This window comes from Papio anubis, chromosome 6, assembly GCF_008728515.1.
Source record: "Papio anubis isolate 15944 chromosome 6, Panubis1.0, whole genome shotgun sequence".
NCBI lineage: Eukaryota > Metazoa > Chordata > Mammalia > Primates > Cercopithecidae > Papio > Papio anubis.
Genome location: NC_044981.1, coordinates 115,277,630 through 115,545,398, shown reverse-complemented (window position 1 = coordinate 115,545,398; position 267,769 = coordinate 115,277,630). Strand labels below are relative to the sequence as shown.

General features: G+C 35.6%; 1 protein-coding gene and 1 pseudogene across 4 annotated transcripts; both read left to right on the top strand.

Moving 5' to 3' along the window:
- Window positions 1-55,793: 55,793 nt before the first annotated feature.
- On the top strand, window positions 55,794-249,294 carry STXBP5 (syntaxin binding protein 5). 4 transcript variants are annotated; one of them, XR_646362.4, is made up of 29 exons: window positions 55,794-56,522; window positions 57,789-57,886; window positions 88,203-88,284; window positions 92,139-92,239; window positions 118,478-118,612; window positions 120,151-120,214; window positions 125,018-125,101; window positions 136,295-136,418; window positions 149,313-149,391; window positions 169,266-169,420; window positions 170,646-170,718; window positions 173,090-173,237; window positions 173,473-173,540; window positions 173,813-173,853; window positions 174,725-174,945; window positions 175,731-175,909; window positions 184,462-184,587; window positions 186,641-186,792; window positions 193,355-193,420; window positions 198,228-198,287; window positions 198,386-198,433; window positions 212,721-212,771; window positions 218,767-219,006; window positions 222,395-222,764; window positions 223,062-223,227; window positions 232,445-232,556; window positions 241,281-241,501; window positions 243,535-246,564; window positions 247,891-249,294. XR_646362.4 is itself a non-coding variant. In XM_003898072.5 (28 exons), the coding sequence occupies exons 1-28, from the start codon at window positions 56,370-56,372 to the stop codon at window positions 243,574-243,576; spliced, it is 3,459 nt and encodes a 1,152-aa protein (XP_003898121.1). In that variant the 5' UTR covers window positions 55,794-56,369; the 3' UTR covers window positions 243,577-249,294. The 4 variants fall into 4 exon arrangements, 3 of the variants coding, with proteins under 3 accessions (XP_003898121.1, XP_021793437.1, XP_003898120.1); XM_003898072.5 differs by having other exon boundaries at window positions 243,535-249,294; XM_021937745.2 differs by lacking the exon at window positions 198,386-198,433 and having other exon boundaries at window positions 243,535-249,294.
- Window positions 249,295-257,801: 8,507 nt separating this feature from the next.
- On the top strand, window positions 257,802-266,848 carry LOC101004429 (annotated as a pseudogene).
- Window positions 266,849-267,769: the final 921 nt, after the last annotated feature.

Here is a 267,769-nt window from a genome sequence, read left to right as displayed (position 1 = left end):
GTCCCATGACCTGCTGTCTTTCAAGCTGGAAACCTAGGACAGCCAGTGGTATAGCTCCAGTCCTAGTACAAGGGTGTGAGAACCAAGAGAGCAAGTGGTATACGTTCCTGTCCAGATGCGGGAGAAGACCAAAGTCCCAACCACAAACAGGTAGAGACAGGAAATTCTCCCTTACCCCATCCTTTGTTCTATTCAGGGTTCCAACTGATTGGATGAGGCCCACCCACAGCAGGGATGGCAATCTGCTTTACTCATTCTACCTATTCAAATGTTAATCTCATCTGGAACCACCCTCACAGACACATCTAGAATAATGTTTAACCAAATATCTGGGCAGCCTGATATCCAGTCAAGTTGATACATAAAATTAACCATCACAGTGCATTCTTATCTTGTTCTTGGTCTTAGAGGAAATTTGTTTAGTCTTTTACCTTGACTATGACATTACATGTAGGTTTTTGGTAGATGCCCTTAATTACGTTGAGAAAGTTCCCTTCACTTCCTAAATTGTTGAGTATTTTATCCTGAAATGGATGCTGTCAAATGTTTATTTTGCTTTGGTTTGGTTTTTGTCTATTGAGATAATCATATTATTTTTCTTTGTTATCTTAATATAGTGTATTACATTGATTGATTTTCGTATGTTGAAACTCCCTTGCATTTTTATTTCTGGAATAAAAATCTCACTTGGTTGAGGTGTATACTTCATTTTATATGTCTTGGATTCAGTTTTCTAGTATATTGTTGAGGATATTAGCATCAACATTAAAAAAGATATTGGTCTATAGTTTGCTTTTCTGTCTGGTTTTGGTGTCCAAGTAGGAACAGTCTCATAATGAGTTTTCTCCTCTTTTCTGGGGGAGTGGAGATGTTTATGAAGGATTTGTGTTACTAATTCTTTTTTTTTTTTTTCCCGAAACAGAGTCTCGCTCTGTCGCCCAGGCTGGAGTGCAGTGGTGTGATCTTGGCTCAATGCAAGCTCCGCCTCCCAGGTTCATGCCATTCTCCTGCCTCAGCCTCCCAAGTAGCTGGGACTACAGGCACCCGCCACTACGCCCGGCTAATTTTTTGTACTTTTAGTAGAGATGGGGTTTCACCATGTTAGCCAGGATGGTCTCAATCTCCTGACCTCGTGATCCGCCCGCCTCGGCCTCCCAAAGTGCTGGGATTACAGGTGTGAGCCACCATGCCTGGCCACTAATTCTTTAAGTATTGGGTAGAATTCACCCTGTTGTTTGTCTAGTGATATTTCTGGACTAATTCAGTAAAGTCTTTATTCTTTGTCACCTGTAGCCACTGCAATCTCTACTCAGTTAGCTTAGTGATGAGGTAATGAGTAAACAGTAATTTCTTAAGTACCTGGAACCAGTAAATCCCCCAGTCTTTATAGAGAGGAGCTTTGTATGCATTTTGGGGCATGTCTCCTACATTTAGCTTACAAGTCTGCCTTGACATCCACTTCCTGCTTGTGCAGAGCTTCAAAGTAAGCCAGAGTTAATTGCTGAGGGCCTTCTCAGATCCTTCCTGGTTACGCACTCAGCCTTAAACATGTATATGACTTTTTAGATTCCCAGGAATAGGTCAGAGATTTTCAAAGCCCCTGTGGACACCCTATTCCTCGATTTTGTCTTTCAAGCTTTTTGAGTAGTCTGTTGTTTGCCCCAAGTATTAACCATCACCTCTGGCATCATGATGGCAAAACATTTGCCTATAAATGCTTTCAACAAATGGTCTCTCTGGGGAGAAGATTTTAGCACTAAGCAAGCTTGAATTGGGTCAATTAAGGACAAGCCTTTCCAGTTGGGTCTTCTAGGGAATGAGCAGACAGATCAAAAGATCAAATCATGTTAATGCTTTGGGAATGAAGTTTTGAAAGAGCTCCAGCTCTAGTCTGCTCCTTTTGATACTGAGAATATAGCCTTTTTTTTTTTTTTTTTTTTTTTTTTTGGCTGTTTCTAAGTTAGGAAGTGGTAAATGAGACTAAGGTAAGTTTAAACACCACAAAGTTTGCTGTTCTTACCAACATTCATCAGCTTTTCTTAAATAAATGCTTCCTGGTTTTCTGCAAGCCTTTGGCTAATTTCCAAAGATCTGAAAAAGTTTATTCTATTTGCCAGGTATTGTTGTTGTTGTTTTAATGGAGGGATACATTTTTGGATGCCATTTTTAATACACATCGCTACTAGTAGCAAATTAATCTTACCAAAATTGAACTAATAAAGTACAGTCAGTTCACCAATATTGACACTAATTTTATGACAACTCAATTTTGAATGCTAACTGAGGAAAAAAACACTAAAGGAAATTGGGCATTTCAACATTTCAACTATGAAACATGACTGCAGGTAATGTTACAGGAAAATCTTCTGCAAATATGAAGAACAATTGAAATATGAGCATACATGTACTTGGGTGACTACTTAAGAGAAACACTATTAAATGGTAGCTGCAAGATCTAAATTTTAAAAAATATAAAAAAAGTTTTTAAATTAGGACAACAAATTGTAAGATACAGCTAATAAATTAATATTAAATTTTACTTGTAAAATTGATATTTCAAAATGCAATCCAAGGCTCTTTATTAGAAACAGGCCGCATAAGAGTATTCACTTTGTACTTAAATACGAAGAGCGTACTTTGTAAATTTTAAATACAAAAATGTACTTTGTACTTAAATACAAAAAGTATTCACTTTGTACTTAAATTCTCATCGAGGATGATTGATGATAGAAGAAACATTTTGTGACTGTACTTTTATTTGCTGACACTACAAAAAAAATCTCTACTATACAGAGAATGAATTCATAATGGAAAAACACAGAAGCATCTAAATTTGAGGATATACTACACCGAGAGAAAAGCAAACTCAGAAAATGCTAGGGTGAAAAGCAAGTTCATTTGCTAATTATTGTATGTGATCTTTGCATTTTTTTCATCTATCAGGTAGTTTTATTTTTAATTTCAGTCTTCTGTGGCTGAAATACGGTTTAAAAAATCTTACTTTTCACATTTGTCATCACAGCAATTAATGAGTTAGATTACTTAAATAGAACTATTCTGGGAAAAAAACATAATTCTCCATTAAATGATACTGTATGCCATAAAATGACATGAACTAAGTGTTCCTTCAGGTGGATCATTCAGTACTTAAAGGCTGCTTTCATTTGGTAGTGCTGGGGGCACAGATGACAAGGACATTTAGTTAATGATTGTGCATCATTATAGAGGGCAATTTAGAAGTATATGCAGAGCCAAGCCCTTCCTACAAAGTTGTCATAGTAAAATCTAGTCATCCCTAGTTTGTAGTTAGAGGACTACCATTGTCCTCTAAACTGTACCACATGGTTTTCAAAAGTTGTCTATTAAGATAGTGGATTAATCATTAATCTCCCCAACTTCCAATTGCAATTACAATAATTTCTACACAAATAAACATCTTATTGTCTTCTATTAGTATTATATGTTTTAACAATATGCTCTTAGAGTTCTTAAATTTCAATATCTCCCTCTCCTCTTCTCTTCACTCATTTCCTTTTATTCGTGGAATCTGCTTGGCTTCATCCCATTTCATTCTAGCTCTCTCCCAGGAAACAAATGCCTCAACTCTTCTCCCTATCCATCCAAATGATGTTGCAACCATAAGCCTTCCTAATTGAAAGTTTTTGAACTTTACGCTGGTTTTGAACTGTCTAAATATAATTTAGATACTTATTCCTATCTCATTTCTCATCTGTAAAAACTCATTGTCCATTGGGTTGCATGTCAGTAAAGTATTGTCTGTCTTGGTGTCTCCATTTGTCATTATCTAGTCACTGAAATATGAATTCCATCCACCTATTCCACTGAAGCAATTCACATTCTTCAGTCCTTATCTTACTGGAAATTTTTGTAGCATTTGAAATAGTTGGCCACTCTTGCCTTATAAAATACTCTTTCTTTGGTTTCCTTAACACTGCTTACTCAGTTTTTTTCCCTGCTTCTCTGGACCATGTTTTGAGGCCCCTCATCAAATTCACCTCATATTCCTCCCTTCAAATGCTGATTTTCCTCACTATATCTCCTGGTGACCCTCCACTTTTTACTGTATATACACTTTTCATAGGTGAATTCATTTGCTCCGTTGGCTGCAAATGCTGTCTCTAAATTTATGATTCTCAAATACCTTTTGACTAAGAACTTCCTACAGAGCTTCACATCTCTATAATCAACTGCCTTCTGAACATCTTCACTTGTATGTCCGATAGAGTCCAAAATGCAGTACATCTAAAATTGAAGTCATTTCTGCCTTCCTGTATAAGATCCACAAACTTTTGCCCTGATGTGTCCTGTTTGGTTGAAAGTACTTTAAATCAATAATGTCAGAATCATTTCCCTTGCCAGTAAGTGGGTTTGCATGTGATACAATTCTGGTGAATGAGACATGAGCAGAAGTCTACTGGATGGCTTGGTGAAAGGTCTTGCTCTAAATAAGAGATACAGGAAGAATTTGCTCCTTGGCTGCCCTTCAATGTTGTTGGGCTTGGATTGACACCTGAAACTGCTGCAGGCTTCTTGTGTTTTCAGCAGGAGTTTGCCTAATAAAAAAACACATGATATGACATAAACTGCAATCCAAACGATGGTGGAGAAGCAGAACTTGAGTCCTGTTCCTCAGGCCACTCTTCTTTCGAATGATGTTTCAAATCAGTGGCTCTCAAACTTAGCATGCATCAGACTCGCTCACTCTAAAGGGCCTCTTAGAATTTTCTCAGTTCTACCCCTAGAGATTTTCATTCAGTGGCTCTAAAGTAGGGCCAAAAAATTTACTCCCAGGTGATGCTGTGCTGCTTAACTATCGAACACACTTTGAGAACCACTGGTGTAAATAATTGACCTACGACTTCCTTACTATTTGCAGCCAAAAGCATTTTAATGGACCCCATTGTCAAAACTAGAATCTCATCCTAATCTTGTCTCATCCTAAGCTCTCTCTTCTTTGCTCCACACGAGTCTATTGTGAAGTGTCATTCATTCTACCTTCTAAATATATTATTTGTCTGCCCTTTCTATAGTGAATATCAGTTTCTGGTTCAAGCCACTATCATCACTCCCTTGGATTACTGCAACCATCCAAGTTGATTTCCACTCTCAGGTTCATTTCCTCTGGATGTTCTCCACATTGCCATCAAAGAAAGCTTTCAAAAATGTGAATTTGGTCATTTATTATTTGCTTAAAATTTCACAGGGGCTCCCCAAGCCTGCAAGAATATAGTACCAAGTCTATACTTTGCTACACATGCTTCAGGCTCATTCCTTAGCACTCCCCATCTTCCACTTGCCTACTCCAGCCTTCTAGCTGCCCTCTAGTTCCTTGATACTTGAGATCACTTTGTTCTCCACTCTTCTGTGTCTTCTCATATGCTCTTTTGTTCTTCCCTAACCTGCCCTCTTCTACTTTGTTTGGATTACACTTACTTATCTGGAATTGAAATTTTTGTTTGGATATCTCTTCCTTAGGCAAGTTTTCCCTGATCTCCCAAGTGTTGACTTGAGACTCCTCCTATGAGCTCCAAGAACATTGTTTATTTCCCCTACAATAGCATTTATCTTATTGCACTGTAATTACCTCTCTGCTTGTCTATACATCTTTGGAGAGCAGAGACCATATCTACCTTATCCACCATGAGAATCCCACATTTTTGTTATTAACATCTTTTTCATCATCATCATCCCTCTCATCCTCCTCATTTAGCAAACAACCACTAAGGAGCTTACATGAATATTTTGACATTCTAACTACCACATTTTACATATAAGTAAATTGAGGTTCAGAGGGATCAAGTAATTTGTCCAAGGAGGTCAGCCCAAGGAGAAAGCGGGATTTGAACCAATGGTCCAAGGGTGTCTAACTCTGGAGTTCACTTTCCATTCCCCCTTCTCCTAATGACAATGTAAAAGCACCTGATTTTCCTCTATAAAACTACTAACCCCTCCACCCATTCTCACCTTCCCTTTCCTGTTTTCACACCTCATATCACCCCAGCTCCAATATCCTCACGTCCATGCATTCAGAGGCCTGTGGGCCAGGCTTAACTGCAGTTTGCCAGAGAGGTACAAAGCCCGTTGTTGATCCGATTCCCAGCTCAGCCAGGCATCCCCTTCACCATGCTCTGGATAATGCCTGTGCTGTGATCCTGCTTTCTCACTATACAGGTAAGAATAGACACACATTACAAAGAGAAGGGCTCCTTCCAAGTACTTATAGGTATGCCACCAACCAAATTTAGAAAACACTAGGTTCTAAGAGCAGAAATAAAGGTAAATGTCCTCCTTAAGATCAATAAGCTAATCAAGCTAGCAGAAAAAAGAAAAATTATTCTGAAATGTAAAACTAAAATTGCCACTGTTGGTAAAGTATAAATCCCACCTCCAGGCCACCCTGGACACGTGCACATGCCTCTACTGCTGCATGAGTTACTTCCTTGTCTCCTTGACACATGACAAGTTCTTTGAACTCTTGAGCACAAGGACTGTTTTCACCCTCGGATGCCTAGCATGGAATATGGTCCGGACATAACCGAGGTGCTTAAAAAAAAAAAAAAAGAAAGAAAAGAAATGAGGGCAGTTGTACATACTATCCAATGAAGAAAAAACATACATTTCCATCAAAAGTTTTTCTCTTTTGGCAAGATAGTTTGAAAATATATCTGGTTGAATAATTTAAAAATTGGACTTGAATCAGTCTGGCTAGATGCTATTGTTAGTATTTCAGAACTAAGATGGAAAGGTAAGTTGTACTCTATTCTGTCATCTCCAGTGTTCTAAAGCAGAGAGCATTACATAAACTGTCACCCTGCCCCATATTCCATCCATATTTCACCCCGCTACCGTGCCTGGCCCTTCTTAGCCCATAGTGGCACTCCATAATGGTTCCATCAATTTCTTCACTTTGGGACAGCCAGTGTTCAACCTCTCATTTTATATACATTCAGGCATCTTAACAAGCTCAGTGTTTTCTAGGGACAAGGACACAAGATCCCTCATACCATGTAGCAGAGGGAAGGGGCAAGATGAAAAACAGACCCCAGGGCTGCCTGCCATCACTCACTCTTATTCTCTCTCCAGGCAGTGGCTACCCTGGACAATCAGTATGCAGTTGTCTGGCAGCCAGCTGGAGCCATCTATTCGTGAGCCTGATGAATTTTCTCCAGTCAGCACTGTGATACTGTCGTGAGTAGACACATAGCCTCAAAATTGAAGCTTCCTGGGAAGAGAACATCCTGAAGATTGTTTGAACTGTGTTACTACATTTTTTTAATGCCTGATGACTCAACCCTGTGTGTTCATTGCAAACACAAACAGGGTTGAATTTTAAGGGTGTGCCTGGTTAAACATCTTGTATACAGCCTCTGTATTAAGACTAACACCTGGCCAGAAGCTGCAATTTGTTTTGTGTGGAGTGTTTAGTTTTCACATAGAATAGAAATTGAGAAAGAAGTGGTTAAATCAGGTAAAAAGGTATCACATCAGGCATGTCCTTAAGTATCATGCATTTTAAATACAAAGGACATTATTGAGACAATTAGCAAAACTTAAATGGGGTTTGAAGATTAGAGGGCAATAATGTGTCATCATTAACATCCTTATTTTGATGGTTGTATTGTGGCTATATTGGGCATGTGCCATATAAAAAGACTGTGGGGGTACAGAAAAAGAGTACAAGAATTACCCCAGGTTGCTTACCGTGTAACAGGAAAGCTATCAGGTGCGTGTGAAACATGATGAAAAATACAATGCATAATGTCATAAGGACCAAACACAAGACAAGAAACTGTAGTTCTCAGTATTTTCTCCATCAATGGCATTGACCTTAATACTTACTCTTAAATACTTGGACTCAAGGGTTAGAGTCAAGTCACTGTGAGCCAGGTGTAATTTCATTCCTTTCTCCTCTATTAAATGGACACTGAATGGAGCAGGAGTAACATTTTTCTAATATTAGTTTTGAATTCATTACAATTTTATGTTAAAAGATAAATGCCTCACCTTGGGACATCATCTCTACCTAATTCATTTCTGATACAGTTCATTATGTCTCAGTATAACCCAAATTAATAAATTTCAAGTAGGGTTAATTTTTAAATGAGGTAACAAGTACTGTCACTGCTGTCCTCCCAACCCCTCCATTAAGAAGTATTTCCTGCTCATTGTATTCCAAAAAGCAACAACTACAAACTGCCTGGTGCAGCAATTTGGGAATCCTAATGCCTGCTACTTTCTTTGTGGCTCATTCCATATGTACCGATAGCACTGGAATAATAAATGTATGGACAGTTCTCAAGTCCAATATTCATTCTTCTATCACTATGGAGGGTGTAATGCTAGAGGGTAAAAGGAATACAATTCCTCAAAATGCTGATAGGCTAATGGAGAGAGATAATAAACACAGGTAAACTCCCAAATCCATACATACAAAACATGCAGAAAATGATTTACCTCTGGCTAATGACAAGAATAAACTTTCCTTTCTCTCCCAGTACAATATTTGGAATTTCCCGTCTCTCTCCTTCCTTCTCCACTGGCTTGGACCAGAATCTCTTCTCATTCTCCCCCAGCAACCTCACTCCACAAGCACGGCAAAATCAATGTACTGGGGATCCGGTATCTCTACTTTGTGGTGATTGCAGGTTTCCTTGCATCCCTGAATCTATTTCCACACATACAAATCTGGAACAAACAAATCTACTACCAAGGTTGAAGATGGACTTAATATGATAATGCATTTGAGGCATCCACATTCAAAGATTGCTCCCAGCTCTCTTCTCTGCTTCTCTCAGCACAGGTCAGGTCTAGAAATGCAGTGGGAATGTAGAAGGGAATAAATGGCACAGGAAAGGGAAGAGTAGGGGAATGATAAAGGCCTTTCTCTTTCACCATGGCTTTGGCACTCCTAACCCCAGCTGATGTCTTCATCTTTTGCTCTCAGAGCGCAGAAAAAAACCTCTCTGCTTCCTGTTCTCTGTCTGCCCTCACAGTATCAGGAGTAGAGAGGCGTCAGGCAACCCATTAAGGCCCTTTTCAGCTCCTGCAGTGCCAGAAAGAGCAGGCTAACTCAACTTGAGCTGATATTGATCTTCTGCCTGAAGATACAGATTTCTGCATTAGAATATTCTTAATATCCTCTGCATTTAATTCCTTACCCCAGCATTCTCCAATGCTAGCTTCCAAGCTGTGTTCCAGTGCAAAGAGAAGATTGCTTTGCATTTCCTGTCCAGCCAACTGCGGAGCCTAGAACCCCTGACACCCAGCCACCTGCCCACCTGCCCCATCCTCAGCTGCAGCTCAGCCCAGGCTCTCTACTGGGACTAAGGAGGAGTAAGATGGGATGACCAAGCATCCTTTCAAACTCATGTGCAATCTCCTTTTCTTCATCCATCCACATTCACCAAACCCAAGCACTATTCCTAAGGCTTTCCAAAACTACTGAACCCTCTGAGTCCTTCTCACACTTCTCCTTTCCCATCACAAAAGGTAAAAGAACCCTCTCTAGATAAAGGTAAGGAGAGAGACAGAGACAGAGAGGGGTCAGGAAGAGGGCGAAAACTGGGAACACTCATGTGATATCAAACTGTGATGAGTCACAGGTGTAACTCTGTCTCTCTCTCTGGGTTTCTACTATCATCATCCTCAGATCTCCACATGAGCCTATACCAGTGCAAGAATGTCCTGTTCCCAGAAGGGCACCAGTAAGGAATCGTGCATAAATATTCTGGAGTCATTTCCAAAGAAAAAGGCTAAGAAGGGACTGATCAAGTAATTATTTTTGCATTCTTCAGAACTTTCTGGATGTCACTTCAGGTATTCCTGAGTGAGGCTTATACATAGTTTTTAGAGGCAGGAGATTCCTGTAATCTAGTGGAACCTCTCCTCAGCTATTTTAAGACCTTGACTCAGTTGTTTTGCGCTATTTTAAGGCACTTAAAGAGTTTGGCTTGTAAGAAAAGAAAATCTTCTGTAGGTCTGTGTTTTGGTGGTACCTCTCACAAAGCTTATCAATTCTTTCATTTGTTGTGTCCCGCTAGAAGAAATTTCCAGCATTAACACAAAGTAGAGGATCAATCTGTATAACACTATTTAAGGAACCCTAAACTTAGGTCCATGAGCTCTACTACTTACTCTACTACTTGCCTGGCAAATTTGGGGGAACATCAGCTTGTCTCCCTGATAGGGTTCTTATGAGGAGCATATTAGATGATATGTAAAAGTTTGAAAAACTATGATATGCAATATAAAGATAGGATGTTATATTTTAAGAACTTACTAAAATAAAAAGAAAAACACAAAGCCTGTGAAAAAGAACACAAGACTGCTTTGTGCTTAGAGTTACCTACTTTCTCTAAATACTACAAAAGACCTTTGCAATGGGAAAGTCTCTGAATCTTAAAAGTTTCTTTTAAAAGCAGGAAAGTTTCTTCTCCCATCTGACATCTGGATTATATCTATAAATCAACCTAACCCAATAGGTGCTAGAGTGTATGTTTGATTAATTGGCATAAATGTTCAAACTACAAATCGAAGTTTAAACTAGTTTCTGAATAAGTTGATTATTTTTTTAAAAAACTATTTAGGTATAAGATTTAATGTAACCAAAAGACTGATTGGCTGACTGAAGGATTAACATCATGAATGTTGAGAGCCTCACTATATAATTTCAGCTAAAGGCAAATACGAGGAGGTGAACTCTATTTTCTATTTTTTGTGCATAGAGCTTAGTTCATACAGCTCAGTCTTTCAAGCCAATCAACTAACTTACAAGAGAATAAAGCTTTTACCCAAGAATACAGGACTTTGTTCCTGTAGCACACCATAACCACCTAAGCCTTACATTTAATGCAACATTTTCTTTTATATAATAATCCTAAAATCCATTATTAGAAAATCACTCTATATTGTCTTTTGTTCTATATAATCATTATTTCTTATGTGGTGCTTATCTTCTTAGCACTACCTACTGTAACTAATTTTCACAGAAAGAAAAGGTAAAAAGCCTTACACTGTTTATTTTTTCATTTTGTTATTTGTGTTTGTTTGGTTTTTGTCTAAGCATAGAAGAGCAGTCTGTCCTAGTAGTACAAGGTAAATGAGTTTCTTAAAATTGAATTTTTTTCTTTCATGTTATCTTCGCAGACTGGCTAAGAAATTTTACAAATAATCTGCCAAGTCACAAGTCACTTTATTAGTGAAAGTCAGCATGTAGAGCAATGAAAATGTAGTATAAAAAAAATTAAAGGTTTAGCTGATAGCACCAAGATACTAAGCAAATATACATAAATACAAATCCCATGATCTTGCCCTAAGGAATCTATTTGTCTTATTTTCTTTCAGCGTCTAGCACAGTGTCTGAACGTGGTAGCCACTCAATAAATATTTGTTTAACATATTCTGGTAAAGTAAATAGAAACATTCAGAGAAAATAGCTAGGCCTGAGTGTGGTTAAGGCAAATTTTCTTCATTATTTTCTTTCCTAGAAGCCAGAAATGGTTTCCATTCAGCAAATCCACACCAGCAATCCTCTTACAGCAAATTTCCAAGTAAGTATATGTTTTCTTAAGATGTTGTGTGGAGAAATTTACTGTTCATAGTCGTTAGAAAGCATTTTGATGAGGCAGACCACAGCTTCTTGAAAGGGATATGAAGTAACCTGAGTTCTGCACAACAAGCTCTTAACTGTACATAACTGCTTCTTGCAACAGGGTTTTTGGTGAAGAACAATTCTCCAAGGAAGAATAAATGTGCAACCATTATTGCATGAGTTCTTCTTATATTCTGATAGTATTTGTAGAATAGACACTTTATAATACTCTAACTCTTCACCATAAACACTGAAAAAAGGAACTCTTAAATGTATATTTTTCTAGACAAAAGATAAAATTGAGATCGGGAATTCAAACTAAACTGTAGGACTAATTCATCTAGTGACACTTTGTAAATTCTTTTTCTTCCCTTCTCCCCCCAAAATGTGATAAACCATTGAATAATTTTCAACTTGAACAAAATAAGTTAAGGGGGTCTGGTAGAGACAAACGATAAATTTGAATTAAGACTAAAATACAAACACAAGGTCTGGAAAGCATTGCTGTTTTCTTTCAATTTGTTCAAGTGGATGAGTTGTATGCTGTGAACCAAGAAAGGAACACAGTAAGCAATGTGATCATGATCCAGTCACAATCAGAACCCAGAAAAGCCAGGAGCCTTTGTCAGATAGGTAGAGACAGGAACCACCAACAGGAAGGCTTTTCCAAGTGGAGAAAATGCTGATGCAAGAAGAAAAGGCCTCAAAAAATGACTGAGATAGAAAGATCAAAGATGATAGATCTCAGAGATGGCAATGTGAGGAGTGTGAAAGGGAAAGAGATAGCTTACTGGAGGAAAATAGAGGAAAAATAAACAAATCTGTCCATTCCAAAGAGAAATCCATGGGACTCAAGACAAGGAACCTAACTACAACATGACTGGTAGCAGCCAAAAGCCCTCCCATCATATTTTGTAGTTCCTGAGGGCTTATCCTTTCAAAACCTTTTATCCCTTGCCCAGGCATCTACTTTCCAATGTCTATTTCACTCCATGTCAACCTAAACAGGAACACTTGGCATCAAGCATTATCATCAGTTTTCATAAAAATCACACTCACCTGAACATTTCTGAGTTTAGTAGAAATTTAGTAATCATCAGAGTTGACAGAAGAAGAGATGAAAAGATAGAAATCCATACCACACTGCATTTTGCCATTTGACTGGCTTCCTCTTACCTTCCTATCTTCTCTTCCCATTCAGGAGCAAAACACACTTTCTTGTCTTACTAACAACTCATCAACACCACTGAAACCTTTATACCACCAACATTTAAGCCTCTGAATTTTGAAGCTTAAGCATTGATGATACAAAGGTTAAGTGGTATTGACAAGTTGAAGGAAGGAGAAGACAGTTTAGAAGCAGCTTTTTACCAGTAATTGTCAATGCTTTCTTCCAAAGTCAAATATGTGAATATCATGTTTTTACTTCATGACATGTATCAAATTTTATAGGTATCTTATCTAGTCAATAAATTCTTAGTTTCAAAGAGTATTTATGAAAATTCTTATATGACAAGATATAAGCTGATGTATGTAATATGCCAAATTTTATAAATATAAATTTATATTCTTTAAAATTATTTTGGAAAAATACACTAAAATATTAAAATGTCTCTGAATGATGAGATTGTGGGTAATTATTATTTCTTTCTTTAGAATCTTCTGCAAATGTTTTACCATGCAGAGGAGTTGTTTTTTACATCAGAAAGAAAAACACAAATGTTATTTTTAAAGATGTCGTAGGGTCACACTCAGCAAAATTGTTTTGATAATAAAGTGATATCTGGTTAGTTTGACAGAAGGCAGATGAGGGCATTGCAAGTCTTCCTTTAAATGTGAAATACATACTTCACTTGTTCTTGAAACCCAAGCAATTTTTTTCTTTGAGACACAAAGTTTAATAGGAATTTGATTTCTCCTTGAGGAACTCAATCCTTTTCAGAATTTAAGGACACACCTTACAAAATCAATACATTAGGTTAAAGGAAAAAGAGAATGAGAAAGAAATAACAAGTAATGGATGAACTGGAGACACAGCAGCATATTTTTTAAAGTCTTTTAATATAAAATTTTATTACAACAGATTTAATCTAGTTATCTATTTATGGAACTTGGCTAATATATTTTAAAATTAGGTAAAATGATGAAATTCTACCTAAGAACCACCTTTTTAAAAGATTGTTTTCTAAAAGCATGCTGTATTATGATGGTGTCACTTTTATACTGGTTGGTTTATTTCAGTGATTTTCACATGTATCGATAATGAAGGTATCAACCATAACTTCTCTTCCTAATTGATATCCTCCATACTCTGCCTAAATCCCTTGCTAATATGAAAATAACTAACTGGGTATCCTTAATCTTTAAAATAAGCATATTTAGGGTATCATACTGCCATTGATTCACTTATTCACATGCTCAATAAACATGTATGTTTAACATATGCCAGACAATTTGCTAGGCTCTGACAGTAATGAGATGAACAAGAGTCCCTGCCCTTCAATACTCCATATTCCATGGAAGACACTCGACGCATTAGTAGGAAACCAAAGCTACACAGTTTCTTGTTTGCCTTCAGCCCTTAATTCTACAATTAATGTATACTTTTCACTTTAAAAAAATATTGCTACTGTCTTGAAAGAATCAAGCCTAATTTCTTCCCTCCTTCTTTTCTTTCTTCCTTCCTCCCTTTCTTTCTTGTATAAACTCTATACCTGCACTGTGTGGTATGTTAGCCACTAGCAATTTGTGGTTATTGAGCACATGTAATGTGGGTAACCCAAACCGAGACATATGGTAAGCATAAAAAACATACCTGATTTCTATTAAAATATAAAATATCAATAATTTTTTACATTCATTACATGTTGAAATTATATTATTTAACACATAGTGGGCTGAATAAAATTGTTAAAATTAACTTCACCTGTTTCTTTTTACATATTTTAGTGAAGCTACTAAACAATTCAGATTTATTTATGTGGCCCACATTATAATTCACTAGTGCATTGTTCTAAATGCACTCAGTTTGTTACTCGGGGTGGGGTGCAGGGGGTGGAATAGAGAAGCCTACCTCTTCTCAAAGTATATTTGTTTAAAGCATGATGACATATGTTTTACTGTTAGTCGTCAGTTCATGTGAACAAGCACACACAGTGCTGCAGGAAAAGAATTGTGTATGAGTCACTGATAGTTTTCCTGTATATTATGATGATTATAAAATACAGCAGAAAGTAATGACTCACCTCTCCATCTTTTTTATCTTTAGGAATAGGGTGGGAAAAAAATTCTTTTCTGCCTTAGTAACTCATTTCAGATTATTGAAACTAAATATTTATAAAACTCATCAGCAGATCTACTCTTGTACTTTTTATAATTTATACCTCTTAATTGGGTTACTTGGTATTTTAAGTACAAATTCTATATACATCCATGTATATCCTTATACCAGAGAATAACCTCTTATTATACAATGACCATGAAAACAATAAGAATGAAACATTACTTCTATCTTCTCCTTATGAGTAGAATAAATCAAATTATCTTCCTATTTGCTGTGATTCAAGGTTAGTATTTGCAGCTTTTCTAGGTTAAATGGATAGAGCTTAATGAAATGTCAAAATCTTTAAAGACAGCACATAAAAAAGGACATTTTTAGCAAGATAATTATTTGAGTAATACATTTTCATTAAATATATTCTTCAATTTTTATTTAAAAACAGTAAAATTTATAAACTTTTGTTTTAAAAAATGTATAGTGCTTATATTTTTCTCAATTATATAGTTTATAGTATTTATAATTTCTGCCACATTATAAAATATCTTCTATGCCTTATACAATGATCATTTCTACAATAACATGTCTCTAAGATAACAAAGGTACTTCTCAAATAATTTTGCATGTAACAAAAAAGATGAAAACACTCCTCAGTGTCATCTTACCAGAATCTACACTCATTGTAAGTCTCACCTCAAATTACTTTGAAATAAACCATAATAGCAGGCAATATAAAACATAACCACACTTTCAATGTATAAAAGGCACATTTAAAAGGAAACATGTATGCATACTCTGTTTTCTGATGGAATAATCCGTTTGTGTTTTTTTTGACACAATCTCTCATTATCTTTCTCTCTTGAGAAGTCCAAAATGTGATTCAATATTGTAATCCTGATGAAAATATTACTTTCATTTGTATAACATTGAACAGAAAATGACAATTTATTCATTTTATGTATTCATTCATTTCAAAAATTTTTACTGAGCATCTAGATGCTAGATAGTATGTTAGAACCTCCAAATATAAGGAGAAAAATACTATGATTCTTGTTCTCAAAGAACTTAGAGAAGGGGAATTAGACATTTCACAAATAATCTCACAAATAAGAACATAGCTCCACACCATGAAGAGTGCAATGACAGAGAAGTGCAGCTTTTATAAGAATGTGGAAGGGAGAGAAAGCAAGTTAACTTTAGATTAGGGAAGCTAAGGAAGGCCTCTCTGAGGGCATGACAGTTTGACTGGAAGAAGAGTAGGTTTTATTGGGTAAAGTGTCAGCATCTAGACAGAGAAAACAGTATATGCAAAGGCCTCCAATGCAAAAGAACCACATGCATTTGAGGTATTGAAAAGACTGTGGGTAGCAGACACCACCTGAGCCAGGGGGATGATGCAGATAAGGCTGGTGAGATGGACAGAGGCCAGATCATTCATGGTCTTAATGTGTTATTTATTGAGACAATTGGCACAACCTGAGTGGGGTCTGAAGATTAGAAGGTAGTAATGTTAATTAAATGGTGTCTTAATCCATTTCGTGTTGCTATAAGAGAATACCTGAGACTTGGTAATTTATAAAGAGAAGAGGCTTATTTAGCTCATGGTTCTGCAGGTTGAAATGTACAAGAGACATGGAGCCACATCTGCCTAGCTTCTGGTGAGGGCATGTACTAGGTCGAAACATGGCGGGAAGGTCAAAGGGGAAGTGGACACACGTGAGAAGGGAGAAAACATGTTATTATGAAGGAAACTTACATTTTAACAACCCACTCTAGTGGTAACTGACCCAGTCTTGCAAGAGTGAACACACACATGGCCACAATAATGGCACCAATCATTCATGAGGGATCTTCCCCCGTGACCAAAACACCTCCCACTAAGCCCGGCCCTGTCACATTGTGGATAAAATTTCAGATGAGCAACTGTTTTTGATGGTTGTATGTTGTATATTGTACATGTAGAAGGATGTCCTTGTTTGTAGGATATGGGATATATACATTGAAATATTTAGAGTTGATGAGACTTTATATGGGTAACTTACTTTCAAATGGTTCAGTGAAGAAAAAAAATTATTTGTATGGTACTTTCAACTTTTCAGTAAGCATAGTATTATCTCCAATTTAAAGAAAAGAAACAAAATTGGATAATGAAAATCCCTTTCTCCTAGTCATCTAATTGTTTTAATTCTAAATGGAATGGAAAACTAAAACAAAAAAAATGGAACAGAATCACATTAAAGTATTTAAGGACATTTAATCTGTGGGACAATTTATCCTCCTTTTTAGACACAAATGTGTATGTTTCTCTTATAGCCAGAAATAAGGTATTTGGGAACAGTTGTTTTTAATCCAGCCCTCTAACTGGGTTTTCCATAGACAGACTTCACTTTGTGATGGCTTGAGACAGGGAAAAGGAAAAACAGGTTCTGATTAGGTGATCAGCTAGAACAGTAGAGGTTGTCTCAGGTTTACCCATAACACTTGTAGAACAATGGAGGGCACTTATCAAATGTTGGAATATTTTTAAATTATAAAGTGACCTAATAAACTGTTTGATAAAATACATCATATCCTCCTATCTTGACAACACACCATCATAGCCATTGAGACAGTAAATTTAGAATTTATAAATAAAAATTCAGAATTCCAGCTCCTTAGAATTCCTCTCGGGAATATGGATGTCAAGGGAGTGTGGCTCACTCGCGTTGGCTTGCCACCTCAGGTTCCTGCCGACGTGTAAAGGCTATCTCTCACCATAGTTAATTATTATAATTCTGTGTTGCCTCTGCATCCAGTTTGAACAAAAGCTGTATTTTCTCACAGTGTCCAGATCTACATCTCCTCCCAGTTTTTCAATGTGGTTGATCCAGATATCCGCCATATAAAACTGCCTCCTGGTGATCACATATCTATGGGACAGCTACATACGGCCTCCTTGACAGGCCCTGCTGATGCTCACACCCCACATGGGCTGTGCAGATATGCCACAGTGACCATTTCGCAGTCACAGAGTGACCTCCTGGAACTGGACTCTGCTTGCTTTAAACCCACCAGTTAAACTGTCCACAGGAAACATGGTTGGATAACAGTGCTGGACCTAAAGAAGGTGTTGGCCCATGAGTGCCTGTCTCTCCCCGCCTGAGCTCCCTGACCAGCGTGTGTGTCGCCTCCAGGTGTGTTGTCTACCCCTGGGACCTGTAAGTAGGAAACATTTTTATTTCCTTCTTGCATCATTCTTAATCAAAGAGGTGGCTCTTCATCTTAAAAATCCTAAATTAACACACACACACACATATGTGGACACCACCACAAAAAAATAAAAACATGCTTTCTTTGCATCGCATTTTGGGGTAGGAGTAAACTGGATTATTCATTCATTATCCTAGTGATTCTCTTGGGCTAGTCATCTTTTTTTTTTTTGCATAACATTTCAGACCTTTTGATAAATATATGCATTCACATCGAATGGTGTTAAACATAATAAATATTAGATGCTGGCTAAACATCTATAGTACTGTTTAGGTAGGTTTTTAATTTCTTTTATTTTCTTTTTACATAATAATAAATGTGTCTCTTTTCAACTTTTGTTGTTCTAGAGTAAGTCTCGAAGTTATAAATTTCCTTTAGAAATCATATAAATGATTATGTATGAAAGACTCAGTATACAAATACACAATGTCCAGACCATGTATAAAAACAGAACTCTGACTCAGCAACCAGCTCAGGAAACCACCCTGTTATCTACAGTAACCATCCCAGGAAGCCATTCTACTATCTGTAAGTCTGGAAGTCAGACGACTATATCTAGCAACCAGCCCTGGAGGCCAAACAATAACCCCTTTAACAATCAGCCCAAAGCAACCAGGGGTTAATTAATAACTGACAGCTTCCCTAATTTTTGTCCTGGCTTCTGACTTAGGACCAATCAGAGAAAGCCAAATATGCTCCCTTTGCCAATCACAGGGGTGCCCTGCTTCTAGCTAGCCCTCTGACAGCTTCCTCATGCCAACAACCTCCAATCAGAGCGAAGTGAAGACCTCTTTCTTCCACTACAATGCTTTTTCACCCCTCTGCCTCCTTTTGAGTCTCTGCCAAAACACAGGTGATGGTTGCCGATTTTTTTGCTGTAACAAGCCCTGAATAAATAGCCCCTGCTTATTCTCGTTTGGTTGGTCTTCATTTATTTCCACATGTAGCAAGCAGACAATAATAGTTTTCATGCTTAATATCATTTACTGCAATGAAGCAGCTGGTAAATTTAAGAGTAACATGTTTGGTTAATATATATGTATTTATAATTCACTGAAATAAATTAATATTTATCATTTTATCATACAAATTTAAGTTGGACTTGTTTCTTTTGTAGAATTTGCTATGGCTAGAGTAAAAATGGAATTTAGACTGCTAAAGGAAAATATTCACAAGGCTTCATTCATTTCCAGAGTTAGCAACGAAAGCAAACTTTTCAATAGTAATTCATGCAGTCAATTTTAGATTCTTTGGTTTTGCACATAAAGATGAGTCATCACCAACGAGATTTTTCTGTAGTAAAAATAAATAAAGATTTTTTACATAATTTTCTTAACAAAAGGGCATTAAATCTGAAATTACAATTTATTACAGCAAAAGCATTTGGTAAGTGGAAGAAAACAGCATGACACTTAGAATCATAGGATTCTAACAGTCAAAATTGAAAAGTGACGTGAGTTCCCAGATATCTTCTCAGTCCTTATGGTAAGCTCTTTATGATCTCTGCGACATGAGGACATTTTAAAATTCAAGCCATAAATTAGAAGAAGTCATTCTGAAGACAAAGTAACTGGTGAATGCTAATTCCAGTGTTTTCTATTTTCTGCATATAGCAGCAAAGCCATTTCCAAATTGCAGCAGTCTATCCCTCTCTCCTTAAGTACACGTTCTCTCCCAGCCTTCCAAATCTCTCCCAAGCTCATTTATTCAACCCCTTCCTTCTTCCACTGTGCCAGTATTCCTCAAATAATTGGTTTTGGCTGTGTACATCAGAAGCATCAAAAGGTGCCTGTGAAAATGCAGTCATGAGCTCCATTTCAGTCCTTCTGAATCAGAATCTCGGGGGGTGGAGCTCAAGGAATTTCTATTTTTATAAGCACTCCGGATGATTCTATGCATATCCGAAGCTGAGAATTACTGTTTAATGTAATGAGCTACCTCAGAATCTCATAAAATATCTTGGATTTACAGATAGTCTGATATACTAATGAAAGCAAAATATTTTTTCTTTGGTTTTCTTTTTTGAAATTCAATTGGTTTCTCTAACTTGTGATAAGAAATATTAGATAGCTCACCATCAATCCATAGCTCAGGAAGAATAAAACCAAAGTTTTCATGTTTGCCACAGAAAAGGCTCCTCCCCTTCCCTGTCAATCAGTAGCACTGTCTCCTAGTTACCAGCTATTCAAAAAAATTTAAATGAATAATCTTTGACTTGAGACTTCATGTTTTAAATCCAATTAGTCACTAATCATGTAAATTCTCCCTTCATTAAGAGGCTGACTGTTGCCAAATCCATCTTTAAGTTGAAAACCATTACCTGAGCACCTACTGTGTGCTAGGAAATGGTGATACAAAGATTAATCAGACAGGATCCCTGCTTTGAGATCCTCACAGTCTAACCAGAATGAGATATCATAAATAATCCTCCATGATAAGTGCTGTGGTACCCACATGTGCTGAGAGTGCACAGAGAATGAACCAATTAATGATTCCTATGGGGTCTGTGAAAGGAGCAAAGTGGAGGCAATATTTGAGCTGATATTTTTAAAAAACTAAGTAGTTCACCAAAAAGATAGTGAGAAAAGAACACTCAAGAGAGAAACCAACAGGAATAAGAACACAGGGGTTTAAAAACAAAAAAAAGAAGATTGAACAGAAGAGTCCTGCCTATGTGTGCTGGGGAGGGACTGCAGTGAAGCCAAAAAGGTGTCCTGTGCCCATGTTGCAGAGGGTTTTGTGTGGCATGCCAAATGGTTTGAACTTATTCTGTAGGCAAAGGGAGCCTACAGAGGGTTTCGTTTTCTTTTTTCTAACTAAATTTCCTTGTTTATGAAAAATATGTATATATGATTTTTAAATTCAAATACTATTGCAGTCCTTAAAATAAAATCAGTATTTCTCTGTTTCACCTCTTTGCATCCCCAAGACCTTCCTCCCTCAGGCATCCACATTCCACACTTAAAGCTGTCTCTGTTAGTATTTATCTTCACATTTCAAAATAAAATGGAGCATTGAAGAATTTTCATTATATAATCAACAAGTGCTAGTATTGAGTCTTTCCTTTTGGCCCATTTCTTCTGCAAAGAGGAATTATCTGGTCTCCCGTATAAGCCTACTTGCCAAGACGAAGGAGACTCAGATATCCTACTGGGTATATAGACTCTGCCTCTATCAACATACATTCTAGCTGCTTGACTTCTCCCTGGACAGCAGTCCCTGATGCTTAACTTATCCAGGGGACTTCTTTTGACCTGAAGTTAAAATAAATCATACACTATCAAATAAGTCAAGACATTAACTTTGGCTGTGTTCTTTGAAGATCCCAAGTTACCTAAATCTTATATAGCACCTAGACCTGGTTTCTATCCGTTAGATGAGGAAGTTGAATACGACTGGAGTGAGGGTAAGGGTTGGTAAATGCTGAAGTCATTCAATGGCAGGGTCAGTAATCTATAGCCTGAGAGCCAAATCCTATCTACTACCTATTTTTGTACAGCTCACAAGGTAAGAGTGGTTTTTATACTTTTTAGTGACTGGAAAAAAAAAAATCAAATAAAGATAATATTTCACGATGCATTAAAATTATATGAAATCCTTATTTCAGTGTCCATAAAGTTTCATTGGTGTATGACCATCTTTAGTTTTTACATATTGTCTATGACTGATTTTATGCTACACTTGTGTAACTGAGAAGTTATGATAAAAGAAAGCCATATATCTTGCTTGCAAAGCCTAAAATATTTACTATCTGGCTCTCTATAGAAGTTTACCAACCCTTATTCTAGAGCAATTAGTTGGAGATGATGTCAAGAGTCACAGGTGAGCGACTTTAGGCTAGGTAGTTTGGCCAAAGGAAAGAGTCAGATCCCTAGCAGAGAAATTGAAGGGAAAGAAATCAAATGTGTTTTCTGTCCACTGGATTCTCTTTCATTCTTTTTGAATAGTCATTTTTTTCTGGTTGATATTAAGCCTTAGAGCATCAAGTCTCAGCAAAAGTCAAATGCTAATAATTCTCATGGAACTTTTCATTTCAGCTTCTGATCTCACCCTGGTCTACATCATTATTGTCTACAGCACTTACCATACATATTTTTAATTATCTGTATATGTATATGATCTGTTTCCTCACATAAATTGTAAGCTCCTGGGTGACTGAAAAGCAAAACAAAAACGAATGATGCCTTACACTCTCATGTATTCATATATCTCCAAGGCCTAGAACAATATCCTTAAGCAAATATGCTCACAAATGTTGAAGATGATAATAGGATGCTGTGAATTACCCATACTTTTATTTCTCAGAGAAAAGAAAATAAATCCCTATAAAAATGTTTCCACCTTGTAAGAATCCAGCTATATAGATTTTTGACAGGGCTGAACCTATTAGATACCAGTCTGGGAGTTTGTTAAATACCCAATAAAACATGTATTTCACTGGTTGAACTGGCTGAAAAAGAAACATTTGGAGTTATTTTGATTTCCTTCTCTTTGGGATTCCAGTCCCACCTCCTCCAACCCCCACATGCATACATGGGCATCTTACTCATTCCATCCAAGTACATTTGAATCACAGAAGAAACTTTTTGATAGTGAAATAAAAGCAGAGAATAGTTTTCAAATGAATATGTGCTGAGCCATAAAGGGAAAAGAAAAAACGTAAAAATACTTCTAGTCAACATAGCTTATATTTCTAATTTTCACCCAGAATGCTATAGGAAAGAGTGAACTGTAGTCTTCATTTAACTCACTAAGACACCCATGAGGCAGTGTTAACTTTTTCCCTCTTGTGTCTTCAATGTTATTCAGTTGATACAAATTCTTCTTATTAGGCCGGGCACCATGGCTCATACCTGTAATCCCAGCACTTTGGGAGGCTGAGGCGGGCCAATCACCTGAGGTCAGGAACTCCAGACCAGCCTGGCCAACATGGCAAAACCCTGTATCTACTGAAAATACAAATGTTAGCTGGGCGTGGTGGCAGGCACCTGTAATCCCAGCTACTTGGAAGGCTGAGGCAGGAGAACTGCTTGAAACTGGGAGGCAGAGGTTGCAGTGAGCAGAGATTGTGCGATTGCACTCTAGTCTGGGCTAAAAGAGTGAAATTCGGTTCCCCCCACCCCACCAAATAAAATAAAATAAAATAAATTGTTCTCATTAGGCCGTTAATGGACTTCTGGCTGGTAATCTCAATTGGAACAGGTTGTAGCCATTCACTGTACAAGTGACCAAGGCGCTGTTTACTGTGGCTTAACATTCGGAAGGAAAGGAAGCAGGCTTATAAATAATTGCTTAATGGTTCTGCCCGAATCGTAATTCTGAAAATTTAAGAGATCTAAATAGTATCACGGATTTCCCTTTTTGGTGTTAGATGAAATAATTGAAGATATTCTAAAACCTTAACCACTGATATCATCTGTATATTGTTTGAAGGAAGCCTCGGTATACTCGACTTCAAAACACTTCTCTAAAGTTACATACTAAAAGTCAAGTTGCAAGGAAGGGAAAGTCACTAGGCCAAGGGGACATGCACCAATTGGCCAAACAGAATGCAACAGAGCTTCAAAGGGTCTGAGACAGACTGAGTAATAATAGAAGGGGGAAAAGCAAATTGACAATTTTTCATGAAGAAGATAATCATTTCATTAAAATCTTGCCATCACTTCCCCTTTGGTGTCAGCAGACTGATACTAAACTGCTATGGAGAGACTTTCCTAGCTTGGGTCACAAACAACATGGAAGGCAACATACATTTAGGATGCTTGATACTTTGCTAATCATTTTGGAACTCAAATGTGAGGAAACATTTCTTCATTAATATCAAGAACCCCATTCAAACTTCTAAATATAACAATGAGCACAGAGAGAGTTCTCCATAGTAACTTTGAAAATCCCTCATTGTTTTAATCATATCCCCAGTCAGGTTATAAGTTGAAATAATGAGCTGAGAATCTGGCATGTGGTACACGCTGGGTAAATACCTTGATAGTGAATATATGAATCAACCAACAACTAAATACCCGGAGGTTTGGGTGTATGACTCCACAGACCCTAACAGTGCAAATTTTTTAAAAGCATAAAGTACTTTGTATGTATCATGGACTAAGGTAAACATTTTAAAGTTATAGTCCAAAGCATATTTGGTTAGGGAATTCTGTATGGGATAGTTCTTGGTGAACAAGTTTCTATTTTGAGACAGGATCTCAATCTGTTGTCCAGGCTGGAGTGCAGTGGCGCTATCTTGGCTCAATGCGATGTCAGCCTCCTGGTACTCAAGTGATCCTCCCACTTCAGCCTCCCAAGTAGCTGGGACTACAGGATAGCGCCACCGCACCCAGTTAATTTTTGCATTTTTTTGTAGAGATGGGTTTTCACCATTTTGGCCAGGCTTGTCTCGAACTTGTGAGCTCAAGCAATCCACCTGCCTTAGCCTCCCAAAGTTCTGGGATTACAACCATCAGCCACTGTGCCCAGCCACTGAGCACATTTCTAATCAGGATAAAAATAGGAGGAGCACATTAAAGAAACAAGTCTGTCCATTTCTTGTCCAGCAGACATTATGAAATTAGTGTCTATTCTCATGATTACTCTGTTTGATGGACACTTTTTTTTTTTTTTTTTTTGGAGAATCAGTAATTGTTCATCCTTCAGAGAAAAAGGGATTTGTGCTACTGCTATGGACTCTTTTTTCTCTTCATTGTGCTAACATTTTGATCTTCCCTGGAACAGTACACAAATGAAAATATTTCTTTTTATTATTGCGTAGTGTGAATAATAGAACCCAGAACTTAGAAATTACGCTGTTCTCCATGAAAGCTGAGAAACTTGCTTGAGGGCACACAGAAAATTAGAAAAGAGCCAGAATTAACTTTTATGTTCCCCATAAAGGTTTTAATGTTTTACGTTTTATGTTTTAATCTGTCTCTTAGTTCTTTTTTGCTCATGATAATGCTCAGCATTCATGCCTCAATTCCTCTTGGATATGCAGCAGGAATAAATGCCTTTCTAATCTAAAAGCCATCCCTCCGAAATTCTCTTTTACAAGTTGCAATAATTGCTTTGTTTCCATTTACCCCTTGAACAATGTTTTTGTCCAAGTACCACAAAATCAAATGTCGGAGTGACCAGGCAGGTAAAAACACACAAATGAAGCGGAACCCATGTAGACGGGATCGGAGTGACCCTCAACCCATTTCTGGAAGACCAGATGGTGAGGACTGTGGGAAGCTGGTGACACAAGCCCAAGGTAAGGCTCTAATTTTCTGAGAGAACAGAAATTCTGGTTCATATATAAGGCTTTTAAATTTTCTTGTGTTTATTTTGGTAACTAATTAAAATGTAAGACACTGTAAAGGCCAAAACTAAAGACCAAACCAGGCTTATCTGTGGGCTGTCTCTACGACAGCTCACTTCCTTTTTATAGTGCCAGCTTCAGCTGCTGGGGGGCATTTCACTCTGTGTTTGAACTGGCTTCTAATGTATCAGCAATCAATCACATTAAAGTAAATCTAAGAATGTTCTCAGTAATGCCAACATAGATGGATTAACTGTACAGCTTCCCCGGATATCCGTTTATCAGGACAACTAATTCTACATTGAACGGTAATGTTATATACTAGTTAAGAACATAGCCTGTGGAGTCACATTGCACGGGTTTGAATGCAGGCTCTGTCACTTACCAGCTATGTAACCTTGGACAACGGATTTAATTTCTTTGAGGCCAAAGTTTCACATCTGTAAGACGAAGATAATGACAGTTATCATGACAATTATATGAATATATACACACACATGGATATATAGTACTTAATATCTAAATTAGCAATATTTAATTATTTGCTATTATTCACAAGTAATGCCATTGGTGAAAAATAACAAAATTTTACATGTTTATGTCACACCATATGAGGCCTCAGATAACTTTCTCCTTCAGACAGAACATGTGGGAGAATAAGATCCCTGTGGCAAAATCCCATTCTTTGTCCTTAGCACCAGATGCCATCACTTCTTGAAAATGTCATCATTGCATATTTCTCTGAGAAGAGATATAGAGTGAATTTTTAAAATACTAAAAATACTAGGAGTTAATAGTATGTCAAGCTATCTTTTTGCTTTTCTCTTTTTGGAGATCATCCATTTTAAAGTCAGGGACATTCTGTTTCAGAGTTGCAAGGCAGAAAAATCAAAGGACTTTTATTTTCCTCTTTTATGGGTTACTGAAGCGTGAAACTTATTGACAGATGCTAGGGTTAGATATAAGCTGCCATCCTGTTTTCCCCAAGTTCATTTTCACATTAAATTATTCTAGCAGTTTTAATTTTTTTAAGATACCACATACCTTTTTAAATGCCTAGAAATGGAGAAAACAGAAGGTCATATCACATCTAAATCTATTTACTTAATCATATGAGTTTGTAAATAGTGAATGACACAAAATTCATTTTTTGTGGCATAAATATATTTGCCCACTGATGAAACTGAGGATGTGCTCTGCCCTTCAATGATTATGTAACTTTTTTTTATTTCCTGTACCCCTACAAATACATAAACTTATAGGACTTACGCTTTCATCTACCAAATTCCCACTTCCCAGAGCAGAAGACCATCATGGGCTCTCAAAAATAATTCTGGCTGATTTTATGAAGATTGAGAAGAACATTTATTTCCATTCTGCTCTCACAAAATACTGTTAGGAAGTGGTCTTATGCTCATGCAAAATCCAACCCAGAAGCCAAGAAAAGCAGACGTACAGAAGCACAGAATCTCCTAAGATGGGAAGGCACATTAGAAATAACAGTCGTATGTGCATGCTTGCACACGCTTGCACACATGCATGCACAGACACACACGCATTTAAAAACAAAGAATCAAAGCTCAAAGAAATGCTACACAAAATCTACAACTGGGTGCACAGTGGCTCAAACCTAATGTTAACTGATTAAAACAATTTTTCTATCCTGTACTATGTGTTTAGGGGCTGCTAGGCACATACCAAAATTGGATAACTTAGAACATAAACTCTTTTCCTCTCATATCTATTTCAGAATTCTCAGAGTTTCTCAAATATGATGGGTAAACCGCCTGCAGAAAAATCACCGGGGCCTTGTTAAAACTGTAGATCCCTGAGCCCAGCCCTGCAAGATGGAGAGGAGATTTAGAATTCGGGAGCATGTTGTTTTAATTCAGAACTCAGGGAATGGCTAAAAACATTAAAGTTTGAGAACCACTGACGATCAGGATCTGTTATGTACATTAACACAAGTGGAATTACTGTAATAGAGAAAAACACTTCTACCTAATATACGCAAAAAATGATATACTTTAAAAGTCTCAAATCTGACTTATTAAGCTGCTTTAACGAATGGTATCTCGGTACATTTTAAATGGGCTTTCACATATTTGCCCTTAGTGATTTCTCATGTGGCTTTGAATCCTGGAGAACTACCCAATAATTAGTCTTAGAAATCAGTGAAGGTGGCTGGGCGCAGTGGCTCACACCTGTAATCCCAGCACTTTGGGAGGCCGAGGTGGGCGGATCACCTGAGGTCAGGAGTTCGAGACCAGCCTGGTCAACATGGGGAAACCCCGTCTTTACTAAAAATAGGAAAGTTAGCCAGGGGTGGTGGCGGATGCCTGTAATCCCAGCTACTCGGGAGGCTGAGGCAGGACAATTGCTTGAACCCGGGAGGCAGAGGTTGCAGTGAGCAGAGATCGCACCATTGCACTCCAGTGTGGGTGACAGAGCATTTTGTTTTGACACTGTCAAAAAAAAAAAGCATTTAATCTTGCAGTTTTTCTTAAAAGAGACTTTAAATGCTAGAGCATTTCAAATCAAAAGAATAGCAGAAATTGTCATCTAAAGGTAATGTTTTTGTATCCCACCATTTTTATTACTCTAAAAGAAAAACCATAATTAAGCACTAATATATGTTAGAGTTTAAGTTGTATATCATATTTAGAAATATGACAGCTTTTAAAATGCATTGAACCAGGACATGGTGTTTCAAATATAGAAGGTCCACAGATAATCTTCAAGAATTCTAGCTTAAGTTTAGCACTCTTCTTTGTCCTGGGGCCACTATTTCCCATCAGTATCTTTTCATACAAACCTGGTACTCCATGCACTCTAGAGATGAATTGGGGTTTTTTTGAGGTTCGATTTTAAGACAAAAAAAAAAACCTATATGTTTTCATTTAAAACAATGACTGGTAAATTCTCAAGGATGCATGCCCAGTGTTTCATTACAAGGGTGCTATTCCTTCTTGTTTTCTGAAAAATGCATACAATATTACATTGTTCTTGTATTACTACTATGGGGTACTATCTCTGCATATTACATTTCCAGTATTCACAGTTCATGATTCTTAATATTGCCACATTGGAGTTGTTTTCTCAATGACAGCTACTCCTTTTAATCAACTAGATAGATGCCCTGCCTTCTACTATACTCATAATGTCTTACAGGCAATTGTGAATATATTCGGAAAAGCCACAATTAACTTAATAGTGTAAGTATCTGAAGAAGTTACATTTATTCTTTTGAACTAATGTCACTAGTTCATTTAAGATACTGTGTATCTGTAGTGTTCATCATACATGTTTTTAGTTTCCCATGTATTTCTTATACATTGTCATATAATGTAATATCTATATCTAAAGTCATCTTACATTTTGTTTGCCATTATATTAGGACAGAAGTGGTATTTCAATAATAGCTTTCTGTGAACATTTGTGGAAAGAACTTAATAAACTAGGTAGGGTTGGCTAAATGTGTCCTAAATCTGTACTCGATTGGTTCCACAAGGTTTCATCAAAACATTGGTTAAAAAGTCCTGTATTTAAAAGTTTGTTGGGAAATGAAGGCCAGGAAAATGCTATCTGATTCACTGACATTTAGCAGGAATTAATGACCAGTAACAACAAATCTCCCAGGAGACAAATGCAAGGAACCAGGTTCTTTCATACCTGGGGCATTATGCAAAGAGATGACTTGCTGTGAAACTCTACAGCTGGGACCACATTTTTACACCTGGTCAGCTTCACACTTCTTATCAGCAATTCCTTCTCCAAAGCCCATTCTGGGTCAAAGAACAGAGCTAACATTTACTTCCACATCTAATTTTCTTTGAGCCCTTATTTTGTGCCAGGAATTGTGCTAAGCTCTTTACAATACCATTTGCTTGTATAATTATTAAATCCAGTTTTACAGTTGAGAAAACTAAGATCCTATGCTTTTAAGGACTGTGGCATATAACCGGAAGCATCCTTTCTTGTGTAGACAAAACCAACCACCACCAGTATAATATCTTTGGAATGCCAACTCACTGCAGTCAATCTTTGCCAATATTCCACTGTCAGATATTGATAAGGGTTTCTAACATATGAATTCTTAGCATTTTCAAAGTTCACATTTGATTGTTACAACTCCAAGATAAGCATGAAAGAGATTATGATCCTTACTTTAGGAATGAGATAACTGAAGGGAGAACTCCAGTCAATTGACTTACACGAGATTATATAATTAAATAGCAGAACTGAGTCTAGAACCTTGGCCTTCTGATGACTCATGTAATGCTTTTTTCTAGCAGAATCCCCTTCAAATAACACTTAAATTTCTAGTCCTTCGGTTTCTATGTCTTAGAACTTTTATGAATTTATTTTTTCCAGAAATATACAACTCTATATGAAACATAAAACTGAGCTGAAAGGAAAAGGTAGAGAAACAAAGCAAAAATATAAGCTTTGAACAACATCATAAACATAAAAGAAAACATTTTCTGAAATACTAGGCTTGAGTCCTCAAAAAATTGTAAGGCTGACCTTCAGAAGGCTAGTTGCTAGTTCCTCGACTTTGTTTTTTTTAAGATGGAGTCTCGCTCTGTCACCCAGGCTGGAGTGCAGCGGTGCCATCTCAGCTCACTGCAAACTGCATCTCCCAAACTCAAGTGATTCTTGTGCCTCAGCCTCCCAAGTAGCTGGGATTATAGGTACGCCACTAGGCCTGGTTAGTTTTTGTATTTTTAGTAAAGATAGTGTTTCACCATGTTGGCCAGGCTGGTCTTGAACTTCTGACCTCAGGTGACCCACCCACCTCAGCCTCCCAAAGTGCTGAAATTATAAGCGTGAGCCACCATGCCTGGCCCCTAGTTCCTTGATTTATAATTTATTTAATAACATTATTTGAAACACAGAACGCTTTTTCAGCTTATTTTTGCCATTCTATGCTGGCTGCAGAAATAATTGATTTGTGTATGATCATTAGTTATCAGTCATTGTATTCTGAACTGTATATTATATGAAAATCTTCATCTGAGTCAAAAAGGAAAATCAATTTGTTATTTTTAGTTTTTGAAGATAAAAATGTGCAAAAGTAAGACAAGCAGCACAATTCCGATGGTTACTTTACTAATCAGTATAATTTGGTTATTATTATAAAAATTATAGTTTAAAAGAAAGTTAAAAGTATGATGGAAACTTTCTTTTCTCTGACATCTACAAAGATTTCTCTACTGAAGTAAATCAATCCAAGCTCAAATTCATGAGACAGCTGCTTCTGGCTCAGTTAGGTTGAATGGTTTGTTCTGTTTCTCTCCTAGCATCAGTTCTACTCTTCTCTTTGAAGATTCACTTTTATTATTCCTGTTTTTTCTATATTCTGTCTGATTTTGTATGTGTAAGCTTTTTTTGTCTTTTTTCCTTCCTAAGGTATGGACTCTGGTACCAAATTTCCATGCTTTACAAGTCTAGCACCCACATTTACCAGCCATAATTTTGTCTCTTCATTGACATTTTTGAGACATACAAACTAGTCTCAGTCTAGTCTTTGGGCATGTTCTAATCAGATGTGACAATCATGGTGAAAGATTTATATAAATAATGCCACTAAAGCCCATCAAGTCAGGATAATACCCAAAGAAAAGAATATGAGCCAGGCAAACACCAAAAACATGTCTACTGTTAACGTTTATCAAACATTATCCTAGTTACCACAATAAAGAAAAACATAGGATTTTCTGGAAATACACAGAACATACATTTAAACCACATCAGAGACCATCATGTAAAGTTTCTAAAGGAGGTAACGTAGGAGGTGAGGTTTGAAAGATGAATGGATAAAAAGTTAGGAAAAGACAATGAAACAAGGAGTTTCCCACAAATGAATTAACATGCATAAAGATGTACGAAACAGTTTGGCATATTGAAAAAACTATAGGTATTTCAATATACCTATCCATGGCTCTCTAGTGTCTGTGCTTGGAGAAAAGCATAGAAGTTTGAGGCCAAAGGTTTCCTCTTAAGTAAGGGGGAAGTTGCACATAGTCCTAATCATATCCTATATGTGAGAACTACCAGGTGTCTATGTCTACTGCAGTGGGATCAGGAAATGTAATCCCTACTTTGCTTGACACAAATCAGCTAAAATTCTATCATGGAAGAAGGAATTTCTAGCAGTCATTGCTATAGGACAGTAGCTGGAGAGGTTAAAGCCAGGGAAGTGTGGATTAGATAACCTACGAAGAATGAGTAAACTGAGAAGAAAAGGACAAGGACAGATCTCACGTATCTCATTAGTCCTTTTCAGGCTGCATGAGAGACATCAGTTGGATTCTAGATTCCCTCATCTCTTTAAAACATCAGGAGACATATTTCTTACCTTGCTTTTTTCTTGAGCTTTTGGTGACCTGACTCCCAGTTGTCTTTTTCATAATATATAATAGTGTGTAAGAAATGACCCCAATTCAAGTTATATTTCCAGGATTATCATCCCCACCACTAACAGCATGCTGCTGCTTTGCCTTCCTGACCTTCTGCTTTATCTGCTAAGGAGATCAGCCAAAGCACATAGAAAGCATATTATAAAACCTTTGCATAACAGAGGATTTGTAGGGACAACTAGTAGATTGGCTAAACCAGGATTATAGGGGTTTGAAAAGAATGATGGTTTAATATTAACGAGATAAAATTTCCTAGGCATACGTGCTGTACAGTTTTAAAAAACTGAATTCATAAGAAGAGGTAGAAGATCTTGCTCAACAGTTAATATGAAAAGACCTTGAGTTTTATTTAATCACAAGATCAATATTCAAGAACGCTATGGTGCAATTGCTAAGAAAGTAATGCAGTCTTGGGCTTTATTAGTTTGTTGGCACATACAACAAAAAACAATGGTACACAAAACATTGTATACTCAGCTCTTAGGTATGCCATTCTCATATTTACAACTTACAATCACATTTGACTTCTTCCCCCTTCCCACCACATCCAATTAATGTCAAGTCCCATTTATTCTAACTATTTTAAATGTTGTGATCCTTATGGTATTGAACCGGAATTTGAGGTATCAGTATGAATTCATTATGTATAATTACATATTACATACTACCAATATGTATTTGATAGAGTTATAAACGTGTGTGTGTGTGTATGTGTGTGTACATTTCTTAGCAAAACCACCACAGTAGCAATGAGCACATCATACACTCAGATCTATTTCTAAATACCATTTTGCAAGTTTCATGTGATTTTGCACGGACTGAACCCCCAGCACCTGTGTCTAAGTAATGGTCTGAAACCCCATGCTGGAGAAGTCTGATAAAGCCTCTCTAAATTGCTGTTCCCAGAGTATAGGCATCAGTAAGATATCTGAATGAAACTAATTTTAATTCTTTAAAAGCTTGTTGTTTTTCTTTAGTCAACCAATATAAACCTGAAGATAATTGTAAGGAAACAAAGAAATCCAAACTGAAGGACATCGTAAAAAGTTATTGGTTTTACTCTTCAAAAACACGATCATGAAAGAAAAAGAAAGGCTAAAGGACCGTTTCAAGTTCAAGGAAACTAAAAAGACATGATGATTAACACAGTCTGTTATTCTAATTGCATCCAGAATCAAAGAAAGGATATTATAAGAATTTGTGAAATTTGGATAAAAACTATGAATCATGGCTGGGCACGGTGGCTCACACCTGTAATCCCAGCACTTTGGGAGGCTGAGGCAGGTGGATCACGAGGTCAAGAGATCGAGATCATTCTGGATAACATGGTGAAACTCCATCTCTACTAAAAATACAAAATTATCTGGGCGTGGTGGCACATGCCTGTAGTCCCAGCTACTCAGGAGGCTAAGGCAGGAGAATCGCTTGAACCCAGGAGGTGGAGGTTGCAGTGAGTCAAGATCGTACCACTGCACTCCAGCCCGGGTGACAGAGTGAGACTCCATCTCAAGGAAAAAAAAAAACACAAAAAAAACTATGAATCTATGAATCACATGGTTTAGAAGAAGGTACTTTGGTTATATAAGACAGTATTTAAGAAATACATACAGAAGTATTTGTGCAAAAGAGAAGACACCAAGAGAAAGAAACAAATGCTAAATGGGGCAAAATATTAAGAATTGCTGAATCTGGGAAGAGGATATAGAGGTCTTTATAATTTTTTGCAACCTTTCTGTAAGTAAAAGATTATGTTAAAATTAGAAACTAAAAATAAAAAGTTTTGAATCTGACTCCAGTAGTTAGCGACAGCTTGTTTCCCGAGTCTGGTAAATACTTCGAATGAAAAATAATAAATCCATAATCCACTAATCTAGCAGCTTCCATCTGCTATGTACAAATTTAAAGAACAGAAAAGATTTTAAACTCTCCTTTACTTTAACCTGGTTCTGTTGTTTGATATAATTTTTTATGTTTTAACTTATACCAATCAAGGTGATCAGACCATCATCCAGCAATCACCTACGTAGTCAGCTTTCAATAATGGAATTTCAAAGAGAAAGAAAAATACAAGTCTAAATCTAAAAGATATGTTTTAGGATACTAAATGTGATCCCAAATAAGCTAAAAATATGCTACAGGCATGACAATATCTTGGGGCAGTTTCATCCTCAGGACACAACTGCCATAGCTAACATGGAATGCAGAAGAATTCTTAATGGAGTACTCTGGTCTTAGCGTTATAATTCAACTACACCAGTCACTAAATGAATTTTAAAACATATCACATATATTTAGTATATTTATATTCCCAGCAAGAACTCTACAAAGAAATCATTTTTACCCCAATTTTACATATAAGGAAACTAAAGCAGAAAGATATTGAATAACTTGTCCACACACCCTATAAGGATTTGAAGTGGGACTTGAACCCAGTGGCTCCTATTCACAAAAATAGTGCCTACTTGTCTTTGTCCTTCTTACTTACATATGAATGACATAAAGACCTTCAAGACTACAAACACTCCATACAAGAGTAGAGGTAATACTATAGTTAATGTGGCTAGCCTCTTACCCAAGAGTGTTCTTCTAGAAATCTATTCCTAAGAAATAGTTAGCATTGCATATCAAAATTTATACATAAAAATGTTTTTCATACTGGCAAAAATATACTTCAAACAACCTAAACATCAAATAATAGAGACTGAATAAACCATGGTACATACAATAGAATATAATATTTTCAGAGAATTTTGATAAGAAAATGCTTATTAGATAATGATGCATTAAAAACAGGAGAATGCAAGATTAGATAGCATGACTCAAATATACATATGTATAGACATGTACACCTGTACAAGTATATACAGGAAAAATAGAAGGAAATGAATCAAAATGTTAATATGCTTATTGTTGGGTATCCCAGGTGACTTTGGCTTACATTTGTGTATCTTGTCTTTATTTTCCAAACTTTCCCATGTTAATTGCAGTTACTTTTGCAATTTTTAAAAAGCCAATAAGAACCATTAAAAAGAAAATTAGATGTAGCTTTTGAAAAGGTAAGAAGAAAAATAGATAAGCCAACATAAGAAATATACTTGGGAGACTAGTGTCTCCTTCGCCTGCAGTCACCAAATAAGGCAGGCAGTGGAGAGTTCCACCCTCTCTCTACAAGAGAGTTTCCACCTTGTGGGTTCTGTAAAAAAGGAATTTGGGGGTTTGGGAGGAGTTGATCATTTCACAGCTACATTCACACAGGTTTTCAAGGACATCACTGGTGCCATCTTCTAAGAAATAGGAAAAAAAAAAAACTTTAGGGATAATAGAATATATCCACCATTTATAAAAAGATTCAGGAAAAAGAAAATCAAAAGTTATGTATTTGAATGCAGAAATTTAAAATAAATAAAACAGGGCAGTGAAGTGATTCAATATAATGCTACAATGGTAGATACATGTCATTATGCATTTGTCAAAATCATAAACCAAACATTAAAAGTGAACCCTCATGTAAACCATGGACTCTAGGGGATAATAAAGTGTCAATGTAGTCTCAGTGATGGCAACAAATGGACCACTCTAGTGCCAGACGCTGATAGCTGGGAAGGTCTTTGCATGGTGGTAGGGAGAAGAGGATATATCAGAGCTCTGTACTTTCTGCTCAATTTGTCTGTAAACCTAAAACTACTCTCAAAAATACAGTTCATTAATTTAAAAATTTTTAAAGAAATGAAAATGGAATTTTCCTATAAACTGTAACACAATTTTCTAATTATTCCAACCTTAAGCTATGAAATCATTTAAGAGATTTAATTGGATTAATTTAATTTGGATTAGATTTGATCCAATTGGATTGAAGTGAATTGGAGTTTTAATATGCATCTCTATACTGTATGCTTACATTCCTTAGGAGGAGGGAAAATTATTTTTAGGCAAATGTTTATGTGCATGTGCATATGCATGGATAGATGATTGACAGATGGATAAGAGATACATAGATACATATGTGTGTGTGTGTGTATTCACTATGCATTTAACAGAACACCTGGTCAGACACTGCTGCTAGCTACTAACGATAAAAACAACTAAATTCTTGTACTTTAAGAGATTGCAGTCTATCAGAGACACAGGCATGCAAATAGTCAGGAGTACCCTCTATTCACACAGATGCTGTGTGCTGTATTAACTCTGGGGGTTAGGGGTGGGGAGGCATCTACTTTGTAGACTAGGGAATGAATGCTATTACTTGGAGTTGCTCAGAAGTCCTATAAAAAGTTAGGAAACAAAAAGAAGAGTGGGCTGTGGGGACACTGATGAGTAGGCACCCAGTCTTTTCAAGGAAAAGACAGAGGCATCATGTATCAGATGACATAGGGCTTGAGAGTAATAGAATGTTAAGAAAGGAGACATCTTCTAAGCACTAGCAAAATCAGGGCTGGGGAAAAGAAGACAGATTTCCATATTTCTGGAAAGTAATATGCAAAGTGAGTAGTGACCCGAGATAAACTAGAGAGGCATGCAGGGACCAGACGGTGAGGATATAGAGAGTAAAAGTTGTATCCCACAGGCAGGGAGTGAAGAGACATGAAGAGTTTTGAATAAAGACATGACCTGATTAGATTTGTTATTATTATTTTTTTTTTGACAGGGTCTTTCTCTGTTGCCCAGGCTGGAGTGCAGCGGCGCGATCTCAGCTCACTGCAACCTCCACCTCCCAGGTTTAAGCCATTCTCCTGCCTCAGCCTGCTGAGGATTACAGCCTCCTCCTCCCCTAGCTGGGATTACAGGTACGTACCACCGTGCCTGGATAATTTTTGTAGTTTTAGTAGAGATGGGGTTTCCCCATATTGGCCAGGCTGCTCTTGAACTCCTGACCTCAGGTGATCTGTCCAAATGGCCTCCCAAAGTCCTGGGATTACAGGCAGGAGCCACTGCACCCAGCTCTGATTAGATTTTTATGTTGGATAAATAATCCTTGGGTGGCAAGGAGAGTTTCCATACTAGAGACATGAAGATAATGAAGTCAATATTGCAATAATCTAAGTGAAAATAATAAAGGCTCAAACCAGGACAAGTGGTGCAGTGAGAGAAGAGGAGGAATGGACCCCGGGCTATGGAGGAGTAAGAGTCCTGGGGCTTAGTGACTAATGAATGTGATGGTGAGGGACAAATAGTGGTAGTCTTCTCTGAAGGAGAGAACATAAGAAAAGGAACATGTTCAAGGGAAGAGATGGGCAACCTAGTTTTAGACATGTTGACTTAGTGCCTAGATGGCCTTCATGTGAAAATGTCCACATGACAATGGGCTATTTAAATCTCACTTCCCTTTTACTGACACTGAAGAACTGGTGACTTCAGGATCTATATAGCCCCCCTATGTTTGTATGTGACACATGTCAGGGAATCATGCAACTTGCAGAGGGAAGTAGCCTGGCAGCCCAGGGCCAGCTTTCACAAGGGAGTGGGGAAGACTGAAGCTAGCCCTGACCAAGGTGAGCACTGAGCTTACTTACTCTCTTCTAATGCATCCATCCTTTGCTGTCAGGCTGCTTTTCTGGAAAATGCTGGCAGGATTGAGCATGCATCTTCTCTCTGATCAGGAGGATGTTTAGCTTGTGTCCTTGTATCTGCAAAAAATATGAACGAAGCCAGGTGTGTGTACAGTTAGCATTTGAAAACATCTAATTAGAAAAAACAAATAAGTACCACCTACCTTGCTATACCAGTATCAAAAACACATTTATTAAGAATATATTTAGATGAAACTCTCTGGTAGGCATCCATTAAAATCATTACACTCTGTCCATCATCCAACAGAATTTGGAGAACAGTACTTCAACTATGAAATGATAAACCAACATGAGCAACCACCCTCAGGCTAAAGTGATTGAACACAAACAAACACAAATATCAAAGTATGTAGTGTGAGAAATGGCTAGCTCAGAGTAAAACATGGAGGCTATATATATATATAAATATAACATAAATATATAAAAAATAATATATAAAATTATATATAAAAATAATATAAAAAATATATATATATAAAGAAATAGTCATTTCCCTGTCAACCTACTAAGAAAAGCATCATTGAGGACAACACTTTGGCTATTTGTAGAATGATGAGCTTGGGTTTCTGGGAATAGAACTTCCCACATTAAAAAAAGTAGCCTGGTAATGGCTTGTAGGAAGGTGTAAGATAACCTGATAAAAGGAGAATTGTGTTAATTTGCTTAGGGAGAGGGAACATGTTGGATCTTCGAGGTAGAGAGTGGGGATTATAGTTGCAACTCTCAATGTGAAGACATTTTGATAACTACTACTACGGATCTATCGTCTGCACTCAATATTAGAAATTACAATCCGACTATGTAAGTTAGGAGCACATGTGAAACCACTCCATATTATGCCTTATTAAACAGAAGTAAATTTTGAATTATGTCGCAGTTTTATTATACAATCTTCTCAGGCTTCATTGGAGTGTTGTGACTTCTATTGTAAGTTTCCAATTGTCAAGTATAATAACAATGTACTTAAGCTTGCATATTTTAGGAAATACATTTCTATTTCAGGTAAGAGAAATAAGCTGCATGATGAGCTCCTGAACAAGAAGGAAATTACACTCATTTCCTTCATTACAGTATCTCTGCTACAAAATGTTAGTACAATGAGCATGTTTGTAACTGCAACCAAACAACTTTCACCACTAGTAATTCTAGGGGTAGAACAGGTTTCACGAGATGGAGTGAAACAGGACAAAGGAACAGAGCCAATGAGGTTAGGGTCTGACAGCTGGTAGGAAACCAGCCTAATGTAAAGTTTCAGTTTGCTGTGCTGGGGCTCAGCGTAGATTTATTAAGAGGGTTCTTTGGGGATGTCAGCCTCAGCCACTGTGACAGCAACATTACTATTACCACCAGATGATGCTGAGTCTTAGGATTGTTAGAGTCAGTTAAGTTTTCTGATGATCTGGATTATAAGCAATGGGAATCTATACAACATTTTCAAAGTTATTGATTTAGAAAAGTCACTGATCAAAAAGCAGGCAAAAATTCAGTGCCAACACCAAAAAAAAAAAAAAAAAATCACAAAGGTAGAGATAATGTTAGGAGGAATGATATTTATTCCAGTACTTGGGTAGAAAATCAACTAAAATCTTGGACAAGTGAAATAAAGTGAAATACAATGAAAACTGGAAGGGAAGAAAACTAATCTCTGCTGAGTGCTTAGTTAAACCTAAAATTTTACAAAATGCTTTAGAACAATACTTTAATTTTTAAAAAATGGAATGGAAGATTGAAATTGAAAAGTGGAGAAAAAGAAATAATGCTTACCTGCCATAAATTCTGAGATTTATCCCTACTTACCCCTTTTCCCAGACAAAATGAGAGGGGAATCATAAAGTAAGGCCCTGGAGAGGTGAGTGACTTCAGTCCTTTGGAAGGTCATTGCTGTGTGGAAGAGCTGAGTGCTCATACAAAAGTGACTGCACTGTCAATTCAAGGGGTATGTGTTTGGTCATTATGTCAGAGGGGATCGGTCTGATAATCTTAAGAAGTGAGACGTTAGACTGGGTGCGGTGGCTCACGCCTGTAATCCCAGCATTTTGGGAGGCTGAGGTGGTCACATCGCCTGAGGTCAGGAGTTCAAGACCAGCCTGACCAACACGGTGAAACTCCGTCTCTACTAAAACTACAAAAATTAGCCAGGCATGGTGGTGTGCACCTGTAGTCCCAGCTACTCGGGAGGCTGAGGCAGAAGAATTGCTTGAACCTGGGAGGCAGAGGTTGTGGTGAGCTGAGATTGTGCCACTGTACTCTAGGCTGGAAAACAGAGCGAGACTCCATCTCAAAAAAAAAAAAAAAAAGTGAGATGCTATGCTGTTGACAGCATCGCTTGCCTTATGTGGATTCGTTACTTCAGATTACCTTCATGACAACATTTTTTCCCCTTTTAAAAGGATAAAAAGTGTGGTACTTCTGGAAGAATGAAGGACAGAACCAAGCTGAATGTGGATAACTAACTCTTAGGATCTTTATAATATTTTAGACTAAAATCAATGAGTTCCTTCTTTTTAAGAGTTTTATAAATTTATGTCAAAGTAAAATAACAATTAGAATATTACAAAAATGTTCAATATAATGTAATATGGTAGGATAAGCAAATAGGTAATAACAAGCATGATTTTTCTCTCACTCATTGTCCATCCCTCCAACCACCCTCCTTGCTTTTGGGCTCAGAGAAGTAGGTCCCTTTTTGGCCCCCTGAGAGATCATGAAAACTTCGCTGGCAAACAAAAGGGGCAATGTCTTAATTTTCAATCCTTAATTTAAAATGAAAAGATTTAGGAAGCAGACAAATGTGATTGAGGGGGAAAAAAAGAAAAAAGAAAAAGAATTGTCTGCTCTTTCTGCCCTCTCCAGGCAAATATGAGCAGGGAAGAAAGGAAGAGAAAAGTAGAAGTGTTAGGTGCAAGTGTGGGGAGTTCTACACCTCAAGCCTCCTTCCACAGGTGGATGGAGAGTTGAGGAAGGGCACCTCACAAACATATCTCTCTTAACTCTGGCTACTATAACAAAGTACCATAGATAGAGTAGCCTATAGACAACAGACATTTATTTCTCACAGTTCTAGAAGCTAGAAGTCAAGATCAGGATGCCAACATGGCCAGGTTCTGGCAAAGACCCTCTTCCAGATTGCAGACTGGTAGAAAGAGACAGACATCTCTGGGGTCCTTTTTATAAGGACACTAATCCTATTCATGAGAGCTTCACCCTCAGTACCTCATTTCCTTCTGAGGTTCCACCATCATATTAGGGGTTAGGATTTCAACATATGAATTTTGGAGGAACACATTCAGTCCATAACAATGTCTATCTCTTCAAGTGTCTTCTTTCTCTTTGCCCCCTTTCATTTTGGTGATCTAAGAGTAACGAACCTGCTCTAGGAAGTTACTAGCTTCCCAGAGAAGAAATCACCCACCCTACTCATTTGGCATGGCCAATAAATTCAGAACATAGCACTATGGTAGGGAGGAGAGGATTGGAGAAAGGCTTCTTGGCCCTAGTGTGGGTCTTACAATTAGACAAAAAAGCATTGTATTAGATGGCTATGGTGAGTCCGTGGCTTCATCTCAGCCAACTCTCAGCTGCAGAATTGAGTAAGCTTCCCAAGACCATCCCTACCCTTGAAAGGTGGAGGTTCATAACCTGTGCTGAGAACCTGGCAGGACAAACCAAGGCTAAGAAGTCAACACCATTTCCATTCACCACCATGGCAGCCTTGTGAGAAAGGCAAAAAGCAAACATCTTGAAATGACTGAGTTTAAAACTGGGAATGGCTAAAAAATCCCTTGGCTTACCTGACATGACGAGACTAATTTTCTACAACAGGTTAAACAAAAATGAGGAGTAGGCTTCAAGTCAGAAATTAGTTTTAGCATTTGAAAATGAAGGAAGTTTCACCTGCATGCTGTGAACTTTGTACCTGCTGCTATAATGTTTCAAACAGGCTGTTTGGGGGATCTCTGTCCTTCTTCCTAACTTGCTCCTGGATAATCATTTGGCTGCCACTAGAGCAGCAATCTGAGTTGTGTGGCAGCCAAGAAAATCTCAGATCCTATGTTTGCTAATTGGACATAGCAATTCATGCTCAGGGGCAACAAGTAAAATGGGCTTTACTCTGCCAGAATTGTTTGGCTTGCATTTTTGGGTTAGTCACACTTCCTCACTCCCAGTTCTCTGATCCCTGAAGTATCTTCCTGGCCAATAGCATCCTGATTCTCTACCCAGGCATAGGGAATGCCCATTGTGCTGTATCTGGAGATGCCAAGGCTTTCCGTGGAAGACAAGTGTTTGCAGCTGGACAGAGCTTTGTGTTTTTCTGAAACTTGTTCACTTAGAGTAAGAGTTAATACGATAATCAGCTCACAAGAAACTGGAAGTCATAAACATTAGACAATAATATTCTGGCATATATTTCCACTTTAGAGATAATATAAATCATAGCTTGCCAGTCAAATTAGTGAAAGAAACAGGTTGGTCAACGATAAGACCTTAGGTTTAATTAATTAAAATTAAATAACCTTTAATAATGAAATTATAAAATGGAGGTCCAGATGATCACCTGTGCCTGACCTGTGCAGTGGATGCTTAGATTATTAAAGGATGTTTGGGGAAATGAGAACACAATTACATTGGATCTTCAAATTACTCCTGGAGATTTACATTTTTTCTCTCTATATAAAGTTTGAAGTAGAGAACATTACCATAAAGGGAAAATTACTCTGGTTATTTGGAACTTTAAATAAGTCAGTTCTTCAAATCAAAGATTTATTCAAAGCTCTTTGATTTGAGGGTATTTATAGTTTTCCTAATTAGGGTATAACAACTAACAAAGTTTACATTTTGATTCCTTTTCAATAGGACTTTTTTTGGCATTTACTATTTGATTGCTACAGTGTGTCTTACTTTCCTCCATTTTACAAAGAGATGTTTGTAAATGGATGGGTTAAATTATGTGGTAAGGGCTATGTTGGTTACACTGGAGCTAAAAGGAACTCCTGCCTTCTGGTCTAGAGTCTATTCATTCTTTCTTAATCAACAGTCCTCTGCCTCAGGGATGCCACAGAGAAGAAAACCAAGTCCCTTACACATAAACGTATGGTGCCTCAGGTAGTGGTTAGTGCTAAGGGGAAAAAATTAAGTCCACATAGGGGGACTGGGATGAATATGGGAAGTGCCTATGTGTGTATGCTGGGGGAAGGGAAATTGTATTAGTCTGTTCTCATGCTGCTAATAAAGACAAACCCAAGACTGGGTAATTTATAAAGAAAAGAGGTTTAATGGACTCACTGTTCCACATGGCTGGGGAGGCCTCACAATTATAGCGGAAGGCAAAGGAGAAGCAAAGCCACATCTTACGTGGTGGCAGGCAAGAGAGATCTTGTGTAGGGGAACTCCCATTTATAAAACCATAAGATCTCCTGGGATTTATTCACTACAACAAGAACAGTATGGGGAAAACCCACCCCAGTGATTTAATATCTCCACCTGGCTCCACCCTTGACATGTGGGGGTTATTACAATTCAAGGTGAGATTTGGGTCGGGGCACAGCCAAACCATATCAGAAATTACTCCTAGTTTGTGAGAAAAAGTCAAGGAGTGCTATATTGATGAGGTGACATCAATGTCAGCTTCTCACATCATTAATTTGTCACAAATGGTCAAGGACAAGAAGAAAATATGGAAAAAGATCATGCAAATATCCAGGGGAAGAGAAGTATAGGCCAGGGATTATCCAGATTATCCAGTCCTCTACCTGTTTTTGTAAATAAAGTTTCACTGGAACACAGCCAAGCACAGTTGTTTACATATTATCTATGGCTGTATTTGCACAGTTTGTGCAACACTGGCACCGTTGCAATGTGGTTGCAATTTGGACTGTATGTGACCCACAAAACTGAAAATATTTACTATCTAGCTCATTAAAGAAAAGGTTTGCTGACTACTGGTTTACACAGAGGCAACAACAAATGCAAAGCCCTGAGGCCGCTTGTTATCATTAAGGAACAGCAAGAAAGCAGGTGTGGCTATATTGGGATGGGCAAGGGAAGAGGGAGAGGCAATAAGGACAGACAGAGAGTAGAGAGTGGGGATGGATCCTATGGCATCTTTATAGGCCATGGTAAAGAACTTTGACTTTTACTTAGAGGGAGATAAGAAGGCACTAGGGGATGTTGAGTACAAGACTGACATATTCTAACGTCATCACTCTCTTTAGAGTAGATGACATGGGTCTGGGGATGGTGGCTCAAGCCTGTAATCTCAGCCCTTTGGGAAGCTTAAGGCCATGAGCCTGTACAACATAGATCTCATCTCTACAGAAAATAAAAAAGTTAGCTGTGGTGGTGCATACCTGTAGTCCCAGCTACTCAGGAGACTGAGGCAGGAGGATTGCTTAAACCCAGCAGTTCAAAGTTGCAATGAGATATAATCACACCACTGCACTCTAGAATGAGACCCTGTCTGAAATTTAAAAAACAAAACAAAAACTCGACTAAGTGAAAGGGGGTTTAACATATACTGCAATCACCCAGATGAAAAATGATTCTGGCCTGAACCAAAGTATGAAGGTGGAGATTGTGAGAACTTGTTGAATTCTGAATATATCGTAAAGATAGAACTAACAGGATTTGCCAATGGACTTAAAATAGAGGTATGTGTGTGATGGCCAGGGGTGAGAGGTGAGGGAACCTGCTGATCAGAGGTTACTGATGTGGGCCTGAACATCTGAGATGGTAGAATCACCAGACATAGGAAGATCTGGGGAGGTGTAAGGTATAGATTGCAATTGGAAGTGAAGAATTGAGTTTGGACGTTAAATTTTACATGCCTTTTGGATATAAGCTTCTTATATAAATCAAAAGCATACACAAATCAAATATGGAGTCCAGGGAAGAAGTTTGAAGTAAACGAATTTGGAAGTCAATGTTTAGATAATGTTTAAGTCATCTTAATGTCTTAAATCACCTAGATATCTTAAATCATCTAGACAATGGTTAGAGACGTTAGAATGACTTTATTAGTTACCACTTAATTTCAATACATGTGACAAGTTTTGAGCTAGGAACTTTATACTAGGTAATCTTACAACACTCTACTTAGGTATGTGTATGCTCATCTTACACACCAGGAAATGAAAAGTGTTAAATGACTTGTCTGACTCTACTTAGCTAGTGAAATGTTAGAGTAGGTAGTAGGCAGACATGAGCAGTGCAGGAGAGGGCCCCCCGCCACCTTCCTTCCAGGAATGTCTGGTGATGGTCAAATTAAACTGTCTCTCTAAAATAATTGATTGCAGCTGGTGCTAAGAGGGCTGTGTCCCAGTAGGTAGAAAACACCTGAAGATGGTGATCAGCAGCTTCCCAATAAGATCTCAGGAGTTGGTTGAGTGGGCTCAAACATGCACACTAAAAGGCAAAATAGCAGTGTTTAAGTGGTCTTTAGTATATGACCTTCCTTTAGGAACACTCCACTGGTAAGGGAAAAATGTCTCAGATGAGCATGTGCACAACTTCAGTAAACACACTGAGCATGCTCACCTCCCCAGTGCTGGCAGGCCACTGTGCACCCGGACAGCCTGCCTCAAGGAAAAAAATCAAGAGAAGGGAGATGCAAAAGCCCAGAACCATGTCAACCTGTAAAAGCTCAAGTCAAAGGTCAAACTGGGCATCTGGATCTCTCAAGTTGCCTGTTTGGCCCTCTTCCAAGTGTTCTTTACTTCCTTTTATTCCTGCACTAGAACTTTTTTTTTTTTTTTTGAGAGGGAGTCTCACTCTGTTGCCCAGGCTGGAGTGCAGTGGCACTATGTTGGCTCACTGCAACCTCCGCCTCCCATTGTGTCCGGAATTGGTTCCTTCTGGTGGGTTCTTGCTCTCGCTGACTTCTAGAATGAAGCCGTGGACCCTTGCGGTGAGTGTTACAGTTCTTAAAGATGATGCGTCTGGAGTTTGTTCCATTCAGATGTTCAGATGTGTCTGGAGTTTCTTCCTTCTGGTGGGTTCATGGTCTTGCTGACTTCAGGAGTGAAACCGCAGACCTTCGCAGCGAGTGTTACAGCTCTTAAAAGTGGTGCCTCCAGAGTTGTTCATTCCTCCTGCTGGGTTTGTGGTTTTGCTGACTTCAGGTGTCAAGCTGCAGACCTTTGTGGTGTTACAGCTCATACAGGTAGTGAGGACCCAGGCCGGGCACAGTGGCTCACGCCTGTAATCCCAGCACTTTGGGAGGCCAAGGTGAGCAGATCACGAGGTCAGGAGATCGAGACCATCCTAGCTAACATGGTGAAACCCCATCTCTACTAAAATTACAAAAATAAAAAATAAAAAAAAATTAGCCAGGCATGGTGGTGCACACCTGTAGTCCCAGCTACTTGGGAGACTGAGACAGGAGAATGGTGTGAACCTGGGAGGCAGAGCTTGCAGTGAGCCAAGATCACACCACTGCACTCCAGCCTGGGCGACGGAGCGAGACTCTGTCTCTCAAAACAAAAAAACAAAACAAAACAAACAAACAAAAAAAAAAGTGCAGACTCAAAGAGTGAGCAGCAGTAAAATTTATCACAAAAGAGTAAAACAACAAAGCTTCCACAGGGTGGAATGGGACCCAAGCAGCTTGCAGCTGTTGACATGGGCTGGCCTACTTTTATTCCCTTATTTGGCCCCACCCACATCCTGCGGATTGGTCCATTGTACAGAGAGCTTATTGGTCCGTTTTACAGAGTGCTGATTGGTCCATTTTTACAGAGTGCTGATTGGTACGTTTACAAACCTTTAGCCAGACACAGAGCGCTGACTGGTGCATTTATAATCCTTTAGCTAGACAGAAAAGTTCTCCAAGTACCCTACCCGATTAGCAAAACACAGAGCGCTGATTGGTGCATTTACACTTCTTCAGCTAGACAGAAGAGTTCTCCAAGTTCCCACCAGACCCGGAAGCCCAGCCAGCTTCATCTGTCACCAGGTTCAAGCGATTCTACTGCCTAAGCCTCAAGAGTAGTTGGAATGGCAGGCATGCGCCACCATGCCCAGCCAATTTTTGTAGTTTTAGTAGAGACGAGGGTTCACCATGTTGGCCAGGCTGGTCTCCAACTCCTGACCTCAGGTGATCCGCCTGCCTCGGCCTCCCAAAGTGCTGGGATACCCACCGTGCCTGGCCTAAAACTTCTTAATGAACTCCTGCTCAAAATCTTGCCTCGGACTATCTGTTTTATGCCCCTCAGATGAATTATTTCCTCTGAAGAGGCAAGAACCGAGCTGCTGCAGAACCATACAGACTCACCACTACTAAAAATAGAATCTAGGTATGTCTGCCTTAGCAGTCTGAGCCCTCACTGTTATGTCATGACATAAGAAATAGAAATACAAAAGAGTGAGCATCAGTAGCACATATTTGAATGAACAAAAAACAAATACTGAAGTAGGTAGCACATTGATACCAATATTGTCACTGGGTGGGTACCTCTCCTCTATGTCTCAATTGCAGTGAGACACCTCTTTAAGGAAACCACTAGACTGGTAAACTATGATAATGTTCTCATGGAACTTCCCCCTCAATTTCCTGAATTTAACAAACCCTCTCATCATGAATAAGCAGAACATTTCTAGCTTAAGAGGCAGCCACTGCCTAGGAATTTATGTATCGATGATATGCACATTTTGGGCAAACTACAGATTACTAAATTTGGGTGCTCTTGTAGGTCACTGGACATATCCTATAGTAAGTTAGAAAAAACAGACTTTGTGACTGAAAAGTAAATATGAATCATTTGAAATAATACGGGGCAGAGAATGTGACTCATCAATAGATGTAACCCACAGTGTCAGTAAAATCTTTATGGTGTTGCCTTTACCCTCACAAATCTATTGGCCCTAATGAAAAATGTTTTTGGTTGACTGATAGTCTCAAACTACCTTGTTTTCACTTTCTTCTCAAAAGTGCAGTCATATCCAACTGCTAAGAAATGATGTGAAGCAAAGAAAAAGTCTGGTATCCCTTTTCTTTTTCTTCCTATAGTCTTGAAATGAAAGGATCGTTGCTTATTTTATCACAACAAAAATCGAAAGAGGCATGGCACTCCACGCTGAAGGGTGAATAGTGACTATCTTGTATGCAAATGTGAAAACCCCCATTTACTTTAATTATGAAGCCACACCTTGAGGTTACACTGTCATTACAGTTATGAGGAAACCAAGGAAGGGAAGTTGTACTGGGGGCCTGTTTCTAAGTCTTGGTAGAAACATTTGGGTCATGCTGACCTGGATGAAATTTAGTGGGAGTAGTCAGAGGTTTTGAATGAGTAACAAGGGATTGAATGATTTCAGGGCCCTGCCTCCTCCACCCTCCACGTTTTCCAACCCTAAGAGTTTTATCCTTGGAGGCCCATGCTCTGGGACCAAGTACCGTGGTGATGAGTATGTGCCCAGTGGGAGAGTGTTGCCACAGGGAGTGAAATGAGACAGAGTAATTATCCTCAGGAGAACAAAAACATGCTGTTGACATTGGGTTTGTCTTTCCTTTCGGGGACTCTGCTTCCATACCACTAAATTGCCATCCTATTGGTTGCCAAAACCAAGTTGAATCATGTTTTTATTACCCACAACATCCAGCAAAATACCTGTCACATAGTAGACCCGCAGCTAATGTTTGTGGGATGAAATACTAATGCTCACCCTGCTGGCAGGTAAACAAACAAACAAAAAGATTCAGACTTTTGATCCTCTGTCTTGGAAATTGCACTGACACTGTTCCTTCCGTCCCTCCCTTGCTCTATAGACTTTAGTCATTTTGTGTCCCCAATATCATGATTATTTTTTCTCTGGATTTATTTATGGGCCAGGAATAGATTGGAACTAAAATACCAAAGTGTAAGTAGTTACATGCTTGTCCTTCCTTTGTAAAGAATATTCTTTCTTTGTGCTTCTGGCCTATTCACCAGTTTTTCCCTTCCTGATTAGCTAAGGCTATTAGCTGAGTGTCAGAGAGAAGGGAGTAGATAGTGCTATATAAGAAAATATATAGAACAGAAAAGTCTAGGAGGTGAGACGAGGGGTTATTTGGAGAGAGCAAGTAAGCCATCCAGCAAAGACTGGGCTTTCTAAGGAGAGAGGGATGGCGGGTATTTGAAAAACTGCCTTGAACTGGGGTAGAACTGGGTGGGGAAGCTGATAAAAGGGTGAAGAGAATTCAGAGGATGTTTATGCTAAGTGTTTTATCTTCCTTCAAAAGTGGCCTTAACAAATAAACAATATCTTAATTGTTCTCCAAGGCTTTGGAACTAGGGGTGTGTGTGTGTGTGTGTGTGTGTGTGTGTGTGTGTGTTTGCATGAAAGAGAGAAAGAGAGATTATGCTGAGAATTAAAAGGCCCAGTTTTATCTGGGGTATAGTCCATATTTTTTATATTCATTTTACTAACATTTTGGTTTACTAACATGAGTACTAGGTAATTTAATGGAGATTTTGCATTAAAAAATTGCATTCCTAAAGGAACTTAGTTTGTGCCATTGGCCATAGAATCAGGAACAGTGTGATGGCTACTAGAGGTGGAATTGGGACTAGGGAAGTGTGAAAATAGAATGACAGAATGCCATATAAAAGAGCAGCTGATCCGAAGGCCTAAAGGTAGTTAGGAGGCCAGAAATTCACCCCAAAATGGAAGCTGTTTGACCTGGGCTAGGGGAAGCAGGTACTCCAGTTTTAGGTCTGCAGGCACATTGTCTTTGGACAAAGTGTGTAGTTTTTCCTACAAACACATTTAAAAAAATCCATTCTGAGTTTAAAACTAGATACCTAGTCCTATTTTGAGGAACTCCATCCCATGGATTGAGACTATGCTTTCCTACCTTCTGCATAAAACCTCTAAGAGTTAATTAGCATCCTTTGCATGTTTTCATTGTTAGTATTAATATGATTCTCTTGGCTCTGATGGATCTTTAGAGACAGTGTTCCCACTCTGCTTATGTTAACGTTTTTGCTTCGGTCCTTTTTGATTTCTTATATGGTAATCTTTAGGGTTGACCAGAAAGAAGAATTTGCATCTAAATGTTCCACAGTTCAGTGACTAAGAGGGGTGACACAGCCCCAGAGCCTACGATGGCAGGCTCTGTTACATCAGTCTCAGTTAACACTGTCTCACTGGGCTGCCCTGTCAGGCAACTGTCTGAGGGGAAAAAGCAGACAGTTTTCTGTTACTATGCTAGTATTTAGTTACTGACCTATTTTCAGATGAAGAGTACTACTTTGCGTGCTGCGTAGTTTTTAATTAAAAAAAAAAAAAAAAAAAGATGGCCAGGCTCTGTGGCTCATGCTTGTAATCCTAGCACCTTGGGAGGCCAAGCTGGGAGGATTGCTTGAGGTCAGGAGTTCAAGAGCAGCCTAGCCAAAATGGTGAAATTCCATCTCTACTAAAAATACAAAAATTAGCTGGGTGTCATGGCAGGCGCCTGTAATCCCAGCTTCTCGGGAGGCTGAGACAGGAGAATCGCTTGAACCCGGGAGGCAGAGGTTGCAATGAGCTGAGATCGGGCCACTGCACTCCAGCCTGGGCGACACAGCCCTCAAAATCACACTTGGTATGCTTGACCTGCCCTTCGAGAATACTATTTAGAAGTAATATGATATACGATTATTTGCTGTCTCTATTTATATATATATACATGTGAATCCAGGGGTGGAATGCGGGATGCAGTGGAAGGAGACAGTGAAGGTGAGGATGGAACAAAATATTAACTTATACTGCTGTTTCAAGCTTATTCCATTACCACAGTATATTAGCTGTGAGTAATTCCATAAGGAACAAGCCTTATTGCTAGCTCTTCAGTCCACAAATCAAATTTTAATGAGTCATTTGAAAAGAAAAGCGAATCCTTTGGGAAAAGGTTAGCAAAATGTTCACTGCATTTACAATAATATTCAAATTCTAAAATATTAAAATTAAGAATAGTGGGAGCATTGTTTCTTATCTCAGATACTGTTCCCATTTTAGAAATACCATTCTCATTGTAGAAATAGCACTTGAAATATATGAGGATGTATCAAGCAATTCCTGCTTGCCCAATCAGGGTCTAGGTTTTTAGAATTTGACATTATTTTTCACTCATATTATATATTAATGCCTACTATTAACATTTAACTGTACATTTGGTTCTATTAGTCTTGTTTTGCACTTCTGGAATTTTCTCTTCACTCGGACTTTCTGACCTTTGTCTAGACATTTTCATCTACAGTTTAATTATACCCTTACAAATAATATTAAACATTAAATTACAGAGGTAATCTCTTCTATAGTGAAGGCTTACTAACATCTGCCTGAACTGTTTTTATAGAAAGGCAAAGCTTATGAAAGATCACAATGGGCCACACTGTGATCACACCTGTAATCCCAGTACTTTGGGAGGCCAAGGTGGGCAGATCACTTTTGGTAAGGAGTTCAAGACCAGCCTGGCCAACGTGGTGAAACCCCATCTCTACCAAAAAATACAAAAATTAGCCAGGTGTGGTGGCGCATGCCTGTAGTCCCAGCTACTCGGGAGTCTGAGGCATGAGAATCACTTGCACTTGGGAGGTGGAGGTTGTAGTGAGCCAAGATCGCAAAGCACCACTGCACTCCATCCTGGGCAACGGAGCGAGACGTGGCATCAAAAACATAAAAAAAAGTTCAAGACCAGCCTGACTAACATGGAGAAACCCCGTCTCTACTATAAACACAACAAAATTAGCCAGGCGTGGTGGCATATGCCTGTAATCCCAGCTACTTGGGAGGCTGAGGCAGGAGAATTGCTTGAACCCAGGAGGCAGAGGTTGAGGTGAGCCGAGATCGCACCATTGCACTCCAGCCTGGGCAACAAGAGTGAAACTCCGTCTCAAAAAAAAAAAAAAAAAATCGTAACAGTGGATTCTGCTTGTTCCCAGATGAGTCTTGTACATTTAGCTAATGATATTTGTTGAATCCACTAAGGAACAAATGGTAACTAGAAATTACTCGGGAGTCATAATTGTGGAAATGAAATTGCAGTACCACACTTTGAAGTGCTCAGTGCAAAACTTGAGGTATCATATTTGCCTCTCCTGTCTCTGATACCCCCATACTATCAGCAAATCCTTTTGGTCTTATCATTAAAATATAATCCTGAATCCAACCCCCTGTGCACTACAACGACTTTTAACCATTCTGGTCCAAGCCACCAACCCCTTGCTCGATTATTGCAGCCATCTCTTCACTGTAGGAAGAACTGACAGTAGAAGGTAAAAATGGCAAGTGAAAGATGGCTACAATGATCTCTACTTTCTTTTATAATTAGATGCAAGTTGCATCTAAACTGCTATCAGAATATTTGATTGCAAAAACCAGAAATATAATCAAGCTAATTAACACAAACAAGGAAAGAATGTCTTAAGGTTCCGTAAAGAATAAGACCCAGGAACCAGAAAGTCAGAAATCAAGATTCTACTCTCTACCTCCTTGGGCCACTGGTGGTCACTCTCTGTCATTTCTGTGTCTTCTTCATCCTCCCAAGTTATGTCTAAGAATGTGTACACTCAGCTGTGGTATGCAGGAAGTAAAACACACTACCCAGCCCTAGGACAACATGGCTTCCTCCTCGTTCATATTAATTTGTAATTTTGTAATCCAATTCTAAATTCCCAGAAGATGATCTCTTGGCTTGCCTTATTTCTGGTTTCTGTCTCAGATCCTGGCGGTTTGAACCAGGAAACAGGGGGACCTGATTAAAACTGGGTTGCCCAGGCCCATCATTTAGCAGGGGCTAGGGAACCCATTCAGAAAAGGTGGCTTGAACTAGACAAACCAATTAATTAACATCTCTGCTGCAATTTCCAAATAATTTAAATTCAATATTCTGTTAAACTATGTAGTGAATTAATTATTGTCATGCACACATCCTTCGGGACTCAATAAACTGAAATTAAGTCAATAAAAATGAATGCTAGCAAGTGAGGTAGATTTATTCTACTTTCCAGAAAGCTTTTGCCATTAAATAAGTTCTCAGTAAAATGTTTATTTTCAGTTTCTGCCTTCTCCATCTAAATCAGCATCCAGCTTACCTTTGAGATCTGTCCCAGGGCCTGCATTAGTCTGGTAACCTTTAAACTGGATAATGAGGACTGACAGATTCAGAAATGTTATGAATTCTTGGTCTTTAGTCTTCTGCACCTGTCAATTTCATATGCTAACTTTTCTTTTAGTGTATGTGTGGTTTCATTTTCTTAAAAAGTTGTCTTTTTATTTTCATTGTGTTGGCAGAATATTGTTTAGTGCCACCTTGACTCAGCTAAATGTAAGATATATATTTATAATTTGTCAGTGGTATACAGTTACATCATCACATTGTGGTCCATTCTTCAACAAACAGGTAAGAAATAGTTTCATTCAAGAGAATGTCACCTAAAGGCAGAAGCTGTTTAATTGCTTGAAATCAACATACTTACTCATTCATTCAAATAAAACAAATAAACACAACTTTTCTGAGAAATTATGCTGGGTAAAATTCTCCGTTTTGTGCTCAACTTAAAAATGAGTAATATAGATTATTTATTTTTAATTTATTAAATTCTAAACTTAAAATGTTTAATTAATTTCAAGTAAAATTCTTAAAATTTCAGTTCTAATTTGAAAAACAAATCGATTCATTCTAACTGACTTATAAGAATTACCATGAGTTTAAGGATCGATTATTTTATCTTTGCTATAATAAAGGTCGTTATTTTGGGCCATTGTTGGTTTTGGCCATATGGATTTCTGGAAAAGTCCCAGTGTCCCTGAGCATAGAGAGGATGGATTGCAAGTTCACAAAGGTAAGCTATATTCATCTTAAATTCCAGGTATCCACTAAGAACTGAAATTTTAAGAATGTCAGAATGAGTTCATAAGTTGATGGAAAAGATAGGAGTATAGAAATAAAAACAAAAATTCTAGAGTCAGAAGTAGGAAACTGGCTTAAATTGGTGACTTTTTGAGGTCCCCTTTACCTCAAGGACCCTGATAGTAGAACAGGAAACTGACATTTTTGAGTGTCTACAGAGTACTAAGCAATGTAGTACAAACTTTTCATATTCTTTCTTTTCCCCCTCTGGTTCATTCTCATAAATTCCTAAGAAGAAGGTGGTGTTAATCTCATTTTAAACCTGAGGAATCTGATCCCTGGAAAAATTTAAAAATTTGCCCAAGATTACACATATTATCATGGCCTGGACTGAAGTTCATGGCTAGCTAACAACAAAGCCTGTATTTTCCCACTATACCACAAGGTCTCTCAACAAGAAGTTGTCTTTTTTTCCCAAAAAGTTTTATAATCCAATGATGAAAAATTATCCAATAGATTTTAGACCTAGGTAAGTAAAAAGGCAGATTGTACAATTCTATGGGGTTGTCATCTGTCTGCTTTGCAATTTTCCCCTGTGGAGTCACATGTATTTTAAAAAAAGCTCTCAAGGTAATTCTGAGGCTCTCCTCCCCATCGTCTTCCAATGGTCTTTGCCTTCTGTTTGCTTGGTCTGCTCCTCCTTATCTGACATGATCTATAGTGGGAGTCACCATGTCCAAGCCTTCCTGGGCAGTTAAGTGGCCCTCTGCCGTCCTCCTTCATTATTCCATCATTGAACTCATCACATCGTTTTACAATTACCATTTATGTTAAAAGTCGTCTCCTTAGACTGTGGTGAGCTTGCTGAAAGCAAGAATTGCATTTTCCTGTCTTTAGTAACTAGCACACCGCCTGACAACAAAATGTTAGACAAAAAATTCAGAGCCACCTGGAAATAGTTTAAGAATGTTCTCAAATTTGTTTTATTGGCCGTTGCACCCAGTGAATCAACTAATTCAATAAATATTAAACGACAAATCAAAATTTTGTACGTTCCAAATGTAAGACATTGTCCTGGGATGCGGAAGCTGCAGAGTGGACTACATTTTCCGAAATCCCTGGGTCCAGTCGTAGTTGGTTCGCTGCTTTTGAATGCTGGTCACGTCAACCAATAGGGTGACGATAATTTCCCTAAAGGAGAGGGAGCCGGCCAATCACAAAGAAGAGGGCGGGTACTTCTGACTGGTTTGGAACTTAAAAAAACCCTTTGTAGCGCTTCCGTGGCTTTTCCGCAGACCAGAGCGCTCAAGGAGTCATTTGCTAGGAACTTATACCCCTCTCCCCGAATTAGGATTAGTCTCCCTGCACTTCCCTCCTTCCTTACGTCTTTCCTATTTCCACATCCTTCTAATCAACTACCTGTGCTTCCGTCCACCTGTCCGGTTGAACGCACTCTCCGGGAGGTTTCCCCGGCACAATCTCTGTCATTGCCAACTTGAGCCAGGCATTTGTCTCCAAGCATCCACGCGAGATGGGCAGTGCGGCCGCGGAAAGATCTGAGCAAAAACTTCATCGTATCCCCCTTTCCCTGTTCAAGAGTGAAGCTCCCGGGAGATTACTGAGTGGCTAATCAGCGTCAGGGCGGATTGAAGGTTCTGAACAAGAGTGGCAGCGCGGCGTTTCCTGCCACCCGCGCTCCTCCCCGGCGAGCGGCTGGGTGCGGGGTAGTGTCATCGGCCGGGGCTGACACCGGCACTGGAGCCGTTCCCCGCTGGCAGCCTCTTCCATCCCAGCAGGTACCTGTTAAGGCCAGACACGTTCCACCAACAGTCGCAGCTGCAGGAAAGAACTCGTTTTTTTCCCGTCTAGGTTTCTCTCCTTTCCTAGTACCTAAGCCCATCATCCTCCTGCCACTGACATAATCGTTGTCTAGACGTTCTTTTTCAAAACTCAAATCCAATCAAACAAAAACAAAGCCCGTCAAAGCAAGAACAATAATACTGCAGCTAGCGGCCGGGAGCGTGCACCCCATTAACGGGGAGAAAGCATCAACCCCTGCTGTAATGACTGAATTGGAAAGAAAGGTTTCATGCTGCTTGTTAGTCGTCAACATTTTTACTATGCCAGCTGCAAGAGAAGCAGCTGCATACTCTGGCAACTCGACTAGGGTGGGAGAAATTTAGCCAGCGTCTGGGATTTTCGCAGATAATTTAAGCCCCAGCTTCGCTCCCGCTGGGGGCTGGGGGCCTGCGGGGCCAGGGTGGGGGAACTGGGCTGTGGCGCGCATGCGCAGGTCCTGCAGCCCGGCTCTGGGGAGGCCCTGCTGCCGCCACCGCCGTGGCCCGCGCTGTAACCGCGGCTGCCGCTGCTGCTCGGGGCGGGCGTTGGTGTCGTGTGTCGAGGCGCCCTGTCAGGCGAGGGGGAGCAGCTGGGCGGGGAGAGCCAGCCGACTGCCGCGGCGGCGCCTGAGGAACGCAGCCGGGCTCGGGAGCGGCGAGGGCGGGCCGGTCCAGCGGCGGAGGAGCGAGGCGGAGCGAGGCAGGCGGCGCGGGGACCCACCCCAGGCGCCTAGTGTGCGAGGCCGGGCGGGCAGCGGCTGGGAGGCCGAGCGGCGGCCGCGGACAGAGCGCCGGCGACCCCCGGGAGGAGGAGAAGGAGCCGGAGGACGCCCGAGGGACTGCGGGGCCGGGGCAGGCGAGCAGCGGCGCGGCCGCGGGCCATGGACGCGGCGGCTACGGTGGCGGCGGCGGGGGCGAGCCGGGGCGGCGGCGCGGCGCAGAGTCCGCCCGCGGCCAGGTGAGGCTGGGCTGAGCTGGCTCGGGCGCCGCCGCCACTGCTGCTGCTGCCTGGCCGCGGAGCGAGGAGGCGGCGGCGGCTGAAGCGGCGCCGCAGCAGCCGCACCAAGCAGCGGCGGCCTCGGAGGAAGAGGGGTCGCCGCCCGGGGTTCTTGCGGCCGCCTCTCTTGTCGTCGCAGTATTTCCTGTTCGGATTATCTTTTGCTTCCCCCCAGCTGCCTCCTTGCCCTCACACTCCCACTCCTTCGTTTCCGCGGTCGAAACTGCCCTCGGCCCCGGGTAGTCTCCCCTGTCTGGGGACCCCCGTGCCTCCCCTCCCGGGCTGCGGGGGAGCCCCTCCGAGACCATGAGGAAATTCAACATCAGGAAGGTGCTGGACGGCCTGACCGCCAGCTCGTCCTCGGCGTCGCAGCAGCAGCAGCAGCAGCAGCATCCGCCTGGGAACCGGGAGCCGGAGATCCAGGAAACGCTCCAGTCCGAGCACTTTCAGCTCTGCAAGGTGAACGGAGCGCGCAGCCCCGCGACGCCGTCATTGAAAAATTGGGGTTGTTTTAAGGGGGCTACTCGGGCTTTACATGGGAATGCAAGGGAAGAGAACGCCAGTAATAATAATAACTCTAATAAAATGCTCGCTCCTCCCCTGGCAAACCTTTCTTCGGTGGGTTATTTTGGAGATTGATACCTTTACTCCTTCTCGTTGATTTTTCTCTCTTCCCTTTGCACATGCAGCAGTCAGTTCAAGGTTGCTTCAAACTATTATCCGACCCTTAATTTGTATTCTGACACTGCCAGTAATAACCTGGAAGCTTTTATATTCAAGCGTTTTAATATGATTCACCGACTTCGAAGTTTCCTTTGGAAACGGTGTCTAATGAATGTTGTTTATCAAAAAGCCAAACCTGTTCTACCACACCTTTGCTCATCACTTTTACCTTAAAATGTGGTGAATGGCTTACGATATGAAATCGTAGGGTTCTTTTTATCATTGTTTGTTAAAAAGTTAGTACTGAGATTTTTGCCTGTTAATGGCACGATGATTGCTATAGCGTTCTGTAATTCAGAAAGAATGATGCAGCGAATTAATTCACCAGCTGCTTAATAAGAAACACAAACTTGTCTCGGTATTAATACCTGCCTTTCTCTTAAATAGCTATGTATTTGTATGTCAGAGTTCCATAAAAGTGTGTGTGTGTGTGTGTATGTCTAATGCCCTAAAATGATTATGACCTTAATAGTAAATTGCAAAAATATATGTTGTACTCATCTTCGTTCTGTTACAAGTGTAAAATGTTGAGATAGAGGTTTGATTATTGCTCTACTGAATGCTTGACTAAAGTAATTATATGACAGCTTTTCCTTAGAAGTACTTGCGTTAGCATCCAAATAAAATAATGATGAAATGAATACTGCCAAAATAAAGTATGAATTGCATTTAATGGGTTTACAGAATTTTGTACTATTGCAAACTTTAGTCATTTGGTGTCGATGTAATAGTATGGAATATTAATAAAATATTTTTTTCTATGGAATACCAGTATGGAAAAGCGAAATTAAAGTATATCGCTGGACTAGGTTTTTGTTTCAGGTTCTATGTGAGTGACTTTGTGAGTGTAGGTTTCACTTATTTTTTTAAAAGCAGTAAGTGCATGTGTATGTGTTTTGCATCAGTGGTAGTGGTTCTAAATTCTAATGCCTCTGTTGACTTTTCTATTTTTAAATTTCGCTTGCTGCCTTGGTTGCTGTGATGTCACTTGCCCATCCCTAGACTGTTCGCCATGGATTTCCCTATCAACCCTCAGCCCTGGCCTTTGATCCTGTACAGAAGATCCTGGCAGTGGGAACTCAGACTGGTGCTTTAAGGCTGTATCCTTTTTTTAATTTTGTTTTTTAACTTCTACTTTTTTAACTTCTCCCCAGTGCTTCTGAGGATTAGTTCCAAAGAAAATTTTTATTTTCCTGTTGGTGTGATCAGATATATACTATGAGAAATCATGTGTTGGCTTTTCCCTTGATTATAATTCAGCTTATATACTGCTGTGATGTTTCTCAGCTCTTCGTTTATAGTAGCTAAACATATATCCAAAGAGAGGTCTAAAGTTTTGTTATAATAACTATTTTATTTGTAAGGAGATAGAAGTTTATGAGGAAAAATATATCTGCTTATACTGTTGGTCTGATGAATGGGGTATGTTAAGGATGAGATTTAAAGACAATTTAAAAAATATTATGCATGGTAGATATTGAACTTATGACCTATTCTAATAAATTGGAGATTGGATTTGAATCTGAATTTGGTTGTTTTTGACATGTCCGTGTAGAAAAATAATTAGCAGAAGATAAATGCAGCAAATTAATTTTCCATAAAGTTATAAATGGTTAATACTTCTACCATTTTTTAGAGCATTTTCTTGAAAAATGCATAGGGTTAAATTTATTTTCTTGATATGTTTTTTCTCTCATAGTCTACATTTGTTATGTATTTGTAAAAACTGTTAGGTTACTATACATTAAACTACTAGTATAGAAAGAATTTTCCTGGTTATGTATGAACTATATTAGTTTTATCAAGCATTTTTTTCAAATACTTCAAAAGATTTTTTTCAAGATAATTTTTTATTGAGAGCAGTACAGACTGCTCACTTTCTATTTTTATATTGAAATGTGTTTTCTTTTACTGTGACTTTGAAACATACTTAACCGAAATATATTCTTATTTTTAAACTTAAGATTTGGATTCATCCATCTGTAGGATATCTACTTCCTACATATTAATGAGTAATGTGTTGGTGATAAATAGAAAAACAAAGTCACTAGATGATCTCAATAGACATTGTTATTGTCCAAAAAAAAAAAGGAAGAAAAGAAAGAAAAGAAATATGGGATAAGGGAGGAGCTTTACCCCTTTGCATTTTAGATTTTTCTGGTTCCTGAGAAGGAGCGAGGGAATCTACATTTGAGTTAAACATGTGCCAGATATTTTACTTACATTTTAAAGTCATTATTTCAAAGAAGTACTATGTGATATAGATATATATACACGTATATATATAAAGATAATGCCTCAAGTTTTATTTGTGATTTAATGTGCTGTCTTCAAAATGCTAATAGAAGTTTTAGGATGGACTATTGAATTGTGTTACTAAGTGAAGTCTACTATATATAGTAAATACTATGCAGTCATACCTATATAAGCGATAAAATCTGACCAGGCTAGATCTGAATCTGTTAATTTCTGAGACAGTATGTCTCAAGTGCTCTTGCCCAAATATCTAGATGGTTATGACCAGAACATTTTTTGGCTTCAATTGTTTAGGTATATTTATTCCTGAACTCAATGATCAAGACCATCCAGTTTAGGGTTGTTGTGTGAAGATGGGAATGAAGTTATTTTGTCAGTGTGGGTCCTGAGTGTTCAGCAAAACTCTATAGTAGACAAGACTAGTATAGCGTTGGATGTAGATGCATTCTTTGGAACTGAAAGCAGTTTCTTTTTTTTCCCAGCAAAAGAATTGCATAACTGGACTAGAAGAAGGAAAGTGAAGTTGAATTAAATAAGCTATTTTTCCATTATTTTGCTTTTCTTTAAAATGAGTTTAGGTTTTACTGTTTTCCCAGTGTGGTCTCGACATTCTTTTGGTAAATAACCTTTTTTCCTTGTAACAGCCAAACTAGCCCTTTTATAATTTAGTGTAATTATAAGTGAGTACCACCAGCAGGGCTGATTTTATAAAACCAGATTCTTAGACAACACTTTTACCCTAATGCTTTTGAGTAATTGATATGGCACAAAAGGTGTAAATTGTGAGGCCTAGTGCTAATTGCCAATTAAAATCAAGGATCAGGTGGCCAAAATTATCGCTTGTCTATGACTTTTGGTATACTTTTTATAGTTAAATATGTGAATAAAAGTGAACCTGTAATTACAGTTTGCAATTATACTCTAAAATATTTTTAGAACCTCCTTAGTAAGAAGGAAGTCTGGAAAACTATTTACCAAATTACTTTCTACTTTGCCTTTTTATGAGATTTCTATGAACATTCCAGAGTGATAAATTGGCTTGCTTGCCAGTAATACCACCTAGTCATTCCTTCTGTTGAGTTTAAGTAGCAGATGAGCTATGAGCTTTATTTATTATGGTTCTGATTTATAGAAAGTGACTAAGCCCTTTTTATTTTATCTCATTTTCCATATATGTGCTTTAAGATATATGTTAGTATCTTCTTCTTTGTTATTTTTGAAACTAGACACCTGAATTCCAAATCTCCACATTGGTTTAATGTGCAGATTTACTACAAGTGTGTATATATTAACTTGGAGCTTTCGTAGATTTTCCTATTGTAATTGGTTTCTTTTGATCCTTTATTCTCTTCTTATATTAGACTCTTGTAGTCTGTAACACAATTATCCTAAAAAGTTATCACATTTTAGAGCAGAAAATGGACTTCTAGATAAAGTATTTTCCTTGCAGATTGAAAAGTAGGCGATGTTTTTAGAAGTAAGATTAGGCTATTACAATTCCAAATGTATATGTAGTTTAACTGATGAATGTCATCCTAACTGTCAGAAGACTTTACTAAATTGATTTATTTACTCTGGGTTAAAACCAAAAAACCAGACAAGAAAGGTATAACTGATAGCTAATGTTTGTAGACAAGGATTAATGAAAAATCTGAATCCTTTAATAAGATAAATAATGAGGCAAAATAAATTAAATGTATTTGCTACATTAATGTATAGCAAATGACAGATGATATAAATATGCTGAGTGCTAAACCTTCTTGGCTTCTGGAGAGAATATGAGATTGAAGAATGAAGGTATTTTTAATAATGCTATTGTGTTTATCTAGACTTCTGATTTACTACTAAAATTTCAAATTGCTTCATACTGTAATGTAATCATGGGTTACCCTGATATTATTTTTAAAATAAATTTTTTTCTAAACACAATGAGGTCATTTTATATGTGAATATTTCAAGGACTGAGCAGAAAAATGGAATTTCAGGTTTACTGAACTTGTGTAAAAATTTGAGGTTTAAAAATGAATTGTCAAATTATTATGGAAGAACCTCATTCATTGTCTTCTTGACTGGTGGAAAATACAGTGATATAGACAATCTCTATTTTGACGAGGCATGGATTGTCTTTTATAATGCAGAGTAATGTTGCTGGAGACAGGCTTACAAAATGATTTTTTTACCTTAGAGTTGATTTAACAAGCACTTGAGTGTCAGACAACATTAGATTATAAATTGTGGCCTGAATTCTGGTTCCTCTCTTTCCACTAAATAATTACATGTCCTTGAATTAGTTTTTTTTCCTTACTATAAAAATGAAGGTGCAGTATTAAATGATTTCTTCAAGGAAAAATTTTATGATTTCAAGTAGCTATGTATTCTTCTAGAGGAGTAATACAAAAGAAATGAAAATGTGGTCCTTCTCTTCAAAAAGTTTCCAGTTCTAACCGAAGGACTGGAACTAAATAAGCAGTCGAAATTAGAGAATTATTTGGGGCTCTACTGACATTACACAAAGTCAGGTTACATGTAAATTTGTTGCATTTGATGAACATTTCTATACATGGGTAAATAAGGATTCAGAATGACAGAGAGGAAGGAGTGGGAAAATTATTCTAGGCAAGGAAAACAGTATGGGCAAAAGCATGGAAAAGGGAATTATGCTAGTTTGGAGGAATACTAAAAGAGGCTGGTTGGAATAAATGAGTTAGCAGGAGAAATAAGGAGGCTGTTGAGGGTCTTGAATATTAACCTGAGATATCTGCATGATGTTCAGTTAGGAATTATAGTTATGTAATAGGAGATGCTGACAGGAAGAAAGTGTGATTTTTTAGCATGATTAGTGGTGTAGTGGTATAGATGAAAAGAATGGACCAAGTGAACCTCACAGAAAACTATTAATCCATATAGGTAGTAAAGTGGATCCAAAACAGGGGTGGCAGAATGGGAATTGGAGAAGGGCATGACTTGTTTGTATAAAATCTTAGGGAGTAACTAAAGATGATAAGGTTTTGCAAGTAAAGTAATGAGGCAATTATAAGCGAAGTGAAAAACTTGGCAAAGAAGTGGCAGAGAAATGTTGAGTTGAAATTATGTTATCTTTAACTTTTATTGTGTTATCATTTTGAGAGAGGAGCCTAGACTTCCTATTTTAATGTGAGAATTTGATATACTTTTACTGTTTGGTTTTGGTTTTTTTGGCTGGTCCTTGGTGATTTCCAGGCTTTTGTTATTGAATTTATGTTTAAAGTCATTAGTAGCTGTTTGGCATTGTCCATTTATTTTCTGTCAGTGTTTCTCAAAGTGGTAGCTTTTTGGGCAGGATAATTCTGTGGGGTTGTCCAGTGCGTTGCAGGATATTTAATATCCTCGTCTCCCACCTACTAAATGCCCATGTTGCCTCCCCTGTCAATGTGGCAACCCAGACCCTCCAAAACACTTCCAGGTGCCCCTGGTTGGGCATTTAGCCCAAGTTCTTCACCAGTTGAATAAGAATAATAATGCTACCTGGCTTGTGAGGTTATTGTCACGGTTAAATCTACTAAAATGTGTGTGTGTAGCTTTTCCGATCATGAAGGGATATTTTGGTGGATACATGATTATTACATTTTATTATAATACGTGATTATTATTCATATGAGAGTTTTTCTGTGGCTTTAATTTTCAGGTCCGTCATTTCTCTCAGTGAATACTGAGTGGCAACTGTGTAGGAAGGCCTCCATTTCATTAATTTTTGTAGCTAATACAAACTTTGAGGAAAAGATATTGAAAAGCACTGTTCTTTTCTTTGAGTTTGTTTTTAAAATGGTTGTGTTCGGCCGGGAATGGGGGCTCACGCCTGTAATCCCAGCACTTTGGGAGGCCAAGGCAGGTGGGTCACGAGGTCAGGAGTTTGAGAACAGCCTGACCAACATGGTGAAACCCCACCTCTACTAAAGACACAAAAATTACCCTGGCATGAGTGGTGTGCGCCTATAATCCCAGCTGCTCAGGAGGCTGAGGTAGGAGAATCGCTTGAATCTGGGAGGCAGAGGTTACAGTGAGCCAAGATTGTGCCACTGCACTGCAGCCTGGGCGACACAGCAAGACTCCATCTCAAAAAAAAAAGGTTATGTTCTTCTCAACCACAAGTTTTCAAAATTGCGACTTAGATTAATGTGTGTGAAAGTTTCTCACATATAGTAAATGCTAAATTGATTAATGACTTTCTGTACAGTACTTATAAGATAGCATTAGAATATTTTGACTTGCTACTTAATTTTATTCTATAAAACATAATTGTACTATGAAAAAAAATTGGAAATGATTTCCATTTGAAATAGGCTAAAAGTAAAATAATTAGTTTAGAATTTAGCCAGTGTTTTTTCTTGTTTGTTTATTTGTTGTTTTTTTTTGAGTCAGGGTCTCACTCTGTTACCCTGGCGTGCAGTAGCAGGATTATAGCTCACTTCAACCTCCACCTTCTGGGCTTAAGCAATCCTCCCACCTTGGCCTACCAAGTATTTGGGACCAGAGGTGTGTGCCACCACTATTTTGTTTTATTTTTGGCGGAGACAAGAGTTTCACTGTATTGTCCAGGCTGGTCTTGAACTCCTGAGCTCAACTTGCCAAAGTGCTGGGATTACAGGCATGAGCCACCACGCCAGATTTTTGTCCACTCTTCTCCCTCCCCATCATTTTTGTTCAAAGCTGCTTTCCTCCTCCTCCATCCTTTTTGTTCATGGAAGAGTTTTGGTCATTTGGAATTGTAGTTGTGCAGGAGAAACAAGGAGCTTGAAATACTCAGCTCATATCTCAACTCTTAGCTCCTCATTCAAGAGGACATTGCATAAAAGGAAGAATGAGTGCTGTATCAGCTGTAAGTTGTGATTCTTAGCATAGACTACTGCAGCAGGAGGAATAGGCACATTTATTTCAGAACAACCAGAAATGGAATCTGCTTGGAAACAGTTTATTTTGCAATGGATTTCTTGTGGAGGGAAACAAATGTGATAAAAGCCATGGAATTGAAAAGAATATGTTAACTATTGGAGAATCAAGTCCGTGTTTTGTAAGCCTTTCTGCTTTAAGTAAGATGAGTTTTTTTCTCTGTTGGATATTCTCTTTGTTTTCTGTTTGGTTTTCAGTATGATTCATTTGAAATTACAATTTAATTTTGCCATCCTAAAGGAAAAAGTAAAGGCACTTTGGAAGAATTACCATTACCTTATTATTAGGAGATTCTTGTTCTAATAATCTTCAGACTTACTTTGTATAAGTGAACTAAAATCTCTGTGCTTCAGTTTCCTTTCTTGTAAAATGAGGAAATTGGGATGTGTTATTTCCAAGAATCCTTACAACTTTTGGATCTTAGAATTTCTTTTTCTGTGGGGGATTTAGGAATTCTTTGGACTGTGTTCCTGTAGAGGGATCTTCTGGTTGATTGTTCTGAGTTCCTGTTAAAGAGAATGAAGTATTAGACTCCATACCATTGTGGCTCCCTCAGCTTTGTGTCCATTGACTACATTCATAATCCAAGTCAGTAGAAGCACAAGTGTAAACCTTTGTTTACAGGAGGGACCAGGAAAGAGCATGTGAATGAACTAATACAAATGTCTTTCTTGAAACAGTAGCTCACATTGAATACTAAGATGGTGGGTTGTAGCATTTTCTGTGTATAACAGATAAGGTTTCATTATGAAATAGGAAACCAGGACTTTTTTTTAATACTATTAACAAAATTTACCTTCTTTCTTGTTTGTTAAATGTCAGGATGTAAAATTAAAATAAATTAACTTAAGAATATTGAATTCCTGATCATATGATCTGATTAATCTTTAGAGATTTATTATAGAGACTATCTCCCTTGAATTGCTAGTATGTAATTTGAGTACTAAATTTGGTAATTGTATACTATAATAACTTAGAGTAATACTTGCTGGGCATTTACATGTAAGTAACTGGACTATAGGCTTGAGTATCACTAAATAAAAGATAAGCTTAAGTGTTGGATCAATTTGGCTTTACTTTTATGTCCTGGAAGAGGCAATTATTTACAAGAAGAATTTTTTTCTTTTTTTTTTTGAGATAAGGTTTCGCTCTGGAATACAGTGGCACAATCACAGGTCGCTGCAGCCTAGACCTCCCAGGCTCAATGATCTTCCTGCCTCAGCTTGCCAAATAGTTGGGACCACAGATGTGAGCCTCCTTACCTGGCTCACATAATTTTGTGTGTGTATGTGTGTGTGTGTGTATTTTTTTTCTTTTTCTTTTTCTTTTTTCTTTTTTGCAAAGATGGGGTCGTAGTTTGTTGCTGAGGCTGGTCTCCTGGGCTCAAACTGGGATTAAAGATTATGAGCTACTGTGCCCAGCTACAAGAAGAAAATTAATAATTAGGATATCAGTAATATGGCAGTAATAATTAGTAATAATCAGAATGTGTATTTGTTTTCGATGTTTAAATGAGAGTTTCTTGAGCTGATTTGCTATATTAGCATCATCAGAAGGTATACTTGGTATTTTGGGATGGCAGATTAAGGAAATAGTTTTTGGTTTGACCTAAACAGATGTTTATCTGTTTAAGAGTATAACAGATTGATACAGAGAAAAGAGCATTTCACTATTAATACCTTTTAGATTTGGATTTGAATTAAGATAGATTTTAAACATATTGTCATTCTACAAAAGTTCTTGGGAAGCAAAACAAAGTGATTACTGACTTGATTTTTATGAAATAAACTAAGAGTTCATAAAACTATAATCATACGAAACTGCCAAAAGGTACTTGATACATTTCTCTTCTCTTAGTCATATGCAGCACACATTCTAAGGAGAAGTTATGGTACTTTCTGATTTAATTACTCAGACTTCCTGTAGAGACATTCAGGTTTCTATACAATTATTTCGTACTTTAATTTGAACACATTTCTGATCTTTATTAGCAGCCATAAAAATAAGGACTTTTTCATGATCTTCTATGTATCTGTATTATCATTTTTAAATAATTTAAGTATAATGCCATCATCTACTTTCAGATTTAGCAATTCTAGTTGATTGGTTTAATCTCTTATTTTCCTCATATTTACTTTTAAATACATTTTGTATATCAGCTCTGTTTACCATGTAACTTATCTTGTTTCTTTTGGCCATGAGTGGAAGGTAAGCTGAGGTGAAGGCGGTTGGGGTAAGAATTGTTGACACAGTTGGCAGCCTACAGTCAGTGTTCCGCAATGGCCATGTGTTTAGTGATCCTTAAGTCTAGAAGTCTAGAATAAACTTTTCTGTGTTTAAATAATTCTTATGTTTAAAACCCAGTGTCTTTGTCTTTGTGACATATGTTTTGGTTTGATTCCATCCCCACTTCTAACCTATTTAGCCATATTTTTCTTAGATGAGCCTTTAAGATTTTGATTTCTATATTGCCATTTCTTTATAAGTAATATGTGACATTAAATGTCTAAAAATAGACCTTTTGGAAGTTATAGCTGTAATATGGAGTGGCATTTTCTTTTAAAATAACCTATGAAGAATGTTACAGGATATGACAAGATACGGTGCAGTCCAAAGTAATGCAAATCAGCAAAATCAGCCAGTATCGTCTCCTTTATCAAGAGTCCAGAAATTAGATAGTAGGAGTGTATAAATTATAAAATCAAGACGAGGGAACATACGGATTCCTAAATGATCAACTTTATGTCCTTCAGTAAGGATCATAGGGTGGATGAGTATGTGTGTGTGCGCAGACATTTAAAGAAGATCTAAGTCTTTAGGAGTCAGCGAACATTTCCTATATAAGGCTGGATAGCAAATTATGGTAGGCTTTGTGGTCTCTGTGACCGCTACTAAGCTCTGCTTATATGTAGCACAATGCAACCAAAAACAATATCTAAAGAATAAATGTGCGTCAATAAAACTTTATTTATAAAATCAAGCAGTTGGCTGGATTTGGCCCACAGGCCAAAGTTTGCCAATCTCTGCCTTAGTTTATCAGCCTGGCTTGTTTTTAAAGGATATGCAGAGAAGAATGTTCAGTAAGAAATACATTTTTATGTTTAAATTTCATTAATAGCACTTGCTGCTAGTTGAAATTTCGTCACAAATAAAAGAGTCCTAAAAAGAATCAGTAATTTTTTTTTTTTTTTTTTTTTTTTTTTGAGACAAGATCTGGCTCCGTTGCCCAGGTAGACTATAGTGGTGCTATCTGGGCTCACTACAGCCTCTGCCTCCCAGGCTCAAGGGATCCTCCCACCTCAGTCCCCCAAGTAGCTGGGACTCCAGGCGCCTGCCACCACGCCTGGCTAGTTTTTGTATTTTTTTGTAGAGACAGGGTTTTGTCATTTTGCCCAGGCTGGTCTTGAACTCGTGAGCTCAAGCCATCCACCCACCTCAGCCTCCTAGAGTACTTGCATTATAGGCGTGAGCCACTGCGCCTAGCCAAGAATCAGTAATTTTTAATAATACACAGTAACTCTATATATCAAGGTAGATTATTTTTATAGTTTCTTTTTTAATCTTGTGAGAGGGGTGTTATCTCTATTGAATTATGATTAGTATAATAATAAAGGTAGCTTAATTAGGCTGGGTGCGGTGGCTCACGCCTGTAATCCCAGCACTTTGGGAGGCCGAGGCAGGCAGATCACGATGTCAGGAGATCCAGAGGATCCTGGCTAGCATGGTGAAACCTGCTCTCTACTAAAAAAAAAAAAAAAAAAAAAAACACACACGCACAAAAAATTAGCCGGGAGTGGTGGCAGGTGCCTGGAGTCTCAGCTACTTGGGAGGCTGAGGCAGGAGAATGGCATGAACCCGGGAGGCAGAGCTTGCAGTGAGCTGAGATCCAGCCACTGCACTCCGGCCAGGGTGACAGAGCGAGACTCTGTCTCAAAAAAAAAAAAGTAGCTTAATTAGGCATCCTTTGAGGGTAGTTTAATGATTAGCTCAATTATTGAAGTGCTTAGCTTGACTTCCTAATTTTAATTAAAAATATACTTGCCTTGTAGCTTTTTCTTAATATCTTTCTTAATATCATATACATATGTGTAGTACATTTAGATAGATGCCTTTAAAGATAAAAGTGAATGTAAACATTTTATTAAAATATTGTGGCTTCTTTGATGTTACAGATGTTTGTCAAAAATAACTGGGCAAAAAACTACCTGAAAAATGAATAATGTATTTTTAAAAAATTCATGGCTGGGAATGGTTGCTCACGCCTGTAATCCCAGCTTTGGGAGGCTGAGGCAGGCGGATCACCTGAGGTCAGGAGTTCGAGACCAGCCTGACCAACATGGTGAAACACCGTCTCTACTAAAAATACAAAAATTAGCCAAGCATGGTGGCAGGTGCCTGTAATCCCAGCTACTCGGGAGGCTGTGGCAGGAGAATCACTTGAACCTGGGAGGCAGAGGTTGCAGTGAGCTGAGATCGTGCCACTGCACTCCAGCCTGGGTGATAGAGCGAGACTCCGTTTCAAAAACAAAAAACAAAACAAACAGACAAAAAATTCACAAGGCTCCTAGAAGAAAATTGAGATTTTTGGCCACTTTCTTTAGAATCAGATATATTACATGCTTCTTGTTGGAAAGAACATACATGGTAATTTAATTGGAAACTGAAATTATATCTACTTTTTGAAAATATTTAATAGTTGCCCACTGACCACTTTTTGCATTTTTCCAGTAGCAGTAAATAAAAATATAATTTTATTTAGTAAATGAGGCTAATTTTTACTTGATTTCATTTCTCCAACTAGTATTCTTTTGGAAGTATATGTAAATATATATATGACAAATGAAATAACATGCTGAGCATATTTCTTTATATTTATTGGAGCTGTGATTTTAACTTGAACATTCACCTAGCAAGGTTTTTAAATAAAAAGTAGCTGTTAATTTTTGTTTTATATTAATCTTCATTTGAAAAATAAGGTTTGCTTTATACAGCTTGTTATTTGTAAAAGATACGATGAGTCCTAGAACTTACATGGTAGTTATTGTTAAACATCAAGTTTTAAACAGTTGGAGGTGTTTTAATAATAGTGTTTGGTCTTGTTTTTTTTTTTCCCCAAGTAAGTGCAGTCTGGAACTTTTGAAGCTTTTCCTGGTGAAGTTGTTTGTTGAAGAGTGCTTCATCCTGCTCTTTCTTGAAAGTACATAGTCTTTTTTTTGTGATAGCAGTACCTCTGCTTTTTCACAGCAGCACTCTGTCAGAGGTGACTATAAATCTGGCGGCATCAGCTATTGCAGTACTTTCTGCTAAATGTTTTTCCTTTTGTGTGTTTGTCTCTTTTTGTCTTTTGAAAAGGAGAAGAGTTGAAACAGATTTTTTCCATCTGTGCAGTCTTTGTACTGTATTTTTCATAATGTGTTGTATTTTTCTTTTAAAATTAACTGAACATAGTTGAGAAAAGAACTTAGCCATTAGGCATCTGGGAATGGATGCTGGGATACAAAGCTGTTTTTACTTACATGTGAGAATTTACATTCTTTCTTGTTCATTTAACCCAGACCACTCTTGTTTATGACTACATAGTAAATAGTAGTTTGAGCAAGTGATTCCTTTAAAAGTATATTTGTATATCAAAAACCGTTCTAAATAATTGCCTGTGATAATAAATATAATTCATTTTTGCCTCTTCAAAAATAGTCCTAACTCCAAAACAGTGAATATTAAGAATGATTGTTTTCAACCACTCTAATTTGTTTACAAATAATAATAAATTTCTTACTAAAAATAATCGTGGAAGGAGGTAACTAGAGGCCTATTCCAACCTAGTGAATACTATAATTACATATTAGTCTGAATGCTGCAATTTTCTGTTGTAGTGCTTGTTTTATTCGCATTAAAAGAAAGCAGTTGACCGACCTAAGTTTTCAGATCCTGTTGGACATTTGTAAAATGTTTACAATTGTCTTGACTTAAAGTTTTAAATGTTGATGTACACATTTTTTCATGGTTATTCTTAGCATTTTGTTAAATTTTTACTGCAGAAATAGTTCATTTTGTAGTTTTACTTAAATGAGATTAGCAGAATATTAGCATTGAGTAAGCAGTAAAAATTAATTTTGCCTACTCTTATTATCTTGATGATGTGGCTGTCTTCATTTTTATTATATTTTCTAAATAGACTTCATTTTTTAGTGCAGTTTTAGGTTCATAGCAAAAATAAATGGAAGGTACAGAGATATTCTATATACTGCCTGTCCCAAAACATTTGTAACCTTCTCCATTATCAGCAGAGTGGTACACTGAATCTACATTGACACATCACTTTCATCCAAAGTCTTTATGATAGGGTTCATTCTTTGTACAATTTATGAGTTTAGACAAATATAATTACATGTCTTTCATCATTATAATATCATGCAGAATATTCTCATGTCCAGAGTTTTGTGCTGTTCCTCATGTAGATCTTGTACGTATTTGTTAGATTTATATTTAAGTATTTCATTTTTTGGGGTGCTAATATAAATTTCAAATAATTTCAGATTAATTATTTCAAATTCCACTGGTTCTTTTGTGGTATATAAGGAAGGCACTGACCTTTTTTTTTTTTTTCTTTTTTAGAGATAGGATCTTGCCCTGTTTCCCAGGCTGGAGTGTGGTGGCACAAACACAGCTCACTGCATCCTCGACCTCCTGGGTTCAAGCAATCTTTCTACCTCAGCCTCCTGAGTAATTGGGACCACAGGTGCACACCACCACACCCAACTAATTTTTACATTTGTTGTAGAGACAGGGTTTTGGCATGTCAGCCAGGCTTGTCTTGAACTCCTGGACTCCAGTGATCTTACCTCCCAAAGTACTGGGGTTTACAGGCATGAGCCACTGCGCCTGGGTGTGAATGAGTTTTATATGTTAAGCTTGCATATCCTGGCCGCTTTGCTATAGTCACATATTGGTTGCAGGAGTTTTTCTGTTGATTCTTTCTGATAGCTGCGTAGTTGATCATGTTATCAGTGAACAAAGACAGTTTTCTTTCTTTCTTCCTAATCTATCTGTATACATTTTATTTCCTTTGCTCATTGCATTAGCTGGTGCTCCCATTACAGTGTTGAAAGGTGTGATAAGAGGGATATCCTTGCCTTGTTTCTGATTGCAGTGGAGAAACTTCGAGTGTCTTGCTATTAAGTGTGTTATCTGTAGGTTTTATGTAGATGTTCTTTATCAAGTTGAGGAACTTCCCCTGTATTCCTAGTTTACTGACAGTGTTTATCTGGAATGAGTGTTGGATTTTCTGCATCAGTTGATATAATCATGTGATTTTTCTTTTTTAGCTTGTTAATGTAATGGATTACATTAATTGGTTTTCAAATGTTGAACTAGACTTGCATACCTGGTATAAATCTCATTTGGTCATACTGTGTGATTCTTTTTATACATTATTGAATTCAGTTTGGTAAAGTTTTATTGAGAATTTTTGCATACATCTTCATGAGAGGGATTGATCTTAGTTTTCTTTTCTCGTAGTGCCTTTGGTATTTGTATTAGTGTAATGCTGGGCTAATAAAATGAGTTAGAATATATTTCCTCTGCTTTTGTCTTCTGAAAGAGACTAGAAATTTGGCATAATTCACCAGTTAACCCATCTGGTCCTGGTACTTTCTGTTTTGGGAATCTATTAATTGATTCAGTTTCTTTAATGTATACAGGCCTATTCAGATTGTCTCTTTCTTCTTGTGTGACTTTTGGTAGGTTGTATCTTTCAAGGAGTTGGTCCATTTCATCTGTGCCATCAAAATTGTGGGCATAGATTTGTTTTTAGTATTCCTTTATTATCCTTTTAATGTCCATGGAAATTAAAGTGATGTCCGTCTTTCATTTCTGATGTTAGTAATTTGTGTCCCCTCTCCTTTTTCCTTAGCCTGGCTAGAAGCTTATTGATTTTTTTTTGAAGGAAGCAGCTTTTAGTTCTGTTGATTTTTCTCCTTTGATCTCCTGTATTCAATTTCACTGATGTCTTTCTTAACTGTCATTATTTATTTTCTTCTGTTTACTTTGGATTCAGTTTCCTCCTCTTTTTGTAGTTTCTTAAAGTGGAAATGATTGATTTTAGCTGTTTCTTCTTTAATATATGTGAATTGAATGGTATACATTCCCTTTAAGTACTATTTTCTGTGTTTCCCACAAATTTTGATAAGTTGTTTTCATTTTTATTTAGTTCAAAACATTTAAAAATTTTTCTCGTAATATCTTTTTTGACCCAAGCGTTACTAGAATTGTTTTGTTTAATCTCCACATATTTTGGGATTTTCCAGCTCTTTTTGTTATCAATTTTTAGTTTACTTCCATTGTGTTCCAAGAGCTGCCATTGTATAATTTGTATTCTTTTAAATTTTTTGAGGTATATTTTATGGCATAGAATATAGTCTATCTTGGTTAATGTTCCATGCGAGTTTGAGAAGAATGTGTATTTTGCTGTTACTGGATAACGTAGACTGTAGATGTCCATTATATCTAGTTGGTAGAGGGTGGTGTTGAGTTCAGCTCTGTTGGCACTTTTTTTCTGCCTGCTGGATCTGTCCATTTCTGATAGAGGGATATTAAGGTTTACAACTGTAATAGTGGATTCATATATTTCTCCTTGCAGTTTTATGAGTTTTTGTCTCATATATTTTGACACTCTGTTCTTAGGCTCAAACACTTTAAGGATTGTTGTGCCTTCGTGGAGAATTGACTCTTTTTTCATTTTGTAATGCCCCTCTTTATCTCTGATAACTTTCCTTGGTCTGAAGTCTGTGTCTGAAATTAATATAGCTACTTTGCTTTCTTTTGTTAGTGATAGCATGGCATATCTTTCTTCATCTATTTACTTTTATGCTATATGTGTCTTTATATTTAAAGTGAATTTCTTACAGACAGCGTATATAGCTGGGTCTTAGTTTTAGACCCACTTTGATGATCTGTCTTTTAATTGGTGTATTTAGGCCATTGAAGTTTAAAGTGAATGTTTTTTTTGTTTGTTTGTTTGTTTTTTTGTTTTTTTTTGTTTTTTTTTTTTTTGAGACGGAGTCTTGCTCTGCCGCCCAGGCTGAAGTACAGTGGCCGGATCTCAGCTCACTGCAAGCTCCGCCTCCCGGGTTCACTCCATTCTCCTGCCTCAGCCTCCCGAGTAGCTGGGACTACAGGCGCCTGCCACCTCGCCCGGCTAGTTTTTTGTATTTTTAGTAGAGACGGGGTTTCACCGTGTTAGCCAGGATGGTCTGGATCTCCTGACCTCGTGATCCGCCCATCTCGGCCTCCCAAAGTGCTGGGATTACAGGCTTGAGCCACCGCGCCCGGCCAAGTGAATGTTGATATACTTTGAATAATACCTACCATATTTGTTACTGTTCTCTATTTGTTGCCCTTGTTTTTGTTTCTATTTTTGTTTCCCATTCTTTTTATGCTTCTTGTGGTTTTAATTGAGCATTTTATATGGTTCCACATTTTCTCTTCTTAGCATATCAGTTTCTTAGCATATCAGTTATACTTTTTAAATTTTTTTAAATAGTTGCTCTAGAATATACAGTATACATTTAGAATTAATCTGGGTCTACTTTGAAAGAACACTATACCGCTTCACAGGTAATATGAGTACCTTATAATAACAAGAAGAAATTGTAATTCTTTTTTTTTTTTTTTTTTTTTTTGAGGCGGAGTCTCGCTCTGTCGCCCAGGCTGGAGTGCTGTGGCACGATCTCGGCTCACTGCAAGCTCCGCCTCCCGGGTTCATGGCATTCTCCTGCCTCAGCCTCCCGAGTATAGCTGGGACTATAGGCCCCTGCCACCACGACCGGCTAATTTTTTGTATTTTTAGTAGAGATGGAGTTTCACCGTGTTAGCCAGGATGGTCTCGATCTCCTGACCTCGTGATCCGCCCACCTCGGGCTCCCAAAGTGCCGAGATTACAAGCGTGAGCCACCGCACCCGGCCTGTAATTCTTTATTGTCATCACTTATGTCATTGCTGTCATTCATTTTGCCTGTATATAAGCATATGTAAGTGTTTATATATGTAAACATACATAAACTGAACACATTGTTGCTGTCATTATTTTGAACAAACTATTACTACTAGATCAATTAAGAAATAGAAAAGTTTTTATTTTTGCCTCTATTTATTTCTCTAATGCTGTCTTCCTTTATGTAGAGCTGAGTTTCTGATCTATGTCATTTTCTTTAAGAAAAAAACAACTCGTGACATTTTTTGCAGTGCAGGTCAACTGGCAGTAAATTTAGTCAGTTTTTGTTTGAGCAAGTTTTTATTACTCCTTCAGTTTTGAAGGCTAATTTTGCAGTGCACAGAATTCCAGGTTTTTTTTTTTTTAACTTTCTGCACTTGAAATGTTTTATTTACCTCTCTTCTTGCCTGCGTGGTTTCTTGTGAGAGGTCAGAAATAATTTTTATCTCTGCACCTCTGTTGGTAAGGTGTTTTTCCAATGGCTTCTTTCAAGAATTTTTTTTTAATCTTTGCATTTCTGCAATTTGAATGTAATATGTCTAGGTGTAGCCTTTTTTTTTTTTTTTTAAGCATTTATTCTGCTTGGTATTTTCTTAGCTTCTTGAATTAGTGGTTGGTATCTGACATTGATTTAGGGGAAATTCGCAGTCATTATTGCTTTAAATGTTTCTTTCTGTTCCCCCTTCTCCTGGTTTTCCTGTTACATGTACACCTTTTGTCGTTGTCTCACTGTTCTCAGATACTCTGTTCTGTTTTTTCCAGTCTTTTTTCTCTTTGCTTTTCAATTTTGGACATTTCTGTTGAGGTATCCTCAGATTAAGAGACTCTGTCCTTAGCTGTGTCCAGACTACTCTTGAGTCTGTCAAAGGCATTCTTTACTTCTGTTAGTGTTTTTGGACTCTAGCATTTCTTTTTGACCGGTTCTTAGAATTTCTGTCTTTCTGCTTATATTGCCCATCTGTTGTTTGGTATTGTCTCCTTTATCCATTAGCGCCCTTAGCATATAGATCATGGTTGTTTTAAATTCCCAGTCTGATAACGCCACATTACTGCCATTTCTAAGTCTGATTCTGATGCTTGCTCTATCTCTTCCAACTGTATTTTTTGCCTTTTAATTTTTTCCTGATATCTGGACATGATGTACTAAGTAAAAGGAACTGCTGTAAATAGGCCTTTGGTAATGGTGTGAGGGGAAGGGAAGTGTGCTATAGTCCTGTCATTAGCTGTCAGTTTTTTAGTGAGTCTGTGCTCTTGCACTGTGAACTTTAGGAGTGCTTCTTAATCTCTTCTTCCCACACTTCCTCCTGCTCCCTTTTAGGTGGAATAGGAGGGCTAAAGTGGGCTGGAGTTGCGTACTTCTCTTCTTCTACTTGGAAGACTTGGGCCCACTGGAGTGAGTGATTTTTCTTCTCTCAGGTTAGTTGGTCTCTGATAAAACCCCAGCAGGTTAGTCTCTGGTAAAACTCTTATTTCTGAAGGCAGACCTTGTTGTTAAGAACAGAATATGCTCTTGCATATTTAAAAATGATTGCCTTTTCTCTTCCCTCTGCTGGTAGCGTGAGGGAATTTTCTCCAGTATTCATTGCGGAACCTGCTCAAGCTTTAGAGGTGAAATTTACAAAGATGTGGGGACATCTCTATGACTGGGTTTCCCTGGAGTTTTTGACTTTCTGACTTGTTTATTTTGAGCCTCCAGCTATTCCTCCGTTACAGTGCTTGCTTCCTTACCCAGACACTGGTTTTCACAGAGGTTTGTGCTTATGGGTTTCTGCTTTTAGCAAGTTGTGATTCTCTGTATCCACTTGTCTGTCTTTCCAGTTTGGGGGTAGTGGCTTGTCTTGTGATCTCACTTCTCTTACAGATCTTTAAGAAGAGTTGTTCATTTTCCAGTTTGTTCAGCTTTTTACTTCTTGTTAAGATAAAATGATGATTTCCATGCTCCTTACACATTACAGTGGAAAACAAGTTGATGTTAATTTTTATTGGTGAAAACATACGTGGTCTTCAAAAAGAGATTTTAAAACTGACGTTTATCAAGTAGGTGCAACTATAGAATAGGGGTACTCTAAAACTGTAATTAATCAGTTGGCAAAGACTTTGTATTGCAAGCACATTCATAGCCCATAATATGCAAAATGAAGTGCTCTTCATTATGTTAATCTTTGGTAAAGACTTATTAAACTTGTTTTGAGCATATTTCCATTAAGTCAGTCAGAAGCTAATTTAGCTGAGAGTGGGAAATTATCAAATATTTGGAAAATAAGACCTGGAAGGAGATAGGGAATTCATGATTATTCAATTAGAAAAAAAGGAAATCTAACAAGTTATTTAATGGATTATATGTATATAAAAAATTATTTAGGGAAGGTAATGCTTAATTATACTTATGCCCACAAGGTTTCCCAGTGTTTCTCAACTATGGCTGTACATTAATTTGTGGAGCTGAAAAAAATAAAATGTACAAACAATGCCCAAACATGCTTGGATTTCTTCTCTAGAGATTCTGATTCAGTGAGTCTGGCAAGGGGTATGACATCTGTAATTTTTTGTTTTTAAATCTTCGTGGATGCTTGTGATATAGAGCCAGAATTGAGAAATATTGATTTAAGTGTTTGACAGGCTGGGTAGCAGTATTCTTAGGCAGATGGTAGAAAAGAAACATGTTAATTACTGTATATAGAGAGGATGTCGTTTTAAAGCAGTCATAACATCTTGAGATCTGTGGTGTAACCATGAGGAAATACACTGCCTTTTTGTTCTGCCACTGCCTTTGGAGACAGGGCTGTGAAACTGTTATGTGAAATATTTGGAAAGGAACTGGAGTTCCAGGTCTTGAGTTATGGTGTTTTTCCTTCTTAGCAGTTTATCACTGGTCAAGAGAACGAGCAATATAAAAGACCATGAAGTCTAATTATGGTTGAAAAGTCTATCTTAAACATGCGAGGCTTTGTCAGGTGCGGTGGCACATGTCTGTAATCTCAGCACTTTGGGAGGCTGAGGCCGGCGGATCATTTGAGGCCAGGAGTTCAAGACTAGCCTGGCCAATATGGTGAAACCCCATCTCTACTAAAAATACAGAAATTGGCCAGGCGTGGTGGTGCATACCTGTAATCCCAGCTACTGGGAGACTGAGGCACGAGAATCACTTTCACACCCGGGAGGCAGAGGTAGTAGTGAACTGTGATTGCACCACTGAACTCCAGCCTGGGAGACAGAGTGAGACTGTGTCTCCAGATAAATAAAATAAAATAAACCAAACTAAACTAAATTAAAATAAAATAATTAAGTTTCAGGTAATCCTCACACTTTACTGATCAGGTTAAGAATGCAAATGACGTTTCACAGATGAGAAAACTATAGCACAGGTAGATTTAGTTATTACAGATCATTTAATATATTTTCATTTATTCCTAGTAACCTGCTACTTACAGAAGGTTTTTTTTTTTATCATTAGTAGGATACATATATCATGTACTGCCGCGTTTATTTATTGACTTTCATTTATCCCCTGTAACAGTGTAGATGAAGAAATCAGAGGTTTCTAATGATGCTCAATGTTTGTTTGTTTTGTTTTTATGTTCACACAAAATAAAGGACAGCATTGGTCCTAATCTAAAGCTCATCTTCTTTTTAGTTCACAAATGCTTACATCAATATTCTTTGATCCCATTACAGTGGTATTTAGATTTTGACTTTGTTATTGAAAAATAATCATGGTTAAATCTCTTCGAGACTTAGGCCATTAAAAGTAAAAATCATCTACCGACTTTTTATTCATAGTAGTAATGCAATTCAGAGTAGCAACATTTTGAAGGCATATCAAAATACTTAAAAAGGTTTAAATTACCCTGTTTGCTGAAAGTAAAAGAATGTACTGAAAGAAATGTTAAGAGAGGTGTTTCTGATTAATTAAAATTGTGCTCTTGGGTTTGTCTTTTTTACTGTGGTATATGGTAGGAAGGAACAGTTTTCCCTTAAATTTTTTTCTTGGTTTATTAGGAGAATATCTGCTCCAAGAAATTTACTTTCACAGAATATTATATAATTAAACATATACTATTGTGGGATAATTTATTGTCATTTCTAAATACAGTTCATAGAAAATATCATGATCCTTATTCTTTAAACTTTGCAAGATATAAATGTATTTCTAGAAACCTCACAGGATATCACAGTTCTCTAGTTGCTTTCTATTTTATGTGTACCATGTCTTCCATTCCTAGGTTGGAAAATTGAATATGTCCCTTCTGTAGAGATTAGAGTGATATCATTACTTTTCTTTGCCTTGTTCCTCATTGAAAATAATTGATGAACAGATTCTCTGAAAAGATATGTAATCTTAAAAATATTAATAATTTATAACATATACCAGTTTTGATACTGTCTCATTCTTCATGAAAGTAGAGGTTGTCAGAATATGTGTGTCAGACGCTTTCATAATACACAGTGGTAATGACAGTAGTGAAAACTTGCCCAGGAGCGTTACTCTCAGACTTTATCACAGACTGGGGGCCCATGGCATGTTTATTTTACTATTTTTTGTTTCTACTTTGCTGACAGTACAAATCCCACAAAGAAGAATAAGCAATAAGAGGAAATATTGTTGTGATTGTAATAACCTAAAAAAGAATCATTGAAGATAAAATGAGTGGGCTAGAAATATAATTTATGGGATTTTTAAGGGCCATAATGGATCCTAGAGAAAATCGAGTCCAATTTCCTGATAGTGACAGGATTCGAACATTTTTCCACTGTTGTGTACTTTTTATTGGTTTTCTGAAAAGTGAACTAATCTTACCTAAGAAGATATGACTGGAGCGGACGTGGTGGCTTATGCATGTAATCTCAGCATTTTGGGAGGCTCGAGTCCGAAAGTTCAAGACCAGCCAAGGAAACAAAGCGAGACCTTGGCTTTACCACAAAAAAAAAAAAAAAAAAAAAAAAAAAAAAGCCAGGCATAGTGGCAAGTGCCTGTAGTCCCAGCTACTCTGGAGGCTGAGGCAGGAGGGTCCCTTGAGCCCAGAAGGTTGAAGCTTCAGTGAGCCATGATTATGCCTCTGTACTCTACCCTGGGTAACAGAGTGAGACCCTTACTGAAAAAAAAGGTATTACTGGACATAAAACATGTTTCTTAGGTTTTAAGAAAACTCATTCATTCATTGAGTGTCTACTGTGTGTCATATGGTTTTCCAGGCTTTGGGAGTGAAGAGAGCAGATAAACGTGTTCTTATTACCTGAGACTGTTTGAGAGCCTTCCACACTCTAGGATGGAAGTATAGCATAGGCTGCCAAACATAGTTGTGTAATTCAGCCAAAGATGGTCCCAACTGAAGGAAAAGGAAGCAGGTACAGAATTCAGTATGACTGTATAATAAGCAAGGAGGGAAATCAAAGAATGGCGTGAGCATATAAGAATAGTGTAGGACATGCTCGAATTTCAAATGAACTGATGTTTGTGAGAATAATTGAAAAGTATTTTTTTCAAGTAATATTCTTACCTGCAAAATTCTTATCTGTTTGGAGTAACTGAAGACCCAACTGTTAATATTGCTTTTATAATTCTGTTGCTAAACTTTTGAGATCCTTGAGGATAAAGACTATGATTTGTACCCTCAGTGCTTATTAAAGTTCTCAAATAAGAAAAATTGAATGGGTTAAGCAAACATGGTTAAGGAATATCACTCTGTAACTTGCCATCTTTACCTCCTAGGAGCTACAAATTGGGAGAACATGGAGACTAATTAGGATCATTAGTACAAGAAGCTCTGCTTGTTTCCCCGTAATATGCCCATTTTTCTTGCCACACAATTCTGTATAGTAGTGAATGAAAGCAGGTAGGGTTGGAAAGAAACCAGTGGTCATGGGGAAGAGAGAAAGACTAGGTAAGTGATTCAGAATTCCAGAATGTGAGGTATGAAAACAAGGTTCTCCTGTTGTGTGGATCTGGAGAGAGGTCTTGGTTCAGGTTTTCTAGTATTAATGGTATAAGTCAGTTAGAGGGATACAATAACATAATGAAATGAACCCAATAATTGTATGTCTGATTCTGTACTGCTACTTTTCTCCACTTTAGAAACACACTAAAGGAAACCACCCTTCCAAAGGTATGTGCATAGTTTAAAGATTAAGTAGTATAGTATAGTGGGGGCTGTGATGAAAAGTACATGTCCTACCTTGCCCATGCCTACCCCTTCCCGAGAAGGATCCATTTAATTGTTACTGGTCATGTTGCTAACTCTGAATAAAATCTCTTGCCAATGTTTTTTGATTCCTCAACTTTATAAATTATTGGTTGATTTCCTGCCTTAATAAAATTTGCCTCATATCTCCCCTCCCCTGTAGTCTTGTGCCTATTCTTACTTTGTTTCCTTGTTACCTTTGTAAATTTCAAAAAGTATCTTATAGTTAATTCTGTATTTCTTGCTCTGTCAATTGTGCATACTAGCTCTTGGCTCCCCACTCTGTAAAATGAGAATGTTAATCCATCACTTTTCCATGTTTGTTTCCTCTTCCTTTTTTTTTTTTTTTTGAGACAGAGTCTCACTCTGTTACCCAGGCTGGAGTGCAGTGGCGCGATCTTGGCTCACTGTAAGCTCTGCCTCCCGGGTTCACGCCATTCTCCTGCCTCAGCTTCCCGAGTAGCTGCGACTACAGGTGCCCGCCACCACGGCCGGCTAAATTTTTTGTATTTTTTGTAGAGATGAGGTTTCACCATGTTAGTCGGGATGGTCTGGATCTCCTGACCTCATGATCCGACCACCTCGGCCTCCCAAAGTGCTGGGATTACAGGTGTGAGCCACTGCGCCCGGCCCTGTTTCCTTTTTCATCCTCCTTTCCTTTGCCAACTGTAGTCACTTGTAATTAATATAAACTTTTAGTTTGATTCTAAAAGTTGAAAATGGGTGAACAGTATGTATTATGACTTTTTCCTGTGATGACTTTTTTATTCCACAGTCAAATGATATCCTGTGAATACATTTCCTTTCTTGTACAGCTGCTTTTCTTCCTTCTCCCCCACTTCCCTTGTGCATTGGCTGCTGTCATCTCATGGTTAAATGCCTGAGGCTTCTCAAGGATGGAATCACATCTCTGGAGCCCTCTTGTTCTCATGAACCTGCCTCCAGTGAATACCTCCTTGTTCTTCTCTAAGCTGGACCAGTGTTGTTTATGTCAACTGTACTGTTTTCCTCCTGGGTTTTTTTCATCTTTTTTTTCTGGGTTGAATTCAGTGTTTATTAGATTCCCCGTCATTGCCTTGTGTGTGGGGGTGGGGGGGCGGGGTTTACTCTTTCAATTTATTGGAGCATAGTCTTAAATGACTTCCGAAAAGAATGATATGATATTTGAGGCCCATGAATATCTAGAAGTCTTTGTTCTATATTTAGATCTTGTCAGGGGTTTGCTTGAATGTCTTTATAACTCTGGGGACATTACTATTTTCTAGCAACTAGTAAACATTGCTAGCAAACTAGCAATTTGATCATTTCTTTGCAGGTGGTCACTTGTTTGTTGTTTTGTTTCTTTTTCCCTGGAAGTCTATAGGTCTTCTTTTTAAGCCTTAAGGAACATTTTAGAGTGGCGTATTTAGGTTGGGACTAATTTCGTTTATCATTCTGTGTACTTCCATCTAAGGACCCATGTTCATTAGAAGCGGAGTAAAATCTGTTTTCTTCTATTATTTCGTTGATACTTTTCTTCTTTTTCTTTGTTTTCTCTTGTTGGATGTTGCATGTTCTGAAATGATCCTTATATTGCTTACTTTTTATTTTATATTTTCTGGTCCTTTATTTTTTGGCTTTACTTTTTTAAAGGGATCTTGGAATGAAATGACGGCATACATATTTGTTCAGCTTGGTATCTTGAACCAAAGACCTCTGTATACTACTTTTCAGTCATTATAATATCCAAAATTGGGATTTTCTGAGCAATTTTCTTCAGCATATTTTAGGAATTAATGTAGATTTTAAACTATTAGTGAGAAATACAAATGATTGTAATTTACAAGGGTAAAATATTTTTCTTGGGACTTTTACTTACATGTATTTCTAAAACCATACTAATTCTTTACATGATCAACATTCTTATTTATTTACAAGAATATTGAATTTTATTTGTTGCTTCTCATCTGTTAAATACGTCTTGTTTGTAAATCGTGGATGAAATAAATTTAAAAAGTCAAATGCAGGACAGAAGGAAATAAGTAGCTGACTTGCAAAAATGCTAAACCGTAGGGTTTTTTTTCTCCTACTGTGCTGTATTTCATTTAGGTTGCTAAATAGTTAAATTCATTCACTGCTTATGAAAAATGTTTAAATGTTTCAGATAAAAATATATTTAAGACTATCATATGTTTTAATTTGTTTTCATTAAGAATTCTAGTGTTTGCTTGCCTTAAATTCATTGCCTTTTATTACCTATTCATATATGGTGTTAATATTTATCATTCATACAAGCTAATTCTTGTTTTTAACAGCTTTAGTGAGCTATAATTACATATAATGATATGTAAGTATTGGCTTGTCAATTTCTGCAAACAGCTGGGATTCTGATAGAGATTGTTTAGGTTTTTTCGATAAGTTTGGTGATTATTGCCATCTTAATAATATTGTCTTTGTTCCGTGGATATAGGATATCTTTTCATTTATTTAGGGTTTCTTTCAGCAGTACTTTTTAGTTTTTGATGTTATAGGTTTCGAATTTCTTTGGATAAATTTATTTTTAAATATTCTATTCGTTATGATGTTATTGTAAGTGGAATTATCTTCTTAATTGCATTTACAGATCGTTCATTGCCAGGGTATGATTTTTATGTATGTTGGTCTTGTATTATGCAACCTTGCTGATTCCATGTTGAATAGATGAGTGGTGAGAATGGACATGCTGTCTTTTTCCCTATCTTAATGGGAAAGCATTCAGTCCTTCACCAGTGAGAAGGATGTTAGCTGTGAGTTTTTCATAGATGCTCTTTGTCATGTTGAGGAAATTCCCTTCTATTTCTAGTTTTATTGAGTTGAGTGTTTAATCATAAAACGGTGTTGATTTTTGTCAGATTTTTTTTTTCTACACCCGTTGAGATGTGTGGTTGTGCGCTGTATTCTAACATCGTGTATTCCATTGATCCCGTATACTTTTTAAAGATATGATTGTTTATTTCTATTTCTCATTTAATTTTGCCAAGTATTGTTCCTCTCAGTAGCTATAGACTCTAAAATGTTTTTTGGCGTATCATTTTACACATGGAGATATTTGTAAGGAGGTTGTCTCAAAATTACAACTAGAATTAGAATACAGAATTCTAGCTTTTTGCTTATCTTGCTGGGCTATATTTCTTCATTATTAAAATTAATTTTTAAACGTGATACCCTCAGCTAACAATTGTTAACAATGAGAAATGACTCTAGTATATTATTCTTTAAATTAGCATATTGTTTACTATCTAATTGGTGTGTGATGTTCACTTACTACAAGTTACATTTAGTCTAGTTTTATAGAATTAGACCAATCTGGGTTTATTAAGTTTTATAGAGTTAGACCAATCTGGGTTTATTAAGTACTCAGTTGTGAAACGTTGATTGTAAATATATGTTCCTTTTCCAGTTTTAAGATGATTTACAATAAATCAGGAAGTAATATTTACATGTGAAAATGGGCTCTTAATATATTTTGCTGTGTGTGTGTGTTTGCGTGTGTGCTATAAGGGTTGGTAATTTATACTGTGGGTTCTGGAATTAGACTGCCTTGGTTCAAATCTCAGCTTCTTTACTAACTAGGTGAGTAGCCTTGAGCAAGTTACTTAAACTTTGCGCCTGAGTTTCCTTATTTGTAAAAACAGAGCTTATCATAGAGAACTATTGTGAGATAATACATATGTAGTATTTTACTTGACACATCTTAAGTGTTCAGCAAATCTCAGCTTCAGTGATGATGCTGGTGATGATGATGGTGCTGACGATGATGATATACTTAAAGACCTCCCAATTCCTCATTTATTCCTCCCTTCCCAACCAATCAACCAGAAAAAGCCATTTAAGCAGTGAGATTAATGCTTGTTTTGAATTTGATATACACTACTGTTAAAAAAAAAAAAAGGTTTTACTGGCTCTGGCATTTGTTTCTGCTCATGTGTCCTGTACACCTCTTCCTGCTTGTTCATTAATTGCTAGTTTTGTCATGTTATTTTTTTTCTGTAATTATTTCTTTTTCTCCTATTGCTTACATAGAGGGTTGTGACTAAATTACAGAGCCTTGTGTTCAGAGACTGTGCTCCTGATCTGTTTTAACTTTGTCTCGTACATCTCTTCATAAATACGCCAGTGATAATGGTGCTTGTCTGAACATGGACCATGAGTCTAGCTGTGCAGGAATTATCTGACATGTGTCGTGGGTCAGATAAATTAATTGGTTTGCTTTAAAAACAAGAATTACTAGTGGGATTAGGTAGTTATTATAGCTCTTGTTAGTCAAGCAATAGAAAAATTGAGGACAGAAATGTACCTGAGATAGGAATATTGTGTTATCTTCAAAAGAATACATTGAAGTTTAGAGTTACAAGCTAAGATACAGTGACAGAAAAAGATACTTACGTTTCCCTTATCGTTGATTTATACGTATATAAAAGAACAAATATTAGAATAGTAAGTGAATATTTCCTCACTTAATAAATTTGCGGTAATGTTCAGTGTATAATCTTTTGGTTTTTCTTCATTTTAGTTTCCGATATTTAGTGTTTTTCATTTAATTGTGAACATAGCCACAGTAAATGGAAATCACTAAGCAGATCTTCATTACAGTGTTTGACTTTTTTAATAAAAATGTTAACTCGGTAATGTCAGTATTAGGAAAAATCGTGTGCAAGGAATAATAATTATAGATGTGAAAAGATATGAATGTTTTGTGATCTAATAAATTCAGTGTTGACATTTTCTTGTATTATAATGGTATGTCCACTGTCAGGGAACATTTAGTTCTAGCCAACATGGTGAATAATACATTGTCTTAAATAATGATAGTGGATACCATTTGGTAAGTGCACTCTATGTGGTTTAATCCTCACTGAAGTTCTGCAAGCTAGTCTAGATAGGTCTTATATGCATTTTATAGATTAGATAGTTAAGACCTGTAATAATTCTCTCCAGATCACAGCATCTAATAGCAGAGCTGGCATACGAACTAACTTGAAAGTAGAGGTCTTCAAGTCTCATTGTGCCTCAGATGGTTCCTGTGGCACAATAAGTAAATAAATAATAAATAAATGAACAAACAACCTACCCAGGCATCTCCTCTGAAAATTCGGGTGTAGCAAGTTTGCATTGGGGCCACAATTCTGATAAACTACCAGGATAGGGAACTACTTGCTCTGAACTTTGTGTCCTTTCTATGTTAGTTTCTCAAGATTACATGTATCATTATCTATTCTTAGAACTTAATTTAAATTTTTTTGTTATGAAGTAATAATGTACGAATTTTTCTTCCAATCCATAGGGCAGTTTTGGTGGTAGGACCCCTTGGGGCTAGCTGCATCTGTATAGTACTGCCTTATTTACAGGAAAAAGGGAATGAAATAAGTAACTTTGAGAAAAAATCATTTCTCTGAGCCTTAGAAATGTCACCTGTAAAACATGAATAATAACTACCTTTCAGAATTAGTGTGATGATTAGGTGCCATTATGTATTTAAGGCATAGTGCCTAACCACTTAGTAGTTACTCAGTAAATGGTTCTTATTGTTTATTAAGAAGTTATTTTTATCATATTAGCTAGAAGTTAAGGAACTATGTTATATCAATTTTAAAGTACATGTTTTGTTTAGAGTAGTGTCATACATAGCATAAGAGTAAAACCTCTCTTGACCTCTGTGTAACTGACTTCCTAAATTTATAGACATTTTTCATTCTCTTTGGAGAAAACATTGATTGACGCCCATGGCAATTTGAAATTTCAAAACCAGTAAGCTATTTCTTAAGAAAGCTCAAATTAATAGACCTGTTGCTTATTCTTTACTTACCTATTGTATTAGGTATTCTAATCAGGTAAATCACCTTAATATTCTATAAAATGATGAAGTACAAATGTCAAAAGAGATATTTTTAAATAAACATCTAAGATGAATGCATTTAAAAGACTTTATGAAAGTCAGTCACTTAAAATTTCCCTCCCGATTTGGTGTGGATACCTATAATGACTGAAAAAGAATAGTAAGACTGTATATGAATGCTGTACTTGTATTGTTTGACATTATCTTTGAAGTTCCATTTAAGAAGTTAAACTGGAAATCTTATACTTGGGTAGTGATAGCTATGTTTTACTCAAGAAAAACAACTCTGATTTTTAGTTAATAGATTCATACTTAAAGAAAATATCTTTGCCTAATATCAAAAGATTAGCAGTATTGTGTATGTTTTGTGATAAAATAATATGTAAGGTAAGTATAATTATTATGATTTTCTACAGTAACTCACTTTCAAAAAAAATCAACTTATTCTTTGATCCCGATCTGGTCTCAAAAGAGAGGTTTGACATTCATGTAAAATGGGAATTATAAAATATGCTAATTTATGCCAGAAAGAATAATTTAGCTGAAGAGATTAGAATTAGACTCACTATACTGGGTAGAAGGGCAGGTTCTTTTTCTAAAGAAAGAAATGGGTGAACAGATACACAGATTTTTCTTTTTTATGGCCTGTCATGGTGTGATTTGCACATTGCCAATACTATTAATTTGAAATCTGGTTTCCTGCAGTTGTATTTGAGCAACTGGTATAGCAAAAATACTACTACTACTGTTACTACTACTGTTACTACTACTACTACTGCTACTACTGCTGCTGCTGCTACTGCTACTACTATTATTACTACTAACAATAATTCTAGGTGTTTAAAGAGGAGGGTACTATGAGCTAAACATACTCAACCTGTTAATTTATAAAATTTATAATTAATTGCTAGTAATAAATAGAAAAAACTCTTGAAAATGAGTACCGTCTAGAAAATTTCTAGAAATCCAAAGGAAAAAATCATAGCAAATAGGAATTAAACCTATGGCACAATTGTTTTCATTAAGAACTTTGTGGCATGTATTACTAGAATACAGAAACAGACTGTACCTGAATGTGAATTTATATACCGGCAACTATAATTTATTAAATCCCACCAAATTTTATTTTTACATTTTACTTTTTACTTTAGGGTAATATTTAATAACTGGCAAAATGAGATTAGTTTACAGCTGATTAAAATGACTGCCTTCTTATTTCAAGCTTATGAAGGTAAAATGCATATAACAGTGCCTGACACATAGTGAGTTCTACAAATGTACAGTTTTTTTTTTTCTGTTCTGTTTTGATGTTTTTACTCAGCATGCTTTACTAATTTAGAGTGTAGACTCTGGAGCCAGAATGCTTCTTTATATTCTATTTTCGCTACTTCTAGTTGTGTGACTTGAGGCAGGTTACTTAATTTCTTTGTACTTCAGTTTCCTTATCTGTTTAAATGGGGGAAGATAACATATTCTTCATGAGTTATGAGGATTAAATGAGTTGATATAAATAACATTTCCATAATGCCTAACACGTGGAAAATGTTATATAAATATTTGCTGTTATTATTGTATGCCAGTTCATTTTAATCAGTATCCATGCCTGTTGTAAAAGATGGACACATTCATTTGGTGAAACAAAATCATGTGTCAATTAGAAACATAGTTATGTAGTTCTTCATTATATTTTTAGCCTTACTTAAAAATTACACGGCAGAAATGAAAAATGATAGTAAAAAGATTACTGTTCCGAAAAGCAACATTCCAAAATGACATTTGCCTACTTTTCAGATTTGTTTGCTGATTACAGCAAAATTGGACGTTCTGTAGATCCAACCACCTTTGTCGTCTTTTTGTTATTTTAAGATGAAGAAAATAATTTGGGCCAGCATAAAATGTATTATCCTATATAATACATATGGGCCAGCATAAAATATATTAACCTATATATTATCTTGTTTTAATATGTTGCTGATGTTAATAATTCATTTTCTTCTAATTTGCTTATTTTGTTTAAACCTGTAATCTCTGAGACTTTTCAACAGAAACTATTAGATGGATGTGTAACAAACCTAGCTCTAAATCTCAACTTCAGTAAATAGCCTGTATTGAAAATGAGGTCATTGGAATATTTATCAGCCTATTATATAATTTACCAGTTTCAAAAAACCAAACAAATACCATAAACTCCTTAATGGAATTAATTACAGCTTTGGTCGTCCAGGAGTAGAATGTTATTGCCAGCATGACAGTGGAGCTGCAGTAATCCAGCTCCAGTTCCTGATTAATGAGGTTAGTGAATTGTTTTAATCATTTCTACTTATATCTAAAGTAGGGCCACATCTAGTCTTTCAGATTTCTTACATGCGTTCACATTTATTTAAATATTTGAACAAAAATTAATTTATAATCAGAAATAGTAATTCATTTTAAAGTAGCGTCATGAACAGTTACATAAATAATGTAAAATGTTTTCTGAAGACAATGTTGTAAACTAAATGGCCTAAGGTAAACGTTTTTGGTAAAACATGCTGCATTTAAATTTTAAGGGATATTGAATGCTGGGTAACATAGAAATCTATATTAAAATATTTTTTAAAAGATTGAGCTTATTACAAATCAAAGAATGTGCTTCTTTAATGAATTGCTTTGAAATACAACCAAGAAACCAACATTCATTCATTAGAAAGTAGTTACTGCCCAGAGTTCTTAATTAACACACAAATATGTCAGTTGCTTTAAGTAATTGACGTTGCCTTTCCTTTTGAAAGTATGGAAGGAGCTAGAGAAAACAGCATTTTATCAGCATAGGAAACACGGTTTTTGCATATTTTGAGAACATACGAGCAGCTCTGAGAATAGATGTTTACTGCAAGTATTGATAGGGAAAACTGGTCGTAGAAGGAAGAAAGAGAAATTGCTTCAGAAAAGGCTCTGATCTCCTTAAATATGAGGATAGATTGTGGACATTAGTTTAGTCCATAAACCCTTAGGCTCCGTGGAATAATTTCTTAAATGTATGTGAGAGAAAATAAATTCCTGAATACCTGTGGCTTTTGATAAATGTTTTATTCATACCAGAGGATTTAAGAAAGGCATCCTGGGTATAAAAAGATAATTATGACAACATAAAAACCTCCATAAAACTGTAATCCAAATAATTTACAATTGTCTAGATTTTTCAAGGTCAGCGGATGTGTTTTTAAAACCTTCAGTATCCTGTATAGAAGTGTATATCAGGCATTTTAAAATGTTAAATTTTTAAAAATTACAATGTAGAAAGTTGTTGAAGCCATATATGAAGACTCAGATTATTTTTCCTCTTTTAAAGAATGTTTTATTATGGAATCATTATACTCATGGTTAAGTTTAAAAATAGTTTCAGAGAGAGCTTGTGTACCCTTTTAGCTTCTCTCAGTAGTAAAATTTTATATAACAATAATACAATAGCAAACGAGGAAAATGACATCAAAACAATACTATTAACTAGACTATAGACCTTTATTTAGATTCACCAGTTCATATATGGACTCATTTGTGTGTTTGTGTGTGTAGTTCAATTTTATCACATGTACAGATGTATGTAAGGACTACCACATCAAGATACAGATCAGTTCCCTCAGCACTAAGGGAAGGAATTCCCTCAGAAATAAAGAAGTGCCTTCAATACTAAGGGAATCCTTTTGTAATTGAATTCCTGCTCACCCTCAGTCCCTGGCAACTATTAACCTGTTTTTTCTCTCTCTCTCTTTTTTTTTTTTTTAAGATGGAGTCTCACTCTGTCACCCAGGCTGGAGTGCAATGGCGTGGTCTTGACTCACTGCAACCTCCGCCTCCCGGGTTCAAATGATTCTCCCGCCTCAGCCTCCTAAGTAGATGGGACTACAGGCGCATGCCACCACACCCAGCTAATTTTTGTATTTTTAGTAGAGACAGGGTTTCACTGTGTTGGCAAGGCTTGTCTCTTAACTCCTGACCTTGTGATCTGCCTGCCTCAGTCTCCCAAAGTACTGGGATTATAGGCGTGAGTCACCATGCCTGTCCTGTTCTTCATTTTTATACTTGTGTTAAGATTATTTTTTAAAGCAACACTTGAGCCAATGTTAATAAAATACGGCAGATCATTTACTGTAGACCTAAATTTTAGAAATCTTAAATTTGTGCTGTTTTCATTCATATTAAGTGTTCTTTTTCTCTTCAGCAAGATTGATCATAGACTTCTTTGGAAGGGCCATTTTTTTTTTTGACCTGCTTAAATATTAAATTATAAATACATAAAGGTAGTTTTTTTTTGTTTGTTTTAAAAAGTGGAAATCTGACAATTAGGTGGACCTGTTTGCTTTCAGATTTGGAAAACTATATACTATATAGGTGAAGGAGCCACCATAAGAGGAGGTTAGTTGTTATTGCTATTTTGGCTCTATGTCTTCTCTTCTTCCTGGAGATTTTGAGATGCGGTAAACATATTAAGAAAGAGGGTGACATGGCCTTTTATTTGATGGAAATAAGAAAGAGCAGTACAAATCTTTGACACCCTAAGTATTTTGAGTTTCTCTACTTCAAAGTGATCTAGATAAGACAGTGCTTTTAGTGAAATGGAGAGAATGTGGACTTTATGTATTTCTGCTTTCCAGTTGTCATGTCCTGTCAACAGAAGTTACACACTAGGGTAGCCCTCATAGAATTTTGAAGATGGAAAGGAGTTGGAGAGATGATATAAATCTTGTCCTGGTAGCTGTTTTAATTCTTCTGAGTAGATGAGAAACTCTTATTTTGAAAGAGGGAGACTTTACAATTTCTTACAATAACCTAAAAGATTGGTCTTGCAAATCTTTTTTGAAATTAATATAAATTCGGCATGTTACATCTCTTGTCTTACTCTTCTCTCAGTTCTTGATGATAGATTTCTAACTCCTTTGAAGAAAAGCATTCAGATGTCTTAATAAATCAGCTCTAGTCTAGAGAGTCTTAATTTTATTCACAATTGTCACATTGCATTTACAATTTTATATCAGTATCATCTCTAGAGGTTTTTCAAAGTATACTTGCATAGATCTTTGGTCTGTGTCTTCAGCCATTTTCTGTTGCTATAACTGAACACCTGAGTCTGGGTAATTTATAAAGAAAGAAGTTTATTTATTTAACTTTTGATTCTGGAGGCTGGGAAGTCCAAGATTGAGCAGCTGCATCTGGCTGACTTCTAGTGAGGGCCTCATGCTGCCTCATAAGATGGTAGAGAAGCAGAAAGGGAAGCTCGTGCATGCCAGGAGAGCAAAGAGGTCACCCTCACTTTATAACAACTCACTAGCAAAAGAACTAATCCAGTCCTGTGAGGGAAGGAACTCCCTCCCTACCTGGAGACTGCATTAAACCCTTCACAGAGGCAGATCTTTTATGACACAAATGAGGGATGGTTCACCACCTCTCAACACCACTTCACTGGCAATTACACTTCAACATGATGTGTTTTGGCATTGCAAACCACATCTAAACCATAGCACTCTGGAAATTCTGATTTGTTGGGTTTGGGTGAGAATGAGCCACTTAAATGATTCTCAAATACTGCCAGGCTTTTTCTTCCCTATAAATAATAATATTTAGTTGTATCAGACATTTTAACATTCTAAATTAGTCAGATTTCAAACCTTCAGACATGGATATTACAGTGTGCCAAATGCTATGTTTATTTTCCATACCATTCTAATAGTAGAATTATGATCTGAGCATAGTACTTCCATAAGGATTTGTCTTAAGCCAAATGAAATGAGGGTGTTACTTCATATCATATTTTGCTCTGCTAATCAAGGAGGTATGTATAATAGTTACAAAGTAACTTACAGTCTGATCTCTAATGTTAAATAACTGGATGTTAACCATACTATTCCACTAGATCCTAGTATACTTTCGGCTTATGAGATACTAAATTATACTTTAAATTATTGAAGAAGTTAATTTATTTACATACATGTAATACACATGCACTTTTTACATCTGCTGTTTTGAATTTGAGGCAAATGTTTCTTAGATCTAAATCTGCTGGCAGAAAGTTTTGAAATTTGGGAAGGAGATATTTCTGGCAGCTATTGAGTAGGCTTCATGTTTATAAAATGTATTATATATGAAATGTATTATTTTTGATTTTTAAGGGAGCTCTTGTGAGTGCCTTGGCTGATGACACCTTACACTTATGGAATTTGCGTCAGAAGAGGCCTGCCATACTACATTCGCTTAAATTTTGCCGAGAAAGGTAAGAATTCTCCCAGTTATCCTATGTATAGGATATTTACTATTATGATATTTTCTTGAATTTCAGTCTTTGATTTTTTTGTGTGTGATGGACCTTATGCACATTCTAAAAACTAATTCAAAAACTTCAGAGGATATACTGAAAAGCAAGATTCCTTCTTTTTTAGATCCATCTTACTTTCTTCAGGCAACCACATAAGTTTCTTTTGTGTCCTTGTGGAAGGATTTACAGGGTATATATAAAAGAAAAAATCTCTGTATATCTCCTCTGCTTTTTTTTTTTTTTTGCATAAAAGGGAAGCTATTACATACTCTTCCTGTAACTTGTTTTTACTTAACATATCCCATAGATTGGCTCATATCAGCACATTTAAATCTTCCTGAATCATTTTCATAACTGCATAGTATTCATTTTACTCTGTTGTGATGTTATGTTACATATATGTCTTTGTCTACATATACAGGTATATCCATAAGATAAATTTGTAGAAGTAGATTAGCTTGGTCATAGAAATTTCTTCTAATATGACTTGTGAATTTGGGGCTTTGATTGGAAAAACTTTTTCACCCTTATTTATTTATTTTTTTTAAAATTTATTTATTATTATACTTTAAGGTGTAGGGTACATGTGCATAACGTGCAGGTTTGTTACATATGTATACTTGTGCCATGTTGGTGTGCTGCACCCATCAACTCGTCATTTACATCAGGTGTAACTCCCAATGCAATCCCTCCCCTCTCCCCGCTCCCCACGATAGGCCCCGGTGTGTGATGTTCCCCTTCCTGAGTCCAAGTGATCTCATTGTTCAGTTCCCACCTATGAGTGAGAACATGCGGTGTTTGGTTTTCTGTTCTTGTGATAGTTTGCTAAGAATGATGGTTTCCAGCTGCATCCATGTCCCTACAAAGGACACAAACTCATCCTTTTTTATGGCTGCATAGTATTCCATGGTGTATATGTGCCACATTTTCTTAATCCAATCTGTCACTGATGAACATTTGGGTTGATTCCAAGTCTTTGCTATTGTGAATAGTGCTGCAATAAACATACGTGTGCATGTGTCTTTATAGCAGCATAATTTATAATCCTTTGGGTATATACCCAGTAATGGGATGGCTGGGTCATATGGTGCATCTAGTTCTAGATCCTTGAGGAATCGCCATACTGTTTTCCATAATGGTTGAACTAGTTTACAATCCCACCAACAGTGTAAAAGTGTTCCTGACAAAGGGCTAATATCCAGAACCTACAAAGAACTCAAACAAATTTACAAGAAAAAAACAAACAACCCCATCAAAAAGTGGGCAAAGGATATGAACAGACATTTCTCAAAAGAAGACATTCACCCTTATTTTATTAGCCATTGTCCTCTATATGTTTTTGTAGTACTCTTTTTTTTTTTTTTTTTTTTTGAGGCATAGTCTTGCTCTGCCATGATCTGGGCTCACTGCAACCTCTACCCGCCAGGTTCAAGCAATTCTCATGCCTCAGCCTCCTGAGCGGCTGAGACTAGAGCGTGTACCACAACACCCGGCTAATTTTTGTATTTTTAGTAGAGACAGGGTTTTGCCATGTTGGCCAGGCTGGTCTCGAACTCTGACCTCAAGTGATCTGCCCTCCTCAGCCTCCCAAAGAGCCAGGATTACAGGCATGAGCCACCATGCCTGGCCTTTCTAGTACTCTTAAAGTTTTACTTTTTATACTTAATCTTTGATTTATATGGAATTTATTTTGGTATGAAATATGAGTAAGGATATAGTCCCCTCAATAATTTGAGAGACATATATTGTTATTTTATATACACGTGTGATTGTATATATGTATATAATATGTAGTTAACATTAAAAGCACAATCTTTTTTTATGTATTTTGAGGAAATTTTTAAAATTTTGAATCTTATAGGAATACCAAAAGGGAAATACTTGATTCTTTTATTTTAATTTCTAAGGAAAAGTTGATTTTCTTAAGCAGCTACTTTTTTCCAGTCAAGTTTTGGTTTTTAATGTCTAAAATTTTGATTAAAACCTGTTGACAATAAAGGCGGAAGAAGAGAATGTGAGAACAATATAGTTATAACAACTGTAATAACAGTAGAGGTAAGAAGTGTGAACTTAAAGTAGAGGAAGGAAACCTGTGAGTTCTAGGGCTTTATCTTAGACTCTCTTATTTGATTCTCATGACATCTTATGGAATTAGTGAGAAACATGATTTGGGAGAAACGATACTTGGAATAAGGCAAAGGGTAAAAAGCAGCATAGAGACTAGAGAGTTGGGAGATGTAAGGAAAAATAGGTATAATCACAGCTAAGTCATGACGAGGTAACTGGTGACTTTTTTGACATAGTAAGTACTTAGTAAGTATTTGATTGTTAAACAGAAAATGAGATATCTTAAAGTTTGTAGTAGTAGTCTTATGTCTGTCTCTCTATTTCTAACTCTTACTGTATTATGATACCCAAAACAGGGAACTACATCACATTTCTTTGATTTTAACATGCACAGTTTTTAAATTAATAGACTTTATTTTTAGAACAGTTTTAGATTTATAGAGTAATTGAGCAGATACTACAGAGAATTTCCATATACCTCGTATACCACCCTCATTCCCCTAACTCATCCCCCCCATGGTGTTCTCTGATATTAACATGCATTAATGTGGTTTGTTACAATTAATGAACCAAAATTGATACATTGTTGTTAACTAATGTTCATAATATATTAAGGTTCACTATTTGTGTTGAACAATTGTATGTATTTTGATAAATGTGTAATGTCATGTATCTACCATTACAGTGTCATATGGAATAGTTTCACTGACCTAAAAACCAGTGTGTGTCACCTGTTTATTCATACTCTTTCTCTAATCCTGAACCCCTGTCAGCCACTGATCTGATCTGTTTCCTGTCTCTGTAGTTTTTGCTTTTTCCAAAATGTCATATGTAGCCATGTGTTGCATAATGATGTTACACTCAGTGACGATTGCATATATGATGATGGTCCCAAAAGATTATAATGGAGCTGAAATACTCCTATAGCTTAGGGATGTTATAGCTGTCATAACATCATAACATCTTAGTGCAATACATTATTCACGTGTTTGTAGTAATACCAGTATAAACTAACCTATTGTGCTACCAATTCTCTAAAAGTGTAGCACATATAATTGTGTACAGTACATATTTGATAATGATAATCAATTACTATGTTACTGTCTTATATATTAGAATATACGTTTTATTACTGCTTTAGAGTTTATTCCTTCCACTTATTTAAGAAAAACAGCCTCAGGCAGGTCCTTCAGGAAATATTCCAGAAGGCATTGTTATCATACTGCAGACCTTCCAGCGGGACAAGATCTAGAGGTGGAAGACAATGAGATTGATGATCCTGATCCTGTGTAGGCCTAGGCTAATGTGTGTGTTTGTGTCTTAGTTTTTTTTTTTTTTTTAAAGTTTAAAAAGTAAAAGTAAAAAAAAAATTAAAAATATAAAAAAGCTTATGGAATAAAGAGATAAAGAAAAATATTTTTACTAGTTTTACAACGTGTAAGTGAAGGGTTATTATAAAAGAGTCAAAAAGTTAAAACATTTAAAATGTTCATGAAGTAAAAAGTTTACAGTAAGCTAAGGTTGATTTATTATTGAAGAAATAAATTTTTAAAAATAAATTTAGTCTGGACTAAGTGTCCAGTGTTTATAAAGTCTACACTAGGGTGCAGTAATGTCCTAGGCCTTCACAGTCACTTACCACTCACTGAACTCACCCAGAGCAACTTCCATTCCTGCAAGCTCCATTCATGATAACTGCCCTCTAGAGGTGTACTATTTTTTAATCTATTATACTACATTTTTATTGTACCTTTTTATGTTTAGATACACAGATACTTAACCTTTGTGTTACAGTTGGCTACAGTATTCAATATGTAGTACATAGTAATATGCTTTCCAGGTTTCTAGCTTAGGAGCAAGAGGCTGTACTATACAGCCTATCTAGGTTTGTGTAAGTATGCTCCATGATGTTCACACAATGTTGAATTCACCTGCTGATGGGTTTCTTAGAACATAGCCATCTGTACGTGACACATGACTGTAGTTGGAATCATACGTACAGCATGTAGCTTTTTTAGACTGTCTTCTTTCACTGAGCAATATGCATTTAATGTTACTGGTCTTGACTAGTCTTGTGGCTTGCTAAATCATTTCTTTTTATCAGTAAATCTCTTTTACAGATGTGACAGTTTGTATTTCCATTCACTGATTGAAGGATGTCTTGGTTTTTGCTTTTGTTGGCCATTATGAATAAAGCTGTTATAAATATTCACATGCAGACTTTTTGTGGATGTACATTTTCAACACAATTGGATACCTGGGAGTGCTATTGCTGGATCATATGCTGGGCTATCTTTGGCTTTGTGAAAAACTGCCAAGCTGTCTTCCTTAATGGCTATACTATTTTGCATTCTCACTAGCATTGAGTAAGAGATCCTTTTGCTCCATATCCTTACTAACATTTAGTATTGCCAGTTTATGGTTGTTAGCCATTTTAATATGTGTGTAGTGTTACCTCATTGTTACTTCAATTTGCAGTTCCGTAGTGACACATGATATGGGTTATCTTTTCATATTCTTCTTTGTTTCATATGCTGCTTTGGTGAGTTGTCCAGATTTTTTGCCCATTTTTAAATTGGGCTGTTTGTTTCTTATTGATAAGTTTTAATAATTCTTCGTATGTTTTGGGTACCTTTATCAGATAGCTATTTTACAAATACTTTGTCCTAGTCTGTGACTTTTACTTTTATTCACTGCACAGTGTCTTTGTAGAGCAGATATTTTGTATTAAGTTTAGCATATTAATTTTTCTTTCAGAGATTACACTTCGGTTGTTTGCATCTAAACATTCATCACCAAACTCAAGATCACTACCTAGATTTCCTCCTGTGTTATGTTGTAGAAGTTTTAGAGTTTCGCATTTTACATTTAGATCTACGATCCATGTTGATTTAAATTTTTTGAAATACGTAAGTTCTGGGTCTAGAATTTTTTTTTCTTTTTTTTTTTTCTTTTTGCGTATGATTGTCCAGTTCTTCCAGCACCATTTGTTGAAAAGATTATCTGTTTCCCATTGAATTGTGTTTGCTCCCTTATCAGAGAGCAATTTACTGTATTTAAGTAGATCTATTTCTGGTTCTCTATTCTGTTTAAGATAGATCAGTTGATCTATTTGTCTGTTATTTTTCTAATACAATCAGCTTTTTGTATCTATGGGATCCACATCTAGATTCAACCATCAGCAGACTGAAAATATTTGGGGGAAAAATAAAAAGATAATACAAATAAAAATACAAGATAACAATGATTTACTTAGCATTTAAATTGTATTAAGTATTAGAAGTAATTAAGAGATTATTTAATGTGCATAGGCTATATGCAGATACTGTACAGTTTTATATAAGGGACTTGAGCATTATTGCATTTTGGTATCTGAGGGGGTTCTGTAACCAATCCCCCACAGATATGGAGGGATGACTGTATACATTGACTTGATTACTGTAGTTTTATAGCAAATCTTGAAGATGGGTAGTGTAAGCCCTCCGACTTTGGTCTTCTTCTTCAGTATTATGTTGGCTATTGTGGGTTTTATGCCTTTTCATATGAACTTTAAAAATCAGTTTGTCAATAGCCACACAGTAGCTTGCTGGGATTTTGATTTGGCTTTTTGAAAGAGGACTATTGACTTTAGCATATACTTATTTGGTATTTTTAACGTTTTTACATCTCTGAAGTTACAATGTTTTTGTTAATGAATGGTGTCTTATAATTAATCAAAAATGTTTTGTGAATTTTATTAATACTAAATAAAAATAATGGCATGCCCTAGAGTCAATAGCATTTAGAATCAGTAAAATATAGTATTTGATGATTTTGAAATTACATGAAATGACAGTTTGTAATTAATTTGAAGCATTTGCAGTTGACTTTCTGATTATGAGTTTTATGACCTACCAGTGGTTTTCCTTCAACACTTTGAAGTTGTTATTCCACGATTTTCTGCCCTCCTTTTTGTTTTTATGAGAAATCAGTGGTTATTTGATGAGTCCTATTCTCTGGCTGCTTTCAAAATTATCACTTTATCTTTGGTTTTTAGCACTTTGACAATGATATGTGTAGCTATTATTTTCTTCATATTTATACTGCTTGAGGTTTGCTGAGCTGCTGCTTGCCTTTTTTTTTTTTTTTTTTTTTTTTTTTTTTTGAGAGAGGGAATCTTGGTCTGTTGGGAGTTCAGTGGCATGATGTTGGCTCACTGCAACCTCCACCTCCTGGGTTCAGGTGATTCTCCTGAGCCTCACAAGTAGCTGGGATTACAGGTGCCCGCCACCATGCCCGGCTAATTTTTGTTTGAATTGAAGGCGCTAGCTCCAAATACTGTCACAGTCTTGGGTACTGGGGGTTAGGACTTCACCATATAATTGAGGAGGGCAGCACACAATTCAGCTGTAAAAGAAAAGTAGGCTAAAACCAACTAGGATGCAAGATGTAATTTTTTTAAACCAGCAAACAAAAGAAAAATATATTTTGAAAGTTGAGTAAAAACATACAATTTTAAATATCCTCCTTAATTAGCATGTAGCTTGTCGTGCCAATTGCCAGGCTCAGCTCAGGGATTTGTCTGCTGTATAATTTTTATCACAGGGACTAATTTGCCGATAGTAGCGGCTATAGCATCTCAATCTTCTGTAGCCTGAAAGGAATTGGTAGCAGCAGTATGTCATAGTAGAATACTGGGGGTGTGGACTTTACTTACCCGTCCTCTGTTACAGATTGAATTGTTTTCCCAAAAAAAGATAATTTTGAAGTCCTGACTCTTGGTACCTATGAATGTGACCTTAGTTAGAAATGGGGTCTTTGCAGATGTAGTCAAGTTAATATGAGATTATGAAGGTGAAGGTGAAGACTAATCTGGTGTCCACATAAGAAGAGGTGAAGAGACACAGACATAGAAACTCAGAGAATACCACGTGATGGAGGAGGTAGAAGCTGAGTGATGCAACTGTAAGCCAAGGAATGCAAAGGATAGCTGCCAATACCAGCAACTAGGGGAGAAGCATGTAACAGATTCTCCCCTAGAGCCCTCAGAGAGGGCAGCACCTTGCTGACACCTTGATCTCAGACTTCTTGCCTCCATAACTGTGAGATAATAAATTTCTGTTGTTTTAAGCCACCCATGCTGTGGTGATTTGTTTTGGCAGCTCTGGGAAACACATATCACCTTTGTTTCTTTTCCTTGATATTGGTGAGCCTCGTTAATATGTGCCATTGGGTTTATACATGTAGAAGAGGGGTTCTTTGCTCCCATAGAAACTGAGAATTTGATAAGTAAAACAGAATATGCTCCATTTAGCTTATATCTTGTTTTTTCCTTTAAAGAAGTTTAAATAGGAGCAAGTCTTGGGTTGATAAGCAGCTACAACTATCTTCTAGTCTTTTTTCATCACCGTGAGTTAGTATGACCAGTATTCTCAACCATGTTAAGTTTTTGCATAAGTTTATAACTAACGATATGTGAAACATTTTAAGACTGAAAACTAAATTATATGTGGACTTTCCTATTTAGAACCTAGTATTATCGTCTAATATTTATACATCTTGATTTAATATAATGCTTTATTGTTTGTAAAACCTTTTCACATAAATATTTATTCTCAGGGGTTAAGAAAATTTCCCTTAGTGAAATTTTATAGAATATTTTCCCCCGTAAGTATGTTAAACACCCGAAAAGCTGAATCTTAATATTAAAGTTAATATATTTCTAAAGACATATGTTTTTTCTTTATTCTGATACTCTGATTTACAGTTTCTATATGACTTAATATTTGATGATAGATGCATCATTGTTTAGAGAATAACATAAGTATGCTTTCATTCTAAAGTAATGAAAGGGAAGGAAAATTATCATATGAAATACATTAATAATCAAGATTTTATAACTTAAATATCAATGGAGAATTCATGTTCAAAGTCCTCTCATGGAAAAACACAACCGTATAACAAATGAAGTTAATCTATTCAGATTCAGCACAGCAAAAGGAGATTTTGTGCTTATAATGTACTGTAGCAATGAGTTGCCACCCTAGCATCAGATTTTCCCAGTATCATAAATAAATTTATATAGAAACAAAAACTCATTTATTACATTACACTCTTATTTCATTATTTTATTACAATACTGTGCTTTGCATATTTATAAAGCTTGTAATTTGCTCGGTATCCACGTAAATAGGGTATAACCTTAGACAGTTGTAAAAGAGTGTTTGGCTGACTACCAGCTGCCAAAATATCTATACAGGTCTTAATACGATTTTGAATTAACTAATTGCACATGTTAAACAAGGAAAAAATTAATCACAATATTGAAACAAAGACCTAGAATTACAGTTTCTCTGGTAATCACATAATATTATCAAAATACTTTTCTTTGAAAGCAGCTTAATGAAAAGTGTACAGACATTAGATATGAGAGTGATTTGATGGGATGAAATTAAGGAGTAGAACGTAGGCATGAAATGGTGCCCAATCCTGTTGGGAAAATGTGGGATCTACTACTCTGGACATAATTCTGATCTACAAAGAGAATTGGTTGGTGATATGGAAATGAAGAGTCATCTTGGAAATTCTAGGTATAGAGTATCACGTATTCAAGCAAAATTTTAAAATAAAAGAAAAATTCTGTTAATATTCAGAGGAAAGACAGTTACGATTTGATAATTTTGAAACTGTTAAAGGAAAGATGTTCAGGCAGTATTGGATCACTTCCTAGAATAAAATTATCCATAGTAAGGAGTCTCTTTGAATACCTCTACCCTTTTCCTTGTCAGAATTTCTTCTACAATTCTGCATCTTTTAATTTGTTTTAGTATTGTGATTAATTTTGTCCTCGTTTAACATATGCAATTAGTTAATTTAAAATCTTCATTACACTTAGATAGATTTTTAGGGGGCTGGTACTCAGCAAAACACTCTTTTACAACTTCCTGACAAGGAATTTCTTCTGTCAAGGAAAAGGGGAGATATATTTAAAGAGACTGTTCTCTTTCCAAAAGGGCCTTACAAGGTACTTAAGGTGTAAAAAGATTATATAAAAAGACATTAAAAGATTATGTGGAAGGAGAAGGTTTATAACCAAAGGCAAATAAAAGAGTACTTAGCTCGGCTGGGTGCGGTGGCTCAAACCTATAATCCCAGCACTTTGGGAGGCCAAGTTGGGCAGATCACCTGAAGTCAGGAGTTCAAGACCAGCCTGGCCAACATGGCAAGACCCCGTCTCTACTAAATATACAAAAATTAGCCGGGCATGGTACTGGACACCTGTAATCCCAACTACTTGGGAGGCTGAGGCAGGGAGAATTGCTTGAGCCCGGGAAGCGGAGGTTGCAGTGAGGTGAGATCATGCCACTGCACTCCAGCCTGGGCGACAAAGTGAGACTCCATCTCAAAAAAAAAATTACTTAGCTCTGCCAGTGAACCAATGAACAGAATGAGCTATTTATTAATGCATGAATAGCTTACATTAGAGAGATGCAAATGTATATTACAATATGAGTGAATATCATTTTAGAGGTTTATATGAGAACATATGATGAAATAATTGAGTTTTTTTTTTTAAAGAAGACAAAAGTCAGTCATCAGGAAAATGGAGACCAAAACGACAACTACTCATTAGAATGGCTAAGATGTTAGTTAGATTGTGATGCAACTGGAGCTTCTTATAACTTACTGATGTGAGTTTTAAGTGTTGTAGTCATTTCAGAAGTTTCTTGGGCAGTATTCACATCCTTCATGACCCAACAATTTTACTCCTAAACATATGCCTGTGGTAGGCAGAATTATAAGATGGGCCCCAAGGTATCTACCCCTTGATGTACACATACCTCCTGCTTGTTAATTAATCAAACACTTATCTTGGTGAAGACATTTTTCCAGATGTATTTCAGTTCCCAAATCAGTTGACCTTAAAATACAAAGTTGATCCTCCGTAGGCCTGACAAGCAGGTGAGCACTTAAGAGACTGGGTTTTTCCTGTCAAAAGGCTCAGAGTGTGAGAAGGATACAGTGGACAGGAATTCTTCCTTGCCGACCTCGAAGATAGAGGGGGCCATGTAGGAATACCAGTGGCCTCTAGGAGCGTACCCGCTGACAGACAGCAGGGAGACAGGGATTTAGTCCCACATCCACAGATGCTGAATTCAGCTAGCAACCTGAATGAGCTTGGAAGCACATTCTTTCCCAACATTTCCAGAAAGGGATGCAGGAATGCAGCATGGCTGAAATGTGGATTTTAGCCTTGTAAGTCCTTGAGCAGAGAACCTATTAAGTGTCTGGACCTCTAACTTACAGAAATAATAAATGGGTATTCTTTTAAGCCATTACATTTGTGATACTTTGTTACAAATCAGTAAAAAACATTATACCTGGTATTAGTTTGGTACCTGGAAGTGGAATACTACTGTAACAAATATCTAAAAATGTGGAAGTCACTTTGGAACTTGGCAGTGAGTAGAAGCTAGAAGAATTTTGAAGAATAGAATAGAAAAGCATATATTGCCCAGAACAAGCTGTTTGTAGGACTCAGTACTTGATTCTCTTGCTAGGAAGAGGCTGGAGAAAGTGGTTCCTTGTTGTATAGTGGGAGAACAGAATTGTCCCCTATACAATATGTAAGTGATTAACTTGGATATTTAGCTGAAGAGATTTCTAAGGAAAGTGTTGAGGGTGCGAGCTGATTCTTTTTCTTTCTGCTTTATAGTAAAATGCAAGAGGAGAGAGAGAAATTGAGTGAAGAACTTTTAAGGGAACCAGGACTTGACAATTTGGGGAATTCCTACTGTGATGCAGCTGGCAAAAGAGAGATTGTTTCCGAAAGTGTGGCACAGAGAAAAATGTGAGAGTGTGACTGTATAATTTCTTACTAAAAACCCCTTAAAGATCAAAAGGTCAGAACATTCAGTCACACAAAGGGCCCCTTTTAAGAGATTAATGGTGTACCCCACAGATCTTTTCAAGAAACCAGAGAATCTAGAAAGTTTAAAAGTACCATCCCACAGGCATTTCAGCAGGAGCCAAAATAGAGAAAAGGTTCTCTGAAAAAAGATTCGTGAGTGTGACTTTTGTCTAATGGAGTAAAACCCAATAAAATTTATTTAAGACCTGTAAGTTTCTTGAGAAAATTGCATCAGTAGACACATTGACAGCTTGGACTGAAAGGGACAGAGAGAGCGCAAAATAAAAGGAAGCTGTAGCCAGAAGCAGGCTGATAAAAGAACTCAGCTGCAAGTAAGTGGTAACTTACATGGAAAAGGAACAATGATTAAGAGAGTAGAGCTTAGACCCACAGAGAATTACTCCCTGGCCTTGAATCCTAACTAAGAAAAATCCACCATTTGCCAAAACTAATTTCAAGACTGTTATGGACTAATAAACTCTTTTTTACCTTCCACTTTCTCTCAGTTCCAATGAGAATTTCTATACAGTCAGCCTTTCGTATCTGTAGGTTGTATATCCCTGGACTCAACCGACTATGGCTTGAAAATATTTGGGGAAAATACAAATTAAAAAACATAGTATATTTGCATTGCACTTACATCGTATTGGCATTATAAGTAATCTAGAGATGATTTAAATATATGAGAAGATTTGTGTAGATTATATGAGGGACTGAATATCTTTGGATTTTGGTATTCAAGGGGCTCCTGGAACCAATTCCCCATGGATGCCAAGGAAGAACTGTAACCAGTAACCTATATCCATCCCACCTCTGAATGCTGGGTGTGTTTGGGGGCAGATAATTTGTTTCTTTGGTTACTCTAGGACAGAGAAATTCAAAGAAAAATTATATCCCATTGTTGGATGTATCGTGATAGTTCTACTGTTTAATTGATATGTAACTTATTAATATCAATTTTTATATCTATTATCCCTACTTTATTTTTAACTTCTTAAGTTTAAAATCAAAATTCATTTATTTGCTTAAGAATAAATGCTTTAGGAGAATCGCTTGAACCTGGGAGTCATAGGTTGCAGCGAGCCAAGATCGCGCCATTACGCACTAACCTCGGCAACAAGAGTGAAATCCTGTCTTAAAAAAAAAAAAAAGACGACGACGGAATAGGAACAGCTCCAATCTGCAGCTCCCAGTGAGATCGACACAGAAGGGAGGTGATTTCTGCATTTCCAACAGAGGTACCCAGCTCATCTCATTGGGACTGGTTAGGCAGTGGGTGAAGCCCACAGAGAGCAAGCCAGAGCAGTGTGGGGCGTTGCCGCACCCAGGAAGCAGAAGGGGTTGGGAAACTCCCTGCCATAGCCAGGGGAAGCCATGAGGAATGGTGCATTTCGGTCCAGATACTATGTTTTTCCCAAAGTCTTCACAACCCACAGACCAGGAGATTCCCTCAGGTGCCTACGCCACCAGGGCCTTGGGTTTCCAGCACAAAACTGGCCAGCCATTTGGGCAGATACTGAGCTAGCTGTAGGAGTTGTTTTTTTTTTTATATACCCCAGTGGTGCCTGGAATGCCAGCAAGACAGAATTGTTCACTCCACAGGGGGCTGAAGCCAGGGAGCCAGGTGGTCTGTCTCAGCAGATCCCACCCCCGTGGAGCCTAGCCAGACTGCCTCTCTAGATTTCTCCTCTCTGGGCAGGGCATCTCTGAAAGAAAGGCCGCAGCCCCAGTCAGGGTCTTATAGATAAAACTCCCATCTCCCTGCGACAGAACACCTGGGGAGAGGGGCAGCTGTGGGCACAGCTTCAGCAGACTTAAGCCTGCCAGCTCTGAAAAGAGCATCAGATCTCCCAGCACAGCACTCAAGTTCTGCTAAGGGACAGACTGTCTCCTCAAATGGATCCCTGACCCCCATGTAACCTGACTGGGAGACACCTCATACAGGAGAGTTTCAGCTGGCGTCTGGCGGGTACCCCTTCTGGGACGAAGCATCCAGAGGAAGGATCAGGCAGTGATCTTTGCTGTTCTACAGCCTCTGTTGGTGATACCCAGTCAAACAGGGTCTGGAGTGCACCTCCAGCAAACTCCAGCAGACCTGCAGCCTGACTGTTAGAAGGAAAACTAACAAACAGAAAGGAATAGCATCAACATCGAGAAAAACGGCATCCACACAGAAACCTCACCTTAAGGTTACCAACATCAAAGACCAAAGATAGATAAATCAACAAAGATGAGGAAACTCCAGCGTAAAAAGGCTGAAAATTCCAAAAACCAAAATGCCTCTTCTCCAAAGGATCACAAGTCCTCGCCAGCAAGGGAACAAAACTGGATGGAGAATGAGTTTGAGGAATTGACAGAAGTAGGGTTCAGAAGGTGGATAATAACAAACTCCTCCAAGCTAAAGGAACATGTTCTAACCCAATGCAGGGAAGCTAAGAACCTTGAAAAAAGGTTAGAGGAATTGCTCACTAGAATAACCAGTTTAGAGAAGAACATAAATGACCTGATGAAGCTGAAAAACACAGCATGAAGACTTCATGAAGCATACACAAGTATCAATAGCCAAATTGATCAGAAGAAAGGATATCAGGGATTGAAGATCAACTTTAAGAAGTAAAGTATGATGACAAGATTAGAAAAAAAGAATGAAAAGGAATGCACAAAGCCTCTAAGAAATGTGGAACTGTGTGAAAAGACCAAACCTGTGTTGGGTCGGTGTACCTGAAAGTGATGGGGAGAGTGGAACCACGTGGAAAAACACCATTCAGGATATTATCCAGAAGAACTTCCCCAACTTAGCAAGACAGGCCAACATTCAAATTCAGGAAATTCGAAGAACACCACAAAGATACTCCTCGAGAAGAGCAACCCCAAGACACATAATCATCAGATTCACCAAGGTTGAAATGAAGAAAAAATGTTAAGGGCAACCAGAGAGAAAGATGGGGTTACCCACAAAGGGAAGCCCAAAATACTAACAGTGGATCTCTCTGCAGAAACCCTACCAACCAGATGACAGTGGGGGCCAATATTCAACATTCTTAAAAGAATTTTCAACCCAGAATTTCATATCCAGCCAAACTAAGATTCATAAGTGAAAGAGAAATAAAATCCTTTACAGACAAGCAAATGCTGAAAGATTTTGTTACCACCAGGCCTGCCTTACAAGAGCTCCTGAAGGAAGCACTAAATATGGAAAGGAAAAACCAGTACCAGCCACTGCAAAAACATAATAAATATTAAAAGACCATCAACACTATGAAGAAACTGCATTAACTAATGGGCAAAATAACCAGCTGGCATCATAATGACAGGATCAAATTCACAAATAACAATACTAACCTTAAATATAAATGGGCTAAATGCCCCAATTAAAAGACACAGACCAGAAAATTGGATAAAGAGTCAAGACCCAACAGGAGACCCATTTCACGTGCAAAGATACACATAGGCTCAAAATAAAGGGATGGAGGAATATTTGTCAAGCAAATGGGAAGTAAAAGAATAAAAATAAAAAAAGCAGGGATTGCAGTCCTGGTCTCTTATAAAACAGACTTTAAGCCAAAAACTATCAGAAAGTGTAAAGAAGAGCATTACATACGTAATGGTAAAGGGATCAACGCAAATATCTAACTATCCTAAATATATATGCACCCAATACAGAAGCACCCAGATTCATAAAGCAAGTTCTTAGAGACCTGCAAAGAGACTTAGACTCCCACACAATAACGGTGGGAGACTTTAACACCCCGATGTCAATATTAGACAGAAAATTAACAAGGATATTCAGGACTTGAACTCAGCTCTGGATCAAGCAGATGTAATAGACATCTACAGAACTCTCCACCCCAAATAAACAGAATGTGCATTCCTCTCAGCACCATGTCTCACTTACTGTAAAATTGACCACATAATTGGAAGTAAAACACTCATCAGCAAATGCAAAAAATGGAAATCACAACAGTCTCTCAGACCAAGACCACAGTGCAATCAAAGTAGAACTCAGGATTAAGAAACTCACTCAAAACTTCAAAACTACATGGAAACTGAACAACCTGCTCCTGAATGACTACTGAGTAAATAACGAAATTAAAGCAGAAATAAGTTCTTTGAAGCCAATGAGAACAAAGACACAACATACCAGAATCTCTAGGACACAGCTAAATCAGTGTTTAGAGGGAAATTTGTAGCACTAAATGCCCAAAGGAGAAAGCAGGAAAGGTCTAAAATTGACACCCTGACATCACACTTTTAAAAACTAGAAAAGCGAGAGCAAATAAATTCAAAAGCTAGCAGAAGACAAGAAATAACTAAGATCAGAGTAGAACTGAAGGAGATAGAGACATGAAAAAGCCTTCAAAAAATCAATGAATCCAGGAGCTGGTTTTTTGAAAAGATTAACAAAATATACCACTAGCCAGACTAATAAAGAAGAAAAGGGAGAAGAATCAAATGGACACAATAAAAAATGGTAAAGGGGATATGACCCCTGATCCCACAGAAATATAAACTACCATCAGAGAATACTATAAACACCTCTATGGAAATAAAGTAGAAAATCTAGAAGAAATGGATAAATTCCTGGACACATACACTCTCCGAAGACTAAACCAGGAAGCAGTCGAATCCCCGAGTAGACCAATAACAAGTTCTGAAATTGAGGCAGTAATTAATAGCCTACCAACCAAAGAAAAGCTCAGGACCAGACAGATTCACAGCCGAATCCTACCAGAGGTACAAAGAGGAGCTGGTACCTTTCCTTCTGAAACTATTCCAAAAACTATTTTTTCTATTGCTTTTTCCAAGCAATAGAAAAAGAGGGACTCCTTCCTAACTTATTTCATGAGGCCAGCCATCACCCTGATACCAAAACCTTGCAGAGACACAACAAAAAAAGAAAGTTTCAGTACAGTATCCCTGATGAACATTGATGTGAAAATCCTCAATAAAATACTGGCAAACCGAATCCAGCAGCACATCAAAAAGCATATCCACCACGATCAAATTGGCTTCATCCCTGGGATACAAGGCTGGTTCAACATACACAAATCATTAAAAGTAATCCATCACATAAACAGAACCTATGACAAAAAACACATGATTATCTCAATAGATGCAGAGAAGGCCCTTTATAAAATTCACCACCCTTCATGCTAAAAACTCTCAATATACTAGGTATTGATGGAACGCATCTCAAAATAGTGGCTATTTATGACAAACCTACAGCCAATATCATACTGAATGGGCAAAAGCTGAAAACATTCCCTTTGAAAACCGGCACAAGACAAGGATGCCCTCTCTCCCGACTCCTGTTCAACATAGTGTTAGAAGTTCTGGCCGGGGCAATCAGGCAAGAGAAAGAAATAAAGGGTATTCAAATAGAAAGAGAAGAAGTCAAATTGTCGATGCAGATAACATGATTGTATATTTGGAAAACCCCATCATCTCAGCCCAAAATCTCCTTAAGCTGATAAGCAACTTCAGCAAAGTCTCAGGATACAAAATCATTGTGCAACAATCACAAGCATTCCTACACAAATAGAGACAAACAGAGAGCCAAATCATGAGTGAACTCCCATTCACAGTAGCTACAAAGAGAAAAATACCTAGGAATACAGCTTACAAGAGATGTGAAGGACCTCTTCAAGGAGAACTACAAACCACTGCTCAAGGAAATAAGAGAGGACACAAACAAATGTAAAACATTCCATCCTTGTGGATAGGAAGAATCAACATTGTGAAAATGGCCATACTACCCAAAGTAATTTATAGATTCAGGGCTATCCCCATCAAGCTACCACTGATTTTCTTCACAGAATTAGAAAGTACTTTACATTTTATATGGAACCAACAAGCCTGTATAGCCAAGACAATCCTAAGCAAAAATAACAAAGTTGGAGGTATCACGCTACCTGACTTCAAACTATTCTACAAGGCTACAGTAACCAAAATAGCATGGTACCAGTACCAAAACAGATATATAGACCAATGGAACAGAACAGAAGCCTCAGAAGCAACCCCACACATCTACAACCATCTAATCTTTGACAAACCTGACAAAAACAAGCAATGGGGAAAGGATTCGCTATTTAATAAATGGTGTTGAGAAAACTGGATAGCCATATGCAGAAAACTGAAACTGGACCCCTTCCTTACCTTATGCAAAAATTAAGTAAAGATGGATTAAAGACTTTAATGTAAGACCTAAAACCATAAAAACCCTAGAAGAAAACCTATTCAGAACCATTCAGGACATAGGCATGGGCAAAGACTTCATGCCTAAAACACCAAAAGCAATGACAACAAAAGCTAAAATTGACAAATGGGATCTAATTACACTAAAGAGCTTCTGCAGAGCAAAGGAAGCTAGCATCAGAGTGAACAGGCAACCTACAGAATGGGAGAAAACTTTTGCAATCTACCTATCTGACAAAGGGCTAATATCCGGAATCTACAAAGAACTTAAACAAATTTACAAGAAAAAAGCAAACAACCCCATCAAAAAGTGGGCGAAGGATATGAATTGAGACTTCTCAAAAGAAGACATTTATGTGGCCAACAAACATATGAAAAAAAGCTCATCAACACTGGTCATTAGAGAAATACAAATCAAAACCACAATGAGATACCATCTCATGCCAGTTAGAATGGCGACCATTAAAAAGTCAGGAAAGAACAGATGCTGGTGAGACTGTGGAGAAATAGGAATGCTTTTACGCTGTTGTTGGGAGTGTAAATTAGTTCAACCACTGTGGAAAACGGTGTGGGGATTCCTCAAGAATCTACAACCAGAAATACCATTTGACCCAGCAATGCTATTACTGGGTATATTCCCAACGGATTATAAATCATTCTACTATAAAGACACATGCACACGTATGTTTATTGCAGCACTATTCACAATATAAAGACTTGGAACCAACCCAAATGTCCATCAGTGATAGACTGGATGAAGAAAATATGGCACATATACACCATAGAATACGATGCAGCCATAAAAAAGGATGAGTTTATGTCCTTTGCAGGGACATGGATGAAGCTGGAAGCCATCATTCTCAGCAAACTAACACAGGAACAGAAAACCAAACACTGCATGTTCTCACTCATAAGTGGGAGTTAAACAATGAGAACACATGAGCACAGGGAAGGGAACATCACACACTGAGGTCTGTCGGTGGGTGGGAGGCTAGGGGAAGGATAGCATTAAGAAAAATACCTAATGTAGATAATGGTTTGATGGGTGCGGCAAACCACCATGGCGTGTGTGTACCTATGTAACAAACCTGCACATTTTGCACATGTGTCCCAGAACTTAAAGTATAATAAAAAATAAAAAAAGAATAAACGCTTTACAGTGATATAATAAACATAATGAGAGAGACAGTGATAGACACAAAGGACAAAGGATAGAGATTTCAACCTCAGAATTACAGGGTTTTCGGGGGATTTTTTTGGGGAGAAGGCAAGAGAAAACCTAACAGTGGAAGGAGAAGTAATGATCAAAGGCATAACTGAAGAAAATTTCGTGAAACTAAAATATCTTTACATTGAAAGGGGTAACTCCTGGCATAATTGTTAGGTTTAAAAACACATTTGTAAATTATATTCTGATGACATTATCATCTCTGATAGAACTAAAAAAATAATGCACTTACCTGACACTCCCTTTCCTTCTCATCCTTTTAGACATTATTGGCCATAAAGTTAAACATGTGTCTTAAAAGTGTAAGGGTAACCATTAAAAAGATTGAAAATATTAGGAGCATTAGAGGACGAAAAAAAAAAAAAGAAAATAAATCAGCAATGGTCAGAAAAAGACATAAAATGACAGAAATAAAATGACAGTTAAACAAGATGAAAGAAAGGTTAACTTAATAATCAAAATCATTGCAAATGTATGAAATTTGTTTAAAATTTTGAGATTTGTAGATTGGACTTAAAAGATACTCCACAAAATATAGCCGTTAAACTGCTTATAATAGATATACTTAAAGCATAATTATACAAAGCCTGAAAGTAAATGGAAGGAAATAGAAAAAAAATGTACAGACTATACAAAAAATGTATAATATCTATATGGTGAAAATATTAAAATTATTTTGAAAAATAAAATCAAATAGCATTAGGAAAAATACCTAATATAGATGAATGACTTCATAGGAAGGAATAATCAAATTTTAAATGATCACTTCTGTCCAAATTATACATTTATCATTTTTAGTATTTAGTAGTGTTCCAATCAAAATTTTTTAATTGTTGATGGGATTTAATAAACTGATTTTAAAATTCAAATGGAAAAAAGAAAGACCCAGAATAGTCAAGACAATTTTGAAAAAGAAGGGATGGTGGGACTTACTTTATTTGATACCACAAATTTTTATAGAGCTCTAGAAATTAAAATAATTTACTAATTACAAGTGGAAGGCAAATAGGCCAAAACACGGTATACATTGTTCAGGAACGTGTATATCAAGAGAGGACACATTTAATATATGATAGAAGTGGATTGCAGACAAGGAAAGGATGCAGTAAATAAAAGACACTGTGACAATTCTTAGCTAAATGGGAAAAGTGTCCTCCACCTCATAATTAAAATAAATTCCAGGCCAGTTAAAGACTTAACTGAATCATCTACAGAAAAGCTGAAATTAAAACATAGAAGAAAATGATGTAAGGAGTATGTGTAAGACCTTGGCAAGGAGTGCTTAGCAGTATATGCAAAGCATGAGCTATGTAATAAGGGAGATGTAATTTTTGTATTAAAATATGAAACTTCTGTGCAGTATGCGTACAACAGTTAGAAGATGAACCTCACCTACCAGGTACTGATGGATAAGAACAAGAACAAGATAAAACATAACAGTGGCTCACACCTGCAATCCCAGCACTGTGGGAGGCCAACGCTGGAGGATCACAAGATTCAGAAAAATTTATGCATCTTCCTTTATAAAAATAGCTTTCTTCCCACTCAAAATTTCTCATCATGTTTGTGTTTTTTATGAAAATGAAAATGTGGAAATGTATGTCCAGGTTGTTAATAAAACCTATGGAGAGAGTAAATTTTGGGGGAGGGAGAGGCAAACAATAAAATAAGACAAAAATTATTTAAGATATTAAGTTTACATATATGTACAAACAGGGTAATGTGTGTATATATGTATGTGTGTGGAGAGAGAAACTTTAAATAATAAAACATAAGCCATAGATTGTAAGACATTTTGAGTACTCCTATCCAGTAAAGTACAATCGAGGGATAATTTCATATGAAAGTGAAAAAAGAAAGATAATGTGATTTTTTTCGTTGAAAAGAGCAGTTTAACAGTGCACTGATGAATACCAGTTTACTTCAGTTTTTCTTAGCATTTGTTATATAAAAATGCCCTGGCATCTTACATTCCCCAAGATAATTACAAACAGATCTTTAAGAAATCGCTTATACAGCAGGGAACAGTTATTTCATTTGTTATTATTTCTTTAGTTGATACATACGATTTTCCTGTTTGATATTCACTGTTTCACTTCATATTAAGTTGATAGTTATTTTGATAGTTATTAATATTGTTATGCTAAGGCCTCATTTCACAAGAAATGTTAATATTGTGATTTATTTGGATATATTTCTAGAAGTTTTAAATTATTTTATAAAAATTAAGATATAACTAATAAGGAATATAGTAAATCAGTACAAATGTAAAACAACATTCAAAGATCTCTAAAGCTTATATTGTGAAACATTAATATTATACTTCTGGGTAACATAGATATCAGTATTTTTATAAAGTAGCTATGACAATGTCTCAGAAAAGATATATGGGACTACAGATAAATCCTAGGAAGAGATTTATAAATTGCTTTCTCTTGACTGCTGTTTTTAAAAATATATTTGAAAAAACATTTTAATAAACTTTTTAAAATGTTTTTTAAAAATATACGTTTATTAATGCATATTTAAATTTTTATTTCATAGCAGGAGAGTATAAGGTACAATTCAGAAAATTACCAGGCTGGGTGCAGTGGCTTACGCCTATAATCCCAGCGCTCTGGGAGGCCAAGGCGGGCGGATCACGAGGTCAGGAGATCAAGACCATCCTGGCTAACACAGTGAAACACTGTCTCTACTAAAAAATACAAAAAATTAGCTGGGTGTAGTGGCGGGCACTTGTAGTCCCAGTTACTCGGGAGGCTGAGGCAGGAGAATGGTGTGAACTGGGAGGCAGAGCTTGCAGTGAGTCGAAATCGCGCCACTGCACTCCAGCCTGGGCAACAGAGTGAGACTCCATCTCAAAAAGAAAAAAAGAAAAAATTACCAAATAATATCTGCTTCTTTCCTATTTCCTGTTTAAGTTTCTGGCCATTGCAAATACTGTGATAAATTGTGGAGAGACATGGAAGTTGTTATTAACTAAGGGAGATGAAATGGAAGATTCCAATGCAGTGGTGAGCATAATATGAATGTAATGAAATTTTCTATGTGAAATGTTAAAGGGTAACTGGAAGAAAGATGCATCATCCTGTTTTGTGAATTTTAGGTAAAAGGTTACAAAAGAGCCAATATGAACAGATTTTCAGGATTACTAGGAAATTCCCAGATGACAAAGAGCAAAGGAACTTAACCTTATGTTCAAAGTCACAAAGTTATGAAGCAATCTCCCATATTTAAGGAACTGTAGTTAGACATTGCTAGGTGGGTAGTCAAGAGCAGAAAGGCAAGAAAGGTCTACTTCATGAAAGGGTTTTTTGTTTGTTTGTTTTTTGTTTTTTTTAAAGGACGGAGAGGTGGTGCAGTCATGGCTCACTACAGCTTCAATTTCCCAGGCTCAAGCAATCCTCCTGCCTCAGCCTCCTGAGTAGCTGGGACTACAGGCGCAAATCTCCAAATCAGGCTATACATTTCTTGTAGAGACAAGTTCTCACTGTATTGCCCGGGCTCATCTTGAACTCCTAAGCTCAAATGATCTTCCAGCCTTGGCCTCCCACAGTGCTGGAATTGCAGGTGTGAGCCACTGTGCCCACTTATAATTCTGCACAATTATAAGAAAGATTCTCAACCTTTTTCAACTTTAAATAATCGAATAACATCGTCTTAATATACATTATGAGCAGGTATTTTTTGGACTATAGACTGTCATATAAATTGCAGATTATTTCATTGCTGTGTTTCAATGCAGGAACAGAAACCACTGCAGATACTTTACACATAAGAGGATTTAACACAACAACCTAGCTGTTTAAAATAAAATTTACAAGGGTGCAGACTTACTGAATTTTAGAACGTATTGCCATAGCTGCAATGCGGGGAATAGGAAACAGGGCTGCTTTTATGATTACCACCTCTCACCACATGAAGCTCATGAGCAGACGTGAAACACTGTGTTTGGTCCCCACTGCTGCTGCTCCTTAAGTGTCTTCTACCATTCAGATCTCCATAAACATCCTTGTCAGCAGAGATAGCAACAGAAAGACGGTCTCTGCCTCACTTCTGCCTACAAATTTCAAGCACATCCAATTAGTAGAAATGTAGTATCATCTAGAACCTTAGCTGTAAGGTGAAGTATGTTTTAGTTTTCCAGCATCTGCGGTACAAAAGGGCATATGGGAGGAAGTGCCCATGGATGCTGAGTACCGGGTGACCAAATCCTGCACACTGTATATCTCTTTTTTCCCAGATGTAGGTACCACAAAATGTCACTAAATATGATTTCACTAAATATGGTTTAAGAAGCATTATGGTAGAAGGGAGGAAGCTATTAGAGTCTTTCACGTAGATAATGTGAACTTTCTTTGCTTCAAAAAGATAACTCTTGTGGCAGCTTAGAATGGATTTGATGATCAATGATAATGGTTTAAATTAGGCTCAGGCCATGAGGATGGAGAGGGAGTACACTGGGAATATCTGATTGTTTTATTAATATAGGTTCCCATATTTATATAGTTCACTTGCTCATTTAATAAAGACTTACTGAATACTCATTAGGGTATTTTGAGTATTCAGCAAGATATTGTGATATTTGATGAGAATATAAATGTGATGCCATTTTCTATTATGTTGGGTTAATCTAATCGTTAATTTCGGCATTACTTACGAAGCTGTACATATTCTTCTGTCAAAATTGGTAATAATAAAATCTTCCAATGGTGCTTGGCTACATAATATTTGACAGGCACCTGCCACGGCTAAATATTATAGCAAATAGGATGTATGTGTTACTCCCTAGTACTTAACATTTATACATACTTTAAATTCTTTAAGCAAATACAGAACTGTCATGTTCCCAGTAACACTATGTGTAAGATATATTTAAGTCAAGTGCATTATAGGGATTTAGACTACAAGTTGTATTTAGTGGCATACTGAGGGAATTCAACTTCATTATCCCTATGTTTCTGTTACATTGTTTCAATCATTTTCTTTTCTCTTGGTTCAGCTTACCCATTTTAAGGTAACTTTTCAGTCTCAATTTAATATGCTGTTTCTTATAATATTAAAATAAATAACCTAATTGGTGTTTCCTCGGTTTTAATGATTTTCATGTGGATTTCTACTGTATATATTGTTAAATGTTACTATTTTCAGTATAACTTTATGTTTTACTAATAGACACCAGCACTAAAAACCTTAACTTGGTCTCCTGATATTAGTAAAAGATACAAGTAAAAATATGAGTCATTGTTATTTGTTTGTTATCATTAATGATCTATATCACCATAAAAATTAATCTTTGAGAAAAGTGAAGAGTTGATTTTGATCCAAGGCAGTATTTCAGCTTCATAAAACGTACACTGTTTGCATTCCTGAAAAGTTTTGCTAGGGTCCTCTTAACTCTAGAACTATAAGAATTTGTTTTCCTGTATGTTTTTATAGCTTTTCTTTACTTTAGTTGAGTTTATTTTGTTAGTAATAGGCCAATTTTCTATGTCTGCATAAGAGAACATCCCCAAACTTAGAGGCTAAAATAACAGCCACTTTGTTTGCTCATAGTTCTGTGGGTCAGCAACCAGGGTCTGGCTCAGCAGGAGTGGTCTTCCCCTGGAGTCACTTACGCAACTGGAGTCATCCAGCTGCACGACTAGGTCGGATGATCTAGCTTGCCTTACTTGTATGTCTGGTGGTTGGTTCTGGCTGTGGGCCAGGCCAAGGTCTCCAACAGGCTAGTCTGGGCTTTATCACATGGCACTTGGGTTCTGAAAGCATTAAAAAAGAGACCAAGCCCCTCTTCCTTGCAAGTACTTTGCAAACTGTGCCTGTGGCACAACTGCTAATAATTCATTGGCCAATGCAAGCCACACGATCAATCCTAGAGTCAGTGTGGGAGGGGGATGTAATCTGAAATCTTCTACATTTGAAATCTGTTTGTCCCAAAGCTCTTCAATGCCATTTGTTTCATTGTTTACTTTTACTAAAAAATGTTAGATTTCTATTGCATGTGACTCACACGTTTCCTTAAAAAAAAAACTTCTATTGTGGATAACTTTCTTAAAACTATTAAATAACAATAGCTGTCTGTCTGTCTCTGTGTACGAACATGCACACACATAACACATAGTTTTAAGTGCTCTAACACATTGCTCCTTTTAAGTAATCAATATAATTTATAATTATATAAAATCTTTCATACTATTTGTCATTTAAACCCTCCATAAGGTAAAGATTCTAATATCACTGGCATGGTATTATATTGTTTGGTTGCAACTGGAAGTTTAGTTTTTTCACTCTTCCTGTTCCTACATGTTCAGAGCCATGACAGTTTGCCAGTTAAGAAATTCTTGAGTTCATTGTGATTTAAAAAACATTAAATTTTTCTTCTTATTTTACTTAAATGATGATGGTAGTTATAGAGCAGAGTAATTTTTAAGTTTGGTGGTGCTTTGTACAAAAATACTCCCATGATTTATATATATATATATTTTTAAATGAGTCATTCTAGAGATCTTATTAAAGTATTGGTGCCAAACTAGTTAAGTGAATGTTTAAGTTTCTTGTTAACATATTAAATACTAAATATTTTGTTCTCAGTTCTGGAAAACATAATGATGCTTAAAATATCTCAGTAATGTAAGTTAGTTTTATAGTTGACTGAGAAAAGAAGTCTTAGGACGGTAGTTAATATTGAGAAAGTGAGCCCTGTGAAGTAACAAAGTACTATCAAATGATTTTGTTTATTCACTAGACATGTCTATACTTGGTTAAATTTACATGAATTCTTTAGAAAGAGAACGTTATGAAACACTCAACAGAAATTACAAGTAGATGAAGCTTAAGTAATTATCTAACTGAACGTTACCTCTAAGAAAGAATGAGAATGAGTTGCGTGTATATTTATTTGATAAGTGTTATTGTCTTCAAAATTCTCTGTAATAAAATTGTGTGTTAATGGAAATAGAAAATAGTCTGTATGCTTTGCCGAGTGCCTAGTGTTAGTATTGGCAATCTGGCAGTCATTATTATCATTTGTGTTGTTTTAAGTGCTATTCCTTTAAATTGTAAAGTCTATTCTAAGATTCGAAATGGGGGGATCTGCAGTTGTCAGAATGATAAAGTTTAGCAAATGCATGCAAATTATTGTAATTTGTTAATGAAGGCCTGCCATATCATCAGAACGTAGGAAGAAATAGCTCAAATGTATTTCAGAAACATTGTCTAAGGCTGAGTACAGGGGATCTCTGTCCTTCAAGAGGCCCACAAATTAATGAGAAAGATGGACCTTGACAATCATATAAGGCAAGCCAGATAGAGATATAAAAGTATCTCATCAGTTTAAATGCAAGTGATATTTGAATTGAATCTTTGAAGAGAAGGAAAGAATCAGGGAGGTGCATCTTGCCTGGAAGGAGTAGTAAGCACAGGTACTGAGATGGATGAGTGTGCTTAGTAACGCCTGAGAAACACAGTAGTACTCAAGGGTGATGTGGATGTTGAAATCATAGCTTATGGTCTAAAGGTTAAATTTGTGGTATGCCCAGGGTTACACAGTTAGTGGAGGACAGCCAGCTTTGAAATACATTCTAACTTCAAAACTCACCTTCTATCATGCCATGCTGTTTATTTACTGTGGGGCCTTATGTTTGATGTATAAGCTGAATTAGCGTAATTAAATATTAGTCACAATGAATAGATACATCTGATGGTTATATACCAGTTTTGCTCTTCCTGAATTATATATCATAATCAACACTCTAATGCAATCAGTGAAATTTACCATTTTTGAAATTTCTTTTTTGAATATGTTTTTCTCTTGCAGGGTTACATTTTGCCATCTGCCTTTCCAGAGTAAGTGGCTCTATGTGGGCACTGAACGAGGTAATATACATATTGTCAATGTGGAGTCCTTCACACTCTCAGGCTACGTCATTATGTGGAATAAAGCCATTGAACTGTGAGTTTGAGCGAATATTTTGTATCCGAAAGCATCAGTTCTATGTATGACAATAGCATTGTATCATAGCCAATCAGTAAATCTGTATGGAATTAAATATGTGACAGATGTTCTTAATATTAAGTACAGATTTATTAGTTTTTTGTGAGTATTCTTTTGATGTGGCAATTTGTAAATTTAAATTATGCATATGTATATAGAGATATATGCACATTACATATGCATATATTTACATTTGTGTACACTGTAACACTAAATATGAACAGTCATTCCTACTAATGAAAATCACTCTAATTTTTTCTGTTCTTTTGTCTTCTAATGATTTTTCTTTCAAATGATGGTCATGACCCACAAATGAGTTGCCACCAATGTTTGGAAAACACCGGTTTAAACTACTGCTTGATACGTTTTAAAATCATCAAATGTTTGCTAAAGTTAATATAGTAGAAATTAATTTTGTTTGATTTTACTTAATTTTGTTAAATTTTTACTTAATTTTTGATAAATTTGATAAATGATACTTGTTTTCATTTACTAATATTGGTAACAAAAACTAGGTTAAACTATAGGGCCATAAGGATCTTTAGTGCTAACCCTTCAGTCTTAAATTTTTTGTATCTTGTGTCTTTCTACAAGTTTTTTTCTTATATTTTTGGGATATCAACATCAAAGTTTAAGGATATTGGCAAGACCGTTTTCAATGTTTCTTTTTGTTTTTAAGCAAATAGTCTTGTATTGTTGCATTCCACAGTATTTACATCTTTTTGAGATAAGAATAATTCTATGACATAGCTCATAAGTCATGTGTTAGCATAGCTGTAATAGTGTATTAATCCTGATTTTTCTTCCTGTAGCAAGAATGTTATTTTCACATATCAGTCCTTTGGTAGTGTGGGTTTTCATGGTCTGTTCTTTGAATTGATGATGCCATCTAGTGGATAGGCCTAGTGCAGGTATCTGTATAGTTTGACAGATGGCTCATATGAAATGGAGTGATCTGTCAAACTAGGGAGTTTCTGAATTAGAGGTATGCTTATTTTTACTCTATAGGCATCAGTTCAACCATGTTCTTATTTGTAGAACTTCTTTTTCTCTGAGCAGATAGAGGTGGCATTACTTTTTTTTTTTTAATAGAATGTTTTTCTATTTCTGTTGGAACTAAATGGGATGCCTAAATTGGAGGCTAGAATTGAGTAAAATAAAATAGGTGCTGCATTATTCAAAAATAGTAATTTTGAGAATTCTACCTTGACAATAGATTTCCTGTACTCAAATCATTGACTAAATTGAAGATTCTTTCCTATGCAGGAAGTGTACTTAGTTGTGAATTTTGCTTATTTATATGAGTCACTACTTCTTCCCTGATCCCTGTTTTGTTCCATATTAAGAACTATATGCCTATTACTTATCACTTGTTGAAATCCTTTCTTTCCTTATAAATATAACTTATTTTCTATTTATTTTTATTGGAATGAAATATGTAGCCATATTAAAGTTTTTAATTGAAGGGAAAATCTTACTAACTTTTTCTTTTTTAGGTCATCTAAATCTCATCCAGGACCTGTGGTCCATATAAGTGATAATCCAATGGACGAGGGAAAGGTAGAATTTTTTTGTAAAAAATTATGTATTATTTAAATGCATAGATTTTTGTATTTTTCAATAAGCATACTATTTCAGGATCACATTTGTTACAAATTGAGATTGCCATTGAAGGTTGCATATCATAAACATTTAGTGCTTATTAGTAATGAAGAACAAATGAAAGAATTAGAATCATTTACAATTTTAAAGGACAAAAAACCTTAAAACATAAGTCAAACTTAATGCTTATAATTACAGATTATTTGTTTATATTTGGCTTATTCAGACTGTTTTCCGTGATTTTCTGTTAATCCTGATAAAAAGTTTTCTTTTGGTTTTGGATTCTTTTGAACACTTTGGTTATACAATTTTTGTAGCACTAATCACAGATTGCCTTATGTTATAGTTGTCTTGATATCTCATCCCCCCTAAAATTTTTTTGTCATAAATAGTTCCAATTAATAATGTAGAGTTTTTTTAATGTTATTTAATTTTTAATACTCTGAAACCAGTTTCATATAATCAGTATCTAGCTATTGTTAATTTAGGTTATTTAAGTCATTTAAAATAATACATATTTTTGGATGAATATTTATTTTCTATTTCAAACCAGTCTTTCAGGTAGTTCTATTTAATAATGATATTTTTCTACCTATATAATTTTATGATCTTAAGCTAAGTAAATACCAGGAAGTTTATTGCTATCAGAAATCAGTGAAGTGAAACTTCTGAATTTTGTGCAGGAGTTTAATCAGGTTTTTCATTTCCTCAATTGTGGGAGAGGTTGAGCTGATACACTGTTTAACACTGTTCTCTTAGTTTGCCATTGGGTAAACAAAAGGATAATTAGACTGTTTGGAGTTAGGTCATAATTATAGCATTGTATGCTTTGAAAGAAACTTTACATAAAGCAAGTATGAAGTAACTTAGATCCTTACTTAATTTTCTTTTTATACAAGATACTTATTTAAAAGCCAAGCTTTTGAATGGGAGGCGTGGTAGGAAAATTCAAAACTTCCTTTCCTCCTTGAATTGGACATCAAGTCATTGTAATTCTTCCTGTGTCTTTTGCTTTTCCTTTGCTTTCTTTTTTTTTTTTTTCATTTCCTAAAAGTTTTACTATGTTGCCCAAGGCGGTCTTGAACACCTGGGCTCAAGTGATCCTCCTGCCTTGACCTCCCAAACTGCTGGGATTACAAGCAGAAGCCACTGTGCCTGGCTTAGAGTGCCATTTTAATCTTAATGTTCTACTGTTTCAGAACTTTCAGTGGGTCTGTGGTATCTAACAAGTAAAATCAGTGTTTCGTGAAATATAGCCCTGCATTTCCTTATTTTTCAGGATGTCTTTACCTGAATGTTGTGCTGAAGCAAATAGTTATATTTTCAGTTATGAACTGCTCTTTAATGTTTCCATACCTTTGTTTATGTGAGTCCTTCTGTTTGGAATTCTCTTTCCATCTCTCTGCTGAATTCCTACCCATACTTTAAGGCCCAGATTAATTATTTTTCTTTTATGATTTCTTCCCTGATAATCCTGACAGAAAATGCTTTTTCTTTCTTTCACATTTATTAGTACTTTAGTTATGAAATTTTGTGTTATTTATGACATAATGCTTTTATTAGAAATGTGTGCATATCTTAGCTCCCCTGACTTTGAAAGTCTCCTTGAGCACAAAGGTAATATTTATACAGGTTTCTATTTTCCCTAGCATCTAACTTACAATAAAAATACCAACTACTCAATATACAATTATATGAATTATATATATAATTCATTCTATAAAGAGGATGGAGTAAATAAGTTATATATATATATATAAAATTTTAAAAATATTAGGGTGCTAGAATAAACTGTATTATCTAAACTTTGATTTCTTATAAACTCTTTCCTGTTTGCAAAGAACTCCTAGACATTTGTCATTGAACAATGATGTAAGGTGATAGGGCAGGTTCCTTCAGTGCTAACTTTACAGGTGGATACTGCCACATTAAGTGAAGGTCTTGGCCAAGGAAGGTTAGACATTAGATAGGTTAGACTTATAATAGGAATAGCCACCATTTATTTAATTCTATGTGTCAGGCACTGTGCAGGCCACTTTATATACACTATTTCATTTTATCTTTTCAACAAATTGTAAATTAGAAATTTCCCTTACTTTACAAATGATAAAGCAGAGACTTGGTGACATTATGTGTTCCATAGCTCCAGAGCTAGACTTTGGCGGATCTGAGATTTGAAGACCAGTTACTTTAATTTCAGCCCAGGAGTACTCTCTGTTATGCTAAGCTTTCTTTCTAGATATAGATTGATTATATATGTTGTAGAGAAATGTATTCATATTCCACATACACACTAATGCTTTTTCAAAGAGAAAAATTAGACAGGAATTAGTCACTAGTATATAAGCTCATTAACATTTCTGGGTTATAAAAGATTCCAGTAGGAATAAGCATTGAAGAATTTTCCAATTTTAATTAAGTGCTCTATCTTTAGTTTTCTATTTTTAAATATTTATTATTATCTTGCTTTTGTAGAGAAAGAAATTGAAAAGCTAGAAGATTATGGGCATAAAACTGTAACCTGTTGTCATGTATTTCTAATATCCTTAGAATACTAGAGCTGGCTAGAGAGGTTAAAGTTTAACCCTCTTAAGTTATTAAGGTCTGGATAGATAAAATTATTTCCCTAAAGTTATATGGCTATTAAGTGGCAGATTTAATACTAGAACTCAGGTTACTTATAAGGTCCTAAGCAGTGCAGTGCTTTTTACATCAACCCTTACATTTTATTCTTTTTCTTCTCTTTCCTTATTCCTGAAGTTTATCTTTTCTCAAATGCTGTATCACATGTCCAAGATATTTGAAAAGTGTGGGAAAAGAAACAGGAAACAAATACCATTTTTTTTTCCAAAAGGTGTATCTCAGATTGCCTAGGTGTATCTCAGATTACCTAGAAAAGAAGAGATAAGGTCAGAAAAATTGACTGTATTCTGTACTAAAGTAGGAAAACTTATTTTGTTAGTTTTGATAGCTAGCCCTTCCAGCTGCCCCTCTACTCTGAAATCTTCTAAATTTGTCTTATTAAAATTACTGGTTCTGCCCAAATTTTGTTTGTATCCCCAGATTACCCAAACAGATATAGACTAATCATTTTTCTAATTATTAAACAAATATTTATTGTGTGTCTACTATGTCTTAGGAAGTGTATTAGATATTAGAGACATATAGATGAAAATGCATGGTACTAGGTTAAGAAAAGGAGCATCTTAATTTCTCTACAGGAACTGGGTAGACTTAACCAGGAAGCAACACTGAATTTAGACTTAAAATATTAGTAGAGGATTGCTTATTGAATGAAAGGGGAGGAGGTTTTAAGCAGAGGAAATCTCATACTGAGATTTGGAAAAAACTGAGGTGGGGTCTGGGGGCAGCACAGGTTCTATGGGCAGTGTACATTGTTTGTGAGGCAGGAATATGCATTCCATTCTGAAATAGATGCATTCATAATAAGTATTTATAACATATCTGGCCCTATGTGTTATGTTAGAGGTATTGCGGTAAACAAGATAAAAACTAATCTTTGCCCAGATACACCAGTTTTACAGACTGCACAATAATTCAGATAAGGAAAAGTCCATTATTGTGTGGTGATCCTTCAGATTTAAAAAAGATAAGTGTTATTGGAGCACATAGAAAGGGTATTGACTTACATTTGGTAGGTCATGGAAGGCTTCCCAGAGGAGATGATCACTAAAGTAACACCTGAAAGATGAGTAGGACTAGTCAGGCAAAAAGGATGACATTCAAATGGAGTGGCCCAGGTAGTGAGGCAGCATGTACAAAGGCTCAAAGGTAAAAGAGAGTATGAACTTAAGAATATACTATAATGTATTGAGTGGCCGTGGTGTGGTAAGGGATGGAACTGGAGAGGTAAACAGAGGTTAAGCCATGCTGGATCTTGTAGATCATATTACTGAATTTGCAGTTTATCCTAAAAATAATGGTGTGGCATTTAAAAGTTTTAAACAGAAGCATACATTACCCCATTCGGTTTGTATTCTAGAACCGTTACTCTAGCTACAATATGAAATGGGTTAAAATAGGAGCAAGAGTGGAGTCAAGGAGACCCGAAAAGGAATCTTTGTGTCTTGAACCAGGGAAGAGACACTAGAAATGAAGAGAAGTAAATTAGATAATAGAATGTAATTTAAATTTACATGGTGATTTTACCTGTTGGAGGAGAGACCAGAGTTATGAATGACCTCTAGGTTTCTAGCCAGTGCCACTGAATAGACATGATAAGGAATGGTGAGAGACACTGCAACAGGGAATTCCAGAGAAGCAGAGTAGAGAAGAATATAATTAATTCTATTTGGGGCGCATTTACTTTGAGGCTTTTATGTAGATAAGTGGAGATGTGGCCATTGGAATTATGTGTCTGAATCTCACCAGAGGGATGTAAGCTGGATATGACTAATCGATATATAGATGGAATAGATGAGATTGCCTCATAGTGTGTAGAATTTGAAAAGTTTGTAAACTTGAAAATACATACAAAAGTTTTGAAAAGACTTCAAAATGGTACTGTTTTTGTTTTCAAAAGTCAGTTGTATGTTGAGTCCCTAATCATCAAAGACATATAAATATGCAGTGTTCTCATTTGTCATTTGTGTGATTACTAATTAGCAGTACAGATATTTGTTTATATCATACATTTATACTCAACGCATGTGAATGATTATAGTTATTTTCATTGTCAGCAAATAAATGTTTTATAATTGATATCATTCCTAGGTAATATGCCTTTTTCTTTTATCACAGCTTTTGATTGGCTTTGAATCTGGAACAGTAGTTTTATGGGACCTCAAATCAAAGAAAGCTGACTACAGATACACATATGATGAGGTAATACTATTTTTGCTAGTAAAAGCTATGGTTATTTCTCTAATATAAAGCAGTTTCTCTAAAAACTTAATTGGTTATTTTAGTTTAGGCAAGCTTTGTAATTGCAATAGCACACAATTTATTTTTTACAATAGATAATATGTTCACACAATTCAAAAGATACAAAAATCTTTTTCCCACTTGCCATTTGGTTATCTAGTTTCCATACAGGTACCGTGTTACCAGTTTCTCTCATGTTTTTCCAGAGAGACTGTGTGCATTTACAAGCAAATTCATAAATATATTCTATTTTTTACTTTGTACGAATGATAGTATACTATAGACATTTATAATCCGCTAACTTTAAGAACCAGTAAGGATTGTGATTGATAGATATGTCTTTTCTCTCCTCTTGCTCCTCACTTCCCTTCCTTACCTTACCTCTCCTTTTTTGGCATTTATTTATTGAAGATAGAATCTTCCAGATGCTGGCTTTTTCTGGCTGCATCCCCATTGTCTTTGACATTTTTTTCTTTTTTTTTTTTTTGCCCTCAGATTTCCTATAAATTGGATAATTTACTGAGGCTTGATCAAATGCAGGTTTATTTTTCTTTTTTGGCAAGACTACTTCATAGATGATACTGATACTCATTTAGCTGGTGGAACTTTAGTGTCTGTTTCAGATGTTGGAAGCCAGTGGTGGTTAAGGCCGAGATCTGTTACTGTATAGTAGTTGCAAAATAGGAGACTTTCGAATTCTGTCTTTCCTTCTCTACTTATTATGTAGGTCACTTCAGTAAAGAGAACCTTTCTTTTATCTGCTATTCGTTTATATAATAGGATAGTTCATATAGCAAAGACAGGATAAATATGTGATTCTTTCCCTTTATTTTAATATTCATCTTAAGGGGTTGTTCTATAATAGTTTCCATGATAACCAATTTATTCTTACTTTTAGTTTCACTATGTGCTCAACAACTTAAACATATTTGATGTACTTCAGTCCACTGAAGTTATAGTTGCTTTTCACATTATCCTAACTTTGGTCAGTGTACCTCCTCCCTACTGATCTGTATATTTCTGAATCAAATTTAGAATAAGGTATTTTTCTATGGAACTATAACTTATTTCAGTGCCATGTCTGGTGGCCATAATTTAGACATCAAGAGTGTTCATGGTTTCCAATTCAGTGAATACAGCTATATCTAGGAAATGTATAAGTGGTTAAGATAAAATACATCATAATCTTAATAATAATCATATTGATATGTTCAGTTACTGAAACATCAGAGCACACTGAGTAATTATAGCAACATTTGAATACTTTGCACATATTTGTACATTATCTTTGTAGGCATGACTGAAAGGGAATTCCCTTTGTTTTTATGACTGTATACTTTTTGCTGCTCACTAGTCAGAATCTTCAAATTAAACAAGCATGTTTTGAATAAAGAGTTCCTACATTTCTGTGTAGTTGTGATCTGTAATTGTGGTCCATAGATGAAAGCAGATTTTAAAAATTGAATATTTTGGTTTTGCTTATTATTTTAAATAGTGATCTTGGCTTGAGCCATTATGGAGTCACAGGGACTAGTTTACCTTCTTGCTTTAAACAAAGAAACTGGGCAGGATATATGAAACAACGGTTTTCAGCAGTTAGACAGCAGGTCATGCAGAACAGGATTATTTAGAGAGGAGAAACAAAGAAGGTAAACCCCTCCATTGCTTCAGCTAATGACCTGAAGAGATTTTCCAGTTCTTAGAACATGAAGAGGGAACCTAGGTGGAAGCTGAGAAGTCTCCCTAAGTTGAAAAGTCAGAGTTGGGAAATTGGGGAAACTAAGACATCTGCAGCTTAGAAGGCAAGGAATTAGAGAGCAAAGAGCTTAGAAAGAGAGTTATAGAAGTCTACAAGAGGACCCGTGTCCTGAGTCTTCAGTTGAATACTGACTATTGCATGGGTATAAGGCTTGGATGAGATCCACCGAAAAGGAAAAGTAGAACCATCTCTGTAGCACAAACAGTACTGGGAATAGTTCACATTCCCAACAGAATAGAGAAACTTTGTGATATACAGGGTATGAGAAAGGGTATTCAGAAAGCTGTTGTTTCAGTGGTAGAACTAAACTACCCCTATACTAATAAAGGCTCGCTTAGTTCATCCTAACAAATCTTTAATGCAAACTTTGAAAGGACTGGAAGGACTAAACTGTTTTTAAGTACATAACTACATCCTAGGAAAAACACCCAAAAACATTTAGAAGAATATGAATAGTAGCCCAATATAAATTGTACAATGTCTAGCATCCAAATAGAGATATATGAAGTATGCAAAAAGCCAGAATATATGACCCATAATGAGAAGAAAATGAAAATAGAAACAGAAATGACAAAGATGATACAATTGACCTCAAGGATATTAAAACAAGTATTATTAAATGGACTCCATATGCTTAAGAAAGTAGATGAAAGCATGAACATGTTGAAAAAAGACATGGAAGGCAAAAATCACACAAGTGGATTTTTTACAGATGAAAAATAAAATAAGGTGAAAAATACTATGAATAGTACTACCAAAGGATTAATAAGCTTGAGGAAATAGCAGTAGAAACTACTTGATGAGAAAGAATGGAGGAAAAAAGAACAGATCGTTAGTGAACTGTGGTACGACTTCAAGCAGACTAATATGTGTATTTTGAATCCTAGGAGGAGAGTGGAGAGAAAGTATGTTTGAAGAAGCAGTAACCAAAAGTTTCAAAGTTGATGAAAACTATATACTCAGAGGTCAATGAACTGTAGGCAGAAGAAACACAAAACAAACTACATAAAAGCACAATTTTCAATTCTTGGAAACTAGTAATAGAGAAAATCGTAGGAACAATCAGAGGAACTTTAAAAGCTAAATTAAATACAGGGGAGCAAAAAGATAAAAATGACAGCAGAGGCCAGGCACAGTGGCCCCCACCTGTAATCCCAGCACTTTGGGAGGCCAAGGCGGGCGGATCACGAGGTTGGGAGATTGAGACCATCCTGGGTAACACAGTGAAACTCTGTCTCTACTGAAAAATACAAAAAATTAGCCGGGTGTGGTGGCGGACCCCTGTAACCCCAGCTACTTGGGAGGCTGAGGCAGGAGAATGTCGTAACCTGGGAGGTGGAGCTCGCAATGAACTGAGATTGTGCCGCTGCACTCCAGCCTGGGCGACAGAGTGAGACTCCATTTAAAAAAAAAAAACAGCAAATTTTGGTTTTTTAGGTAGAATGTAAGCCAGAACACAGTGGAACACCACCTTCACAGTACTGAAAGAAAAATTTGTCAACCTAGAATTTTATACCTGGTGAAATTTTTTTTTTCAAAAATAAAGGCAAAATAAAGACTTTTATAGACATAAAAACTGAAAGAATTAATCACTTGCAGACCTCAACTATAAGATACGTTAAAAGGGCCGGGCGCGGTGGCTCACGCCTGTAATCCCAGCACTTTGGGAGGCCGAGGCGGGCGGATCCCGAGGTCAGGAGATCGAGACCATCCTGGCTAACACGGTGAAACTCCGTCTCTACTAAAAATGCAAAAAATTAGCCGGGCGAGGCGGCGGGCGCCTGTAGTCCCAGCTACTCGGGAGGCTGAGGCAGGAGAATGGCGTGAACCCGGGAGGCGGAGCTTGCAGTGAGCCGAGATCGCGCCACTGCACTCCAGCCTGGGCGACTAAGCGAGACTCTGTCTCAAAAAAAAAAAAAAAAAAAAAGATACGTTAAAAGAAGTCCTGCATGCAGAAGAAAAAGTTATGAGATGGAAATTTGGATCTATTCAAAAGAATGAAAGACTCCAGACATGGCAAATATGTGGTAGATATAAAAACTTTCTCATTTTTTAAATCTAAGAGATCATTAATTATCCAAGCCAATAATAAAAGTGTATTGTAGGATTTTTGACATGCATAGAGGTAACAAACAGACAATAATAGCACAATGGTCAGAAGACAGAGGACCGTTAATAGATTATTATTTTATACATAAAGTAGCATAATATTATGTGACAGTAGACTATGATAAAGATATGTATTATAAATCCTAAAGGAAATACCAAAGCAATGACAGCAGCAACTCAGAAAGTTAAGCTAAATATGAAATAAAATGAGAATTTAAAAATATTCAATCCAGAGGAAGGTTGAAGGGAACGAAGAATAAATGGAAGCAACAGTGAACAAACAGCAAGATGGTAGATTTAAATGCAGCTATGTCAATAATCAGATTAATAGTTTAAACACCCCATTAAAAGATAGTGATTATCATATTGGATAAAAAAGCAAGATCTAACCACATACTGTCTGTAAGAAACCCACTTTTAAAGATACAGATATGTTGGAAAAAAAGATAGATGGAAAAAGTAATATTAGCAGTAATCAAAAGGAAGCTGAAACGACTATATTAATATCAACAAAGTAGGTATCAGAGTGTTTCACCCAGCAGCTGAGTACACATTCTTTTCAGCTATACACAGAACATCACCAAGACAGACTGTATTTAGTGTCATAAAATCAATCTCAATAAATTTTAAAGGATTAAACTCATACAAAATGTTATTTTACTATACAATTAAATTAGAAATCAGTTATATAAAGATAGACGGAAAATCTATAAATATTGAAAAGGGAAACAACATACTTCTAAATAACCCACGAGTCAAAGAAGAAAACAAAGAAAATTAAAGTATTTTGAACTGAAAAGAAAGATTTACCATGTCCTGTGGGATGCAGCTGAATTTTCCATTATAGCATTAAATGCTTTGTATTAGAAAACAAGAAAGGTTTCAAGCCAGTGGCCTCAGCTTTCACCACAAGAAACCAGAAGAAAAAGAGCGGATTAAATCTATAGTAAGCTGAAGAACTGAAATAATAAAGAGCAGAAATCAGTGAAGTAGATAACAGAAAAATAGAGAAAACTGATAAAATTAAAAGCTGGATTTTTGTGAAGATCAATAAAATTAATAAACATATAGTCAGAGTGGTGAGGAAAGAAAGACACAGATTACCCATTGTAGAGGTGAAAAAGGATATCATTTCAGTTTCTGCAGAAATACAGAGGGACTGATGAGGAAATATGTCCTTAATGCCAATAAATCCAGCAATTTAGATGAAATGGAGAATTTCCTTGAAAGATCCCATATTTCTTGGAAGTACCAAAGCTCACTGTGAATGAAATACTTAAGTAGCTCTGTAATTTAAGAATCAAAGTTGTAATGAAAATGTTTCCCGCAAAGAAAAGACCAGGCTCAGAAATCTTGCTGGTGAGTTTTACCAAATAATACCTGTTGTACTTAGACTCTTCTTAAAAATAGAAGAGAAGGGCATACTTTGCAACTCACTTCATGAGGCAAGCATTACCCTTTTAACAAAACTAGAAAAAAAATTATAAGGAGACTACAGACCAGTATCCTTGGTGCACACAGATGCCTAAGTCATAAAACTTATTCTTAACACATATTAATATAAAAAATAAAAATCATGTGTTTTAAATAACAGTGGTGTTAGGTATAAATTCTAACTTCTAAATTAACTTGTTGTAAACTGAGTAAAAATTTCTGGCTTTGTTTCCATGAATTTATGCTATTCTGTCATCAAATTTGATTTTCAGTGCCGTTTTTGCCAGGTGTACAGTTTCAGATATTCAAGAAATTATTATAGTCATAATTCTTTCTCACTAGTGAGAGTTAAAAATTTAAGATTTTGACAAAGCACTACTTTTCCCCTCCCCTAATATTTATGTTCTATTCAATGGTATATTACTGTATTCAAATTTATTTTTATTACACAGGCACAAATGTATTAAATGACGTAACAATTTTGAACATTTCTAATATAATTTAAGTTCTTAGTATAGCTTTAATTGTTCATTTGGTCTCTTGGGGGTGATTCAGGTGCGTGGGAGTAGTGGGAACAGAAATGTATCTTTGCGCCCTTGAGCTTTTGTTGCTTTGTAACCATTGTTATTTTTTTAATTGACAAACTCTACTCTACCCTGGTTGTGTCTCAATGATAGATTTTGAGTGTAGTTGGATAGTATTCTCAATATTTTACAGATATTTTCTACAGATGATACTTCATCTATATAAAATTTTATCTCTTTAATGGACATCCCATTTTTTTTAGGCTATAATGTATTAAAATATCAAGTATTGGCTAGGTGCAATGGCACATGTCTGTAATCCCAGCACTTTGAGAGGCAGAGGCAGGAGGATCACTTGAGGCCAGGAGATTGAGATTGGTGTGGGCAACATAGCAAGACCCTGCCTCTACAAAAAGTTAAAAAAAAAAAAAAAAATTAGCTAGGCCTGGTGGCGTGTACCTGTAGTCTTATCTACTTAAGAGGCTGAAGTGGGAGGATGGGTTAAGCCCCGGAGTTCAAGGCTGCAGTGAGCTATGATCATGACACCACATTCCAGCCCTGGTGACAGAGCAAGACCCTGTTTCTAAAAATAAAGTATCAATATTCCTTTTGTAGTAATCAGTGTGGCAGGAAAGAAATGCAGTATTACTGATATTTTAAGACAATAATACTTATGAACTTCTTTATTTTATGATTATTCTTTGTCATATGTCTAGGGTCATCTATTAGTGTCTTTTGTATTTTGGTTTCATGTTGGTTTTTCCTGGTAGGTTGAGAAGCATCAGAAATATTGGTAGTAAAATATGATGAAAAAATAATTTGTGCTTTTCTAGCTCTCTCAGTACATTTAAGTCTCAAGACTATCAGAAAACTTTAAAAAAAAAAAAAAAACGTTGAGGCCGGGCACCGTGGCTCATGCCTGTAATTCCAGCACTTTGGGAGGCCGAGGCGGGCAGATCAGGAGGTCAGGAGATCGAAACCATTCTGGCTAACACAGTGAAACCCTGTCTCTACTAAAAATACAAAAAAATTAACTGGGCATGGTGGCAGGCGCCTGTAGTCGCAGCTACTGGGAAGGCTGAGGCAGGAGAATGGCGTGAACCCGGGAGGCGCAGCTTGCAGTGAGTTGACATGGTGCCACTGCACTCCAGCCTGGGTGACAGAGCAAGACTCTGTCTCAAAAAAAAAAAAAAAAGAACTTTGAAATAATATGTTTGCAACTCACAGCACAGGAATCGTAACAGCTTTAAATCAATTTTTTTTTTTTTTTTGTATTATATATATTCATGGAAGCATTTATTCCCTTAAGGGTTTTTTCCTCCTATATTTAGATTGGTGCTTTTAAGTCAGCTTATTTTCTGCTTATTTTTACAAACATACACATGCACACACACAAATACACTTTCCCAAAGGTAAAACAGTACTTAAAACAATGAATAATTTGGTCACATTTTCAAAATAACAGAAGAAAGTTCCAGTTGCATTATGTATTCATTCATTCATTCATTCATTCATTCTTTAGAGGCTGTCTTACTCTGTTGCCCAGGCTGGAGTACAGAGTGGGGTTGGGGGAGGTTATTTTTAATGGAAAGGGCAGTGGTTTCAGTTTATAACTGTTTATAATCTTTAGAGAGAAAGGAAAAAAGCTTTAAATAATTTAATGTCCAATGTATAATAACTTTTATCAACTACCTTACAAAATGTATGATTCAATAATTGTCTCATTTAATTATATAGTATTATGGTTGTCTCCCTTCTATAGTGTAACTAATATTGAACATTTCACAAGTTTAAAATACTAGGACAAAAGCTATACAATTTAATGTATTATTTATATATGTAAGAAATCATTCATGCTGTAAGCATGTACTTTATTTGATTATATAAGAATAATAAAACAACAGAGTATTTTCAATATTTTCATGTAATTGCAAATGTTGTAATTTTAAATGAAAGTCTACATTATACATTTTCTTTTGTCATTTTTTGGCATTTTTCTAAGGGCTGTGACAATAATAGATAGTTACATTGGGAATTAATGCAGCTTTTGAATGGAATATTAAATAACATCTATGAGAAAAATTATTTTAAAATAATTAAAATTTAAAATATTAGTGTATGTAACGTAAGAGCAGCTGGATTAGGATTTATTAATATATACATTTACTGTGACATGATTCTAATAATACTGATTAGTTTGCAAAACCAGTAAGTAGAGAATTTATTCAATTTCCATACAATTTTGAGTTAGTGAATGTAAAATTTGATAGGTAAGCAGTTAGCCTGTTTTGTCTTCCTAGACAAGATGCTGTCTTGTCCGATAAGAATAGCAGAAGCATCATAGGTACTACTTTTGCCAAAGCCTAATAATTAAATATTTTTTGAAAAATATGTCACAGTAGGCAGTGCTTTTGTTTTTTCTCTGATTTTATCAAAAATGAAAATACTGATGTCAGACTCTTAATTACCTTTATGAACCTTTTTACACTTATGATTTTTTTCAGATACTACATCTTTTAAAGAGCTTTTAGAATTGCATGTACTGTTGCTTTGTGGTTTATGCGAACAGCTATATCATCTGCGTTCATTCTGTCTTCAGTCTTTTTTCTCTACCCTGGATTCATCTTGTCCTCCATGACTTTTGTATGTCTTTTATGTATTGTGTTCTATTTTCCATTCATCTGTCCTTTATTCCTCTTTCTAAGATAATCCTGTTATTCATATGTATGTATAATTTTCAGGTTTTTAAAACAAATATTCATTTTTTTTTTTTGAGATGGAGTCTTGCTGTGTCACCCAGGCTGGAGTGCAGTGGCACGATCTCAGCTCACTGCAAGCTCCACCTCCTGGGTTCATGCCATTCTTCTGCCTCAGCCTCCCGAGTAGCTGGGACTACAGGCGCCTGCCACCACACCTGGCTAATTTTTTGTATTTTTTAGTAGAGACGGGGTTTCACCGTGTTAGCCAGGATAGTCTCGATCTCCTGAACTCATGATCCGCCCGTCTTTGCCTCCCAAAGTGCTGGTATTACAGGCATGAGCCACCGTGCCCGGCCATAAACAAGTAAATATTCTTAATCACCTGGAAATTGTATATCTTTTCCTTGGAAAAACAGATAAGCCAATTTACACACAAAATTTATCAACCCCAATTTATGTTTCCTACGTTATATCTCATATCTTCTCCCATGAATTGTTCAGATTTGCTCCTAAACCACCTTGCTTCTGATTTTGAGCATGTGTCAGATTTGCTGGTGAGATTAGATTTTCTCACTTTGTTTACATAAATTTCTACGTCATTTTCTTAAGACTAAAGAAAAAGTGTAAATTGCATATTTTATACATGTATAATTTATATGTGAAATATAAATTATATATGTATAATTTATATATGGTACGTATTGTATACATATTTTTAAATACTTGTAATACTACATATGTTCTACATATGTACTTAGAAAGAAAACACATCTTATATCAAGTTGGATTTGCATATAGAAAATTGTATAAATAAATAGTGCATGTTTGTTGCATGTCCATATTTCTTTATTTCTTTGCTTTTTTGTGGGGTGTTTTCTGTTACTTGTTTCTGTTGTCCAAGATAATTGTGAACCACTGGTTCCAGTAATTCGATAGTATTTGCTTTTGGAATGCCTAATAATTTAATAACATTTCATAAATAGAAGGCACTTTTAAACAAAGATAGACATTGTTTTCTTTAGCAAAGTAGAAATGTTTCTCTACATATGATATGTATTTATATATATGATATACATTTATACATGATACTATTAAGATGTTTTTATCTATAGGTTCCAGATAGCACTGTAGACCTCTTTTGTATTTTCCCTTATCAATTTTTTTTAAAACATTAAATAGCTTTTTAGCACTGCGCATGTTTTTGCAGAAATAATTTTACTTGTAAAGGCTACTAAGGGATTGCTTATTTTAAAAATGAGTTTTCAAAATGTCATATGTGTATTTCAGTTTATTATTAAGATTTTATTTAGAATTTTGTAAGAGATGGAGATGGTCCCTGACTTACAGTATTTCGACTTAAGATTTTTTTGACTTTACAATTGGTTTATCAAGACATAACCCCATCCTAAGTAAAGGAGCTCCTTAGGAATTAGAATGCGATTATGGTTTCTACTGAATGTCTGTTGCTTGTGTACCGTCTTAAAGCTGAAAACTTGCATATTGAGCCATTGTAAATAAGGGATCGTCTGTTGTGTTGGTACCATTAAATGCATTTTTGACTTATGATATTTTTGACTTATGATGAGTTTATCAGGGTATAACTTCATCATAAATTGAAGAACATCTGTACTTTGAATAAAAAACATTGTATTAAATATTGGCATTAGAAGTATAGCTGATTATCTGTATCTGTCTGATTTATACTAAGATATTTTATAATATTTAGTTTAAATTTATAAGTATAGAAAGAACCCAAATAAGTAGATGACATGATAAAAAATGTTGACTTTATATGTGACAGAAGTTTTGAGTTTCAGTTATATGATTTTTGCTCTGTACTCTGCAATTCTTGCATTCCAGTAGGGTAACTTTAAGTCAATTGACCATTAAGAACTAAAATTTTATCAACTTGAGTTTAAAAGAAGTAATTCAAAGGATGCATGGGAGAGTGATTTAAAGTTTTTTTTTGCATACCAAAATTTAAATAATATTAGAGCAAAAAAATGAGGGGTATCATAATACTTCGGTGATATAAAAGTATTTTCCAGATAGTTTTTAAGCGACCCAGAAGTACAAAATAAATTTCTTATCAGAAGAGGGTCCCTGAGATTAAAAATTGCCTCAGTAATTACTGTGAAAGATGAGGAGCATGTCTTGTAGCTCAACCTGGAGCATTTTTTATTGATCTCTAATCCAAATCTACATTTTGGCTCTGAGAATTGTGGTCAATTAACACGTTTTATTCTAATCTTGTCAATGCAACGAGTTTTTCCATTGGGACGTTGGTTGTAATAATTTGGTAATTAATGTTTAGGTATTGTTTATGCTAAAAAGAATGTAAGAAAACATTTTGTTTTACTGAACTTGTCTGTAGATGTCACTATTATGCCTTCTTTATGCTGGTTTAAGGAGTAAAGTAAGTACAGAGAATTAAAACAGTGTTAATATGAAGAAATAAAATCTCATTTGTATTACAACAGGGCCATATTATTATGGAAATGTTAAGTTCACATATTAACTTTAGAAAATAAAGAAAAGTTAAAAATGAAAATTAATTGATTATCAGATCATTTACAAATAGTTTGCTACTTAAATAGATTTTAAAATGGTATTTTTCATCCTTCTATAGGCTATCCACTCTGTTGCTTGGCATCATGAAGGAAAACAGTTTATTTGCAGTCATTCAGATGGCACCTTGACTATATGGAATGTGAGGTCCCCTGCTAAACCTGTACAAACAATCACTCCACATGGTAAGAATGCATCAGTCTTAAATACCACCTAATTGTAATGCACAGTAAACTGTTTTGTTTCAGTTTGCCTTTGGATTTGTTTATTTGATTTTTAGGATAAGGAGGGGTTTCCTTTCATTTTTAGGGAATTAAAAAATTTACACTTACAGAAATAGTATCTAACAACCAGTTAATAAAATTTCAAGTTAAGCATATTTACAGTTGAAATTACAAATTTGAAATTTTAGAAAATGTTACATTATTTTCTGAATATCATGTCTCCAACAGTCCAAAAAACAAATAGTTTTGTGAATGAAAATGATGCAGGATTTACATTAAGCTTTTCCATCTCAAAGCTATCAGTTGCAGGTTGTTAATATATAAATAACAGTGAACTTGAAATACTTGGAACCCTGTAGAAGGTAATTTTATATATTAAAATATGGTGTCAGGAGACCTCAGAATCACCACGGGTTTAATGATTCACTAGGAAGACTCACAAGACTCAGCCTAAAGTCATGTTCATTGCTGTGATTTATTACAACAAAAAGGCATAAAGCAGAATCTGCAAAGGGAAAAGACAAATGAAGTCTAGAGGAAACCAGGCTCAAGCTTCTTTGAGTTATTTCCTTACGGAGTCACACAGGATATGCTTAATCCCACTATTAAGGAGTTGTTACCACATGTGTGAAATATTGTCTACCAGAGAAACTCACCTGAGCCTTGGAGTCCAGAGTTTTTATTGGGATCAGTTATGCAGGCATCCTCTGCTTTAGCAAGTACCAAAATTCTAAACTCCCAAAAGGAAGGCAGGGGTTCAGCATAAACTATATTCTTTGTACAAACCAATTAGGCAGAGTAAATCACCCTTCTCAGGGAATAATGAGCGTTTCTTGGACATCAGCCAAGGGCCAACCTTGTAAGCAGATCTTTGTAGGGATAGCTGTAGCAGACCTGCTGTGTTAACTATTTTCTGCATAAGTAGTACCTACAAAACTTATGAGAAATTTTTATTAGAATATTTATTTAAAACAAATTATGAAGGCCACCTTTTTTGTTTTAGAATTTGTATTTCTTTATTAATCTGCATTCTCCACCCTCACCCCAAGAGAATCCTTCCTGGCAAATTTAGGGAACTCATATTAAAGGAACTCTTCTATAAATTGATGGTATATTCAAGAGTGTCCTTGTAGCTATTGCTAGTATTTCATCGTTTGCTTTAAAATTTGAATACCTACTTTTTTAAAAAGTTGATATATTTTGACTTATTATTATATAGAAGTGAAAGAAACAGTAAAATTAAAAACAAGTTTTATCTATCTGTGGCATATGGGATTTTTAGGCTTATTTTCTGGGAAAAATAACAGTTCTTGAAACCACATATTGTGAAATACTTTACCACTGCTTGTGACAGCAATCATCTTCTGGGAAAGCACTGACTTTAAGTTCCCTACACATCTATTTATGAGTGCATCTAGAGGATATTTCTTGTGATAGTAGGTTCAAGTTTTTCTTAATATATTTTGTTCCTTCCTTCTATTAGTATCTAGGTTCCTCATCTCGACACTCCTGAAAATTCCTATGAATCTTAGAATCTCCCAACCCCACTGGAACCTATGAATCCAGATAAACAAAAAAGTACCAATAAGGTGTGGTTAGTTCAGAAATCTTTCATTTGAAACCCAGAAGAAAATGAAACTCATGTCAAAGATGATAGAAATATATAGTGCTAGTCTTGCAGCTTGAAGTTTATCTGTTTTTATCTTGTTTTGTAAGAATAGTACAAAGAATCTTTTTTTCTTTTGATCTATTTGCAAGTAAGTTGTCAATATGGTGCTGATTCACTCCCAAATAGTCCATGGTCTTTTTTTTTTTTTTTTTTTAAATAAGGACGTTTTTCTATATAACCAAGTTTTGCCTTTATTCAAAAGAGTTTTATATGGATTAGATTTGGTTGTCATGTTTCTTCTCGAAACTGAAACAGTTCCTGAACGTTTTGACTTTGATATCTGATAAATTACAAAGATTGTAGGTCAGTTCTTTTATAGAACGTGCCTCAGTATGGTTTTGTCTCATGTTTATTCATGATGAGATTTAGGTTGCACGCTTTTGACAGGAGTATCCCAAAAGGATTGAGGTGTTCTTTTTGCATCCTCTCAAGTGGAACTCGTTTTTTATTTGTCCCATATTGGTGGTATCTCACATCCTGATCCTTTGGTTAAAGTTCTGTCTTCTGCTAGTTCTGTCCATTATTAAACAGGTTTTCTTTTTACCTTTGAAATTGAGAAATAAGTTTTATGTGTATTTATAATTGTTACATATTTTGATTTGAAGGAAGTTCCCCAAGACTCTATGAACATATTATACTTCATCAAACTTTTCCCCTCTAGTTTTAGCATCTGTGGATGTTTCTTAGCTGAATTAACTATTACTGTGATGGTTGCCGAATACTGATTGTCTGTCTGGTCTTAATCTTTTTTTATATTGAAAGCTTAGTTTATTGAGAGCAGACTTTAGTAAGTGGTATAAATCAGTTTCTACAGTGATTATATTGTCTTAGCAGAAAAGCTAAAATTATTTTTAAATGAAAAAGACAATATGTGACTTAAATGTTTTCTCAAAATTAGAATCCAAATGAAATATAAATGAAGTGGATTTTTTTCTATGGCTGGTGTTAAAAATTAGCGTGGTGTTTGTGTACAGTGTAGCAGTCTAGTAGTAGATGGCCAGAATTTTATATAAAGTAAGGCATATTTATTTTACTTTATATAAACTATATGTAGAAAATCTGAATTCCTTTCAAGTGTAATAAGGTTTCCACCTTTCTTTTTGGCAGTAAAAACTACCGAGTGACAGGTAACCTACCAAAGCTAAATTCATGTTGACTACAACTGAATTCATGGCAAAGCTGAGTACTTTTTTTTGTTTGTTTGTTTTTTTGAGACAGAGTCTTGCTCTTGTCGCCCAAGCTGGAGTGCAATGGCGCGATGTTGACACACCGCAACCTCTGCTTCCCAGGTTCAAGCGATTCTCCTGCCCCAGCCTCCTGAGTAGCTGGGATTACAGGCGCCCGCCACCACACCCGGCTATTTTTTTGTGTTTTTAGTAGAGATGGGGTTTCGCCATATTGGCCAGGCTGGTCTCAAACTCCTGACCTCAGGTGATCCACCCGCCTCAGCCTCCCAAAGTGCTGGCATTACAGGCATGCGCCACCATGCCTGGCCAACTGAGTACATTTTTATACTTTAAAGTACAAAACTACATTCGGCATACCATAACAAGGTGTCAGCTATTCCATAGAGATCACATTTGTGGTATATCATTTTCATTATATTAACTGTTGCAAAGGATTGAAATTTTGTTCTACTTTCTCATTATTATTTTCTGTTGTGGTTTTTTGCTCTTAATTTCTAACCAAACAGTTGTGGTAAATTAGTTTAAATATACTAACCTTTTACAATTGAGTGCTTTTTCACTTTTTCTTATTTACGTTCATCTAATGGTTGTTCAAGTATCTTAGTCTTAAAAAACATTTACAGTATTACCTTGATTGCCAAGAACTGATTATAATTTAAGACTCCTACCAGTACTTTACTACGAGTTGTAGTGTTAGGGTATTTAGTGTTAAAAATAGGTTAAGATATCCTTGAAGAATCTGTTCAGAAGATATTATGTTACATTTATATAACATGGGATTTTGAAGCCAGAAGAGTTGTAGTTAAGCACTAATTCCATAGTTTCTGGCTCTGTGACCTTGAGGAAGTCATTTAACATTTTTGAGTCTTAATGTTCTCACCCATGAATGCAAATAATAATGAAACTTTACCTAGTCTCATATAGTTGTTGTGAAGATTATATTTACTCATTCTGCAAATATTTGTTGGTTCTACTATGTGATAGGCACTTTTCTTAGCTGTGGTTCAGATAATCAAAATGTAAGTGAAATTACCCGGAAATTATGAGGTGCTATTCATATATGGCTCTAGGAAATGTCAGTATGGAAATGGTTATGTACTTGGTAGAATAGATTAGTGAACCCCCAAAATATATTCCACAAAGACCAGTTTTTCTTATATTGATGATTTGTTTGGTGGAAAAGGTACGCCATAATGAAAGAAGTTTTAGAAATGCTGAATTAAAGATGAGCATTTTTCTTCACTTTAACACTCAGCAGGTTATTTTTGACTACCAAAAACAAACCAACAGTGATAGTTCCCTTTAATCTCATTTTTATGCATCTCAAACATTTCCCTGGCAATCAGACAATCTGTAATCTACTTGCAAGTGCTATGTGTGAAATACCTTGTGGAGATCATTTCTTTTCTCTGAGACTTGAGCTTTATTATTTGTAAAATGTCAAGATTGAACAGGATTTTTAAGCTATAAAGTTTAGTGAATATATGAAAATTAAGCAGGATTTGGTTCCATATGATGACTCTGCAGTTTTTTCCTTTCAGCGGGCCATAGATTCTGTATCTCTGTATGGTACGTCGAGGAGTAAACTGTTTCTCTTTTGGCTTGTTTCTCTCCCGTGGCAGATAGGGTTTCATTATTACTTAGGAGGTATCGGCATGGCTCACATTCTTACCTTGAAGCACTCATCTTGGTTTTGTAATTTGCTGGGCCAGGGCCTCACAGGACCTCCCCTCTGGCGCAGGGATGGGGGTGATGTGTTACAGAGTAAGATTTTCTGTGATTGTTAGCTTTACCAGAATCAGATGGTTTCCTAAGGAAATGGAGATTATAGACCAGGGTGCCTTTCCTGGACCACATTGGAAGGAGAGGAATTGTCTCGGGCCACGCATAAAATACACTAACACTAATGATAGCTGATGAGCTAAAAAAAAAAAAAAAAAAAAAAAAAAAAAAATCTCATAATGTTTTAAGTAAGTTTACTAATTTGTGTTGGGCCACATTGAAAGCTGTCCTGGGCTACATGTGGCCTGCAGTCTGTGGTTGGACAAGCTTGTGCTAGACGGTCAAAACCTGTAGATTTTTACTGTAGGAAATGGTGTTTTAAATTTAGTTTCTGAAGCTTATTCATCAATGCAATCAATCTGTTTATCAAAAAGTAAACCAAGATTGGGGAACTTTTAATCTGTTGAAGGTCACTGAGGGAAAAATAAAATTCAGTTTCACCTAAGTGCATCAGCTTAATATGTTAAGGATGAGATGTGCAAAGAATTCCATTAATCTGCTTTTAAGATTCACCTGAAACCTAAAACATTCAGTAAATAATAAAACTATACTACTCAGTTCCTTACATGATTCGTTACAAACCTTTCCCCAGTTTATGTATTTGAAAAGACTTACCAGACTCCGCAGAGCATATTCAAATAAGACCATGATTTAAAGGCAAAGGATGTGATACAGCAAGAGAAAGAGAATGCAGGCAGGTGCTCTGAAACATCCCTCCCCTATGTGAGCTCCCAGTGAGCACTTACTTACACACGAGGATTGTACTGAGTGCACCTCGAGTCACCAAGATCTGGCTTCTGAAGAGCTCCACAGAAACTCTCAGGAAGGCCCTTGTAATGATCAAGCCAGTCTTGCTAATAAATCAGCTAGGCCGGTTGCCAACCTTCAGCAAAACTATACTCTGGTGGTTACCAGGCAAGTTTTGGGCCTCAAACAACACGTCATAAATCCCACTGTCCTTTTCTTTGCCAAAAGTAAAAAAACAGATATTCAGGGGTCCAAGTCCAGCCGTAAATCAACTCTATACACTCATTTAGGAGGGAACAACCCTCCTCCCCTTTTCAGATTAGTATTATTAGCAATGTGATTCTTCAGTTTGTCTTTTTATTTTCTAGAACATCACTGTCCAATAGAAAGGTAATGTGAGCTGTGTGTGTAATTCTAAATTTACTAGTAACCATATTAAAAACAGTAATAAGAAACAGGTAAAACTAATTTTAATAACATGTTCTTTAATCCCAAATATGCAAAATTAGTTCATCATGTAATCAGTGTATAAAATTGAGATATTTTATTCTTTTTTTGTACTAAATATTTGAAATCTAGTGTGTATTTAGCATGTCTTAACTTGGACTAGCTACATTTTAAGTGCCCTGCTGTCCATGCATTTTAAGTGCACAGTAGACTTATGGTTACCCTATTGGATAGCCACGCTAGACTGAGAACTTCAGTGTAACAAGTGTAACACTGAAAATACGTTCCTCATCCTAACTGGCAAAATTAAAACTTTAGAAAGCAACTGTTTTTGTCAGTAATCTTTATTCATTTTTAATACATCTTTATTCATTGAATAAACATTTATTGAGCACCTCCTATGTACCAGAGACTAATTATTGAAAATATACTGGGCTGAAGAGCTCATTGTCAAGTGAATGAAAATGATCTATAAACTGATAAATATAATACATCGTGATTAATGCCGATAAAGGCATGTATAACATGACGTGGAAACAAATAAGTGGTGACTGGTTTTGGGTAAAAGGTGTTGAACTATTTCACCAATTCAGGGTATATGAACTCGGTCTTAAAGGATGATAGTGGTGGTATAAGACAGCAAAGAGCAGGGCAAAGTTATCTTAGAAGGCACAAAGACATAAACAAAAGTGGGGTGTTCTTGGAAAACTACTAATAGTTTAATATGACCAGAGTTTAAAACACCTTTGGGCAAGTAGCAGGAAATGAAAACAGAATCATGTAGAGAGGCAAGATTATATATCAAAGTATGATAAAAAGTTTGAACTTCATAATGGAGACCTAGTAATTGAGTTTATAGTGAGAAGCATCAAGTTTACATCTTAAAAATATCAGTTTAATGATAGTACATCTGGTGGGCTGGAGGCAGAAGAGGGTGGCTAATTAGGAAGCTATTGCATTAATAAACAAATAATGGAGATTTCATTAGAGGAAATGGGAAGAAATGGACATGTAGGAATGAAATTCTGGAATTAGAATCAGTAGGACTTAAACCAATTATTTGTGGTTTGGTGGTTTGAGGGGTGGGGAAATAGGGCATAGTAAGAAGGAGAAATCAGATATGGCATGGAAGTTTATGTGAGTTATTAAGTCAGGTTTTATAATTAATCAGACCTTTTAACTGACTAGTCACGGTAGTTCATAGGTAGTTAAAAGAACAAGCACATATTTTTGTTCCTCCAGTGGCATAGCATTTAAGAAGTAAAATGACACCTAGTGGTGAAATCCTTCAAATGTCTTTTCATTTGTATGTGCTTAAAATCATGGGTAGTGGCTTATTATTTGATTTGATTTAGAAAATGCTTAGCCTAGAATCATAGATGAATAAATAAACCTATCTAGACCATAAGCAGTAATCAGAGACATTATTTAAAATATCTTCTATGCATATCAAAGATTTGTTTTTTTCCAAGCAAAAATAATACAGGATGATCACTCTAAACACTGCAACATTTTTCATTTGCAAAGAAAATGAAACAACTCTATTAGCATCCTCTCAGAGGGACCGAAATAGAAGTTAACTTATAAAGGAATAATAATCAGACTGACTTAGACTTGTAAGTCTGAATGTTAGAACACAATAGAGCAGTATCAAAGGACTATTGAACAGGAAGCAAGTTAGGAGTTTTGTACCTAGCCAGGTTTTTTGCAAGATTATAGAAGCTCAGACTTGGAAGGATTTAGCAAATACCATCTAATGTCCTTTAGAATTTGTTCCAACCTCCGAAAGATTGATGTTGAATATTGAAATAAGTTAAAGGAGTTTATTTCTAAATAATTGTTTCACTTCATAAAACAAAATCATGTTTGAACCTACATATAAAATTTGTGTCTATAATCCTAAATTCTGTCAGCCTGACTCTCCCGCTAGAACTCTGCATGGTAGAAAGAGGATATAAACCAGCTGACCTTCTTCAGAGCAAACATTTAAATTTTTTACTGAAAGGTCATATACATCTCTATATAGTTTGGAATAGAGGTTGAAGTTCTTAATTTATTCCTTGTATGACACAAGGGACTACTTTTCAGATTTAAGCCTCCTTTTTTCAATACCTTGTATTTTCCTTGCAATTCTCTCTCCCACCTCAGCAGTCCTTTCCTTTCTCCTGGCAGTTCTTTCCAGTTCCTTGGTTACTTCTGTCACTTCTTGGTTCTTATAAATTGGGCTGCTAGAGATTCAAGATTCCATGTACAATCATTTCTTCATAAGGAGGGGAAAGCGATGATTCTCTAGGATCTTAAATTAAGACAGGATTAAATGTTCCATTACCAGTCAGTATACAGGTATATATTTATAAAAATTTAATATGGGTGATATTTGGTACTAGTGAGGAGAGAATGATGGTTCAATAAAATGGCCTGGCAAGTAAATATTTATGTCAAAACCCATCTGATTATACACTTTAAATATGTGTACTTTTGTTTAGCAGTTATAGCTCATTAGAGCTATAAAACTAGCCTAGCACTCAGATGATTGATAGCTTATTAATTATTAAGAGGAAAATGTCTTCCCTGTATCAAAATACACATCAGAAAATAATTAATGTAATAGATGAATCTATTCAAAACTATAAGAAAAAGCAGATTTATGTGATTTTGGTGTGGGGAAGAACTTTCCAAGCATAAAACCAAAGAGGGGAGTGACCAAAAACACTAATAGTTTTTTTTTTTCATACACATACCTCATTACATACAATCCTATCCTACCAGTTCCTTCTCCCTCAGCCTTTTCCCATGTTAGCAGCCCATTCTCCTTTCTTATCCCACGAGGTAAGCTGTGTCAAAAATCTTACAGATGTTCTTCTAAAATATAGATATTTCTGAAATTTTGAATATTAACACATATACACACAAATAAACATGAGATTATTTTTCTGATCATTGTTTTACAAAAAGTAGGATTATGTTAGTCTTTCTGCATCTTTAAAATTTTTTTAAATTTTTGCGAGTACATAATAGGTATATATGTATTTGTGAGGTACATGAGATATTTTGATACAGGCATACAATGTGAAATAAGTACATCATAGAGAATGGGGTATTAATCCCCTCAAACATTTATCCTTCGAGTTACAGTAGGGTGAGTATAGTTCAATAATAATTGTACATTTTAAAATAACTTTTAAAGAGCAGAACTGGATTGTTTTTAACCCTTTTTTGCATCTGAATCACTGTACTTTAGGAAGATTCCTCCAAATGTTCTGGCATTTCTTTTATGTTAATGGCTGTGTAAGAGCCAGTTGTTTCTATCACAACTTATTCAGCTATTTCAAATTAGTGGGCATTCCCTTTGTTTTTATTTCTTAAACATTGCAAACTATGCTGCAGCTACCATCTTTGTACATATGCCATAGAAATTGGTCCTTTTGTTTATATGGAATAAATGCTTCGGAGTACAGTTTCTACCCCTAAATATTGACGTTTTATTATTTCTAATAAATGTTCTCAAACCATTTTTCAAAAAAACTATATCCTTCAGATTTCTACCGGCCATGTATGAGTATCCGTTTCCCAATGTACTTGCCAGTAATAGGTGTTATGACTCATTTTACTTTTTTTTTTTAACTTCCTGTTTGCTCAGGATCTCAAAGTCGGCCAGAAATGAGTGACTGGGTCCTTCTCCGTTCCTCACTCTTTCCTGGGCAGGCAGCATTTTAGACCCCCAGGAATGTGTCTAGTTTTCTGAGCTTTTCTTTTAAATTTCTGCCTGAGTTCCATTTGCTTCAACTGAAACTACAGCCTTAGATAGCTGTAATACTTCCAACAGATTGCTGTTATTCTGGAATGCCCTGGAGGGGCATTTGTCTCCCATATTTGAGGTGTCAAGTGAGATAGCCACAGCACTTTGGGAATAGTGTTTTCCAGAGAGCTGCAAGTTCATACAAAATGTCGATTGTGCCGTAGCAAAAATGTTTTTAACAGAGCTCCAAGAAAACTTCAGTCCTCTCTGTTGGCTAATACTACTGCATTTTCATGGCTAGCCTACCACTGAGCTGGGTAGCCAGGGGATAGAAATAGACCTTCCTTAAATATCACAGTTCCCTGTCCCCGGACCCCTCATGTTACTGAAGTTCAGTAGTTTCTATTGGGTAGATGATTTTTCATCTTGTTAGCGGCTTGGTCATTCTCCAGAGTTCTGAAATGGTTAACTTTAGTTGTTTTACTAGTAGTTTCATTTTTGTGGGAGAGCAAGTTCACCGAGGTCCTCCTGTTATTGGTGGCATATATCTGAGTTGCCAGTAGTGTATCAGTATGGGTCTGCAGTAACCTTCATTCTTGCCTCTTCAGAAGAAAGAATTCAACTGAGGGGCAAAACAGAAAAAGAGACCAAGGCAAGTTTCAGAGCAGGAGTGGAAGTTTATTAGAAAGGCTTTAGAACAGGGAAGGAAACACTTGAAAGAGACCCAGGTGGGCAACTTGGAGAACGAGTGCAGTGTTTAACTCTGACCCTAGGACTTCATAGGCGTGCCCCTTCCCACGATTCTTCCCTTAGGGTGGGCTGCCCGTATGTGTGGTGCCCTTCTTACCCTTGGGAGGTGGACACGTGCAGTGTGTTTAGGAATTCGTACACTTGTCCATCTGAGGCTTTTCTCCGTTTTCCAGTGGAGTGCCCCCCACCCCCGAAGGTCATACTCCACCATGTTGTTACTTACCGCCCATGCCTGGGAAGTTGCCTCTCCCTGGCACTAGCATTCAGTTAACACTTCAGTGCAGCAGGTGTGGACCATCAGGAAATGGGTTCTCCCTGGCACCAGCTGCCCATTTATCGCTTTTAGTGAGGCAGTGTGATAACTGTCAAACCACTGTCGAACCATCACCCAACATTTCTAGAGCCCTCTCCTGCCCTGCTCATGCCTGTCTCCCTACCTGTAATATTCACTGTATCATCTTGGAAGTCGATCTTTTTGGTAGTTTCCTTAGCCGTTCATAGGCAGTTAGTCTACCAGGTGTACTTTAAGATCATTTTGTCCAAATTCAAGAAAAGCTGTTGAAACTCTAATTACATTAAATTTATAAATTAATTTTGGAAGAATAGATATTTTAGGATTTCATATTTTCTTAAATTGCAACTTATTGAGGCTGATAGACTTGATTATTTAGATGTGTACTTCTGTACAATTTTTTTTAATTTGTAAGAATTCACTAGGGAAAATATTTGCAACATACATGATTGACAGAATGTTAATAAGCCTGGAATATAAAATTTATTTTCTAATACAAGGAAGATGACATAGAAGCATTGATAAAGGACAGCAAACTATTTTTTAAAAGAAGTATATATGACCAGTTAGGGATCCAAACAAATCAGATTAAAATAAGTTACCCTTTTTATTTAACAATCAGCAAAAAGAAAAAAAATTGCTACGGGAAGGTATGGCAAAATACATGTCTTACGCTGCTGATAGAACTGTAAATTGGCACAACCTCTCTGGAATACAACTTTACCGAGATATACTATATGCCAAACAATGTTTGTCACCGGGATACCACAACGGAAAACAAATACACTAAAAAAGTTCACTTTCCTGGCCGCGTGCAGTGACTCATGCCTGTAATCCCAGCACTTCAGGAGACGGAGGCAGGCAGATCCCTTGAGCCCAGAGTTGGAGACTAGCCTGGGTAACATGGTAAAACCCCATCTGTCATCTCTACAAAAAATTTAAAACAATGTATCCAGACATGGTGGTATGCACCTGTGGTCCAATTACTTGAGAAGCTGTGATGGGAGGCTCACTTAAGCCCAGGATGTTGAGGCTGTGGTGAGCCATGATCATGCCACCGTACTCCAACCTGGGCTGCAGGAGTGAGACCCTGTCTCAAAAAAAGAAAAAAAAATTTACTTGCCTAGAATTTACATACATGCCAGTTAGGCAAACAGTAAACAAAGAAGTTAAATATAAAGAATACTAGAATGTGACAGGTGCTATGGAGAAAAAATAAAGCTGTGAAAGAGGTAAGAGGTGTTGCGTTAGGGGTGAGTGTCAGGAATTCCTCAGACCATTCCCAAGTTAGCTGATTTGTCAGAAGAAATGTAATAATGTGGACAGAAATTCTGATGCACTCTAACATTTAGAGTATTTTTTGTATGCCAGTTTATAACCACTGGTTATTACAACTGGCCCACTCACTTTTTAATCTCCACTTCTATTTCAATTGAACTCATTTGAGTAAAGGTACCAGGCTAAAATATATATGTAAGAATGTTGTTATCTTTTCCTTCATTCTTGTTAGCCTTTGTTGAGATCTAACAGATACACTGTATTCCAACAAAAGATTAAATGAACTCCAAGACAGTGGTTAATCTCTGAAATATGGGAAATAAATGCTGTATTTTCTTTCTTTTTCTTTTTTTTTTTTTTTTTAGTTTTCTATAGTTTCTGCAGTGAATATGTAGAAATAGATAACTGAAATCAACATTTTAAAAAATATTTAGAATTCTTTGACAAAATGAGTCTCTAACACATTTTATAGAGGTTGGTGTATTTTAGCAGTCTTTTGGGTATTACAGTGGATGTATTTACTTGAGAATAAATATAAATGATTTTATTAGCATAGGGCTTAATATTGCAGCCTGTCACACTGGGGTGAAAATGTGATGTAGATTTGTTTTTCTCAAATCTTGCTATTTTAAAATGAATTCATTTAACAAGTTGAAATTTTATTTTGCTTATCTGCAATTAAGAACATTGGAAAAACTATCGATTTCTCCTGCTAGAATTTTGTTACATAAATGTTCTTACTAAGTTATTAATTATATTTGCTTTTTAGCACCAAATTTCAAAGAGTAACTTTGCTTGATCATTTAAAAAATATCTTATCGTGTATTAAATGCCTCTTTCAAAATCACTTTAAAGTGTTTCATGGTGGATTTCATTATATTTCACTTTCATTTTGTAAACTGTCAATGTAAGAATGTAGAGTAAATTAGAATTTTAGAATTTAATGCAGGAAAATATATTTTAGGAAAACAGTTAAAGGATGGGAAGAAGCCAGAACCATGCAAACCTATCCTCAAGGTGGAATTCAAAACGACTAGATCTGGGTAAGATTTTACTTCATTGCCAATGTTCATTGTATATAATTCCTCAAATAGCATGGAAGGCTATTTTATCATTAATTTTGAAGGCCTATTTTAGCATGGTCTCCACCATTCTTAAATATTATGCTTTTTTTTATTTAACAAAAGAAGTAAAGTTGGTAAATTTAGGATAAAATACTTTTTGTGCTCTTGTCTTTAGTAGTTTTACACATTATCTTGGAAAGTTTGAATTATTTTTCCTGTTAAACTTCGTACCTTCTCTAGATCAGTCTTCAGTAGCAATAGTGTTTATTCACTAGTGATCATTGTGGAATAATCAGTGAAGAAAAAAGATTTAAGATTGAACTCTTTTTACTATATATGATATGAAAGTTACATGTATTCTTCAGAAATTAAATCTCATATAAGAGTATCTGCCAATTATGAAAATAATTACTGTTTAATATTGAGAGTTTGTTGGTTGTATTTGAAGATATTGATTGTCACTATATGAATTAGGTATGAAAATTAGATTGCTTAAACATTGATATATTTTACATATATTTTTGTCAAATGTTAGATTAAAAAACATAATAAAGAAAAAAAACATAAAATGTCTGTGAAAATTCCACATCTCTTTAACTTCCAAAAGAAAGCCTTTTATTTATGTTCTAGCTCCCCAGGAAAAGTATGTGGTTTTATTTACTATGGCTTTTATTTGCTACAGCTATGTTGGACAGTGAATATATATAGTATAGTGCAGAGGTTCTCAAATTGTGGTCCCTTGGCCAACAGCGTTAGCTGAGAACCTGTTTGAAATGCAAATTCTCAGATTCCACCGTATACCTACTGAATCAGAAACTCTGGGGTCGGGACCCAGCAATCTGTGTTTTAACTAGACCTACAGGAAATTCTGATGCACTCTAACATTTAGAAACACTGGTGTATTTTTTGTGTGCCAGTTTATAACCACTGATTATTACAACTGGCCCACTCACTTTTTAATCTCCCCTTCTATTTCAATTAAACTCAGTCGAGTAAAGGTACCAGGCTAAAATATATATATAAGAATGTTGTTGTCTTTTCCTTCATTCTTGTTAGCCTTTGTTGAGATCTAACAGACACACTATATTCCAACAATAGATTAAATAAACTCTAAGAGGTGTAGCATCTCTTTGACTGTTGCATCCTTCATTATGTGACCTGTAGCAGTTATCTGACTTCTTTGTGGTTCATTTTCCTCACTTATGACGTAGATGGATAAAATATCAGACATTAGTTGTGATTAATTGAGATGATAATGTATATAAAACATTTCTAGCAGTTCCTGGTATATAATAAACTCTATAAATGATTGAGAAACCATTTTTTTAGGAAATCCCCTGCCACCAATTGATTTTTATTTGTTACATTTGTCCTACGGCAAAGGAATTAAAATAGGAAAAGCATGGTAGCAAAGAAAGAAAAACAGGAAGAAAACCAGAAAAAAAAATCTATAATTATAATACAAAATGAAATGAATTGGCTAAATATTTAAATGAATAGTGACTAGGTTCTATTCTTATCTAGGTATTTTAACAAGTATTGACTGGCAACAAAGGCAACAGTTCAGGGAAGATTTTTTCCTCTGTGTTTCACCTGTTCCAGTATTTACTCCTAAAAAATGTTAATATTTATGAGTTCAGGTTTCTTCAAGATGGCAGTAATACTTTTTCTTTCATAGAATTAGAAATGAAAATTTAAAGTGTTCTGCTCTTTTGAAAACATTTGTAAATACAGTCATCCACTGCCTAACAGTGTCATGATCAATGGTAGACAGTATATACAATGACGGTCCCAATAAATTGTAATACTGTATTTCACTGTACCTTTTCTGTGTTTATATACACAAATACCATTGTGTTACAGTTGCCTACAATAATTAGTGCAGTAATATGCTATATAGGTTTGTAACCTAGGAGTAATAGGCTATACAGTATAGCCTAGATATGTAGTATATCATCGAGATTTGTATAAATTACACTCTATGATGTTCATACAATGACAAAATTGTCCAATGATGTATTCCTCAGAAGGTATCCTTTGTCATTGAATGACATTGTTATACTGTTAAGTGGATCAATAGGATCACCATTTTGTTACAGTGTTCTTCTCTACTTTCTCAATTTCTTTTGTCACCTAAGATGGGAAATTCAGTAACTTAAACATATTTTTCTTTTCTCTCAGTCCCTGGCCTCTTTCCTTGAAATAGCTTTCCACGTTACAATATGCAAACGAAATTGAGAACTGTGCTACCCATTCCCACCTAGAGCAGAATCAGCCTCTATTCATTAAGCTGGGCAGCGCTCATCTTTTTTCTGTTCCTATCAGGTATCATAAGCAGATGCCAACAGAATGTATTGTACAGTTCCTGTTGGCAAGTTACCAAATTGTATAAAAAGCCATCCTTTTATTCTCAGGGTCTTCTACGTTTTCTTCTCTTTACCAAGAAATAATTTGAGGTGGATTCCCTATCATCCTTTGTGGCTCAGCAAAACTATGCAACCTTAAAGATACTCTAGCCTCATTGGCCAGATTACGTCCTCTAATAATATACTCTCAAAGCATGTAGTACTTTTTCTTTCTACACCCTATACATGTCATTAGTAATGAAATTATTTATTGAATGTATGTCACCCCTATTAAACATTCAGCTCAATGAAAGCATGGTGGTGCTGAATGTGAAGAAGAAGATAGGCAGGTATATTGAAAAGATAGTAATAAAGAGCTAACTGTTAAAAATGCTTAGTTTAATTCTGAGGCAAAGGCGAATTCTGACAAAAAAAATGAAATTGAGGTTACATAGCTTTTATTTTCTGATGAAATAAAGCAAATAAAACTTAGATCTGGAGAAACCAGATGTTCTCTTGCCTAGGAAAATAAAGTATTGTAATAGACATGGAACCAGTTCTTTCTTAATAAGAAGTCGGAAGTTAAATGTTAAGTCAATTCCATTGAAGTTGTTTCTTTGAGAAACTAATGTGAATCAGGTATGAAGTCTCGTGGTGAATGGCAGTCAGCACAGTGTTGTGTGAACTCTGGTGTCGGACTACCTGGGTCTGAATCCCACCTCAAGTGTCTGCTCATTGTGTAATCTAAGGCAAACCAAATAAGCCTTCTCTGCTTGTTGCTTTATCTGTAAAATGGGAATAATAATAATATTATCTACCTCATTGAGTTGTTACAAAAACTAGATAAATATATAAAGCACTTGTAACATGCTCTTTATACCAGTTGTCTCACATGCATCACTAGTATATGTCTCACACACATCACTAGTATATGTCTCACACATACTGGTTGTTTCAGATGTTTGATTACCTCTGACAAACACCTAAAATGCAGTTGTTCACTTATCGTGCTTCCACAAAGCAAGTGTACAAGTGGCAGGGATAACCAAATTTTATAACTGAAGAATCTAGTATTCCTTCCTAAATTGAGAATCGTATTTATCTGAGAGAGAAAGGCTGTGATTTAAAAAAAATTTTAGTCCTTTTTGATGTAAAAAAAAATTTTTAGATATCAAATATGATGGTTCATTAGTGGGTTGTGAAAATAATTTTGCCAGTTGTGACCATCATTTTCTAAATTATAAACTAGAATAGGAAATAGCGCTGCATATTTTAAAGGTAAGTATTGATTCATGAAACTTTTATTCAGTAGCATATATTTGTCTGTATACTGGATCATGAAGTAAAATGCACTTCTTCCTATGGGTCATGATTAAAATATTTGAAAGTCCCTGATTTAGTAGAAATAATTGACGATTTGGATTATTAGACTTGGGTCCAAATCCCAGTTCTGCCACTTACTAACTGTATTATCTTTGGTAACTTACCTAACCTCACTGACCTTTTTTCCTTACCTTAGTAAAACAGAGACAGTAATTCCCACTTTATGAAATTATTCATGAAGGACTAAATGAAATAATATGTATCTGTCACATTATAAGTATTTGATAAACTCTAGTTTCTTTTCATTTCTACTTTTACACTTTTCTTTTCACTAGTAGACTATATAAGAAGGTGTCAGTGGGGCCAGATTTTCAACAAGAAACAACTTTGGATGGGTTCAAACAGGTACTCAGATTAACTCTAGAGTTTTGAGCTACAGAGCATTAGAAGAGTTAGTTTTCTTCAGAAATGATCACCATTCAAATAATTACCAGCTTTGGGAAAAGCATCTCTTTATTATGGAACCTAAAAGCGAATATTGGATCCTTGAGCAAGACAGCTGACTAGAGGTGCCTGGTGTTCATCACCATCCTCCCGACACACACACACACACAAAAGGACCAAAAAGAACAGACTAGAGCCTCTGAAGGAAAGTGATGGAGTACAGAAAGGGAGTGGCCAGTTCCCCGTGGAGTATGGCAACCCAGGATGACAGCATAGGGGGGAGCAAAACACCCTGACCCTGCTGCCCTGTCTCCTACTTTGAGCCAGGAGGCACTTCCCCTTGTGGAGAAAACATAAGCCATAGGCCCACAACAGTCCCCATTACCACTGCAGGCACATGCAGTCCTTCTCTGATAGAATTCTACAGTACTCATAGGCCCGGAGCCCAGTTTGTAGAGCTTCAAGTAACTTCCATGAAGTTGCACTGCTCCAGAGAATGAACAATGTGTGTATCCTCACCACCCCATAACCCAAGCTGCTATATAGTATGGTGCCATCTTGAAATTGGAGTCAGTGCTTGAGTGCTCTGCTCAGGGACCAGTAACCACTTCGTTTGTCCACTCTTGAGACTCCACTGTCATTCCACCGTGCTCACATGGGTGACTACAATGCCATGATCCCAGTTGCTCAGAGCCTGTGGCCAGGAACAGTTGTGGCTCTGGTGCCCACACCCATGCAGCATACTGCCCCCCAAAAAACAGATGATCCTGTACAATGAGGGAGACAGCCCTGGGCTGGCTACAGTACTACATGTCCTTGCTCCTTACAGGAAAAACAGCCCAGCAGACCCTCACCTGGCAGATCAGCACCTGAACCAGTTGAACTGGCATGAACCTGTGCCTTCAGTAGGAAAAAAAAGCTCAGCAAACCTGCCTGTAGTAGGTTCACCCCCCAAGTCAACCTGAAAATCAGCCAATCAATCCCAAACCTGGCTAAGCTGTACCACTCTTGCCACAGACGTCTATAGCCTAAGTCACTGAGGCACTCACAGACATTGCTGAGATGGTTTATAGCTGAAGAAATTGCATGGAGACTACATGGTGCCTCCACCCAGAACCAAAGCCAACACACCCTACCCAACTAACATAAGACCCATATACAGGAATAAATCTTTCCCTAAAGAGCTACTCCATAAAACTGGAATAGGTGACTGTTCAACCAAATGTGCAGATTCAGTGTAGGAACACAAATATGAAAAAGCAAGGATGCATGACATCCCCAGAGGAACACAATAATTCTCCAGTAACAGAATCCAAAGAAGAGGAAATTCACCATATGCCCATAAAGACATTCAAAATAATGGTTTCTTAAAAACAAAACTCAGCAAGATACAAGAGAATACAGATAAACAATTCAACAAAATGAGAAAAAAATAGGAAATGCAACATAGTTAGCATTTTTGAAAAGTGCAAACAGAAATCTTGGAACTGAAGAACTTAAATGAAAAATACAATTGAGAGTTTCAGCAACAGACTACATCAAGCAAAAGAAAGACTTTCTGAATTTGAAGATAGGTCTTTTGAAATAATCCAGCCATAGGGTGGAAAAAAAATAAGAATAAAAAGAATGAAGCAAACCCATGGAACTGAAGAGTTGCATTTAAATATACAAATATTCACATAATATTTATAGAGGGAGAGAAGAGATGGAGGAAAGGCACAGAAAACATATTTAATGAAATAGTAGCTGAAAATTGCTCAAGTTGGGAGAGATATGTATATTCAGATCCAGGAAGCTTAGGAGTTTCAAGTAGATTAAATTCAAAAGGTCCTCTCCAAGACACATTATAATCAAACTGTCAAAAGTCAAAGAGAATTCTAAAAGCAGAAAGAGAAAAGTGTCTTGTCACATGTAAGGGTATCTTTATTAGATTATCAACCGATTTCTCAGCAGAAACCTTGCAGGTCAGTAGAGAATGGATGATATATTCAAAATGCTGAAAGAGTAAAAAAAAAAAACCTGTCGGCTGAGAATACTATACCCAGCAAAACTATCCTTCAGAAATGAACGTGAAATAAACTTTTCCCCAGACAAGCAAAAGCTGAGATAATTCATCACCACTAGATTGACCTAACAAGAAATGATTATGCTGAGTCCTATGACAAGAAGTGAAAGGCAGGTAATTACTGTCATGAAAACATGAGAAGTTATAAAACTCACAGGTAGAGATAAATGTGTAAGCAAACTTGTAATACTCCAATACTATGATGATGCTATGTAAATCTTTCATACCTCACCTATTAAGGTTAAAAGTCAAAACAGTCAGTAATAACTACAGCCACAAGTAGTTGTTAAGGAGCATGCAATAAATAAGGATATATATATATAAACAAAAATGTTATTTTTGTTGAGAGAAGGGTTGAGAAATGTTGAGAGAAGGGTAAAAGTCTAGAATATTATTATGCAGCTAAAATTAAGTTGTTATAATTTAGCAGCATAAAATACTCTGTTACAGTTTAGCAGCATAAAATACTCTGTTACAACCACGTGATTATTTGTGTTACACTCATGATAACCATCAAGAAAGAAATCACAACAGTTGCACAAACAAAAAAGAGAAAGGAATCAAAGCTTAGTACCGTAGAAAAACCACCAAACCACAAAGCCAAACAACAAGAAAGGAAGAATGTAACAAGGAATACAGAAAAACCAGAAAGCGGTTAACGAAATGGCAAGAGTAAGTTTCACCTGTCAGTAATTACCTTGAATATCAATGGATTAAATTTCCCAATTGTAAAAGAGACAGTGTGAATGAAAAAAAAAAAAAAAAAAAAAAAAAAAAAAAACTGTATGCTACCTACTATAGACTCACGTCACTTGTACAGATACACATAGACTGAAAGTGAAAGTATGGAAAAAGATATTTCATGCAAACAGAAACCAAACGTGATCAGGTTTATAAAATATCAGATAAAATAGACGTTAAATCAAAAACTGTAAAAAATGACCAAAAAAAGTCATTATGTAACAATGAAGACATCAATTTAGCATGAGGATATAAGTATTATAAATGTATATGCATTGAACACTAAAGCACACAAATTATTACTACATCTAAAAGGAGAGATAAACTACAATACATAAGCAGTAGAGGAATTCAACACCCTACTTTCTGCAGTAGACACATCATCCAGGGAGAAATTCAACAAAGAAACAATGGATTTAAATTGCAGTGTAGACCAAGTGGATCTAACTTACATTTACAGAATATTCCATCCAATAGCTGCAGAATGCACATTCTTCTCAGCTGTGCATGGAACATTCTTGAGGAGAGATCATATATTAGGCCAAGAGCAAGTATTAACACATGCGAGAAGATAAAGATCGTGGCTTTTTTGGCCACAGTGGTATAAAACTAGAAATGAATTACAAGAGAAACTTTGGAAACTATAAAAATACATGGACATTACACATCATGATCTGAATAGCCAATGAGTCAATAAAGACGTTGAAAATGGAAAATAAATGATTCTTGAGACAAAAAGGGAAAACAATATACTGAGGCCTGTGGAATACAGCAAAAGCAGTCTTAAGAAGAAAATTTATGGCAATAAATATCAGAAAAGTAGAATAATCTCAAATAGACAACCTAACATTGCACCTCAAGGAATGAGAAAAAAGTGAACAAACCCAAAATTGGTAGGAAGAAAGAAATAATAATGATCAGAGCAGAAATATACAAAATAGAGACTAAATAAAAATACAAAGTAGCAATGAAACAGTTTGTACAAAATAGAGACTAAATAAAAATACCAAATATCAATGAAACAGTTGTTTTTTGAAAAGTTAAACAAAATCAAGCCTTTAGTAAGATTAAGAAAAAAAGAGAGATGACTCAAATTAATAAATACAGAGATGAAAAACGAAATATTACAACCAGTACAAAATAGAGACTAAATAAAAATACAAAGTAGCAATGAAAACAGTGTGTACAAAATAGAGACTAAATAAAAATACCAAATGTCAATGAAACAGTTTGTTTTTTTAAAAGTTAAACAAAATCAAGCCTTTAGTAAGATTAAGAAAAAAGAGAGATTACTCAAATTAATAAATTCAGAGATGAAAAAGGAAGTATTACAACCAGTACAATAGAAACGATCACAAGAGACTATGATGAATAATTATATGCCAACAAATTGAGTAATCTAAACAAAAGTGTATAAAGTTCTGGGCACATAGAGCCTACCAAGACTGACTTAGGGAGAAATGGAAAATTTCAACAGACCAATAACAAGGGAATTGAATCAGCAATAAAAGTAGTCTCCCAGTAAAGAAAAGCCCAGACCCGGACAGTTTCAGTGCTGAGTTTTACTAAACATACAAAGAAGAATATCAGTCCACCTAAAACTGTTTCAAAAACTTGAAGAGACGGGAATTCTTCCAAACTCATTATATGAAACCAACATTATTCCCATACCAATAATAATTCCTGAAACTATGCTAAAAAATTGAAAAGAATTCACCCCAACTCATTCTGTGAGGCCAGCATCACCCTGATACCAAAACCCAGTAACACACAACAAGAAAATAAAACTATCAACAGTACCTCCTCTGATGAACATAGATGCAAAAGTTTTTAACAAAGTATTAGCAAACTGAATTAAACAGTACATTAAAAAGATCATGTACCACAATCAAGTGAGATTCATCCTAGGGAATTTCTTGTGCACTTTCACCAGTTCTATCCAACATAGTACTGGAAGTCTTAGCCAGAGCAATTAAGCAAGACAAACACATCCAGATTGGAAAGGAGACAGTCAAATTATCCCTCTCTGCAAACAGAATGACATTTTGTATGTATAGAAAATCCTAAAGACTCAACTGAAAAACTTAAAACTAATAAATGAATTTAGTAAAGTTGCAGGATAGAAAACGTACAATAGTCAGTAACATTTCTATATGCTAATAGTGAACTAACTGAAAAAGAAGTCAAGAAAACAATCTCATTTACAATAGCTACTGAAAAAAAAAGATAGCTAGGATTGAATTTAACAAAGGAGGTAAAAGATCTCTGCCCTGAAAACTATAAAACATTGAGGAAAGAAATTGAAGAGCACAAATGGAAGTACACCTCTTTTTCATGGATTGGAAGAATTAATATTGTTAAAATGTCCATACTACCTAAAGTGAGCTACAGATTCCATGTATTTCCTTTCAAAAACCAACGACATTGTTGGCAAAAATAGAAAATTTTCTAAAATATATATGAAACCGCAAATAAATTTAAATAGTGAAAGTAGTATTTATCCAAACAAGTAAACACAAAACCCAGTGCTGAAGACATCACATTACCAGACTTCAAAATACACTACAAAACTGTAGTAATCAAAAGAGCATGATATTGGCATGAAAAGAGATGCATAGACCAATGGAGTAGAATAGAGAGCCCAGAAATAAATCTGTGTATCTATAGCCAGCTGATTTCCAACAAAGATACGAAGAACAAAATTTGGAAGGGCATTCTTTTCAATAAATGTTGCTGGGAAAATAGGATATCCACATGCATAAGACTAAAACCACACCCCTATCTTTCACTATATACAAAAATCTGCTAAAAAATGTATTAACGACTTAAGTGTAAGACCTGAAAGTATGAAACTACTGGAAGAATACATGGGAAATGCTTCATGATATGGGACTGGGCAAACATTTTCTTGGGTAGAACCTCAAAAGTGTAGGCAACAAAAGCCAAAATAGAAAAATGGAATTACATCCAATTAAAAAGATTCTTCAGAGCAAAGGAAACAGTCAACCAAGTGAGGAGACCGTCTACAGAATGGGAGAAAATATTTGTAAACTGTACATCTAACTAAAGATTAATATACAGAATATATAAAGAACTCAGTTCAATAGCCAAAAGCAAAAAAAAGATCTGATTAAAAAATGGGCAGAAAACCTTTAATAGACATTCCCCAAAAGAAGAAATACGAACAACCAACCAGGCATATGAAAAAATGTTTGACGTCACTGAACATCAGGGAAATACAAATAATACCACAATGAGATATCACCTCACTCTGGTCAGAATGGCAGTTATCAAAGAAGACAAAAGATGAAAGTGTTAGTATGTGAAGAAAAGGTAACCCATACATATAGTTGTTGGAATGTAAATTAGTGCAGCCATTATGGAAAATCATAGGCGGTTCCCCAAAAAATTAAAAATAGAATTACCATATGATCCAGCAATCTCATTACTTGATACATATCTGAAGGAAATGAAATCAGTATGTTGAAGCAATATCTGCACTCCCATGTTCCCTTTGTGATCTTGGCACTTGGTCTTACATCTGTTAAGAAAAAGTCCACAGGCATATTTGTATGTAATTTCATCTAATGAGTGAAGATCTCCTTGAGTCTATAGACTTTAACAATTTGAAGTGCCTCATCAGTTAACCTTACCCTTTTTCATGGTTACTTTTGGTATGTCAGTCAAAAAGTGTTAACCTTAAATCGTTGAGTTTTACTTCATCATTGTCTTCAGAAATAGTCATTCTACAACCCACCCCAGATTTATCTATATAATCTTTATTCTCTCAAAACTAGAATATTTTCTCTCATTCTTAATCCCCAAATCTCTCACCTAACTATGATAAATTGCCATTCACTTTCTTGTTTTTAAGATAACTTTTGTTTTTTTTTTTTTTTTTGAGACGGAGTCTCGCTCTGTCGCCCAAGCTGGAGTGCAGTGGCACGATCTCGGCTCACTGCAAGCTCCATCTCCTGGGTTCATGCCGTTCTCCTGCCTCAGCCTCCCGAGTAGCTAGGACTACAGGTGCCCCCCACCACGCCCAGCTAATTTTTTGTATTTTTTGTAGAGACTGGGTTTCACCATGTTAGCCGGGATGGTCTTGATCTCCTGACCTCATGATCGATCTGCCTGCCTCATCCTCCCACAGTGCTGGGATTACAGGGTGTGAGCCACCACACTCGGTGCTGAGATAACATTTTGACTTACATTTGCTTAGCACAATTCTGATGTCTTCTCCCTACACTGTATAATAAACTAATGGATAATTCTACCTGTAGTAAGTAGTCAAATACAGGGAGCAATCAAGCCAGCTCACATGGTGAGATTACCACACTACTTTTTGTTCTTGTGACTTCAGACCTGCTACTGCTGTATTTTTAATCACTTTTCTGGGGAAAGGTGACTATTATAGCTTTGTGTTATAATCCCATATTGCCAGAAAATTACATCTACTAGATTGATAACTCTGCCTTTTGACATTAGAACACCTCTTTCAGTAGCTGTGTGAGTATATGCCCAAGATTGAGCTTATCCATGACTCAATTTGAAGTTCTAAAATCCTTACCCCTTTATTTTTAAGCTCTTCCCTATATTTGTTTTTTAATTCATCACTGTTGAATTTAAATTGATATTACATATATAACGAAGCCTACTGTTATATGCCTACTGTGAGCACCTACAGAATGGTTTCTTGCCAGCTCCGAACCCTTTAGAGTCAAAACTCCCAACACTGGTATTTTATCTTGAAACACACTAAAATAAACAAGTAGAAAAGAGGACTAGGAGATTCTGAACAGACACACTCATACAAAAAGAAAGCCAGCGTAATACGCTCTGAGGCTAAGATAGTTTGGTTTGATAGTTTGGGGCCACAGAATGATTGATGAGAATGATAACAGAAGGAAGTCCAGGAGATATATTGTAGGAAGGATTAATTTGTGAGAATACCTTATTAGCATCATTTCAAACACAAGCCAGGATTTAGGGACATTAAAAGAAAGAAAAACAAGGCTGGGCATGGTGCCTCATACCTGTAATCCCTGCACTTTGGGAGGCCTAGATGGGTGGATCACGAGGTCAGGAGTTCGTGACCAGCCTGGCCAGTATGGTGAAACCCCATCTCTACTAAAAATGTAGAAATTAGCCAGGCATGGTGGCATGTACCTGTAATCCCAGCTACACAGGAGGCTGAGGCAGGAGAATTGCTTGAACCCTGGAGGCAGAGGTTGCAGTGAGCCAAGATGGCACCATTGCACTCCAGCCTCAGTGACAGAGTGAGTCTCAAAAACAAAAAAAAAAGACAAATTGGTGGATTCACAAGAGAAAATGCATATTGGCATATAACATGTATTTGGTGAGATACAGATATCAATTATGTATCTTTATTGATTTTTATAGTCAGGTTTTTTATATAGTAAATAAAAACATAGGAGTGAGTATGCTTTCTTTTTTGATGTCATAGATAATACAATAGTGAGACTCTTTTGTTGAATTATTTCATTATAATGAATTTCCCATGGTGAAATTTTGAAGGAAAGAGGTTTTCTATGGCTTTTGACAAATTGCCATATTGCTTTTCAGTAGTATCTGTGTATACTTTAAAGAAGTGAGTATAAAATATACCAATTTCATAAATAACCTGATCAGTATAGGATGATTTTTGTTTTATTTTGTCAATTTAATACTGGTATAGTTTGACTGTGTCCTTACCCGCATCTCATCTTGAGTTGTAGTTCCCTTAATCCCCATGTGTAGTGGGAGGGATCTGGTGGGAGGTAATTGAATCATGAGGGTGGTTTCCCCCTGCTATTCTTTGATAGTGAGTAAGTTCTCACGAGATCTGATAGTTTTATAAGAGGCTTCCCTCTTTGCTCGGCTCTCTGCCATGCGAAGAAGGACATATTTGCTGCTCCTTCCACCATGATGGTAAGTTCCCTGAGGCCTCCCGAGCCATGCTGAACTGCGAATCAATTAAACCTCTTTTCTTTGTAAATTACTTAGTCTCAGATATGTCTTTATTAGCAGCATAAGAACTAACTAATACAGTAAATTGGCACCAGAAGTGGGGCGCTGCTGAAAAGATATCCAAAAATGTGGAAGTGACTATGGAACTGGGTAACACACAGAAGTTGGAACAGTTTGGAGGGCTCAGAAGAAGACAGAATTGTGGGAGAGTTTGCAACTTCCTAGATACTTGAAGGACTCAGAAGACCGAAATATATGGGAAAGTTTCGAACTTCCTGGAGACTTGCTGAATGGGTTTGACCAAAATACTGATAATGATACAGACAATGAAGTCCAGACTGAGGTGGTCTCAGATGGAGCTGAGGCACTTGTTGGAAACTGGATCTATGGTGAGTCTTACTGTGCTTTAGCAAAGAGACTGGTGGCTTTTTGCCCCTATCCTAGAAATCTTTGGAACTTTGAACTTGAGAGAAATTATTTGGGGTATCTGGTGGAAGAAATTTCTAAGTGACAAAGTGTTCAAGAGGAAGCAGAGCATAAAAGTTCGGAAACTTTGCAGCCTGATGATGCACTAGAAAAGAAAAGCATATTTTCTGGGAAGAAATTCAAGCCTGTTGCAGAAATTTGCATAAGTAACGAGGAGCTGAATGTTAATCAACAAGACAATGGGGTAAATGCCTCCGGGGCATGGCAGAAACCTTCACAGCAGTCCCTTCCATCACAGGCCCAGAGGCCTAGGAGAAAAAAATGTTTTTGAGGGCCAGGTCCAGAGTCTTGCTGCTTTGTGCAGTCTCTGGACTTGGTGCCCTGTGTCCCAGCCATGGCTAAAAGGGGCCAACGTAGAGCTCAGGCCATTGCTTCAGAGGGTGCAAGCCCCAAGCCTTGGCAGCTTACGTGTGGTGTTGGGTCTGCATATACTCAAAAGTCAAGAATTGAGGTTTGGGAAGCTTCACCTAGATTTCAGAGGGTGTTTGGAAATGCCTGGATGTTCAGGCAAAAGTTTGCTGCAGGTGTGGAAGCCTTGTGGAGAATCTCTACTAGGGCAGTGTGGAGGGAAATATGGAATCAGAGCCCCCACACAGAGTCCCCACTGGAACACTACCTAGTAGAGCTGTGAGAAGAGGGCCACCATCCTCCAGACCCCAGAATGGTAGATCCACTGACAGCTTGCACCATGTGCCTGGACAAGCTGCAGACACTCAATGTCAACCCATGAAAGCAACCAGGGAGGGGTCTGTACCCTGCAGAGCCACAGGGGCAGAGCTGTCAAGACCATTGGAATCCACCTCTTGCATCAGCGTGACCTGGATGTGAGACATGAAGTCAAAGGAGATCATTTTGGAAATATAAGGTTTAATGATGGCCTTTTTGGATTTTGGATTTGCATGGGGCCTGTAACCCCTTAATTTTAGCCAATTTCTCCCATTTGGAATGAGTGTTATTTACCCAATGCCTGTATCCCCATTGTATGTAGCTAGAGTTACATGGTTTCATATTGAATCCAGAGTTTGAGGGGGTATGAGGCTTGGGTTGAGATCCTCCGTAACATCCTCACGTTCCGCTGACAAACCCACAGTGATAGAATAAGTCGAGTAATAGTATTAGAAGTCTCAACTTGTGTGCTAGGCTAGTGTTGCTCAAATTATGGCTGTAAAGAGTTTCTGTGTGCTAAATTATCTGAGATAAGATAAGTACAGAAATCAAGACTGAATATAGAAACTTGAATTGCACTTGACATTGTTGCAGCATTTACATGCACATTCACAGTTGGTGTTTGTTTTACAAAAGCATAGCTTTTCAACAAATTAAAAAAAAAAAAAATTTAAATACTTCTTGACCACAGTTTGGAAAGCAGTGTTTGAGACAACATGTATTTAGGCAAGTGTTTCAAATTCATCTTCTGATATTTTCAATTTTATTTCTTTTTTCCTTCCAGCCCTTCTATTAAAGAGATTTTTGAAAATTTTATTTTGGATTATTTCACTTTGACTTGATAGATTTAAAAACTTAGTAGAAAAAAATTATTAATTTTTTTTAGTGTCCTTCACAAGTTTGGTTTTTAGTCTTAACAGTTTATGCATATGAGCCTATTTTAATTGACATATAATCTGCAAAATAAATCTGAACTTTTAATTTTTATTTTGTGTGAAAAATAATTTAATACCAAATAGGAGAGTGTGAATTTCTATTAGACTTTTCAAATTAGGTATTAATAGTTTATATTTGAAATTTGAGTTAAGAATTTTAGGAATTTGATATAGGGTCGTATAAAGTCAATAATTATTTATTCATTCAGTAAATACATATGTCTCTGGACTTTCTGCTAAGCACTAGGAATAGAGTGGTAAAGTTTAGGTATTAGTTACCAGGTAGCTCTCAAGAGCTAAGGTACAATTCTGCTTACCAAATATATAGTTATTAAGTGTTCCCTCTAAAATGGAATTGTACATATCCATTTGAAAAAAATTGTTGAGGGTTTAGTTAAATCAGTAATGCAGACAATTAGTAATGTAGACAATGTCATATGAGATTGACTATTTAGAGCTTAAATCCCAATTTTTAAAATACATGGAGATACTGAATAATATAGGTACTAATTATGCAGAACAATTATTAAAATAGCACAGCAATTAAATTTCACCCTCCTGTAGGTATGTTCCCCAAATCTGGCCATGTATGGGAAGCATCTGAAATGCTGGGCCCCATGCTCCAGCATTTCCAATCCATTAAGTCTGGTGAGGCAGTGATCAGCTCAGCTGTAGGGTTAGTGGTATTTTAAATATTTCTTTGACAAACACCTTGTCAAAGAACCTAGCTGCGGTTTTGGGGATGTAGAGCTAAAACATGCAGAGGGAAAGCAGATAAACAGTGACAGTGAAGTGTGGTAATGCTGAGTAGAGGTATGCAGAAGGTAGCTAGGAACATGGAGGGGGCCCCCAACTCTGTCAGGGTGGGTGGGCTGGGAAAAGTTTCTGTGAGGAGATGATGATTGGAATGAGTTTTGAAGGAGGAACAGGAACTGACTAAACGGAAAATGAGGGAAAGTACATCTGTCAATGAACAACTCAACTGAATGCTATCACACAAAGGTAATTGTGGAGATGAAAAGGAGGAGACAGATTCTAGAGATCCTAATGGAGTAAACAGGATGTGTCTGCATGATTTGGAGTCCTTTCACCCATTATCATGTCCTGGCTTGCTCACTGTCCTGCAGCCCCACTGGCCTGTTAGTTCCTCAGGTACACCCAGCTCGTTTCTGACCTCTGGTCTTTGTGGTGGCAATTCCTGCTGACTAGAGTGGACCTCCTTCTTCCACAAACTCAGTTCTTTGAATGGCTGGCTCTTTTTGATGTAGGTCCCGGCCCAGTTGCCATCCCTTCTGGGGTCTGTCCTCATCGTGCTATCTCACTGTCACTCCTGTGGCCCTGCCCTCACAGTCAGCCCACCACTGAGCCTTGTGTTGGTCTTCATAGTATTATAATACCTATCACAGTGTGTTGTTGGCCTAGACTAGACGTAGGAGCACTGCTTTATTCCCTGGAACACAGGTGCTCAAAAATACTTCAGTGAATGAATATGTAGTATTATGGAACTGAGTTTAACAAGTTAGTTATACAAATGGCTTTTTGGATAGAAGTGGCACTTTTAAGTGAAGAAGGTGTCATATGGAAACATAGCTTCAGCGAAACCTATTGTTAAGGCAGGCCTGGGAAGGTAATCATTGGCAGAAAGCATGTATACTCCATCAAGTGTCTAGGTTCTTAAAAAATCTGATCAAACTGTTAGGCTTCCAAACTGATGTCTTTCTAACCTGGCTGTCTTCCAAAGTGAGAAGAGTCTTGGTTAACACCCAATATCATTAGAAGGGATTCTACCAAATTCTACTTAAAGTAATAGAATAAAAACTATTATCTCTAGACCTTCTTATCATAAGGCTTACCTTTTTATTTTAAAAGAAAATAAAATATTCTTCACCTTTGTAATTCATGTTACCTAGAAATAGTTAAATCCCTAGAACTTTTAATAAAATTCCAAATGCTTACAAAAACTTTGAATTTTCATAACTTTTGCTATGTAGTGCTAAAATATTGAACTTTATTTTATCACTGTATTTATGACTAATTTTTTTAAGATGGTTATTAATATTTACTCTTCAAGTGTGAGGCATTACAATGAAAAAACATATAACCTATGAAGGTTTACGGTTTGGATGGTTCTTGCCTGGCAATCAGACAATTTTAAAGAGACAGCACATAAAATAGCACAAGTAAAATAGATTTGGCAAATGTTTATTATTATGAAAAAGAAAATTACCTTGGTGACAGGTCACTTGGCATTTCTTTCAAACTGTTTCTCTTTTTGTAAATATAAGTTTAGAAAATAAGTACAGGCAGCTTACAAAGCCACGGAAGAAAGACTTACTTGCCTTCTGAGGATAAATCTACCTAGCTACCATAGTGTGAAGATTGTATAAACTGGTCACCTACCCAGGTTGATCTCCCTGGGTGCTTTGTGGACATTTTATTATGTAATGTACGCTATAATCTCTCTTCATTGTTCTGACATTAATAACACAGTTTAAAAAATAGGTTATATTTGAAAGTACACATACCAGCCATTCTTGAAATACTACATTTAGAATACCTGGCTCAAGTCTTGCACTCTAAAAATTTAACGCGTATAAGTTCCCCATCGATCCCTTCATCCCTGTCCTTGGATTATTTTAATTCAGTTGTATGTTGCATCTCAGGTGTACAAGAGAGGAGATGTATTCTGTTTATTTGTTACATGTGATAAAAAGTGAAAGAAAATTAAATATACTTTCCTGAGCGTGGTCATAATAATCACAGTATGCTGAGAGGTTGAAACACTGAATGTATGAATATGGTTGTATTTAGGATAGCATTTTAAGCTCCCTAACTGCAATTTAGCTAGAGAAACATTACCCAAATCAATTAGTGCTAAAAAATAAACGATAGTAAGGTAGCAAATGAGTAGTGCAACACACATTTCTACTCATTCATTCCTTTGAAACAATATTTAATTACTACCCACTATATGGCAGGTACTGTTCCAGGCAGTGTTGTGGATACAGCAATGAACAAAACACACAAAACCACTGCCCTCGTGAAGCATACGTTTTAATGAGAAAAACAGCAAAATAAATAAATTTGTGTAGTGATAATTGCTATGGAAAAAATAAAGCAAGGAAGGATATGTAAGAGTGTAGTTTTATAAAAGTATTATGTACACAAGCACATACATATATTGCATTGATATTTATATTTACTTATAATTTACATACCCATATGATTACCAGTCTAACTAAATTTTAGTGAAGCTGATTTACTCTTGTTTTAGAGAAAAATGAATATAATTTAGTGGTTTTAATGGGTGTTTTTCCCACACACCATGAAGGGAAATTTTCACAATGGATGATAGTGACAATTTGATGATATAATAATAATAGATAACTTACTAAGGATGTGCTGAGCCAGGCACTGCCCAATTTAAGAATTATCTGAGATTAGATACTTATCACTACATATCCATTTTATACATGTAGAAGCTAGGAACAGATAGGGTAAGCAACGTGCCTAAGATCATACAGAAATTGAGCCAGAGCTAAGATTTAAATGCAGGTGATTTAGTTCCAGAACTAGCACTTTTAACCATTAGATATTATTACATACGGCTTATAGAAGATGTGAAGACTAAAAATTCTATAGATGGAAAAGAAGGAAGTAACATAATGAATAATGGGTGAGGAGGAAGATAGATACACTGGCCTTAGATTAAGCATTTAAAAACTAAGAAATCATAAATGGAGATACGTAAGAAAATAATATACAGAAAATTTAATTCATCTGTATAATGTACCATAAATAACTTCACCAATAAATGGAAAGACAAGTCAAATGCGTGGAAATACACTCAGACCATAATATATGAAAAAAGAAGCATATATTAATAGTTTTTAAAAATGAGTCTAGAGAAATAATTTAGGTTTAATAATGACTAATAAGGAGAATGGGAAAATTAGTTATAACAGTTATTGGGCTAATTACAGTTATCAGGCTGGCAACTGATAAATGTGTGTATGGGAGCTATGGTTTGAGAATGCATCAGCCAAGGTTCTGGAAGAAATTAAGGCATACAGGAAATGATTTGAGTGACTTCACAGTTCTCTCAAAAGTGATTTGTATTGAGTACAATTCTTGATGCGTTCTTGAGAATTTAATCTATTACATACAATGGATGCCTCAAGGTATTAAGATTCTCTGTTGGAACTTCTATTGAGAAGGCCTGGTTAGGATTGGAAGTCAAAGCAGTACATTTGGCCGGGCGCGGTGGCTCAAGCCTGTAATCCCAGCACTTTGGGAGGCCGAGGCGGGTGGATCACAAGGTCAGGAGATCGAGACTATCCTGGCTAACATGGTGAAACCCCGTCTCTACTAAAAATACAAAAAACTAGCCGGGCGCGGTAGCGGGCGCCTGTAGTCCCAGCTACTTGGGAGGCTGAGGCGGGAGAATGGCGTGAACCCGGGGGGCGGAGCTTGCAGTGAGCCGAGATCGCGCCACTGCACTCCAGCCTGGGAGACACAGTGAGACTCCGTCTCAAAAAAAAAAAAAAAAAAAAAAAAAAAGCAGTACATTTAAGAGACTTTAATCAGCAGAAACCCAGAGAGAATTTTATGAAAATTTTACTTAGGAGATAAAACAAAGTTTTAGGGAGGTATAAAAGTTAAATGTAGTCAATGTTTATTTTTATTGTAGGTTAATTTTCAGTAATTCACTTGGGTCTTACCTAATCCCATTAAAAATTTCACGAGATAATTCAATTATAGGATGTGTAAAAATGTTAGAATTTAAGATTTTCTTATTTCACTAAATTGAAAAATTACGATGTAGCAAGAAAATTACCTTTACTATGCCATTAATAATCTTAATATGTATTTTATTTCCAGGGAGCCTTTTATTATTTTATCAGGAGGTTTGTCATATGATACTGTAGGAAGAAGACCTTGCTTAACAGTGATGCATGGGAAAAGCACTGCTGTGCTAGAAATGGACTATTCAATTGTGGATTTTCTAACGTTATGTGAAACACCATACCCAAATGGTAAGCTTTGCAACTGTAGAGCTCATTCTCTATAGAGAGCTGATATTTTAAAAAAAAAAAAAAACCTATGTTGTTTAGATAAAACTACTCATCCTATTGTGCTAATTCTTCTGGAGAAGAGCTACTGCATTCATAATCTACAAATTTTATTTCAGAAGTTTGTTTAATAAACTTAACCTGTTTTGGAGAATAAAAAAACGCTATTCATATTAAAAAACATTTTAAAATTCTGTTAAGATAGTAATGCATTAGTAAGGATTCTCCATAGAAGCAGACACTAATAGGCGAGAGACTGATTGATTGATTGATCGATTGATTGATTTATTGATTTTAAGAAATTGGCTCACACTATTGTGGGGACTGGCTAGTCTGAAACCTGTAGAGCAGGCTAGCAGGCTGGAAATTCAGGAAAGTATTCATGTTGCAGTCTTGAGTCTGAAATCTATAGATTGAAATTTCAGACATGGTTTCTATGTTGCAATCTTGAGGCACAACTGCCTTTTTTTCAGGAAACCTCAATTTGTCCTTTTAAGACCTTAATCTGACTGGATGAGGCCTGTTCGTTCAGAGGATAATTTGCTTGACTCAGAATCTACTGATTTAAATGCTAACCACAGCTAAATATATAAATATATATATATATTTTTTTCACAGCAATATCTAGACTGGTATTTGACTAAACAGCTGGGGGCACCATATTATAGACAAGTTGACACATAAAATTAACCATCACAGCTAGCGCATATAATTCAAGAAGAATTTAAATCTGGACCTTTTTTTTACTTCAGTTGAAAGTCATTGAGGTGTAAAGATGTAATGTATTTTACAGTTCACAGGCATATATGAAATGTCCAAGAAAGATATTATAGCATTATAGTAGAACTCTTTTGGGTTCCTATGAGATTAAATAATGATATTTGTTCTTATGTGTATTCAGATTTACATTTTAGTTTTGTTGTCCATGTCCAGCTTTGAAATTTGCAATGCCATAGAAATTTCTATCTTACTTATTTTTACAAAAGTAAAATAATTTTGAAAGGGTCATTAAATAGATTATCTCATAAAACTTACTAGTCTTAAATAACATACATGAAGTATCATAGGATCAGAATGTTAAATACTCAAGAGAATGAAACTAAATAAAATCAAGCAAGAAATATTTATCTAATTTGCTGTCCACTGGCATTTTTAAAACTATAATTCATGCATTGTTGTCCAATTCCAGATTTTCAAGAACCATATGCTGTGGTTGTTCTTCTAGAAAAGGATTTAGTACTTATAGACCTTGCACAAAATGGGTAAGAAATAAAATTTGGTGAGCGATTCTATCAGTATGTGGTTGAAAAAAGACGCTTTTTATCATAGCATTAGCTATTTCATTTCTTTGAAAACTCTACATTTATATCCATAACCTTGACCTCTTGAGAGCTCCAAACTCATATGTGTACTTACTCAAATTTCTCTATTTTGTTGAATCTCATAAAATTTTCATTTTAAGGTAAAAATTTGTTGTATTTCTGAAATTTCATGTGATTCAACCTGACACTTAAGATATCCTAGGGCCACACAAAATCAGCCTGTGAAAATTAATCCCATCGCTATTTACCTCCAAAATAAGCTATTTTAGTCTTTCTACCTCTCTCACTCTACTCACTCTCAATTGCAATGTTTTTGCATGCTTTTGCCAGATTGATTTTACACACAGCTCCAATCTTGTACTGTCCTCTTTAAACCGTGGTTCAGTATTGTTTTTTGATTTAAAAACACCTTGCTACTGCAAACGTTATGAATTCAGGGTTTCTTTCCAACCTGATCTCCCACTGTCTTCTCACAAGTGTCTTATTCCTTACGAAGACAGAACTATGTGTTCAACAGACATCACATTTCCATGTCTTCTGTGTAATTCCCAATACCTGAAACCCTCTAGTTGTTTCACTGCCACTAAAAATCTACATAACTTTCAGAGTCAACCTTCTTATCAGGCTTTTCCTATGCTCTGTTTACCAGATGTATTATATCTGGTCCGTAACTTCCCACCATAGGTTCTTTGTAACTTTTCATGGTATTTGCCATATTCTGCTTTTTGGATCGTAGATGATAATGTTTACTTACAAATTATTTGAATGGAAACACATTATATATATTTTTTTATCTTTGGAGAAATAATCATTAAGTATGGTTTTAATTGAGTTTACCCATTCAGTATTTCAGTGTTTCTCAACCATGGGTGATATTTGCATCCCCCGCCCCCGGCCCCGCCCTCCTCCCGCTCAGAGAATACATGGTGATGTCTGTGGAAACCTTTTCAGTGTGTTCGAGGGTGTTGCTACTGGCATCTAGTGGGTAGAAAACAGAGATACTGCAAAATATCCACAGTGCAAAGGACAGTTCCCCACAGTAAAACATTATCTGGTCCAAAATGTGAATAGTACTGAGGTTGGACGACCCTGAAGTAGGTGAACAGTATCATTTACCTGATGTTTAGGCAGTTCTAAATTTACTTTAGTTTTGTACCTGCTACTTGTACTAATCAATTGTGAGGGGTCTTTTCAAAATAACAAGATAATTTGAAAATATTATTTCTATATAATAGTCCTAGAATAACTTATTCTTAATATGATTTTCTTTTATTTTTTTCCCTTAGGCAAGTTTTTCAAATAATTGAGACTTTTCACATGTGGTCTGTACTGAGATACATTTAAGTCAAAGAAAATACTATGCAAGTAACCTGTGACTAGGCATTTTATTTAGCAAAAGTATCAGTTAAATGTATGGTAATAATGGAACCACTGAGCTAAGGAAATAATCTGTGTTATAAAGAGAAGAAAGTTGCTTGCCGTTTTGTCGTTTTATGAATGCATGTTGTTTGTGTTTGGTCCTGGAGGTGGGAGTGCTGATAGTTGGGTTCATTTTGCAGTCTATAAAGGACTTTTTGGAAATTTCTCTCTTCTGTTTTAAAAAATTGTCAGTAGTAGACTGATCTAATTTTTGCAAATTAACCACTTTGCCCTTTTTAAATTTTTTAGCCAGTTGCTGGTTTTCCAGACTATTCTCATTCTAAGGACTTTAAATGAGAAAAGAAACATCATTTTATATTTAGATAGGATTCTACTTTACCTTCATGATTTTTAAAAGCATATTTTGCTTCATTTAATAAAAAAACTTCATCTCTAGAAAACATTTAAGGTAGAATTTTAATATAGATTATTAACAAAACAAAATATTCTGAATTAAATATTGGACTAGGTATCATATTTATGGAGAGAAAAATAATTGAAAATTTGTTAGCTCTGCTGACATAAGGATGAGGTATGTGTTATTCCACCATTTGCTAGCAGGCATGCCTTTGACACATTATTCTCTGTAAGCCTTTGTTCTTCAGTAAAATGCCTACATCATAAGTCTGTTGCGAGAAGTAAATGAGATATAGATATTTAAAGCACTTAGTGTAGTGTATGGCATATGGTATGTAGTTGCAACTAGAGTCTTTTTTACTATTCTAATTGAGCAACTTTCATTATAAAAGACTTCCATTTTTAAATATATTTACAAAAATTAAATCAATTTAATCTGATAGTATGTACATTTTTAAAAGTTTTTATTGTTGTATTAATCATATGGTATAATTCATTAAATTAATAAATACTTTTCTTTTTCCTGTTGTTAAAGATATCCTATATTTGAAAATCCTTACCCTTTGAGTATACATGAGTCCCCTGTTACATGTTGCGAATATTTTGCTGATTGTCCTGTGGACCTTATTCCTGCACTTTATTCTGTTGGAGCTAGACAGAAACGTCAAGGTTACAGCAAAAAGGTATTGAACATCAGCTTCAGTATGTAGTGTTATATTTCGTATTTATTCTATATTTATCACCTTGGAGTATTTGATAACATTGATACCTTTTCTGTAAAAAATATATTAAAAATTATTTTTGTAAGCAAAATATGTTTTTCCCTGGATTATTTATACACACATACACACACACACACACGTATGAAGGTATATAGTATGCTTGCAAGTTGCTTTATACAGTGATCTTTTTTTATAGGAATGGCCCATCAATGGAGGTAATTGGGGCTTGGGTGCTCAAAGTTACCCAGAAATAATTATTACAGGGTAAGTAAAAGTCAGTCTTCACCAAGTAAATCTTTAATAGCTAAGTATAATTAAGACTGCATGAAATTTAACTTATTGGGCAGGTAGAGTTTTCCTTTATGTTGTAATATAATAAGAAATAAGTTATTCTTAAAAACCTGCCAGTTTACCCTGATTTTTTTTTTTTTATTTTACCTTTTTAGTCATTTTGGTGACTTTTTAATAGCAGTATCCATTTAAAGAAGGAAAAACTGTAATTTTATTCATCACATTCTTAACATTGCTTTTCTTAGGCATGCTGATGGTTCAGTTAAATTCTGGGATGCTTCTGCAAGTAAGTATTTTTAATATTCATTATTTGTTACATGTTACACAATCACTGCTTTTATAATCCTGTTTTATAATAATTGCATAACCAATAATTTGAAATTTAGAGGTTATAAATTTAATGCTTGATTTATTAAATACATGAGTTTAGAATTTTTAATAAAGATAGTCTTAGTAAATCAAGAATAATGGGCAACACAAGTATTCAATTTTTTTTTCTTTTTTCAAAATTTCTTCAAACTCTCTTCCTAAGTCAGAGTTAGGGGAAGTGGGAATGTGTTCCAAATCAACAGAAATTTCTGGAACACTTTTAATGCCTGACTCTATACTTGTATCACCAGGGTTCATGTTGTCCTTGTGAAATAAATCTGGTGGTTACATAGTAGCAAAAAAGAAAATAATGCCTTTAATGATTAATGTTTGCAAAACACACATGGCAAGCCTTCAGGTGGAATCCAGTTAACTCAGGATATGTTGTGTTTCCTCATGTAGGAATGTTTAATTATATTGGTACTGTATCTTTTTTAGAGAATATATATAGAAAATCATTTTAGGAAGCAAACCATATTGTTTATTATTTTCAAGTATTTACACACTGTTTTTCCAAATTGTTTTTATTACTCATTTTTTTAAGGTTACCTAAAATCCATTGTGATAATAGATTTTTCTTCATGAATACAATGAGCATACCCTTGTTTGGTCAATGAGTACAAAGAATATATTATCTAAATGTAAAATAGACCAACGTAGATTGGGAAATGAAAATATGGTGTAGATAAATATAGACCATTTTCCATACATAGTATGAGTGATTAAATGTTACCTTATGTTTGATCTTTTTGTGTTAAAATGTTTAACATATATTATCTTTTTTCCAGTAACCCTACAAGTATTATATAAACTAAAGACATCTAAAGTATTTGAAAAGTCAAGAAATAAAGATGACAGGCCAAACACAGACATTGTAGATGAAGATCCATATGCCATTCAGATCATCTCCTGGTGTCCAGAAAGTAGAATGCTGTGCATAGCTGGAGTTTCAGCTCATGTCATTATTTATAGATTCAGCAAGCAGGAAGTAATCACAGAAGTCATTCCGGTAATAATGTCTTAGTTATTTTCATGGTCAAGTGTCTGACATTTTTTAATTTGTAGATGATTTGGAAGACTTTTTTTTTTTTTTTTTTTTGAGACAGAGTCTTGCTCTGTCGCCCAGACTGGAGTGCAGTGGCGCGATCTTGGCTCACTGCAAGCTCCGCCTCCCGGGTTCATGCCATTCTCCTGCCTCAGCCTCCCAAGTAGCTGGGACTACAGGCGCCCGCCACCTCACCCGGCTAGTTTTTTTGTATTTTTAGTAGAGACGGGGTTTCACCCTGTTAGCCAGGATGGTCTCGATCTCCTGACCTCGTGATCCGCCCGTCTCGGCCTCCCAAAGTGCTGGGATTACAGGCTTGAGCCACCACGCCTGGCCGATTTGGAAGACTTTTTGCAGTCAGTTTTGTACAGAACTTTTGAAAACACCTTAGTATTTACATTATTATCTCTCTTTTGTAAAAAATAGCATTATTGCATATATTTTCACTGATTATTTAAATCCTTAAGTATAGTGTATGTTTCCTTTAAGGAAAGCTAATACGAATATGAGTATACTCTAATTTGATATTAACACAAGTACCATAAATTCTAAAATCATAATGCACGTTTGTGTGTGTACTCCGAGTCAAGAACATTTTCTTTCTTGCTAAATCCTTATTTTTTGAAATCTTGCTAAATTTTTGCCTTTAAAAATCTTCTTGCCACTGAAGTTTATGTGTGTGCATATAAATTGTAATAAAAAGAGCAATAATTATTAGGAGTAAGTAAACTACCTTACTTTTACAACAGATGCTCGAAGTTCGATTATTGTATGAGATAAATGATGTGGAAACTCCAGAGGGTGAGCAGCCCCCACCTTTGCCAACACCCGTGGGAGGGTCCAACCCTCAGCCCATTCCTCCTCAATCTCATCCGTCTACCAGTAGCAGTTCATCTGATGGGCTTCGTGATAATGTACCTTGTTTAAAGTGAGTTATAAAAAACTACAGAGGAGTTTTGGATATTATCTTTTAATTTATATAAATTGTAAGCATTAGTAGAGCTATGGTGACATTTTCTTTTGATGGAGCAAAATGGCATAAGAATAGTTCTTCCTGTGTTTTGCTATGGTTAGTCCAACTCATTTTTCTATGACATCAAGAGGAATATGATTGCATCCTTAAATTATTAATGTTTAATCTCCAAACATTCTCGTAAAGCAGCAAGGATCTAACTTCTATTTATCACTAAGTCTTCTAAACCCATCAATGTTTTTAGTCTTGATTTATATGTAGCTTGGATTTATGTTCTGACTGCTTTCTATGACTGAAAATTGTTTTTTTAAGTCTTTAAAGACTCAGTTGTTTTCCAATCATTGTCTTACCTTTTTCTGAATCTTCACTAGCACCACTGTATCTTTTTTAAAACCTTTTATTGTTGCATCCTAAATTTAAATACATCTTACTTTATACAGGGATAAATTGGATAAAGTTTTATTTTTTCTGTCCAATTTTTGTTACTGAGTGGTTAAAATGTTTAAATGATATAGGCAGAGAAATAAAACAATGAGTAAGGAATTAAAATCATTGAAAACTTACATGAAGACTATGTGATTAATAGTGTATTTACGAAGAATTCAGTTAGGATAATGACTGAAAGGTGGTTCAGGTAGCACTCAGAGAGATTCAGTAGATAGGTGGAGGACAAAAGCCAGAGTGTACTAGGTTCAAGGTAGAGAGGGTGGTAAGTAAGAGAAATAATTTGCATTTATTAAAAGGACCAGGCTTTGCACTGTTTTACTTTAATCTACTTGAGTCTCTTCTACTGGTGGATAGTTGAATAATTACTGGGAAGAATGTCTGTGTAATGAATAATGCACTCACACCAAAGATAAAATGGATGGATTTTTTTATATTGCAGTCATTTTAAAACTACAGATTTTTAGAAAATTATTTATATGTTTACGAAAATTTAAGGTTATGTATTCTAAGCCAGTGGCTCTCATTTGTGTATGATTTTGCTCCCTAGGGGACATTTGGAGACATTTTTAGTAGACACAACAGGAGGAAGGGAGATGCTATTGACATTTAGTGGGTAGAGGTGAGGGATGATGTTAAATATTCTACAATGGACAAGGCAGTGCACACAACAAAGAATTACCCAGCTCCAAACATCAGTAGTGCCAAGGATAAGAACCTCTGATCCAAACAGTATATACCCATTGAGGTTAAGCAGCTACATTTCTCAGAAAGGTATCAAGTTTTTCTTTCTCTCCTCCCTCTCTGTCTCATACATGTACTAAAATATACACACTTATAACTGTAGTTCTAGCACATGTTTAACTAGAATGAGACTTGAGAATACAGAATTCTACACTTTTCCCCTCTATTACTTCTTCAGTACTATACACTTAAAATTGTAAATGTTCCGTTAATGCCCTTGTTTCTGATTTTAATGTTTTTTTCCAAGCCCTTTGTTAAATTTAATTTTTATAACATACATAGTACAGTTTGTCTTTGGGGCATTTTTTTGCAACATTTCTATACTTCTGAAGCAGTGTTTTCAACTACTGAAGTGACATTTTAACAAAATAACAATTACATCTAAATATACGTTATCTTCAATAGAATTAGAATAATTTATTTAATTTGTACTTCATAATTTCTTAGGCCTCCAAGTGTTCTTAGGCTTGTGGCCAGAGATCCAGCACTATAAAACATTAAATTCTTTTCCTACCAGAAGAAAAAACACCATCAATGCACTGCTTTCTCATGACAAGATAGGTCAGAGGAAGTACTACTGACAGGAGAAGCAGTACTGTTTGGACCAGAGTGACAAGACCTCTTACCTTGGCTTTCTAGGTTAAAGTTAAAGGTAGGCATAATAGGTGAGTCGAGTCTTTGTCCTCTGTTCTTAGAAAGGCCTTTTTTCTAGTTTTTTTACTGTCTGAAGGAGCAAGGATAATAGTTAAGGCAGCAACCAGCAGCAACTGTGAAAACCAGCAAACCAAAATGCAGAGTTCAGTAGTACCCAAATCCATTTTAAAGGTAATAGTGACTTAGTTCTGCAATTATGAGTTTTCTTTATTGTTCATGGACCTGAGATTATGCTATGGCCATCTTTCTTGTTTGGGAGGACTTTTCATACTTGTGCTGGAATGTCATGGCACACTATTAATCTTTTGTAATTATTTAATAGAATGTCACTTCATATAGGAATTCGTTTTAAGCTGATGGTTAGTCCCAGCAGCCAGAGAGGCTCATTAGCTAATCCATTAATGATTTATGTGAGGAGAGTCCTTTCTGTTGTTGGCATTAAGTGTTATCTTTTGTGTATGGATACACTTTGCCAATCCTAGGATATACCACAATAACATCTTAACAGTTTGTTCTGAATCCTAAAATAACTAATGACTGTGATTTGATGATTTTTTTTTCCTTTTGAATATTATTGTGGAACTCTAGGTATTTTTTATAGGCAATTTGTTTTAACTTACTGAATTTTGTCAACTTAACACGATTTTTTCACAGTTTTCTGGAGGGAGCTTCTTTGTTGGTGTTTGTGTCTTCTTAACACCACCTCAGAACTTTTGTGACCATCCTTAATTTCTGTCAAGATGTTCTAGACTTGCTTTAAATACTTCTTGCCCTCACAGGATAACAGACCAAAATGTGATCTTTAGAAATGTTTGTAACATTATTTTTAATAAGCACTGTATTGTTACAGTAGACCACCCAGTGACGAGAGCTAAAAAAAAAGCGGGGGGGGGGGGATTGTTTTTTAAAAACAGTCATTAAAACTCTTTTATTTTTCATTGAGTTTTTACATTACTATATAATGTAAATAAACAACTTTAAATCTCTTACCCAAATCACTCTTCTCCTATAATTTGATTAGCCTGGAATTATTCCATTTAATATTATTTATCTGTTAACAAAAGTAAGTCCAAAATTGCAGTATTGAAATTACCACTAATATTAAAACACTAGATGAATAGTAAAATATAACATGACAGCTGCCTTTAGACCTTTGAGCATATGACAAGTGATGTATAAGGCAATTACATTGTTTTGAGTTACTTTAATAATTTTTCTTCTATTTTGGTTTTTTGTGCACAAATAAAACTTTATAACAACTAACCTCATGTATAATAAAACTTTATAAATTCATTTTATCTTGAGACTGTTAATGTTTTAAGGGACAGTTCTTTTTGGAAGTAGCATTTGTTATCAGATAGAGGTAAACTGCCCTGTCAGTATGTTTTGTGAAATGGATGGAACTTTGAAGCAGTTCAGACTTTAAAGACACACATAGGAGATTCAGCCAGAGTCCTGTCACCTGTAATTGCTTATTAGAGTCTACGAAGGAGCCCAGTAATTATACTTCTCTTTACCTATCTGGATTCATCTTTTTTTTTTTTTTTAAGAGACAGGGTGTCACTCTGTTGCCCACGCTGGAGTACAGTAGCGTGATCGCAGCTCACTTCAGCCACGACCTCCTGGGCTCAATCGGTCCTCCCAACTCAGCCTCCCATGTAGCTGGGACTACAAGCACACACCACCATGCCCAACTAAGTGTGTGGTTTTTTTGTAGAGATGGGGTTTCAGCATGTTACCCAGGCTGCCTGCCTCGGCCTCCCAAAGTGTAATCTGCCTGCCTCAGCCTTGGAGGTAATCTGCCTGCCTCGGCCTCCCAAAGTGCTGGGATTATAGATGTTAGCCACTGTGTCTGGCCCCCATCTGTATTCTTAACACATTAAGAAATAAAATAATTTCAGATGGTGGCTAAAAATATCACCTTAATTATTGATAAAGGTAAAAGATGCCAACTAGCACAAGAGCCTGGTAGTTTTCCTGGTACCGACTGACCTGTATACAAAGATAGCCTTATCCTCCCCACCATGGCAGTATTAAGAACACTGCTTTTGCAGGAGCAGAAAAGAAAATGCACCCCCTGGGCAGACTTGCTCCCAAATGAACACAGATTGAGGGGGAAATGAGAGGGCTTCGTTAATTATTTCCATATTTACCAGCTACGTAGGGACTCTACCATTCCTGGGATACAGTTAGAAAGAGGGTAGAGAGAAGCCCAGGTGTTCCGCTGACACTCAAGAAGATACACAAGATGTGGAGAAGCAGTCCTGATAATTTGAGTGTGTATGTGTATATATATGTGTGTGTGTGTGTGCACGTGTGCACATGTGCCTGATTTTTGGTTTTGGCGGCGGTAGGGGGCGGTTTTGCTGGTCACACGAATACAAATCGTTACTAACTTTAATAGATAATGTTATATATTGTTACATCAAGTTATACGTTTAAATTACAACACTACTTAAAATTTTAAATATTGATTTTTAAAATTAGAAATATAAACAAATCATACTAGAAAAATCATAAAATAATGGCTCTATTGATACCGTTACGGTTATTTTGATCCTTTTTCTGGATTTTAGAGAAAACTCAAGAACAGGAACGCGTGGGAAGATTGTAAACGTAGGGATTGCGTGATAACTATTTCCTTTTCTTCAGCCGTTATCTTAAAATTAATTCATTGGTAGTAATAATTCTCTAGTATTACATTACTAAAGGACCAATTTTTGGAGACAGAGTCATGAGAGGGAAAACTAGTCTTTTAGTAGAATATTGTATAAGCTAGTGAAAGATACAAAGTACAAGTTTTGGACATTTTTGTCTAAAATCTGTATAAGTGATTTTTTAAAAATCACAAACAAGTTATACCTCATTTTTTTCTTTTAATTGTCTTCAAATAAATGTGGGTATGTATTAATTTCACATTGTTTTAGTCCACGGTCCTGAAGGCCAGTTTCTTAAAGTGAGAAGTATAACAAAAATTGATGTTAAAATATAATTAATATTGAGGCCTTTTTTATACAAAATGCCTTTGTACAAAATTGGTTTATTTGAAGAAACATTTTAAAAGCAGCTGTTTAAGACCAAGGAGGGGGATTCATTGAGACCAGGAGTTCAAGACCAGTCTGGATAACATAGTAAGACACTATCTCTACAACAAAGTTTTTTAAAAATTAGCCATCATGGCGCCATCACCTGTAGGCTGAGGTGGGAGGATTGCCTGAGCCCAGGAGTTCAAGGCCACAGTGAGCTATGATCATGCCACTGCACTCCAGCCAGAGTGACAGAGTGAGATTCTGCCTCTTAAAAAAAAGAAAGGTAAAGAAGGAAAGGCAACTGTTTGACTTGTTTCTTTTAGCAATTAAATTTTATGTTTTTGAAGCGTTTTTATTGTCCCTTTGCAAGGTACTTGCTCAAACCATCATTTTGAAACTGTGAGCCTCTACCATCACTTTAACGTTTAAAATACATTTGTACAAATTATGCAGCTTTTTATAAAACTTTTTCCTTAAAAAGCAAACAAATTAACTTGAATATATTAAAAACATTAAAATGATAACATAACCGTTTAGAATAAAACATAGTACCGTCTTCCCATTTCATATTTTTAAAATGTAACTTACCTGCTTTCATTTCTTGGCTTAGGTTTTTCATCCTTTACCATTTTGCATCATGTTTGGCTGCCTTTTTATTTCTACTTAAGAACATTTTTTGTTTCCTTATACTGATTAAAGTAAGAATTGTATGAGTTCTGTGTGTCCTAGTCACTTAAATCTTCAATGTGCCCATATATGCACTTCTAGAATTATCCCTGGGATGCCTGGTTCTGCTCTTGAGAATTTGTTATGCACATTTAATATGCCAGAGGGAGGGAGGACACTTCCTTGACCCTTACCTTCTATACCTAATTCGTAGAAAGAGAAGATAGACCACTCAGACCCTTCAGTCTACTCCTGTGTTAAGGCTGACTCTGGGAAGAAATGAAATGCCTCAGTTGTTATTCCGTCACTTGAGATGGAGAGCTATAGCTGATTAGTGGGTATTTCCCTGAGAATAATTTAGAAATTTTGCCTCAGCCAGTCTACAGTTCTGAATACATTGCCTTGCAAACCTTGACCAGCCAGAAGTGAACTATAGCTCAATTCGTGTAAGCAGTGCCCTGAGTGATTCACATTTACCCTGAAGTCTGAACAACTTTTGCTGTTTCCTAGCATGTATGTCATCAAAACATCAGGTGCCATGGTCTTCCTCATTAGCAATACCAACTGAATGATTCAGAAGGGTTCTTACCTCTGAGTTTGGTGGCAGGAAATTCAACATTGAGTAGTCTTCCTGCTTTCACACACTGTCATTTCAAGGCAGAAGCCTTAAGAATTGCTGAAGTAACCAGGCTTTGCATGTGTTTTGCTGTAGCAATTACTAGGCAAAGAGTTTGTGCAATCAAAAATGTTTTTAACTTAAAGTCATAGTAGAGTTTTTTTACAATAAAAGCAGTCACACAAAAATAAAATTGTTCACATTTTTTAAAAATGTGTCTTTCAAGTACAGTTGAAGTTTTCTGGAACAAGTATAGCAGGTATTGTTTCAGAAGCTCTCAGACTCTTTTAAGCCCCTCTTTAACTCTTCATTTCTAAAATCCTAATGACAAGTGTAGTTCAGCATGGACTTAACTATTCATGAGGTTTGGGAATAGATTTGACTACCTGCTGATTAGTTTCGCTAGTAGTTCTCTACCATCATCTCAAACTTAACCCCGTAGTCTTCTAAAACTACCTCTTTATTCCTCCCTCCCTCCCTTCTGTCTGATTGTAGATTCTCTGTGTCTTCTTCCTCTACCCTACCTCTACTCAACCTCCAACTCATTCATTCATTCAGTAAATATTGAGTACCTCCTTTGTGCCAGTGTTATAAGTATTAATAGCTGCAAGGTTTCTGCCTTCCTGAAATGTAAAGCCTAGTTTATTCTTACTCCATTAATGTGTTTCAATCTGCCTTTTTCTTGTTTCACATCAGAATCACAGGAACTTCCCAATTGGTGTCCCTATTCTACTTCATCTTACCTATATTCACCAAATTAATCTTCCCCAAATATTTCTTATCAACCTTCATTGGCTTTTAATTCTTTTTTTTTTTTCTTTTTTGAGACGGAGATCTCGCTCTATTGCCCAGGCTGGAGTACAGTGGTGCGATCTCAGCCCACTGCAACCTCCGCCTCCCAGGTTCAGGCGATTCTCCTGCCTCAGCCTTCTGAGTAGCTGGGACTACAGGCGCTCGCCACCACACCCGGGTAATTTTTGTATTTTTAGTAGAGATGGAGTTTTCCCATGTTGGCCAGGCTGGTCTTGAACTCTTGACTTTAAGTGATCCGCCCACCTTAGCCTCCCAAAGTGCTCTGATTATAGGTGTGAGCCACTCACTGCACCTGGCCTGTCTTTTAATTCTTTAATAATGAAAATATATTACCTTTGTCTAATGTGACCATCTACAAAGCACTTTTCATAGGCATTCAGAGTTTCCTCATATCGTGACTAGGTAGTAATAGTCCCACTTTCTAGGTGAAAAGACAGCTGGTGAGTAACAGAATCAGTACTCAAAGTCCAGCTTGCTGAGAGTTCTTTCTACCAACATCAAACCTTTGTGGACAGGACTTGAAGACCCTCTAAAGTCTGGCCCTGGCCTGTATTGCTATCTTCTCATTTTTACTACACACTCCTACCACTGTAGCCAAACTTAACACTTACCAATCCTTGAACTTGGGTTTTCTGTCTGCGAATATTCTGCAAGAGCATTTTTTGTAGCATTATTCAGTAATTATTTAAAAAGAGTCTCTGTGATCAAAAATACTGTCACCTCAAAGTCAAGGTAGATTTATTTTATGGTGAAAGTAGGCACACACACAGATAAATTGCTCATATTTGTTTTAACTCATTTTTTAACTTGTTTTTGGACAATTTTCATTTTGTTACATCATGTTTTTAAGTTTTGTGTTTTTGTTTTGTTTTGTTTTTTGAGACAAGAGTTTCGCTCTTGTTGCTCAGGCTGGAGTGCCATGGCATGATCTCGGCTCACTGCAACTTCCGCCTCCTGGGTTCAAGTGATTCTCCTGCCTCAGCCTCCAGAGTAGCTGGGACTACAGGCGCACGCCACCACGCCAGGCTAATTTTTGTATTTTTAGTAGAGACAGAGTCTCACCATGTCGGCCAGGATGGTCTTAAACTCCTGACCTCAAGTGATCTGCCCTTCTAGGCTTCCCAAAGTGTTGGGATTACAGGTGTGAGCCACTGCGCCCAGCTGTTTTTAAAACTGCTTTTCTAACTTACATTTTTTCTAACTTGATTTTTTTTCTCTTCTTAATCCTTGGGCTGCTGCTTCTCTTCATCTTTCCCCCCAGCCCTTCCTGCCTTCTTTCCAAGCCCTCTTCTTCCTCCTCACTTCTTTTCTTTTCCTTCACCCCTACTGTCCTCCCCCACTTTATATGCAGAGTTTGCATATTATTTTTGTTAAGTACATACTTAGTCCCTCCAAGCATAGATTAAATGCTTCTAGATAACAGGATTCTGATTTTTGTATATTTAAATATCTAGTATCGTTTCATATAAAAAGATGTTTATAATTATATAGGACAATAGTTGAAAATGGGTTGAAAGATAACATGTTTTCTTTTATTTTAGAGTTAAAAACTCACCACTTAAACAGTCTCCAGGTTATCAGACAGAACTGGTTATTCAGTTGGTTTGGGTGAGTGGAGAACCACCACAACAAATAACCAGCCTGGCAGTCAACTCTTCCTATGGACTGTAAGTATAAGTTATTTTTTTTCTAAGTCTCTTCATAGTATTCCATACATCATTTTGTTTTTAAAAATAGAAAGGATGGTCTTTGTTGTATCGTCACCTAAAATGGCATTCTATAACTTTAATTTCAGACCAAATTCACTGTTTATTTGGAACATAATTTCATTCTGAATAACTTACTTCGGGTATGCATGCAGTGCTTCCTGATGTAAAGTTAAATGCCTCATGGACCAATAAATTATTTGCGATGAAGTTTTAAAGTCAGTATATCCTCTCCTAGATATACCCCCAGAAATAATTTTCTTATTAATAGTTACTGTAATGGAAATCTAACAACATGCACCCAGAAGACTGTGTTATAAAACTGATTTTTGTAACTGTTGAACTGTAGTTGTGTAATTTTTCTTTCTACTTTCAATTAACTTGTGTAAATTGTAAAGGCCTGATAATTAATATTCACCTATACTACAGTATACTTGTTTTATTTATCAATTCATGCCTTCAGCCATATAGTGTTAGTTATACATACTTTTATTACAATATGATAGACTTGTAAAGCATTTGTTATTTTCTTGTTTCAGAAGTCAACACTGCAGTGTAAGCAACTGCTTCCTGACTGTTCAGTCCCGGAGCTATTTATCATGTGTAGCTCATTGTCTCCTTGCTTGATGCTAGCCCTAGGGACTCATTCATTTTTTTTCTTGCCAGTAGCTCCCACCACCTACTCTGTCTCTTGCAGCTGTACAGTTAGCCCTCTGTATCCACCTGTTTCTTCCATGGATTCAACCAACTGCAGATGAAAAATATTCAGAAAATATAACAAAAAAATAAAACAATTAAAAACATAAATTTTAAAATACAGTATAAAAATTATTTATATAGCATTTCCATTGTATTAGGTATATGTAAATAATCTCAAGATGATTTAAAGTATATAGGAGACTGTATGTTAGTTACATGCAAACTCTTTGCCATTTTGTATTGAGGACTTGAACATCCGCAGATTTTAGTATCTGTGGGGGTCCTGGAACCAAGCTTCTGAAGAAACCAAGGGACAACTATACATCAAACTAACACTGGCTACAGTCTGAGATAGTCTTCTTTCATATATTTTATTTGCTGCCATACAATGTAAGAGCACAAACTTTCCTATTTTAAATATTTTATTGTCCACAACCATTAAAAAACATAGGAAATGAGAAAAAGAACCAATAGGAAGTTTCAAAGGAAGGTGCAAATCAATGAATTACAGGCCTCACTAGGCTTACAGTTGTATTTTGTTTGGCCATTTCTGTGTATTTTTAGAATTTTAATTAGTTACCAAGACTATATAAATCCATACTTAGAGCTCCAACTTAAAAATCTGATTATGTGGCCGTGTCCATGTTTCTGCATGGCAGCTTCAGCTGGAACTGAGTTGAAGCTTTTCATTAGATGTGCCATACACTCTTAAGTAACCGTGTGCTTACATGTCCTCTTTTACTTACTTATATAGCCCTCTATACATATCAGTTTTCCATTCCTGGCTTAAAATATCTTAAAAGAATAAATTTCCTTTATTCATAGTTCCTGACTCATAATTGAGAAGATATTTAGAACACCCCAAAGGGAGGCCTCCAAGATGTATACTTTCTACTTTTTATTCTTGACTTGAATGATTACCAAAACTTACCCCAATGTCTAATCTCCTACTTGCCTAGTACAAGGGAATGTCTCCCACCCGTGAAGAGCTCAAAATGCCCCCAAGGTAGAAAAATAGATGTTGCATTGCGAGGTGTGAGAGATTTCTATCTCTGATCAAGTTTCAACTCCTATGCCAAATATTTTTATAAATAATACAGTTGATTGATTTAGTGATATTTAATGTCTGCAGAAGATCTAAACAGTTCCATGAGAAGGCACATGTAACCTGTATTTCAGTTCCTGTAGTTATCTTTTGTTTCAAAGAATTTTCTGAAGGACCCACCATGCTTCTTTCTTCAGCCTTGTAGACTGTAGTACATTTTCTTGGAATTATTTGATTGTGCTAAAATGTTTGTTATTTTCCTATTTGCAGGGTGGTTTTTGGCAACTGCAATGGCATTGCTATGGTTGACTACCTCCAGAAAGCAGTGCTGCTCAACCTGGGCACTATTGAATTATATGGCTCTAATGATCCCTACCGGAGAGAACCCCGATCTCCTCGTAAATCTCGACAACCTTCAGGAGGTAAAAAGAAGAAAATCCTGAGCTTTAGGATTTCTATAAATGCTGACTTACTTCTGTGAATATAAGTATTTCAGTTAGGTAAATAGCTTGCCTGATTTAGTCTGTATATATAAACTTCCAAAAACTAGCAAAAGGCATGAGTCTTATTTTTTATTTTTGTTTTCTATAGTTGTGGTTTTTGCTTTTTTTTTTTTTTTTTTTTTTGAGACAGGGTCTCACTCTGTCACCCAGACTGGTGTGCAGTAGTGCCTTCATCGCAGCCTTGACCTCCTGGGCCCAGGTGATCCTCCCACCTCAGCCCTCTGAGTAGCTGGGACCACAGGCACATGCCACCAAGCCCAGCTGATTTTTTGTATTTTTTGTAGAGATGGGATTTTGTCATGTTGCCCAGGCTGATCTCAAACTCCTGGGCTCAAGCGATCACCTGCCTCAGCCTCCCAAAGTGCTGGGATTACAGGTGTGAGGCAGCACACCCGGCCTGCTTTTCTTTTTAATATTATAGGATTTTATTGCACATTGAGAAAGAACCACAGGATCAAACTTCTCAGCTGAAATATAACGAAAGGAATATTTGTATCATTATTATATAAAAAAGTTACTTACAGAGATTTTGTTCCTTTTCATTGTTTGGTTTTTGTAAGACCAATGATTTATTATTTAAACTATTTAATTCAAAGGAATCATTTCCATGTGGGAAAAAAAGGAAAATGCAGAAGTAAATTTTAGTTCTTTGAAAATATAGCATTCTCAGATAGCTTTGATTAAATGTAAGCCTACAGTCATTGAGAATTCTCTTTATAGAGTTCTTTTATGTTTGCTAGGTAATTAGTCATAATTTTAAATGTTCTACCATAATACCTCAAGGTATACATGTATACTTAGCTATATATACCAGTACTTCTTGCCCTTTTTTTATTTCATGACACACACAAAAAAATGGCGTTTGATATATGGCACACAGGGTACACTAATGAGGCTTCCAGTTATAACTGGCCTGGTGATACCCAGTTTCCCCAGGGCCTGCCCAGCTGGACCAGAGATTGAGGGCAACCCTATTTGGGGCATACTTAACTCATTTGCAGAATACCAGTGTGTATTGAAACACCATTCGAGAAGCTCTGGTCTGTACTTCCTAACTCAGTCTGCTCTGAATTAAAAGTCATTCTGCAATTCATTTTTCAGTTGTGTTCAGTACATTATTAACTAATACTGCAAATTTTACAGTTCATGGGAAAGAAAAATGAGGGGATATAGACCTTTCTATTACTTTGGCTTGATGATTGAATTTTTCTTTTCAAAGTTTTGTTTTTCCATTTTTGTTTGAATGTGATCATTTTGTCATGTAATATCTTCAGCAGAGATTGTTGTCCCAACCATACCATTCTAGTATTTTTGTCTCCTTTTTTTTTCCTTCTGCTTTTCATTGCTTCACTAAGGTGTGCTGATTGTGACTTCTTGCATGTGCGGCCTTTCTAGCTTATATTCTGAATCTATGAAAAAACTTCGTTCTTCTTTTTTAAGTAAGTCATTTATGCTTTGGCTTGTTTGTTCTTTGTAAAATCATTGGGAGTTTTTTTGTTCATTTTTAAAAGAGCTTATTAAAACATTCTATGTCTAAAACACTGTACTCATTACTTAGATTCATCTCATGACATGTATATGAAAACAGCTATTTAAATACTTGTGCCCCAATTCTATCTCTTTATAAAGCAAAGATACTAATATTTAATGCTAGAATGTTAGAAAGTTATGATAGAGAAGAAATATTTTTTGAAGATAAAACCTTTAGTTTATTTTACAAATGTGGTAAAAATTTCACTATCCATAAAATTAACCTCTTTTCTCCTTTATACCTTATACTAGCTTATATAAAATTGCTAGAAATTAAATGCCTAGATTTATCTAAGGATAGAGACTGACTTTTAGCATTTAATTTTAAAAATACTTTTTAAAATTTCACTGCATCCTACATTATTCTCCAGTAAACCCCATAATACATATTATTTATATTATTGTTTGCTTTATTTTATTATTGAAGAATTAGCTATGTAGGCACAGGAGAACTATTTGAGTTTTTCTTTATTAGTTTAAGATATTCACCCATTGTTATTATGCCTCACTTTGTCAATATTTAGGGTTATATTTTAAATAAAAATTAAAATTATGTTGAAATATGTTTTAAAATAACGTCTTAAGAATATTTCTGACACTAATCCCCCCCAAATTTATAAATATTTGAAATAAATATAGAATGATGGTATAAAAGTTCTTTGTCGTGAGGTAAAGAATGATATTCTTCCTAACGTGTATTTTATAACATGTTCTTAGGTGTAGACCAAATATCATCAAATTGTTCTTCAGGCTGTTTTAGAAAAACAGTTTAGAGAAATTATTTGTTTTGCTACAAATAGATGCTGATATATTTTATAAAGAATGTAGTTCATGTGAATTTTAAGATAAAACTGTTTCGGCTAAGTTTAAATGTGTCATAGCTGTATTACAATGCAGTTGTATTATTTAGTAAAATATAGGCCATGTTTTCATAATAAAAATTCTAAAACTGTCACAAGGACAAACAGTAATGAAGTATTTCAGCTACTCATATCTGCTAAAAACCTGATTCTACTAAAAATGAACTGTTGGATAATATATATCTTGTTTTGCTGGTCACGTTTTATGATTCAGTAGAATGATAAAATACTAATAATTGTGTGTATATTAAATCTACTAATGATTGCGTGTATATTAGTAGAAAGTAGAATTAAGTAACTTTGATTCTGAGTGCTACATTAAGAAGAATCATTTTCCTCTCTGGAAAGTATGAAAGCTATAATAAGAGAAATTGAAGCCTAAGGTCCTTTATGTAAATGAGGCAGACCAAGCAATAATAAAAAGAATATCAAGATAATTGGTGAATTTAAAAGGTATCCCCAGCTGGTGAAGGTCAAACATTTTACATTTCAGTTTATTTGAGGCACAAATTAGTCAGAATTCTAGAATGAGTTGCTATGTGCATATAGAAAATAGAAATGATCGATAGAAGTCAGCAGAAGTTCACTAAAAGTAAGTTGTAGCAAAATCAATTTTACTTATTTAATCTGGTAACTACATTGATGACTTATGGCAGCCTGTTGACCTAATGTTGCCTGAAGTTAATGAGGTATTTGAAAATTAATTTTAGGATATTTCTGTGAACCAGACAGGTAGAAGTGACCTCAATACCTATTTCAGTTTAATGATGGAAAGTTTGATTAAACCAAGAGTCAGCAAACTATTGTCTGTAGGCCAAAACCTAGCCTAGTGCCTGATTTTGTACATACAGGTTTATTGGAGAAATACCATGTTTATTTGTTATGTGTTGCAGCTTTTGTGCTGCAACATAACAGCTGAATATTTGGTGACAGAGATTTTGGCTGAAAAAGCCTGAACTATTTATTACTTGGATCTTTACAGAAAACATTTGCCAGCCCTCTCAGTTAATGGTCCTGGATTAATGTGTGGTCTAATTACCTTGATGTAGTGTGCCTCAGTTAATGCATATATTGTGTTGAATAACATAGGATTATGTTTTGTTGAATATTTCAAATAGTAAATGTAGCTTCCTATCTGGACTTTTGAAAGATAAGATAGGCTTATCAGAATGGTCACTATTTAAGGGCAAGGTAGGTATTACATTTGATGGCAGAGTAACAACTCAAAAAGATAATTTATCGGTAGAAACAGTAAATTTAAACCAAAGAAATGAGATTTATCAACAATACATGTTGAGTCCGGAGTTTAGGTTATAAAGATTGATTGTTTACATATAGAACAGAAAACACTGGCTTAAGAGTAGTTCGTGTGAAACATAATTGGAGATTTTGTTTAAGCACATCTAAGTTTAAATCTCCACTCTTTGTATAAGTTTGTGATACTAGAAAGGATATTTCTCTGAGGCTCAGTGTCCTCATTTATAAAATGCAGATGGTGACTCCCTCATAAAGTTGGTGTGATTATTAAGTGAGAGGACACATGTGGCATACCTAATCATGTGAGTGAACGTTGTTGGCATTCAGGAGGTTGTTTTGTTACTGTTGACCACAACTTTGTGTGTGCCAGTAATGTGGCAGAACTGCTGAATATACTAATGTGAGAAGTTTAGAACAGTTAAAATTATAGTTCTATGTCTATGTCTATGTTATGTTATTTTCTCCTTATTTTTAAATCAGGGCATTATAAAAAGCAGATTTTGTCCTAAAGCATGCAGAGCTTTTCTACCAGTAAAAAAAAAAAAAAACTCTAAGAGTGGCAATTAAGTGGACCATTTCTATAAGTAATTAGGTTTTTGTTCCTATATAAAATACCTAAAACACTCAGTGCCTCAGTTTCTTCTTCTGTAAAATGAGAATAATACTGTCTATTTCATTTGCTGCCGTTAGGGTTAAATGAATGAAGCACTTAAAACCATATCTGGCACATAGTAAGTACTCAGTAAATGTCACTTAAGACCACTTAACTAATTGGGTTGAGTGAGATACGTTTGAGCAGAGCCTAGGTAGATGTATTGCTAGGAATATTTGTTGAAGGGATTCTGGCAGCAATAGAGGGGATAGATTAGGTTACATGCTATGAAATTCTTTCACATGTATTCACTCAAACATTCAACAAATATTGAGACTACCATGTGCTATGCACCATTATAGGCAGCAAAACAGACAAAATTCTCTACCCTCACGGAACTCATATTCTACTGGAAGAGACACACACTTAAAAAAATAAGTAATATACAGTAGATTACATTAATAGTGCTGAGGGGAAAAGTAATTGAAGGAGGATTTGAAATATCAATGATGGAGTGTTAAATTTAAAATAAAATAGAGTGTCTGGATGACTTCAAGTTTAAAGGAAATGAGAGAGCTATTATCCATGAGGATGTCTGGGAAAACAATCAAACAAAAAATATTTCATGCAAGAGAATAAGCACAATTTGCTCTGAAGCAGTACACCTGGTGAGTTCAAGGAACAATGAGGAGTCAGTGTGGCTGGAGAAGAGAGAGTACCAGTGGTGGGCAAGTCAGTGAAAACAGCAGATAGTCTGAGAGGTAACAGGATACAATATACTATAGGATCGTATACATCACCCCACCAAGTAGGGTTGGATTTTGACTTTTACCCTGAGTGAGATAGAAGGCACTGAATGGATTTTTAGCTTATTTAACAGTTGTTTAATATCTAAACGAAATCCTCTCTATCCACATTCCGTAATTCAACTCCTAAATGTTTCTTCCTTGGCCTTTTTAAGAATGATAACTATATCATGTAAGTCTAATAACTTTTTTAGTCAATAAGTTCAGTAATTATTATATCATGAGGACCCTCAACTGAAACCTCAAAGTGATTTCCCCTAACTATAATTTTTAGTAGCAGTTGACAAAATACCAAGGGGGTAAAATTTCAAATTTGATCATTTTTATTCAGTGCTAGGCACATCATAAAACTGGAGTATGTTATCACTACTGTTTAGATATCCTCTGAGTGTGCTATCAAGAAAGAGTACATGTATATAAACAAATATTTTATCAAAGATTAAATGCATACCTATAATTACATCTATCATCTTAGAACCATAAAAACCAGGTTTTCTTCCAGGACCATTAGTTTGATGAAGATTTTTTTTTAAACTACTAATTATCAGGCTGGGTTGGTGGCTCACATCTGTAATCCCAGCCCTTTGGGAGGCCTAGGTGGGCGGATCATTGGAAGTCAGGAGTTCGAGACCAGCCTGGCCAACATGGTGAAACCCGTCCCTATTAAAAATACAAAAAAATTAGCCGGGCTTGGTGGGGCACTCTTGTAGTCCCAGCTACTTGTGAGGCCAAGACAGGAGAATCGCTTGAACCCAAGGATGTGGAGGTTGCAGTGAGCCGAGATCGCACCACCGCACTCCAGCCTGGGAGACGGAAGGAAACACTGTCTTAAAAAACAAACAAAAAAACGACTAATTCTCATTCAAGAACTTCCTATCTAATGAAAAAAACTAATGTGTGCCTCAAAATAGAAAACTTTTCTTAGAAGCCCAGTTCAGTACTCATGTTCTCAGAAAATGTTACTTTGAAAGCTTTCTCAGTGACTGTTGGAAATGTGTTTACCAAAGTAATAGAAAAGCAGATACTGGTGATACATACACATCCTGTTCGTCGATGTGACACCTGACTTCTAAGGCTCGGACATGTGACTCCTTGCCCAGCTAGTCCAAACTCTTGATGTGTCTTTATTTATAGTGTTTAGACAATTTTCAGAGGTTTTTATAACTTCAATCACCAGGGAAATTTATAATCATATTGTTTACTTTGTATTTTATCATAGATTGTATTTTTAACTGATGAATGCTGTATTAGTTTGAGGTATTTTAATATAAAATATTTCTGTCTCAAACCCAATGAGCATGGTATCAATACCAACAGTCTGTTAATTTATTGGGTTCTTTTAAATGGATGGTAGTTAAATATGTACTATAAATAAAAGACAAAACTGCACTTATATAAATTTATGGGTTGATTTGTTTTTTGTTTTTGTTTTGTAGCCGGTCTGTGTGATATTAGTGAAGGGACTGTTGTTCCAGAGGATCGCTGCAAGTCTCCAACTTCTGGTAATTTGTTTTTTTTAAATTTCATTAATAATTACGATTCTATAAAATCTAAGATAGCATACCAGTGTACATTTTGATAGAGATGCATTTAAAATACATCTACAAAAACTTTTGTGTCATATATTTATCCTTAAAATCTTAACTGCATTCTTTGACTTCTGATTAAGCGGAAAGAAATGTAGCTGTGCTAAATAAAAATCCAAAACTTCACCTGCTGAGAATCCTGTAATTGTTTATTTAACTTTCTTATATTTACACCTTTTTTATAGAAAATATATCTTACTCCTTACCATTGGATCAAATGTCTTAGTTATCTACAGTCTTTAAACATTATGAAAAAATGTTTAACACTTATAATCAAGCCATGAATATGGTCAATTAGAATAATTATAGACTAGTTGCATGTATTTTTATTTATGATGAAAATAATTTCTTATATATTTATAGCTGTATTAAAGCAGTTCTCATTTCTTATCTATAGATGGGTCTTTATGTGACTTATGCATATATTAATATTTCAAAAGAATGTTATTTTTATTATTTTTGGAGACCTTTTAAAATTAACAAGATTTTGAATTTATTTTATTTTGGTGGATTGATCCTTTTCTAATCCTTCATAAAGTTAATATTATTCACCAGTTTTCTAGTGAAAAGATCATTCATAGCATAAGTAACACTGTTGTTAAGACAGTTTTTGTTCCTTCCGTAGCTGGTATACTACATCAGAAACAATTGTCAGAATGGGAAATATTGACAAGAGTATTTTGTTTTACTCCCTCACATTTTAGTGTAATATTTTATTATATCTAAGACTGCAAAAGCTTTTATGATGTTTTCCTTTTACAATTGCATTTTCCTGATGTTAAACTAGTTGATTATTTCTTAAAGTTAAAATGTATCTATGCATTTTCTGACTTTCTTGTTCTTTAAACTTCATATTTAAATTTATTCATTAAACTAATAAAACATATGGAGGAATTGCTCACATAATTAGTACCTGATAAGTTTTAACATTGGTAGAATTAAGTTTGAATGAATAATATGAAGCAGGAACTGTTTTCTGTCTCCTAGGATTGTTTATTTCTGAATTTGGAATTTAGAATTGTAATATCTTTTAGTTCTTTCTCTTCTTCTAACTACATAAAATAATATTCTGATCTTCTCCAAAATCCACGTAAATGCATTTGTCAGTATGTTAAGTATATAAGCCAGGGTGGACAATTTGGACATGGAACATGTGATATGTTATGCTTAAATATGTTAAATCCCATAGGATGCGTTTTAATAAGATTCAGCCCAAATAAATTAGTACTCCTTTTTATTCTGGGCCAGACTTTCAAAAAGTGGATACATCTAGCCCTTTGAAATAAACGAACAAGTGATATTTGAAGATAGGTGTATATTTAAATCTAAGTATATAAATATAAAAAGTAAATCAAGGTTAAAACCCCTGTAAATTCTGTTTCTCAAAACAGAGAAACTCAAACATGGTTCAGCATTTTCAAATACATTTTTGCTCTTTGGTCCATGTGAAAAGGAAAGTAATGGTTTTAACATGCAGAAATTCAGATGACCTAGATATTTCATTGTTTCTATCTCAGCATGTTTGAAATGCAAAGTAAAAATTGTGACTTCAAAAAATCATTGATAAATCATGTATTATTATCATTAGGTATAGAAACCTTTATTTAGTTTAGTCTTTGATTATGCTCTGAAAAACATAAGAATTCTCTGAGACTTATATTGGTTTCTACATATCAGGAAATACTGTTTTTTTAATAAAAACTTTAAGAGGGAATAGTTGTTTCAGATAGCAGGAGATACCGGTTATGCACAACTAGTAAGAGTATTACCATAGAAACTAGAGTGAGATTCTGGAAAACTATTTTAATGTAAATAATTTTGACACTGCATTTTTGTAGCTTGTGTGTGTCTTTCTCAACTTGTCCATGTAAGAATTCTTAATAGTAATTTTTGCCATCTCTCATGGGTTAATTATCTTACTCTGTATATTTGTAACTTTTTTGAACCTTCATTCCTGTTAACATTCTCATAGGTAAATAAAGAAATAATTTATTATTACCCCTCTGGCCAACACATGCAAATTCTAATTTGAGATGGTCAAAAAAGAATAACAGATGGGATGAATTTGAAGTGAATCAAAAAGAGCCACAAGGGGATCATATTTTTAAAAACATAAAAATTAGTAATTAAATTACAAGCCTCAAATAGTTTCCACAATGAGAGTAATATAAAAAGGTAAAATAGTTAATTGATGCATTATAGATTATTAAAACTGATATAGCAAATATAAAATAAGTTGGTATTTATGGGAAAAGAAGAAATGTATAAAAGTGGATTGGGAGTTAAAATGAGTCTCTCATAAATACTAAGAGGCAGACAAATATAGAAATATAAAATAGCCATATGCCTTTATCAAAACCAGTAAGTTCATTTAAAATAATTCGTATATGAAGGGAAACTTTTTTGAAAACCTTTTAAATCTCGTAATTAAGATTTGTGATCTCAACTGTTTAGTTAATTAAAATCAAAGCTGTCTTCAGAAATCATCATGAGAAAATCCATGTAATGCATATAGTTAACCTTTTCATTTATTTTTAAATAAACCAGTGGTCCCCCTAACAGAAAGTTAATTCTGCCTACTGAACATATGCATCCTGAACAAATGAAGGGAAAGACCTTCATTTGATCTTTACGTCAAAGAACTCATGTTGCTTCAGTGAGCACTTTAGTAATACTGGAATTTGTTTAGTACTGCATGCAAATACACACACACACACACACACACACACACACACACACACACACACAACAAATCATGTTAAAATAATTTTTTTAACTGTTAGGTTATTTCAAGCTGAAGAAAACTCAGGGCCACCCATACCGTAATATAAATGGTGCCTTCAAGTGCATTCATGATTTAAATGCTATGTGTCCTAGAAAAACAATAAGCTGTGGATATTATCTGTGTTTCATTGTAGAAATTTAGTAAGTATATTCAAATAGGATAAGTAGAAAACTATTTTGGAGCTTTTGCATGAGCTGTCACAGAAGTTATAGCAATCAGTAAGTATTTTTAGTTAGAAGAAAAATAAACCTCCTTGTTTTATTTACATTACAGCCTATGTTGCCTTCTTATATTTGAAAATATCAAATATTTTTCTCATTTTATTATGTATAGATATGTTATCTTGCTATTGCTTTGATATGAAATACATCAAAACTAGTATCAATAATACATTTTTGTGCATTCATGTGGCTATTTTGTAGAGATAATAGTGATATTTTCAAATATTTATAACATATAACCATTATATTATTTAGAATTAAATTCAGAAGTATATTAAAAACAACTATACCTATTTCTGTTCCTGGAAATGTTATGAGCTCAGTGTTACCTGTGTGATATTTTTTGAAGTGGGATTTATGAGGATCTGTAAATGACATTTAGCAAAAAATGGGACTTTAAAAAAGTAACCTTCTAAAACCACTATAAAAGTAGTGGTTCTGCCAATGCTGGCAGATTTTAGTCAGTCAGAGAAAAGCTGTCAAGGACATTCACCACTTGACCAAGGGAAGGAGGTACAATTTTTATTGGGGAGTGTTATATGTGGTGTCAAATTTTGACCTGATTCATTAAGATTCAGTGCTTTACTGGGATATTTTTAAAGCAGAGAAAGAAACCTTTTTATCTGCTTCCAGTTACCTTCTAGGTATTTCCCTCTAGCAGAAAAGCATTATGAATTCAGCAAATACTTACTTAGAGAATTCTACATGTAACACACTCCACTAATTACAAAAGGAATACAAAAATGAATCAAATGTAGGCCCTGCCTTTTGGAAGTTCATTCCAGTGAGGCAGGTCATGTGTGCATAAATCTAAAATAATAAGGTATTAAGTGGTTAGCATCATATGAGAAATACATAGATAAAACATTAAGGTAACTCAAAGGAGGAGAAGTGATTTACAGCTGAGGAGACTGTGAAAAATTGAATGGATGAGGTATTGAGATGTGCCTTTAAAGAATAGTTGTCCAAAAGTGATCAACGAAAATACTACTTAGGATCGATCACATTTATAATAAAAGATGTATGTTATAAATTAAAAGGAATACTATGAGAAATTAAAAATATTTTTAACCCAAAAAATCTTAAAGAAATATTAGGTAACTTTATATAATAATATTGGGAATCACAGCCAAAATAAAATTAAATATTTCTTACCTCCATAAATTTAAGTAGACATTTGAACATACCTGCAAATATAAATATTATCTTCACTATTTTAAAGATCCCTTATTGTACATTTTAAAGATTTCTATGGTATGTAATAGAATGAATATATAGTTTTAAACTGTCAGTCTAACTCTAAAATAACAAATTTTATCAGCAAAGTTATAGTACAAGATCTTGGTTCTGCTAGAGAAGCTGTATTCAGTTAATACTATCAAGAATTGCAGATTTTTTCAAAGAAACAGTTAAATACTATTTATAGTTTTCCTTATATATTTTCTAACATCTAATATTCCGAGATTTTGCCAAATTGTTATAGAGTTAATATTTATATATACCAGGGTCTACCATGAGAGATACTGCACTACTTATTACTATACTGTAATAGTATAAGAACTGTTATTTACTATATACATGGTCTCTTCCTGTGGTCACTTAGGTGATAACTTGTTTTAAAAGTTACCAGATTTTTTATTTGTACATTTTTCTTGTTACAACTCAGTGTTTATGACTGACCATGTACCTGTTCCTTCCATTGTCTTCATTTGTGTAGGTTCTTCATCACCACACAATTCAGATGATGAACAAAAAATGAATAATTTTATAGAAAAGGGTATAGTATCTTGATTTTAAAGTATTTTCTTTTATGTTTCATTTATTTAGTTTACTTTGAATAGATTTTGACATTTTATATCAAAATATTATTTTCAGTGAAGACCAAAAGCAGAAAGTTTTCCAAGATGGTAGCCAATGATATAGGTAGGAAATAGAAATTTCTATTTTGTTTCTAATCCTCGCTATATGCAGTGCTAACCCAACACTGGAAAATTATCCATTGCATTGCATTTTTGTGTAAATTTGTTGTTCCTATGCTAAAAAATAATCTCTTGGGCTGTGTCTCTTTTAAACTCACTGGGGCAATAATTATTAAAAATCAGTTCAATTGGGTTGCAGTTCTTTCTCTGACTTACAGTGTGAATTTCTCTGTTAATTTTATTTTTGCTTTACTTTAAAATAAAGCAGGGTTCAATTTATGCCATAAGTAGTACAATTTTATACTCCCAGGTTTTGAAGCAGTTGCTTATAGTTTTATTTGTGTTTTTTCTACCTTTATTCCATCTCTCTCATATTTTCAAGACCCCGTATTTCAAGGAAATGGTTTTCTAAAAGATTGACCCTTTTAGTCCATAATCCGTACCGCCTTTGGCAAGATTAAATAGGAATTTTCTAGGACTGCCCCCACTCCCTCACCGCAAGTAAAAAATGCATTACTTCTTGTGATTGTTTTTGTGAATATATGTTGAGATGAATTACTCAGTCCAAAGTTCTCAAAGTTTAAAATTAGGGAACAAAATATATAATCAAACTTTGAGGACATAATCAAATTAGGGTTTTAAGGTCACGAAAGTTCAGATGTTCTCCAAAGATTTTTAAAGTCTTGAAAAACACTTTTAGAAAAAGAGGATAAATTTGATCTTTGATTTAAATTCCAAATTTTTATTATACAGTTATTGTATTATTTCCTCCCAAAACCTCTAGCACATACTCTTTGAGGTCAGTCAAATTAGAGGAATTTCTAGGCAGGTGGAATAGTTTTACTTTTTCTCAACTGATAATGTTTTAGATATGCTTAAATTTTCAAAAATTCTTAGAAGTAAAGTCCATGTTGTGCGTATTTTGTAAATTGAACCCTGTTTAGTCGTATTAACGGTGACTGACTGTTAGCCCCTTGTCATTTTTAAAATAAGGTGGTTTATTCTTGGGCAAAGAGCTCTTCATTTATGGAAAATCAATTATTTATCTTTGTATTTGTGGGTTTTTAGTGACTCTTTTGGTAATAGTTAAATCACTGTAATCATGTACTAGCACTATGGCACAATAGTCTTTAATAACCAATTTCAGTTATTGTGTATTCTATCTTAATAGTACATTAGAGGTTCTTTTGTTGTCTTATTATGCAAAAAGAAAATATTTCCTACTTATATTTTACTAAACAACTTTTTAAATTACCTAGGGACTTTATCTTGCATGAAAGGGACTTTGTACGTAATTAAATTTTCAAAAACAATTTTTTGTCTTATATTTTGTGCTGGGCTTCTATTTATTAAATGTACTGACTACCTTCCCATTTTTTTCTGTGTTTTAAATAGAATATGTAACATGGAATACTTGAGCTTGACTATTTGAAAGACTACATTAGCAAATTTATCAGTGTTGATAATGTTATTGGAAGGATAGTTCTTTGATGACATTCTTGATTTATTTTTATCTTATTGGTGAGTTTTACTTTTTGTCATGCCAGTTTCTGTAGCCATATATTTTGGGGAAAGCATGTTGTGTTAGCTTCATTCAGCTTTTCAAAATTGTTGTAGAACAGTTACACATAATTATTTTTAAACCTCAGGAACCATTGTTATATCCTTTGGCTTTGTTTGGAACCTTTCAGTGTGTGTGTGGTTTTTCTTAATCACAAGATTTGGGTATATATAAGGAAAGTTAGTGTCACAATTTTTTTCTTCTTTCAAAGGAAGACTGCCCCATTTTAGACTGTAAAGTTTTTGCATTTGAAAAACTAACACATTAGTTTATCTCCCTACATTAGTATCTAGTTTTGTTATAAGAATTAATGTAAAATATGCTATCAAAAAACATAAAATGTCAATGAAACGTTGGAAAAAAACTCGTAGATCTTCTGAGGACCTCTCTGTCAAGACTGATATTATGTGCGTGAAGCTGTGATGTCAAAAGTATTAGGACTTCTTGAGCATTCTGAACTCACCTTATCATCCGATCTCGTACCTGCTATGAAGTATCCTGAATCTCATGAACTTACCGCCTCTTCTTCCTCAATATACAAGCATTTATAGCTTTAATTTTAGGTAGTTATGCAGTGGCCAAAACGTAAGAATTAGTACCTCCAGGGTTGCACTAGTAAAAGAGCCACCTTGTGTGGAAGGTGAGTAAATAGCTTGGCCCTGAGAGTTTGCCCCTGAGTTTTACCTGTTCTTTGAGAGTAACTGCTGCTGGTGTCAGTTTGTGTGTGTGGGTTTGTGTGTATGTTTTGTGGGTGGGTGGTACAGAATGGCAGTCACAATTTAATGGTTAACCCAAGCATGGGAAATCAACCACCCTACCATTTTTTTTAAACTGCCTGACAGGACAGCTGAGATAGCTGAGACTATAATAAGCTTTTTGAATGTATTTAGCCTTTATCTTATAATTTTTCTGGCATGTGCCAGCTTTTTATAAATAATTTTTCTCAATCCACACAATAATCTCAGTGGGTTAGTTACTACTGTTTCCCTGTTTCACAGATAAGGAAACTGAATATAAGTAATGTATTTGTTGGTGCACAGCTAATAAATGAGAGCAGGATTTATACCCAGGTAGCCCCACTCCACGGTCTGTCCTCTTAAACACTATGCTATTTTATCTCTTAATACAATTTACAGAAAATTAATGGATTCCAAAGCAAATTCATGGTGTGATTAATAACCAGATAATTTGGTTATGGCCCTGTTCTATCTATACAATAATCTGGGGAAAAAAAAAAAAAAGATTAAGTTCTGTATTAGAACCAGATCATGGATGCCATCTTGGTACCCATCACTCAAGCATAATATAGTATCTGAAAGTCTACCTTCCTCAAAGACTAGACTCAAAGGAAGGATAACTAGAACAAACTCTGGAGTACCCTAGCCCATCTACCCAAAGCCTAGCTTCATAGTTTATTTCCTGATTGAAAACTAAATCACATGAATGATCCTGACAGTGACTTTGATCTTGCATAAGAAGAGCAGCCTATAAAGAAATAGCTTTAGTCTTGTGAGTTTGACAGGAAAAACTAACAATATAATGTAATTGCAGCATCCATAAAGAAAGCTTCACGCATGTAATATATATGCATATGGTAATTTGTTTTGCCTGTGTATACCTTATAAATTTTTATTAGTAAAATCTTAATTACCAACATTTTCAGAATCCATAGTTTTTCCTGTACTACTATAAATCACTTAGAAAATAAGATAGTTTTTTTATTTACTTGTTATTTGTTTTATAAAAAATTGAACGTATAGAGTTTCACAAAGCTTTTTATTTTTAATTCATATAAAAATAGTCCTACAATGCATATCTTTGTTAACAATGTATTAATCAAATTTTTCATGATATACTTATGAATAAAATACAGCCTACATGCTAGCATTGTTCGATAAATTTGAAACTACATGATAAACCTTTTCTAAAGATTATTCTATTTCATTATGGTTTTGTTTCATGCTAAAAGTAGATTTCTAGCTGGAACCCATAGTCTGTGACCTGGTCTATATCCAGTTTCATTACTAATTTTCTTAGAGAAGGAATGATTACCAAATTCCTTCTGGTTACATGAAGTTGTGAGGGGAAAATAATACTAAGGATAAAAAAATAACGACTCAAAATTATGGTTACTTAAATGAGTGCTTTGCCAAAAACAAATAGAAATAATAGCTTCATTTATTGGGCACCTCCTAAATTCTAGACACTATACCAGCTATTTTTTTTCATGTGGTATTTATTAATAAGAGGGAAAATTATACTTCCAAGGTCACTTTTATCTCTCCTATTCTGAGTTAGCATAATTATTTAGGTAAGCGTTAACTTAGCAAAAACTGGAGTAATTTTTGAACTCAGTTTAAATGACAATACTGTTCAAGTGCTGTTTTTATTAGTTCTGTTAAACATGAATCTCAATGATTCCTTTTTTAAAGTGTTCCAACATAACTAAAATCTTCTCTTTGTTGTTTTATTCTACATCACTAACTCATTAACTCACACAATTTTAAAGCAGTTCTAACACCTTTATTTTTCAAGAAAAGAAATTGAATGTCAGAGAAGTTAGGTTACACATCCAAAGTAATGCTCCATGGTAATGACTCAGGACCAGAATCCAGGCTTTTTGAGTCTTGTTTTACTATGTGTAGCATGTTTCATGCTTCATACTCAAGTATCCACTTTTTCTTTCTTATGTTATTGCTTTTTCTTGTGCGTCTTCTCAATTCTTTTGTATTTACAAGTTAAAAAATAAATTCACAAAGGTTCATTTAGATTCATTGCCATATGAATGAAAAAGTGTGTATTAAATTAAGTAGTGTTATCAAATTATTTTTATTCATTGTAAAACTCAAAGTAGTGCTGGTATTTCTACTTTACATTCCCCAGTATTAAACCTAAAACATGGCCATTGAATTTGTAGAATTTAGCTTTTATATTCAATCCACAAGATGGCTGTTGAAAGAAGACACGCTCAGTTTGAAAGGGATAATTAGTAGTGTACAATGATACCATTTTTTACAGGTGTTTTTAATATTTTCTGTTTTCAAGGAAAATTATTACTTGACCTTAATTGGTCAAGAACTGAATTTGATAGGCAGATACTTCAAAATTATTATATGAGTCTGAGTACTAACAAATTATTTTTCTTTTTTAGAATGAATAAAAATTGAAAAGTATTGGCATATTATATATTTGAATTTAAATTTTACTTTTGAATGTATTTTCTGTCAGATTTCTTAATAAAATATGCTGGAAAGTCTGTGTTTCATATTCTTGTACTTACTGTATGTGTACTTACCTCTCTGTTGAACTGCCTTTTTTTACATTAAAAGGTTATGCAGTGACCTTTCTAGAAATAACCTGTAGTTTGCTTCCTAGCATAAAGAAAATTAGTCTGAGTTAAAGTTACATTACTGAAATTAAACTTTGTCAACTATTATTTGAACAAAACTATAAATGTGGCAATTTATGTTCTGTCATTACCTATTTTATTAGTTTGTTAGGACAGTCACCACAAAATACCACAGATTAAGAGGCTTAAACAATTCAGGAGGTTAGAAGTCCAAGATCAGGGTGTCAGTGAGTTTGATTTCTTCTGATGCCTATCTCCTTGGCTTGCAGACAGCTGCATTCTCATTGTATCCCCATATAGGTTTCTATGCAGAGCACGACCCTGGTGTCTGTGTATCCACATTTCTTCTTCTTATAAGAACCAATCAAATTGGATTAGGGCCCAGCCTAAGGGCATCATTTTAACTTAATCACTTCTTTAAAGGCCTGTCACCAAATATAGGAGAGGAACTGGGGCTTACAGCTTTTATATATGAATTTTGCAAGAATGCAATTCATTCCATAACACTTACTGTGTTAGGTTTATGTAATACCTTGTATTCTGTACAGAATTCTCTTTGAGATGTTGCAAAGAGTTTAATTATGATGTTATTTAGACATTAAGTTTTATGAATGCTTGGAAAGCAGATGGGTCAGGAAAAAAAAAATTGAAGAAAAAAGCTCTGCGAGTTCAAGAATGAAAAAAACTTGGCATAGTCAAATCTTTACTAGACAGGTACTGATATCTCTTTAAAGATTTACCTCCATTTCAGGCAATGGGTATAGATTCTATGGGTATTTCCAAAAGTCATCTTTTTGATTTACAGTCTGTATTTAATTTGCCCTCTTTTTCACTTTATTTCTTTTCATTTGTGAAGAAATTTATCATTCTATAGAAGTAAAATTCCAATGACAGTTTTGGTTCCTTTATTCATTGCAATTATTTATTCATTGTGTTTATTAAGCACACATTAAATGCTGGAAACATACATATATAAAGTGTTTTGCAAGGTAAATTCTGTTTCTGAACTCCTGGAATCTTTTAGCATGGGAGATAGACATTGGTATTATTAGTTCTAATGGCTACTAAAATACATGTGATACTTGACAAGAGAGTTTCTACTTCTTGGTTCCACTTTTCCTCTTGGATTCCCTGCTATATCCTGCAAACTGAGTTTTTTAAATTCCTTTACTATCTCAGTTGTTTTATTTAACACAAATACATTCCAACATTATCCCTTTCAAGAGAGTCGTGTTGGATCTCTGCCTGTGGTGACAAAAGTAATATTGTCATTTTATTCTAATTGTTGAAACTCTCAGTATAAACAAAAATCAACTTACTTTTATGACAGCTTCATCAGTCATAATAATTCCTTTTACCTTTTACCTTTGCTTTATTTTTTACTATAAATTTCAAATTCCAAAAAGTGAAGTTATAGTTCTGTTTTTCTTTCAAGAACACTTTAGAAAAAAGATGTGGACACAATGGGTAGAAGCAGTAAAGGAAAATTACAAAACATCTGTTTAATTTGCTTCTCTTGGACATCATACATCTTTCCTTGGTATTGAAATGTGCATTGCAGACATAATCATTGTGATCAGGTATAACTTCATTATTCCTACTAAGCAAATGCAGCTCTTTGCTGTTTATGCAACCAGACAGTTTGATGTCCTTATTCAGGTTTATAAGAAGAGAGCAATGACCCGCCTTAACCACCTGGCTACACTCTCTGAGACGAGTTTTTCTCAGATTGAAGAAACCTTCTGTCAGGGGCAAGGGTTGAAGAATACACAGTGGAAGAAGAAAACAGAAACAATGTGTCTTCCAAGAACTCACCCAGATGGCTTGCTTTCAGTTTGAAGGTCACAATAGAAGATGAGTAACTTCAAGACATGAACAGAAGTTTCTTGATAAGTACAGTGAAACAAGCTAGCTGGGTAAATGAGTTTCATAAGTGATTGTGGGACTCCTGGGAATTAGAAATATGAACATCACAAAATTGTTGGACAAAGTCTACAACCCCATCGTCACAAAGTTATAGCAGAGTACAGGGTACAAGCCAGGAGGACCGACTGACTAGAGGTTCTCCAGAGATGGGTCTGCTTCTTGTGGTCTTGCCATCAAGGAGCTTCACTAAACAGACCTGAAGCAAGTATATTCCCCACAAGTCGCAAAAATTGAAAGATATATGGCCAGGCGCAGTGACTCATGCCTTTAATCCTAGCACTTTGGGAGGCCGAGGTGGGTGGATCACTTGAGGTCAATAGTTCGAGAACAGCTGGGCCAACATGGTGAACCCCGTCCCTAATAAAAGTACAAAAAAATTATCTGGGCATGGTGGCGAGCACCTGTAATGCCAGCTACTGAGGAGGCTGAGGCAGGAGAATCACTTGAACCCAGGAGGCGGAGGTTTCAGTGAGCCGAGATTACACCACTTCACTTAGCGTGGGGTGGCAGGGTGAGTCTCCTCAAAAAAAAAAAAAAAAAAAAAACTTTTAGCCAAAAGCTCAACTTTAGGCCTTAGGTTTAGGACTTAGCCACCCACTAAAAACAACTGTAAAAATTGGTCAAAAGATACAAACTTAGTATTTCCAGGCATTGAACAACAGGCTTTCCAGGACTGTCATCCTTGAGAAAATGAATATACATGAGGTGAGCCCCACGTTTCTCCCACCTTTCTGCTCAGCTTTCTGCGACAGCATGTTCCCGTTGCAGCACAAGTGGAGCTGCGATGTCAGAAGCTAAGGAGGCAGACAATGGAGTTCTGGGTTGCTGGCGTGACTGAAATACTTGCTAGAGAAGAGGAACTGCTCCAACAAGAGTCCTAGAAATCTCCGTAGATTGAAGCTAGGTCCTGAGAACTGTATATTTTGAATGCTTGCATTGGAACTGTTTTAAAGCAATGATCTCAAGTCTTTGTCTTAAGTTAGAAAAAGAAGGACAGATTAAACGCCAAGTTAATAGAAGGAATGAAATAGCAAAAAGTAGGTATCAGTGAAAGAATACCTAAATAATACAGGTAAAGAGTTTTCAAGGATGAAGGTGAACAGTTTTCAAGTATGAAGACAGTAGGCAGACATTTCTAACCATGAAGGAATATAGCAGTAGTTTTTAAAAACTACCTCATGGTGAAAGTTTCACAATTAAGTACTACAGCAAAATAACCCAAGAGATGGAAAGCCATGGCAGGAAGATTGATGTTGATCTTTAAATCCATTTAAACTTAAAACCTACACTAAACCTTTGTACAAGTTGTGATTATAATATACAATATGTTTTAATACTTATAAATGTGAAAATAATATAACTAATAAAAATCAAGAAGAAGGAATGTTTGATCATAACAGGAAAAGAGGGCTACTTTCCTGATCTTTCATAGCTGAGAGCCGATGTTTACTGTTTAATAGTTATGGAAATATTTCAACCTCTGAATGTTTTCCTCAATGTAGTTTCCTATCCTTAGAGCTTTTTAGAAATGATATATCTTGGCCGGGCGCGGTGGCTCAAGCCTGTAATCCCAGCACTTTGGGAGGCCGAGACGGGCGGATCACGAGGTCAGGAGATCGAGACCATCCTGGCTAACACAGTGAAACCCCGTCTCTACTAAAAATACAAAAACAGCCGGGTGAGGTGGCAGGCGCCTGTAGTCCCAGCTACTCGGGAGGCTGAGGCAGGAGAATGGCGTGAACCCGGGAGGCGGAGCTTGCAGTAAGCTGAGATCAGGCCACTGCACTCCAGCCTGGGTGACAGAGCGAGACTCCGTCTCAAAAAAAAAAAAAAGAAATGATATATCTTGTAGTAAAAAAGAAGTTTGAAATATAGTAGTTACTTTAGTTTCACTTTAGTTAGATGTAAGGAAAAGCAAATGTTTATTGTATTTAAGCATATAGTATCACATGTTTCTGCAAATATTAGTGGCTATCTGTATTTATACAAAGATATTAAATGGATGTTCAACTAATTTTAATGGTTATTTCTGGTTAGTAGGATGTTGGGTGATTTTTTTTAATGTGTGCTTTTCTGCATTATTTGAATTATTTATAATAAGAATGAATTATTTTTACAAAAGCAGTTTAAAATTTTAAATGTTAGTCATGACATTATATCTGGTTAACAACTGCTCTCTGAGGTTTTCTCAGCTTTACACTAAAGTACTTATGAAATCAAAGAAAAGCATGGCCATTCAGTTTCAGCCGGAATTAGGTAAGGATATGTGATCACAACCCAAAGTCAACATTGCCACTCAAGACAAAGCCTTGGTAGATACTGCACAGTTCTCCTGCCTGCCACTTAGAAGCATTTAGATAGATGCCTCTTCATGCAAGGGAAAGAAACCCATTACAGACATCCTAGGATTTAAATCCTTTCCCTCCCTTCCTCCCTCTCCCTCACCTCCTTCCCCCTACTCCCTACCCCCACTCTGTGAAAGGCATGCATGCAAAATAGACAAGATTCAGAGGTAGATAGGTGATAACTAGTTAACATTCAGATTTCTCAGCTGCACTCAATACAGTGACAAAATGGACCAACTTCTTAAGTTTTGAGGGGATATAGTTGTGAGCAAAACTTTGACATTTAACAAAGTTACATATGTTTTTCTTTGTTTTCATCTAAACAGAAGTTTTTGTAGTATTATACTTAATATACCTTTGAAAAAATATTAAAGGCACATTTTAGAGCTCCTTGAGATTTGGGGGAGTAGTACTGGCATTAATTTCCCCCTGTAAAACCCTATCCTAAGGAAATCCAAACTATATGCAAATATTTATGTACAACATTTTTGTTCCTGTGTATACTGAAAAATTGGAAAATGCCTGATTCATAAGTGTTCATATAAATATGCAGCCATTAAAATATATTGACAGTTAATGACATTAAGAAATGCTTATTTTAATAGTGAAAGGCAGCAGGATACAGATTTCTTTATATAGTTGATCTCAACTATGTAAAGAAAAGTGTATTTTTAAAAGTGACTGGTAGGAAATACGCAAAAATGTTGCTTCTGACTATGGGCATTAATAGCGACCTTTTTTCTGTTTCTTTATTCTTTTTTGTCCAAATTTGCTATGAAAACACATAACTCAAAATAACTCAAAGATAAAAATGCATGTATAACATAAAATACAGTAAGAGAATATAATCTGATATGGCCCTCTGAATCTGTTAATTAAGAGGATGTGTATTTACATTCATTCTGTGCATTGAAGAAAAATACAAGTCTTAAAATATTTTCAGGAAGAAGGTGAAAAACATTATCCTGAATTTAAGATGCCTTACACAAGAGTCAATACTGTGATTTCATCAGTATGATGTTGTAGAACAGGCAAAACTGATCTGTGCTTAAAAAGCATCAGAGCAGTGGTTATCCTGGAAATGGGACAGGGTTTGATTAGGAAGAAGCATGCATGTCCTTTTTGGGGTGAATGGTAATGTTCTCTGCAACAGTTTGAGTTGCAACAGTTTGAGTTGCAGAGATGTATATATTATCAAAACTCAGTGAATATACCTTTAAAATTTCTGCATTTGTATGTAAGTTTTACATCAAAAGAAAATATACTGTTAACCAAAAAAGAAATGTTTGGGGAACATCTTGTTTTGTGAAAATGTACAAAGTCTCTTGCCGGTTTTGTCTCCACTACCCACGGTCTTAGATGAGTGTTGCAGACTGCGATAGGTATAAATCCGTGTACTCCAGTTGACACTTTATGCCTACCTCTGTGAGTAGTACATACTACATTTTTGAGTTGTTTCATCTAATGTGAGCTAATGAGAGGCCGGAAGTATATCCCTGCCCTCTGACACATTACGGGCATATGCCCAGTAGATATTTAATAAATGAATATTCACACCTTCACATGTAACAAGTTTTTCTCTACTCATGGAAGCTCTTAGCTCTATATTTTTAAATATTACTTGATATCTAGAATTAACACAAAATAACAAAAGTTAATCTAGTGTCATTTCCAGTTCTGCGTTCGAGGAGATTGCTTATAATTTTATCCAAATATAATAGCAATATGGCTTACATATCTGTCAAAGTTGGTGTCCAGGTTGTGGATATCCACTTGCAAAGTGTTTCAGGAGAAAATAATAAATTGACTATATTAAAATTTACATAACGTTTATAGTAAAATTATTCAAAAATCTTCCCAGTCATTTTGTGTGTGATTTTAACCTCTCAAAAAAATGTTGAAACTAGAATAACAGAATTATTTGGAAAGCTGGTTAGTTATATTTAGTATTTTTTACATAATAACGAAATTAAAAATAGTACTAGAAAAAAACTTCTATGGGAGAGGCTAACTTAAATTTTTAAGAATATTTGAGGTTATATAAAATTACTTTTAGTAGAAATCCTAAGGAGGATCCAAAGCATGTACCTAGAAAATTCAGAAGGAAAGTTTCTGCTGGTATATTTTTTGGCAGCAATGTATGTATAGATAGTGAATGAAAGCATAAATATGATAAATAAACATTCCTAATTGATGAAAATATGTATGTAACGTTTAATGTATTTAGAGATGAATTTGTTACTTTTATCTTATAAATCACTGAAGTTATTACTCTTCTTCGGTTAGCCATATATATTGAGTTTAGTTTTTGAAATGAACTTAAAAGGTTGAGCTTATTATAGTGGTACGTTGCATTCTATACTTTTGTCCTAATTTTTTTTATGGTTTTGTTTTAGTTACTTAGAATTTTGCCATAGAATTAGAATGAAGGAACATTAGGTTATTTGCAAGTGTAGTAATAGCTCATCTGTATAGTGTTCTACATTTTATAAAAAGTTTATATCTCATCTTGTTATTAACAACAAATAATAATATTTATTAAATCATACTATGTGCCAGGTATTATGCTCAGTTCTTTTCTTATGTCATCTTACATAATCCTCACAACTGCCTGTCCTCATATTACAAATGAGGAAACTTGAAGTTTAGAGAGGCAAAGTGATTACTAAGGTTACACATGGAGTAGTTAGTTAAAGTGGATTTGAACCTAGGTTTGAGCTGATTCCAAACCCAGTCCTAACCACTATACTTACTCTTCCACATTTATTAAGGCTTGTTCACAAAATGTTTTTGGTGGGCCTAATTATGTATACATACTGGGATTAATAATTTTGTCTTGGTTACTACCATGAAGTTGCTTAGTGTCTAAGGACCTTACTACTCAAAAGTGTGATCCACAGACCAACAGCATCAGCAGCTCCTGGGAGCTCGTTTGAAATGTCTCTTAAGCCCTAGTCCCAGAATCAAGGTGTGGATTTTAACAAGATCTCCATGTGACTGGTGTGCACATTCAAGTTTGAGAATCACAGGATTTAAAATAACTTGATCAAATCAGAGTAGTGATGTCTAGAGAGGTGGCGTCCATATCATATGATTCTAAAAGAGTTATCTTTAGACTGTGCCAAATTTATTTTCTACATCTGACATCATGCACATTGTATACATATTACTTATCAGTCAGGGTGTATTGCATCTATAATATTTGATAAAAATCTCTGGATTTTTCAGTGTTTAATATTGCCTTTTGGAGGACTGTTTTAGAGATATAATATTTTCTAATTTTAAGGGTATTGGATTTCAAGCACAAGAACAACCATGTATGTGATATCAACTACATACAGATGTTATTTGGCCATTTTAATTTTGTATTGCATTTTCTCTTTTAACTGAAATTTTTTACGTCAGTGAAAATAGGGTGACTGTTTTATAAATTTAACCCATTGTTGTTTGCTAAAGGATACTAATTAAGTTAATGAAGCTGAGAAGTGAAAACTTGATGTCCCTTCGAACCCCCATTCCTTCCCAGTCTGCCTAATGCCTCTTTCCTAACACTGGATTTGTCATTTTTTTAGATGTGGAAGTCATGTACTATGACTGGATTTCTCTTTGTTTACATGGCGCCCTTATGGACTAGCAGGGTCTGTGCTTTAAATATCTCCTAACAGTCCAAAATTTAACCTAATATATGCATTCCTGTATTAACAAACAAATGCTTTTTGAAAATTTCACATAGGAAGCACTTTTCTTTTACGCATGCACTACCACTAACATAATAGATATAGTTGAACAACCCCTAACTTTAAGTCACTTTCTAGATTAAGACAATAACTGATTTTGAGGATGGAAAGTGGATTCCAGTAAGTTTATACATTCACTCTTTTTCCAATGTTACAGAAAGATACCTGTGGTTTGCATCTTATGTAAATACCGTAGTTTTAGATTATGCATGATCTTACTCAGTTTTTGTTTTTCACTAAAATATAAATAGAAGAGAGAACTTATATCAAGGAGTGGTTGAGTCAGATATTGTATGATGTAATCAAATACTTAAATTTGATTAGATATAGATTTGGCCTATAAACTAGAAATTAACTTAAAAAGTAACAAACCCAGCCAGGCATGGTGACTCACTCCTGTAATCCCAGCATTTTGGGAGGCCTAAGTGGGTGGATCACTTGAGGTCAGGAGTTCCAGGCCAGCCTGGCCAACATGGTGAAACCCCATCTCCATTAAGAATACAAAAATTAGCTGGCAGTGGTGGCTTGCACCTGGAATCCCAACTACTCAGGAGCTGAAGCGGGAGAATCCCTTCACCCTGAGAGGCGGAGGTTACAGTGAGCCGAGATCACACCACTGCATTTCAGCCTGGGCAACAGAGTAAGAATTCACCTCAATTTAAAAAAAAAAAGAATGAACCCAATAGCTATAATGATGATAAGCTGGAAAGATTTTATATCACATACCCCAACTTAGTCTTCGGCTTCTATTCTCCTTGTCTGCAACACCTTTCTTCTGAGAAGTTACTTTTACTCACTCAGAAAAGCCTAACCCTTTCCTGTGAGCCTAAGAAATAATTATAAGTTACAATTTAAAAGGCTTCCTTAAAGTAAAAATGTTAAGTACAAAAATATATTACATCAAGTAAGTACAAATTTTTTAAAAGTTGGCCAGGCATGGTGGCTTGCGCCTGTAATCCCAGGACTTTGGGAGGCCAAGGCAGGAGTTTGAGACCAGCCTAGGTAACAAAGTGAGACCCCATCTATACAAAAAAATCCTAAATAGCCAGGCACAGTGGTTACATTCCTGTAGTTCCAGCTACTTGGGAGGCTGAGGTGGGAGGATCACTTGAGCCCAGATGATTGAGACCGCAGTGAGCTGTGATCGCACCACTGCACTCAGTCTAGGCAATAGAATGAGACCCTGTCTCAAAAAATTAGAAAATAAAAAGTTGAAAATAAGATTTACTTTCCACTCCTAATATTACTCATTTTTTAATTATCTCAGTATCTAGTTTTAGTAATAAAAGTATTCACTTCTATCTTGAAAATCAGTTGATATTAGTATGAATCAAATGTTCTTCAGAATTTTAAAATTGTCTTTTATTTTTCAGCAAAGATGTCAAGAAAGTTAAGCTTACCTACTGACCTAAAGCCTGATTTAGGTAAGTAAAATAAATATTCAAAATAATTTAATTCCCTATAATGGGAAGATGGGGAAATCAGAAGATTTATAATTACTCTAAGATAGTCATTGGAAAGCAAATTTAAAATGACTAAGATGCTTAAGGTTTAAACATTCTTTGGAATAGTCTTTAGAATGCATCTGTAAATTTAAAAAGACAATTATAATACAAATTCAAGCAAACCAAAAGAATATATTTTCTTAGCCCTCTCATGCTTTATGTCTAAACAGAACTTAGCATAAGATTGAATTTGTGCAATTTTAATTTGTATTAAAAGTGGTTATGTCCCATTTAACCATCTGAAAACCTACTTTGAACTCTATAAAATTATTTGTATATAATGAAATATTTAATATTTAAAATAGATTAATGTTTTTCTGTGTTACAGTGAATCATAGCAAGAGTCATCATTACTAACTTTTTGATATTATATTTCTTCCACAGCACTTTCTGTGCAATTCATTTATTATGAAAGCAGAATGAATATATTCACACATTCGTTTTGTTTTATATCCAACCCACAAACAGCTCCTTGATATCATGTAGGGACAGATGACATTTCAACAAAGATAAAAGTAAGATTTCATGTAATACATATAAAACATGGTATCTTTTTAAACTCATTTTTTATTTAAGAAATTTCTGTTGCCTCTAACTAAATAGGTGTGATTGTGTAAGGATGATTTCACCCACCTCTATCTTAGAGATAACTGAGTTTTCTCCGTTGCATTAGCCCACACCCCTCACCACCATTTGTTCTCTGGATTTCTTGACTATGTTTCTTATACATCATACAAACTTGGGTGTTGGTCCATTTAAACGTACTAATTTTAGCATTTCCAAATCATTATCTTACTCCAGTTATGCTGACAGAAAGCCTGTGATTATGAGTGAGTAGGCATACAATATATTCCACTGTCATTTGTAGAAAGTTTCATTCATAGGAAAAACAACTTAGTAGAACCCTGTGATATCACTAGTATAAGGGAACAAGAGTTAATCATAGAATATAGGATAGTAGACATTTTGAGGTCATAGTTTTCTCCACTAAAAAACATATAATTTGAAACCAAATATATCTGAGGTATACAATGTGCATTTTTCCCCTATAGCAGAATCTAGAGTTTTCATCAGATTCTCAGAGGCCCAGGATTTCAATAGCATTAAATATTACTAGTTAAAGTGGCTTTGTGTATTTTAGTTTCTTAAAAATCTGGGTAAACACATGTAAACATACTTTTAAAACTATAAAAATACCATAGCCATTTTTTTTTTTTTTTTTTTTTTTTGAGACGGAGTCTCGCTCTGTCACCCAGGCTGGAGTGCAGTGGCTGGATCTCAGCTCACTGCAAGCTCCGCCATCCAGGTTTATGCCATTCTCCTGCCTCAGCCTCCTGAGTAGCTGGGACTACAGACGCCCGCCACCTCGCCTGGCTAGTTTTTTGTATTTTTTAGTAGAGACGGAGTTTCACCGTGTTAGCCAGAATGGTCTCGATCTCCTGACCTCGTGATCCGCCCGTCTCGGCCTCCCAAAGTGCTGGGATTACAGGCTTGAGCCACCGCGCCCGGTCAGCCAATTATTTTTTAAAGCATACTCACATTTACAAATGATGTAAGTAATTTAATCAAAGTGTGTACTCCATGCTTTTATAGACTATTCAGTTTATGGTTTAGCTAGCATACCCATGTATGCCATAAGCCAATTATAACTTTGACTAATATATGTCTGTAACATTCCTGTGTCCCTCAAGTCATTTTATTGTTGAACTGTTATTTGGTGGAGATTCTTGCCTGCTAATTATTTTACATTGGTCAGGGAGGCAATGGGGAGTAACTCCAACTATATTGATAGGTTCAAACTGCCAGATGTTGATAAGCACTGAGGCCCGTGAGCTGTTGTGCAGCTCCAGAAGCTTCTGTGAATAGAATTCATTTTTGCTTATGGGGAAGTTGTGCAGCACTGTACTTTCACTATAGCTTCACCATCCTGGATTCTGTAACCCAGAAGTCAGAAACCATGGGTGATTTTGTTACACTTCTGATTGTCACATTTCAAATGTCAGCCATAGGAAGCAAACATCAGAACCATTATATACTTTGATATGAATTAGTTTCTTGCCCTGATTTTTAGCTGAACAGATTCATCTCTTGGCATTATGTTTTGATTTGGGAATATAAAAGTTTGTTGAATAAGGCTGTCTGTGGGGAGGAGAAAGTGATATATACAAATAGCATGTTGTAAGTTTGCAGACAGTAGCATGAAAACAGTGATTTTATGGCATGATTGTATCAGGTAGAGCTGGATGGAAGCATTCATGACAAATTTTGTCTGAGTTTAGATCAGCTAAAAAGATCACATATTCAAGCACATTTCTGACATCTAAACTAGAATTTTAATTCTCAATAATAACCATAGTGTTCCAGCTGTATGATAGTAGTGATATGGCTGTCTGGAGTTGCCTAAGAGAAAGGTTTAGACTTGGAGATAGACACAAATTCTGACTCTACCATATACTAGCTTGGCCATTCTGGGCCAGTCACTTAACCTCTCTGAGCCTCTATTTAACTATTTGCTAAATTGTGATGATAATACTTTTCAAGGTGGTTACATAGATTCAATAAAATGATAAATGTAAAGTATTAGTGCCTGGCATATGGTCGGCCTTGCTTAGTGGTAGTTATTTTCACTTCTGTTCTTATTACTAGAGCTACTAAAATTAAACTTTTATTCCATTTATTTAGTTTGCCAAACTTGTATAAATGAGCCCACAGAGACCCATAATGTTTAACTTAAAAGGAGTAAGTGGAAGTTGTAATTCATGAATTGCTGAAAATTCTGACTTTTTTCCAAAAGTCTAGGCAGATAATAAAATAAGCAACCTATCTCTGTCAGTTTCAAACTTGACTCTTATTCAGTCGATTTTTCCGTTTTGATCTAGCTTTAGAAGTTGCTTTGGTAATCTTAATTTTTATAGATAAATCATGTAATAAAAATGTAATTTTAGGTTATGAATTTTATATAGTTAAATTAGTCTATTAAATTCGAACATTGCTCATTTGACTTATGAGTTAACATTTAAAGTATAGGTTGTTGTGAATCACCTGTTGTAATTTTAATAGTTATCAGTAAGAGTTTTTCTACAGGTTAATTTACAGTGGAATCTCTATTATCAACTTTTCTCATATCATTGTTTTCTATTACTGTCACTACATCGCAGCTGAAAATGTTCATTTGCCTTGTATATGTATGCTTTACAAGTACCAAATTAAGTGTATTTATCATTGTAAAATTTTAAAAATGTATTTTGCTAAAATAACTTTGGAAACTATAAAGAGTTAATAAATATTTGTAATCAGTATCATATTACAGACTTTCTGTATTGAGGTGTTGATTACGGAAAGTTGTTTTATTTATAGTAAGTAGTTCTTTTCTACCATATTATAATTTGTAAATAATGGGAATGCAATCTCAAGCAAAAGAAAGATATTTTTAGAGACTACAGTTTAAAAAAAGATCCATAGTATTATCATAATTAATAACATTGTTTTCAGAGGCTACCTATAATCATAATTATGTTACATATAGTTATTTTAAGGGGATATTTTTAATCTATGAATCTAAATTTGATTGCAAAAAACTTTTTGTAGGGTGTAACTAGGATTTGGCTATACCTTTTTTATTTAGTAAAGGACAACTTAGAAGACTTTAACATGTTTTATAGTTTTCACATTTTGAAGAGTCCTTTCTTTCACAATAGCATTGAAGCATGTGATTTAAGGAGTTATTAGATGTAAGTAGTAGAAGCTACTGGGAATTTTAATAAATCCTAATGGTATAGCAGAAGCATTGGTTTAGACATTCTTAACTATAAATCTGCCGTCAGCAAGTGTTTATTGAATTCCTTTCACATGCAAGACACTGTGCTAAATTCCACAGGGTATCAAAATGACACAGTCCTTGCTTACAAGATACTTCCAGTCACTTTAGAGTGAGGCATGAGAAAAGTCAAGTAACTACAGAACAAATGTACTCTAAGTGTCATGGGAGAGATACATAGCTATAGGTATTCAAGAGGGAGAGAAACTATATAGGTTGTGGGAATCAGGAGAAACTTCAGGAAGATGACAGTAACTGAGGTGGAAAATAAGCAGAATCTTGATAGGTAGGAGAAAAGGCACCTATCAGAATACCTCAAGCAAAAGCCTAAAAGTAGGTAAGTGCAGGTTATGTTTGGAGAAAATTGAGTGGCTCTATTTATTTCCCACAATGAACTGAAATAGGGTAGCATTGGGAGATAAGGCCAGGAGGGTTGATTAAAGATATTTTGTGAAGAGTCTTAAAAACTTGAGTAAGATTATAAGTATGATTAAATAAAGAGGAACTACTAAGGATTTTTTAGATTGAGGCCACAGAATTATAACTATGCCTTATAAAATTTAGTTGAGTTGTGTTAGTAGTGAGATGCTGTGGGTGAAGAGATCAGTTGGGAATTGTCTAAGTAAATGGTGATGAGAGCCCGAACTTAGGGTAATGGAAGTAGATTACCAATGGAAAGAAGGAAACAAAAATGTCCAATAAAATACCTTAGGGCTTGGCATCCCATCAGATGTATGGGTCAAATGAAAGGGAGAAACCCAAACTATGGATCATCTTAAGTGTTTCTGCCTATGAGAACAGGAGTGTCATTAATATAAATAGTGCCATTCGAAGAATTTACTGGTTTGGGGAAATTTATATGCTTTGGTTTTGCATAGTGAGACATAAATGGAAAAATGTTCAAGAAGTATTTGGAAATGATGTTCCAAGAGAAAAAGGAAAAGGCTAGGGCTTGAGACAAGCTTGGGATTAGCAACAAGGGAAGGTAGCTGAAGACGAGAAAAGTTTTATTAGTATAATTTTTAAAATGTCCCTGTCATTACAGACAGAGCTGGGTAAGGGAATTTGCCTGGTATCAAGTGTGAGCCAGATGGCAGTTACACATTTTGGTGAAAACGCCTTAAGTGAATGTGGATTGCAGTTAAAATGGCATTGAAGAAAAATGGGAAAAAAGCTAAACTTTTATTGATTAAAAAAATAAAAGATCCATCATACAGTAAATTAGATCTGAAAAAAAATAACAGATCCATCATACAGTAAATTAGAAAGTCGAATCAGAGTACTTCTAAATGCGTTTTTTAAAGGTAGAAAGTGGAAAAGACCCACACTTGTGGCGCTCTACCAGTCATGGATTGTATTACCAAAGGAAGACAAAGTACCATGAGAAAGAAGGTGCCAAGAGCTAAGCAGCTAGGACCCCGAGGATTGCACATTCACATATTCATCGGGAGGCACCCGGTTTGGTTCTGAGGAGTGTGGAGTTGTTTGTTTGTATATTTAAGAAAAAAGAAAAATTTATTAGCATATAAGTAAATTTTGTTTTCAATTATACTTCAAACAATGTGGGTTGGGCACCAACTCCTCTGCATATAACTTTTTGAGTCTCCAAAAACTTAACTTCTAAAAGCCTGCTGTTGACTGGAAGCCTTACCAGTAACATAAACAGTAGATTAACATATATTTTGTATGTTAGATGTGTTATATAATGTATTCATATAATAAAGCAGGCTACAGAAAAGAATGTTATTAAGAAAATCATAAGGAAGAGAAAATGTATCTACTATTCCTTAAGTGGAAGTGGGTCATCACAACGGTTGTGTTTCCATAGAGTAGACTGAAGAATAAGAGAAAGAGTGAGGGGTTGATCTTGCTGTCTCAGGGGTAGCAGAGGTAGAGGTAAATCCCTGTATAAGTGGACTTGTGCAGTTCAAACCCATGTTCAAGGATCAACTAAAATGAAGTTAAAATTAAATATGCTGTAGATTTTGTCTTCTTGCAGATTAACTATTTGACCAAATTTATATTAAAAAAACACAAACAACTTATTTTATATATTTAATATCTTGAGCAATCTCACAACATTTTTAACCATTTCAGATGTAAAGGATAACTCCTTTAGCCGATCACGGAGTTCAAGTGTAACAAGCATTGACAAAGAATCCCGAGAGGCGATCTCCGCTCTTCATTTCTGTGAAACATTTACTCGAAAGACGGACTCGTCCCCTTCCCCTTGTCTATGGGTTGGAACAACGCTAGGAACAGTGCTTGTCATTGCACTGAACCTTCCCCCAGGGGGAGAACAAAGACTTCTTCAGCCAGTAATTGTGTCTCCAAGTGGTATGTATTGCTGCTACACTTAGAGTTACATTACAGGTGTGATTTACTATGATAGAAGCCTTTGTTTTTCATTCTTGAATTGATCTAAGAATTATAAAATGTAAAGTAAATCAGTGATGGCCTTATGTTTTTGTTTTGTTTTTTTTTTTTTTTGAGACGGAGTCTCGCGCTGTGTCACCCAGGCTGGAGTGCAGTGGCGCGATCTCGGCTCACTGCAAGCTCCGCCTCCCAGGTTCACGCCATTCTCCTGCCTCAGCCTCCGAGTAGCTGGGACTACAGGCGCCCGCCACCACGCCCGGCTAGTTTTTTGTATTTTTAGTAGAGACGGGGTTTCACCATGTTAGCCAGGATGGTCTCGATCTCCTGACCTCGTGATCCGCCCGTCTCGGCCTCCCAAAGTGCTGGGATTACAGGCTTGAGCCACCGCGCCCGGCCTGGCCTTATGTTTTAATGAAAGAATACATAGAACAAGATTTCAGAATGTTGTTTGTTTATACAGCCATTCAAGTTTTGCCATTTTTTTAAACTTTAGGATCATGTGTAAAATAATTACTATGGAAAATTGTTTTAAAGGTTACAGTAATGCATTCCTAATACCTCAAGCAAATACCACAATCAAAAGAATACTGTAAATTTAGGAGAAAAACAGAAAAGTACATTTTTAAACATTCTACACATGGTTATTTTTCATCTCCAAGTGTGAAACCTGAGATTATTTTTCTACTTTGAGGTGTTAGGAAAAGGTGACTTGAGAGCAAATTTTAAAAAATAGTACTAGACTTCATATATTGAAAATGAGATTGGATTTTGTCAAATGTTTGTGGAGTCTGTTAGGTCAGGAGATAACTGAGAATTCTGATTTCTGTTACTACTCATTTATGCTCATCCAGATGGAAACAACCATGATTTTGCTAATAAATCTGTCTCTTGTTGGTGCTGACTTTTACAGTTTTTGGAATTTAGAAGTTAAACTGCATTTATGATTATATTTCTGAGCCATCTTTACATTAAATAATCAGTTTGATTTATTCATTTTGCTCTATAAATGCCTGAGTATATACTGCATATCAAGTTGTTAGATTAAAGAAGACAAGTTACATAATGATATTCTTACTAATCTCAGTTCTTATTAGTAAACAAATATGCGTATAGGAATAAAATAAACTGGAAAGTTGAAAATCAAAATGTTAACAGGAGTTATCACTGGTAAGTAGGATTTGGGGTCATTTTTATTTTCACTTTTTTACTGATTTGTAGTTTCTAAATTTTCTACAGCAAACATACACCAATTTGTAATAAGAAGAAAATGTTTCCAATAAATGAAAATGAGTGAGCAAGATTATAGATAATTTACTGTTAACTACACAAAAAGTATTTAATATACTTTTCAACTTGCAATAAATCAAATTAGCTATAAAGTGAATTCAAAAATAGCTTTCATATGTAAGAAGGCAACTTAGTTTCTTCTCGATGATGGAATCTTTTAGATTTGTTTTTAATAAGATGCCTATTTAAAAATATACCAGTGACACTGATGTCATCTGTATTGGAGCTGTGAGAAGAGAGAGATGTTTTCAAGCTGATGGATTTCTGTGCTTAAGAGCCTAAAGTGGTCTACTTGGGCTATTATTTTTTCTTTTCTTCAAGAGGAAGAGTCAACAGTTAACCACTACTCTACTGGGAAACATGCTAAAGTCCCATCAACTGTAGGATAAGCATACATTTAACGGTATTTTAGGCCGGTTTAAAAAAAAAAAAATCCACATATTAGAACAATATATGTGCTATAAACAGTTCCCAAATTAGAATGGATAATTCAGCTGACTTCATCAAAACTTGAGAGACTGAAGGACTCTTTGGGTGGACCAGAATAAAAAATAAGAGATCTTGAAAGAAAAACTAGCTTTAAATATGCTTTGAGATAAATAATAATTGGAACTATAAGATTATAACTGTCTTGTGTTTCGAAGTTTTCTACCAAGCTGCTTAAAATAATTAAATTATCTGCTCGCCAAACTTGGATGTAGAGTAGGGTTACTAGATTTAGCAAATAAAAATTATAGGATGCCCAGTCAAATTTTAATTTATATAACAAATACTTTAATATAAGTGTGTCGCATTTAGAATTGGACAGATATATGACATTTGGGACATACTTATACTAAGAAGTATTCATTGTTTATCTGAAATTCAAATTGAAATATGTGCTCCATTGTATTCTGCATCCTTACTATTGATAAATCGTAAATGCAAAGAGGAAAGGAAAGAATATTTTTTCTTCTAAAAAGTTTTGAGAGAACATCAGGAACTCTTTTGCTTAGAAATAAAAGAAAATAATATATGGAAAAAAATACTGCAAGCTATAAAACCTTATATAAATTTAAAACAAAATATGAAAAATCTTTAAGAACTGAATGCTCACTCAGTTATCTACCCTCCCTTCCATTCTATTAATGTTATCACTTAGTTTACTCAGAAGTGAGCATAAAGCATATTTGTACATTATCAAGGATATAGGGGGAAAGGGTACCATTAATAGAAGCAAGTCAAAAAATGTAGCCCCTACATTAAGATGATAAACTGACCAAAATAATGCCTTAAGTATATCTGACAGTTGTTGTAAATCATTTAAGAGGAATTATTATTTTAGAGGTAATGGTTAGAAATGTGTAGTTTTTTTTTCATTGGTCATCTAGATCAGTACTGTCTATTAGAAAAGCAATGCAAAGCCACATAATTTTAAATGTTCTAGCAGTCACATTAAAAAAATAAAAACCGGGTGAAATTAATTTTAATAACATTTTATTTAGCCCACTGTGTCCCAAATATTATCATTTTAGCCTGTAATTATTAAAAGTGATTGAGGTATTTTACGTTGAACTTTTTGGAGTGCTAAAGTCTTCAGATGGGGCATGTGCTTGACTCTCACCATGCACTGCAGTTGTTCGCACACTTTGGACAAGGCGCATTCGCAGTGCTCTGCAGCCACATGTGGCCCCACGCTGACTGCTCCAGGTGCTGTCCACTTGCTCTCTTGCTGACTGGTAGTGCACTTGCTGGGTATAAGAGAAAATAGTTCCAAATACTCCAGCATGTCGTTTGTTTATTCATTTAAAGATCAGATATGTGTTTGCCAAATTTATCATATGTAATTAAATTGTGAGTGATCATTAGTGGCATTTATCTATTTGGAGCATGTAAGTTGACATCTTTTTCCAGACTCATAAACATCATGCTTAAAGTCTGAATTCTGTCAATGAGTCAGTGTTCAGTTCAATATGCATTCAGCATACATTTGAGTATCTACTATATATGTCAAAGTTAGAATAAATGTGTTTACTCTGTTGATTAAAATATTTCAGTTATTTACTAGACTTCTGTATTTTAGGTACTATATTGAGGTTAAAAGGTGCAATCTTGAGAATGGCATTTCTGGATACCACAGGCTGCTTAATACCACCTGCATATGAACCCTGGAGAGAACACAATGTTCCTGAAGAAAAAGATGAAAAGGAGAAATTGAAAAAACGGCGGCCTGTCTCAGTATCCCCCTCCTCTTCTCAGGAAATTAGTGAAAACCAGTATGCAGTGATATGTTCTGAAAAGCAAGCAAAAGTAATCTCACTGCCAACCCAGAACTGTGCTTATAAGCAAAATATTACAGAGACCTCATTTGTGCTTCGTGGAGATATTGTAGCATTGAGTAACAGTATCTGCCTTGCTTGTTTCTGTGCCAATGGACATATAATGACTTTTAGGTAAGAGTTAGATATTTTTTTAAATGCAGATATAGCATTTCCTCCCTCAAACTATACTACAGAATTGTTTAAAAGAAGTGCTTTTTTTGTGTATACAGTCTTATACTCTGAGAATTTATTTTTATTTTGTTAATAGTGAACAAGTATATGAGGAGTATAAGCCATTTTTTTATCTCCCACTCAAGTATACAAACTAAATCATAAGAATTATGAAGTATCTGCCATTTTTAACAATGATAGTGTGTTCAAGAGTAAAATCTACCTTATTATTAACAAGTTTTTAATTTTTTTCTCAAGTTTGCCAAGTTTAAGACCTCTATTGGATGTGTATTACTTGCCCCTTACCAATATGCGGATAGCCAGAACGTTCTGCTTTACCAACAATGGACAAGCATTATACCTTGTTTCACCTACAGAAATCCAGAGACTGACTTATAGTCAAGAGACCTGTGAAAATCTTCAGGTAATTAATAAAAATATTACTATAATTTCTTCAGAGGTAAAGTATTCTCTGAGGGCCCGTGTACTGTCTGCTCCTTATTCTCATGGAAGTATACAAGTGAGCCTGCTTGGGAAAATCCAGACTGTTGAATGAGACTTTCAGAGCACATGCTTTGAGACTGCCATGATTAAAAGTGTCTTCTTCAGACATCTGCTATAAGCAGTTTCATCTTACTAATCCATATCTGTCTTTCCAGTGATGGCAGAGAAATATGAGCTGCTGCATACATTTTATACCTACTCTCTACATAGAATAAATATCTATTATACACACACACAGCCCTTTTTAAAGAAGTGTGTTAATGTGAAAATAAATGAGTCTATTTTAGGGCAAATTTTGTAATCTCATCTCCTATACTCTCTATTCACAAGGATATTTACACAGAAGAAAAAATTGTTATTTGGTAGTTTTCCTCTAGTATTTTGGTTGATCTGTTTTTGAGAGACTATATACAAATTCTTTATTTACAGAATTGTGTCGTTTTTAAAGTATTTGAGTGCTGTATGTGCTTCTGTGTATATTCGAAATGATCAATTTAGCTTTACCTTCTAAAGTAAAAGAGCTCTGGAAATATTGAGCTGAAATATTGATTGATATTTAATATTTAGAGGAAAGTACTATCTAGAGGAACTTTATAATGAAAGTTTTTGCAGTTAGCCCTATTTTACACATTTGCAAATTTGAATTTGTGGCTTATTATTTTTAGAACATGGGCTTTAGAGTCAAGAAGGCTGAATTCAAGTCCATCATGCTAACTATACAATTTTGTAATCATAGAAAAGTTACTTAATGACTCTAAGCATCATCTTTAAAGTTAGCAGAGAAGTGGTGTCTGTGGGGATATTACAGGGATTAAAGGAGGCAGTGCATGTACTGTGCTTAGCATAGTGCCCCGGTACAGACGGTGCTTAATAATGTCAGGTGTTGTCCTCATTGTGTTATTATTTCAGTAAGCTATACTGTACTGGAAACCTAGTCCTGAGTAATATTGTAAACTTTGAGAGTAAAACAAAATTATATATCTGACATTTTAGATTTAAATTCCCATTTATGTTTGAGTGAAAGTTATTTTTCAAAGATTCCTAAGTTTCTGAAGTAAAATTTTGTTTTCTGTTGGAAGGATAAACCGTAAAATTTTCCTTTTAGCATATCCTTTCACTAGCAAAATGTTATGTTAAGAAATAATATGGACAATTGAATATTAATTCATTTCCATCTGAAATGTGGTCCTAATTCAAGTACTCAAAAATCTAAACTTCATCACTTTTGTGGGATCAATTTATTCTATCCTTTAGTTGGTGTTTTCTTTAATTATTCTTAAATTATTCTTAAATTAATAGCAGCCATAGTTTACTTATTTATGTTTAAATGAAATAGTCTTTTAGTAGTAAACTGTATTTTAAACTATCTGCTGTGTGCCTTCATGATACAGAGATAAACAAAAAATGGACTATCTTAAAGGGATTTGTGATAAAATGTTTTCTTTGGGCAATATTGACATGTTGTTTACCTCTGTGTTTTTAGTAGCCAGAAATAATGCCTTGGTAAAAACCTGTTGAAGACTATGATGAACTTGATAAACACTATACCTTGGTTCCCTGAGTACCCTTTTACATTGTGCATTCCTTTAACTTTAGCCAAAAATAAAGAAGATGGCTACAAACATTTATGGAGTTTCCAGCCAAGATGGAATAATAGGAACCAGATTAACCCTCCTTCCTGAAACAACCTAAAAAAAACCAGACAGAACTCATGAAACAATGGTTTTCAAATTACTGGACATCAGGCAATGAAGGAAAGTAATTTCTGACATAGGAAACAAAGAAGGTGTCCCAGCTTTAATGCTTTAATAGAGTTTTCAGAGCATGGCACAGGGCGAAGGTACTGAGTTAAAACCTGGCAGACTTCCCAAGTTGAAGACTCAGGAATAAGAGTTTGGGGACACCAGGTAAATTCGAGAGAAAAGAGCTACAAAGAGAAAGAACCCTGGAGATGTGCAGAGTCCCCCTGAGTATACCATACGTGCTATTCAGCACGTACATGTGACTAAGCTTTCAGAGCAGAAAAAGAACCATCTGAAAGGAATAGAGGATTTGTAGAAACCGTTCCAGGAACGTGCTTGTTCCCAACAACCAGACTGGAGAAACCCATAATTTGTGTGGATATTAGTTTCCTGAGGCCACAAACTTGGTGGCTAAAACCAGTAGAAAATTACTTGCTCATACTTGTAGAAGCCAGAAGTCCAAAATCAGTTTTACTGAGGCAAAATCAATGTGCTAGCAGGGTCTTACTCCCTCCAGAGGCTCTAGAAGATAATTTTTTATTGCCCCTCCTTGTTTCTAGGAGCTGCTGGTGTTCCTTGACATTGGGCCACATCACTGGAATCTCTGCCTTTATGGCTGCATTACCTCCTCTTCTGTGTTTCAAATCTTTCTCTCCCTCTGTCTCTTAAAAAGACACTTGTAATTGGATTATAACCCATTCAGTAGTCCAGAATAATTTCCCCACAGCAAGATACTTAATCACATCTGCATAGACTCCTTTTCCTTGCCAGGTAATATTTGCCGGTCCAGAAATTCGGACCTTATATCCTTGAATGGTCCATTATCAGCCACTACTCCAGACATGCCTAACAAATCGCAAAAGCTACACTCAAAAGGATGAAAATGTTTTCTGTCAGAATGAAATTCAAGAAAACTTAAAGGAAGTAAAAACTATTTAGCACACAATGAGGTAAAAATCACAACGTCTGGTATCCAGTGAGTTACCAGGCATGCAAAGAGACAGAAAACCATGACCCATCACGAGGAGAACAATCAACAGAAACCAAACCAGAACTGACATGCATACCAGAATTGGCACACAGAAGGAGATTAAAACAGTTATAACTGCGTTCCGTATGTTCAAAAAGTTAGAAACATGAAAGATACAAAAATAAAATCAACTTCTAAAGATGAGAAACTATAGTATTTGAGGTGAAAAATATGCTAAATGGCATTAACAGCAGATTTCACATTGCAGAAGAAAAGACGTGAACTTGAAAGCCTAACGACAGAAAAACAACAGTGTTTGAACTTGGCAAACTTACAGCACTAAAACACCTATATTAGAAAAGAAGGAAGTCTCAATGCAATGATGTCAACTTTCACTTTAAAAAACTGAGAAAAGCAAATTAAACACAAAGTAAACACAAGAAAACAAAAAATAAAGAAGTGGAAAACAAAGAAACAATAGAAAAATATCAATGAAACCAAAAACATCAATGAAACCAAAACCAATAAAATTAATCTCAAGCCATAGGAAGAAAGAAGTTACAAATTATTAATATCAGTAATAAGAGAAGTCTCGTTACTATACTGTAGATATGAAATAGATAAAAAGGAAATATTATTAACAAGTTTATGCCAAAAATACTCAAAACCTTAGATGAAATTTCTTGAAAGACAAATTACCAAGCCTCACTGAAGAAAAAATAGATAACCTAAATAGTCCTGTATCTATTAAATAAATTGAAATTGAGGTTAGAAACCTTGGACCAAGAAATTACCAGGCCTAGATGGCTTCAATGATGAGCTCTATCAACATTTCAGGAAGAAATAATATCAGTTCACAAACTTTTTCAAAAACGGAATTAGGATTGCTTCCCAGCTTATTCTATAAAGGAAGCATTAACCTGATAGCAAAATTAGACCAAGTCATTATAGGAAAAGAAAACTACATATAAACCAATATCTCTCACAAATATAAAAGCAAAATTTGTGGAAAAAAAAAAAAAAAAAGTTTTGCAAGTTGAATTTAGCAATATATCAAAGGGATAATACATTATGACCAGGTGAGACCTATCCCGGGAAAGTAGGATTGACCTAACATTTGAAAATCAGTCACTGTGATCCATCTTATTAAAAAGCTTAAAAAAAGAAAAAGAGCAGGTGGCAAAATCTAACAAATATTCCTGATTTTTAAAAATCTCTACACACAAGGAATAGAAGAAAACTTAACATGTAAGAAAAACCCACATCTCAAATAATATTAGTGATGAAATACTAATTCTTTCTTCCTGAAATCAGCAATTACAGAATGTTCACTCTCACCACTTACATTCAGTATTGTAATTAAGGTTTTAACCAGTGCACTCAGGCAAGGAAAAGAAAAGGAAAAGGACTGTCTTTATTCACAATGACATGATCATCAGTATAGGAAATCTAATAAAATCTACCATAAAGGTTACTAGAATTACTCAGTATGTTTAGCAAGGGTGTAGGATATGAGATAAATATATAAAAATAATTTTATTTCTATATGTTAGTAGTGAACATTTGGAAATTGATATTTTAAAAACCATACCATCTATAATAGCAAAACTATGAAATACTTTGGGATAAATCTAACAGAAAATGAAAGATCTCTACACTGAAAAACTATAAAATATTAATAAAAGAAATTTTTAAAGATTTAAAAATTTTTTTAGAAATTTTAGTAGGAATTGACAAGTTTATCCTAAAATTCATACATAAATGCAAGAGAACTAAAATACACCAAACAGCTCTGAAAAAAATGGAAGGCCTAACACAACCTTATTTCAAGAATTATTATAAAGCTGCAGTAATCATTAGAGAATGGTATTTTTGGCATCAAGATGAATGGATCAGAATAGAATATCCAGAAATAAACATATACATGGACAACTGATTTTTTTAACGAAGGCACAAGGCAATGCAGTGGAGAAAGAATTGCCCTTTCAACAAGTAATGCAGGAACTATTGGATATTAAAATGCAAAAAAAATAAGCTTTGATCCACTCTTCACACCATAAACCAAAATTTATTGAAAATGTATTATGGACCTACATGGAAACCCCAAAATTACAAGACTTTTAGAAAGAGATGTAAGAAAACATCTCTTACCTTATTTTAGGAAAAGATTTCTTAGCTATGACACCAAAAGCACCATCCATAAAAGAACAAATTGATAACTTCAACAAAACTTAAACTTTCTGCTCTTCAAAAGACGCTTTTGAAAATGAAAAGACAGCTTATAGATGGGAAGAAAATCTGGGCAAAACATATATCTAATAAAGGACTTGTCTTTAAAATATGTGAATGACCCTTAAAACTCAGAAGAAGGATGAGAAACAACTCAATAAAAACATAGCCAGAATATTCAAAAAGAAAGCTCACCATGAAAAGATGCTCAACATTATTTATCATTAGAGAACTGCACATTAAAACCACAGTGAGATACCATTAAACACCTATGAGAGTGGTTGAAATTAAAAAGAATACCATGCCAAGTTTTGGCAAGGATATAGACGATCTAGAACTCCATACAATGCTGATGGGAACGTAAAAAAGTATAACCACTTAGTTTAGGAGTTTTTTTTTTTTTAAGTTAACATTCATGAGCCAAGGGCCCAGCCATTTTATTCATAGTTTTTTTTATTATTATTAAAAGGAAATGTATATTCATAACCGCTTTATTTGTAATAGCCAAAAACTGGAAACCACCCAAATGTCCTCAACAGATGAATGGAAAAACAAATTGCATTTTATCATACAGTAGAATTCTAGTCAACAATACAAAGGAGTGAACGATACAATCAGCAGCGTCAATGAATCTCAGAATAATTATGCTTAATGAAAGGAGCCAAGAAAAAGAGTACATGTTGTTCTATTTATATAAAAACTCAAGAAAATACAAATAATAGTGATAGAAAGCAGATCAGCAGTAACTTGGATATGGGGGGTAAAGAAGGAATTAGAGAAGGTCTTACAAAGGAGCAGAAGAAAACCTGGGAGTGATGGATATATTCACAGTGTTGATTGTGGTGGTGGTTTCATGCATATATGCATATGTCGAAACTCACCAAATTGTACATGTCCAATATCTGCCAGTTTTTGTATGTATGTCAATTATACTTCAGGAAAGCTGTTTAAAAGATTATGGATTCAGGACTTTTAATTGTCTTTGACGGGCAATTAGTCAATGGTATGTTTATAGATTGAAATACTTAAATTTCTTTTTACAGCATTATTTTTAACTATACCATAGTGAAAAACACAAAGATAATTTACAATAAACTATTTTTTTCAAATGGACTATTTATATTCATTTGTGAACCCTAACCAAAATTTACTGTAATCATAGAGTTGGAACATACCAATTAATTCAGTTTAAAGCAACTAAGTAAGTAACTTTACTTTGGTAAGCACCTCAGGATTATAATTTATTAACAAAACCCCAAGCAATCACTGTAAACAACTGATGTCAGTTGAACTGCTTAGCTTCTCATATATATTGTGTAGGTTCAGTATGAAGTTTATTGCTATGTGCTTATCCTGGAGATATTTATTTTTTCAGACTCAATACTCTTACAATATAAAGTTTTCTTAAAATGATTAAAATCAGTGATTATTTGATGCACTATACAGGACTTTGTAGTGGCATTCAATGTGTGGATAACGAAAGCCCATACATTGACCCATTCATGAAATTAGTCCTAAATAATGCCATTCTAACCTTGTTAGCTCACATGCAAAACAAATGATATGCAAGAGTCTAAAATCGGACAAGTATATTTATTTCTGAATATTTATATTTTAGAAGAGTAATTAAGTCCAATGTCTTGTTTCAGAAATCCTGTCTACTATGAATAGATGTAGCAAGATCACAGAAATTACAAATCTGTTTTAGATTTCACCAACATTTACTAGCATTAACATGAATCATTCTGAATAATAGATTTACTTAAAATCCTTATTTAAATAGAAGTGAAAAAAATACCTGTACATATTATTTTATGTACTTCCCAAAACCTTTATACTAAGACTGCAGATAATCTAGACTCTAAGAAACACTGAATTTTCAACTCCCTTTAAAGATGTCTGTTCATAATATTAACCTGTGGATAAATGACTTGGGTATTTTCTAATTGGTTTCATCTCTATGTGATCTTTCTACTTCTGTACATACACTATTGATGTCTACTCCTGGCACTTTATATGCTCATTATCTTTAATGCTAATAATATTCCTGAGAGGCAGTTATCATTATCTCCCCCTTTTAAAGTTGAAGAAGCCATTTCTTTGACAGACTAATTTGACTAAGAGTCTTCTGCTAGTAAAAGGCAGAAATTGAGAATCAAATCCAGATCCATCTGGTTCCAAAGTTTGTAATCATTCTACTTCAGAGAATATAATGAGTTTAATCTAGTGTTTTTATATTTCTTACTTTACCTTTGTAAAATTGTAAGCTCATTAAACACCAAATAAGAAGTACAAACCATAATTCTAAAATGAGGTAAAATTTTTTTAAAAGCATGCCTTTAAACTATCACTGTTTTTATGTCATATTCTTCTTTTGATTTAGCATGAGACAGCCAAATGATAGCTATGTTGCTGTTATTGATTTTTTTTGCATTATAACGATTTAATACATATAGTTTAAATTAGAATCTGTGAAATACAGTTTTTAAAAGATTTAAAATATGCCTAAAATTTCCTTTGTTATAGAGTTTAATATAAATTTCAATATAATAATAGATATCAGTATATTCTATAGTGGGTTTTAACAAGTTTGATTTATTGAATTCAGAAAGTGTTTTATTCTAGGTTTACTACACTTTACAGAAATCCAGAGGGAAGAAAATAAAAACGTGAGGACTTCAGTCCACTTCAGCCTTATAAATAAAACTGTTATGTAGTGTTAATAGTTATCTCCTCCCATTTGCAATCTGGGTGGAGGGATAACATTAATATGGATATGTCTAAAAGAAAACCTAAACATCCTTTACCAGCCTTCTTAGCCCAGCCCTAAGGAAAAAACCATGAAAAATACATACTTTTATTCCAACTATAATGATGTAATAATACCAGAGTATAGCAGAACTCCTATATAAATGTTGCTACCATCCTTTTCTGCCCATGCTGGAGTGCAGTGGCGCAATCTTGGCACACTGCAACCTCCGCCTCCCAGATTCAAGCGATTCTCCTGCCTCAGCCTCCTAAGTAGCTGGGATTACAGACACACGCTGCCACGCCCTACTTATTTTTGTATGCTTAGTAGAGACAGTCTTTCACTATGTTGGTCAGGCTGGTCTCGAACTCCTGACCTTGTGATCCGCCCACCTCAGCCTCCCAACGTGCTGGGATTACATGTGTGAGCCACCGCACCCTGCCGCTACCATCCTTTTCTTAGAAAAATCTTCTTTCCTCTTTATGTATTGTCAACAAAACCAGTAACATGTCAGCAATCTTACTTTTCTTCTGACTTTTACCATTTCTGTGCTCTGAGAAATAGTGACAGTAATTTCAGAAAAATCTGATGACGTACAAGGAAGAGTTCCCATCTCTCTGCCAGATTTCTGAAATTTCAGGTGTATGTTGGCATAATTCTCTTTCTAGCATGTGTTTATGAGAGAAAAAGTTGGTGTCTAAATTACAAATTTTCTGACTCAGCTAAAGGTTATAATTCCAAAACTATATATCATCATTATTACACTGGACTTTTATACTTGCTATTAAAAAGTCTTTCTGGCGGGGCATGTTGGCTCACGCTTGTACAGCACTTTGGGAGGCCAAGGCGAGTGGATCACTTGAGGCCAGGAGTTCAAGACCAGCCTGGCCAACATGGCGCAAAACCTGACTCTACAAAATACAATAATTACCCAGGCATGGTGGCGTGTGCCTGTAATCCCAGCTACTCAATGGCTGAGGCACAAGAATCACTTGAACCCCAGAGGCAGAAGCTGCAAGTGAGCCAAGATCATTCCACTGCACTCCAGCCTGGGTGACAGAGTGAGACTGTCTCAAAAAAAGAAAGTCTTTCTAATGTAATTATTAATCCTATTATCAATTCATACGAGTTATATGAAAATGTCATCTTAAAGATTAGAATCTCCTGACACTCTTATGCAAAAATACTGTTTGCCTCAAATGCAAACAAAGAAAGTGATCTAGTGAAAGGGGCAAGCAGCAAATAAGTCATATTTTAGTTTTAGAAACTTGGTGTTGGAATAAATCAGCATGTTCTGTATCCGATCATAGGACGTGTGCTCATTAATAGTGAATCTCAACAGGTAATGTTCTAAGCTTAAGTTAAAAGAGTTTACAGTGATACTTTTGTTAATTATAGTTCAGTTTCCCTGAAATTTTAACAGTTACAATTTGTTTTAATTTTAAAGGAAATGTTGGGTGAACTCTTCACTCCTGTAGAAACACCTGAAGCACCAAACAGGGGATTCTTTAAAGGCTTATTTGGAGGTGGTGCACAGTCTCTTGACAGAGAAGAATTATGTAAGTTGATTTATTTAATTCGGATAATATATCTATAAAACAGAAACAAGCCGTACGAATTTTTTATACCTGTAAATTATGTTCACTTTTTTCTCTTTGTCACAATTACTATTTCCACGTTTTAACAAAATACATAAAATTATTTTCTGTTATTCTATCCCAAATCAGGGAAATATTTTACTCAAGGAACCAAAATCAGAACAACTTCCGATACTAAAAAGTAATATTCACAACTTTAAGTAAATAATGTAGAAAGTACTTACTTTATTCTCATTAAATGCGATGTTGTTTTAATGCTATGATTTTCTTTAACTGATAACCTTAACTTTGAAAAGTTTTTACTTTAACATTTAATCTATCTTTCAAAACCTCTAAAAACTATTCTAGTTCATTTAACCTTCGTAATAAAAGAAACCTTCTGGTTCATTTAGTACCTTCCACGTAGTTGATACAAGTAAACAGTTTGTCCTTGAATGAACTAATGAATCAGGGAATGCTTGACCTTTCTTATAAATGGCAGCTATTATCTATCCTTTGAGTTTTTTTTCTTTTTTGCTAAAATATTTAGAATTGTTGTTTCACGTTTGTTTGACTAATTAGAAAAACTGTAACATTAAATAGCAGTAAGTAGCAGTGCAATGAATTTTTTTTTTAACTTACCCAGAAGATTGCTCTATAGTTTTATTTCAGCTTTAAAAATGAAGACTGCTTAAGTCAGTGGGGACTGATAATTTGGAATAAAATTCTTACTGAGGAAAATTTATAAAGTTATATAAGACTTAGAAAACGTATTTCTAAAATTTGTTAAAAACATCAAGGAAGTAATCATACAGTAAGGAATTTTCAAGAACAGTATCCATGGGGAAAGAAGCCCAGAGCAGAGAGCCTGGCAACTTGGGGCACTTTGACTCTGCAGTGCTTTGCTAATGAGGCTGAGGTACTAAGCTGTGCTAGGGCTAGCAAGATGGGCTTCCCAGCCTGGCAAGAGTGGGGACCCTGAAATAACTCCTGCTATTTGCAAAGACACCAAAGGACTATGAGAGTAAGGGTGAACTGCGAATAAACTGCCCACGTCCACCTGCCACGTACACACACATGACTTTAAGCTCAGCTTCAAATATCTGGGTGGCCTGTGACATCTTCAGTGTTAATTGTTAATTAAGATTTTTCCAGACTGCTAGAGTCCCTAGCTCCTGGCAGAAGCAAATGAAAAAAATGATCTCAAAAAGAATATAGTGTATTCCGAGTCCTCGAATTATCTCTGCAAATAATTTTTCAAATATGTAGTCATAGATAACCAGGAACATAGATGACCAGAAACCAGTCACAGATAACCAGGAACACTAGGAGTCAACAGCATGATTAATAAAACAGAAAAGGCAGAAGGATAGGCACTTCACATGTTAGAATTTTCAGACACAGACTATAAAATAATTATTCATAGTTATTGTGTTCAAGAGGATAAATATCATGCCTGAACATTGTTTCAGGTAACTGAAAACTGTAAAAGTCAATAGCAGTAGATGTGAAAAAACCCAGAATGAAATTCTAGACCTGAAATACTCAAAAACTAAAATTAAAAACCCAATAGATAGGCTTAACTACAAATTAGACAAAAGTGAAGAAAGAATTATGTAACTTAAAGATAGGTTAGGAGAAATCATCCAAAATACAGGACAAAGAAACAAACAAAATAAAACATGTAGGAGAGGATTAAAAAAAGAAGTTGCTATGAGAAGATCTAACATATGTTTAGACCTTCTCAAGAAGGAAATAGGACTGCAAAAAAGAATATATATATATATGAATGAAATAAGTCAGAAAACTTTTTAGAATTGATACATGGTAGGGATCCACAAATTCGAGAAGCCTAATTAATTCCAGTGATGTTGTTAAAAATTTTCAATTAGCTAATCTCATTAAAATATAGTACACCAGAGACCAAGAGAAAATCTTTAATATAGCTAGAGAAAAATTATAGATATTTTTTAACAAATAGAGACTGATACATGACTTCTCAACAGCCAAAGATAGTAAGATGATCCTCTGTATATTGACAGAAAATTATATTGATTCTATTTAATCCATAATTCTATACACAAAAATTCTTTAAGAATGAGACATTTTTAGACAAATAAATAAGTAAACCTCGCCGTCACACTAAAGGGAGTTCTAAAGGGTACACATCAGATAAAAGGAAAATAATCTTGGATGGGATGTCAGAGACACACAGTGATTTGGAACGAAAGTGATATGTGCATAAATATAATTAATATAATCTTTATAAACTGCAAAATAAAGGTGTATGGCATATGTATGTATACACACATACACAAACAACAACATGGCCCAAAATATGTCATAACATTAAGGAGTTTAGAAAGAGTAAATGGATTTAAGGTGATCTGAGATTCTTGAATTTTTGGGGAAACTTGTAAAAAGTGTTCATTGGTATTGATAAGTTAAGGATGCATGTAATTTATAGGATAACCTGTAAAACTTAGAAAAATAGACCATAACTTCCAGATGAATAGCAGATAAATCACAGTCATTCTAAAACAAAGCAAAAAAAGAGCGAATACAAAACAGATGGGATAAACATAGTACCTAAAGCATGGTAGGTTTAACTTAAATATAAATAATGGTAGTAAATGTAGGCAGAATAAATGTTTCAGCTAAAAGACAAAAATTTTTAGACTAAATTTGAAAAGAAAAGAAAGCTGGTGCCGAGGCTCATACCTGCAATCCTGGCACTTTGGAAAGCTTAGCCGGGAGGGTTGCTTGAGACCAGGAGTTTGAGACCAGCCTGGACAACATAACAAGCCCCTGTCTCTACAAAAAATTTAAAAATTTAGTGGTGGTATGCACCTGTAGACCCACTTACTCATGAAGCTGAGGCAGGAGGATCACTTGAGCCCAGGAGTTTGAGGCTATAATGAGCCGTGATCACACTACTGTTGTCCCAGCCTGAGTGACAGGGCAAGAGCCTGTCTCTAAAAATACATTAATTAATTAAATAGAAAGAAATGTACATTGTTTATGGGGACACATATAAAACATAAGGTCACAAAAAGGTTGAAATTTAAAAAGATGGAAAAGCATAAACACAAATGAAGAATCAGCTGGTATAACTGTATTAATATAAGAAAAATTAGACATTAAGGCATTTGAATACACCTACTATTTTGACTTCAAAATATATAAAAACAAATATTGACATAACTAATAGAAGAAACAGATTCTCAATCATCGTAAGAAGTTCTAAATATAGATTTAATAACAAACAGTTATATCAATTAATAAATCTCAGAGAATTAAAATAACTTCAGTGTATACAATTTGATCACAGTGCAGTTATGCTTGTAATCAATAACAAAGTTTAAATCCTCATGTTTGAAAACAAAGAAATATACTTTGGATAACCCTTGTGTCAAAGAATTTATGACCATTGGTATGTAACTGAAGTAATAATTAAGAGTGAAAATTTTAATCTTAAATACATATTAGTATTTGAAAAAGAAAACGTGAAAATGAGTGAACTCAGCATTCATCTCAAAAAGTTAGAAAAACAGCAAAATAAACCAAATAAAAAAGATTACGGTATTAATGAAATAGTAAAATGCAATACAAAAATTAGCAAAGCTGTCTTAGTTCAGGCTGCTATATCAACATACCATAGACTGGATGGCTTTTGAACAACAGAAGCTTATTTCTTACAGCTCTGGAGGTTGGAAGTTTGAGACCAAGGTGCCAGCAGGATTGAGTTGTTTGGGGGCCCTATTCCTGGCTTGCAGACAGCCTTCTGGCTGCATTCTCACCTGGGGGAAAGAGAGCAAGCTACCTCTCTGGCCTCTTTTTAAGGGCTTTAATCCCATTGATGAGGACAGTACCCTTATTACCTCCCAGAGGTCCCATTCTGACATTACGTTAGGGAAGGATTTCAACATATGACTGAGTGGGGAGGGGGCACAACTGTTCAGTGCATAACAAAAGCCGAAGTTGATTCTCTGAGAGTCTAATAAAAATGATAAACCTCTTGTGAAACCGAGCACAAAAAAAGAAATGCATAAGTAGATGCTATTAGGAAAAAAAAAAAAAAAGGAATGACACTGAAGGTAAAAATAAGAGAATGTAACGTGTAACTTTATTTTTCATGGAATTTTATAAATTACAACAACGAAAATGGACAAAAAGATAAAAACCCTAATAGTACTATAACTATCAGACATTGAAACCATCATTTTAAACCTTTCTACAAGTAAACTTCTGGTACAAATTGGACTTCACTAATACTTCTCCCAAATATTTAGGGAAAAAATAACTTAACTCTCACACAAACTTCCAAAAGATAGGAAAAAATAGGTACACTCATCAGCTCATTTTATGAGGCTAACACAACCTTGATACCAAAAACCAGAATAGTATTAGAAAGGAAAAAACAAAGACAAAAATCATTTATAGATAGAAAATTTGAAATAAAATATTAAGATAGCAAATAATATGTAATGAAGATAATATACCAAGACCAAGTTTGGTTTATACCAGGAATTCAAAGTTGATTTGTCATTTAAAATTTCAGTAGCAATTCCTGATAGAGACTCCTAGAAACTAAATTGCAAATGTCACTCTTAATGTAGGAATATTAAATATTAAAAACTTTCCCTTTGAAATTAGGAATGACACATAATGCCCACTATTAACACATACATTCAGCATTCTTTTCAAGTCCCTAGAGGGTGTGGAAAGGGAAGAAAAAATGAAGTACTATAATAGAAAACAGAAAACAAAACAGTCATTTGCAAATGATTGATATGATGACATATTTAGAAGAACCAAAAGAATCTATAGCTAAATTGTTAGAAATAACAGAGGTTACCAAACTTACTAGATGTAATCATATACAAAAATAAAATTTAATTTATATTAACAATCATAAAAGATGAAATGTTTAAAATTACTCTTTGTATTAGTTTTCTGTTGCTGCTATAACAAATTACCACAAAATTACTAGCTTAAAAGAACCCAAATGTATTATCTTACAATTCCATAGGTTAGAAATCAACACAGGTCTTATGGGTGTTCCCAGGGCTGTGTTTCTTGTTTGAGGTTTCAGGGGAGAATCCATTTCCTTGCCTTTTTTAGCTTCTAGAGACCATCTACTTTCCTTGGCTTCTGGTCCCATTGTCAATATTCAAGGCCAACAACCTTGCATATCTCTATTTTTCTGAAAGCCACATCTCTTTCTGCCCACAACAGGAAAAAAAAAAAAAAAAAAAAAAACCTCTTTGCTTTTAAGGACCCATGTGATTAGGTTAGGCTCACCTAGATAATGCAAGATGAACTCTATATCTGGGTCCTTAGTCATATCTGCATGGCATAATCACAGGTTACATGCAGTTCTAATCAAACCATCCTGTCCAAAAATGTAGTATCTAATTACTCTGCAAATCACTGATAGTGTGTATGTTAATATCAGTACCTACATATACAGTTAATGCAGTTCTAATCAAAATCCTTCCAAAAATGTATAGCTAATTATAAGTTTTATATGCATATTCAAAGAGTTCTTACCACTTCTATTTTACATAGGAAAGGAGGCTCTACCCAGGGAAATTGGGCAAGAAAAGCAAGTAAGAGGCATGCAAATTGGAATGGAAGAAGTAAAACTGTCTCTATTTGCAGATGTAATCTTATCTATAGAAAATCCTAAGGAATCCACACAAAAATAATTATAGCTAATAAACAGTTTCAGCAAGGTTGTAGGATACAAGATCAATATAGAAAATGAATTGCATTTCTATACACAAGCAATGACTAATTCATAAATGAAATTAACAGTTTCATTTATAGTAGTATCAAAAAGATAAACCAGTTAGAAATAATTTAACCAAAGAAGTATAAGACATATACAGTAAAAACTTCAAAATATCATTTTGAGAAACCAAGATGTAAGTCAGTGGACCAACATCTCACGTTCATGAATTAGAATACTTAACATTGTTAAGATGGCAGTATCCACAAATTGATCTACACATTTAGCACAATTCCTATCAAAATCATAACTTTTTTTTTCAGAAAGCAATAAGCTGTTCTTAAAATTCAAATGAAAATTCAAAGAATTCAAAATAGCCACACACACACACACATACAATTATTGAAAAAGAAAAATGCTGGAGGGACTAAAACATTCTATTTTCAAAACTTACTACAAAGCTATAGTCATCAAGACAGTGTGGTACTACCATAAAGATAAATAAAGTTGAGAGTCCAGAAATAAGCTCATACATTTATGGTCAATTGATTTTTTAAAAGGATGCCAAGAAAATTATGTGGCCAAAGAATGGTCTTTTCAACAAGTGATGTTGGAATAACTAGATAGTCACCTGCAAAAAAAAAAAAAAAACAAAAAAAAAACGATGTTGGGCCCCAGCTTCACGCCACACACAAAAATTAACTCAAAATGGCTCAAAGATCTCAATATAAGAGCTAAAACTGTAAGTCTTAGAAGAAAACAGGTATAAATTTGCATAACCATGGATTAGGCAGTGGTTTCTAAGATATGACACCTAAATCACAAGCAACCAAAGGAAAAAAAATATTGATTGGAATTTATCAAAATTTAAAACTTTGTGCTTCAAAGAATACTATCAAGAAAGTGAAAAGATGATCCAAAGAATGCGATGAATTATCTGCAAATCACATACCTGTTATCAGATTAGGTCTAGTGTCCAGAATATATTAAGAACTCTTAAGAAGACAAATAGATCAATTTTTAGGTGGATCTGTGTAATAGTCTATTCTGATGCTACTAATAAAGACATACCCAAGACTAGGTAATTTATAAAGAAAAAGACATTTAATAAACTCACAGTTCCATATGGCTGGTGAGGCCTCACAAACATGGCGGAAGGCCAAAGAGGAGCAAAGGCACATCTTACATGGCAGCAGGCAAGAGAGCATGTGCAGGGGAGCTGCCCTTTATAAAAGCGTAAGACCTGATCTTGTGAGACTTACTCTTATGAGAACAGCATGGGAAAACCTGCCCCCATGATTCAGTTACCTCCCACTGGGTCTTTCCCATGACACATGGGGATTATGGGAGCTACAATTCAAAATGAGATTTGGGTGGGGACACAGCCAAACCATATCAACCTCAATAGATATTTATCCAAAGAAAATATACAAATGACAAATGAATGCATGAAAAGATCTTCAACATCATTTGTCATTAGGGAAATGCAAGTCAAATCCACAATGTGATACCACTTCACACTTACTAGGATGGATGTCATCAAAAAGATTCACAATAACAAATGTTGGCAAGAATGTGGAGATATTGGAACCCTCATATATTATTGGTCAAAATGTAAAATGATGCACCCTCTTTGGTAAACTCTGATGGTTCCTTAAAAAACTAAACATACAGTTATCACATCACCCAGCTATCCTATGCCTAGGCATATACCCAAGAAAATTGAAAACATGCATTTACCCAAATATTTGTATAACTGTTCATAGTAGCTTTATTCATAATAGCCAAAAAGTAGAAACAACCCAGATGTCCATCAGCTGATGAATGAATAAGCAAAATATACTTTATCCATAAAATGATATGTTATTCAGCCATAATAAGGGATGAAGTACTGATGCATGATACAGCATCAATAACCTTTGACATTACTCTCAGTGAAAGAAGCCAGCTCAAAAGGCCACCTATTGTATGAATCCATTTAAATGAAATACTCAGAATAGGCAAATTTATAAAGACAGAGAGTAGATTAGTGATTGCCAAGAACTGCAAAGAGTGGGAATGGAAAGTGGCTGCTAACAGGCCTGGAGCTTCTTTTGCAGTGATGAGATGCTCTGGAATTCATTAGTGGTGATGGTGATTCACAGCCTTGCGAATAAAGTAAAAATCACCAATGTATTCACTTTAAAGGAGCAAATGTGGTATATGAGTTATATTTAAAGAAAAAGGAAAGAAAGAAATGTAAGCTGAGGAACCAGGAAACTTGGGGTTAGCCTTTAAAGAATTTAAGACTTTTACAGTGATCTAAGTGTTAGGTAAAAAAAAATCTGGATAGCAAAAGGAAAGAAAAGAGTGAATCCCAAGATCTTTTGAAGGAATAATGTGATCCATTTGGTAAGTGACAAGATAAATGGAGAAAAAGAAAAGAATATAGCATGCCTATAATTTTTGGAGACTGAAATAGACTACTAAATAAATTATTTAATTATCTTTACTTCTGAGCCTAAGCATAGTATATTTTTAAGTAAGAGGAAGTGTGGAGTAAATAAACATAATCAAATCTGTATATTTAAATTTAAATCTGTATATTTGAAGCTAAATATCTCTATCTTTCATTTTTTGCATACAAAAAAGCAGTTTTTGCCATTATATAAATTGGTATCAATATACCTATTATGTGTTTCATTAAATATTTACCAGCTCCTTTTTTGCATAAGTCCTGCTGTATGAACTAGTATAGAGTATTTAATGTACATTGTGTTTTTTCATGTTTGAAAAAGTATCTAAAAATTATTAAACCAATATTAAACCAACAAGAGAAAGCATGTATTAAGCGTATTTCACTTCATAATTTTATTTCAATTATATTACCACTCAATCCAAAAATTGTATTTTAATGCTATCATGTAGTAGGATTTTATATTAGTAAAATTTTCATGTTTTGAGTTATACTTTCATTTATCAAATGTGTTCAGTTGGAGAATCGTCCTCGGGAAAGGCTTCAAGGAGCCTTGCACAGCATATTCCTGGCCCTGGTGGCATTGAAGGTGTGAAAGGGGCAGCCTCTGGAGTTGTCGGTGAATTAGCACGAGCCAGGTTGGCACTAGATGAAAGAGGACAGAAACTTGGCGATCTGGAAGAAAGAACTGCGGCCATGTTATCAAGTGCAGAGTCATTTTCTAAACATGCTCATGAGGTACGACTCTCAAACAGATATTTGAACAAAAAGCCCTAGATAAAGCAAGTGTGAATGTTATTTTATTTTTATAGCTATTCTACACACATGAATTTGCATATATTCATTGTACAATGGCAAATTCCTAATTTTTGCCACCAGAGGGAACCATACAGGAATGTATCTCCAATAGCCTTTGGTTTCTTACTATAAGATTATAAATTTTGAAGGAACCTGCCCACCTTCAGGGTTTTGGTAAGAAAGCTAGCAGCTTTGCAACTACAACTATTCCTTAAGGAATGCAATACCAATATTAATTTTTATTTATTTTTATTTTTTTTTTATTTTTTTTTGAGACGGAGTCTCACTCTGTTGCCCAGGCTTGAGCGCAGTGGTGCGATCTCGGCTCACTGCAAACTCCACCTTCTGGGTTCACCTCATTCTCCCTGAGCCTCCCGAGTAGCTGGGACTACAGGCGCCCGCCACCACACCCAGTTAATTTTTTTTATTTTTAGTAGAGATGGGGTTTCACCGTGTTAGCCAGGATAGTCTCCGTGTTAGCCTTGGCCTCCCAAAGTGCTGAGATTACAAACGTGAACCACCGCGCCTGTCCCAATGTTAATTTTTCTTAATGCCTCAGAGTCTACTACCACTTTGTCCTAGAGAAAGATATAATTTGCCTCCTTGAGTCTTCCAGGTAGATATAAATAACTAAAATTGACAAACCTTTTTATTTAAATAAATAATACTAAGTCCGCCTTGTGGACCAATTCATATGGAGGAGTAAAGAGGTGCATTTTGCAATGGGGGACCTAGGAAGTCATGATAGAGCTCAGAGACATATGCTGTAAAGTAGGGATCCCCAATTGGTCCCCTTACACCACACTGTGCTCTTAAAAAGCTGAATTTAAAAGTCTTTACAGGAAATTCACATTTTTCTTTTTGACACACAGGCCTGCCTTTCCTTGATGCTTTACACTAGGTTACTTCACACATCTAGTTCCTAGGCGGGCCCTTGAGGACATTTTGAATTTGTCTGAAGAAACAATTTTAAGGTTGTTTTTATATTTGAGCACCCAATTAGTAGTGATAACTCTTTTTTAAATTTTTCAATCAAAAGTCATTTTCTCCTTGCTCAAAAATCCAGAAACCTAGAATGCATGAAGAGGTAACTTGACGTGGAAGATATTTGTCTAGGGCTTCAGAGAGGTTCAGAGATCCTTTATGATTACTTGTACTATACCCACAGGCACCTCACATACAGGCTAGTGATGGTCAATCTAGGTCAGGATTTTTGTTGTCATAACCCTACACCCGATTGTATGATCTCCACAGCATGTAGCACTTCAGTCAATTTTGGAATATATTCACACTCCGAATATTTAGGAAAGAACTTAATCTTACACTGATAGCTTTCCCTTCTACCAATTGTTCTTGAGCTGTATTTCAGAGTCTAAGGAAGACAGTACATTGAGGTAGTTACAATCACAGGTTCTTTAATTAGACTACCTGGGCACAGATTCCATTTTCACCACTGCATTACCTTGGGCAACCCCTAGAAGCTCCAGTGTCATGTATTAAATGGAGAGAAAAACAATGCCTAGCCCAAGAATGGTTGTGACTGAAATCAAGTAGGGAACTTGTGTCATGCAGTGTCTGGCTCAGAGTAGATGCTCAGTAAATTAGAGATGGCAGTAGGAGTAGCATTTTCAACCTTTAATTCCCCAGTTCTTCAAGCATTATTTTTAATTCATAGTACAAAATAAAAATTATCTTACTTTTATATTACTAGCTTAGGTCACCAAATTATGTCACATTTCTAAGCAATCTGAGGAATTCTAGGCTAGTTCTTAATGGATATCGTATTTTTTCCTCTAAACAGAATAGTTCTTACTGCTTTCAATAAGTTGATTTCAAGTAAGCAATATAGTAGCACTACAGAATATTGCAGAATGACATAATGTTTTGGAAAAATACAGAAATCACTTATAACTTATAAAGGTTATTGTTCTGGCATTTTAAAAACATGTTTTTCTTATTTTTTTCCCCTTTAGATTATGTTGAAATACAAAGATAAGAAGTGGTACCAGTTCTGACAACCAGAATCCAATAAGTCCAACTGCAGCCAGAAGGAAAAAAGTTTTCCATTTTTATTACATTATTTTAAAAAGTTAACTTTAAAGGGATGTTCATCACTGAATACTGTTCTTTCCTAGCACAATCATGCACTGTTTTACCTCAGTCATGTGGCTTTAACTGAGGAGTGTTCACACGCACTCGAAATGGAGTATATGATGTGTGCCAGTTATGAGTTGACAATTTGGGAATTAAACAGGTCACACGTGACAGATGAAGAAACCAAGGGGGATTCTGAGGAGACCTGGTGCAGGGACTAATCCTGGATCATTCCTGTATTAAACTTTCATATGCCAAAAGGGTTTGTGCCATTTTATCTGCCGTCAGTGTTTGACCTGTTTGGGGCAGAGGCAATAAGTCAGAAGTCTTGAAGCTGAAATAGTTATATATGTGTCATTGGACTGGATTATAAGCAGCTGTCTTGGACTTTCCCTCTCTTAACACTGACTGGTCATCAGTATCATTAATGAAAAAGAAACAAACTGTTATCATCTCTTTAGACAAATAAGCTGAATGGTGGGCTTTAAATAGTAAAAACATACACATAGTTGACTTGTGTATGAGCTACTCTTGGATTCTTGTTATTATAGACTTGTATTTAGTTCATATTTTGTCAAAAGCAAAACAAGAAGATACATCACTTTTCATTGAAAAGAAAAGTGTAGAGCATGACTGAATTGCTCATCATTCTGGGAGTTTCCATGTAGTGGCTATGCAGTGTGGAAAGTGAGAAAAACCTCCATTGTGGTGAGGAGAATACTTCAATGTCCCTTGTCCTTGTTCTCATTAATTCAGCTAAAGGTGGATTTGACCAAAATAACACTGGTTAAATTTGTAGAAATGTTGAAATTGGCTATGTTTTTAATTTTGCTTGAATTTTTATAAAATGTTTAACCAAATGTACCTTTGCATTCTTTAATTAAAATTGCTTTAAAAAAAAAACCTTTCATTATTTCAGTAAAATGCTCAGCTCCCTTTTTAAAATGCCCTTTATTTGCTAACTGTTCCAATACACTCAGGTGATGAGCCAATTAAATCTTAGTGCACATGCTATCGCATGGAAAATTACAAGCATCTGTTGTCAATAATTATCTATATAAGAGTTTAGTCTGATGACCTACAAAATATTTTCTGTATAAATATTCTATAAATCTGTACATATCCTTTCAAGGTTTCAAAAAGCCAAAAAGAAAGGAAAATATGTACACTGTGATAACTAAATTATTTCTGTATTGAAATATAATACAATTTGAGACCAGCAATGGACAATGAATGATTGTTTCATAGACTAGCATTATGGACAGGAAAGAAACCACCTAGTAGATCTAGAAGTAAGCAATCTCAGAATACAGACTAATCTAAGATGATTATTGATTGTTGTTAAAGCAACCCAGCAGAAGCGAAATGGAAGCATTAAAATTAATGTTAATGAAATTTAAATATTGTCTTCTATAAAAAATTCCTTTAAATTATTTTGTTTTTTCATTAAGAGATAATCAGAACACAAATTGATAGTAAACAAGATGGTTGTTTTTCTACTCCATATGATCATTAAAGGAATGTGTCAGACATCTTTTTCATACAGTCTGTTATGCATATTTTCCTCTACTCTTCATTAATAAAGCTTTTATGTTTACATTTTATAACATGCACTACTAGATACAAAAGTTTACATCAAAGTTTACTTTAAATATCATTTGGTAGGGACTAAATATGTGTGATACAGATAATTGATCAAGCCAAAAGAAATATTTTTTAAATAAGCCCTATTCAAAAGTTTTTGAATTTATAGAAAGTACCAATGAATAACATATTTCTGTTTAGTTAATGTCAGCTGTCTGAACATTCAGCAGCTTATAAATTGCTTAATTTGTGTTATCATCCAGTAAACCCATAGTTCCATGATATGTCACAGGAAGTGTTAGGTCCTATTTTAAAGGTACAGTTTTGTGAATGTCATCAATAAAATCAACAGTTATGGATTTGAAGAAGTTGAAAAACATTATGTAGATTAATATACTGATTGGTTCCCTATCTCTGTGGAAGGTCATATTAGCTGCAGTTATTTAATTCGCTGTGTTATTTTGTGTTATATAACACAAATGTATTTGTATATTAACTTCATTTTTACTGTCATTTTTCCTGTTGTATACAAAATGAACTAATCTTGTAATTATTTTCAAATATAAAAGTATATACATTTACCTTACATAGATTTCCAAGATTTTGTAAGAAAATCTTAAGTCAGTGTTTTGAGTTATTTAATTTTTAAATTAATCTACAAATTATGCACAACAAACGGGAGACTCAGTTAGGATTAGAAAGCTTGAAGTATGTTTGAGTGTAGGAAATAAGCTTCTTAGAGTTATACTTGATTCCGTCTGTAGATAAGAGACAGTCTGCAGTAATAACTAACCCAGGGAATTTATTGTAATTTGAGAGGTAACATCTCTATTTTTTTTTCTTTCTAAATACTAAGAAAGTAATAGTCACCAGCAAGCCACGATTTCAGGAAAACTGACCAAAAAAAAAAAATAAAGTCAAAATAGAAAATATCAGAGAAATGAAAGATTTTTATGTGCCCTCTCCATATCCTCATTGTTTTGTTGCATTTGTCCTTGACTGTAAAATCCTTGAAGTATTCATGATTAGTAGTTTGTAAGTAGGAAGTGGTTTTTCTGTATGTACCATATATCCAGTCATTTCAGTTTTCAAACTAAAAACCATATATATTTGCTGAGAAAGTTATTTGAAATCTTATATTCTGACAAATTCTGTACATTACATCCATTTAAAGTTTTGCATAATCTTAACACTTTTGCTTTGCATTTCAATTGTACAAAGTGTTTCCAAAAAAATGGGTATAGATTCGACTGAGCTATTACTAACTTCTCCATTTGATTTTTTATGGATGTGAAAAATGCTGCTACTTGTCTGTGTTATTATGTGTAAGTATATTACAATTTAATTAAGTACAGTAGTTTAAAGAACGAAGCAATTTTTTTTTGGCTTAGAACTTCTTAATTGTAGGTTCCTCTGAAGCTATTTCATGTAGATATGTGAGTGTTTTAAACAAGTCTGAAAGTGTTACATACTTTTAGGTTCAGGGGTGCTGGGGAGACAGCTGAGGAAAGGAAGAATATGTGGAAGACACCACGGAGTTCAAAGTTTTACCCTGAGTTCTATCTTCCATATATGTTTTGCTTAAGGCATTTCTCATGTGACATTAGAAAAGCTATATCCAAAGGTAAATTTTTTGTGGCAAAGGTTTATTTTACACTTTAACTTTTGGGATTTTATTTGTTTCAGCAAAATAAAGAGCACTGAACTTTAAACTTGAATTTTTTCTGCACTTTTTTAGGTAATGAAAACTTTTTATTATCATTTAATCCACATTGCTCAGTTTAAACCAAGTGATACATGTGTATAAAACATACCAAAATCATGAATATGCTGCTAGCTGTACCTTAAATAAACTGATCAGTTTTAAAACCTTTAATAGGGTTTTATATAGATTTAAAAAATAGTAAAATAATCTGCTGTATGTTTCAGTGTTCTTGGTCTTAAATTATTGCAACACTTTCAGATTTGTTTTAAGATCACACAGTAACATGTTATATTTATACATACTGCTAGAAAATATACTTTTAGTTTTAAAATGGAATTTTTATAAATGTACTTTAATTTTAAAAATGGTGAACTTGTTAAGTTTAAGTCAAAGTACTTAAAAAGTATGTATATTATCCATACAAAAAGTTATGTTTTACGCTTATAATAAGAAATACTGGTATCTCATATCGAGATACAATTAATTTAAAAAAAATCATACATCATTTAAAAATCTTCACACATGAACAGGAAAGATATCATTTCTGTGCTTTAAAAAACCCTCTATTGAGCATTTTCAAATATTAATTTTATTTTGGGGGAAAATGCCCACAACAATAATTGCAAGATCTCTCTCAATAGCTTCAGCTTGCTGTTGGATGCCTACCTTAACTATTGTTTTAAAATATAGATATATATATATATATATTTAAAATAGTTTTCCAGGTATTTTCTTCTACCTTTTTTAAAAATAAATTTCCAAAAATGAAAACAGAGTTTATGTATTTTTGTCAATGAAGGTTTTTATTTTGTAGTTTATAGAATTTGTTCCTTATCAGTTTGATACTTGATCAACATTCTTAGACTTTTTAATCTGTATTTACTTTGGGGGATAAAAAAGCACTCCTATATCTTAAATGTCCTTTTTTTTTTCTTTTCCCTTTTAGGGTATTTGTTCTCTTGGATTGAAATGTATGCCCACAGATTTTTCTTTTCATTTGAAAATGAATGTGAAGATACTGTTTACAGCTTTTGTTAATTGCACTTTTCATCACTCTGATCAATTTCTTGTAAAGTGCTATGGGGATTATTTTTCTTGTGAATATTAATGATTTTACTACTGCCTCCGAAGTTTTAAAAAAGGTTCTGTAGACAGAAAACAGTTGTTGCAATCAAAAATAACCAAAAAAAAAAAAGAAAGAAAGGGGAAACTGGCTTACCTTTCTCAGATGAATTAAATGATTTCAATAACTTCCCAATTACCAGGGTTATAACATTGCTTTCTTCAGTTACTAATACAAATTAATTTTAACAATATAGGCACAATTCATTTACAAATTGAGTACAGTAGTCCAGGGCTACATGTAAGTGGTCTCTTTATTTTATTCTTTACATCAGGAAAATCATGAATGTCAGTTTTGCCAGTATTTTACAATGAGACTCATCGTTTAAAATTTTATAGTGTATGTCATGTAAATGAACCAGTATTTATTGTAGGTTGTTTGACTCAGGCATTTCAAATGGATATAGGTTAATGGCAATGGAATCCTGTTTATTTGGTAGGTTTTTTTTTTTAACTTTTGCAATTTGTTTTGTGTTGTCTAAACTTTGCTTCAACTGAAGACATTGTAAGGAGTTGAAAATAGAATCAACATAGCAATGGAAAGCAATGCAAAGAGGGTAAATCATGTTTTAATTTTTTTTAACTTTTTTTTTTTTTTTTTTTGTAAATAAATAGTACCGTGATACGTTAGGTGTGACCTCTGTTCCACATGATAGTTAGAACCAGAAAAACACTTTTGCTTTCTAGTTATACTATTGGTTCATTGTAAATGCATTACCAAAAGACAATATGAAAAAGAGCAAGATTAAGTTTTTCTAACATTGTCCACTTCAGGGGCAAGCATGCTTGGTATAGAGCTCTAGCTTGTGTATACCTTAAACTGTAACTTGCAGGTGTTTTTCAGTTGCTGCACTTTTTATTTAATCTTGCTCAGTCCCAGTAACTATCTGAAAGGTAATTGCTGGAATATGCATTTTGAAATACGGTTTAAAAAAATCTGTGTATTGTTTCATCTAAAAAGAAAAGCAGTATTGCAAACACTAAAAACGTGTTACACTTTGTAGTTATTTTGCATTCCTGTACTTTATAAACTGTCATCACAGCAAAAAGTTTAAAATTAGGTAATGAAATATTTTTGTAAATAAATACCGTTAAGCTGGTATTTTAAAAAATGTATTATAAATTAATGTTTCTGGAAAATGTTCATATATATGTATATGAATGTCTCTTTATGCTGAAGGGCTCTGATTGGGCAAAATAAAATACTCTAATCTCTCCTGAAACTAAACAAGCCCTTTTTCCTGGAAAATTTGTTCTAATTTTTTCTGAATTATGGAATTAATCTATTAATAACCCAAGAAAATAATTGATAAAAAAATAGATTTCCACATTTACTGAAAGTGAAGCTAATCATATAACTCAGGTAACACCAACTATATTTTTCTTGACTATCTGGAGTTTTTGGTGAAAAACACCTACCCCTGTGTTGGGTGGATGGAGAGTAAAGGAGACAGGGTGAGAGTAAGAAATAGGAATGAAATCTAATTGCATGCTTCTTGGCCTTTAGTGTGTACACGAATCACCTGGGGATCATATTAAAATACAGACTCTGATTCAGTGCATTTGAGGTGGGGCCTGATTTTGCATCTCTAACAAGCTTCAAGCTAATATAGATGCTGCTGGTCTTCGAACATACTTTGGGTAGCAAGGATGTGGATGGTTTCCACAGAGTGTCAGTGTCCAGCTACTTGTACCAAAAATGAGTGTCACATTAATGAATCTTGAAAAATGTAAAGAAGACCAAACAGTACTTACCACTGTTTCTATTGTGTTTTAGAATAAAAGATGTGGTAGTTCTCTTATTACACTGAAGGATTATTTGATTTTGAAATATATATTTTTTATTGTGATGCATGCTTATCCCACATGGTGGCAGTCTCGTCTCACTGTGTGAGCCTTTAGCAAGAAGTGCTTGCAGTACAATTTTACAGGGGAAAAAACAACAGTTTCCAAAGGATAATTTTCATGATACTTTTTTTATCTAGAAAGTTATTAAACATTCTTAGATATGGAACAGATAATATGTTCCTAAGTTATTACAAAGTTATGTAAATAATTTGGTAGAGTGATCTGGTTTATTATGGAAGAATAATAATAAAAATTTTTTCAGTGTTTTTCTAGGAAATAGAGGCATAAAGTGATAAAATTTTTAAAACTGAAGATTGTCTTCATGTCTCTGGTCATGCCTTTTTAAAGAACATTATATTGGGTATGTCCTGTGTAAATGGTACAGTGCTATCAACTGCTTTAGATAAAAATTGATGTGTCATTGTAACCCTTCATAGGAGTTTACAGGAAGATTCTGATTTTCTAGGAGTTTACAGGAAGATTCTGATTTTCTTCCATTAGTTCAAAAATTGTATGTTTGCCCTGTTTTTATGCTTTTTTCAGTTTTTGTACAAAAGTGTTTTGTTAGGTACCTTAAGGAAAGCTTTCAAAATGCTTTTTAGACTAAAACATCTTTTAAATAAGAAAATACTTACCTGTCATTCTATTTTTTTCAAATTCAATTTGTCTTTTTAATATCAATAATGTATATTCTGTTAACTTTAAACTTATGGAAATATTCTAACATTGAGTTTTAGTCATTTTATATGATTTTATACTGTTTTTTAAAAACCCCATAGCTTCTTTTTTTAAGTAACTGCTTTCAAAAACAGCATAAAAGTAAGATACGCATTTCACAAGGTTCCAACAAAATAGAATATTCTGTTAGTAGGAAAGGAAAGAAGTCTGAGGACTTCATTTAAAGTTAAGGAGAGTGTGTGTGTGTGTGTGTGTGTGTGTCCCACCAAACAAGAGACCTCTTTGTTCATCTCTCCCTGGCTGAGTTCAACTCTGAACCTTTCTTTACACTTCTCTCTGCTGCTTCCATTTCAGTTCTGTTCCTGCCCCCCATGCCTCTCACCCCAATTCTCTTTACTCTTTAGTGTGTTTTATTTTAGCTGAGCACTTTTCTTTGCCCGTTTAACAGGGAAATAATACAATCCCTCTGTTTCCCATTGCCCCTCCTAAATACTGGGTAGATTTGTGAATAATGTTTATAGATACAATAATGCCATCCCTACTCTTTGTTACCTCCAGACACTCAAAATATCAGCAGATAAAGCAAAACACATTAGTATGTAGAAGAAATACTGTGCTGAGGCTGAGAATTGTAACTCATAAGAGCACTGGAGGAGTGTGTTGGGATAGAACACACTGCTGCCTCACTAGGGTGTTTATCCAGCTTGCTTTTTTATTTTTTGAGACATTGTCTCACTCTCACCCAGGCAGGTGTGCAGTGGCACAATCGTGGCTCACTGCAGCCTTGAACTCCTGGGTTCAAGCAATCCTCCAGCCTCAACCTCCCAAGTAGTTTGGACTACAAGTGTGCCTCACCACGTCCAGTTAAGTTCTTTATCTTTATTTTTTTGTAGTGACAGGGTCTCACTATGTTTTCCAGTCTGGTCTTGAACCCCTGGGGTCGAGCGATCCTCCTCCCTTGACTTCCCAGAGTGCTGGAATCACAGGCATAGACCACCACATGCAGCCAGGTGTTTTAGCTTTCAAGATCAAAGATGCCCAGAAATTACAGCATTGCATGAGTACAAAAGCTAGAAGACCACATTTCAGAAAGTGAAAACCTCCATGTTCCTTTAATAACAATGTGACTGCAGATACCATTAGTCTAAGCAGTGGTTCTCCAACTCGAGCATCTGAATCTCCTGGATACACAACTTTTGTGAAAACACATTGCTGGATCACACCCCCAGAGTTTCTGATTCAGTAAGCCTGGAGTGGGGCCCGAGGATTGGTATCTTAACAAGTTCCCAGCTGATGCCGAAGGTGCCAGTCTGCAAGCCACACTTACTGAGAACCCTGATGTAGAGCAATGCCCTAGAAGCAGTGTCTTCTCTGTATCCAAGATGGTTTAGATGTCTCCGTTACTATCTGGTAATGAAATTATAGATAATATGCTTGCCTATACATTCAATTTTTAAAAATCAACATAGTGTCTGAACTAATGTGCCAGAGATAATGAAAGCAATTTATAATTTTTAAAAACGAATTTCAATATGCAAATGCCGAGGTTACACATGAGAAAACAAAGGCAAGTCCCACATATTTCTAAAACATTCCCAAGGGGGTATCCCCTCCTAACCTCACTCCTATTGTAGCCTCATTTTGCCCCTCACACCCTCTGACATTTGAACGCTTGGACCAGAGAGTAGGACCTGCACTAGGACCCATCCTTTTTCAAATGTGTTCCCATGCAGTGGGACTGTCACAAATATGTTTATAAATGTTATGCCATAATATATACATGAAAGTATAGAAGTATAGACTACTGAAATTCTAGTTTGGAATTTTAGAGCAGTTTGCATTAATTCCTCTTATAAATGTATATTCACTTTCTCATTTAAGCTGTTTTTGAACCAGTCAGAGTGAATTAGCCAAGACTTATCTTTATAAATTTGTGCCTGAAACATACTAATCAATATATGGTATGTTTCTCCTAACAAAAACTTATCTTGACAAATAGAGCAATGAATTCATTCTATGAAGATTATATAGATTCTTACAGATTATAAACATCTATTATGTAACGTTAGTATTGGAAACTTTCACTTTTTCTGATAACCAAAACTCAATCTGTGATGATTGGTTGATTATTAAACAAGTCCACTTGCCTAGTATTTTATTTAAGTACATTAAAAGTGGGCATTTATATAGAGCTCATTTCAAATGCCAAGCACATCTGTCTGAGTATGAAGACCAGAAATCTGTCCCTAAGTTTACCAGCAATACTAATGACCTTTTCCAAGTTAACCTCTATTTGCCTGAGTTTTGTTATTTATAAAACCGTGATCTAAATATTAGCCTTACCTACCTCAGCCACTGGAGGGAATGTAATAACGTCTGAAAATTATTAGAAAAACAGAATTAAAATACTCAAAGCTTTATGATCTTAAAAATCTTAGTCCTGGCTGGGCACGGTGGCTCAAGCCTGTAATCGCAGCACTTTGGGAGGCCGAGACGGGCAGATCACGAGGTCAGGAGATGGAGACCATCCTGGCGAATACGGTAAAACCCCGTCTCTACTAAAAAATTAACCGGGCGCGGTGGCGGGCACCTGTAGTCCCAGCTACTCGGGAGGCTGAAGCAGGAGAATGGCGTGAATCTGGGAGGCGGAGCTTGCAGTGAGCCGAGATCTGGCCACTGCACTCCAGTCTGGGCGACAGAGGGAGACTCCGTCTCAAAAAAAAAAAAAAAAAAAAAAAAAAACTTAGTCCTTTAGAAGCTCTGTGAATCAGATATATTTGAATAAAGAAGAACAAATAGCAAGTCTTATAACAGGATCAGCAAATCAATATTATTACTGCTATAATCAGGATAAAAATTGATACATTATCTTTAATAAAATAATAAAGATCAAAATGTGAATTTCATAGGCACCTTTGGTTTCAACTGAATTTTTGCTTTGTTGTGTGTTTACTCCAGGGAACCAACTCAGGATGCATTTATTGCCAACTATCATCAGGATACAAGATCTTACTGAAATTACTCTGGTTACCTTTCAAAACAGAACTGTAACCAAATCCCACTACCTGGAAATGTGCTTTTTAAACAAATATATTTATATTTGTCTGTTTTCATACTATAAAAAACTGCCCGACACTGGGTAATTTAGAAAGGAAACAAGTTTAATTGACTCAAGTTCAGCATGGCTAGGGAGGCCTCAGGAAACTTACAATCATGGTGGAAGATGAAAAGGAAGCAAGGCACTTTCTTCACAAGATGGTAGGAAGGAGAAATGCAGAGTGAACGGTGGGGGAAGAGCTCCTTATAAAACCATCAGATCTTGTGACAACTCACTATCATGAGAAAAGCATGGGGGAAACTGTCCCCATGATTCAGTTACCTCCACCTGATCTCTCCCTTGGCACCTGGGGACTATGAGGATTAGGGGGATTACAATTCAAGATGAGATTTGGATGGGGACACAAAGCCTAACCATGTCAATATTTAAATTCATAAATGCTCATTTTTTTCTATCTCATATAGACAGTAAATACTTTTGGAGGTTTAGTCATAGCATAGTTAACATTTTCACAGGTTCTTTGTAAAATATCTAAATATAAAAATTATCTTAGAGTGTTACCTTCCTGTTCTTTTATAGAGCAGATTGCCTCTCAAAGACTGTTTTTATTAAGCAGGTAAAAAAGAGACTTTGGAGTCAGGCCAATGCTGCTTACCAATAGTGTGACTTTAAGTTACTTAAGCTTTTTTTTTTAAAAAAAAAATTATTTCCCTCAAATATTAAATAATAGAAACAGTGCCAACTTTGAGATTGTTTGACAGACTCCATATAAGAATGTGAGTCACGTAAATCAGCAGAGAGGCCTCTCTGTGAGGGCACCCTGGGCTCTCCAGCCTGAGACAGCGGAGTATAGGAGCGTGAGCATGGGCTCTGAAGCAAGATTTCTTTAACTGCCTACTCCATGATATGCATGGCCTTGAGCAGGCTATGAAAATTCTCCATGCCTCAGTTTCCTATCTGTTAAATGGCAGTGATTATGAAGTTAACATAGTACATGTCAAATGCTCAGGATAGTATCTGATGCATACAGCATTTCATTAAACTAAGATGCCACTGAGAGTAATATGTGCCATTATTGGTACTACTAACAAACAAAAACACTGGTAATTTGTGTTTGAAGGACATATCCTGATTTTTTTAAGATTTTTAACTATGAAGATGGCTATCTAGGAATTGGTGATCTGGTAGTCAGCACTCAATGAATGTTTACTGTTATTAGGAGTACTAGAAAATAAGACTCCCTCCCTCTGTCTACTCGTAATCACATGCATTCCAAGAGCAACCACCATGAAGAGGAGGAAAGAACTTCTAAAAATTCCTCTCAAGTGCTTCCCTAGGCACAGGTCTTTTGAATGCTGTGCTACTGAAGCTGGGATTCACATGGCTGCATCTTTGGTCAAGATGGTTTGTAGGTCCTATTGTTAGGTCTTGTTGTTTCAGGGAGCAGAATACAAAAGATGAAAAGTACTTATAAAGGAATTCCATTCTTTATTGACTCTCAAAAGATTCTAAAAGGAACCCAACTCGAAGCCCCCAAAACACTTCTCATAGCCCTTTTCCTTTTGAATTTTTAATTGCCCAATACTCCCTGAAGACTTTCAAATGTCAAATGTTCCATCCTTCTCTCCCCTTAGACTCTGGCTCCCAGATATGTATTAATGATCTAAGCTGTCTCTTGCGTCTCAGGTAAGATGCTCTTCCGTGTCCCTCTGGGTCACTAGACACTGGGGGAGCTCTCTCCAGTCCTGGGCTGAACCATGCCATCCAGGTATCTACTCTCTTGTGGGGACCGCCTCTGTATTCCAGAGGGATGTAGAACCTCAGTCCTCCCACTTATCCTCAAATTCTTCAAAGAGTTCCATCGTTCCTCTCCCCTCCTTAGAGCTAAACCCCAGGAGTCCAGCTCAGAACTCTGTCCACACTCTACCCAAGCCTGTGAGATTATTATCATCTGCATAGCAGGATATAATTATCTGTATGCCTCTGGTTTAGGCCAGAACCTCAGCTCTTGATGTTTAAACCAGGCTGCCATTTACTCAAAAACTCTTTTTGCCTGAAAGCTATTGTCTATACCATAATCTCCAAAACTCTCTTTTGAAATTCAATTTCCAGCTTTTTTTTTTTTTTTCAACAAACATTTATTGGACCCCAGGATGTGTCAGGCTCTATTTTAAATATTGGAAATAGAAAAGTGACTGAGACCCTGTTCTGGAACTTATATCAGTGACAGTGACATTTTTCTTTCTGTTTGGTTCTTCATCAATAGCTCTAACTCAGGACAAAGAGGAGGCAGTGCCCTAGCTAACTGAGCAAGGGAAAACAAGGCATTTTGTATGTGGGATGAGGAAATAAATCATTTAAAACATAAAATATTATCCCACCATAAATATTTATTCAGCACACATTCTCCCTTCCTCCATATGCACATCTAATCAGTCACCAGTGAGTCCTTTTTACCTCATTTGTGGCTCTCAACTTTCCCTTTTTTTCCCTGCTGCTCAGGGCCTGCCTCTGCTGCTGCATCTTCAGCCTGAATTACTGATCATATTCCTGACGCGTCTGCCTGTTCAGTCTCCTCCTTCTCCAATGTGTTCTACCCCAGCTCCAATTAGGCCGTTTCCTATCAACACTTTTCAAAGGCTCCTCCAATGACTCTAGTGAAGTTCAGTGCTTTAATCTGGCGAGATGTCTCCTTAACATTCTACCTTCCATACTCCATTATTTGGGTATCATACCCCCATTCTAAGCTAATTTCCCACAATTTGCTCTTCCCCTAAACAATATGTGCTGTCAATTCTCTGTGCTTTTGTTCATGCCTGGAATATCCTTCATTTCCTTCTTAGCCTGGAAAAATTCCAGTAACCCTTTATGATCAAGCTGCAATGTCACTTTGTTCTCTTGAAGGTCTCCCATGCCCCAGGATTAATTGCTCTCTCCTCTCTGCTACACCACTTCTTCACACCATTAGATAAGTCCTTATTACAATGTGGTCTAGCTTGTTGTTCATGAATACATCTCCTCTCTAGATTATGAGTTCTTTGAGAAAGGCTGTTTGTCCATCTTTGTAGCTCCAGTATCTGGCCTAATACCTGTCAATTCAAAGGTGTTCATTAATATTGGTTGATAATATTTTTACATATTTGCACACGTGCATAAGCCATATGTACCTACACACACATTAATATATCTGTATTTCTGTCCTAAATGTTCAGTAGCTGCTGACGTTTCTTTTGGAATGCATCTATAAATACAAAATTGCCTTTTATTTTAAATGGACTAATATTCTATTTGAAGGCTTTCATAGTTCTGACAGTTTTGACAGCTTGACTGTATCTGAAAGTGTATTGTTAATCTGTAACACTTGATATTCTGTACTCTGTATCTACATTTAATATGCTGTTTAAATAAGGTTCCTCAGATAGTTAAGAAGACACAGTCAAAAACATGAGTCAAAGGCAAGAACTTGACATTGCCAAGTCAAGCGATAGGATGGTTTGAAATAAGCTATCAGGTTCTCATTCTGTTTCATGATTATTATTTAATTTCTCAAAGAGGAATATTTAAATTCAGCTTTAAGATGAGAAACAACAATAATAAAATCCAAAAGATAATCATTTTAGTCTTTTTTTCTCTCGTTGTCTTTTTTCCTCATTAGTCCATGAACTAGTATCACCAGGAAAGACCTGGGATCCTGGTTTGAAACTATGATGTAAAGAAAAGTAGAAACTGCAATAGAGTAAACTAATAAGAATTGGGTACTATGTCCTGGGTTAAAGCTATATAATAAATAGCTCTATCTTGTCTTTAACAAGCCAAAAATTTCCAAGGGACTAAACATTTATGTTTGTTGGGTTGGGGTGAGGGTGGAGCTCATAATATAAGGTAACTTTGGCTGAGTAGAAGAATTTTTCGTAATCTTCAGTGTCTAAAAATCTAGTTAGCTTCCTAACAAAGTTATGCTTTGCACATGTAAGATTGAGCCCTTTATTTATTATCGTAATTGGTACTAAACTAAAATCTTAAAATGTAGGTCAGGTATCATTACAACAGAGGGAAGAGGAACAAATTCACTCAACAATCATGTAAGCATACAATTTCAAGATTCAAATTTGGAAAAAAAAAAAAATTGATGTCAAAGAAGCCCGAGAGCAATGTGCCCAGATTCACAGAGGCACGTAGTAGCAGACGTAAGATCAGAATTACTTAGAGTAAAATCCAAAATTCCCATGGCCTACAAGACTACACACCTGGCCTCTACTTATCCCAGTATCCCCTCACTCCTCAACCATGCTGACCTCATTGCCTTGTCAGTAATTTTGCATTTGCTGTCCTCTTTCACCAGGAACACTTTCCTGACTTTTCACGTGGCTGGCTCTTTTGCATCTTTCAGGTCTCAGTTTAAATATCATCTCAAAGAAGCCTTTTCTGATTTCTGTGTCTAAACTTAAGATTGTAAAATAACCTTAGCCTCTGCCTACCCATATCAGGCCATCTTCTATTAGAGAACCTTATTCAATTTCTTCAAACACTTATCATAATCAAAATTATCTTTTTCACACACCTGTTATATTTTTAATCTGTCCCTTTCAATAGAACAGAAGTCCCATGACAGCAAGTGTTTTGCCTACATTGTGCTCTGCTATATTCCTAAACTCAGAAGATGGCCAGGCACACAGGTAATCATTGGTTACTGAATGAACTCAGATCTCCAGAGACTTGATCTGGTTTAACAGGGTTAGGGGAAAAGAGCATAAGACTTACAAGGTTAGAGTTTTAGGCAAGTCACAAATGATATATGATCCTTAATTTTCTCATTTTTGGAATAGGAATCACAATGTCTCATATAGGGCTATTGAGAGAAAAAAGTAAATAATATATGTAAAAGTGCTTTATAAATAGAAGCCTATTCCTATGCAAATCAGTGAGCCAGGGCAAACTGGCATCTGTTTATTTCTTTATCTATAAAATTAAATGGTTAGATTAACAACTCTAATTGGTCTTCTAGTTATCAATTTTTAATTCTCTCATTTGATTTAAAAAAACCTTTAAACTCTCTGTATCAGTCCATTTTCACACTGTTATAAAGATACTACCTGAGGCTGGGCATGGCGGCTCATGCCTGTAATCCCAGCATTTTGGGGGGCCGAGGCAGGCAAATCACCTGAGGTCAGGAGTTCGAGACCAGCCTGGCCAATGTGGTGAAACCTTGTCTCTACTAAAAATACAAAAATTAGCTAGGCATGGTGGTGTATGCCTGTAATCCCAGCTACTCAGGAGGCTGAGGCAGGAGAATTGCTTGAACCCAGGAGGCAAAGTTTGCAGTGAACCAATATCTTGCCACTGCACTCCAGCCTGGATGACAAAGCGAGATTCCGTCTCAGACCAAAAAAAAAAAAAAAAAAAAAAACTACCTGAGACTGGGTAGTTTATAAACAAAAGAGGTTTAATTGACTCACAATTCTACATGGCTGGAGAGGCCTCAGGAAACTTAGAATCATTATGGAAGGCAAAGGTGAAGCAAGGCATGTCTTATATGGCAGCAGGAGAGAGCAAGTGAAGAAGGAAGTGCCAATTTTAAGCCATCAGATCTTGTGAAAACTCACTATCATGAGAACAGCATGCAGGAAACTGCTGCATGATCCAATCAACTTACACCAGGTCTCTCCCTCAACACATGGGGATTACAGGTCAAGATGAGATTTGGGTGGGGACACAGAGCCAAACCATATCATCCCACCCCGGCCCTTCCCGAATCTCATGTCCTTTTCACATTTTAAAACCAATCATATCTTCTCAACAGTCCTTCAAAGTCTTAACTCATTCCAGCATTAACTCAAAAGTCCAAGTCCAAAGTCTTATCTGAGACAAGGCAAGTCCCTTCCACCTCTGAGTCTTTAAAATCAAAACAAGTTAGTTACTTCCAAGATACAATGGGGTACAGGCATTGGGTAAATGCTCCCATTCCAAATGAAAGAAACTGGACAAAACAAAGGGGCCACAGGCTCCATGCAAGTCCAAACCCAGGCAGGATATTCATTAAATCTTAAAGTCCCGAAATAGTCTCCTTTAACTCCATATCTCACATCCAAGGCACACTGATGCAGGAGGTGGATTCCTATGGTCTTGGGCAGCTCTGGCCCTGTTGCTTTGCAGGGTACCTTCTCCTTCCAGCTGCTTTCACAGACTGGCACTGAGTACCTGCAGCTTTTCCAGGTGCACAGTGCAAGTTGTCTGTTGATCTACCATTCTAGGGTCTGGAGGATGATGGCCTTCTAGCTCCACTAGGCAGTGCCCCAGTGGGAACTCTGTGTGGGGGCATTCTGCTGCCCCTGCAGCAGACATATGCCTGGATGCCCAGGCATTTCCATACATCCTCTGAAATCTAGGCAGAGGTTCCCAAACCTCAATTCTTGACCCTGTGCACATGCAGGTTCAACACCACATGTGAGCTGCCAAGGCTTGGAGCACTTGCATCCACTGAAGCAATGGCCTGAGCTGTATGTTGGCCCCTTTTAATCACAGCTGGGTAGTAGGGCACCAAGTTCCAAGACTGCACAAAGCAGAAAGGCCCTGGGCTCAGCCCAGGAAACCATTTATTCCTCCTAGGCCTCTGGGCCTGTGATGAGACAGGCTGCTATGAAGACCTCTGACATGCCCTGGAGACATTTTCCCCATTGTCTTGGTGACTAACATTTTGGCTCCTCGTTACTGATGCAAATTTCTGCAGCTGTCTTGAATTTCTCCCCAGAAAATGGGTTTTACTTTTAAATCATTAGGCTGAAATGTTTGAAACTTTTATGCTCTGCTTCTCTGTTATACATAAGTTCCAATTCCAAGTTATCTCTTTGTGAATCCATAAAACTGAATGCTTTTAAGATCACCCAGGTCACCTCTCAAAGGCTTTGCTTCTTAGAAATTTCTTCTTCCAGATACCCTAAATCATCTCTCTCAAGTTCAAAGTTCCACAGATCTCTAGCACAGGGGCAAAATGTCACCAGTCTCTTTGCTGAAGCGCAGCAAGAGTCATCTTTGCTCCAGTTCCCAAGAAGTTCCTCATCTCCATCTGAGATCAGCTCAGCCTGGACTTCATTGTCCATATCACTCTCAGCATTTTGGTCAAAACCATTCAACAAGTCTCTAGGAAGTTTCAAACTTTCCCACATCTCCCTGTCTTCTTCTGAGCCCTCAATACTGTGTTAATGTCTGCCTTTTACCCAGTTCCAAAATCACTTTCACATTTTGGGTATCCTTATACAGTGCCCCACTACCGTGGTACCAATTTACTATATTAGTTAGTTCTCACACTGAGACTGGAAAATTTATAAAGGGAAGAGGTGTAATTGACCCACAGTTTTGCATGTTTGTGGAGGCCTCAAAAAGCTTCAGATTATGGCAGGAGGCAAAGGGGAAGCAAGGCACCTTCTTCACTAGATGGCAGGAAGGAGAATGAATGCAGAGGAAACTACCAAACACTTATGAAACCATCAGATTTCATGATAACTCACTACCAAAAGAGCAGCATGGGGGAAACCGCCCCCATCATCCAATTACCTTCACCTGGTCTCTACCGTGACACATGGGGATTATGGGGACTACAATTTAAGATGAGATTTTGGGTGAGGACACTACCAAACCATATCACCTCTTTTGTTTATAAATTACCCAGTTTCAGGTAGTATCTTTACAGCAGTGTGAGAATGGACTAATACAACGTCCCAGCCTCTGGTAAGCATCATTCTGTCATCATACTATCTGTCTCCATGAGTTCAGTTGTTTTAAAATTTAGCCCCCATAAATTAGTAAAAACATGTGAAATTTATCTTTCTGTCCTCAGCTTATTTCACTTAATGTAATGTCCTCCAGTTCCATCTGTTTCGTTACATGTGACACGATCTCATTCTTTTTTATGGCTGACTAGCACTCCATTGTATATATGTACCACAGTTACTTTATCCATTCATCTATTGATGAACATTTAGGTTGCTCCCAAATCTTGGTTATTGTGAGTAGTACTGCAATAAATATGGAAGTGCAGATATCTCTTTGATATACTGATTTCCTTTTTTTTTTTTTAGTTATTTATTTGGCAGTGGAATTGCTGGATTGTATGGTAGCTCTTTTTTAGGATAACAGCCATTTTAACTGGGATGTGATGATATCTTATTGTAGTTTTTATTTGTATTTATCTGATTATCAGTGATGTTGAGCATGTTTTCATATACCTATTAGCTATTTGTATGTCTTCTTTTGAGAAATGTCTATTCAGATATTTTGCCCATGCTTTTATCAGATTATTAGATATTTTTTCCTAGAGAATTGTTTGAGCTCTTTATATATTCTGGTTATTAATCCCTTGTCAGATGGGTGGTTTGCAAACATTTTCTCCCATTCTGTCTCTTCACTTTGTTGTTTGTTTCCTTTGCTGTGCAGAAGCTTTTTAACTTGATGAGATCCTATTGGTTCATTTTTGCTTTGGCTGCCTGTGCTTTTTGCGGGAAAAAAGCACAAAAACTAAAACAAGAAGAGAAACTAAAGAGTTTCCTCGATGTTTTATTTTAGTAGTGTCATAGTATGTGGGCACATATTTAAGTCTTCAATCCATTTTTATTTTTATATACAGCAAGAATCAGGGGTATAGTTTCACTCTTCTGTCTATGGATATCCAGTTTTCCCAGTACCATTTATTGAAGGGACTGTTCTCTCCATATATATATATATATTTGTGCCTGGATTCTCTCTTCTGTTCCATTGTTCTATGTGTCTGCTTTCATGCCAGTACCTTGCTATTTTGATGACTATATCTCTATAGTATAATTTGAAGTCAAGTAATATGACGCCTCCAGTTTTTTTCTTTTTGCTTAGGATAGCTTGTCTATTCTGGATCTTTTGTGGTTCCATACAAATTTTAGGACTGTATTTCTCTATTTTTGTGAAGAATATAATAGGGATTTTGATCAGGGTTGCATTGAATAGAGATTACTTTGGGGTATTATGGACATTTTAACATATTGATTATTCAAATCCATGAACATGGAATATCTTTCCATTTTTGGTGTCCTCATCAATTTCTTTCATCAGTGTTTTATAGTTTGTAGAGCTCTTTCACTTCCTTGGTTCATTCTCAGGTATTTACTATTATTTGTTACAATTGTAAATGGGATTACTTTCTTGATTTCTTTTTCAAATTGCTTACCTTGGCATGTACAAATGCTACTAATTTTTGTACATTGATCTTGTATTCTGCAACTTTACTGAATTTATCAGTTACAATAGTGTTTTGGTGGAGTTTTTAGGGTTTTCCAAATACAAGATAATATCATCTGCAACCAAGGATAATTTGACTTCTTCCTTTCCAATTTGGATACTTCTTATTTATTTCACTTGTCTGATTGCCCTAGCTAGGATTTCTAGTACTATGTTGAATGACAGTGGTGAAAGTGGGCATCCTTGTTTTTTACCGAATCTTACAGACCCCATTCAGTTCGATACTAGCTGTGGGCCTGTCATATATGGCTTTTATTGTATTGAGTTATGTTCTTTCTATCTTCAGTTTTCTTTTAACATGAAGGGATGTTGAATTTTATCAAATAGTTTTTCAGCATCAATTAAAATGATCATATGATTTTTATCCTTCATTATGATGATATGTTGTATCATGTTGATTGATTTACATATTTTGAATATCCTTGCATACCAGAGGTAAATCTCACTTTGTCATGATAAATAATTTGTCTAACATATTGTTGAATTGGGTTTCCTAGTATTTCATTGAGAATTTTTATATCAATATTCATCAGAGATATTGGCCTGTAGCTTATTTATTTATTTTGGATGTGTCTTTGTCTGGTTATGGCATAAGAGTAATGCTAGCCTCGTAGAATGAGTTTGGAAGTATTACCTCCTCCTCTATTTTTCAGAATACCTTAAATAGGATTGGTATTAGTACATCTTTAAATGCTTGGTAAAATTCAGCAGTGAAGCCATTGGGTCCAGGGCTTTTCTTTGATGGGAGTCTTTTTATTACAGTTTTGATCTTGTTGCTTGTTATTGGTATGTTCAGGTTTTCAATTTCTTCATGGTTCAATCTTTGTAGACTGTGTGTATCTAGGAATTTATGTATGCCTTCTAGGTTTTCCAATTTATTAGCATATACTTGCTCATGGTAGACTCTAATGACCCTTTGAATTTCTGCATCATCCATTGTAATGACTCCTTTTTTTCATCTCTAGTTTTATTTATTTGGGTCTCCTCTCTTTTTTTCTTTGTTACTCTGGCTAAAGATTTGTCCATTTTAGTGTATCTTTTCAAAAAACGACTGTTTTGTTGATCTTTTGTATTTTTTTTTGTTTCAATTTCATTCATTTCTGATCTGATCTCTATTATTTCTTTATTTCTGCTAACTTTAGGTTTTGTTTTCTCTTGCTTTTCCAGTTCTTTAAGATGTATCATTAGGTTGTTTATTTGAAGTTTTTCTTCTTTTTTGATTTAGGCACTTATAGCTATAAACTACCCTCTTCATACTGCTTTTACTGAATCCCATAGGTTTTGGTATGTTGTGTTTCCATTATAATTTGTTTCATGAAATTTTTCAATTTTCTTCTTAATCTCTTTATTGACTCAGTAGTCATTCAGGAGCATATTGTTTAATTTCCATGTGTTTGTATAGTCTCCAAAATTCCTCTTGTTATTAATTTCTAGTTTTATTCCATTGTGGTCAGAGAAGATGCCTGATATTATTTCAATTTTTTAAATGTTTTAAGGCCAGTTTTGTGTCTTAATATATGATCTATCCTTGAGAATGATCCATGTGCTCAGAAGAATGTATATTCTGTAGCTTTTGTATGACATGTTCTGTAAATATCCATTAGATCCATTTGCTCTCTGGTGCAGATTAAGTCCAATGTTTCTATGTTGACGTTCTGTCTGTGTGATCTGTCCAATGCTAAAAGTGGGATGTTGAAGTTCCCAGCTATTATTGTACTAAGGCCCATCTGTCTCTTTACCTCCAATAATATTTGCTTTATTTATGTGGGTGCTCCACTGTTGGATGGATCTATGTTTGCAATTGTTAAATCTGCTTGCTTAAAAAAAAGCCCTTTCTCAAGAAAAAAAAATATCAATAGAACCAGACTACAATGGGATCCACATGTTAAAACTATCCAACAAGGAATTTAAAATACTATTATTGATATTGTAAAGGCTTTGGGAAAAAAACAGAAGGTATGCATGAACAAATAGGGAATTTCAACTAAATATCAGTAATTATGTGATAAAAATGAACTAAACACTGCATTCAAAAGGCAGAGATCAGGAGAATGGATTTAAAAAATAAATGTAGGCCAGACATGGTGGTTCATGCCTGTAATCCTAGCAATTTGGGAGGGCGAGGTGGACAGATCACTTGAGGCCAGGAGTTCGAGACTAACCTGAACCATAGTGAAACCCTGTCTCTACTAAAAAATACAAAAAAATTAGCCATGCATGGTGGCATGTGCCTAAATCAAAAAAGAAGAAAAATTTCAAATAAACAACCTAATGATACATCTTAAAGAACTGGAAAAGCAAGAGAAAACAAAACCTAAAGTTAGTAGAAATAAAGAAATAATAGAGATCAGATCAGAAATGAATGAAATTGAAACAAAAAAATACAAAAGATCAACAAAACAGGGGGGGAAAAAGTCATGACTCGGGATGGAGAAATTTACTGTATAAACCACAAGAACAAGACCACCCAAGGCTTGACCCTCGTTTTGCTAGGAACCGGAGAATCAGAGTGCTCCAGCGAAACAGCCACCACCCCTGGTTCCCCAGAGCCCACAGGGAGGTGTCATGGTGGCAGCAACTCCAACCAGCAGCAACAGATGCAGCAACTGCAGATGGAGGAGAGGCTTTGGCTGAAACAGCAGGAACTGCTTTGGCAGAAGTTAGCACTGCATAGCCAGTTACCAACACTGGAGCAGGACGGTGGGCCTCAAAATCCAGTGTCTTCACCAGAGATGTCTCAGGATGAGAACAATGATGACCAATAGCTCACATCCTTTCCTTAACAGTGGCACTTATCACTCTCGAGATGAGTGTACAGACAGTGGACTAAGCATGGGCAGCTAATGTCCCTCGCACCACAGATGACATCCTGAACAGCGTTCATGAGATGGATACAGGTGATACTATCAACCAAAGCACCTTGCCCTCACAGCAGGACCGTTTCCCCGACTACCTGGAAGCCATTCCTGGGACAAAAGTGGACCAAGAAACACTGGAAGGAGATGGAGTGAACATAGAAGGAGAGGAGATGATGCCAAGTCTGCAGGAAGCTTTGAGTTCTGACGTCCTTAATGACGTGGTTTTGTTGGAACCTAGGCAAATGACCATATTAGTGAATCTGTTCATAGTTGTAGTTTGGGACAGTTATTGTAGTTGTTTTGGTAAAATCTTCATTTCCAATTTTTTACCACCTTATTTAAATCTTGATTATCTGCTCTCTATTTTATATACATACACACACACAAACATAACATTTATAAGAATGTGGTAGCAGGATGTATCCTTTTTTTAGGTTTCCCTGCTTTCCAGTTAATTTTTAAAATGGTAGCGCTTTGTATGCATTTAGAATACATGACGAGTAGTTTATATTTCACTGGTAGTTTAAATCTGGTTGGGGAAATCCACAGACGTTTGAAGTAGTTCAGTGTTCTAGAAAGAGCTATTACTATGGATAGTACCTAGGGAAGTGCTCCACGCCCTCTGGGCATATGATAGGTATTATCTGATGAATTGGAAAGGAGCAAACCAGAAATAGCTTTTATTTTCTCCCTTGGACTAATTTTTATGTCTTGGTTGGAAATCACTGAGTAGGTTCATAATGTCCATGACAGAAATAAGCTTTATAGTGGTTTACCTTTATTTAGCTTTAGAAGTTTGCCTTTGCCTTAGTTTTGGAAGTAAATTCTAGTTTGTAGTTCTCATTTGTAATGAACACATTAAAGACTAGATTAAAATATTGCCTTCAAGATTGTTCTTACTTATAAAACTTGCTCCTACTTCTGTGGTGAAAACTGACCTTGGATAGAATACTATAAGGTCATGAGTTAGCTGGAAAAGTGATCAGATTAATAAATGTATATTGACAGTTGAATTTAGCAAAGAAATACAGATAATCATGATTATACCTTTATTTTTATAGGAAGAGATTATGTAACTAGAGTATGTGTCTACAGGGATGATAATGGTTTCCAAAGAGTTTTTTTTTTTTTTTTTTTTTTTTTTCAGATGGAGTCTCGCTCTGTCATCAGGCTGGAGTGCAGTGGTGCGATCTCGGCTCACTGCAACCTCTGCCCCCTGAGTTCAAGCTGTTCTTGTGCCTCAGCCTCCCGAGTAGCTGGGATTACAGGTACATGCTACCACATCCAGCTGATTTTTGTATTTTTAATAGAGACGGGGCTTCACTGTGTTAGCCAGGATGGTCTGGATCTCCTGAGCTCCTGATCCATCCGCCTCGGCCTCCCAAAGTGCTGGAATTACAGGCATGAGCCACCACATCCAGCCCCAAAGAATATTTTTTAAAGGAACAAAATGAGCATGAATTAAGTCTTCAGTATAAGCTATGAAGTAAAAGTTGGTTGTGAATTAAAGTTGCACCGGCTAGCACCTCTATGTTTTAACGGTCTTCCAATATATCTAGAATAAGCCCTTATTTTCAAGGGTTTATAACAGACATAAAATCTCTTCTCCTGGCAAAAGCTGCTATGAAAAGCCTCAGCTTGGGAAGATAGATTTTTTTCCCCCAGTTACAAAATCTGAGTATTTTGGCCCTTCATTTTGGGGGAGTGCAAAAGTTGGAAGTAAGAAGTTTTATTTTAAATACTTTCAGTGCTCAAAAAAATGCAATCACTATGTTGTATATAATAGTTCATAGGCCAATCACTCACAATAATTGACTCTAAGGCTTTTACTAAGAAAACAGCAGAAAGATTAAATCTTGAATTAAGTCTGGGAGGAAATGGCCACTGTGCGGATGGAATTTTAGAGTAATAATGAAATTCTACCCAGAATGCAAAATTGGGTATATGAATTACATAGTATGTGGTTGGGAATTTTTTTTAATGTGCAGAAGATCAAA

Excerpts from the sequence above, each read along its gene's own strand:
- STXBP5 (XM_003898072.5), top strand. The coding sequence starts at position 56,370 with ATGAGGAAATTCAACATCAGGAAGGTGCTGGACGGCCTGACCGCCAGC. Across the intron at positions 88,285-92,138 it reads TCCAGTTCCTGATTAATGAG|GGAGCTCTTGTGAGTGCCTT; the intron begins GTTAGTGAATTG and ends TTGATTTTTAAG. Across the intron at positions 186,793-193,354 it reads ATCTCGACAACCTTCAGGAG|CCGGTCTGTGTGATATTAGT; the intron begins GTAAAAAGAAGA and ends TTTGTTTTGTAG.